Consider the following 223,135-nt stretch of genomic DNA (forward strand, 5'->3'; position numbering starts at 1 on the left):
GATGCATACAACGATGGAAGAGTCATCGGAGAACTTCTGGAGGTGGCAGGAACTGGAGTTGTACCGGAAGTCAGAAGAGGGTGAAAGGGAATGGACATGACCTTGGGGCTTCCTTTGCTACACACCACAGCCTCAGAAGCACAGCCATCCACCCTGAGATACTGCGGCCATCCCGTGAGGTAGTCCAGGAACCAGGCAGTAATGTCACAAGCGATGTCCTTGAGGAGGCTAGGTAGGACACTGTTGATGGCACTGGAGAAGTCAAAGAAGATGACTCTCACAGTGCTTCCTGCACCCTCAAGGTGGGATAGGGCCCTATGAGTAGCACCATCCATCCATCCATCCATCCTTCTTCCTCTCGGGGGGACCCCAAGGCATTCCTAGGTCAGCCTGGAGACATAATCTCTCCAGCGTATCCTGGGTCTTCCCCATGGTCTCCTCCAAGATGGACATGCCTGGAATACCTCCCCCGGGAGTTGTCCAGGTCGCATTCTAACAAGATGCCCAAGCCTTCCTCTCTATGGGGAGGAGCAGTGGGTCTACTCTGAGCTCTTCCCGGATGACCCAACGTCTCACCCTATCTCTGAAGGAGAGTCCGGCCAGCCTGCGGAGGAAACTCATTTCGGCTTCTTGTATCCGCAATCATGTTGCTTTGCTCACAGCTCGTTTTTATGTTGCTGGTACAAATTATGATCAAACAGGACAATAACATCTTCAAAATATCCCAGTCGGACTTGAAGAAATGCAAATGTATTTAATGCAATAATTTTTTTTCTATAATGCTGCCAGAGATCCAGGATATCTGCCTGGGTGTCAATCGTTGTCACACGCCGTTACCTCTGCACCACTGATCAGATTTACGGCTGCCAATGTCACGTTAAATATCCCAAAGTATCAACCGGACCTTAAGGCATCGAACTGTGCGGCAACAAAATGGAAACCAAGTAAACACTTGAGTGAAAGCTCAACCCCCCCTTTGATCCAGCATTTGCAGCAATTATCCATTGAGCAGTCGGTCTATTTAGCCTGGCTCACTCTTGCTGGCTTGAGAACTCCGAGAACTCTGGATGGAAAATTACTTTCTGAAATCCAACCCGATGTCTGATTTAGGGAGAGCAGCACGGGGATGGATATTTGTGGGTTTTTACACTGCAATTGATTTTTTTTTTTTTACACACACTCAGAAGGGGGATTCATTTCAAAAAGAAATAGTATTTTGCCCCCCCAATCCCCAGCGTCATCCTCCAATCGGTGAACAAAGGCTAATTACAAAGGATCAGTGAGGTTTTCTGTCTGCTGTTGCCACGGCTATTTTATTTGACCCATATGACTCATACTGAAGGGGCAGCTTTCAATTTTCTCTCATCGCACCACATTTGTTTTTACGGTTATAGCGATCACCGCTTCTCATGATGCAAATCTTCAAAAGTTCCCTTTATTTAGATACGCAAATTCAATGAGTAAAAAAGTATTATACAGAAGACCACTTTGTTAGGGTTTAATAGACGAGCAATGGTTCTGATGTTGTTACCATATATAAAAGTTGATTTTCCTATTAAATAGTCCCAAAAAAAGACATTACCTGTATTGTTTCTCATAAGAGATAAGTTAATGATGACTTTTCACTTTTATTTTAAATGAGAGTAAAACACCAATCAACCCTAACAGTGAAACAGCAAAGGCTGTAATGGATAAAACATAACCATCTACAGGATTCAGAAATGTCCTTTACAAATCCAGATAGAAGTAAGTAGATAATCTGCAATGCCTGATTACATCACCGCAATCAAATCAAAAAACAAAATGAGAAAAAAAGGTTAATGCAGGGTTAATTTTGTGTCTTTTTTTCCCCATTGTGTTGAATGAATGACGGTGTCATAATACCGAAAGGTCATGCTCATATATTTGAATAGCATTTTTATTCCCTATTTTGCTTGCAACATTCTTTTATGTCCATCTTGTACACATCAGACGATTCGTCATGTGTGAATAAAGCGCAGATGCCGGTTACTGGCTTTACGATATGCCTCGGTTAAAATTTATACGGTTGGTGCAGAAGGAGGTAGTCGCGGTGTATAAACACCCATCTGTGGTCCACACAGTGACACAGTGCTGGTCCATCATTAAAAGTAATCGTTGTTATTATAACATTTAAGTCAAATGTATTATTTGTGGTAAGGGTTGTATTCCATTTTTGATTTTTTGTTTTTATTTGTATTTTCTTAGGAAAATAAATTAAAGAAATCAGTGAAAAAACCAATTCTGTTAGATTTATTTTGTAATATTGCAAATAGAGGGGGGTACCATATAAAAATCATTGACAAGGGCGCCACGTTGGGTCGGCTGTGGATCAACTGTAGGATAACCAGAATTAATGTAGAATGAAATCATAATGGTGAAAAAAAATTAAAATTAAAAAAAAATCTGTTTTCAAAACACATATAAAAAGTGAATATCAGTGGCAGATTTGTGAAAGTGCGAGGTCTTAACATCCGCATGATGAGGTTGACATGAGCGCCATGCCAGCGAGTATCACAAGACTTGCCATGCCTCTTCAGTCAATAATTCGTACCTGGGGATTTCCTAAAGAGCTTCCTGGCTTACATAAGCAGCGGTCAAACATGCCATTAAGCCCGCCAGTCCATTTCCATGGCGGCGCTGTGACCCACACACTGGGCGGCCTGCTGACACACTACAGCACACACTGGCCGGTAATGACAAGTGAAATTAGTTGAAGATGAAGCGTGAAGGGAGAAAAGGAGTGATAGTGAGTGAGGGCCATTAGAAAGGGGATATTGGGAAAGATGTATGAGCTACCGTAGAGAGAAGGGGATGTTGCTAAAAAAAACGGGGGGGACCTTTATGTAGCTGGGTGGGAGAGTGTTAGAAAGATATATTTTACCTATTTATTTATATTTTACGCCTATTTAACACAAGCAATAGAGAGACAGTCAGTCAGCCAATGAAGGTGAATACAGATTACCAGCTTCACTGCCATCAAATGTTTACTGCTGACTGTCAAACGCTGATTGATTAAATTAGGTCTTTGCATAAACGAATCCACAAACATGCAATATCTGAGCATAAAAATCCAATGTCTCAATTTGCGGTCGTTTAATTGGCAATATTTGGAAAATGTGCTTCGTCACAATTATTCCTGTTTAAGGGGAACATCCTTTCATTATGCAAGAATGTGCAAAATCAAAGTAACTCCGTGGGTCCAAGCGTATCGATCCGGACGTTGTCATGACGAGGACATTATCAAGGGAGGCTCCGGGTCCTGGATTTCCCTTCACCCCAACTGATCTTCATATTGCTTACGGAAACAGTCTCCCACAGGGAAGAATTCCCAGCAACGCTCCTGGTACATTTTCCACACAAAGGATTCCTAATGAAAAGTAAATAAAAAAATTGACAAGGTGACATAGCTACCATTTATTATCATGGAAAAATCAAATTCAAAAAATGTAGATACTCACAGGCCTCTACACTTTCTCACAAACTAAATTTGGAAATGAGAATTCTCTAAAATATTTTGGGAGAATTATATATTTTGGCCATCAGTGTGTTGTTTTCATTGAAAAAGTTACATCTTAAACCATTTTTTTTTTCACTTAGACTTCACAACATTTTGAATCAAATGAATAGACATACTCAAAATATTGGATTTTGAAAGTAAATAATCTTTACTTCGGCCTTGTGTGTATTGTTAAACATGTGAGGTGAGACCAATACAGCTTGAATGCTTATTGAAAAAGTGTTTGTTTTTTTCTTAGCGATGTAACTTTTGAAACTTCACTGAGAAACACAGAAGAGGAAGGCAAGGCTGAAGGTAAACTACGCAATAGATCCAGAAGTATCCGATTTTAAGGCCCAAAGTAAAATATGTCCCAAAATACACATTTTGTCATTTTTAAAATGACAAAATGTGTATTTTAGTGCGAGAGGGAACTGTTTTTTTTTTTTTTTTTTAACCAAATATAAGGGAACTGGCTTGTTTGGTACAAATTCAGACTGAATTTAACTGGTTCTATTTTACATATTTTCACTGAAAATAGAATAGAAAATATCAATACCACTAAACTCTGGAGTTGTTACATAGGGGAGAATAATTTTGGCATAATTTATTATGTCAAAAAATATCATATTTAACAAATTGCTTTCACAAAATGAGCACACTTTGTTACATTTGATTTACTTGACACATGACGAATGTAATACCTGGCCAGTGTGTTCTGTTTCATCCTTGTTAATGAGGTACATCAGAAAAAACCTGTGGGAACAAAAGAGACTCCATCACTGTGCCGCTCACATACTGCACCTCCTGGACTTTGTCGGAGTCTCAGGGGAGGACATGGACAACAAATATGAAGCAATAAATTGAAGTAAAAGTCCTAGCACTGTGGCAATCATGTAAACAAGTGTTATTTATCTCCCACCACAAGGTGAGAGCCATAATTTGATTACCACCTGGGTTGTGAAAAAGAAAACAGTAAATGACGATTCAGAAATTGTTTGGTAGTAAACCCTAAATCATGTCATGGCGCCTGGATGGTAACCGACGGAGAACAACCCAAGGTAGCAGACACATCCTGGGGGGGGAGGGGTCCGGGGAGGGATCCATATGGGGAAGGCTCACTGATCCCATGCTACTGATGAGTATCGACAGAGTCCCAATGCACAAATCCACCAACACCTACAAAATGGCAATTTTTCTCGACAACTCGCGCTTGTGAGTTCATTAACCTAAAGATCAATTGTGTATTCGTGCAGGTGATTTGTGCATCACAAATACAAACTCATCTACACAGTGTTATTCAATGAAATCCAAACCGTCAACATTAACAAAATACTAGTCAATTGCAGTTTTCTCTCTTTTTTCCCAGATACCATATTCATTTTTGATTATATTTTACTATTTGGAGAAACATAAGCTGTTTAATGTGTTTAAGATTGACATTGCCGGGAAAACTGATGGTTCCTGGAAAGATGAACATGGCATGACTGGTATGATTATATATGACTTGTAAGCGAGAGCGTACATTGTTATATTATTATTTGTCTATCTATGTTGCTCTGTGATGGATAGGCAAATGTTCAGGGTGATCCCTGCCTCTCACCCAATGACAGCTACGAGAGGGAGTTGGGATTTTTTCTTTGTAAGATTCACACTTTTTAACTCTATATATGGTTTTCCCAGACATGAAGGCAGCATGAGAGTCAACTCACAAATAGTTGGCCAGGTTGTGCTCCTGCAGAGTGTGAGTCTCGAAGCCGTGAGGAACTTTGTCGAAGTATTCGCTTCCTATTCCGCATATGAAACACTTGGTCTGCGGTAGAGGGAGGGAGGAAGGGCATGAAGTTGTTCAGGAGGGTAAATCAGTCAAAAATTATATATATATATATAAAATTATTATAATCATGTATCTTTTATATGTATAAATATATTGTATTATTTATAATTATATACATATGATTACATAATTAATCATCATAATTTAATCATTATCAAATTGAATAATTTGTTCACTTTAATAACATACGTGTTTGTACATATATTTGTATAAAAAATAAAATGAAGATGTCTCTCTGAGCGCTAACTGTAATCAACATTATCACAATTAAAAAGCCATTCATCAATTGGCACAAATGCATTACCTCCAGGGAACACTGATCAATACACAATATTGTGATCGTATATGTACACATATGTATATCATACATACATATGTTTATTTGTGTGTGTGTGTGTGTGTGTGTGTGTGTGTGTATAAAAGATAATGAAGATGTCTTTTTAAGCTCTAATTGTCTTCTTCTTCTCCTTTCGGCTTTTCCCCTCAGCGGTCGCCACAGCGAATCAACCTTCTCCATCTGACCCTATTCTCTGTATCCTCCTCTCCAACACCAACTACCTTCATATACTCTCTCACTGCGTCCATAAATCTTCTCTTTGGTCTTCCTCTAGACCTCCTGCCTGGCAGCTCCAATTGAAGCATCTGTCAACTAATATATTCAATATATTCACTATTGCTTCTCTGTATATGACCCAACCATCTCAGTCTGGCTTCTCTGACCTTCTCTCCAAAACATCAAACATGTGCTGTTCCTCTGATGGACTAATTCGTGATCCTATCCATCCTGGTCACTGTAACAAAGAACCTTAGCATCTTCATCTCTCTGACCTCTAGCTCTGCCTCCTGTCTTTTGATCATTGTAACTGTTTCTTGGCCATATGGCATCTCTGGCCTCACTTCTGTCTTGTACACCTTTCCTTTCATTCTGGCTGATAGTCTTCTATCGCATAGTACCCCTGACACTTTTCTCCACCTATTCCAATCTGCTTGAACCTGTCTCTTCACCTCTTTTCCACACACTCCGCTGCTATGGACTGTTGACCCCAAGTACCTGAAATCCTCCAACTTCTTGATCTCCACTCCCTGAAGCCTCACTGTTCCACCAGAGTACCTCTCCTTCACACACATATACTCTGTCTTGCTGGGACTAACCTTCATTCCTCTTCTTTCCAGCGCACACCTCCACTTCTCAAGATTTTCCTAAACCTGCTTTCTGCTCTCAATACAGATCACAATGTCATCTGCAAACATCATGGTCCATGGAGATTCCTGTCCTAATCTCATCTGTCAGCCTGTCCATCACCACTGCTAAGAGCTGGGGCTAAGAGCTGATCCCTGATGGAGTCCCACCTCCACCTTGAACTTCTCTGTTACCCCTACAGCACAACTCACCACTGTCTCACAGCTAGCATACATGTCCTGCACCAGTCAAACATATTTCTCTATCTCTCCAGACTTCAGCATATAATACCAGAGTTCCTCTCAAGGCACCCTATCATATGCTTTTTCTAGGTCTAAAAAAACACAATGCAGCTCCCTCTGGCCTTTTCTGTACTTCTCTATTCGCATTCTCAAAGCAAATACTGCATTGGTAGTACTCAGTTCACGAAAGTTGACTTCTGCTCTCGGTCTAGTTTTCACTACTCTTTCCCATGACTTCATTGTATGGCATATAAACTTTGTCCCTCTATAGTTGATGCAATTCAGCACATCCCTCTAACTGTAATTAGCATCATTACAATTAAAAAGAGCCATTCATCCTTTGGCCCAAATACCTGATGTCCAAAGAATGCTGATCCATAGATAATATACAATTTTGTGATTGTTGAATTGATAGATCTGTCACTGTCATGTCATATCTTAAAAGACATTGCACATAAAGTCTCACCTCCATATCCTCCTTCACCTGTTCCTGCTGGTCTCGGAGCTCCCCAAAGGCATCGATTATCAAGCCTGAAAATTAGATTGTGAGTCTCAGAATACCTGTTAGAACAAACCCCTGCCCGAACATGTGCGCTTGAATGGCAGGTCTCGTGGAAACACAAGGCCTCCCCAGTGGGATAAAGAGATCCTTGTGTCATGAATCTTGAATATATCTGAGTGTAAATGGGGAATACATTTGTTTGTGTCTTAGGCTTTCCTGCATACAATGTATTGTGTACTGTGGAATAGTGAAACGCACTGGGTTGTTGCATGTTTTTATTTCCAGAAGGCCAACCCTTTTTCATAAGTCTGTCTCACTGACAGCCAATATACCTTTTACATACAGAAAACAAAACAATGCACAACTTCCTCAAAGTGCAGAATCACTCTCAATTAGAGTAAATTATATTTGTCATATACCGCATTACGGCACTTGTGCATCTATAGTGTCAATAAAGGAGGATCATGAATCATCCACTTTTTGATTATGCATATTTGATATTTTACTTTCGGAAAATTGAGAAAAGAAGAGCAATAATGAAGACACAAACTATCCTTCATCAAACGCAATAAAAGTATCATAAGATTCTTTTCAGGAATATCAAATTGAAATTATTGATTACCTCCCAGCGTCAGCACACACCGCGAATCAAACGGCCCTGAGTTGAACCTTGGTTATTAAACGCATTAATGAAACACGCATGACTCACCCTGGATGATGGCCAGGAGGATGACGACGACAAAGAAGAAAAATGTGATGTCAAAGACGATGCGTTCAACCTCAAACTCATCGCCGGCGGGGTCCTCGATCTCATCCCCGATGCCCCCTCCTGCACGGACCCCCACGTACATGTGGAACATGTAACACTGTAAAAAAGAAAAAAAATTAAATAAAGATGTATTCCTTTCTAATATTATGGTTTTCACCCCTTAAAGGTATTTATCTTTGGTTCTAGCAAACCAGGTAAGAAAGGAGCGGGAAATGTGAGGAAACACTCCATGGATTATGCTGTTTATTGGAAACCGAAGCCTGAAACTATATTAGAATTTATCTGTCTGCCCTTCTTGGTTGCAAGAGGTGTGGATCCAAACAGGCAGCATTTTTGGAACAATTTCACAGACTGTTGAGAATTTGTCATTCATTATTCTTTTGCCTCATGCAGAATCCCCCCCCCCAAGGATTTAATGCGGGAGTACAAGGCAAGAAGAATTAACAGTGAGGCTGCCTTAAAGGGAGTGTTCTGAGAAGAGTCAAGGACGTTCACTTATACGTTTATTATTTTACGACGAACAGGAAGCAAAGAAAAACTCCCGCATCGTCTCAAAGTTTTCAAGGTAAATCAAATACATAAAAAAAAGCAATAAAAAGATATATACTGGTATTTGAAATTATTAATTTTTTTTTTTTTTGCAGGAAATATAGTGCTTTCAGTGACCGGGGTAAAGAAAATCACAGTTTCAAATCAACACTTAACAATAACACAGTTAAGTGTGAATGAGGATTTCAGATAAGAAGCACCCCATGCACTTTAGCACAAGGGATTCATTCAAATGTTATCGCTGCCTATCCGCCTGGTCCTGTTGAGTGACAGCCGGGTTTTTATTGCAAATGTCCAAACAAAGAGCCGCTGTGCCTCGAGGAGCTGTTTTCTATCCATGTGGGAGAGCGGTAGAAGGGGGCTGAGACAAGTCACCATTCTCACTTCAACAGAGGGGATCAATGTCAGAATCCACCTCTACCATTCTCGTTGAGGTGGAGAAAATGAGAAATGTGGCTGAGATAGAGACTGAAAAAAAATTCTAGAGAGGCAGACTATAATCCGGAACTATCAAGTGTCATTTAACTCACGGTGAGCATGTCGTCGCACTTCATGTCTTGAGCATCCTTGTCATCGCTCTTGTTGTAAAACTTGCGGAAGAAGTTGAAGGCCACCACGGTGTAGAGGTAAACCACCACAGCCAGCAGGCCCACGGTTAGCACCAACTGACACACACGGACAGAATTGTAAATGTACACTTGATCTTTGAAAAGACCCAAGATATAACATCGACATTGGTGTATGAAAACAGATCGACAGACCTGTTTTCCGTTGTGAGTCACGGAGGACAGGATGGTGCGAAGCGTCTTCACGCCCATGGCGATGTCCAAAAGGTGAGCGGCGAAGAAGAAGTTGTTGTAATGGCCGAGAATAGACAAGGCCATGTACAAGGCCAAGTAGAGGAAGGACTGCGTTCGATGTAAATAAAAGCAGCAGGACAGATCATCGGTCCAGATAGATGTGTGTTTTCGATAAGGCGGAATCACAGGATATTACAATCACTAAATCAGTCGCATCAAACAACAGGGAACGATAAAAACAAATGGGGATGGTGTTTGTGATTAAAGTTGTGGGTTTGTATGACCTGATCTATAAATTTGATTTGGGTAACACTTTCATTTTGGCACTGTCTGAAGATGAATGGGAGAAAAAAAGTAACGAATGAAAGTGTTTTACTGACTGAACTTACGTTGTCAGTAAATACAACTCCCAGTTTCCAGATCTGGTATTTGATGTCAATGGAGGTAAATCTAGAAAAAAAAAAAGCAAAACAAAAAAATCAGATAGACAGAGGTGGTGAATAAAAAAACAGGAAAATAATGTGGAGGTGGATTTGGCAAAAATTGTGCATCTGTCTTGCTTTAAGAGCCTGAGACTTGGGAGATGTAATATCAGTTCGTCCTGTTCTTTTTTCCGAGTACAACACGTACTGTGACCTTCTTTTATCTGGTCGCCATTGTTCGATAACACTCGCAAACACATGGCCTCACAAAGAAAAGTACACATACTGGTAAACCAGCTATTGATAATGGTTCGGTGTATATACGACCGAAACAGTAAAGTGGTTTCAGCCGTTCTTTCGGGATCTAACCGGCCCCGGAGGAGAGCTTGACATTTTGCAGAGAACCCAAACTCACCAGGGGGTGACTGCCACACAATTCCAACTCACCTCCACATTCAAAACAGACTTAAGGATGCACTTTTACTGATCATCTGTATGGAAACAGCCTTGGAAGACACTCAGTGATCTTTGCCAATCATACGTTCAGATTGCAAATTATTTCACTTTCCCAGGCCAGCAGGAATTATTAAATACAAGGCACATTTCATGTTGATACCCTTTGACAAACATGATTGTGAGTAAGTCTTCTTTTTGTCTACTCACACAGCATTCCATGTAGGATCTTTCCTTAGCTTCTTCTTTTCTGGTCCCTCGGACCTCAAGTCTGATGATGTCTGGTCCAGGCCGAGGAGCTCACTGATTTTCTCGCGACCATATAAGTCTGCATACTTATCCATTACCTGACAGAGTGAGCAGATGAGTTGACATAGTGGGACATGCTCATTTCTGTTTTGTTCTTACATTAGCAGCACTGACGACCACCCCCAAAACCAAGAAGTGGATAACCAGAAGAACTTTTTTGAGGCAGTATATCATCTGTTTTACTGCACACTCTTAAAATAAAGTAATCGTGCCGGGGAGGCTCCAGTGGCGTAAATTCCATACAGTTCTCTATAGAGGACTGCCAACTTGTCGCCAAACTGTATTTCACAATTATGAGCACAACAACGGAATGCACTTTTACTAATGGCAAGGCTTGTAACTGGAGGAAAGATAGTGATAGCAATATTTTTTTAATAAATATATATCTTCTAGGTGTAAATTTGCAAAAAATATCACATTAAAAGCTGCCAAATATAAAATCTATCAAATATTCTACCATCCATCCATCTATCCATCTTCCCCAGCGTATCCAGAGTAGGGTTGCAGGGGGAAGAAGCCAGAGCAGTGAGACCCAGACCTCCCTTTCCCCTACCACATGCTCCAACTCCTCTGGGGGAACCCCAAGGCGTTCCCAGGCCAGCCTGGACACAAAGTCTTTCCAGCGTGTCCTGGGTCTTCCCAGAAGGATGCACTTTTGCCCAGAATACTTCCCCTGGGAGTCGTCCATAATGCATCCTAATCACCTCATCTGACTGCTCTCTATGTGGAGGAGCAGCGGCTCTACTCCGAGCTCCTCCCAGATGACCGAACTTCTCACCCTATCACTGAAGGAGAGTCCGGCCACCTTGCGGAGAAAACTAATTTCAGCTTCTTGTATCCGCAATCTCGTTTTTTCAGTTACTACCCTCAGCTCGTGACCAGAGGTGATAGTGGAAACATAGATTGACCGGCAAATTGAGAGCTTTGCCTCCTGGCTCAGCTACCTCTTCACCAGGAGAGACTGGTACAGAGTCAACATCATTGCAGACACTGCACCGATTTGCCTGTCGATCTCCCGCTCCATCCTCCTCCACACGTGAATAAGGCCCTGAGATTCTTAAACTTCTCCACTTGGAGCAAGACTTCTGCTCCGACCGGTTGAACGGTTTCGGATATGGAGGTGCTGATCCTCATCCCTGGCCGCTTCACACTTGCCTACAAACCGCTCCAGTGAGAGCTGGAGATCGTGGACTGATGAAGCCAACAGAACCACATCATCTTCAAAAAGCAGAGACTTGATCCTGCAGCCACCAAACTGGATCCCCTTAACGCCCTTGCTGCGTCTAGGAATTCTGTCCATAAAAGTTATGAATGAACAGAATCGCTGACAAAGGGCAGCCCTGGTGGAGTCCAACTCTCACCTGAAACGGATCCGACTTACAACTGTCAACGCGGACCAAGCTCCGACACCGATCATACAGGGACCGAGCAGCCCTTATAACAGGATTCAGTACCCCATACTCCTCGAGCCCCCTCCCACAGGAGTGCCCAGGGGGAGATGGTCAAATGCCCTCCCAGATCCACAAAACACCTTCCGCAAACTTCCATGCCCCCTTAGAGGACCCTGTCGAGGGCATAAAGTTGCTCCACTGTTTCATGACCAGGACGAAAACCACACTGCTCCTCCTGGATCTAAGGTTCAACAACCACTGAACAGACCTTGCCAGGGAGGCTGAGGAGTGTGATCCCCCTATAGTTGGAGCCCCCTTTTTTGAAAAGGGGTACGATAGAAGACTATTAGCCAGAATGAAAGGAAAGGTATTGAAGACAGTGGTGAGACCAGTGATTCGGTATGGACTAGAAACAGTTCACAGGGGGCAGAGCTATAGCTCACAGAGATGAAGATGCAACGGTTCTCTTTTGGAGTGATCAGGATGGATAGGATCACAAATTAGTCTATCAGTACATGTTTGATGTTTTGGAGAGAAGATCAGAGAAGCCAGACGGAGATGGTCGGGTCATGTACAGAGGAGGGATAGTGAATATATTGGTAGACGGATTCTGGATTTTGAGCTGCCAGGCTGGTGGTCTAGAGGAAGACCAAAGAGAAGATTTATGGACGTAGTGAGAGAGGATTTGAAGGTAGTTGGTGTTGGAGAGGAGGATACATTCCCATTCTCTTATGGGGATCAATAAAGTATTATCTCATCTTATCTTGAACTTGTGCAGACACAAGATGACCATACAACCTCAGAAAAAAAGGCCCATTGGAATCGAATCAGGAGCCTTCTTAATGCAAGGTGGAAGCGCTATCCACTGCGTTGATACGCTACCCAAATTTTATTTAACTCCTTGATAAGACAGGTAAACAGAGTGAAGGGACTATAGAAGTGGAATATCATTAAAACACCCTTGATGCTTAAAAATTATGGCAATGGAATGTACACACATTTACACAGTACTCATTCATAAGTACATGTAGAACAGATTGTATGTTCTCGCTGAGTAGGAGAGCTGCTGCACTCCTTTTATTTAATTCTTAATTGTTTTTCTACATGCAAATAAAATATAATGGGCAGTTGTTTTTAATGGGTTCTATTGTTGGTAGGGAGTAAGTGTTCAAATGTGAAGGAATAAATTGTTGTGGAAAAATAAAAGAATGACCAAAAATCAACAGCGGGTTGAATGAAGATACGGGAAGAAGGCAGAAGATTCATGGTGATGGTACGTTGGCTGCATGCCTAATTTATCAATTTGGCACATGTGTGTGTGTTTTTGTTTATCCTTAAATACATGCAGGGTTATATAGATCCAGATAGGTGGGAAAACAGCAATGAAATAATTTCACATGGAAATTATCGCCATAGTTGTTTTGATCTTAGGACGGGATTTGGAGAATTTTCAACCGATCTAATTGGCTCGGATCGTCTTTCATAAGACGATGTTGGAAATAAGACCACAGACCTTGTCCTGACGGACAGGAATTGTGAATAAAGTTATTCAATTTAATAGCTGGAGTGCAATATCTTACCTTTCTCTTTACAAATTTATCCCAGTAATTACTTGGAAAGGATCTGTGAAGATATTAGAAAAAAAACAAGTTATAGTACTGAGAGGACTGAAAAAGATTTTTACCTGGTGAAAATCTATGCCACAAATCCTTCAATAAGCATAACTACATCAATTATTGAACTGATTATAAATAATAATTAGGTCTAATAAATAGGCCAGTTGATGAGTGAGAAACGCACAGTGTGTTAATGACAAGGCGATCCCACTGGCCCTTGACGTCCTCCTCAGGTGGCTGCTCTGTCACATACAGTCCATCAAACTCCAGTCTTCGAGCAACTTCCTTTTCACGTTTGAAAATCACCAGAGGCACCTGTCAATCACAAGCTGTGTTAATTATCTAAAGTTAGAAAATTGTCGACTTTTTACGTTGATTTGTAAAATAGAGAGAAATGATATATACATATAGGTTACATCTGAATACAATGCAAATATGAATGAGTGTACCTTTAGGCAGTAGTAACCGATAATACAACAGAAAGAGATGATTGTGTGCGCTATCGCCAGAAGGTGAAGCGAAAGCTCCATGTATCCGCTGCTTTCTTCCAGCACGTAATGAATTCTGCCTGGCTTCTCGTCCTCAGCGGCATCAGTCGCCTCCTCGCCGTAAACCGATGTGACAACTCCTATATTGTCTTGTGATGCCGGCAAGGACGCCACCTGCTAAGAGAGAGAGTGACTCATACAAAGTCAAAGCACATGCACAAAATATCGGACAAGAAATGTATGTTTTTTTTATTTGTTCTCATATGGTTAACATCGGGTAATGGAATCTTAGCGACTCTATTCTGCAATGAAATAGCAAGCCATTCTTCCAGAATTAGTTGATGCAGTGATGTGAGCAGCAGAAGATAGGTGAGATATGTAGGCAGAAAATAGCGACTTGGAATTTTGGGGTTTTATAATGGAGTTAAACTTGGTGGCATAACCGCCGTACCACAAGGAGGTCAATAGAGCAACTCTGAAACTTTTCTGAAAGAGTGGACTTTGTATACTTTTCCAAAAACTTGCTGTGGGGTCATTGGAGAGCATAAATTGCCCAATAAATCGTTGTATGTCTCTATATGTGGTCCTGTGATTGTCTGGTAACCCGTCTGGGGTTAACCCCGCATCTCAACCAATCACAGCTGGTTTAGGCTCCGGCGCTACTGCAACAGTGCAGGATTAGCAGCATAAATAACAAATAAATGAAAATGTCGAATTACTGACCTTGTAAAAGAGGAGAATAAAGTTGATGGCAAAGGTGACAAATAGTGTCAGCAAGCGCATGGTATAAAAAATCCTTGCGAAGTAGTTCTGAAATTGATAGTGGGGCAAGAAATAAGTTTCCTGCCAATAAATGCATTTGTATGCAGAGATGTAGAAATTGTATTTTACCAGCAGCCTCTTGTTGTGAACGCTTATCATTTCCCAGACAACAGAATGTTGGCTCCTTGGTTCCTCAGACTTAAGAGAGCTTCTCCTGGCTTTATCTGCGTTCTCCATCCCATTTTCGTCACTTTCCTCTCTTAAAAATATCCCCCGAATTTCACAGAGTGACAGACAATGAGTCACCAAACACAAAATCGGAGTTTGAAATGATACTTTGATAGGGCTTGGAAGTCTGGTACAATATTTATATACTGTTTTCCTCCGTAACTCAGCAAAGAAACATTGTGATGATACAATGATTTAATGCTCAAGAAAGAGACTCACTTTGGATTCTCCATGTCAAGTGTCTCCTCATCTTCTCCTTTTTCTGTATCTGCAGTTGTGTGAACCTCGGACTGCTGTCGGTAGCGTTCGGCATATTGAATATGACAAAAATCAGGAAAGTACCAGTGCGGAAAATCAAGACAATCGGGATTGTTGTGAATGGAAATAAAACCAAACCTGATGTTTTTCTGGAAAATTGACACACGTTGTTTGAGTGTTTCCACCGAACAGTTCAGTCATGCTGGCTGAGAGGTCTTGTGTTGCAAGTCTGTAGGAACCTCCATCTTTTTTCACTTTCAGGCCGAATATGTCGGACAGTACATCCACTTCAGTGGTGGAGGTCACAGCTGTCACATGCACAATCTCCCTCAATTTTCTCTGAGAGGAGAAACTGGCAGAGCACTTTCTCGTCCGATTCACACCGCCGGGCACCCCCATAACCTCATCGAGAGTTGGCTCAAGGATGCCACCAAGCAAATCTGACATCCTCATCCTCTTCGCTCCCTCAATGAGGCCGCCATCTACGAAGGTTATGTACAGGACGTAAACGATGCCGCTTACGGTACCACTGACGAGACAAGCCACGCCCATGATCAGCAATTTGAGGATGAAAAAAGCCGATGAGAGGATATCCCTCAGAGTCATCTTTGTGAGCATCCTTAGGTTTTTCGTAGAAAGAAGAGACGTTAGCAGGAAGCACCACTGAAGCAAGAAAAACATCCCCTGTCTGTTAGGGTGTTGCTCATTGGGTTTCTCTCCTTCTATCTCTTTTTCAACGTATCGCTCTGCAGAGTCAGACCCTGATATCTTGGCTGCGAGCTGCATCTCAAAGATGGTGTCCTCACAGAAATTGACAAACATCTCCATTTTCTCTTTCTCTCCACCCTCATTGACAACATCAAAGATGAACTGTCTCTTGGACTGTTTGACCTGAGGCTTCTCCCACTGTGTTCGGCTGGATTCGCTAATTTCAAAGTAGACCCGTTCAATACGCTTCCCACTGCCGAGGATCTCAATACATCCCAAATAGGGCTGGAAGTAAGACAAGACACACTTGGCCAGTTCCAAGAATGCTCTTAGTCTTGAGTCATTGGGCATGTGTTCAGACAAATTGGTGAGGAGAACAGCAACGCAGAATCCGATGTCTTTGGCCGGCTCATGGAAGCGATCCACGAAAGCCTCATAATCCAGGATTTCGCTGTCGTCAGTCTCAATGCAGGAGAGGAGGAAATGAGTCTCAGTTGATGAAAAACGCTTGGAGCTCTCCATGGCTTTCTGAAAGTCCTTCCTTGAAACGCAACCCTTGCGATCGGGGTCGTACTCTCTAAAGGTGTCCGACGAGGTGAGGTCTTTGAGTTTTAGGAACGTATCAAAGAACTTGAGGATCATCTCAACATTCCCTGATGATTCCACCAGCATATCCACCATCTGCTTTCCGATAGTCCCATTTACTACATTACCTGCAGTTATATAAAGATCACCAATAATATTACTTGGCATTCATGAATTGTGACATTTTTTTTTACAATAATTGGCAACGTGGAAGACTTACCTTCTAGCATGGAAAGCAAAAACACAACCATGTCTTTCTGTAAATCCATCAGCTTTTTCAGCAGCTCAATTTGCTTTGAGTCCTATATGCAAACATTTTACCAATATTCAATCAGTGCAACACAAACTTCATGACAAACATCACCAGATCAAAACATAGATTTCTAGGACATCCTTTACAGTTAAAACTTCTTTTATTCCCCAGAATTTCAGTTGCTAATAATTACATTTAATGGTGATACATTCATATGCTGTACCTGGGAGAGCTTCATCTGCATTTGGGCGAAAATGTGAAGGAATCCGACCACAGCATCCCATAAGCGACTGTGAGCCAGACTCTGCTGATTTCCGGTGCACGGGCCCTGGATCCAAACAAGACGCGTCTCGTCACGGACCGAGAGACGGCAACTCAGAAGAAATAGCAGATTAACTGACCTGTATGTATTCGGTGAGGGTGTTGAAGACCTGCTTGGCAACTTCGATTGCCTTGGAAAAGTTGCGTTGGCCATGTATGTCAATTACATCCTTCCCGGAGTAGTACCAGTAGAAGTCACTGATTGACTCCTATAATGAATACAGGAGGAGCTTGTTTATCAGCAGTAGGTTAAAAAGCTAGTCTGTAATCAAAAAGCACAGCTTGGCATACGGTGATATCACAATACGGCTAATACTGCCATGCAGATGGATCAGAAAGAGCTGTAATTTTGGATAATCAGACGAAAAAAAAAACATAGTTTCAGGCTTACCTGCACTCTTAGTAAGTAATCTACTGTGGAGATTATAATGTTGACAGTCGTGTTGTTGCCGGTTTGTGTTCTCAGATAATTCTGGAAGTCTATAATTTGAGAAGAGGAGAAATGCTTGGAACAGGGAGATATGATGCATTTCATCTGTTTCAGGGAATAATGGCTTGGAAAATGGATTTTTAATAAGGCACACCAACATTTAGTCAGCCATTACAGCCCGAAGGTTGATAAACATTCCTAATAGATTTGACCATGTGGTGAAGAAAAAAAAAAAAACCGTCATTTGTATATTATATTTCAATATGGAATTGGTATATATGACCTGAGTTGTGTCCTTCACAGAGAAGCTGCAGGAAACGGAATAGGTCACATGTGAGGTCCTCATCAGGCATGACTTTCTTGCCTGGGCAGGGGATTGAAAAATAAAGTAATGGAGTTTTCAGAGTAGAAGAGTCAGATATCTAGTAAGACCAGCACCATAAATTTATTAAGACAGCTTATAAGAGCATTTCAGGCTTAGAAGAGAAAGGGAATTGTCCAGGGTTCTCAGTGCTTGTACTGCTGTTATGACACGGTTTCACAGCGAGTGATTTATTTTATTTCCATATGAAAAACAATACCTGAGCTCTCATCCATGGCCATGCCTAATCCTTCTGCTTTGTTCTGCCTCTCAAATGCGTTCAGATCCAGTACACTAGATTCAAAAGCAAAGCATTTGCCCTCTTAGCATCTATTTAGAATGCAATGCAAGTCTTTGTTACGATCACAAGGACCTTTCAGGGAGTTTTTTCTACTTTGACCCACCTACAGGACCTCATGAAACCGGCCATACTCTGGAAGAAGCCAACATCTCGCTTTTCTCTCAAATAATCAAGCATTTTCTATAAAACAAAACAAAAAAAAAAAGGTATGATAAGGTGATGAGGGTTTAATCAGACTCAAATGATTATTTCATAATTCCTCTTTGTTAGTGTTTCAGGGTTTGATGAGGCACTGTGATGTACTTATCTGAAAAACTGTATTTCAAGGTGATATATTTGCAGCGGTCCGGTCGATGATGAAGATCAATGCTGAGGTAAGTAACTCTAGAGTAATCAAACTATCATTTACCAGATTTGAGAGACTGTTTAAAGAGGGTCACTTTTGGCGTTTTCCTGTGTCAGTCATAACGGGATATTTTCACACGAATAATGTTGATCAATTTTACATCAAATCACTTAATTTGAAGAATTACGTCTGCCCACAGTGCTGGATGATGAGTTTTTTATTTGTTTGATTAAAAAAAAAAATTCTATTACTGTTGTTTTGTGTTGATGGATTTATTTTTCTTACTTATTCATGAATGCACACACACACATACACACTAGTATCAAGACTTCTTGAGCTTAGATTTTTTATTCTTTTGTTTATTCATTTATCATTTTTTAATTATTATCTATTTACTTATTTTTAATGAACGAAAGCCTTAATATTTTGATTTATTTGGCTTTGATGGTCAGCGAGGAAGAACCTGGAGATTTCAAAATAGACAGCGAAAATCAATAATGTAAAACATGTCAAAGAAAACGTACCTGTTGTACGGTGGCATTCCCGCCGTTGAGAAGGGCAATACCCAATTTCAGCGTAGGGGCTATCATGGAGCCCATTGCTCCTGAGGTAACATGAAGTTTTCACAAACAAATAATACAAGCAGTACCGTAATTTCAGGGCTAAAAAGCGTCTACTTTCTACTTTTTTCACATGCTTTGAACATTGCGCCTTAAACAGTGATGCCGCTAACTTACTGATTTATTTGGGCAAACAAGTTTCATGCAGCTAAAACATTTAGCCTCGTCACATCGGACCAGTGAAATTACGCTTCATGCACACACCCTTGTCATGGAAAATACATGAAGAAATTCATATGACGCATCTTTCAAGTTAACGGCGATCGATGTGGCTGTCAAAGAGGGAAATAGTGCTGCTCCATCTAAGCTTGGCATCGATGAATCGATGGTGAGATGTGGGAGTAGGACAAAGCGGGGACAGAAAATGGATGGATGGATGGATGGATGGATGGATGGATGGACTTTTCCTTGTGTTATTTATTATCAATCTTTTTAATCAGCCGTGTTACAGGCACTGTTCGGACAAAAAAGCATTTCCGGTACGTATTGTGGATGTTACATTACAATGTGGACACCTGCGGCTTATATATGTAAACATATATTTATCTTTTTAGTTTTAGTGAGCGTGGTTTATATTCAGGTGCGCTCAATAGTCCGGAAATTACGGCATACGGTTGCCATGGGTCAAACTGTGCATTTGAAAGAGGGCTGCAGTTAATGTAATGAGCAATCTGCCCCATTAACTGGGACTGAGGAAAAAACTGGCATTTTTATTATTATTTCAAACAGAATTACCCATGTAAGCTTAAAGGTTATTCAGACTCGAGATATGAATAAAAGACACTGAGGAAAATAATGGGCTCTTCAAAGTATGTCAGCAGTGTCATCCAGTGAGCGCAGAACGCAGACTCCATTCGACACATAATACATGCAGACGTCTATTAGCTCCTTTTGAATGCTCTTTTTGAACTTTGTCGGGTTGGCAGGCTGATATTACTGTTTTGGGGTATCTTTAGTGATTCATTCTGTCTGTCAGAAGTTGGTAGCATTTCTAAAAATGCCTTTTTATGGAACTGTGTTCAGCATTGGCATTTCTTTCGTTAACCGGCAAGTTTTTTTACCATTTGTGACAAGATGCTCACAGATAGTTGTCATGTTAGTAACGTGTACTGTCAGGAAGAGGCTTTCAGACAACTGTTGGGGTGGGCATCATCTGCCAACTGAGCAGAATTGTCATGTTTTAGACAAGCTTTTAGGTTCATGACATTTTTAAGCAAATGTGACACAAAGAAATCACTCAGGAAAATACAATCTTTTAACAGCAAATTACTCAAGCTCTTAAAACGTGGCAAGTGCAGACATTAAATATGAAGGTTACTGTTCCCTGATATGCACTCCAATTTTGCTACAGTACATGAAAAAAAAAATATCCTGCAGCATATCCATAAATGCAATGACAACCAATAATGTAATCTTGATGATTAGCCTTTGAAAAAAAAAACATTACAGTTTTATTCCCCTACATATAGAGACTAAAAACCATTCACTCACTCATTTACACACCTGGGCAATTTAAGTTTCCATTAAACCTACTGCATATTTTTGGATTGTGGGAGGAAACCCGGGGAGAACATAGAGACCCCACACAGAAAAGACTCCAGTCGCCCAAAAATCTCTAAATCAAGACCTTGCTGACCTTTACTAGCGCTGATGGTTTGCAGGACCATCTCAGAAGCTCCACGATGGTGCAGCCGGGCTTGCTGGTACAGCAGCTTCTGTTTGTCCATCTCCTTTTCCTAGGCCACAAAAAAAAGACATAATATGTCCAGCTGATATATTCAAACTTTATTGTTCGAGGTTATCGTTAATTCTATCTAAAATAACATTAAGACTTTAGAAAGAAAGTGGGAGGAAGAAAAACAGGAACCTGTCGGAGTTACCTCAAAGCTTTCCACCTCCTGTTGATCACCGTCTTCCTCCTCTCTGTGGCAACTCTGGTAGTCAAGAGGATATTGATAAAAAAAAAAAAAATATGATAGAAACATAAGAATATACCCTTAACGGACTTGTTCCATGGATACCGTGCTTGACAAATATTTAAAAAATATAAACATTGCAATTATAAAACATGTAATGCAGTCAAACTTTGATTTTAAAGCCAAAAAATGGCTAATGATACAAAAAAATCATACAAAATTGGTACAAAACAAATACGTTGCAGTGCATTAAGGAGTGAATATATACAGGGCTGTCTCAGAAAATTAGAATATTGTGATAAAGTTCTTAATATTCTGTTATGCAATTTAAAAAAAAAAAAAAACTTTTTCATGATATTCTAATATTTTGAGATAGGATATTTAAGTTTTCTTGGGATGTAAGCAATAATCAGCAATATTAAAACAATAAAAGGATTGCAATATTTCAGTTGATTTGTAATGAATCCGGTATGACATTTTTCTTTTTGTTATTGCATTACAGAAGATAAAGAACTTTATCACAATATTCAAATTTTCTGAGTCAGTCCTGTATATATATATATATGTCGAGAGACCAACACATACTCATATAAATACGTATTTATATTTATATACTGCTATGACTTTTAAAGATGTGTGACTTTTGCATACTAACATTTAGCACTTTGTACTTAGTGTTTATATTTCACACATTTATTTCACACCAGAGGCTCCATTGAGGACAATGCTGTACCTTGGCCATTATGTCAACATAGGACTCATAGAGGCAGTCATTTCCAAGATCACTGTGAAAAGGCAAACAGGTAAGATAAATATGAGCATATGGATACAAAAAAAAAAGCATTTGCAGGTGCAACACTCTGCACGTAACGCTGAAACAAACAAGAGATAATCCAAGGATCAAGGTTATTATATTCTGAAAAAAATCAATTAAAAAAGGCTTTTGTCCCTTATTCTTCCATTTTTAATAAAGGCTGGGGGATCTGCAGTGCAGCAGAACAATTTAACAGAAAAATCTTCCAACAGGGATTGACGACTTTCATCCAGCACGTTCATATGATGGACGTCTTCCCACATTAGAGCGCCACCAACCTTAACGTCTATACACTGACAGTCTGATGGCTCCGCTCCCCCTGGAGGGAGTGTGTGAAGTGCTTTCATTAAACAGTATCTGCAAGAACACTATTTATGTGACAGCATTTTTTTCATTGGAATCAATGGACCGTGTTGCACATAAACACAAACAAACACTGCGGGAGTCCTCAGAGGATAGATATTTAAGAATGTTTGATAGAGAGTTTGGGAAGGGGACTAAATAGGAAAAAAAAAAAAAGATTTGGATGAGATATTTGTAATATTGTTCATTATTAATACCAGTTATCCTGGATTTGCCTCCATTGGGCAAGAAGCAGGGGTCAACCGCAGGACCGCACACGACCATTCACACTCATTCATGTCTGTGTCTCCATTTATTTTAGGACAGTGGAAAGCCCGTAAGAAAACCAATAGGGGGTGAACATGCAAATTCCACACAGAAAAACCTCCTATCGGAGTCTAACCAGCAACTTTCTCATAGATAACCTCTGTGCCAGACCTCTGCAGGTGGCACGATAATGTATCACATTAGTCATAATATCACCACGTCTCTGTTGAATTAAAATTAAAATCTGTATCTTATCTATGTAGGCATAGAACGGATTTCAGGAGTTGGACGACAAAGGCAAAAGCTTTTTAACGGATGCACCCTTTGATAATGAACTCACCGCCTTTCTGTCTGTGCGCTCTGGCTGAAGAGCGCGATGAGTTGCAGGAGGGGATCAATTGGTTTGGCACCTTCTCTCTCATCCTCTTCTTTTAGTGCGTTGCCTCGGCACAGCTCCAACCCCTCGCTCATCTGTCATTGCAACCGGGACGTTACGCGTAGGTTTTCCCCAACAATGTGATACATGTACACATTACACCTTTGCTAATTAAAACCAATAAAATGATCACATCTAATTAATTTTAATCCTGTCTTCTGTATGATAAGATATGACCTTGATATCTCTCATAACAGGCTCGTCCCTCATGACTTCAAGAATGAAGTTCGGAGACGCTGGATAAATCCCTCATCTGCCTTATGTACTCTCAGTTCTCTGCCCGATGCAATTCCAGCCTTAACAGATCCAACAGTGGACATCATTTCCCCACAGTCTATCAGCAGTATTTTCCCATTGAAAGGTAGGGGCCGATGAAATAATGCTGTTTGCAGACTATGGCTGGGCACTTCACGTCAGATTGGGAAATTTTCACCGACCCCACTCCCGTATGTGCTTTTCATCCAACCACACATGCTTCAGAACCTTCTGGGAGGCAGAGGATGACCCGAAGATGAGACCATTTCAAGAAGATAATGCGACGGCCGTCCTGGAGCAGTGCTGCTAGAACAACCTAATCTTAATCTCAAAGACAAAGGAGGTCAACGGGGTCCACCGGTGACACGGCGGTAGACACTGTAGAGCCTCTGATAAATTGCACTTGATATCCATAAGTATCTGATGTGGGTCGGCTCTATTGCTGTTAAAATAAGCCAAAGAGTACCATCATGATCTCAGATGCAAAAAAAAAAAAAAAAGGTATGTAGCGGGTGAGCCGTGTGTTGCTGGCAAGACTACAGCAGCAGCACATACACTTTTGACTCCGGAGAAGTCCTTGAGTTTTTCCTTATATTCCTCACTACCGTCCTTATTTATGGATGTTTCCAGCCCGAGTATGTCTATTGACAGTACTTCAAGAACAAAAAAGACAATAAACACTGTGAACTATGAACCTGCACGTACTGCGGATGGATTTCACCAGAGGAGAAAACTTTTCATTTTGAATCACATTCATTTAATCTATTGCGAGGTAAAGTTTTCAAAACAAAAAAAAAATATTTTAAGGCTTGATCAATAGGTTATCAGAAGTCCAGTCTTCTCCACTTGGTGAATATTGATACAATATATCACATACAGTGCCTATCAAGTATTCACCCACTTGGAGGTTTTACCCTTTTTTTTACCCTCTATCGAATTAGACCATTAACTTAAAAAGAGGGTGATTAATTATGCAAACAATTATATTTCTTTATATATTTTTATTTCATTGACATTATTGTGTAGAAATTTTTGTGTTAAAACAGCAAAATTTTATTGACCATGATTGATTTATGAAAGCACTAAAAGGGTAAAACATCCAAGAAGGTTAATATTTATGATAGGCTCTGTATATTCTAGGGTTGAAAATCAGGTTTGTGAGGCAACACTGATATTTTGAATGCGTCTGACAAATGGGAACTCACAGCCAAATCCTCCACAAGCTTCTCTTCAAAACCGTGGTCCGCCACTGATATCCAGGTTTTATTGTAGCCTTGGAGGAACAGGTTGACAGCTTTGTGCCTGCGGTCGGAGAGCCAACAAAAGACTGGCATTTATCTCATTTGCATGACAAAAATTTCGCAGATAAATATGCGAAATGTAAACTGAAAAAGAGGTTCCGTGAAGGCTGTCAATACAAAGTTAAGGATTCTATTATGGCAAGATGATAGATGCCTCTTAATGGTGTCTAATGACACATCCGAAAGAAAATTCTCTTAATTTCACCTGTCTATGTACGTTTTACCATTTCCATTCCTTTCACATTAACTGCTGTCAGTTTGTCAGCAAACTCTCTGAAGCCAGTTAACCACCACTTTGAAATAAATCTAGTTATTATTCCTCATTTCTTTTCATCCTTCTGCTGAAGCTTTGCTGCTCAGCTTGAAATGCATGATACCACTGCTATTCACCGTCCAAGCTGAATACAGTAAATATGAAAAAGCGCCAGATGAATATTTCCATTACAAAACCGATATTCTATGCATTTGACTAGCAAGCAGTTGGAGCATAATTATTATAGATATAAGTTTTGTACCTGGGTAGGTTATACAGGGGAGCCATCCTGAGGCAGGCCACAACGGCTTGTTTCCTCTGCTTGGACAGGACTTTGCACCAACCGGGTTTCTTATTTCGTTGTGGGTGTTCCACCTGAATCCGACAAAAAAATTTAAAACACGCTATCCGGTAATGAGAAAAAGGGATTTGGGGGGACCCGGTATTTCAGAGTATCTGTTCTATGTGTTTTATCCTGCATATATAATGCTATAACATGCTTCTAGAGATATAACTTTGAATATTAGATGCTCGAAACAAAATGTAATAAGACCATGTTTCTAATGTCATTAGCCGACAATTGAAAAGAATGGGGTTTTGCAATATGACTATATTAAATAAAATATCATAAAGAGGAGTGTTCTAATTGCAGCAAGTTCCCATTAAGAAGAGCAATTTAGAGTCTCCAATGACCCTCCTGCATGTTTTTGGACCATGGGAGGAAATCGGAGAACCCGAGAGAAACCCACGCAGACACGAGGAAAACCCGCAAACTCCACACAGAAAGGCCCCCGATTAGAAATAGTTAAATCAAATAAAACATGTTGCTGAATGAAAGTCAAAAATATCATGGCATTTTTAAAGCTCACCTGATCCAAGTGATAAAGGACTCGGCCGATCTCCACAATTTTGCTGACGGTTTTCTCCTCATCCGTCACGGACCGAAGCGGAGACTGATCGTCCTGCCAGAAGCACATAGATGCGTCAAGAGAAGAGACAAGGAATGACCAGCCTTTTCTTATACTGAGAAGATAAGACTGGGACAGTGTTGGGCCAAGATCTGTGAATAAAAACTGTCTTATGTGTTAATATGTATATTTTGTCCTTTACTAACAAATAAATGAACATGGACAGGCTGAATATTCTATGAATATTATATTCTCACCGTATCTTTGGTATGCCATATTTAATTTTTTATTGACAAGCTGATTTTATAGGTTTTTATATCATTCTTCAATGTAATGTATCATGATTTGTTGCAAAGATAATTATACACATATATATATATATATATATATATATATATATATACACAGGACTGTCTCTGAAAAGTAGAATATTATGATAAAGTTCTTTTTCATGATATTCTAATTGAGATAGGATTTTTGAGTTTTCTTAAGATGTAAGCCATAATCAGCAATATTACAATAATAAAAGGCTTAATAATAAAAGGCTCATTCTGGCTGAATCCAGAATGTATGACTTTTATGTTTTTGTAATTGCATTACAGAAGACAAAGAACTTTATCACAATATTTTAATTTTCTGAGATAGTCCTGTTTATATCTATATCTATATATCTATATATCTATATATATGTATATACATATACATATATATATATGAAGTCATTGTTATTGCTACCAAGCCTGAAGATGCTGCAAAAACCTGGAACCATGATTTAAATTCTGAGTTGGTGCTCCAAACATGCTGCAAGCAGTGTCAGACAATTTGAAGGGGGTCCATTAAAAATGCAGAGCTGCTTTATTTATTTAGCATTATTGCATGTTCAATACAAAAGTAGATAAGGACAAGATAATTTGTTTTTTAGCATTTTCTCTATAGCAGCCCAAATACGTCCTCCTCATCACACAAAATAAATACAAATTTCTAAAGACATCGAATTTCTGACAAGATCGGTGGTATTTAACCTATGTGTTGCCCTCAACTGAGGTTTTCCTCCCAATAAGCACATTTGTGATTCAACGACACATTGACGATGTAATCAAAACGCCTCAAAGATGCTTGTTTGGGATCGGCTGAGCACTGGCCCGTAATCCCTGACACATCATCCGAGTACACTTTACAGATTTGAATTACATCATTGTGTCGTTGTCCCTTGCAACATATGTGCTTACAGAGCAGAAACAGCAGGGTTTCTGCCCGTGAACTGATGCAACTCGCTGAGTCCAAGCATCAGCGAACTGCATTATTATTTGCCACAGTTTCATTTTGTGCTCTTTGCTCCTGTATATACAGACACGCTGTCTCGCCTCTGTTTCTCTGTCTGTGTTGTGCAGCACAGAGTTGAGACGATTGCTAACGTGAAAATTCAATCAGAGTGTTTCTTTTTGTCAACTCCAATAAAAGATCCAACTGAATCAGTTGAAAAGCAAATGCAACAGAGGACTAACCCGAGTGTTTGAAAGCAAATATAATATTTGTCTCCTTTTTTAATGAGAATTTTGAGGTAACCTGTGTCACCAATGCACCCTTTGGAGATATCATAAATAAATATAGAATATTTCTGTTTTTATACAAAATAAAAACAGATGTATGCATTGATATACAGCAAAATCTGGAAATGACAAAAATTTACATTTTTTATATATATTATATATATACATATACACACACATATACATATAATATATGTATACATGTACATATACATATACGTATACATATACATTTACATATGCATATGCACAAACACACACACACACATATATATATATATATAATTGTTAGCATTACCTGACCTTGAAGATGTAACAAGTAATTGGCCACACGGTCCCGAATCTCATCTTCTGTGTTTTTCTGAAGTGTAAATGAAAAATTTTAATTAAATAAAAAAAGACCGTACACTCACGCGCTTTTGTGCTTGCAATGGCTACCCGACAAATATTATTATTCAGCTATGGTTCACAAAATGCAGCCTCAGGGAGGCACGGGTCGATGTCTCCCTGAGCCAGTCCAAAGCTCGGATAAAACCAGAGGGTTGCGTCAGGAAGGACATCCAGACTTTTGCCAAAACCAAACATGCGAAACAGTCATAATAACCAGATCAAACTGGATCGGTCAAGGCCCGGGTTAACAAAAACCACCATTGGTACCGATGACCTACAGGGAACCAATGGAAACTGGGCTATTGTAGGTCAAAGAAGAAAAGGAGAAAGGTGTATCCGGAAGCAGGGAGAGAAGAAGAGGAAAGGCAAGAGTGTGGGACTGAGAGTAGGGACTTTGAATATTGAGTACTTGGTGTGTCATCTGGAATGAAAGTAGATAAGGAGACTTGGTGGTGGAATGAGGAAGTGCAGGAGTTTATACAGAGAAAGCGGTTAGCAAAGAAGAAATGGGACACTGAGAGGACGGAAGAGAACAGACAGGAAAACAGTGAGATACAACGTAAGGTAAAGATAGAGGTAGCAAAGGCAAAACAAAGTGCGTACGATGACTTGTATGTTCCGTTGGACAGTAAGGAGGGAGAGAATGATATATACAGTTTGGCAAAACAGAGAGATAAAGATGGAAAGGATGTATAACAGGTGCGGGTGATTAAGGATTGAGAGGGAAATGTATTGACAGATGCTAGAAGAGTAATGGGAAGATGGAAAGAGTATTTTGAAGAGCTGATGAATGTGGAAAATGAAAGAGAAGAAAGGGTAGAAGAGGTGACGATTGTAGACCACAAAGTAGCAAAGATTCATAAAAGTGAAGTGAGGAATGCACTGAAGAGGATGCAGAGTGGAAAGGCAGTTGGTCCTGATGATATACCTGTGGAGGTATGGAAGTGTCTAGAAGAGGATGCAGTAGAGGTTCTGACTAGATTATTCAACAGGATTTTAGGGAGTGTGGCGATGCCTGAGGAATGGAGACGAAGTTAGATGGTGCCCATTTTTAAGAATAAGGGGGATGTGCAGAATTGTGGCAACTATAGAGGGACAAAGTTGATGAGCCATACAAGTGCATGCAGTATTTGCTTTGAGAATGCGAATAGAGAAGTACAGAGAAGGCAAGTGGGAGCTGCACTGTGTTTTTGTAGGCCTGGGAAAAGCATATGACAGGGTGCCTTGAGGGGAACTCTGGTATTGTATGAGGAAATCTGGAGTGCCAGAAAAGTATGTAAGACTGGTGCAGGACATGTATGCTAGCTGTGAGACAGCTGTGCAGTGTGCTGTAGGAGTAACAGAGAAGTTCAAGGTGGAGGTGGGACACCATCAGGGATCAGCTCTGAGCCCCTTCTTGTTTGCAGTGGTGGTGGACAGGCTGACAGATGAGGTTAGACAGGAATCTCCATGGACCATGATGTTTGCAGATGACATTGTGATCTGTAGTGAGAGCAGACAGTAGGTTGAGGAAAATCTACAGAGGTGCAGGTATGCGCTGGAAAGGAGAGGAATGAAGGTCGCAGCAAGATAGAGTATATATGTGTGAATGAGAGGAAGCGGGGTGGAACGGTGAGGCCACAGGAAGTGGAGATCAAGAAGTTGGAGGATTTCAGGTACTTGGGGTCAACAGTCCAGAGCAACAGAGTGTGTGGAAAGGATGTGAAGAGACAGGTTCAAGCAGGTTGGAATGGGTGGAGAAAAGTGTCAGGGGTATTATGAAAGGAAAGTTGTACAAGACTGTGGTGAGACCAGAGATGCTGTATGGCCTAGAAACAGTTCCAATGACAAAAAGACAGGAGGCAGAGCGAGAGGTCACAGAGCTAAAGATACTAAGGTTCTCTTTGGGAGTGACCAGGATGGATAGGATCAGGAATGAGTCTAGAGAAGGTCAGAGAAGCCAGACTTAAACGGTTTGGTCGTGTATAGAGGAGCAATAGTGAATGTATTGGTAGACAGATGCTGGAACTGAAGCTGCCAGGCAGGAAGTCTCGAGGAAGACCAAAGAGAAGATTTATGGACATAGTGAAAGAGGATATGAAGGTAGCTGGTGTAAGAGAGGAGGATACAGAGAATAGGGTTATGAAGAAGGTTAATTCGCTGTGGCGACCTCTGAAGGGAAAAGCCGAAAGGAGAAGAAGAAGAAGAAGTAGCTATGGTTGAATAACTTCTTGTTTGGAGCACATCATAGGTGTGATAAAGGATGATGTTACTTTTAGGTTTAACAATATCATTTCTGCGGTGCCTGTTATTTGAAGACAGGAAGAGCATTGACATGTTGCACATCATTGTCCAGTGATAAAGATAAATACTGGCACTCACCAGCCCCAGTACAGCCACTCTCCTAATAAGTCTTCTATATGTCAAGAGGTGAAAGTGAATCATCACAATCAGGCCTCAGTCCCACATGAGAGGATGAAGAGGTTCTTCTGCCTAGAAATCAGTCATGTGGAAGGAACTGCACCAGGCGAGACCATTTAAGGTTGGGTATTTAATGAGTGGAAAAGTCGAATCAGGGATTCCAGGGAAGTATTCTCAGGAGCATCATACGCTCCCACCAAAACACACACTATACATGTAACACATTGTATACGTTGCCGAATATCTTACTTTCGGCTTTCAACAGAATTAGACTTGACATTGACCTGTGTGGATTCCAAGCAAGTAAGTAAGATACAGAAGTTTGTTTTTTTCCTTCTAATAGCAACTAACTATATCATCTTCTGAGGTATTGTTGACTGTTTGTAGATATATTAACATATACAACAGCTGATGTTTTGAGCTTTTCTTTTAATGTTTCAGGCCAGCAACAGCAAGCAGTAAATTATTTCTCGAGAGCTCACTTTTAAACCAGGCAAGATCCATTAGAGCAACACTTTTTAGAAATTGGCAGTTCTGAATTTTGTATTTTTGTCACATTGTCGGGCAAACCACAGCTCGTAATTATTTCTCAATAAATCCTGTAACCCAGGGCCTCACTTCAAGGGTTCTGCCAGATGCGAATGGGTTTACCTGAGAAAATGCTGAAGGATTTTGAGAACATATCAGTGCTGAGAGAGAGTCTCAATACCTACTACCATTGGTATTATTTCAAACATTTATATATGATTTTTTTAAGTTAGGAAGTGTAATTCAAGCAAATTTTCTCCTAAAAAATCTGAAATATATCATGATACAAATACAAGAGCGAGAAAATCAAAATTTGAAATTCGCGTGGTTAGCGCCGAGTGGGCTCCCACAACTCGAATACGCCGCTCACTGCTCTCACCTTGAAGAACGCCTTACAGCTTCCAGTATTCCACAGCCACTTCATGCGAGTAGTTCTTAAAGTAGACATATCTCAAACCCCACCCACCTATCCTGGACCAGTGGCGTCAGAGGCTTAAGGATGTAAACTGCATGGAACGCATAACAGCAAACTTACGACTTCAGACAGACCTATATCTTGACAAATGGGCACCCATTAAAAAATATTTGGAGAGTTGAAGATATTATCTCTATTTGACTGAGTTAGATGGTTTTTTTTTTCTTTTGTTTTGTTTTTTTGTTTTGGTGGTTTTTTTTTTCTTTCTTTTTTTTTCGTTTTTTTTTTTCGTTTTATTTTATTTTTCGCTTGCTAGTGAGGAAATAAGTGACCTATAAAGAATATTGTATAATGTGTATCTTGTTATGAGGTTTTGTAAGAATGTGTGTGACTCTGTTAAGGAACCTGTTCTAATAAATGTTCAAAAAAAAAAAAGTTGACATATCTCGTGTTGTGTTCCTAAATCTTGTGTGGCATTATTTCATATCTATCTCAACACTTTACAATGAGTTCACTAAGTTTATAATAACCGTGATTTTCTTTTTGATCTCCCTTACATTATAAATATCCTTCTTTTTCAATTTTTTTTTTAAAATATCCTTATTTTGTGATGTTATTTGTGGGCATTGAAACAAATTAATTTGTTTTCTGTTATTTTCAATTGGGAAATTAATTTAAGGTATGAAAAAAAATCAACATAAGAACCCACTTCTGGAACAAATTACATTCATATCTTAAGGGACCACTGTATTACTTAATTTCTTAATATAGCAATGAAGAGATAGAGTTTGAATTTGACCGTTACTGAAGGTACAGTCCGTACTTCTGACAAACCTGGGCAAAGCCGTGCTTGGCCAACATGATGAGGTTCTGGTCACATGGAAAACAAAACCGGAGTCCCAAGGGGAGCAGTCTCTTCACCGAGGCCACGATGAGAGAGGTGTGTGTGGAATAACGATCACCCTTCTTCTTCAACCTCCTCTCGGACACCAACTGAGAATTTTAAAGCATTAAGCTACTTCTTTTCACAATTGCTTAACTTATTTTTCGGTCATTTGTAGATGACTGACCTCGGACATTTGGGTACTGTTGACCAAGAAAGCCAAGTTGTTGATCTCATTTTGGACAACGTAGTTCTGTTCTTCCCATTTGAAATTCTGTTGTGACAAACGGACAAGCAACATGGCTGGCTCCAAGTATAACAGGGTTTACAGGATGTGATATTCACTTTAATATTACTGACAAGAGAAAACAATATTGTGTGTCCTGCTCACATGAGATTTGGCCCAGAATATAAAGACCTCTGCCACCATGCTGAACAGCTGCTCAGCCGCAGGGTTCAACTCTGTCTGCCAGGTGGCTCTGACACAGATAGACCAAAATACATTATCATTATAGACTTCACAGCTGTGGATCTCAACAATAACCTGAATCAAAAAGTAGAATAACCGCCGAATGATATACCTCCATATTGGAAAAAAAAAAAAAGATACATTTTTAAAAAATTAGGCCTTGAGAACAAGATCAATCACAGTCTACCATTTCAAAAAGCAATGATAGCAAATCAGATGAGCAAATAGCTGCCGGTGAACCAGATGATACATCCTTCTGGTCAGGTGAAGTCAATATGACATAAATAAGAGATAGCAATATTTGTGATGTGGTTCAGTTTATTTTTGAAAATGGAAATGAAATAAATCTTGCCCACTTAACCATCTGGGCTTTGGTCTCTTACCGATTGCAATCCACAAATGGAATGAGGAGTGGATAGAAAGCGTAGAGGTCTCGCACCAGCACGCCGAACTTCTCCTGTATCTGCAGCTCAGCCTCGGATGTGTCGTAACCCTCCGCTTTCATCTTCTCCTCCTCAAGCAGAACATACTCTGCCCTCTTCCTTAACTTCTCCATCATCGGCAGGAAGTGGCTCTTTAACAGCACCGCTTCAGCTTTGCGTATAATTGGCTGACAAAAAACTGAAACCGTCGTTAATTTTTGAGATCGGCGGCATGAATGGAATAAAATATTTTTATGCGACTAAAATACCTGCCAAAGGTTTCATCCAGTCACCATGGTTGGCCCCTATGTGATTGCGGAGGATACACATGATGTGACCAAGCAGGTTACTGACATGCTGAGCATTAACAGCAGTGCAGTTCAGTCTGTCTTTTTCCCCATTGGGACCCCAACGCCACCAGTGAGACATGTAACTGCACAGCATCGGCAACGTGACCTCCGTCACGTGGATGTAGTTGGGCTGGTGCGCCGCAGCACCGGCATTGGCCAGCTCCTCAACTTCTCTTAAAGCCTGTTCCAGAGAAGGCAAAAGAGGGCACATGTCTTCAGCCCGATCGGGCATCCCCAACTCTAGAAAAGGGAAAACGTGGGGAAACAGTGAATTGTTAATTAGTCGTGTTTAATAAATATATAGTAACTGTAATGGAAAAAATAGTCTGGGGGAAATTATGCGTCTGTGTGAAACTGCTTATTATCTGACCCAATGTTTATGGTGTTCTCAGGAAAAGTACTGAGCATGTGAAACTCAGACGGGGGGACCGATAAGTCAAAATCGTAGCATGTACTTGGCCTTGATGAACAAGATGACCATTCAGACACATAATCTGTCTTCTATACAATATATCCTTATCTATCTAATGTGTTAAGTCAAGTAATCACACAAGCTAACCTCCCAACTGGCAGGACGTCGACCTCCAAAATGGCACATTCATACCCTGGGACCACCATGACCTGACATCCCCTGACTGTTCTTCAAGATTGCGCTTCCTCTTTATGCATAAAAACCTACTCTCGCCGTGTGTTCTTTGTACTCGCCTGCAGACTACTCTGTACTCTGTGAGACTTGTACCTTTGGGGCCTCAAATAAATATCTTGAGACCAATCTGACCATTCTTTGTCATTCACCGACTTTCTTAAAGAAGCCTCCAAAAGGAAGAAATTTCCATTACATTACATTATCATTGTTTTGTTCATTACCGTCTCTCTCAGCAGCGTCCATCGTGTTGTAGACGGAGCAAGGGTTGTACTGGTTGAACGCTGGTTCCAGAAAACAGGCGGGGAAAGCACCAGTCAGAGCTGCAAGACAAGCCCCTGCCGCCTGTCTCTGTCTGAATTGGAGCACATAGTCACAAATTCAAGATTCAAACTCTTTATTGTCATATCTACAGTCAGGAAACTTGTGCCCCTATACATTTTTATTTTGCTGTCCTGACAGGTAGGCTTCTCCTTTTTCTTCCAGCTGCTCCACCTACTTCAGGGATCCTCCAACCAACTGACTTCATGTCCGCTTTTACTCCATCTTTAAATCTTCTCCTTGTTCTTCCTCTAGACCAGGGGTGGGCAAACTTTTTGGCTCGGGGGCCGCATTGACTTTTAAAATTTGACAGGCGGGCCAGGTCAGCACAAGATAAGATACATATAAAAAAAAAACAATTGTTAACAGTACATATCAGACTCGTCTGACATTTGTCTGAACATTTTCTGACAGTTGCTTTGAAAATAAAACCAGCTTGATTTTGAAGGCTCTGACGTTTGCTTGCATTTCATGCCCAAGCCAGTTTTTCCCTTGTAGCTTCACTTGCGTGTCAGTATGTCCACAGTAAAGGCTAAATCACAGTGTCAGCCGATCAGTGTCATTCAGCTCAGGAAAATTCTCAAATATTCTCAAGTAGCTCCAAAAATGAAATAATCTCCTGTTTGAGCTCCCACATTAATTGATTCAATCATTAAATCATTCACATCAAGTATGGATTCTGTACCAATCTTTGGCAGCCCCGATTCAAAAGACCAACGGGCCAGAAGTGGCCCTCGAGCCGTAGTTTGCCCACCTCTCCAGGCAGGAGGTCTAGACAGTTCCAACCTCCGCATCCTTCCATCAATATATCCACACTCCCTCATCTATACATGGCCAAATCATTTCAGTCTGGTCTTACAGTATCTCCAAAATATCTAACATGTGCTGTCCCTCTGATGGACTGTCGTGCTGCAACTAACCTTCATTCCTCTCCTTTCCAGAACAAGAAGTCATGATGAATATGTATCAAATAAACTATAATAAACAACCAATTTAGTTTGGATAATTTTGCCCAAGAGTTAGATCACACAGCTTTGACCATGTCCGATTTATGATTTCAATCCATCTGTCTTCACAGTATAGACTTCATATTTCTATCCAATATTAAACACTTGTGCATCTGTAGTATACGTCAACCACCATTTCCATAACATTTGAAAAACAGCAATAATTATTATTCTTTTAAAGTGGCTGATAAGGAGCTTCACAGCTTGCAACATCGCTCGCTAATCCAAGTCGGCTTAATAGCTTTCCTCGGGGTGGTAAATCATCTTTTATGAATTTTCTTTTACAAACAGGAAAGTTGTTTCCCTGGTGTTGTTTTGTCCTTGTTCAAACAAATACATAAGATATCTCAATTTCTCTGCATGATGAGAAAAAAAAGCAAAATTTACTCTTAATTTCTAAAACTAGTATGAGACACATGTATGAAATCTCATTGCCAACATGGAAAAAAAATATGGCGTACCCCTCCATGTAGATGCTGCTGGTGGTGCCAAGAGAGTAGAGGCTGTTGAGGATCCTGTAACAGCACAACTGGACACCGCCCACTGAAAAACATACATGGTCACACCAGAGGCAAAGATCCTTGTGATGGTACTTTTCAAGATGAGCAAGGACACTGACGAGGAATGTCTGCTATCTCACAATCAAAGTTGTAGCGGCTACACAGCTAAATATCAAAATGCAATATTCGCAGAAGGACGTGATCCAAGTTAGAGATACAATATGCCCCCGCTGCTCTGCAACCATGACTGAAATTCTTAATGAGGGCTGATTTCAAAGATCTGAAAGGTACGAACTGACGGTAGCCGGTCCCTGAGAAACTCCAGGGGTAAAGAGAGAGCAGCTGTTCATTCTGCTTGGCATATGGAGGGAAAGGAAAAAGACTACAGCACCAAATGTGCCACTTGGATTGTCATCACAAGATACTACAGAAAGGGATGCAAGAGCTGAGAATCTGTACAACTATTGGCAGAAATAAAATTCAGCATCTTATTCATATTTAATCAGTGTTTTGTGGTACTTATTTGTTGAAGTACAGTCACTCTGACTAAATTCGGCATTTAGCACCTCATTTATCTCCATGAATTTTTAAAAGCCCCCTCCAGAGAGGAGTAGTTCTACAACTGTTTGCATTCTGTGATTTCCATCAATGTGTTTGGGAATACATCTAGAAGTTGCTTGTAAATGTGCAAAACCAAACCATGTGTCCTGAATTTTTACTGATTCTTACCCAGCAGGTGCACGCCATCGTTTTGATTGCCTAGATGCTGGAAAAGGGAAGTCAGGGTCGGGAGGAGGATGGTCGTTGTGTATCCGAGAACCTTGGCAACGCCTCGGGCTTGTTGCCCCCTACTTTGAGGCAAGGAGACCAAGGTCACCGAGAGGTGTTCTACCGTCACCTCCAGGTCGGTTGCAGCCGCCTCAAAGAATGAATGCAAAGATGTCTGGATCGACTCTGGGGCTGATTGCATCAGCGCCCTGAAAGAAAACAGCAAGAGTTTCAATCAAAGAAACCAGAGCTGGCTTGGCCATTTGGCAATGTAGCCAAATGCTAAGGTGCTAAGGGTGTGGTGGCCTCAATATAAGAGGGGGAGGGGTGAATTACAATTTATTACGATTATTTTTATTTATCCAGCTATTTACAGGATTTCTGTTTTTGAAATCAGGGATTAGGCAAGGAGCAAGCTATTCAATTTTATTTAGAAGGTAGCGTTGGTTAATCACCGATTGAGGCAGTCGCCATTTAAAATCTCGCTGAGAAGCACCACATTGGGTTGCTGCTGACAATATTATGACGACAGTAAGGGCATATCGACTGCTTTAAGCTACATTTTTAAATATTGAAATTAAATGGATTTAATTTGATCATCACCTGTGATTATTAAGTTAATTTAGTATTGGGGTAAGGGAATTTTTGCATTTGTCATTTGTTAACAATACATATTAGATGGCATCTTATTAGATTAAAGACAATGGTAAAAAAGATGCTAACCTATTTCTTTCGTACGCATATGTATATTGCCGATGGACGGGGTCACCATAAAAATTCTCACCTAGGGCGCCATATCAACTTATATACTGTACTTATATCAAAAATGTATGTAAAATCAAGATTTTAATGTTGTGATAATGGGCCTCCTTGTCAGCGAGCTGTGAAAATCAAGCTAAAATGGGCGACTCCATCATGAATCTGCCAGACATAAATAAAACCGAGCATTGATCCCAGGCGAGCAAAAGATATTCTCCTCCAGGCATCATGCTTCAGAGGCCTTGTCCCCAGGGAGCCGAAGTGATATTAACTGCATTAGATCACATCAATGTATCACTGGATCTATTACACAAGTCATCTCATTCTCGGTCACGTTAAGTGAAACTGATGTGACCACAGGCGGAGCGGGGAGATCAATTTAGGCAGAGTGTGACCGTAGTGCCATCTAGCTACCTGGCATCCAAAGCTTGGGCCAAAACCTGGAGACAGCTTGCAACTGCTGCGGTCTCATTTCCTAAACAGACACACACAAGGTGAGTATGTGGTACGGGGACATATATACATTTGATAGTAATCCATGTCTTAGTTGATTATTGGAAAATCCTGTCATCTTATGAATGTAGAGATGTGTATCTATTTATGATACGGTCATAAATAATGAAGCAAGTAAAAATGAAGAGAGAGACAAAGAAGCAAAATTTTGCATCTCAGCTTTTTTATCGACATCTTCTCTTACCAAAGAAAGAGAGCCTGTGTCTTGCTAGAGCTGCAAGCTTACAAAAGAGGCTGGGCAGAAAAAGAAAAGATGGGTTTGAGGAGACAAGAGAGGAAAAAGGAAACAGAGGAATGCGGTTTTGTCTTGGAATATCTCCGTGCTGTAAAACATGGATTTTCCCCTTAACAATATGGCGTGCTGCAGCATAACGTTTTTTCTATCTAAACATATGTTTAGTTTCACGATTGGGGTGGCGCATACCTAGCGATCATCTCCTTCTCCTTTTTCGAAGCGTGACTTGCATTAGCGTTGGAGCAGAGAAAAATAGACAGGAAGTACAAACGATGGCTTTTCACAAACTGCTCCAAGAGTGGAAGAACAATCTGTCGAGGGAATTAACTATAACAGTCAGACACAAAATCAATATAACATATCCTTGGTAAAAAATAAATAAATAAAAAGTTTAAATATCTAAAACTCGCTTTGTGGTGGTAGCGCTTTCAAGATTCTGCATTGTTTATATAAATCTTGAACACATCATCATAACGCAGCCCCTTGACAAATACAGCCTCTGAAATAAACATGTCACTACATCAGTAGATGAGCTCAGTGCTTAAATCATCCTTTTTTTTAGCAGCTATCTGGTGTGGGATCGTATAAGGCCGGGGAAAATCAGATGTCCGTCTTTTAATTTGGATTTCACCATTTCCCCTTGATGTCGGTTTGAACTTGCAAAAAAAAAAAAAAAAAAAAAAAAAAAAGCGTCACACTTTTCGCAGACTATTAACTCATCCGATGAATTGTTGACAGCAGTTGTGAACGTCTCGGCGAGTGGGTGGCGTGGGGGATCTGAGGCGTGACTGTTCATGGTCTGAACTGACCAGGTCTGACTCGGGGGGTCGGGGGGTCTCATCAATGAAAAATAACCCATTCCATTTGCTGCCTCCTTAAGGGCAGAATCGCGTGGGAAGCTTTAATCAATGTCCCGATGGCAATCGACACACCCACATGGATTTCTAAAACGGTTGAATAAATTACATGCTCACACGCTAAGGTTTTATATAGAAGGGTTGCCCATGGCAACCATTGAACAAAACTAATTAGGTGAGATAAATTAGATTAAAAAAGGAATAGGAAGGAAAGGGGGGGGGTGGTATGAAAAAAAAAACTTGAGGGGACTAAATCAATGTCGGTGATGCTTATCAGGACTGTTCTGATATCCAATTAATATTCAGCTTACCTTGAGGAAATAAAGTAAGGTTTGCTGGTGTGAAGTTTTCTCTCCTCTAGACAGCTGTCCTCGCGCTTGCATTACATCTGGCGTGAAAAAAAAAAGGAGGGCTGAAGAATCCTCTATCAAAAACTAAAATCACAAATTACACTACAGACTAAATAAAACAAAAATTGATGTGTGTGTTTTTTTTTTTTTTATTCTTTTTCCGAAGGTCTATCTATCTACCCGAGAAAAATTCGATGAAAAATCCAGCCCATTTCTGAACAACCTTAAGACAGCCCAAATCAACAACTATCCTTGGGCAATTTCCACTGAATGTAGACACAAGAGATTGTTGTTTGGTATTCCTAAAATGAACTGCGGCTGTTGTCTCCATGTATGAAAGCGCTTTACACTCGAGAGCATTCACACATGCACACACACAAACAATGATGGCAGCGGGGCTGCCGTGCAAGGCGCTAAACAAATCATTGGGGACAACTTGGGGTTCGGCATCTTACCCAGACGCCCGTTGGCATGCAGACAGGAGGAGCCAGGGATCGAACCGCCAACTTTAAGTTTGGGTGGCCCTACAAACTGAGCCCCCACTCCATAAAAATACCTTTCTTTGTGTCCTTTATATGTATTACTTCGACCAAGGAGGTTTCCATATTGGTTCTGTTGTCATTCTGGTTGCAGGATTATACAAAATAGTTGCTCCTATTGTTTCTTGGACCAAGGCTGGTCTGAACGTCATGCTAACCTGTGGCCTTTCTGTTCTCTTGGTTACCTTTGCTTGTTTTCCGTTTGGTTTTCTTACAAATACAAACAACTTTGTAAGGCGGCTTGAACTGTCAGTATTATTTTTTTAATGTGAATACATTAGAATACCCAGCTCCAACATGTGCTCTTGGGCCTCCTCAGTATAAGACAGCAGCTGTTGAAGGATTGTGAAGCCAAAGCTGTTGGCTGTGGCTGGAAAATCTGTCTCCACTGTCTTTCGATCCCTGTCGAGGTTGGAGAGGGGGAATTAAAAATTAAACAAAACAACTTGAAGCAGCCCCGTCTTTAGTATTGAATTATAATTTAAGAATACAGTTTGATGCTTACAAAGAGATGTTTGTTTTAAATCAATGGTATATTAAAGTTGAATTTTCAAATCTATCTGATTGTGATGAACTTGTTAGAATTCCAAATATCTAGAACACACAACACGTTTTAGACACCTCCACACAGTGTAGCCATTAAGCTGAAGGAACTTGAGCACATCCTGAGCTCTTTGCCTAAATTTGGTCTTCTCTTTTGCAGTCAGGTTATCATAAGGCACCAGAACTGAATGGCAGCCTCCTCCTGATGAGCAAACAAAAAAAAACAAAAGGAGTTAAGGAGGAGAAATTAGTATAATAGAGGCAGTAGGGAAAAGCTGTATTAATATGGTACCTTTACATTCGACCTCCACTTTCTTCCTCTTAGCCCAGGCATTGTGATAGTTTTCAGCCAACTTTTCAGCCATAACCTTAAAAAGAAAAGGTAAACAATGTATTCTTGTGTCTCAAATTTAGTTGTATATCTATTAAACTATTAAAAGTTCCAGTGCTTTATAAATCCCGATGTACAACACGAGGAGACAAAATGATCTATGTACCACTGCTTAACCCTTGTGTTGTCTTGCGGGTCAAAAGTGACCCACTCCCATGTTTAGCTGTAGAAAAAAACACCTAAACCTATTTTTTTCCAACTTGAAATTTTATGACTTTTCCTAAAGACACCCCATAATTAGAAAAAGTGATACTTCTTTTTTGTTTATGTTTCCATGTGGGCTGTACACCACTAGGGTACAAAGATTGTCTTATGGGTCATTTTTGACCCGTATGACAAGGGGAGTAAACATAATATTAAGATCGCACGAGGGTTAAATCATGGTTGGTTGATTTTATCTGGGGGAAACACAGTAACAAGATGAATCAGATGATCTAGAATCCATTGATTGACTTTTTTTTTTTTTAAATGCCTATTTATTTTTTTATTTTAAGATCAGTTCTAATCATTTAAGGAGCTGAAACTGGTGGCTAATGTTATGAACTGAAGGTTCTCATGAACTGAAGGTTCTCAGTCATCCAGGTCTTCAGTTCTGATGGACGGTGGAGAGTTTCCGGTACATAACCGCTGGGGTTGCGGTTAAGTATTGGTGTGAGCTGGAAGGGTTTTTAATGTTAATGAGTGGGTTGTTATGCAGCACTTTGGTTCATTGGGGTTGTAATTCATGCATCATTATGTGTTTGTTGTTGGGCAGAAAAGGGTAAGGATCCTGTGGATTCACCTGAGTTAGGTTCTGAATAGGTAATCATAGGGCTAAAGTGTAGATTGTGTAAAAAAAAAGGAAGTCTATTCGTTCACTTGGGCTGAGGCTTGGCCTGGTTTGGATTGTTGACCTCTCCGGGTGGTTTACGGGTTGCAGAAGGATCTATAAGCATGTGTGTGTTGATGTATTTTGGGACAGATCTCAGCACATTATTGAATGTAGGCAAAAGGTTGTGTCTAAGACACAAGACCCCCTCCTCTGCTCCCCGAAGATCTCTCCGGTTCCACAAAGATAGCCTCTCTGACTCCTCTCTCAAAACCATTTGTGGCCAGAATTCAGACATTGCTCTCTTTAAAGCAGTGGCCGTTGTCCTTAAGGTGGACCACGGAGTCCTGACCCGAGGGAGGGGGTGTCTCATGTGTTGGGACAGCTCTTTGTGAAGAGGTTGTCTGGTCTCACTAACATAGAGGTCATTACGCCCTTCATTGCACTGAAACTCATACATCACATTCTCAGCCTTGTGTCTTGGTATCCTGTCCTTGGAGTCCTCTTGTCTCTGCATTGCTTCAAATTTCCCAGGAGTTGATGTTTTGGAAAAACCCTCAAATACTAGCAAGTTATTACAGTACCCTTGTGTTCCACGGGTTTCTTCAAAAAAGAGGTGAAACATCTTCAAGGGGAAAAACCAAGTCTTGTTCACAGGATATAACTGGACAACAATTTTATGTTGACTTATTAAAAATCTTCTTGTCGTGGCGACTAGACTTGAATTTCTTCACGTGAAGACACTTCACCAAAGTTCGAGGAAAGGAATCAAAGAAGCCATCTTTGTCAAAACAGAAAAGCCATCTGAAGGAGAGCTTCAGACACAACCTTTCACAAATGTATAAAGCTGTACTGGGATCAATACCAAGACGGATTAGCACAAACAGACCAGACCCGTCTGCACCCTGCAAACAACCAGGACTAGCCTCAAGTAACTTCCACATGAGTCTCAGTCCATGTGATCCAACAGGTTTCCCTCCTTGGTCTGGCTTTACCTTTTCACATTCCAATCCAGGTAATTCCCAAAAGCTACTTCTCTGTCCCAATGAACAACACTCATTAGCATAAAAACCCCCTTAGACTTACTTTCTGCCTATCAGCTCTCCCATTTACACAACAAGCCACAATCACCAAGACCCGCTCAAAACTTTGCAGTTATATTCGGAAACTCCCCACAGGTCACTGGAACTGAAGAAGCCTCTCGGGTGAAGGGGGAAGAAATTCAAGTCCAGCCGCCACCAAAAGAAGATTTCGACAAGAATTCACCATGGATGACTAAGAACCTCCACTAAATTTGTTAAATTGTTGTTTGTTTGTTTTTTTGTGTAAATCCCCAAGCGAGAGAAGAGACCAAGATGACCGAAATAGGAGTGACTCAGTTGTATGAGCCTCATTGTTCTATGCAAAATAAAATTGGTTATAGACCAGTAGTAGGATTTAGACTAGAAAAACAAAATGTTCTTTCTTCAATGGTGCATGAAGAACAACGTGTTAATACTTACACTCTGGTCCCAAGATAAGGTGATGCTGCTCATGTCCATAGGTTTTGGACTGAAGGTTGATGCTCCTTCAAAAGACAACTAAAAAAAAAACAAGCAAATAGGAACTCATTGTTTCCTGAAGCTGTAGCACGTACAAATCTCAGATGAGCATGATTCAGGAGAAAAAACTTTCAGATGTCAAATCTTTTGAAATATAGAGTCAACTACATAAATCATATTATCCATGAAATTGACGAAGAGAGGTATGATAGTCGGTTTCATTTGCTGTGGAGAATGTTTCTCACACTGTGAATTATGATCATTTTCCAGAGCACTTGTCAAAATCAACCTCTCCTCCTGCATGCAAAGTCTTTCTCGCTAAAGTGATCTACTTTGCTCCAATGGGCTGTGACAGTATCCCCTGCAATACTGCTGGAGAAAAACACGGACCGCCAGAAAGTCTTGTCGATGGCAGTGAAATCATTTGAAAAGCAGCGATCGGATCACCGATGGAGCATGTTTTTACCGGATTCGAAGAGGACAGATATCAATCTTGGTCTTAACTGAGGGAGGGATAGTGCAGATTAACTCGGCTTTGTGTCACTGAAGAGGAAAAAATGGCTTGAAAACGCGTACCTGCCCAGATTGTGACAGTCTACGTGTACAGGTATGGATGCCAGACGCATCCCCTTCTTTGGTCCGCTCTATGGTCCATCCAAAGGCTAGCATTGTCTTAATGGTCTCTTTGATTGACCAGCGATATGCTTCTTTGTCCTGGGAAAAAAAAAAAATCAGAAATAAAGGAATGTCAAAATGTAAAACTCAGCTTAGTGAGGGTATCAGAGTCAAACTGCAAAAGAAGGGTTTTTATCCAAGTATTACCGACTATGAGAACGAGAACAATTGACAGATATATAATTCACAACACGGCACAGACATTTTGCAATAGTTTCTCTGGGAACACAAACTGCTGTTCTACCTTCTCCACCAGAGCCCTGTATGGTTTGAGGAGAGGATGAACCTTTGTGTTCTCACACAGCTGCTCCCCGTGAACCCAGCCATTGGCAAACTGAGGGGGAAGGGGGGCAAAGCAGAATCACGCAAATATCACATGCATACATCAACATTTAAGCCCGGCCATATTAGACATAAATATTTTTCCGCTGTCAGATACAGCAATTGTGATAGAAATGAATGCCTTAAAAGCTCAGCTCTGGCAGGGGTAAACGTCCTAAAATATTTTTATCATGGAACTGTCAGCTTAAACAGGATGCTCATTTTCAGTGACGTGCGGTGAGGTTTATGGCTGGTGAGGCACTGACTTCATCAATATCAGATTTACAAATATATGAACCCTACAGTGTAGCTTATTCACAATTTGAGTCAAACGCAAGCGCCCCCCTACCATGAGGCAGGAGAACTGCGTGCCTCACTTAGTGTCTCTTCGCAGCCGTTTTTATGATCGTTCAGCACAAGAAACTAGTAACACACATACAGTTATTGAAAAAAAAAACTGTGTTTAAACATTTAGATAAGGACATACAGACAGCAATACGGTCTTAGTACAGTCCATGCCAGCAGTCAGACGTCATTGCACAATCTACATTGAGGCTCAACAGTCCACGGCCTCACCACACATGTCTTTGCAGAATTTGAACAGTAAATGTAAAGATCCAGCGATTCTGAACAAAAATCTAAAACTGGTGAAGTTAAATGAAAATACATTTATGGTGCAAATCACTGATAAATATAACCATTTCATTTTTTTTTTTTTTTTCATTTTACATTTTTTTTTTCTTTCCAAGATTTGCCAGTGAGGCACAGCCCCTCCTGCCTCCCCTGACTGCACATCACTGCTCATTTTGGATACCTCGGAATTACCTTATCAAGAGACCACTTCTCATGAGTGTGCTCTGCGTATTTGTTCACCACGGCCTCCAGTCTCTCAGGCACTAACACGCTGGCACATGAAAAGAAAGTATGTGTCATGTGGTCATTCGAGCGCACGGTAACACATCACGATACATGGATGCCCACGTGCATGGACAAATACCAGGGATCTCTCAGTTAAAGGATGGCCAGTCAACCCTTATCATATGTGATACAGGGGATGAGTAATCCAGCTATTGTTGGTTATAAATCTCATGCCTGAATGGTAAACAGAGTCAAGAGGCCCCAATAATAGAAGACTGATGGGTGGTTTCATAAAGGTGTCTGCAGATAAAGGTGAAGCAGGATTTATTCCTGTGCAGGGGGCCTGATATTTGATACAATAGAGGTTGCAGAAATTATGATTGGATGTCAGTCTTGTCATCATGGCAGATGCCAGAACCGTGTCCTCCAGGGGGGAAAGATAAAATTCACCTTCAATAGACTTCCATTAAAACCAGTTATTCCTAATTATTGTTAAAATGGAAACGCTCGTTCGGACTCAAATGTAAAGAAATGTCTAATTATATTTTTTGTATTTATTTGAAATTTGTCAGCCATGTAAATTAGATGACATGTTATCTTATAAATTAATGACAATGCTGGAATTAAAGACCATGCTATTGGATTACTTTTGGAAGCATATGTAAATCATCGATTGAGGCGGGCGCCATTTATAATCTCGCCCAGGGCACCACACTGCTTTCAATATTGTGATGGCTGTAAGGGAAGATCAACTGCTGTAAGCTACGTTTTTAAATACTGAAATTAACATGCATTTAATTTGTTTGTCTGCAATCGTTAAGTTGATTTAGAGTTGAAGCAATCGTCTTTGGAACCGAACATTCCTGATTTGATTCCAGGCTCCTCCGAGTGTGTTAAAGTGTTGTTGAACCTCTAACTGCTCCCCTGGCGTTGGTGGACGGCAGCCTTCTGGTTCAGAACAAATTTACCCACAAGGGATTAATAAAGGATAAAATATTATTCTAATTATTATGATTTAGCAGCGCTTGAAGGCAATATGACATATTATGGTCACCTATAGGTGGATTTGAAGTGAAAACAGATTTGTTAATATGAATGGGGAACAGAAAAATGGCATTGCTGAAGCCCTGGACAAGCTTTTTTTTCCAAAAAAAAGGAATCCAGACACTGTGTCACTCGAGGAATGGAGCCATCTCCAAATCAGCCTCCAATTGTGCCCAATTGGTAATAATAATTGGCTGTGGCAAATGCTTTGTCTATGATGAAATGGATTTTTAAATCCTGATTATTTATTTAGGCTGGTATGCTCGGAAAGGAATTATCAAAGCTGACCGTTAATAAATGGTCTTAGAATGGTTTAGACATGCGATAAATTTAGGATTGTTGTTTTTAAACAGCATTATTCAGGAGCTGTTTGATCTGATTTCCAAACGGTGACAGCTCTTGGCGATAATCTACAGCATAAAGGTAGAAAATACTATGGATGTATTCGTCAGTGATTAGCAATATGAAGCAACTGTTCAACATGACATTTGGGCCGTGGTATTTTTTTTTTTGTTGACGATTTTACAGAAACTTGCCGCTTCTGGAGCATTAATTAATAATTCAGTTCACAGAAAGGTCTGACTCAGCAGCCTGGCCTCAGCTTTCCCAGACACCTAAAAGACATCCTATTTGTTTGATCCCTAGGACATCTGGCTGGACAAACTAGTTCAATTTGTTTTTTTTGAAAAGAGCAGATAAATCTTAGAAGATCCAAAAGCATTTTTTTTTTATTATCTTATATAATTAAAGTATTTCATATTTATTAATGATGGACAGGGAACTTGTTCTTGAAATAGTTGAGAGCCAATTCAACATCTGCGATCAAATATTCTCTGAATATCATATTTAAGTGAACTACGGCTGGCCTTTCCCGGAACAAAAGTAAATCACTGTCTGAGAAATCCAGATACAAAATATACAGTTATACAAGCGCAACACAAAAAAAAAAAAAAAAAACGGTCAATGTCTCACTTGGAGGTATCCACAGGCTGGGGGTCAAAGCGTCCATCTGTGTCCGTGGAAATGTTTTCCCCCGTTTGGGACACCCAGGTTGGGTCAATGTGGCCAGGGGGCAGAGCCTTGGCTATTGCGGCCAAACATTGGATGCAGAGTTTAGATATATTGGGTTCGTATGGCTGTGGAGTTGGAGAAAAAATGGGAAATCGAGGGATTACAAGAGGCGCTGTGTGATAGTCAAAGAAAGCAGGACACACTGGGACAATAGACGGAATATATTTATCAATTATTGAGGGGATTTTTAATTATCAGAATGCCTTGGCTTCACAGTGTATTCCAGTTGTTTCAAATCACAATCGTTTGGAAGGGTGACTTCATCCACCAAGAAAAAAGTAGGAAAAAATGCCAAATTCTGCCATATCCAACTGATTTGGACTTAATATCTGGCTTTTTTTTCAGGATTATATGGAGATTTGTGAAAGCTATCAGAGGAGTTTTAGCATGAAAGACACAGAAGCGTTAGAATCTATGTGCTGCTTGGTATTCTGGGGGTTTATGCACATTTATATCTATCAGAAAATTTCTCGTTTTTTGAACTTGCTGTCAAGTGTAGAGTATATGCTTAAATTCCACTCAGGTCTTTGTCCACACAAATTCAAAAGCCCAGAATTTGAGAAATCAATCTAGAATCGCTGATCCATTTTCCCAGTTTTACAAACATTTAAATGTCTCCAAAGAATTATTAAACAACACACTTCAAACTGCTTTATTCTGTTCCAGTTTTTTAAAACATGTGGGTCTCTCTTTTATCTAGAAAAAAAAATGAAGGTAATTTTCTTCTTGCAAAACGCATTCATCAAGGAAAAGTGAACGATTATAGCTTGTTTGGCTTCGTAAGTGATTTGGAGCGGCTTTTTAAAACAGCATGTGGTTCCGTTAAATAGAACTACACACCAGTTGGATGCTGGTTCGGTCATTATTCTTCAATTTCCTGCTGGCATCAAACTGCTTTGACTAAAATTAAGAACAGTCATTTCACTTTCTCTCCAATTTGTATGGTATAATTTACAACTAGGATCTGGATAGATACTAAAAATTCAAATTTTTGAACTTTTTTTTTGTATGTATTTATCTATTTATTTAAGTGACAGACACACCTCTTCAGCTTTCTGGCTAGAGGATGAAAACAAGAAAATTTGTCCCAGCTACCCAATATATGTTAAATTAAATATAATGGATGTTATACGAGACAACTAGGAATTTATCAAGTGACAGAATTTCCTGTTTTTACCATTGGCTGAAAACACGGTACACCGTCATTTGATACGGATTCCGTTTTTCCTCTCCTGATTCACAAGAAATGAAATATTACACATAAATAACAGTCCTAGGAATTGTACTAAAGGTCTTTACCTTCTTCACCAAAGCTTTGAATACCCCCCAGAACAAATTCTGAGACAAATGAAGCTCTTCTTCTGACGCCAAGCTTTGCTCTCCCTGCCCTCCGATGAGCGAGTAGTACTTCCATCTCTGCTCATGGTGACTTGTCAAGAGCTGAAACAAGTCGCCAAACCAATAGAATTCAAAATTTTGAGTATCGATATGGTGTCGCATCGAATACAAACTTCATGACGGTGCGCCCACCCTCAGCGGCATCTTGCTGCGGTCTGTGAGATCGGGCACGTCGTAGACGAGACGACGAAGAAGAGGCTGCATCATAGACGGTCGGAGTTTACTGAGGAAATCGACGAGTGGCGAATCAGTCACGGATACAAACCGTAAGCGTAAATCGTGTTGTCGCTGCTTCTATTCTAATTAAAGAAAACCATTTCCATTATTTTCATTCCTTGTATTTGGTTTTAATCGGTAAACATATCCGAGTTGGATCGAAGGAGGCTTTTGTACTTCATTGAAAATAATAGGATGCAATAAAAAGGGCACAGATGTGACCGTTGTTTTATGGCGCATCATATGGTCGAGTTACTGAACGCCAGCCAGGAGAATGTATTATTGACAGAACATATGATCATTAAGAAATAATCAAATTTAAAAAACAGAGCTATTGGGGATTCAGTAACTGTACAATAATTATCCAGTTTTGACAGAACTCTGACCTCGGCGTTCTCTTCGCCATATCAATCCCTACCTGCATACAGCCAACAAGCACTCCTCAGTGGTGTCTCTCTGTGCTTTGGTCAAGCTGAAAGCCCTGGATAGGCTGTATATGGCCTGAATGAGAGAATCCACAAGCAAGGCATGGTCCTCCAACCCGGAGAAGAGGGGCGTACATTTGGTCAGGAGGGGGAGCACAGCTGTGCAGAGATATCTGTTGAGGGCCAAGGCCATGTCACTGGATCGAAAATCAACCTGCAGAAAAAAAGAAGGTCAAACTTCCACAAGTAGCCAAACTAAAAAACTAAAGGAACGATTGACTGGGCTGGAAATGAGATTTCAGTCGGATATTCTTTCATAGATAAATGTTTAAACAGTAAAGTTTGGAACTCTTCTTTTTTGTCATTACAGTAGCATTGTGGTATAGAACGAGAATTCTTGTTTTTGTTTTCTCTACACTGTCGCCGATGCTGTTCAGCCGGGATCAATACCGAGTCAAAGATCACCCCTGCCGGGCAACGCTGAAATTTTCAAACAAGCGACCGGAGAGAAAAATTCTCTTTGCTCACAGTGTCGAGAGAGACGGCCGTTTGAAGGTCAGGCAGAAAGCCGACCTCTAGCAGATGAATAAGAAAACTCTGGGTCTCTATGCCATAAACCCGGTCCAGGAATAAAACCATGGCTGCCTTGTGGTCCGGGCAGAACACTGTGCAAAGGTCAGGCTCTACAACCGTACCATCTGGGGAGAAACAAACATTTCAATTAAGTGACACAATTGCTGTGTCACCATTTTAATATCGTGGATATTTGTGGATATTCCCGTGGATATTCCATTTGTTTGTTGAGGTTAGAATTAGCATCAATCGGTAGCCAAATTGCTACTTAAATTATTGTAAAAATGCATCTTTACTTTCTAAGTCCAATGTTGCCATTGAGAGAAAGGATGGTGAAGCTAATGGACAAACTGGCCTTTGGCATGAAATTAATTATTACTTTTTTGACAATCTTGGTGGAATAATAGGCATCCAAAGCAAGCAAGACAGGTGATTATGCAATAGCTTGAAATAAACATGTTTTTTTGTTTCTTTTCTTTTCCCGGTGATGTGGGACAGCTTTTGACATGAGATGCTTTTCTGACCTTTTGACACAGAGGGGATTTGAAAAGGGATGCTGACGACTCCCTCAAGATCCTGAATCGGAATGAGCGATCTCAAAATTGCTCGGATGCGGATGGCTTCTCCTTTGCCTCCACGAATCAACTGCGGCATTTCGGAAAGATAATAAATGGTCATACAAAATGTATGAAACACTGATGCCAATATACTTCCTAGGTGATCTCAGATGCAGGTGCCCCATAAGATACAAATCACTTTATACATGAATTTTTTGGGATACAAAGTGGGATTCAAGCAAATTTTATCCTTGAAATATGGAAAAAAAAAAATCATGATAGGGATACAAGAGCAAGAAAATGAAAATTTAAAATTTGCACAGTACGCTTCATGATACCGCTTCATCTTCTGAATTGCCGCTGCTCACTGCTCTCACCTTAAAGAACGCCTCACAGCTTCCAGCATCGTCCGGGTAGTTCACACAGTACGCATATTTCATGTCGTCTTCCTATCTTGTGTGGCATAATTTTATATTTTTGAGCTTATTTTGTTTATTTATTTTTTGTTAATCATCATAAGCCCTGAGCAAGCAAGTGGTAAGGTAAGTGGTGAACCTAGAAAGAAGCTACTTTCTATGGAAATAAAGCACAAAATAATAGCAAAGCACAAACGTGGTGTACGTGTGACCGATATTGTCCGTGAATATAATCACAATGCATCCACGATATGTACCATCCTTTACCCTGTACCAGCAAAAGGAATCTATAAAGGCCATGAAGTCTTCCCAGGGTATTACTATTATGTCGCAAAAATGGACATCTATACATGTCAAAATGGAAAAATTGTTTGTGATGTCTGTGAAGGAGAAAGATATTGTTTGCAAGACATAACATTATTTCTGTTATTTTGAATGGGGAAAATTCAATCAAGATATAAAAAAAAAAAAAAAAAAAAATCATCATACAAACAAACCCACTTCTGGAACAAATTAAATTTGTATCTTAAGGGACCACTGTATCAGTGTAAGCATAAACTGTTGACCAAACCATTCTGTGCAAAGATAAAAGCTCACAATGACGACATCACGAACATACTTGCTCCATTAGACTTAATTGTTGGAGATATCAATGGCTATCGATGCAGAGGGGAGACGTGTTCTCGGAAAACACTCACTTGCATCTCTGGAGCACAGCGTCCCAGCAGGTCGATGAGGGCCGAGTAGAAGGTCATGACAGCGTGGCCGATATGAATGTAGTCATCATCACTGTCCTGGACGGTGTCCCTTTTTACAGCAAAACCATAATGAGACTTGTAAGCTTTTTTTTCTCAAATGAAAGTACTTTAACAGGTTCAAACATTTGTTTTGTTTTTTTCTTCCAGCAGCAAAAACATTTTGCAGGCTGAACTTTTTTTGCTCTTCTTCCCTGATTTGATAAACAACGAGAACCAAGAGGTAATTTTACTTAAATCTGCATTTGTTACTGAATTAAACTGAACCCATAACTTCTCCCTGAGCCCTGCTCAGTGGCTGCCCACTGTTCATGGTTCATCCATGATGAGTTGAATGCAGAGGATAAAAAATTTCCTGCAAGAGATTAATAAAGTATTAAAAAAAAATTTAAAAAAAAAACAGATTACATAGAGGTGACTTTCCTATGTGTGTGCTAAGAAAACTTACCTGATAACAATAATTTTATCTTTAAATAACAAATGCATTTAAAGAGTCATGGGTTTAGAATCATGCCTTTAACAAACGTGTACTGGCACTGGTTCGCAGTCTTTCAATATATAACTGGCCACAGCAGAACCTATACAATATTCATTACCCTGTAATGGGACATCGAATTTTTCCATTGTACTAATAATCAGATTGTGACCTTGTAATGTGAAGGCACTGCTATTAGTCTCGTGAAAGAGCAGATACGAGAATAGCTTCAAATTACACCTATAAAATTGGTCTTTTTTTCCAAAAAGCAAGAGCACTGATGAAGTGAATATGTCTCCCAGAAATTAAATCACACACCGGATAAAGACACGTGGGCACGAATAGGAAATTCTTTTAAGCCACTTAATACAAAGAAAAAAAAAATGCTGACAGACAGTGTTCTGTTGGATGGGTGGGTGATGAAAGGTCCGTCCGTCGAAGCGTCCTCAGACATCCCGATGGCGTCCCCGATTGCAGCAAGGAGACCATTTCCCCTGTCGCCTTGGAGGGCCGGACCAAAACATTCAGGCCGGCGAATCAGGAGCCTCAAGACCACATAGGCATTCTCCTCTACACTCTCACCTGGTGCCACAAAGCCAGACATATCTAATAATTAGGTCTTTAAAACTGACAAAGACTCAACAAAAAGACGATGAAATCTCTGTCCTGAAAATATTTAAAGGACAATGAGACAACATAACAAGGACACAAGTTAAATGAGCGCGTGCTGTAGACAGCGTGGGGAAAACGTATGGCTTAGACCAGAAGGCCAGTCCAGTTTGAACGCAACTCCCTCACCCCCCAAAAAAAGTGAAATTAACATGAACAAAACTACTTAGCGAGAATTGTTAGATAAATGAAACCACCGTGCATTCCTGAAATTGTCTTGAAAGAGTCAGAAAGTAAGTCCAAAGTACCCACAGTCCAAAGTTTCCCACAAGTCCAAAGTACTAATGAATACACAAGTACCAGATAGAGCCAAACACATTGAGATAAGGTTGGATTTTACGTTTGAGTGAAACAATAAAAGATTTTATAAATAGATTTCTTTAATCAATGAATTGCCTTCACCCAATAAGCAAACTTAACTGTACGCAACAATAGAAATAAAAGTTCATTATAGAGCCTCTGGTTGAATCTACACTTAAAATACATCAAATTACCGTTGCAGAATACAGCAAAGCGCAGGAAATCTACATAGCGCTCCCCTTCTACAGGATTCCATCCAATGTCAGGATAGCCTTTTGCCACCAGCAGTGGACAGCTCTGCAGACCGCAGTTCGCAAGGTACTGCACCACCTGGAAATGGCATTATAGAATATGAACACTGGACTATTGCAGCTGTGATTGAAGTGCATGACAAAGAGAAAATAATTGCTTTCCCATGTCCTTCATTCCTTTCAAGAAAACCTGGATATCTTCCAAATACCTAACCTTCTCCAGGTCGGGTTCTCTCAGCGCCAGGGCTAGTTCATTATTGTCCATCACGGAGGCTGCAGCCACATCCAGAGGAGTGGCCCCACGCATGGACGGCGAAGCTGAAGTACAAGGACATAAAACGCTCAGAAAATCACACGCCTGTAGTGTCTGATCCGGTATCAGGTTATAAACCTTGCAAGGATGAAAAAAAGGAATTGAGGTAATTTACCCAATACTGGTAAGTTATTGTAGGCCCAAACATTGAATTCAGCCTGACAGGCAAATCAAAAATGCCCTTGTCCACAGCATTCTGCTCTTGAAAGGGTAAAGCGGGGTAACGTGATGCCTCTCTAAATACAGGGAGTGTTTTTCAGTGGGGAAATGTTTGATGGGTGCAAGCCAGCAGCCAAGACTATGTCCATAAATGAAATCCTGTCTTCCATATGTTGATTTTGTCAGGGTAATTAACAAAGGCAACTCGAACACCAGAGCGCTCCCATCTCACTCCAACCTCTTAAAAAATAGGGGCTAAAGTGGCCTTGTAGAAAAACACTACAAGAGTTGAATAGGGGTTCTGTAATGAAGAGCGGCTCGATAAAAATTCACAACAGTATAACTGTGTCTAATATTTACCAAGTCCGACACTGCTGTTCTCCAAAAGGTAGCTGAGGTGGTCGAACAAGGCTCCTTGATTATGGCGGCTTATGCGGCAAAAATAACAAAGGAATCGACAGCAGCTGGCCACCATCTTGGGGAAGGATATCTCCTAGGAGAAGAAAGTATTGATATAATATTCACTAGCCATTTATTTGATGTGGCATGCCAACTTTAATGCTATGTTGATTGAAACATGAGATCATCCAGAAACGCTCGCTCGAATATCAAAATAAATTTTGATTTTTGTCACCTTTGATTCCCCTTCTCCAAGAACATTGACCATCACCTCCATCACTGTCTCATGCATCCCCAATGCCCTCATTAGGTTTGGGTGCTGGTAAAAAACCTTGTTGTTCATAATGTCTCTGCGCGAAATGGCAATTGAAAAAAATGAAATGAATTTTCTGCATATTGCCTGATATTTAAAATGCAGTAATCAAAGCCCATGAAAAAGCAACCCCTTAATGGTATCCCTTGGTTCTCTTACCCCAATCTTCTGATCATCAGCTTCTCCTCCTCGTTCCCCATTCGGACACGTAGCAGGGATCGAATTTGGCTCAGGGAGGACAGCAGAGCCATGGTGTCCTCCACTGATGTTTGGTTGATGGTATAGGTTTTGGAGAGGGGTCCTGCCATTTGACCTGCAAGGCCCTGATACTGGCTGTGCAGCAAGGAGAAGATAGCTCTCACCAGCAGAGGATCTTCAATCTCAGTCTCTTGAGCCCAGCGCAGCATTGTCTCAGATATCAGCATCTTCAGGGACTCTGAGGAGAATTCAGCAGGTGAGCAGCAAGGATCTAAATAGTCAATCTGAACTCTATCCAGTCCAATTTGGACATATTTGATTAGATACTATCATACTGTCATCATTAGGCGGTGAGAAATGATGATGGTTTGCTGCTTCTCATCTAAAACACAAGGTCATTTCGATCAATATGCTTAATTGAAAAGGAATGGGATGCTATCACAGAGTTTAATCAGCAAATCTATATTTTCTCGTGAATTTGGAGAACCACCTACTGCCGATACTGTCTCTATGGAAACTGTTTTCGGAAAAAAAAAAAAAAAACTGTCCTAATTCGGTAACTCACTTCTATTAAACACTAAACAGCATTATAATGAAAACCTTTTTGTACGGCAACCATGTCCTACCAGGTAACTTGTTTATATAGTACTGTGCTGAAGGTATACTGTCTCCACTGGTTTAGAGATTGAATATGTGAAAAACATTAACGATGACACCTGATCAAAATTATATACATTAAAAGTGTCCAAACAAACACACAGACCTGGCCGTTAAGACAATGAATGTATGTTTTAGCTCATTATTTACTTGCCGAAAGCAGCAACGGAGCTGTTTTGTATTAGTATCCCCATTCGTACAAATTTGTTTGGTCCTTTACAGCTCCTTCTGGAGAAAACGCTCTTAAAACCCACTTTATTACAATTGCTAAACAATAAAAAAGCAAATGAACACAGTTGGTGACCAGCTGGAGGTTCAAGTGTCCATGAGCTGAAATACCAGTTATATTTACAAACATGTTTTTTTTTTCCTCTGAACAAAATTAGATTTCCACCATAGTTTTGGTTCAAAATCTAAAACTAAATACATGTTGTTCAAGAGTCTAAACAGATCTGCAATGATGATATACAAAAGCTTCACGTTACAGTTTAGATGTACTTACTTGAACTTTGTGGTCTACTATCCTCCATCTCTTGGGATTTCCTCTGCAGTCCAAGACTCCTTGTCACAAGACTGAAAAGTCGATCTTTCATGAAAATCTCAGTGTCCTCCTCATCCATCGAGTCACGGTCCAGTTCAATGCCTGCACATTAAGATGTTATTTCCCAAGCAAAAATCAAGTTGAGAACCTTCCAAGATCAACTCAGATTTCTTGTATCTGCATTATTTAATAATCATAAAAGGCATCCTAACCGCAATGTATGGTGAGAAGGTGATGAAAGTCCTGCAGGAGCTCTTGAATTTCTTTTGGACATGGACAGTTTCCCTGTTGCTCATCCTCTCTGAAGCTCAGGAGCATGTTGATCTGAAGACGAGTTATAACCAAACAGTCACTATGCAAAACATCATCTTTGCAGCTACTAACGGTCCCTAAAACCCTAGTTTATTGGATTGAATTCAACCTGTTCTTTCGGAGGGGAACGGAATTCTTTGGTCTTGCGAGCGGTTAGGGCTGCGGACATGTTGAGCGCCATCATGACCTGATCGTAGCGAAACCTCTGATTTGCCTGCAGCTGCCCCACAAAGTTGTCGGAGAAGGCTACCACAGCCTCCACCCTGTGGCGCATCTGGCAATCACGCAGGTAGGACAGCAGATGGCAGAGCTGCAGAGAGGAAAAATCTATTAAATATTTAATTATAAATCACAGCTTGGGTGTCTGACTCCACAAGGGTCAAAATCCTACTTGTAAAGCTCAATAGCCCCATACCAGTGCATTGTTCGCTACAAAATGCTTGAAATCAGTAAAGCTGATTTTTTTTGTTAGATCCAGTGGCAAACAAAAATGGGCAGAAACATGGCAGAGAAAATGATGGCAATGTATGACTTGGCACAACGGCGAAGGGACGAAAACATTTGTCAAACTAATTGGTTTACCTCAAGTTTGACTGCTTCTGGGAGCTTCATTTGTAGCAGTCCTTGCTTCGGAGTTTCACCTTCTCCGTATTTGCTCCACTGCTTTTCTAAGCCTTCACCACCGGTGTCCTCTTCCTTTTCCTCACGAAGGGATCCAACAGATGCTGAAGTGCTGAAGACTCCGGGATCAATAAGCTGAAGAACCTTGCACAGGTCCTCATCGCCTATCACTCCAAGAACCAGAAGGGTGAAGAAAAGCTGGATAAGGGGAACAAGCAGAAACTCTACACTGCCTCCCACTGGTTTCCTCACTCCCTGATCCATAGCCAGCACCCCAGCGGTCAACATGTCCACTGTCAGCTCCTTTAAAACATCAAGGGGAATTTCTGGGCTTTCTCTGTGGAAGATTTCCCATCCTAGTTCGTCACTCCTGACAAAACAAGGACTGGAGAAATGCATTTGGGGTTTAAGGGATGCGCACCAGCTGGTGCTGGGAATTCCCAACGGAAGTTGAACGGTTTGCTTGTCTCCAACAGTCACGGGACTGGCATTCAAGGTGATCTCTCTAGTCTGGTCCGTCATAGGCACAACATATTCATGGTTCATCAGCAGGCATGCATTTGCGTGGCTGCTGAGGTGAACCTGAAAAAGAAGAATACTTTTCAGCCCCAATTGACTAAAGTTTTCATTCAGACATACTTGCACTCTAACAAGCAATCACCTGAATGAGAAGCTGGTAAAATGCAGAGCGAAGACAACCAGGTAGGCTTGGACTCTGAATGGCATGGAGGACCTGGGATTGGTCAACGTGACTGCAAAGCGCGTGGCAAACTCTATTGTTGCCAAGGGCGCAGAGAGAGCAGTAAAGGAGGAGGGTTTGGTATTGAAAAGTCAAGAGGTCATCGTGTTCTGACAGCTCCAGGATGTCTATGCACCTATATGTACATCATAAAAAAAAAAAGATATGGTAAAAATGGATACTGTGACTAACTACACCTTAACTCCTGCCCCTGACCTGTTTTCATCAGGGATCTGAAGGGTCATGGCTTGAAGAGGCTCATAACACTGGACTCTCCAGCCACTGTGCTCATCCGGCCGATCCACCGACACCGTTAATGAAGCGTCTGGTAGCCTGGTCCAGACGGAGCTCAAACGCTGCACCTGAAACCTCGGTGGGCACTGAGGAGCGCTGTTCCTTTTTTGGCTGCGAAGCACACCGGCTGACAGCGGCATCGCATTCTGGATACAGAGGAGGAACAAAGATTTGCACCACAGACCATGACATATTAAAATGGTAGAGCCAAGTTTAAAGAGATATAGTGAAAATAAGAAGTGCACGGAGGAGCAGATACTACCTCAAAAACAAGAAAGCAGTTTTAAATACAGCATTTTGTTCATTTGGATAGTATTCTGTCAATTGACCGAATTTGTCTGACATTTGGACTATATCGGACAAATTTTGTTAATTGGCTTTTGCTAAGATTTTTCCTCGATAGCTTATCAAAGACACATATTGCCTTTTTTTTTTCTAAAAAAGTCCATGATTAGAAAAGGGTGTTGGGTCTTGTAAGGGATCTAGAACTAAATATTCCATTACCTTGGGGCATCCTAGTTCAAACTGAAACATGTTGCTGGTAGTGGGTTTGATAAAAACTGCTGGAAACAACTTTGTGCTGGCTTCCACCTGGTTTGGAGTGATAACTTATTAAAGAGATAATTCGGCACAAAATCTTGGACATTAACAACAGACAGGAAAACGATCTGACTTACTTGGTAGTAAGTTGCCATCTCCACTCCACTGGAGGTGAAGGTGAGCAGACCGGTTGCTGTGTCGATCAAACAGCCGATTTCTAACCCACCACTTCTCCGACTCTGAGACAGACCCGTCGCCTCGCCGGCACAAACCATGTAACAGTTAGACCGCTTCACGCTGTGTAGGAGGAGAGGGAAATGATAATTGGGCAATTTTTTTGCATTGAAAATCAAAGGAAACAGCATCTAAAACAAGGTAATGTGAATTCCAGCTTAAACTAATACAGAAGTTATTGTTTTGAAGTATGAAGGATCATCATGGAGACATGCAAAAACCATATTGAATTTTGCATCTAAATCAAAAAAAGTGGCTTATAACAACAATAAAACTTGGACGCAACCTTTCCTGGACTTTGCCGCTCTCATCCCCGAGGGTGACAGTCACCATCGGGACAATGTCGGTATCAAACGCTGCGCCGTTCTGATGAAAATCGGAGGTCACCCAACCCACCCACACGTTGAACGGCTCCTGGCCTGGAAGAATTCTCGCGGAGTAGTAATACTGAAACCAGGATGTCGTGACATTGTTTAGCATTCAAAATGTTTTACTGTGTTTGACAGTTTCATTTCCCAACAAAGCGGCACAACAGATTGGATATATGCAATTTATTGTGTATATGCATGTAGAAGACAAGAAGTCAGAATTCTAACACTTGTTTCTATTATTATTCATAGTTACGATAGTATTGTTACCAATTTAGGTCCCTTGGATTTGGTTGAATGACCACAGAATGATAGAATAATAATAATAACTTCTTACTCTGGAGGATTGGAAGACGAGTTCTGAGTTATCTTTGTCGGCTACGACATCCTCGAGAAGCCGAGCGGACGAGTTGCTGCTGACCAGGCCCGGTTTAGTCCTTCTCAGCATGAACCTTCACCAGATCAGGACACGGATTCATGCAAAATAATATGATGTTAAGAAACCGAACTGGTTATTCCAGTTTTGTTTGTTTTTTTCTTGCAGACAATGTTTTAGAGGTAAACTATCCTCTTAGCACGACCACTAGACTGTTGGTTTCTGTTAAGCATAGGTCATGCAATTTGCAAATGATTGCTCAAAGGGGGGAAAATAAGCAATGGCGTGGAAACTACCGCTGTTTCAGCCTTGATGTTTTATCTTGGCCGTGATCCTTGTGGTTGAGCTCATCTCTTGAGCCGGCGAAGCTGTGAGCTGACTTCATAAGCACTTCAAAGTCAGAGTCCATCTCCTCCTGCTCTCCCCGTCCTAAAAGGACAACAGGAATTAATTATGGCTGGGCCCCGGGGGAGCTTAGCCAGAACAACTCATCAAGGTCGGAACTTCCAAATAGTAGTGGGGGCCAAACGGTGAAGAGTTCGGGGACCGATGCCAATGTTTGGGAAGCATATTACAATTAAGTTAAACAAAGCATTTTAGTCTGAAAAATGTAATAAAGGTCTTAATCGAAAAGTTTACAGATGATATGTGCTGTTGTTTCTCCCTGCAACTTCATAACCTTGTATCGTCCCTTGATACTCTGACATTAAATGTTGGTCGTTTGATCGACCAAACATCACTGATAACATTTCAAAATGTTAATGGCATGCCGGGTGCCTGCCTGAGCTGCACATAAATACTGACCCCCTAGTTTGCCCAAAATTACATATAGGAATAATATCATTTACCGCTGAAATCCTTATCTTGGAAATGCCCTCATTTTTCAGTAAATAGTCTCGACTTATAGACGGCTTTCACGCCTTGCAGTTTCAAATCACTTTACACCAGATGGCGTTCACTCATGGCGGTAAAGGTGCTTTGAAAGGTAACTGGCCAATCGGGAGCAACTTTGGGTTCGGTGTCTTGCCCTGGGGCACTTTGGCACGTGAACAAGAGGAGCCGGGAATTGAACCGCCGATCTACTGATCGGCTCGACTTACTGAGCCGCAGCCACCTGGTTGATATTCTGAGGAACTGCATTTCGATTTTTTCTAGATGTCAACGGGGCTCCTGCTCCGCACAATTACATTGTGGTATCGAAAGCTGTATGGGAAATCAAATAAAACTCCGGGAGCCTGCCGTGTTCGCTCTGGCGTCACAAAATGATTTGATGTCGTCGCAACCTGTAGTAAAAGAGTTGGAGGCCAAGGTCAGCATGCCTCCCACAGGGCAGGTGAGGGTGGCTGCGCATTCGACGGACGTGCTGAGACGGTAAAAGCCCATTTCATTGCCTCCATCATGGTGTGCCAAGAGCCGCTGGGAGACCCTCAAGCACGATAAGGAATCTGTTGAGCCGCTGACTTTAATGACCTTGGACAAGATCAAAATTTAATATTAACGTCTATGATCAAGCGCTTGGAGTAATGCTTTGTCTCAGACCAGTGCTTCTCAATTATTTTCTGTTACCTTGCCCCAGGAAGAAGAAAACATTTGTCCCCCCCACACACACACACTCTCCACCGCAACTATAAATAGTATCATTTGTCTGTAAAATTATTATATGTACACCTTTGCATGCCATTGTATCCTTATTAACAATACACAAAAGAAATATAGATAAGCTTGCAACAAATAACTTTATAAACATTGTTTTTAGTCTGTAACACAAAAGATTTAAAGTGCATCAATTTTCCTGAAATTTAAAAAAAAAAAATCCTTATCCAAACTATAAACATTTTTTCACAGAGTGAACCATTTGACACTGAAAAATAAAACAAAATAAAATCAATCAAACATTGTTTTTAGTCTGTAACAGAAAAGATTAAAAGTGCATAGATTTGCCTGAAATTTAAAAAAGATTAAATCCCTATTTAAACTATAAACATTTTTTCACAGAGTGAACCATTTGACACTGAAAAATAAAATTAAATAAAATCAATCAAAAATAAAAAAAAAATCAAATTGATCAGCATCATTAAGTAGATGTACCATTCTTTCCTTGTCTCCCACCGTAGTCACAGTGAAGCCGAGAGCTACATACGCTCCGTCATAATTTCCTTGTCTTAGCTTTCACGTGACTTACGTTTGTCTCATTATCTCCGTTTCTCACCGCCTTTCTTATCATCCCTGTTAAATATTTTTTCATGGTGTCTCTTGAGGGTTTGTTCACTACACTTCATATTTCCTGCTCTGTTCTGTGTGTGCGCACACCCTTTGCCAAAAACGTACACCAAAAAACTAATACTACATCATAATCATGTTCCCCGGGGTCGAACGTACGTCCATCCCCCCAATGTCTTAGACCAACAAAACCAGTTGCCCACATGTCTACAGTGTATAATCCTAACCTGTAAATTGTAATCATCAGGTCGAATGGAGGTAAATTGAAGATGTTTCCAGCTCATCCAGAGGGCCGGATCGCTTGCCACGTTGGCAGCGAAAGGCTCATAACCTTCTTGTAGACCGCACACGGTGAAATACTGCAGAGATCCCGCATCACGGCCAAGGTTCAGCCTTCCCACCTGATTCACCCCGAGGCTAACCACAGGCAGTAGGCCTAGGAAATCAAGAAAAAGTGTAAACACCTCAAAAATTCAATAAATCAGCGATTTATTATTTTTCAGCTTAATGGGCAATAAGTCAAATAGAATGTGCTCTGAGGAAGTGAAAATTGTTCCAAACCATCTTTTATCTCAAAGTCTTTGGCAGCCAGTTCTGATCCCCTATCATTAAACAGCAGCACTCCATTGAGCGTGACAATCATGGTGCGTTCTTCCATGTCCAATAAGCAACTCACTACATCCCCTCTCTGCCACGCATGTCCCAGGGGCTCGCCACCCTGATGATACCACTGAGCCTGAGAGCAACAAGGAGAGGATCAGTTCGACAGAAATAACACTCATAAATTCTGGGTGAGAGAGAGGCAGAAGAATCACAGCTCGGGCCATAAAAAGTATGATTGGTGTATCGGTAACTTCGTCTATAACTCTGTTTTATAATATTCTCCCACAGCTGTGCGGCTTGTGTGCTCCAATTATACAGGGTTTATCTTGGAAACGGTCCATTCAAAATTGGTGCGGTTTAATCAAATCGCGTCTCCGTTACAGCTTTTGCTTTGGTTGCGACACCCTCACGTTTACAGATTTCACATTCGAGCTGCTCCCAGTGAACAATGAATTTGGGAGGTTGAGCAGAAGTTGAGCCCTTTGGACGCCATCTGATCTGTACGCCACCTCTTGGAGTTTTGTTGCAAAATTCAAATAAATGTGTTGGAAGCGTATTACCGGATTCATCTCATCCAGTCATTTTGTGATGTTTTTTATATATGTTTCTTTATATATTTTTTCTTATATAATCAAGAAATGGGTTACTCCGGTAACAGTTGGTTTTTAAAAACAAATTTCAGGGTTGTTATGAAAAGGCGGCTCCAAAAACAACATCCATGCTTTGTGCGGTGATTTAGGCAGACAACCTGTTTTGACAGCTTTTGTAGATGTGCTTGTAAAAGAAGGAACGAAGGATTATTTCAGAACCATAAAAGTTTAATGCTTCACCTTAAATCCATCAAAGACGAACGCCTGGTCATTTGAGCCCAGCTCTTTATCTGGTGTGCAGCCCGGCCGGGCCCATCCAACTTTTACATTACCCGCTGTCACTACTTCAAATTCAAAGTACCACTTCCCCCGGGTCACGGCGTAGGATTTATCTGGTCTGAACACTCGGCACTTCTCGGCGGAGAAGAGACATGTATTTGGTAATATGGCTGTGAAGATACCCCAAAAAAAAAAAAATTGCAAACCTCTGAAACAATTTTTTGCTCTCAAATGGCATTAAGCTTGTTGAGATAAGTAGAAGATTGTGAAGTGAGCTGAAACTCAAAAAGACTTTGAGACATACCGTGATCCTGATGGAGGGGCTCCAGGCTGTAACCGTAGGCAATCAAGGTACAAACCGCTTCCCTCACATTTCTCCTGCCCGTCTTCCTGCTCCATTCATCAAGAAAGCTGTAGGGCACAAGGTTGGGGTTTCGCTTGCCTTTTATATCCTAAAATTGCATTCGGGGGATCCAAAAAAAACGGAAATCGGTGTTGTCGGTTTTTCTACCAAAGTATGTTGATGCATGCGTATTTTTTTATTCATTTCTTTTTGTTGTTGACAAGACTTCAGAAATATTCTAGGAATGTATTTTTTTTAAAAACTGAAATTATATGCATCACAATGACTGAAAAAAACAGGTTTTATTAGTTATAACAAAAAAAAAAAAAAAAACCTGTTGGGTTCCATAGGTCCAGCCTTGTTTAATGCGCTCTCTGGCCCATTCATTGTGTTCATTCTCTGCCAGCAAGTTAACAACATCCTCCTGAGCTGGACTCAGGAAGACTTGGCTTAAATCCACCGGGGCAGGCCTGTAGCCACTGGGCTGCTCATATCTGAGAAGAGGAAGGCCAAAAGAACACACGTTTGTCGACTTTTGACAGGGGAACTAACCCGCACAACAAAAAACAGCTAAATTTTACATGAGGTAACACGATGCGGCGAATCTCCCGAAATGCAACGATTGTGCATGAATAATGTAAAATGAGTAACCAAGTGAGACGCACTTAGTGGGAAGTCTCATGTACTTCACCGTCTCCTCATTGTGGTCATCGGATAAACCGATGTGGAAGCCAAGAGCATGGAGCGTCCTTCAGAGAACATTGGAGAAAGAAGCCCCGACAGTTAATAAAACATGTCCTAATAAACGAGCATAGCAGTAACTCTGTACTCTTTGTCTATTGTATCAGTAGAGCATACCTGAGAATATTTTGTGCTGTCTGAAGGTTCTGTGTCCTCTCCTGCTCTGGCAGCTTGGAAAACTCCACCAGACAAGGATCGTGTCTTTTTTCTTCATCTCGCACCTGCAAGACAATAGCTCTTATTTTGAAACAACACATTAAATCAAACAAAAATAGGGACGGGAAATTGTTTTGATCACAGAACTGCTGATTGATTTGGACCTCCAAGAATTACGATATGATCAAGTAATTTCACAGCCGGAGGGCTTGAAGCAGCCAATTAGTCGATCGATTAAGTCTTTAAATGGTTTTCGCTCGATATTGAATCAAACCGGTCGACTTCCCCGTTCTTACAGATGCATGCGTCCATCCGAGATCAATCCTGCCCGTCACCCAGAGCTCGTGGATATTCTCGGCCAGTTTCTCTCTGATATCGTCGAGTTGCGGGGGCAAAACTACCTGTTTTGCAGGCAGCATAAGACACATTCACATGATGGTATAAATCAAAATAGCTTATCCGTTTCCCTTAATTAAACTTTTTTAAAAAGACACATATTCTCTCGTCTATCAGCATTTTTACCTTGCCGATGTCTATTGGTGTTGGAGTAAATATTACCGGACCGGTCGGCACTTTCGGGCCGAGAAGTTCTCGTAATCCGTCTTTGTGATTCACGGTGTACCGGTGGCACGGTTCCACCTTAAGTTTGACTCCAGGCAGCAGCGCCTCACAGCACGGGGCGAAACCAGGCGGGGGCAGAAATCGAAACTCTCCGTTTTTTCCCCCGAACAGAAAACGGACCCTTTGTTTGCAGAGATAAGAAAAATAATGCCACTGATGTCAATAAAGATTCGGGTAATTCTCGCTAGAAGGGCGATTTAGGATCTATAATTCCACCACTGACTTGACTCCAGCAGAGAAGCTGACCACAGGGTGGAGAAGCCCGTCAGTGTTGAAGTTCTCCAGCATGCCCTGCACAGGCAGACCGTTGACTCGGAAGGAGACACTGGGAGCGCCGAGGTCCAGACAGCAGCTGACGACGTCGTCGTCCTTCAACAGGTGAGGGAAGGGAGAGTTCACTCGGCGGGCCACGCAGCCTGAGGTTTGGAGTTTGGAGGACAGAACGGGTCACCGGTCAAATGTTCATTTTTAATTCCTTTTTTTCTCTAAAAAAAATAAATAAATAAAAAAAATTGGATTATCTCAAAGTATGTTTTTATGAATAAAACAAAAAAAAAAGTAGAGCACGAGAACTGACTGTAGCACTTTGGGATTCATAATGGGGTTTGTTTTAAAATATCTAAAAATTGAAAATGAATGCTTCTCAGTTCTCATTCATTCATTCATTCATTCATTATCTGAAATAAAGTGAATTTAAGGAAATGTTATTTTATTTGCTCCATAATTTTGAGGTTTGTCTAAATGAAGGAGCGCCAGCAGTCATCAAGTTTTGACTTCATCAAACAATCTCAAAATAGTCATTTATTGATCCAGTCATAATCTATACCGTTTATCCTGCACCCCTACAGGGCCACAATTAAGAAAAAGAATAAGAATAAGATCAACTTTATTTATCCTGAAAGAAAATTATTGTGCCAGAGTATCAAGTAAAACATAACAACAATTATAAATAATAGTAGGAAATTGCATAAACAGTATAAAAAAGGGGGGAGAATAAGAAATACAAATAAAACTATAAAGTGTCAAAGTAACAAGTCAAGGCCATAAAGTGTCTTAAGGTCTTAAGTACAAAGATTTCGAGATTCCCTGCAGCTATATAGAGACATAAGACTAATTACTCTCTCATTCACACATCTGGGCAATATTAGGTTCTCCAATGAAACTGCTTTTCATTTTGGACTGCGGAAGGAAACCAAAGACCCCACTCACACACAGGGAGAACACGAAAACACCACACAAGCTCCAAAAACTCCAACCTCGGAATCAAACCAGCGACATTTTTGCTGCGAGTTTGACTGCGGCTTATGAATTAAAAAAAAACATAATGTTCCTATTAAGTATAAGAAACACTTTTCTGTACAGCTTGATTACAGAGGTCAACATGTGAGGTGTTTTTTTTTTTTTTAAGTTTTACGTGGGATATTATTTTCACTCCAAAACTTATATCGTAGCTCTGATTCCATAACAGGACAAGTGTTCATGATGATGCAGGAGTGAAATCAGACCGACCTGTTTTCCTGCTCTGTGAGCCCTGGCGTGGCACAGCCAAATCTTTGCAGAAGTTGCGGATTTATTATCATCACTCCCAACGCCTTGTGTCAGTTTAATGAAGCAAAAAGCAATTTTGTTCCTGGCGAGTGTTTCTCCCCCCCCACACACATCTAAATGCTGCTGAAAAATGGCAGCTACTATTGTTACTTCACATGCTGCTGATATTATAAAGCCATCCAAACATTAGCAAATTAAAAAGCATCAATTTCTTTAACTGCTTTATTTTTTAATAAGAGCAGACTGTATGTATCTTCTACAAATGAAATTGTATGCCGCATATTAAACACAGCGAATTTGTGCTGTTTGGTCTCACCTCGAGACAAAAATAGATCACTTCCCTTTGCTTAATTAAGCTCACTGTGTTTGAATGAAAATTAAAATTAAAAAGATTTGTGTTCTGCAGGATAGACCCATTTTGCATATACCTGTAAATGATATATAATAGTATAATAATTGTATTTATTGGAGTGTTTTAGTCAGGGAAACACCCGGGTGACAGTAAAACACCTATTCAATGAGCAATAGCTGTTGTCGGCCACATCCACGCCACACAAGCCTGCAATACAATTAATTGTTCACGCTAAATTCCAAGGAAACAAAAAAACTGAATTCAGTGCACCCAAAACCACACAGAAAACAAGCATCAACAAAAACCCCGACATTCATGACTCCCTACACTATGTAAAAAATTACTATACTATGTAACTTTTACACACACATTTATATATATATATATATATATATATATATATATATGGCGTGGACGTTCTGGGGGAAGATCAGAGAAGCCATAGAAATATATATATATATATATACATATACATACATACATACATACATACATACATACATACATACATACATACACATATATATATATATATATATATAGCTTCTCTGATCTTCCCCCAGAACGTCTAACATGTGCTGTTCCTCTGATAGACTGATTCCTGATCCTATCCATCCTGGTCACTCCAAAAAGAGAACCTTGTACGCCTTTCCTTTCATTCTGGCAAATAGTCTTCCATCACATTGCACCCCAACACTTTTTTCCACCCATTCCGACCTGCTTGAACCATGATAATTATACATATTAATAATATATAATATAATAATAATTACTATAATGATAATACATTATCAATGAATAAAGTATTAGTAGACATAATCATAATATCAACGATATATCATGTTTATGTATCCAGACTGGTCTCATTCTCACCTGACCAGAGATGCAGTCCATCGAAGCCGTAGGAGTAAAGGTCATCTCCCACCCCGTTGCCCCCCCAGCCTTCTCCTCCCGTAATCCTGGGCTGGTAGCTGTCAGCGTAAGCCCAGCCAACGCGCAGGTGCGTTGGCTCCGATGTGAGGAAGGGATCGGCACGATCCACGACTAACTCATAATACCACCTGCGATGCTGGGCGGAATCTTCCCCGGTAGCCAGGAAAATACTAGGTCTTAAGCTTTGGTTTTTAGGAGCAGTTTGGAGAAGACAAAAGATAGATAAAAGGGGGGAGGAGAGAGGAGGGAGGAAATCACATGGTCATTTATTCACCAGAATGACAATTTGTCCTAATTACAACGCTTCAGTGTCATTTTAACTGTCTCTTCTCAAATTTAACAAAGCATGATGTCGATGAATAGTGATACCGAGGACGTAAATCATTAACAGTTGGTCAGGCGGGAAAGCCGACAGGAGAGTAAACACCGGGTTAGTGTAAGGACAATTCAAAACGTAAGCAGAATGGACAAGAGGCCGAAACTGAAGTACGAACGAAATCTTGGGCCGGAAAATTCAAAGGACAATGGATTTATAAAAAGCAAAATAAACCAATGTGGCATTTAACTTAAGTACAACCAATAGAACGGGAAATTGGCTTGTGCAATTGCTTGGTTTGTCCTACAGGTAGCCCTCCCATCGCCCCACTCCAACCCCCTGGAGGAAATGATAGTCCTCATTACAAGTAGATTACTGAATACTCATCATCAAATTGGTTTTTAATTGCAGAGCTGTACATCTCAGCGGAAAATGCTAAGATGCTCCTTACCAGATGATCTTTTAAAGGCAGAACGGCAGAGGCAATGAAGAGACGGTTTTGAGAGGGAAACATAACTCATCATTAATTCGAGGGAAACTAAGCAAATAGAAGTGGCACGGCGAAGTAAGGACTCAAGTATTACTCATATGAAGGATACGGAAGTTATTACAAATGGTAAATTTGGAGTGCGCCTTGGTCCCGTGGCGGTGAGATCCCCGCCGTTGACAAGGAGCGCCGTGCAAAAATGAATTCATGAGCAAGCATGTGAGAAGGGACACAAAGAAAAACACTTATCCACATATTCTCCTTGTGTAAAGAAGGGGGAACGCGGTCTCCACGCCGCACAGCAATTTCAACCGCGCTCTACTGTTATTGTCCCGTGGTAACGTGGTTTTCATAAACACTTGGGGAGCCAATTCAAAGGGCAGATGCCGAAGACAGAGTGGAGATATCAAAGTGTGAGAACGGCGTGCTGAAGATTACAATGGCGTCCTGTATACCGATGTTAGTCAATTATGAATGATAACCCACACCCTGCCAGCATTTTTAGCTCCAGGCTTTCTTTGTGCGCATTCATAAATCGGAAAGACATTGGAAAAAAGTGCACGATGGTTCAACACCCAGGTGCGTAGGACACAAGTTGAGCAAAAAGCAGGCTTAATAATGTTCATACTTTATGGTTGAAACCAATCCACTCCTGGTCTTTGCATTGTCAGTATTGTCAAAATTAAAAATATTGTACATACATATATATATATATATATACACATTTATATATACGTCACACAAACACTCTTGGTCTTTGCATTGTCAGTATCATCAGAATTAAAAATCTTGTACATACATATATATAAACACATTTATATATACACGTCACACAAACACACACACACACTTATTTTTGTGAAATGTTGCTGTCATTTCCAGACTACAAGCCGTTACTTTTTTCCCCACACGCTTTTGAACACATCGGTTTATACAATGATGCAGCTAATTTATGATCTTTTTGGGGCTAACGAGCTTCATGTTGCCAAAATATTTAGCCTCGTCATATTTGACCAGTGAAATTACCGAGAAATTCTGAGACTGTTCAATTCCGACACTGAGGAAGATAACTTTAATGAATTTATTGTGCAGGAGGAAGACAAAAATAGTAGTCACCTGGCGTACGACAAAGCAGGGACAGAAAGTGGATGGACAGATGGACTTTTTCTGGTCTTATGTATTATAAATCTTTTTCATAAGCCGTGTTACAGGCACTGTTCAGAAAAAAATGAATTCCACCATGTATTTCTGAATGCTACCGTTTTGTATTTCATTAAAAGTTTAAAAAAGGTTCATCTCATGTTACAACATAGACGACAGCAGCCTACAGGACTGTCTCAGAAAATTAGAATATTGTGATAAAGTTCTTTATCTTCTGTAATGCAATTACAAAAACAAAAATGTTATACATTCTGGATTCACTACAAATCAACTGAAATATTGCAAGCCTTTTATCATTTTAATATTGCTGATTATAGCTTACATCTTAAGAAAACTCAAAAATCCTATTAGATCAAAATATTAGAATATCATGAAAAAAGTATTTTTTTTGTTTTTTTAATTTGCATTACAGAAGATAAAGAACTTTATCACAATACTCTAATTTTCTGAGACAGTCCTGAATATATGTACACATACATTAATTTGTTTATTTTTAGCCGGTGCGGCTTATATTCAGGTGTTTCTCAATGGTCCGGAAAATACAATACCAAAAAATTTAAAACAAAGTAGCAAAAAGTTGGCCAATATTGGTTTGGTTCTATTAAAGGGGAAACTTTCTGACCTGGTGACCTGATTGACAAGACGTGTTTGGAGCAGCAAATCCCTCTCCGGTAGCAACTTGTCACAGATGAGGTTCTGATTGGCTCGCACGGCGACACCATGGCACACACACAGGGAGCTCAGCACCTCCAACACCTGAAACACAACGAGTCAATGCTTTATCAAGGATTCGATCATAAACCCCAATGAATGGTGTCCAACTTGAGTGACCAATGTAGAATAACCTGAAATCAAGCAACATCGAACCATTCAACTGAATAGATTTTGAACAAAAACATTGACAGAATGTGTTTAAAGATAGTTATAAAATGGTCATTGTATTTCATGTGTTTATTGAACAAAACTGATAAACTCTCACCTTGTGGTTGCAGCCATGCTTGTCCAGGAAAGAGATGACAGATTGAATATGCCCTTCTTTGATGACATTGAGGGCCTCTGGGCTTTCCACCAGGACACAGTGCAGCACCTCCAAAACCCCTGTTTATAGCAATTGGCAATTATTCAGTTGGTGCAAATGACAGCTTGCTTTTATTGTCCATATGTCTTTGCTATGTTATGAAAAAAAAGTCTTGGCAAGCGGTTGTAAACATTAAAATGCTTCTGCAAAGGGAGAAAAAAAAAAGTTCTCAGGCAAACCGACCAGAAGAGGCCTCGAGCCGGTCGAGTCTGCTTATCAGCCAGTCTAGTGAACCAGAGAAATGGGCGCAGTTTCCTTGGTTTCCCCGAAGTAAAGATGCTGCACGGGGAAAAATACAAGGAAAACATAGGTGGATATTTTGGATAATACATCAGCAGTCATGGCCACCAGTGCAAACAAGGCCACCAGTGCATACAAGGAAAACATAGGCGGATATTTTGGATAATACATCAGCAGTCATGGCCACCAGTGCAAATCCAAACATGGTCCGCACGGTTCGTATAAAGTCAGAGAAACAAAGCGATATTTGGGGGAAATTACTTAATATACAACTGTGAACTGAAAGCTGAAAGCCTGAAATAGAACTTTTAATCATAAAAACAAGATGTATGTGGAGGTTCTCAGTTCCAACCCTCACCCAAGAGGATTCTTCAGTTCCGATGACCTGCAGAGAGTTTCCGGGTCACCTGCCTAAACCCTGGCGGTTAAATTCGGAAACACCCCTCAGGCCATTAGAACTGAAGAAGCCTCTCGGACGAGGGGTGAAATATCTTCAAGTGAAGAAATTCAAGTCCAGTTGCCGCAACAAAATTTCAACAAGAATTCATAAAAACAAGTGTTTCACCCTTTCATGATAACATCACATCTTGGTAAATATGTTCATCAATATGTGTTAATTCTTACCCAGTAGTTCATAAAAGTGGTTGAGAATGGTCTCCCACGCTTCCGCTGTTTCACCCTGTGGAGCTTCAGCACAACACGAAGCGCTGCTGTATTGGTGCAGTCGGTCGATGCATTCTACCACCAGATCTATGACACCCTGAGAGGAGAGGAGAGGTGAACGCCTGGACGCAGACAAACGCGATCGGTTTTAATCAATTCAAGTTCCGACCTCCTTTTGAAACATGTTCTGCCGATTCTTTACTGTCGCGCTCCTTTCCTGTTCAGCCTCGTGGCCGAAGTCCTCCGGAGAAAGACGGAAGTAGTTTTTCAGATCCCGCAGACCGCAAGTCACCGTCTCCATTGACAGACTGACGGGACTGAAACCTGTGAGTTTCCTGAAGAAAATATCAATGGAGACCCAACAGAGTAAAATAAATAAACAAGTCACTGAGGACTGGGAAATTGGGCTCTACAAAATGTGAATATCGTTTGTTTTTTATTTGATATGATTGCTGATTGGCTTGCCTTCCCAAAGGCAAATCCAACAAGAGATCTTGTAGGTATGCAAAGTCATTGTACTATCCTGTTTTTATGAGCTTGTGAATATTTAAATACTGAATAAAGTTTAAACCATGTGCGATCTGTGCTTGAACTCAACAATATAAATCTGTGTATCGAGCGACTCTTCAGGAAGCCACGTACAAATTTCGGTTGGTCTCTAGTTATGGTGCGGGACATATATTCTCTTGACAATTTAATTAGAAAAAGAAATGGTATATTTCTAAACGCTTTATCACCTCTGCATCGATTTAGCTGAAATGTAATACGGTTTCGGTCACACAGAGCTTTCTCGAGGTAGATATCTTTTGATGTTGCACAAGTACCGCATCAAGTATCACTCTCACAGACTGTATGCTAAGCTTAACAAATCTAAACTAGTCTGAGATAAAGATAGATTTACAATAAAGATGCAGTCCTCTATATATTTGTGGTTACCAGAAAGTCTTGATTTGGTATCGGGTACCTGATGAAGTTGCCAAAAAGATGAATAGCACTCCGAATGAGTCTGGCGGTGTGAGACTCCTCCCTCTGAGAGCGAGACAATGTGAGTCCATCGTCCATATGACCCTCGGTGTGCAAGATGGCCTGGGAACACATCAAAATTTTACTAGTTAATAAATAGGTTTTGTTCAACTGTGATTTTCTAAGCTAGGACATCAGTATGATGCATAAAAAATCTGCTTTGAGTGATCAGTAGCAGTTCAGTTAGGCGTACCCTTCGCTGAGCTCCCCCTACGCGGGCAGATTTGGCATCGGCTGTTTGGTAGGTGAGCCACAGCCCCGAGTCCACATGCTGAATGTAACAAATGGAGTCCCCATATTTGATCTGAGGGGATCCCATTCCATCAGCGTTGGTCTTTGATGCGTTTTCAAGTTTTTCCTAAAATAAAAAAATGTTTTCCAAAAAAACTACAACCAGTATGCTTGAATGAACAAATGATTAAATCGCAATATCTGTGCAGTGTGTTTGCGCTCGTTTCCTGACCTTTGCGGATCGGATGCAGAAGGAGGTTGTGTTGACGTCGGCCTTCTCCCTGTCGACCAGATGGAGACCTCTGTCCTCCGTCAGGCCGAGGTATCGGCCGGTCGTCACGTGACGGAGTCTGAAGGGCTGCCCCCAGCCAGTGTGCCCGCCGCTCCACCTGGGGGACACCAGTTATGGGATGGGGGTCTTTTCGAGCAAAACTCGACGCGTATTTTCACGACTATAAGGGGCACATAAAAGTCTTAGATTTTCTTCAAAATGTGCGGCGCGCTCTATAGTGCAGTGCGCCCAGTGTGCATAGTAGAAAACACCATGAGAACATTATAGGGGAAGTGTGGGCATTGATTGTATATAAAAGAACGGGTATGTGCGTTATGCAGAACATCGTTGTTTTAACAACCCTGAAAATATCGCCGACAAACACATCCAGCCCAGCCACATCACCAACACGGACGAGGTGCCGCTCACTTTCGGCATCCCGGTGAGTCACACTGTGGAGAAGGAGGGGGACCAGCATGATAGTGATACGCACAACGGGGTACGAAAAGTCTTCTTGGAGACCACGGTTTCACTAAGAGTGGAAGGCAGTGCCGGGCGAGTTCCGCCACAATTTGTGAATGGATTGTAGATGCTCGTGCTAACGTGTCTGCTGGCATTGCTGTTCAAGCTTTTGCAAAAGCCGGCATTGTGTCCGAGGAGCTGCACGGCACGGAAAGTGACTCTGACAGTGAAGAAAGCGAACCTGGTATGTTTGATGGAAATTTAGTGCAGCTGTTCATATCAGAAACAGAGGATGAGGACTTCGATGGGTTTGGTTGATGACAATTACTGGTGGAAAAATGTGAATACCAAACTCACTTTAGCTCCCGCACTACTTTTAAAATACGCAAACTTGTATGCTTGTGTGTGTGTTGTTGCTGTAAGGTGGATGTAGTAGAGGAGACCATGAGAACGTTAAAGAGGGAAGTATGGGCGTGGATTGTATATAAAACCTGCGCCCTATAATTAGGTGCGCCTTATATGTGTGTTAAATACAGTAATGCCACACATAACTGAGACTGCGCCTTTCAGTGCGGTGCGCCTTATGGGTGTGAAAATACGGTACTCAGTCTTTTCGCTCAAATGGCAGAAAGGTGAAAAGGAAATTTAATTCTAGGCTGGGCTAATTATTTATTGTTAGCTACAGATTAAAGGATATCTTTTGCGCTGTAAAACAAAAAAAACATTGTAAATCATTTTTGTAAAAATTTACAACAAATAAAAAAAAAAACGTTTAATTTGTGTATTACTTATTTATTAATTATAAATTAATTGCAGGGGTTGCTGCGGCTCAGTTGCACATCCTTTCAATCTGAAGTTTTGTGGTTCAGTTCACGGCACCTCCTGTCTGCATGCATGAGAGTCCCTGGGCAATGCACCTTACCCCAAGACGTGTCAGAGTGCGAGTGTGTGTGCACGTAATTCGGTGGAATGAGCTGTGAAACTGCAAGATCATTTATATCGTATATTAATGTTAATTTTTACAGTTTTAATATGAATATGCATCTACTGTTGTCAGACAGTCAGTCAGTCGGGGACGTGTCTGTATCATGATTTCCATATTCGAAAAAACATTTGAATTAAAGGTGGGAGAGGGTGAAAATACACCCGCTATCAAATACCATTTTGCAAATTTCACATCAGAAAGGATCCTGTGAGAGGCCTCGGGAGAAGAAGAGCTCTCCTTTCGCACAAGTGCCGTGGGATTCGGCGCTGAATGTCAGTGTTTCACACAGTCCAGCCCCCCCCCCCCCCCTCCTCATTTACTTACATAACACACAGAATCTCCAGCCTCCAGAGAGAGCGGGCATGGCTTGAGATGGATCCTCTCTCGTAATGCATTAACCTGCATTAAGGGAGAAGACGTGACCACAGAGGGGGGAAAGGACAGTATGTCTGACTGACACGGGAGGGAAACGGCCGTTTCAACGGACCTCTGAAGCTCCTCGTCCTGCTCCGTGGAAGGAATGGTCAGGCACGCGTCGCTGTGGCTGTGGAGTAACCGCAACGTGTCACCCCCTTTCAGATAGCCTGGAAGCAGCACAGCACATGCAGTCTTCGTTAAAACGCACACCATCCAGGCTATTTCAGCGGGGGTAATCACACAAAGCAGCGTAAAAGATACGCGTGATGGTTACAAGGCCCAGCTCTTACGCTGAATAATTCATTTCGAACATTTACAACAATCCCATTACCGTTGCGCTTACTTTACAAAAAGCGCCACTTGTAGTCAGCGTCGCCTTCAGATCGCAACAATGAAATTTAAATACATCAAATATTGTTAGATAGTATATTGACAAAAAAAAAAAAAAAAAAATCCTGCCTTGAGCAATTCCACCCCCGGAGCAGATGGGAGCTACTCGCCAGAGAGAATGCTGGAAGGCTGCGTTAACAATCAGACTGTCACTCTGTCTTTTGTTGTCAAATGCGGCGCCAATGGAAAGATGCTGGGAAGAAACAAAACAAAAAAACAGCAGGGACTCAATGACAAACACGACTCGCGATATTCTTCTACAACAGCAGATTTTAGCTGAAGCGAAGATATCCGCAGTGAAAACGGTTTGCCAGATTTGTTTTATTTATGAGAGTATCTCATATAATGGAATGGATACTTTATTTTCAGGTAGACTCACGAGGTATCTCTCAGAGGCCACGCTGACCAATATGAGATCATCACCCACTCGTACTTTCTCGCCCTCTGACCTCTGCCTGGATGCCGGATGAACCGTCCACCAACATGCCTCACCTGAGACACACATAACGCATGTATTTATTGGTCATTCGTCTAATCCAAACTTTTTCCTGCGAGGGCCAAATAACTTTTCAATAACTTGGTAACAAAAAGTGTAACGATCGCGGAGGTGTCCAAACGTAAACCGAGGAGCTCCGCTGAACGCCACAGGAGATCTTTCCTACCTGAGGCTATCAGACTTTTTAATTCCTCTCCCTTCAGCCGCAGGGAATCTCAAAATCTTAAATTTTTTTCATACTCGTGGGCACTCCTTATCTTTCACTTGGTATTTAAGACCTTAAGACACTTTATAGTCTTCACTTGTTACTTAAGACACTTTATAGTTTATTTGTATTTCTTAACCCCCACTTTTTTTTTAGTGTTTATACTGTTTATACAATGTTCTACTATTATTCATTATTGTTATGTTTTTCTTTCAACTCTGGCACAACAATTTCCTTCAGGATAAATAAAGTTGTTCTTATTCTTATTCTTATTATTCTCTTAAACATTTATTGCTTTCCAGAAAGCCACACATTACCAAAAGTTAACCCTTTCCGGGATCTTGACAGGAAAAAAAGAAAATCAGAAAATAAATAATAACATTATTAATGAAATAGATGACACCATTTATGAAATAAATAATAACCAAATAACCCTTTTCAAGCTTTTCACAGAAAATAGACCACGGAACATTAACTTTCTTGTAGACACAACTGTTTGGTCTCTCATATCAAATTCACTGTGAAAACCAGAAAGCGAGCAAGCTATGAAACCGAACTGATACCAACACCTCCCAATACAACACATTTCACTGCCAGTATGGTTGTAGAACGGATTTTATCCCAGTAGATTTCATTATGATTATATTTTTATTATTATTATTATCTCTGGTATTGTTTGGGGGCCAGGCAAACTGTGGAGGCGGACCGTAGTTTGGGGACCACTGGTCTGATGGTTTGCCTGCGACTCGAATCGATGCAGCCGATAACTTATATAATAAAAAATACGCAGATGTGGTAGAGATGCATCTCCAATGTCAAATACCTGCTTTATCCTCTTGCAGTCCGACGTCAAATGCAAGCTTGTCAGTGGAAGACTGGGATGAAGATAAGCAGCAGAGATACTGGGAGGAAAATTATTTCATTGAAAAAATAAAAATAAAAAAATAAAGCATAATTTTATAAAGTAAATCAAAACTTCATGTAGCCAGACATGAAATAAAGACAACCCACCATGCCACTGTAGGAGTGCTGGAACAACACTGCCTGACCGTAGAGCAGAGTGCGATGGCTGCCTCCAGCTCCCACCTGTAAACAACAGTAACATGGAACAGCGTCTCTCAAACTAAATATAAATTACTTCTGGAAAATATTTAGAAGATGTTGTACACACAAAACATAAAAAAAAAAAAAAAAAAATGTATTTATATCAGGGGTGTCAAACTGATTTTGGCTGGGGCCCACATGCGGCCTGATTTGATGTCAAAATCATTACCTAGAAGTAAACTAAGACCAAATTTTTCCTTTGTTTTAGTGTAAAAGAGGTAAACAGGTAAATTATAAAAATCTTTATATGTAATGAACTCCTCCTCTAAAAAATACATGATGAATTAATATTAAAAAAGACTTGATGAAATTACACCCCAAAAATATTGTTAAGTAAAAGGAGAAAAAAAAATTTCACTGTTGGAAAATTTTCCACTTGAATTTATTAGAAAATGTATTGGTAGCATGTATAAGAGGAGGTATAATGTTTACAAGGCTAATAATGGTGGCTATTCTGGTTATTGAATTAATTTTTTAAAATTTTGCCTGTGGTTTTTTTTTCTATAGTTTTTGTGGTTTTTATAGAAATAAGAAAAGACAAGATTGTTTGAACTATGTTTTTTCATCAAAAAATAACTTGTTTTCAAATTTTGAAGCAAAAAATACTGTAAACACTGTATAAAACCCCCAGATGCATGTAAGAAAAAACGCACAGGCCGCACTAACAAAGATTTGATTTTAAGGCTGGGGGCCATAAAATATTGTTCCAAGGGCTGCAATTGGTGAGTCTGAGACCCCTGATTTATATGAATCCACTAACGATCACATTGAATCATTATGAATGGAAAAAAAAATAAGAATACTGGACATAGTCACTTGGCCCAGAGGGTGCTCGGGAAATTACAGTGTTTGTCAGGCTGAGGCTGGAAAAGCTTTTATTTCATAAATAACTAAAAGCAGTGCCTTGCAACGGGGATCGAGGGGATCACACCAGGTGAAATGAGAGCAAGGCTCTCGCATCTCGCGGTTCTCGTGACTTTTACGTGGGTGCTACCTACTCATAAATCATATCCTGTATCTCAAAAAAGCAACTAGCAGTTTTATTATTTGATGCAATCGAAACAAGCCGTTCCGTCGAAAAATATGGCCCTTAAAGGAAAGGTTTCATGTAAAAAAGGGCAAAGTGGCAGTTGCAGGATCTCTGCTCACGGCTTGATCTCCGGCAGTGGAGAACTTAATTAGCTGGCGAAAACCTTGTGATCTGAAATCAGCGTTGCACTTTTTCCTGCTAATATGCTCTATCCTGTGAGGTGGGTAAGGCTGAGACTTTATCAGTAATTGTAGGTCACACTGGAAAACTGCTTGATTTCACGGTCGTGTAGCAGCAGGTTTTCCCATTTATTTAAGAAGACAGGGTATTCCATCAAAACAAGGGACAGGTATAAAGTATTAAAGTATTGATATTACTTATATAGAACAAAAAAACTGGAATCTAATTAACTACAACTGCAGTTTGTGATACAGAATATGATTTTTTTAAAAATGTGGCAAATTGTGGCAAATATAAATTCATTCAATATCTATACAACTTATCCTGCATTCGGGGTCACGACAGGGATGGAGCCTATCCCAGTTCTTCCAGGGCGAGAGACAGGATTCACCCAAGAAGAGTCACCGGTCGATCACAGGATGCATCTCATTCACGGATCATATAGCAATCTACAACCAATCACTCTCTCTATATCACGTCCTGGAAACACATAGAACCATTCACCCTCTCATTCACATATCATGTAAGGATATAAAACTGTTCACTCTCATTCATATGTCCTATACAGCCTGCAACAATTCACCTTCTCATGCACATGCACACATCACAAAGAGATATACAACAATTCACTTACATTCATATGTCCTATAAAGCCATACAAGCATTTATTTCACAAACAACCTTCATTCATTCATTCACTTCCTATAAAGGCCAAATTTCACTATTATTGACAAGCTAGTCACAGAGTTCCACTCTACTATTCACTTTCTCATTAGCTTGTCATGTTGAGACAAACATTCCTTCATTCATTCATTCACCCAGCTGTCCACTGGTCACCAGAGGATCACATATAGCAGGGGTCACCAAACTTTTTCCTGCGAGGGCCAAATAACTTTTCCCGTCTCTGACGGGGGGCCGGGCTAGTTTGTAACAAAAAGTGTGACGATCGCAGGGGCGTCTAAATGTAAACATTTGTTGTTTTCCAGAAAACCACACATAACGCAAAATTAACCCTTTCTGGGATTTTGACAGGAAAAAAAAAATCAGAAAATAAATCGTAACATTATTAATGAAATAAATAATAACCAAATAATCCTTCTCAAGTTTTTTACAGAAAAAAAGGCACAGACTGCAGAAGGGTAGGATAGAACGCTACATTCTATGCATATACAAGTCACGATTACATGGCCAGAATAAAAGAAAAATCATAATGCATCTCTGGTATTGTTCAGGGGCCGGGCAAAATGTGGCGGCGGGCCGTATCCGGCCCCCAGGCTGTAGTTTGGGGACCACTGACATATAGAGATAATAAATCCAACAATCACATAGAGAAATACAACTTTTCACTCTAATCCAAATGTCAAATAGTGATATAATCATTCACTCAATCATTCACATGCCAAATAAAGACATACAACCGTTCACTGTCACTTACATCATAAAGTGATATACGTCCATTCACCCTCTCATTCACACAGTCTGTAGAGACACAATTCACTTGTTCACATGTCCTATAGAGACACACAACCATTCACTCTCATTCACAAATGTAAACCATTCACTCTCTCATTCATACACCTGGGCAATTTAGAGTCTCCAAGGAACCGCCTGCTTGCTTTTGGACTGTTTGAGGCAAATAGGAGGTCTGCAATTGTCAATCCAACCCGGGGGCTTGAATCTTGGAAAATAGTTCTCCTGAAACAATTGAATTAGAGACAGTGGTTTCTCACCTCTGCAGCCACGGTGCCACAGTTGGCCAGCGTCTCCTGCAGAGCTCGGACTGAGAGACACTGGGCCAGAACCAAGCCGCATACAGACAAGTCTGGCGGAACATTCTGTTACAAACAAACCAAACAGCACAAATCAATGACGGGGCTCCATGTGTGACCTAACAATGAGCTGAGTGAAAACACCCGAAAAACACTGATGATGATGACTTAAAAAAAAGAAAGATATCAATGACTTGGAACCGAACCTTGCTGTTTGAGGTGGGCTCGAGTTGGCAGACTCTGCTGCCAAACCCCTCTGCAGCGATGCACAGTTTCACGTGTTCCGTCTGGGAGATGAAGGTGCTCTGCAGAACCACCTCGTCGCCCTGGGGGAAACACACACCACAGTCAAAAAAACCACAGTAGGGGATTCCCGGGCCAGGCTTGGTGTTATGGGGGGAGAATAATAACGCTGACGATGATGATCATAATAAATATAATAAAAAAATCATGTGTATTGTAAAATAATAACAACAACAATAATAACAATAATAATAATAATAAATTAGTCCATTCATAATTCTGAAGCCACTTTTTTAAATGTTTCAGCGCAACTTGTTGGAATATGGAAACATGTCAGATCCACAAAAGTCGTTTAATCACCATGGAGTAAATTGCTTCCACTTGAATTTAACTATATTTGATAATGTGATTTTAATTTGATTCCTTGCAATGTTGCAGTTCACATTTTGCTTTTTCTTAAAATGTAGCGCTGCAGCTTTGATTTATGTATTATGTATTTATGTATTTCCATGTGATAATTTTTCATCTGTAATTTTGATGTCTATTTAATGAGGATTTCCCAGTAAATTTCATATCTGGATAATTTTGTGTTGATTTAAGATTTTTTTTTTTTTTTTTTTCAAAACTCATTGGCTGTCTTCTTTATTTATCTATTTATTTATGGGATTTTTTTTCCTCTGAATTCTCATGTACTTTTCTTCTTGAAAGCAAAGTTGTTTTCTGGTGGATATGTTTCCTTAGGGGAAAGAGCATGGTGGAATTTAACACTAATATCATTACTGATTTGAACTGAATGCAATAAGCACTCTACTGCACAGCTGTCTTTGAATATTTGAGATATACAGCCAAGCCCTCACATTTATTATAAAAAGGAATTTATTTAATTTACATTTTCATGAGGGATGAATACTGGGTGCAAAAATTTAACTTCTAGATGTCTCATCCAAAGGGAATAGAAATCAGTAACCAACATATTTGTTGGCGTACACTCATCTTCCAAAGTTTATCTCAAGCACCCCTGAGACAGTGAAGCATTTGCAGAAACTTTGAAAATATCCGGGGAAGACAAACTGCACTTACAGTAGATTGCTGTCGCCAAGGGTTTATCTTATCTTAATTTAAATGCCAAATGGACAGCGTCGAAGGATTCAGGCCAACACGTCTATTAAAAGAACTTTAAAAGAGACCGATCTCCGGCCGGTTCAACCGACACCTCTCCAGATCCTGGCTTCTCAGTGCCATAATTGGAAGACACTTCCCCGTCTGACCCCCGATTCACCCTCCTTTCCACTTTTCATATCAGAGCTGCTCTGCAATCAGTCAAAGACACTGTCCGACGGTGAGATACTACGGTGCACCGAGACCGCCACGGGACCCAGCTCTCCGTCACAGTATATTTGACAAGTAAAAATTCATGGCACAGCCGGAGTTTAATACAAAAGTCAAGAGGCCTGGCATACAAAGAGATGTGTCCATTAACCTGACATAACCTTTTTAAACTCTTGATGTGAATCTGTACATTTCATGGCATAAAGGATGTTTGGTGTCCTTCCATAAGGGGACCTCGTTTTGTTAACAGAAAAATTGCCTGGCATGTGGATTTAGCAGCCGTCTCCATCACGATCAGGAAAACATGCATGGGTGTGGTGGGTGCACTTTGCAAAAAAGATGGGAAATTACCTGGCTGAGCAGTAATTGATAAACTATGCTTCTGAAAGAATTGAATAAATACTTGTGTTACTTTATACTCTTATATATACAGGATTTTTTTTCAATCGTTAAAATGACGAGCGCATCCTTTGGTGTTTATCAAATAAAAATGATTGAAAGTACAGTAGCTTATATACCTATTCCGAAACATTTTAAAGTGTGCAACGTGGGTGGGAAAATAAATCAGAGACACTTTTTTTCAATGTAAGTTACGTAATACACAAAAGTTGGACATTTTGACAGACTAGTGATCTGGAAAGTGCAAAAGATCAGATCTTTTTGGGTAGATCTAATTCGCTGAAGTTACACTTATTTTTGTCTTTATCCGACTCACCGTTCGTAGAAACTGAAATTCATCCTCACCCTCGCCTGGGTCAGACATGCTGTCAAATCGGTGTCCCCTGGGAGTGTGAGGCGGTGGAGGCACCGCAGGGGGGCAACCGGGTGGCTATCTGCCGCATGAGGTCTTCAGACCAGTAACGACAAGATGCGCTGACAGTGATGCGTGGGCGGAGTCTGCTGTTAACTTCCATCCAGTGCAGCTGGTGCAGTGGCAAGAATTAGCAAACATGAATTATTCATTCATTCGTTACTGCTTATCCTGCACTCCGGGGTCGGGATGGGGTCGGAGCAGTCATTGGGCGAGAGGCGGGGTTCACCCCGGACCAACCGTGATCACAGGGACACGTGCACTCGTTCACACCAACGGGCAATTTTGATTCTCATATTGACCTCTTGCATGCTTTTGGATTGTGGGAGGAAACCAGAGAACCCACCCGGATGGGACAAACTCAACACTAAAAGCCCCCCCTTTTCGGAATTGAGCCAAGGACCTTTGTGTTCTGAGGTGGAAATGCCTCCCAGACATGAATTAGCAACCAACAAAGCGGTTTTGCTTAGGTTTAGGGCTGAAATTGGAAAGAGATACTGAATTGAAATGAAGTCTTTAAGGTTCTATGTATATTAAGGTACACAGGAAGTACCAAAGCCTGCATAATTTTATAAATGGGAAATAAATCTTTTGCTGATATTTAAAATCCCAGATGCTCACAGGCTCCCTTTACAATACTTGGATGTATGAATATTTTTCATTTCAGGAGTTACTGATAGGATACAAGTTGTCTCCCACTTGAAAATCTCTTCTGCGTGTCAACACATTTGGCTGTCTCACATGTTCAAATTACGTTTTTTTTTGTTTGTTTTTTTTACAGAATCGTAATTTTCTCCGAACAACATTTGATGCCGAATTTTCTCTGGATTTTCAGTGATCGAAGGAGAAAAAAAACAAAAGCAGAAGCTCCAAACTTCATTTGTCTTCAGTAAAAAACTTTTATCTACAATATTGTGGAAGTGTGACCCAATAATAAAATAAAAAAAAAGAACTTTGTGAGGACTTTAGGATTTTTTTTTTGTTACAAACCAGATTGATTAAATATACCCTGATGACTTATAATTTATTTTACCACACATGAAGTTCACCTCAGATTGTAATTCGAATGGGGAGAATTTAACCACAGTAGACAAGATCACACAGCCTTCTTACATATTGTCCTCTCAATGGGACCCGAATTTACCAAAGATATCAAGATTTAAAAAATGATTTAAAAAAATTTAAAATTATAGATTAAGTGGTAATTATATAATTTTCTTATCGTATTCTGTGTAACCAGTCATCTTGTTTTTGTAACCACACATGTCTCCACCTGCTGGCTGTTAGAAGGGATGCATTGTGGCGCCTCAGTGACAGGGTCACCTGCCTGACCTGGAGGTTCTGTCCATGAATTGCACAGTCTGTTCTCACACTCTGTAAAAATATTAATTTTGCCGCAGCTGCTATTACAGTCTTGGCTGTCCAGCTGACTTTCATGCATTAAGCAGTACAGGGGAAGGTTCATGGTTTGGCTTTCAGAACTGATTTTTATCTGTCATTTTGCAAATAAATGACTACTAAAACATAATTTCTTTGAATGGAAGTCACAGAGCTTCTGTATATACAACCACTGCTAATTGTTTTTGTGAATTAAAACAATCAGGATGGCTGTGAGACAACAAGGTGCCATCTGATAATCATATCACCTGTCTTTTTTTTTACCATGTAATTTAAATTTTAATTGTTTCTGTAACAAAGTGAAAAAATTGGAAATCATAGTCATATAATGAGCAGTGATTTATTTGGTTGAAATTTGAATGAGTTTATTGCTTTAAAATGTCCAAGTACAAAGGTAAAGTCACTGAATTGTATCGACAATAGAGCCAACAAATGTCTTCAAGGTACGTGTGCTGCCTGAGTATCTCTCTTTACCCTTTTAAAATACATCACATTAAAGTGTTGACAACATTTTAAGTGAATATTCATCTAGATCATTGCTGAACCTCAGACGAATTCCTCCATCTCATAAAAATAAATGTTTTTAAAGGGGATTGCTTGAATCTAAGCAACAGTATTAAACAAATCATAGCAAAGCTGCAAGTGAACCACTTTAATTCTAGAGTTTCAAATTTATCACACATTATTTCCACAAATTTTCACAAAATTACTTTTAGCTAAAAGTAATTTGCATGCACAAAGTGATGCGATCTCTTATAAGCCTTTAACGTATGTTTAGTTAATATATATGGGTGACATCATACAGTAAGGAAATGCCTTAAATGCAATTTATTTAATTTATTTCATCAATCATTTCATTATTCAAAAATGATACCATATGTGAATAGCTATGGGTGACATGTGGCCAACACAGCTGTGTAAATGTGAAAAACACAGAAGAGCTGATGAAAAATATCCATGCACAAGGTCTAAACTTGCATTACCAAAGGAAACAAGGGAAATCAGTGGATTTAGTCTGTATATTCGTCTGAAGGCATAAAACCTCAGATGGCTGTTAATATGATTGAAAATGGAAGTGTGCCAGCCAAATAATCAGAAATTCTGGTTGGAAAAAACAAGCAAAAATGAAAAAAAAATGTTGCATTTCAAGTCAAATATCTTTGCGTTTGTTTCATGTCATCTGTGACAATGAACAGTGTGTTTGTGTTGACTGTGTGAATAAAAACTCTGGCTGTTTCAAAGTCATGTTGTATTTTTCCTTGTTGTATTTTTCCTTGTCGGGTTTCAGCGTTAAGGCAAAATCTAACACACACATCAAAAAAACATGTAGGAAATACAAACATGTCCACTAAACTATGCGGGGAACGTGCCTGTCGTCTGACAAAAGGCAAACAGATACAAGTATGGAAAATTATATTGTAACCGCAGAGTGCAGTTAATCTTAGACTTTATTTTCTCTTTGTATCAATTTGTCAACATTTTAAAACAAAAAATGCCCAAGGCATTCATTTCTCTAAACAACTTGAATTGAGTTGATGATTCATGTAAATAAAATGTACTAATTGGGTATTCTATGTGACACTGAAATCTAAATAAAAGGAAGTGGTACAGCTGATTTTTCAAAATGTCTTTGACAGAACAAAAGTATTTCTAAGAAAAACAATACCAGATTTATATTTACCTGAAAAAAACCTCGATCTCTTGATCAACCATGAATAATCTGAATTTTTCCTCCAATTTGTCCCCCGCGGCTACCTTAACAGGAACTTGCACTCAGACAAAATATTGTGCTACACAGCATAAAATAAGCAAGTAATTGTTTCCCACGATCTGAACATATTTAAGGGAGAATCTTTTATTCCAAAGAAGGCATGACGCATGACAACCCTATTCAGGACTGAAAAAAAAACTGGCTACGTCACAAAGGCAACTCATTCAACATACTTGTTCCTCCTTACATTACAGATAATATAGGTGCGTTTATGTGTGTGTGTTTAAGGGGATTATAGGTAAATGGTCAGTACATTAACGGTTTTCTATTGATGTTAAAGGTCACTCTCCCCGTAGAGGGCGGTAGAGAAGGCGGTGTAGTCCAGTGCCCCGGGTGGTGCTCCCTGGCCAGCGTAAGGCGGCATTCTCATGATGCAGTACTCTGCTTGTTCAGGAGGAAGTTCTCGCCTCAGCTCCTCCACCAGTATGTAAGGCTGTGATGGCGGTGGGATAAAAATATAACTCAGACAAAAAGGAGTGATACTGTAACACCCTTTTCCATTGTGAGATCATGAATTGGCTTAGAATGGCAATTGCTTAGCTATCATTTATACATGAATACATAAAAGAGTGAAATAAACTTCTCAAAAGGATAAACAATCATGAAACGGGGGTCGGGCATTTCTATAAAATGTATAAAGTATGTAAACACTTTTCAGGACTGTCACTTTATTTCAGCATGTTGGTCAGTTGGTTTCAGCAACAAATGACCTCAGCCTCCAATTATGGGCACGTGACCGGAAAGCAGTCTGGTGATTATAAACAAAGTATTTTCTATTTCTTTCTTATTGCGGAAATTGTGCACTTAAGTCATCTGGATGGGACGATTCCCTGGGTGAAGGTGGAATAAAACTGCAGATTATTATGGAGCAAAACTCAAGGGATTTCATCAATGTGCATGTAGCCTGTGATTTTCCATATGTATGTAAACAGATACTGTGAAACAGCTTAAAATAAATAAATACCTTTGGTCATTTCTTTTTTAAATTTCTTAAGGCCTATTCATGACAACACATCGATTTAATAGACATGAATTTTTTTTTTTTTCTGCTTGTAAATGACCTTCCTTATGCCGTTTAATCTGCGCACTGACCTTGTCGGCTGCCAGAATCCTGAAGGATGCCACAACCTGCTCAGCAGTGTCGGTATCGGCAGTCTCTCTAGTCATAAAGTCAATGAAAGACTGGAAGGAGACAATGCCGGTAGCATTGGGGTCAACCAGCATCATTATCCGGGCAAACTCAACCTCTCCCTGAAGGATAAGGGTGAACAGAGAATGAGCGGATAAGAAATGAGCTAAATTGTTCTGAAGGCCAATTATGAAGCGCCATCTATTTGACCACACTTTAAACCATCGTACCAAGTCGTAACCCATGGAGATGAGGCAGGCTCTGAAGTCGTCCGTGTCCATCGCGCCATTCTTCTTCTGCAGTCGGGGACAAAAGTTCAGGTGTGCCGCCCGGGACATGCATGATGTAGAGACAGGAAAGTACGAGTCAGTCAGAGCAACTTACAGAAAAGACCTTGTCATGAAATACAACGCCTACAACTTTAAGGATATTATAAGTGGATGCATGTCAGACTGGGGTGAAAAGCTTATTCATTGCAGTGATGTCAAAGTTAATATATGGAAAGCGTTTAATATTCGGCTTTTGTAATGAAACATTAACACAGCAATGATTCTCTGACAAGTTTGACGGTAAATACACAAAAAAACTTTTCAATATTCATTATCTCTTAAACTTATGCAAGCATACATTACAGGTGTGCATATCAGAATATGTTTTGTAAATATCCATCCTAAAGTCAACGGCCCATACAGCTAAATTATTCATGTGAATCCGGCTCGAGAGATTATTTTGATACTCGGTGACAGCTTCTGTCCAAGATTTTCTTTTCTTTTTTCGGTGAATCAATTCGTGAAATGGAAAAGAAAAAAAAATGACGGCGGTGATGGAAAACATCGTAAGGCTGTACCCGATCAAAGTGGTTGAAAGACGATCTGAATTCATTCATCTGCTGCTGGCTGATGCCCTTGGCATCCCGCATCAAGATCTGTGTCTCGATTTCGTTTATGGTTCGGGCGATGGTTGTGAGGAGCAGCTCCCAGCCAACGCGGATGTGCTGCCGACGTGGTAAGAAAAAAAAAAAAAAGATGAAATGTGATAGAATAAATAAATCCAAACAGAAATCTAGATGCTGATTTACATCCAGAATTTTACTTAATTTTTCACACTGCTTGCTGCTGCTGTCCTTTACCTCCATTGTATAGTTGGTGTGTTTGTTATCGAACACCAGCGACTCCTGGATTAGCTGGTGGTCTCCCTCCAACTTGTCAACATTGGGCTTGTAAGCCACGATGACGTGTTCAAATTGCTTCAGTTGGGTCATCTGGTCTTCCAGGGTGCCGCCCACCTCCAGCGAGCAACGTCCAATTTCCTGTAAGGATAATACGTTCAGCGGGGTCAACTTAATACCAGGGGTCATTCTCAGACAGCAACATGCTGGTCTAATGATTCGGTGGGGGGGGGGGTCGTTATCGTGTGCCTTAAGAGCAGATCTTAGGAAGGCGTACAGCGTTTGATGGAGAAAAATTGTATATGTAACAATGTTCAGCCATTATACTTGGCAATATTCAATTACCATTCTTATCGGGAGAGTCATCATGGTACTACCTCTGTTATCTGTGATACATTTGAATATAATTATCTCCCAGCGCATTCGATTAGTTGAAGGTAACTGTCAAACTTCTGATGAAGCCTGTCTGTCTAACCTCCATCCTGGCCTGTATCCAAGGTCCAATTAGATTAGCCTGTGCAGCAAACTGCCGCCGTAGCCTTTCATGGGCGTGTTGGCGTGCCAGCTCTTCTTGGAGGGCACCGTCCCTCTGAGGTACCAGCTTCTTAACCTGGAAAACAGGCGCAAAAACAGAGCCGACTTGTTAGTGCCAACACCCGAGGGCATTAAAACGGAAAGATACGAGAGTAAGCAGCTTAAAACGGCGTGGCTACCTTGTCCCACTTGTTGAGAAGCTCCTCAGTTGTGATGGTGCTGTACGGGTTGATAATGCTGGCCTTGATCCCGTAGCTCTGGGAGATTTTCTGCACCTCATTGTGGATTCCCAGGATGGCCTGTCTCTCTGCGTCTGCCTCAGGTAGGGTGGCTTTGAACTGCTCGTGAGCCGCGATTAGACTCTGGAAGGTAAAGTGGGAAGGGAGCGGCCCTCGAAGTGTTATTAAAATTTCAATATTGTCAGCTGCAATAACATGATGCGGCTCTTTTGGACACGACACGTCAAAGCCCATTACGCACAACATATATTATAATAAAGCGCGTCAGTAAAAAATAAAGATCATATTTAACCGCTTTCAAAGTAAACTACCTGAACAAGAATTGGGTGGCCGGGTCTACTGCCAGTAAGTTCACCTACCTGGACCTCCTCAATGGTATGCACCATGAACATATCTTGCAGGTCCTCCATGGCCCCTTCCATCCAGTTATTGAAAGGAGCCGACCTCTTGGAGAATTCCAAGAACAACTGATCAATGGTCTCCAGCAGCTTTTCAGTTCGCTGGGAAGAAAGATCAAGAAAGATTTCAGCTGAAGCACAACTGAGAGCTTTATTTGGCCCCACAAGAAAGTGCCATCTTCTCATCCCTCATACAAATACTGGAAATAAATATCCCCTCACCTGTTCTTTTGGGTGATTATCTACAGGGTGCTTAACATTGGCATAACCTTGTTAACCCCCAGCGTTGGCTCAGTTCTCCGTGACAGGGTCCCTCACAAGGGGACGGTTGCTATTGGGATAAAGACAGACAACAGACTGCTGTCCCTGTCATTCAGACCCAATCCCTGGCCCTTTTCCTGGGCCCTCGCACATTTGCAGGCCTGGAAGGGACAGCGTGGATCTGAGGAATTGGCTAGTGGGCCTTGAGCCAGTCACTTCCTGGACTGGATGCTTACATCTATTTCTCCCTTATCCCCCTACACTGCCCAATTATACCATAATATCTAGGACAGGGTTTTTTGAGGGGAACTATTTTTTCCTCCATCAGTTTCTAGCACCTTTGGTTTTCAGAGGTCATTGACTTTTACTGTAAATACAGGAACATTTGGGTAAAGTGTTTTTAGGAGCCGCTTCCAACCGCATCACCCCTATCGTGACCGTTGTGGATCATTAGCACACTCTTGTGGGGATGACGAAACACATGCAAAACTTGCCTCATTTATGAAGATTCTATTGTTTTCATGTTTCAACTTTAATTCCAGCTTTAAAAAAAAAAAAAAAACTGAAATTATGCTTCACCTCCAGTGACTCTCTCCTCTTCTGAGTCATAGTTCCCAGCTTGTCCCACAGGTCACAGATGGTCTGGCAGCGTTGGTTCACAGCAGCCACATCATGGTAGTCCAGCTCACTGGGAGGAAAAAAAAAAAAAAAAAAAAAGGTTATTTCATTCAAATATAAATTTATGGCTCAAAAAAAAATCTGCTGAATGAGAATATTTTACCCATTGTAAGTAAAAGTCTCCTGTGCCAATTGGGCAATTTCTTTTTTGGGTGTGGCTATCAGCCATAGAGAGCTGCTATTCTAACAACCACACTCATACAATGTGACTTAAGATCTTTTGTTAACCTGATTTGAAAAAAAAAAAAAGCCATTCCCGAAAATGTCACATTTGGCCCTAGAACACGCGGCTGTGTTTTTACAGACCTGGCAGTTTCATATGTACACTGAAAGATGTTTATAGACCCACTGCTGAAAGTCCTTGCATAGCATTCTTCAAACACACTTGAAATTCAGAATCTTTTGTTTTTTAAAAGTAATCATTTGGTGCTTTAAAAAGTTTTACCATGTACTGTTATTCCAGGACAAAAATGCAGACACCTCAACAGCTAATTTCTTTGCAGGATACTAAACTGCCCTCATTTAACTATTCATTTTATTTAAGCTCTGGCTTGATGAAATTGTTGGAAAAGCAACTAAAATACCACATACAGCCCTCACACGCACAAAAAAAAAAAAAAAAAAAAACCACAAGCATATTCATTCAGCATTTATTGCACATCAAGCAGTATAGAGGGACATTTTAGAGTAAATGTAGGAACTCGTGTTCCTTCCATGCTCTGCTTCAAGTCTGCTGAAAGGACAAGTTGGGTTAAACGTCTGTAGAGGCCTGCAGCCAGTGGTTGTCTCTGTCTTTCATCAGTGTTTGGTGAAGAATGTTCGGACTTTGAGCGCCGGGACCGTCGTATTCCTCATACTGGACTTCATCCCAGTCGTCGCTACCGGCCTCCGAGGTTGTGTGGAGGTGCGACAGTCTGCCGGGAGGACGGCGATTTTTCAAGAGTAGGTAGAACTGCTTCAGGCTGTCAGCTCTCTGCCCTTCTGCGCGAGGCTGCAGAGTGCCTACTAATGCAGGGTTGCCAGGGGTCGACCTTATCTTCTGCCACGCTGCAGCATAGTGGTCCGATGGCAGGAAACTCTGGTCTTCTGTTTCTCGCTGTTCGTGTCCTGCCTCCTGGACCGTTTCATAGTGAATCAACTCACCAGGCTGAAAATCTAGTTCGGGATAGTCATGTGACATATAGTTGAGCTCCTCAGTTTCCCTCTGAAAGTGTCCAGTCTCAAAGTCCTCTGTGTATTGCTGAAGCTCACCAGCCTGGTACTCCGGTTCTAGACTGTCAGCAGATTGCAACATGAAGCCTTGCTCCTCCGTTTCCTGTTCTAGGTGACCACTTTCAAAGTTCTCTTGAAAGTGCTCCACTTCACCCGCCTGAAGGGCAGGCAGAGGGAGGGTATCACTGTCCGATATGGCCTGAGATGATACGAATTCACTGAAGGTCATGGAATCTTCCAATGGATTCCACAAAGGTGCGCCGGAGACTCCTACAGAAGGGCTGTGGCTTGTTGCAAGTGTGTCGGCATAAGGGAAGGACCGAGCACTAGCACCTTGGTGCGGAGATGGACTCCGCGTAACAAAATATCTACCGTCATGCTGTCTCACATCTGAGGGGAGCAAAAGCCACAGCATTAATTGCTACATAAATTTAAATGGATCAACTTCACAAGCAATCAGTAGTTTTGGAGAAGCAATAATCATACCTTTAGCAGTAAAACAATAAATATCCATGCCAAACAGTGCAAGCAGTAGCAGGATACTATGAAAGGAGGAGTCATAATCAAAAAAACTACTTTGATAAAACTGCAACCGGAGAATTTCAGGGTGTTAAGTACATCTTACCTAGATGGGAACGTCGCCATTCTGCAGGTATGATGAAATGCTACCTTGCTCTCTCAGCACTTTCCCCAACATATGATGGAAATGCTCATCAAAAAGTTCGGGAGTTAAGGGTGAACAGCTGGCCGCCGTTAGACCCTGATTGAAAAGGTCGCCACACCTGTGGGTCCGTGGCCCCGCTGGGAGCGTGGTTATAGGCAGGTAACGTTTACTGAATTCATGCCTTCCTGATATCCGTGGATGTGCACGCACACACATCTTTTTGACGAAGCATTCATAAAAATGTCTGTGGAGGTTCTCAGTCAGCCAGTTCATGGTGAATTCCTGTCAAAATCTTCTTGTCGTGGCAACTGATCAACCAAAGAACTAAAAAAGCCTCGCAGATGAAACACCTTCAAGTGGATAAAATCAAGTCCAGTTGCCACGACAAGATTTTGACGTTCATAAAAATGCCAACCTCTAACTTTTCGTCTTTCATGGCTTTGTCAACAGTCCTGCTGTCACTGAGCTCAATGACACCTTGATTTTGAATTCACAGGCACATAGCAAAAAGTTGATTTTTTTTTTTTTTTTTTTTTTTTTTTTGTCCCAATCAAATTATGCTTGGGCAGAGTAAAAGCCCGATCTGGCCGTGTGACATGTGCACATATTTTCGCAACATGGGGGAACGCGTACTTGAGTTCTTGCGCAATGGCTGCGATCTGCTCCACTCTGTCCTGGTGTGCAGCCAAGTCGCTCTCGAAGGCCTCGTGTTTTCGTAGCAATGCTCTGATCTCTGTCAGGGTGGCCGTTTCGTAGTCCTTCTGGGAGAGGATCAGTTCTTTACCTGAGTGCAACATGTATGGAGAGAGAGAGAGAGAGAAGGAGACGGATGATGTGAGAGCGAAGCGCAGCGGGATGACTGGAAATTTTGATCAGAGCACGAGCCATATTTGGTCTTTTTTAAAAAAGGCTAAAAAAAGACTGATTGAACGTGAACCCTCAATCAAATATAATTAAAAGTAAATCCAAACAAACCTCAAGGTTAAGAAAAACAACCGGACGTTTCAAAGCCAGGCAGGAGTGAGGGAGTCGGGGAAGAGGGTTAAAAGGTCAAAATGAAAAGTTTTATCGAAGAAACGTAAGTGCAGGGGCAGGCCTGTAAACGCTTTGAATAGTAGAAGTGTCTCCCACTGACCGCTGGCCCAGTTTTCATGATTGGTGGCTTTTTGCCGAAACTTCTCCGCCAGGTGGTCCAGTCTCTCCAGCCGGCGGATCTCTGTCAGGAGCCACTCCTCGTAGCCCTTCTCCGCCTGCTCCAAGCCTTGCCATGCACTGGCTATGTCCTTTCATTGCAGTCAAAAATTGAAGCATTTATTAAACATTGTCTCCTTTTGAAGCAAAAACTTATTTTGCAAATATAGGAAAAAAAAAAAAAAAAAAAAAACGCGTTAGTGCTTTTTGATGATTTTTCAGTCACAACTTACAGACACCATCTTTCCCTCGGATGGCATGAAAGCAGGGCGGTTGCTGATACGCAACTTGGTCTGCAAGGTGTTGAAGTTGATTTCCAGCTGGCACTTCTCCTGCACCTTTGGGGGTTTGTGCTGCCGCCTGTAATCCCTGAAGTCCTCCAGCTTCCTCTGCATCTCCGCCATGGTCTTCTCCGGAGTCCGGTTCTCCAGCCAGGGAGTGGTGCGGCGGATCCACTCCAGCAGCTGGAAATCAAAAGATTAGCACGCTGAAAACAAAAAGTATTGCAGGAGGGAGATCACATTGAGATAGCGGTGTAATGGGAGAGCAATAAAAAAAACAAAGGGGCTGTTTATATTCATTTTAATATCTGCAGTTTATTCCAGGCTACACTAGAGAATATAACTGTTTTACACTGCTTATTTATCTATTACTGGCCCACATTGTAGCCCCTTTGTCTGAGACAAATATTTTAGTTGTGATCCTTTGTGCTGTCTTATGTCTCTTCTCATTACTCGCAGTCCAGATGGTTGCAGAGGACCAGTATTCCTGTATTCTGTGGGTAATCTGTGCTCGAAATAGATGAGTTTATAGCACAATAGTGGATGAGCGTTGTTATTTCATAGATAAACCCTCAGAACCTTTCGTGATTACTTCAAGAAGGAAATAACATCACCTAAGAATAATAAAACTCTCCTTTCACACATGATCATGATCCTCATAACTGTCAGATGATGGTGGAAAATTGGCATATTCACGCTACATTGTGAACCTGACATAGTATACCCTTACAGAGTAAAGTCGGTTGTCGGTCAACCTTCTGTGTTTTATTCATGATTTGAAGACTGTGATTGCACAACGCATCCTGTCAGCCACATGGACATTGCCAAAATTGTATGTTTTACTTTTGTAATCGCTGTGCTTTTCAATATCTGGATTTCTAAGGAGAAAAAAAAAAGGTTGCAGGAGGACGCGATAGTGATCTGAAAGCTGTAATTTGTCAGAGCTGCTCTCTGTCATGCACAGTAAAGCTTGAAATTGAGAGCCTGAGACAAAAGGCCTCTTAACCAACAACAAAAACTGACAGGAACACATCCAACCCGGTGCATACACCATTATGTATTATGTGATCATTCAAATTTTGCTTTACCTCACTGGCCAGTCTCTCATACTCCTCCATCAGTTTCTCATTCTCCTGGTTTACGCCCAGCACCTTACAGATTCTGTTGGCGGCCGTCTCTGCCTGAGAGAAAGAATAATCATTTTGACGTTGGTAAAACCATCTTGCACTCCTCTTTGATTCTGCCGGTAGTTCAATGAGTCACCTTGCGACACTATTGCTGCCTCAGATGAAACGCTAGAGATGTGGGGTGACAGGTCACACAATACTAACAGCAGAGCCTATCCGTTTATGTATTATCTATTGTCACTATACAGCTCTAATTCAAGTGCAGACCTACTTCACCAGTAATTATCGACATTTGGATTTCATGCAAGGAAACAATAATGTTTCCAAATGTATTGGAAAAAATAGAATTGCACAATAATCTTTTCAATTATTTCACACAAAAAAATAACTAACGTCCGTGCTAGTACCAATTAAAATCGTCCCTTATAAAATACAGAATGCAAGTATAACGGCATAACCACCCTCAAACCTAAATCATCGTGAAAGTGAGGTTGTACCTGCTCTGCTCCAGCAAAGGCATGGTAAAAGCAGGACACGTAGGTCATGATAGCTCTTTCATCAGGCTTGGGGGTGTTGATGATATCTACAGCATGGTGGGCGGAAGGAGAAACAGCGGAAAGAGACAGCAAAATTAATCTGAGGTTCTCTTGTGTACTTTTCAAACCCCTTTCAGTTATAGAGGCTCCTCTTCCAATAAATCCAATTATCTCAAAGCAGAGACAATTGCATTCATACTGCAAAGTCTTATTTCTTATGGTCCTTCTATTTCATTAACATTACCTTCCGCATCCAGCATTTTGGGAATGTCCAGGTGTTTCTCCGCTAAGTCAAAAGCCAGATTCAGGTTCCCGAGAGGATCATCCTAAATAAAGATAAACAATTCTCCATCAGGGGAAAGCAATGCTGGACTTAAAATGCCACCGCCCTGACCTTCATGCTCTGGTGGACACATTATACTCCCGCGTCACTTCCATGAAAATTATTCTAATGGGCTGTAAATCTTTGGTTAATGGAGCAGCCAAATGAAAACCTGAAGCTCGTGTTTTATTTGCTCTTATGAGATAGATGTTTGTTAGAATCGCTTGCACGGCCAAGATGGTGGTTTGATTAAGTGTGACACGATTGAGCGCTGTTTTGGAATTTTCTGATGGCGAAAGGCGAAAGATTTTTGTGACAAGCTTTGTTACAAGGAGATATCCATGACACACACTTGGACTCATCTGTCCCAACTGACGCTATCAGATCAAATGACTTATAAACATTTCAGCACCAAACTGACATTTCTATTTCGTTTCAAGTCCATTCGGTGGCCAGATGGACAGTGGGAGTGGCACATGTAGCCAACAGCTGACAGTTGAAACCCTGCTAATGAGACACTGAGTGAGAGTGCACTGGGGTAAAGGGATCATGCTATCACACCGTTGCTATTGTCTCTGAGTATATACCACTGTTCCATTAAGGCTTGCGGTGTGTGTGTGTATGTGTGTGTGTTGGGGAGGGGCATGCTACATGACAGGGCCGGCTGCTCATAGAGCTAGTGTGGGCAAGATGGTAAAATGATGACGGGATTGATGGATAAATAGAAAGGCTACTTTCATGTATTTGCATGTCTCGTTTTGTGTGTGTGTGTGTGTGTGTGTGTGTGGGTGTGTGTCCTCATCGCTCCCTGACAAGAGCTTTACGGTGTAAGCTCAACAAACACGTTTACCTAGAGCCAGATTCAACAGCTGCCTGGCACGAAACCGCAACTGTCTCCCGGCGGTGTAAGCAGAAATGAGAGGTGAAGGTGCGACTGAGGCTGTAAGTGTGAGCCAAAGAGAGGAAAAAAGAGTCCAGGCAATAAAGTAAGGTGCGTCCTTTCACTACACAGTGAAATGTAATCGACACACATACATTTAAGCAGACATTCACCTCCCTCAAAGGGCGGGGAACGACTCTCGTGGGGTTTCAGTGTGCAACAATTGCAGAGGTAGAGTTAAGCCTGTCCTCTGTGGGCTCAAGTTTCTGTGGCTATTCGGAGGCAACACAAATCAGCTGTGAAAAGTAAATGTATCTGTTTCCAAAACAAATATATGACACGCCGTCCTAACAGCTGCGGTTCCTTACCTGCTGTAACTAGACAAACTTGGATCTTAAACGGAATTACCAAGGACAACTTTAACGTTGTAAATATTTACAAATAATAACAACCTAGCCGATCGGCGGGTTTATTAATTAGATGTTTGTGACGATAAACAAAGCAGTGTTCTGACAGCCGATCCACTCTAAACTAAAACAGATTTAGTAGTCAGAAGCAGAAAGCTCATATATTTCCCACAGGAGACTTGGCCATCATCAGACAGCACCTTCTTCCAGGCAGCAGAGGGAATGCTATGCGTGTATTATTGTTATTACGAGACAAAAGCAGGAGGCATGTCGGCTGTGCTTTCTCACTGTGAAAACAAGTAGCTTAGCTCACTGGGCCCGTTGCCTGTTTATACACAAACATCGCACATTCAGCCAGAACATTCAGAATGCCCCACAAAAAATTTCTTCATCGTGCTCTTTCTACACAACGAAAAGGATTTATATAGTCAAAATCTAGCGCCTGATCTCAGACAGTAAAGCCTAACTATCTGTTTGCCATAAAATAAAACATGTTCAGCATTAAAGTGACTTCATATGGCAGTCATTAAATTAAATGCTTTCAATGAAAACAGATTAAATCAATCCTGTGTTGTCTTTTGTCTGCACTGATGTTGTTTTACAACAATAATGATCCGTGTTGTGAGACTAAGTGAGTCCACAATCGGACAAATGATCAGCAGGGGACCAAATAAAATCATAACTATAATCCAGACAGCATGGTTTAAAACATTAGTGACCTTTTCTCATATCAATGGCAAGTGGTTAGAGCTGGTCCAACAACTACCAACAATTACCACCACATTATTTACTGGTATAAGTGTTTTCTGAATGCCTTAATAGCCCAAAAGAAACAACCAATAATTATATTTCAGAGGAAAAAATCCAATAGTGTTGAATTTGCAGTCAGCATTAGGACATTTATCTTTCCTTTTTCAAAAACTTCACGTCCTCAGAGGAAGAGTTCACACATTTTGTTGTTCTGATTCCACCGTGTTTCTCAGAGCTCACGCTGTGAAATGTTAATTTTGTTAACATCACTCTGTTAGTTTTTCAGGGGAGCCGGTACACAGCATCCTGGTTACAAGGGACACACGCAACACCTTGTTGAGCTTAGAGTAGTCGAGGAGGTCAGGTCTGTGTCTGTGAATCAGGGCGCAGAATGCCAGGCCGTCCTTCCAGCTTCACCGGCCAACAAGCAGAAAGAACCAACAGGTCAGTTGGAAAAAGCACCACCCCGACTAAACTCTTGTTGCAGGAGAGCAGATTCCTTCCAAATTCCTAGTCATTACATGAACCAATGGTGTTAAAGTGCAACAGTAGCAGTCAGATTCTCCCTTAATTCTACCTCAAATCCTCATATATCGGAAGGAACAGGTTGCCATATGATCATACAGTCTGACAGAAATTTCGGATTTTTTTTTAATTATCAAATATTTTAAATAAACAGATAAAAAAGGAGATGGGTTACCGATGCAGAAACAGCACCAATCCACATCATTGTTTGTGTAGACATAACAAATTAGGTTTTTGTGCAGAATATTGTCCCTTAAATTAGCCATTAATCAAATAATTATCATACCACAAATTTAAAACATAAGGAGCATCTTGAACCCGCACCTGACATGGAAGTTTTGGACATTGACATTCCTGTAGGGTGCAGTCTTTCTCTGGCACCACAGGAGGAGACCTTCCTTGGCGGAGGTTTCTGGGGGAAAATTTGATTTACAAACGTTTACATACAATCCAATTACTAACGTGATATTGATTATATTAAATCAAGTAATTAGAATCTCGAAATTGCCGTCTGGATTAACAGAGTATTGAAAGCTTTCATATTTGTTTTTTTTTTTAAATGAATTAATATCTATTGAAAACACTAACTGAGATTTGATTTTTGGACTTTCTTATCTCACCTTCAACAGAAATGTCCTGAATGGCAAAGCGGAGGATGATAGTCCAGATCATTCCAAGAGTCATCTTTACATTTCCGTCCACGATCTCTGAAAAACGGTGATTTTGCACCGATTTTAGGAATCACTCTCCGACCTGTGGGGCCCCACAGGTAGCATGTAATCTAACTAAGGTTTCGTGGAGGGTGCAGGTACCTTCAGCTCCGATGGAAACAAGTTTCACTCCTTTGCTCGTGATGAAGTCCAGTGCTTTGTTGACGTTGGCAATCTTGTGAAAGCGCATTTTCCCTCTGTCTGGTTTGGGTAACCTCTCCCCTGTTATGTGAAAGAATAAGATTTATTACCACCCTTATTACAACAATTTCGAATAATACTGCTGAACTTAAAAGGTGGATCTAAAATGATCGGGGTGTCTATCTTGCTTGCAGCGCTAAAAGGAGAATATCAGTAGAGGGTGATAAGCAACCTGTAATTTTAGCATGAATGTCTTTCTTCATCGGGCTGACCTGAGATGACTTCCAGCAGCAACATGAGTTTCAATCCATTCCTGAAGTCTTCTTCAATATTCTCGATTTGAGTGCCAGCTTTCCTCAGGTGAGAGTTGCACCAGGCTGTGAAGGTCTGTCAGGAAGATAAAAGTCAATTAAAATTGGATTTGATAAAAGTCGCTGCATTATAAATGCACCTTTTCCGGGGAGAGAAAAAGAAAATTGCTGCCAAACAGAAAATGGGACAAAGGCCAGTTAAAACGTTATTTAGAATTCATATATATATATATATATATATATATATATATATATATATATATATATATATATATATATAGTAGCTACCCCACTGTTACATATACACATATATATATATATACACACAATAGAAAATCCCTGAAGCTGGAGATAGGAAGGTGAAAGAAAAACCTTTTTAATCCTTTTTAATTAAAAAGACATATTTCAAAGGTCAGTGGGGGATACTATGTGACATCTTTTTTATAAATATTTGTCAGGATTCACAAGTATTCAAATTAGAGTACAGTGTATTTATAACAGTGGCTGGAAGCCTATGTAGCTTGTTTATTTTCATTTTGTATGGCATCATATGTACTTTCTATCTACGTATTATATATATATTTTCATATTATGGGAAACAAATATTGAAGAAGGAGCTTCTGAGTGTTGTGACATTTCTCAATGTTCCTACCTGCCCTTGGGCTGAACATCTAGCACCATCCTTAAATTCAATCTGTGTTCAGAATCTGAAGATCTCTGCGGTTGTCACTGAACAAGCTGTTCGACTGACAGCTTAGCAGGTCATCACGACATTTACACCACATCAGCGTTAACCTCTTCAGCCCACATAGCATTTCTAGATTATGCGGCCCTTTACTGGCTGATTTCAACTTTTTTTTTCCTTCTCTGCTGCCATGACACCATTAAAAATGCCCTGTGCATGGGCCACTGAAATACAGTAAATCAAGTTAAGAGGACAGGATTATTGTCTCCCTCCTTCTATTTTTATATCTCTTTCATAGTTTCCCCAATAGCCAGCAACAGAGTTCACAGCCGCTCAGCATTGTCAAAATGAAAGCCTGGAGCCGACCACAGAGCACATTCCGACCGATATAAGGTGTTAAATTTAGAGTGCTCTGGTGTGCTTCGTGATAAGAGACGAGGGTGGGTGGAGGACAAAAAAAAGAAAAGAAACACCAATGCATCCCACCACGTCGACATGAGCGAAAACGTCATGTGAACACGGAACAAGTTTCCCCCCCGCGTCACTTTCTGTCACTTGAAGGAGTGATTGGTTACAGGTGAAGGGGGAAATTGCTTTATCAGAATTCACACAGGATGCTATTTCCAGGTCGCCCTCGTCAGGTGAGCAGACGAGCAGACGTTTACGGAGGTCGGAGGTCAACTCGCCTCTGATAATATATAGCAAAAATACACTTCAGGAGTAAGACAGCAAGTCAAAAATAAAAAAAGCATATATGCATGTTGGCTGGCATCGAGTAAAGCACATCTCTTTATTTGGTCTGGAGTTACACTAATCAGTACATATCAGAGCCTCAATATTATGTTTCCACACAAATACACTATATTTTAAATTAAATTTGTTTATTAGAATGAAAAAAAAAATTAGCATGAAAATTACTTTTTGGTGATTTCAGTTTTTCTTTTTATATCAAACACTGGTGTACTCAGAAGCCTGTCTGTGTCTCCGATGTGCCGAGCTTCCCCCTTCAGCGGGAGTGTTTTCATTTTAACGAAATGTTGTTAGTGGGGTTTTGTTGCAGTGATTTGCTTTGTACGTGCCTGGAGTTCAAATGTGCATTTCTTTATTCATTTGGTTTTGATTTTTTTTTTTAACTCTTTGCTTTTGCACAAATGCTGACTCCTGTGGGCATTATTCCTCACTCTCAATTATGGCAGCAGTTCTCTTAGGCTCAGACATTTAATTTCTATTCCAGCACCTTTAGCCCGGATTTAAAGAAAAGAATAGTCTCAATCTAGTCCTGAATAATCTGTGAGTGATTTTACTCTATATTATTTTTCTTTAATAAGCATATTATTGAACTTTAAAACCATTCCAACCATAAAACAAAAAAAAGCAGGGAGAATTTGTGTCTTTTTCACTTGTATTAAATCAGCAATGTGATATGACTGGGAGAAAACGCAGTATTACTTTTTTCTTTATCACCCACCCCCCCTCCCATGTTTCTTTAATGAGAGCCTTTAAAAATACATAATATTAACGGCTTTAGGGTTAAGGCCTTCACATTCCACTATGAGAGGGTCCCCAGAGGGTTTATGTGACTTTGAGCTGCTGCCCTCCTTGTTAAAAAACCCTTGCCTGCTGCTACTCCAAATTTGACTCAGCCGCGGTCGCAGCGCCCCGCTGCCCACTTTCCAATCCCTCTGCCTCACTCCGAAGCTCTACTGACCAGTGACGATTGGAGCTAAAAATATGTATGACTCACCTACAGCGGGAACCAACCCTGTCACTGAAAAGGCTGATGCCTTTGGGGCATGCTAGGTAAGCAGCTAAGAGGATGAAAAATAAACGGGAAGTGAATGTCCATCAGAATGGGAAAAGAAAGTTCCTGTGAATAAAGCTTGGAATTGTTTTTAATATGAAGTTCAAATTTTTATACTGCTCCTCGCAACAGGTACCTTGAGGTCTCGCAGGATAAACTTTGCTTCAATCTACAAACTGACTTATATGCCAACGATAACCCCCCTGCACCGTGGCAGAGGAACTAATTTGGAGCGGCCACCTCTTACAAAGGTTTGTGGTGATATCACTGTTCCTCAAGGATGCTGGGTATGTCTGGGTAATGTTACCTTGCTGGTGTGGCACAGAACAACATCATCTCCCCTCCTCCCTCAGGCCTCAAAACACTATGTCAGTGTTGCTGAATGACAATCTCCAACAGTTTGAACAGCTGCTCGTAGAAAAAAAAAGGCCAATCAATTTGTGCTTAACTTCAAATTACTACTGAAGGAGGGTAAATGGAAATAAGGCTATATATATGTGGACTGGGAATTTGAATATCATGCTGTGTGTCTTGTGTTACCAAAAATACACGCTTTTGTCATCGCTCTGGTGGCACAGGGAGGATATGGACTCTGAGCCACGGCCTGCAGTTGTGCAAAGAGCTGTAGTTGAGAGCCAACCTCATAAAGCCTTAAATTCAACTGACAGCGCGGGAGGCTTTATCCAGGAGGGTGGTACTGCAACAATATCTCCACATGGTTTCTATAAACAAAAGAATTCCCTACCAAGGACAGCGGATTAACCCAACTATAATGCCTTTTGGTCCCGGGGGTTAAAATTAGAAGTAACGTCCATTCTAATCCCAAGAGCGTCATCATGTGTTTGAAGCATCTGTTGACAGCTTGCATTCCGCGCGTATCAGTGGAGAGGCAGTAGTCTGGAGAGCCGCTGGAAGGCAGGGCTATTGTTAGTAACCTGGCTGGTACCCACCGCCGCATCCGCCCGCCGAGCCGCCCTTCCATGGACCCGGCTTCGTCAAGTTTGCGGCAATCACACCGGAAATACCGTGACCTTCCTTTCACCACGGGGCCATTTCTCGCACTCAACTCTTTACATTCTTTTCTAAGTGGTGAAATTAAAGTATGTTTCGCATTTTTAGTGATCTATAAAGATAAGACTCTTGGGTCACCTCATGACAGGATTTAGAGCGTTAGGTTTACCCGAATGGTGTTTTATTTTGAAAACACCACACCGGAAGTGACCAGCTCTTCAGGAACGTCCCTTGATATTCAACTTCGATTTTGAAAGTTCCTCGAAAACGTGAGCATGTGTTTGTATTTATCTTCTAGAAATCTTTAAAAAATACGAGTGATTTTAAAATTACCCTTTGCAACAAAACCACAACTTTATGGAGCTAAGATCGTCCTTTTTATCAGCTCCACATGCCATGCCAACTCACCAGGGAGCGTGCAAAATGTAACTTATTTATTTTCATTGTGCGCTGACTTACTTTTCTTTGCTGTTGCTCCCAGGCGGGGTCCAGCAGCATGTCCCGATCCCACTCATCCTCCTGCATCATGTATTCCTCCTCATAGCCGTTGTCGTAGCGCACCGTAGTTTCTATCTGGGTCATTGTCATCATCTTTGGGCCCTTTTTCTACCGTTCCACTCAAGAGACTGATATCCTTGCAATCGGATTTTGGTTGAGCTGCGATGTTTGGAAAATAAATACTTTCCTGCCTTCCTTCGGTTTGAGTTGCCACCTCTCCCTTCTCTCTCCCTGACGCTTGCCCTTGTCCCGACCTGACAGACGTCTGGCCCCGGTTGCCACGGCCAGACAAGCGACAGGGTCATTAATACTGGACAGTCACGTGACGCTTCGCTCCCTTCCCCTAAAAAAAATCTCCCATCACACACACACACACACACACACACACACACACACACTACGGCGTACCGCTCGTTAAATTCAGATCAAAAACTGATTTTATTATATAAAACAAAATACATCAGACAATCGTGAAACAACGAAATGTGGGCTTGGGGGATATAAATAAAATGCTTTTTCCCTCTGAAAAAAAATAGCTATTACAAACCTGCCAAGAGCTTCGATGGTTGACGACTTTTGTGGGATTTTATTGCAGGCCTGAGGTTTCCATGGGTTTAAGTTTGCTCAAGTACAACATGACATAGTTGAGAAGACTGAGACAAGTGGTTACAATCTTTTAACTTCCAGGTTGGATGTCAATAGATCCGTCACACTGGTCACAACGTTTTGAAGATATTGTGGCCTTGGAAAAGACACAGTAATACCAGTAGTTACACAGCTTGAGAACAAGTTATTTTTCACCAGAAGTTAAACAAACCAGAGAATGTGGTCAGATTTTTGAGCCGTGAGGAGGACCAGCCAGTTTGTAATGTGCTTTGAGTTATCAGTCTATTCATGAGCTGAAATTAAAAGGGAAAGTCGGCTCTGTAGGTGTTGCATGATAATTTTTTCTTTTATTTTTTTTTAAGCAACTTTGCGCAGACCTTGGGGAGTTCGCATTATTTTTGCACTAAAAAATATTTTAAAATTGTTTCTACAATAGCAACTCCAAGCCCTCTCTTACCAGAATGCGAGGGGTATGAAAATGAAACCAGGCTGCTTTAAAACATCTTTTCCTTTAAGGTTCAAAAAGGATGGGAGAAAAGACTCTTCCTACAGTCATTACTGAAGGATAATCTCACCACAGAAATAGAGTTGAAACGGAGTGCAAGAACACACAAATGGAGTGAAAAGGTCACAGGTGTTTCTCAACGACCTCAAGCAAACTTAAAAAAAAAAAAAAAAATGTATCTGTCACAGTGATGCCAATACTGTCCGGGGCTTTGATATTTACCCCAACTATCTCCAGACTCAGAGCACAAAATATGGGTGCAAAAGAGTGTTTGAGTGGAATGAGCTGATTGGACCAAGTATATCCTTGAGTATCATTGTGATCTGCAGCAGGTATCTTGGGTCCTGGGTAGTTCTCTAGGAGATGGAGTGAGAGCGGGGTTTTCTTTTCACTCAGTTTCATTTAGACCACATGGCCGTCGCCACTCCTGGCCTCGTTCATGAATCCATTTGTTTGATACTGGAGAGAAAGAGAAAAGATCGTGTCAAAAATATACGTTTAAACAAGTGTTTAACATGAGAAAGTAAGATTCATCCCATCAAAAATTACATTTTTTTCAAGTATATGTTTTTTTTAAGACATGAGACCAAGAGGAACTCACCCCATTTGTTTCCCACCAACACAGGGCAAGCTGCATGCCGGGTGCTGTAGTCTCCTTCCCCACTGGCAAAAAGATTGTACCAGAACACTGCACTGCCCTGGGATATACAGTTTAGGAGATAAAAAAAAATGCATCAGAGAATCGAACTCCATTCGATTCTCGAAATCTTATTTGATGTTAGAAACGTTCCTTTTTGGCATACAGAATTAGTAACGTGTTGGTTATATAATTGCCAAATTCAGAGATACTGAGTCACTATATGAGAACATACTTTTTGGGGCCAAACTGCTGCACCAACATCTGGGAATACTGTGGCACCCCCTGCTGCTACATCACTCATCTGCAACATAAACAAAAACGTTTTTTAAAAATTGAAGGCTTGAGTTGTTACAGTACACATGTTTCATTACAGATAAAAAGCAACAAAACAAACAAGTATGATCCACTTTGATCAATTTGTTCTAGCATGGGATTAAAATACACCCCATGATGCTTCTATTGAGTCTTCTTTTCTTTTGGCTTTTCCCTTCAGGGGTTGCCACAGTGAAACAACCTTCTCCATCTAACCCCATTCTCTATATCCTCTCACTAAATTCATAAATCTTCTCTTTGGTCTTCCTCTAGACCTCCTGCCTGGCAGTTCCAACTCCAGCATCCTTCTACCAATATATTCACTATCCTTCATCTGTACATGGCCAAAGCATCTCAGTCTGGCTCTCTGACCCTCTCCAAAACATCTAATATATGTGGTCCCTCTGATGGACTCATTCCTGATGCCATCTTGTCGAAATCGTCGTCTTGGCAACTGGACTTAAATTCTTCACCTGAAGACGTTTCACCCCTCATCCGAGAGGCTTCTTCAGTTCTAATAACCTATGGGGAGTTTGCGAATATGACTGCCAAATTTTTGGGTCTAGATTATGGTGGCTTGCTATGTAAGTGGAAGAGTTGATCTGCAGAAACTAGGTGTAATGGGGGTTGTTATGCTAATGAGTGTGTAATTCATTGGAACAAAAGAACAATTTAGTGGGATTACCTGGATTGGAATGTGAAAAGGTAAAGCTAAACAAGAGAGTGAAACCTGTTGGATTACATGAATTTAGGAACACGAGGACGTTGCCACAGGCTGGTTCTGGTGGTGGGTCTTTCCTAGTTGTTTGGAGGGAGCAGATGGGCCTGGTCCATGTGTGCAAATCTGTCTTGGTATTGATCCCAATACGGCGTTGTACGTTTGTGAAAGGTTGTGTCTGGTGTGAGATGGTTTTTCTGTTTTGACAAAGAAGGCTTCTTTGACTCCTCTCTCGAACCATCTCTCTTCTCTGGCCAGAATACGGATATGGCTGTCTTCAAAAGAATGGCCCTTGGCTTTGAGGTGTAGGTGGACCGCCGAGTCCTGTCCGGAGGTGCTGGCTCTCCTGTGTTGGGCCATCCGTTTGTGCAGAGGTCGATTGGTCTCTCCAGTGTACGCGTCATCACAATCCTCAGTGCAAGTGACAGCATACACCACATTCTCTATCTTTTGCCTGGGTGTTTTATCCTTGGGGTGCACCGGTTTTTGATTCAGGGTGTTGTGTGCCAGTACATGGTGTTTGTTGGAGCACCCTTCGGAGATTCTCTGAAACACCAGCAGCATACAGTATGACGATGTTCTTTCGTTTGTTGTTGTCTTCCTCCTGTTCTACGTTCCTGTGCTTGGTGGTTACTGAGTTCCTCTCCTTTCCAGAGCATACCTCCACCTCTCAAGAATTTCCTCAACCTGTTCCCTGCTCTCACTACAGATAATGTCATCCGCAAACATCATGGTCCATGGAGATTCCTGTTTAACCTCATCTGTCAACCTGTCCATCACCACTGCAAACAATAGGAGGCTCAGAGCTGGTCCCTGATGAAGTCCGACCTCCACTTTGAACTTCTTTGGAACACTTAGAGCACACCTCGCCACTGTCTCACAGCTAGCATACATGTCCTGCACCTGTATGCTAGCTGTGAGTGAAATATTGATATAAGCAATCTAATCATTGCGCCGTTTTTTTCATATTTTTAAATCATGGTGAAAATGTACATCAAGAGCAAATCCAAGAGTGTGCCTTTTGTGATTTTAATTCAAGGGCTACCATCTTGTTCTTTAAGAATTATCATCACATGACTCACATAAAAGAGCCATGTTGCGATGCGGTTCCCAGTGCCCAGCTCTTTAAAGGCATCTGGCTCATCTTTCTGGAGAAACAGAAAAATGAAAAAAAAAAAAAAAGTTTAGTGGAGTGACATACAAATACTAAAATCTAACAAATTCACGACAAAAATGTTAACCATGAATAGTACGGATCATACCCTTCCAAAGTCAAAGTGGGGTTCATATTGGCCTCCAACACCATAATTTGCAACCTACAAAGGTAAATACAGGACACACACTCTTGAATACATTTCATACAGACATTTTTACCTTCAACACAAGCTATATTTACCTGTAGCTCTTCAGCAGTATCCATTTCCAGCCCTGTAAGATCCTCAATTCTCTGGTTGAGCTTTTCAACTACTGGATCCTCATAGCCAGTGAGCCAGGCACTGGAAAGGAAGGAAAGAACACAAAGATAGAATAAAGACAACCTGTGAGACCGATTTGCCCACATGGAGTTAGTAAAACAGACATGATGCATGCTTAAGACTTGCTGTGAAAAGCTCAAGGTGATCAAGACATTATTCAATAGATGAGAGACAGTATTAGAAGATGAAAAATAAGCCCGATATTCAGAATCTCCAATCAGCTCATGGTACAGGTTTTCTGGGATGTTTATTTATAATCTTTTGTTGTGTCTACTAATATTTCCAATCTACATTATGAATTATTTTTTTGGCATTTAGTTTCCTGAATGCCTACTCTGCCTTTTAAACTCCTAACTGGGCACACTACAGCTGTTTTTGAAGCTTAATAGAAAGGAGACACTTTTGTTGCAGCAAATCTCAGTTTACAATTTACAGGAGCATTTTCTAAGAAGTACTACCACAATGTCATATGAAGTATGAGCTATCTGAAAGGAAAATGCTGTCCAGTCTTTTCTGTGGGCATAATGACTTTCAGAGTCATCTTAAAAGACATCATACAACTGTAATAGAGACGACTCTGAGACCAACTGCCGGGTCTTTCCACGGCTCAGTCTTTGTGTGTGTGTGTGTGTGTGTGTGTGTGTGTGTGTGTGTGTTTGTGTGTGTGTGATACTCAAGCAATTCCAAGCTGACAAATGTCTACTATTCCACAGGCGCATGTTAATTAACCTGGACAGTAAAACCATGAGAAGCTAGGGTTTTGACCTGTTTTTTTAGATCCAAAAAAGTAATTTTCAACGACAGTGGCCCCTGCTATAGATAGAGGGAAAAAACACGCTTGCAGCAGCACTGTGTTTTCTTGAGCACGTGCTCCCAGATCAGACCTTTCTATTATCTTCTTTGCTGATGTGGAGGTTTAAGAAGCAGAGTAAAGCCTAAGCAGCTGTAGTGAGCTCATATGAGAGCATGATTAAGACAAATTCCAGGAAAGTTCAAAAGGGAATAGAAATTCAGCGCTGGATCTCAGTGGGGGAAATTATGGCCTTGGGAAAGACATCATTCTGTGACAACTCTGCCATGCCATGACAACCCTGAATCTCTGTGAAAACAAAGATACTTAGTTTAAGCTCTTTTTTCTCCAGCTATCTGGAGTCAAAACAGAAATGAGAATGCAGTGACAACAACAGCATTGTTAATTGAATTTGATCAAAACCCTTCCTGGAGTTTGGCCTCCAGGTGGATTAAATGTTTTGCTATAAACATTTTGCTATCTTCATTTGTTTAAGAGTTGTACATCGCAAGGAGTGGTTCAACCAGGCCAAAGCAATGGGAGATTAAGAGCTGAGTTAGCAGGGAGCCCTGTGACCCCTTACCTCTTGGAGACTCTGTATTGGGCTGTTGTAAGTTTCCCAGTTTGAGGGTCATGCACCGTGGCTCGCCTTAACTACAGTAGTTTCCGCAGCACAAGGACACAGAACAACATAAGGATGAGTGAAAAGCAAGGCAAGAAAGGAGGAAAGAGGGAGAAAAAAGAAGTCACTACTGGTCACTGTTATTCCTACAAAAGGCCCAAGAGAGTATCTTCTTAAGGCAATACTAGAAACTGTATTTCCATTTTGCCTCGGATACACCCCCCTGGTTCACAAAAGCTAGTGTGACTATCAGCCGATAGGAAAAACAAACATTTCAACACTCCACTGCTTTCTTGGGGTGCCCCTTCAGTAGTAGTCTCCTGATCAGAAAATTATTCATCATACATCCTCTAAAAAAATTGCTTTTTTTCTCCTCCAAATCTATTAAAATGCAAGTCTCCTTCTCCTATTTTGCCATCATTTATGGCTGCACACTTGAGTTGGTGTAAAATATCTAGTTTAAACCCAAACTGGATTTTTTTTTTATCCCAGCTGGAATGTGTGAATAATTCAGGAGCCGCCAAACTACGGGAAGGCCAGTTATGGATGGACAAGAATGCAAGGGAGAAAATAGATGGATGAGTAATTGAGAGAAAGAGCAGGAGACAATCCAACTTTCTCCCCCCATGTTCTCGCTTCTGGTCTTGAAGGCTCCAGGCTGTGCCTTACCTTTTGCTTATCCTGTATGAAGCTGTCTCCAGCACTCCTGTGACGGGGTTGGAGATGGTGGCCCTGCGTAGCTGTGAAGCCAGGGACATTTTTTACCCACACATACACACACACACACACGAATAAAGCTGTGTGTGTCTGTGCTTTGCCAAACAAGTAACAGCATATCAACTGGCCTCACAGCATTGATCCTCCATCCCCCAAGTGCACATGGTAGTGTTCCTATTAAGTTACTTTGGCTTGAATCTTGATGAACTAGGTTTTGGAGGGCATTCTAATGAAATGTCCCCACTGTGGGATGATTAAAGGTCAATTCAATTCATTTATTTGACCTTTGAGAAGTTACTCAAGCTTATGCATAATTGCATAGGTAGGGTGGTATATGCAGTACACATTTTGCACTGCAACTACCAGCATCTCAATACCAACAGCTCATTTATCTGAGAAAGAGATTGAGAGACACCTACAGGTGCTTCAATACAAATGCAATCAGCAACCTGAAAGAGCTACAAGAAGTATTTAGGTGTATTTGCAAATTTATAGTGACAGAAAAGAATGTTAGATTACAGGTAATATTAATACTCATTAACCTTATATTATAATATAAGCCAATGTATAGAATGTGTATTCTCACCAATGCTTCAAATCTCAAGAACTGAAATTTCTGTATTGTCAGCCACTTGTGCAAACGAAGGTTGCATTAAGAAACGAACTGAAGTCAAAGATACTTAAATTGACAGAACCCTTATTAATAACATTCCAAATTAAATCATGAAAACACCATTTGTTTCCCTCTGAATCACTTATCCTTTGTGTGAGTGAAACTATGGTTACACCAAGGCTCCATAATTCATAACTAGGCATGATTGAACCACAGGAAAAAAAAATTGCAGTCAGTTGCAGATATAGATATTTGATTTTCAAACTATACATCATGGGGGAAGGTATATTATGTGCCTGGTGAGTTTGTCCCGACAACACATTCTCTCATTACCAACTCTACTTAACAAACCAACAGAGCAAATGAACTTCGCAGTCTTTGATTACTTTGCCGGCCTCACCATGAGCCCAGATAGCTGCTTGTCAGAAGAAAAGGAGATCCTAAAATAGGAGTTCAAGGGCAAAGAGAAACCCAACAAACCTATCCCAGCTCTCCTACATGGAAATACATTCTCCACAGACAACAAACAAACATGTCGGGTGATGTGTACCCAGCACTAAAATATGCTGTTTTTTGTCTTGACTATAACATGGATTAATGGGCAGTTTTTTGGTACCTGTACCCACATAAACCAGAATAAGCAGGGCACTGTACTGTATGGCTGTATATTATTGCCATTGGTTAATTACCTCTATGTAACCTGAGTCACAACCTTGCAGTGCACATGATAGAGTGTACGCTGATGAAAGCTACACCCTTAAGTTAAGACCCTTAAAGATGGTGTGTTATGATGAATATTCAAGTTATGGTGGGTATAATAGTTTATGCAAAATATTATAATACTCATAATAAAATAACAAAAAACAATGTAAAGACATAAATTTGATTGTGATTTTTGACCTTCATTGAAAGACCAACCTTGTACCCTGAGTAACACAGGCACTCAGGTATACTGATGGACAGAAAAAACATGTACATAACACCATCAACTCTTTAGAAACCTCAGGTACAGATAAGGTTTGGGGAAAGAGAATCAGATATTGCGAGCAAATTGTAATGAAAAACACAATGAAAAACAACCGCATTTCCCTGTATGCAATGGAGTAAGGAAGTGAGAGGCAAACCTCTTGAAGTATTAAACACAAAAAGTAAGTTATCTACATCTAAACTCTTAAGCAGTCATTCACCAAAAACAAAAATCTTCACGAGACAGAAACTATTTTTGTTTTTATATTGGTATGTAGTACATGTATGCTGTCTTTTATTTTTGACAAACATTTTTAAAATAGTCCTGTTATATGAAAAAATATGGATAAAAAAAATTTGAAGTAAGTTCAGGCCTAGACCTCATCTTGAAAAACTAAATAGGTAACGCTTCATCTATGACTTGTCTCAACCCGTCTCTGCCCCAGTTTCTGGTTAAACCTTGATTTAACTATACTAAGTCACGGAACAGAAACTAGCAAAAATGTAAAAACAGCTCCAGCTGAATAGATCAGTGGCATTATGCATTTAACAGCACAAAGATTACTTACTCTTGGCTTTGCCAGCTGTTTGATTTTATCCATTTCTTTGTCAGAGATGATATCAAGATACCGAACGATGTAGGGGCGGTTCCACTCATCTTGCTGTTTGACAGGTGCCAGCACGTACTTTGGGTTGTGATTGTTGTCATAGTAACGACAGAACAATTGGCTCTGCCTCCGGGGAGTCTGACCATGGAGAAAAGTTTGTTTTAGTTTCTGGCTGAAAAATGCAACTACCGTAAACGTTTGGGTGTGGAAATTTAACTCTCCAAATCAGTTGATAAATTTAACGAGTCCCTTTTCTCTGCCCTCTCACCATTTTGATGCCTTCCCCACGACAAAGCATTTCATACTTCTTTCTCTCAGGCATCAGGGAAAATTTAGCCTTTTTTGAGGCCTTCTTTTTCTTCATCTCGGTTGTCTCTCTTTTTTCCCTCTCCGGGACTTTCTCTGCAACGTTTTCATCTTCCTTTCTCTGCTTCTCCAACTGGAACTCAAAATATTTCACATTGCCCTTGGCACGCTGATGTTCCGGATCTGAAAACAGAAAAATCAAAGAAAAAAAGTTCTATTGGTAAAGAGTGAGTATATGTCAAATTATTTGTTGATAAAATGAATGGGATACATGAGATAACCATAAGCAATCAATCTGTTGTATTTCAGAATTTAAATGTAAAACATAAAAATGCCAGAGCAAATATTCAAGTAGTTTTAACATACAATATTAGTTATTTTCACCCCAAAACTCTTACCTAAATAACATAACTATTTCACACCAATGTATTATTTTCTCCAATTGAAAACAATTAAACTATAATGGAGAGCCACTTACCCAGTAGAAGCAGCCTCTTGGTGTACTCCAGGGCTCGCTCTATCTGTCCCTGCTGATAGATGGCGTAGCTGAGGTAATCAAGTACTGTCACCTTATCTATTGTAGACTCCTCTCCTTCATCGAGCTGCCTCAGGGCCTGGGCCATCCACAGCTCAGTGTGGTAGTAGTCAACATCAGTGTAGGCAATCTTTCCCAACTCGTAACAGTCCTCCACTGTCATAGGACTCTTGTGTATCACTCCTGATGCACAAGGAGACAGAAGGGAGGCATTTTTATTAAATAGAAACACAATAAAGCCATTGGTCTGATAATAGCAGTTCATGCAAAAAAAGCAACATATTTATAGACTGTATCTCGGTATACAGGGTTTGCCAAGACTTTTGGTCTTTACCAGGTAGATCTCCTGTGGAGATGGTGTTGGCATCCAACTTGTATGTGTCCTGCAACCGGAGGAGAGCTTTTGCAGCCCCAGTCTGGTCCTCATCCGTGGGGAAGTACTGTCTTTGGATGGTGAGGTTGGAAATAAATCCTAAAAAAAGCAGAAAAAAAAAATCACACGTAATAGGATGAAGCAGATAGTTCTGATTGGGATACATAACCCAAACATTTGATAATAATGTCTTCTACTGGTCACTGCAGCTTCTTAGTCACTCTTAGTGACTTAGAGTTAACATAGAAGCAGTAAACATAATATAAATCTCAATGACTCTAAACTAAGAGGTTTATAAGCAGCACAGCATTGATGAAAAAACAGTGATTTTGCTAGATTTATAGCATTTTCAGAAGCAACATGTAAATCCAATTTGCTTTGGCCTGTTCTTCTGCAAAAGACAAAAAAATCTTCTAGCCTAGGAACACACAGATAACATGATAATTCAGTTGTCTTGACAGTAGCAGGAAATTAATTGGATGGGACAGTGCATCAAATACTATCAGGAAATGAGTACCATGGCTACGTTTATGTTATTCTTCCTATACAAATTGTTCTATTATTGCAGTTCGTCATTTGTCTGAACGAATGACAAATTATAGGTTCAACCTGGTGATATTTATGGCAGCTACACTACTTTATAATTCTGAAGTTCAGTTATCAGCCCTTCTCAATCATTCAATAATTGCTTAAAGATATTCCATTTAGTACAAATAGAGGATCTTGAGCCAACATTCAGTAAACCAGCCCATGGGTGATTACTTTCACATTTAATTATATCAGAGGTTTGTTTTAATCGGGTCAGATTTGCACATACCATCGGTGGTGTCACGGAGTACAAGGCTTTCCAGGTCACCCCACTCTGTGTTCAGCCTCTTCATCAATTTAAAGGCATTGACAGGGTGCCCCAAGAAGCCCTCTGGATCTTTTGTTGCTGTATCTGTCAGATAATCCAACTTATCAGCCCACCTTCAAAAATCATGAGAACACGGAGTAAGACACACTGACTAGATGCACAACCATTAAATATAAATGTATCTGTATTGTCCACACGGTCACCTTTTGATCTGCTCCAGCTTGTTTTCCTCTGCTTTAATATAATCCTTGAGGGAAGTAACGAGATCCTTTTCTGTGTATAACAGATCTGTCATCTGGCCTGAATGAATATAAAATAGACACAACATCATTAATTCTGCATTTTCACAATGACACCCCCCTTAGTACGAAATCAACCCTGGATTACAAGTCATGCGTAATAACAGGATACTGGTCTCCATATGTGTGGTTGATTTATGGTAAAAATAATGAGCACTGAATTACTAACTTACATTGTTATTTATCTATCAATATTATAAATGTCATCAAGGCAGATTGACAACCCAGAAATATAACATTTAATTGCAGCTGTAACCGTTGTGGAGATGTAATGAAAATTAAAGATTCAAAAAATATATTTCTACAGACTATACCGTATATGACATGAGTATGTTAGGATGACTTAATTTGTTTTACCTATGGAGGTGTAGAACTCATTGTGAGCTGTGAGTGTCTGCAGACAGTTCAGCAACAGGAAACACAAACAAGAAACCTCTATCCTGCAGAAACATTTACAAACATGGTGAAATATCACAGTATGCCAACTGATAAACTGTTTTAAAATAAAGGTAATAGAAGTACCATGAAAGTAACAGCATCATTTCCCCTTTCACTTTGGTAACTTCAAAGAACCACATCAAACTTGTTGCATGGATTGCACCTCCCTAATTATTGCCACTGAGGTGCCCTTGAGCAAGACCCTCGACGTCTGTTCAATTTGAGCAGCTCAGAGGCAACAGATCTCACGGCGATTGTACTGTGTGAATCTTAATACGGTACTGTATGAAAGCGATCAAGGCAAGTCTCAAGGAATGTTCCCTGAAGATAACATCACTGAAATTATAAAGATGTTAATAGATTCATATTCAGTATTTTTCTCTCAAGTCAATTAACTCAGCTCTAGAAAGCAAAAAGTAATTTTGCAGATGTTATACTTAGTCTTTAAATCAAATTACTGAGTAAATGCAACATTTTCTCAGAGGATGCTTTATAACCTAGGGAATAAAGTAAAATCTTCTGAAGTTTAAACTTCTTAATAACTGAGATTTGTTTTATGTGATTTAATTGGAGTAGTATTTTGGAAATACTGAAAGAAAAACAACGTCAACTCATGAAGCCACTCAAATTAGAGGAGAAAAACAAAACTGATCCAGTAGCTGCCTCAGGATTTGACAATGGGAAATTCAATTAAAATTCACAAAAACATGTCAAATCAAGAATAATAAAAGCTGTAAAATCATGCTGAAGATCTTTGTAAAGAAGTGAATCCTCCCACACACCACAAAAGGATAAATATAACTTGGAAGTCGTTGCAGAAACCGACTGCACCATGGTGGTTGGCACAGCCTAAGCATCTGCAAGGATTCAAGCCTATGAGGAGTGGCACTATTATTGGTTCTACCCACAGAGACAGAAATTAGAAGACAACATGGACAGCCAGGAAGGAATACCAGTGGCTGGAATGGGAGGATGTTTTCATTTAAAACCGGTCGTGAATATACATTTGTTTCTCAGTAGCAATGTTTCTGTCTAAAACAGATTTTGATAATTGCAATTTTCAATAATTGACCTTCTGTGAAGTGTGATGTGTAGAATCATGATCTTTAATTTTAACCATTTATCATATGTGAATAAACAGACGGGCTGTGTAATTATGACCACTGTAGCAATGTATGTTACATTGGACTATGAATGTTCATGAAAATTCAAACAACACCCAAACGAAAAGCTCTAATCTAGTGGTTAGGGCTTCTATGGCGTAATTTCTGGATCTAGAGGTTTGAAAATAGTGCCTGAGCCTTAACAACGATTTGGGGGAAAAAAAAAACACACATCTGGGTTTTAACCCAACTAGCAGAACTGCAATTACTAATTCTCTTACTAGTGCAGGCATAGATATGAAGACGCATGGGCAATGCACAATGATGTTTGCTGTTAAATGCCTGTGTTTCGTACTTTTTCCCTATCTCTCACACGAATGCTGACGCACACCTCATGTACTACAGATCCAGGCCCAGTTGAGCATTTCACAGGCAGCAAGATACAGGCTCAGACAGGTTATGACTTTGCCAAAAGGACTTGCTTCCAGTGAATATTGAAAAAAAATGACTTCTTCCGGTGTTTTGATTGAAGTTAGTAGTAGGGAAAAGGAAACGTAGACCTGGTCCATCTACTCATACTGCATTTAAACAAAATTCACCAAAAAGTGATACATTTATGCAGTAAAGCAGTAAAAGTATTCATCTTTTTCAACAGATGTGGCTCAGTTGGCAGAGCGGCTGTCCCTCCAATTGGAAGGTTGGCAGTTTCATTCCCAGCTCCTCCTGTCTGCATGCATCAATGTCCTCAGGCAAGACGCTGAACTCCCGGTTGCCTGTTTAGTGCGTAGCATGGCAGGTGTCCCACCAATTGTTGTGCGTGTAAATGCATTCTCTTGTAAAGCACTTTGAAACTGCAAGGTGTGAGAGCGCAATATAATTTGGGATTGTTTACTATTTAGAATTTTATCTATCAACTGCTGTTGCATTCAAATAATATCCAAGTCCTTACATAATTTCTTATGAGTGAAAATGCTGCCAAACTGTATACAATGTTACTTCATTACAGAATGACTTTCTTTAATGTGAAGGACCCTGTGCAGCTAATACTGCCATTCCTGCAACAAATAACAGGAGATTAAAAATCAGGTTAAAATCAGAATATGAAAGGGATTTCCTTAGCGTGAATTGAGGTCTTTTAGGCTGAAAATTAGCTGGGGGCAGTAGCTCTGCTCATAACTTGACCTCATCACGGCCGTCTCCAAGTGTTACCGAGGGTGAGACCATGAAGTCAGATCACACGGGATGTGGATGGAAGAGGACTGCCACGTCTTCGCCCCTCCCTGACGTTGAGGGGGAAACTCGTGTGAGGACAGCGGCAGGGTTGCCGTGAATGGAATCGGGATTTAACCCGCACTTCTCCGTCAGTTATCCCCGCAATAAGTTGCGGAACGCGCAGGGGGACTTTTTAATCTCCGAACAGCAGTGAACGTCGTCAGCCATGCAAATTCACTGGTTAATACGGCGATTGGCTTCGAAAAAACGACATTGCAATGAAGTTGGCAACGACTGTTAGCCTTTGCACAACAAGTGGTTTTATATCAGAGGTCTAAATGCGCACAATGCAGGGTATTCAGATGTAAACGTCACGTCACAAGCTAGTTGAAAAAGACACAAGTAGTATACAAACAAGTTTTATCACCATGCGCTGATTTTCATTCGCCTCGGTTTTCTAATCTGGCTCCATTGCACTCTCTCGTTAACAACACCATGTTCGTCTATTCGTTTATTTAAACGGTAAAAGGTTTGCTTGTAGCTTACTAGCTTAACTTAAGTTTAAAACTCTTTCCTCGCTAACGCCGAGGCAAGCGAAGGGAAATGCGCAGTTAGCAGTAGCTGCTGAGAACTCCAGTTAGTTACTGTGGAATGACGGTTAAATTGATCTTTTTTCAGTATATTCTTATTTTAATGATTCAACCGTTTATATTTACCGAAGCGATGGCATCTTCGCGGCGGAACTGTTGTGTCCGTGTCCGTCTGGTCTTGCGAAGGCTCAGCTGATGTGAGACACGGCAGCGGAGTGAAGTGAACGGCGCGGTGACCGGGACGCGTGTCGGTTTGTCCTCTCCCGGGATGTTTCGGTGCACTTTTTAGCAGCCCGCCGGTTTGGGCTGGATTTTGAGCGAGTCTGGATGCTACGTGCGAATTCACATGCATGCAGCCCCCCCGCCTCGGCCAAGCGTAGGGGCTGTCTTTTAATGCAATGGGAGGTGTTCGTCTGTATACCGTCTACTGAATGGATGAGTATTTAAGGTTTTCAAACCAGGGACTGTAATACACCTTTGCTGTGCCACGTCTTTACACTGCTAGCATACATCGCTTTGTGTATTTCTGCTCCAATTTAAAAAAGTTTCTTTTAAGTGTCGTTGACAATAAGTGTCAGTGACATTGAATATAATTTGATAAACCCACGTTTATCGGCCTAACAAACGTGTGAAGTTGTAGTTTAGTACAGCATGTAGTATATATTTAGCATTCATTTGGAGTTTTCTCACTTTCCCCCCAAATTCCAGAAAGTTCCAAATTCCAGGCGCATTCGACCGAGTTCATGTGGGTGGGGCTAAGTGTGTGGGGGCGCGCGCGCGTGCATGTGGACACACTTCAGCTGCCCCGTGTGTGTGATGCAACACACAAGACACACATCGCCCTACGTCTCCTTTTTAAAACACTTTAAGCGCAAATATTGCCAAAGACACTGCATGGACTGCCAGAATATCAGTATCATCTGTACTAGTCGTACTATCCTTTGGCTGCTCATTTGGTTGCACAGGTGGGCAACCAAGGAAGGTTGGTAGTTCAATTCCTGGCTTCTCCTGCTGCATAAAGTACTGACGAAATGATGTTATGGTTGCATGATAACAATAAAAACTTCTGAGTCCGCATTCCCTGAAGTGTCCTCAGGCAAAATACTAAACTCCAAGTTGCCCCCGAGTACCTCGTATTGTAGCTCTGCCATCATCGGTGTGTAATTGTGTAAATGGGAGAATGCAATCTAGTGTAAAGTTCTTTGAAACTATATAAATGGAGACCATTAATTCATCTAGAGGCAAAAAAAAAAAACATTTAGTTTTTAATGTAAGAAAAATGCTTTTTTTTTTTTCAAATTTCTATCATGTATAACCAAGCAAAATGTAAAAAAAAAATCATGGAGGCATACTGATATTAGAGCATTTAAAATATATATGATTACAATTTTCTGTCTTGCAGCATAATATCCATCCATTCTGTTAAGTCTTATTTTCCCTAGGTGTGAACAATAAGAAGCAAAATCTGAGAAAGTCTTAATCTTGATGTGAACGGTAGCGAATAAAAAAGAAGGAAAAATATTCTGTTCATCCATTTCAAGTCCTTCTCAAGTCATCGTCGGATTTCTTCCAGGGAGGTCAGTCTTCTCCCAAATAGCAGCTCTTCATAGGTCAGTAGTTGACGCAGGAAGTTCAAATTGGGTGCCGTGCAAGCTCTCCTCTCCTTCAGCCATCGCAGGGCATGAAGCAGTGACCAGTGCCGATGCTCCATGAGGAAGGCCAGGGTCAGTGCTGAGCTGCGGCTTCTGCCCAAGCTACAGTGGACCAGAACACGGCCAGCAGGCTGAGCCCTCAAAGCTGTGTTGATGAACTTGGATGCCAGTGGCAGCGCTTCAACCAGGTCTTGCTTCCCGTCATCACTCAACCGTAGCCGAAGGTAGCACAGTGTGTTGGGGAAAGCATTTGGGCAATTGGCTGTGGCATTGACCACGTGACTGATATGAAGGTTCTTGATTATACGATAGTCAGAAGCCTGGGTGGCGGATCCCTGATAGAGAGCTTCCTCTAGAATCTCTGAGGGATAGATGGTGAGGTTTTGCCGCTCAGGTTCCAGCAGGACCATGTGAGGTGTGCAGAGGAAAGGATAGAGGGCATGAAAAGCTGAGAATCCTCCCAGCAGGATAACAGGGTCCATTCCCAAATTACTGAGCTGGAAGAAGCAGCGCTGAAGAGCAGGGCTGTCTGCTCTGGCCCTCATGCTTCCAACTGAAAAACCCATAGAGACATGGAACAATCTGTGAAAATAAGCTGATCAGACTAAGGGGGTTTAGAGTTAAGGCGATGCTACAAAAAGAGAGGGGTATGAAGTCAATTCATAGTTTAGCCTGTGGTTCAATGGGTTTAATGAAAGGGAAGCTGAAATGTCAATATCAGCAGAAGTCGAGAAAATAAGGAAGTGTTACGAACAAAGAAGTGGACGAAGTGATACATGCAAACGAAGGAGTCACTGACAAACAATAGCTTTGTTCAGCATCTTCTTCTGCATTGCCTTAGTATGGGAACAGTTTACCTGGGCTGCATCCTTCCTCTGCATAAAGCAGGATAATGGAGTACTTCTGCAGCTCGATGCAGCTGATCAAACAGCCCAGCTGCGGATGGATCACCGTCACACTGGCCCTGGCTGTAACCACATGGCTCTCTTTGTACCTAACAAATACACAGTCATTCGTGCTGGTCATTTCATGCGTATACCTATTGATTTACTCACTCAGCTCCAAGCTCATGTGGTTCTATTGAGCACATGAAACATAACACCTCCGTAGTAGCTACATTATTCCCCAAAGCATGCAGTGTTTAAACAGGAGTGAAATTAGTACATTGGTTGGCATGTGGCGCCTTAATTTTTGTTCCAGTGAAGTAAAATGATTTTGTGCCCCATCCAACCCTGCATACTACATTGAAATGCCTTCTCAGGGTTCTTTTTGTTAAGACTAATGGAATCCTAGATTTTTCTGTTAACTGTAAACTCTTTCCCAAGTTGGTATATTCCCAAATATTAAAAGCAAGTGAATATTTATGAAAAAAATTAAGGAAAATGTAGACCTTATACACAGCAAGCTAAATCACAATTTCAGATATTGCACCCCTATCTGGTCTCACTGATGTGCTATTTTAATTTTTTGTTATATATTAAATATTATAGAACATATTATTTAGACAAAGAAAGAAAGTTGGAACAACATTTTGGACAGATTTTTTTTAAGGTTCTTTCATCAGGGTTGCCAATAAGAAATTACAGAATACCAGCAAACCAAATTCATCTAAAATTAGAAGTTCGGCCAAAAAATGTTAATCAGATGGTCCCAAATGATTTTTTTCCAAACACAGTCTGTGTCAATGAAATGTTTATTTCAACAAATGCATGAAAAAAATCATGACCTATTAAAGTAAACTTCCCAAACTCATGCTGTAAAAACCTTTTTATGAGCTTAAATATTATAAGCTTGATGAGAAAACAATTTAATATTTTGAGGATTACTTTAATTGAATAGTTTGATGGATTACAGGATATGGGTTTTTAATTTAATTCTTCTCATGAAATACGTTGTAATAGCACTCACCTCTCTGCGCTACGACAGTCCAGGATGAGAATATAGTGAGGATCATATAGAGCAGGCTGGCCCTCCTCAGCATTCAACAGGTTGTACGCCTGCTGTGAGGTGATGTAGCCTCTTTCAACACGGGCCCTCTCTGGAACAGCAGGGATCAGCACCTCCTCTGGCTCATATGCTGCTCACAGGCAAAAGAAATACAGGGTCTGTTTGTGTGTTTGCATTTATGCATGGTGTGAAATGCATGACAGCCCGGGGGAGCCAAGCTCCTCTAAGTATAACATCAGATCATCTAAAAATGGGAGATTTTTTTTAAGTAATGAATGGATCTCTTAAATATTTAAAAGTGTAGTTAATGTCATTTATTTCTAATTTTTTTCCTGTTTCCTCATTTTTACAGAAAATACAAATAATCAGGTTGGGAATTGCTAATTATACAGCCCATATACCAGTAAGCATTCTTGTCATGTTTGTGAAAGCAAGATGGTAATGTAAATTGTATTGTCTTTTACACAAAGATAACTGATTATGATCTTTAAATTGATTTATGATAAATTGATACAAAAATACAATATAAACGACCTTGCTGACCAAATCAAGAGAAAGAAAGACACTTTTCTGTTTACACCCTGCACATGGGTTTTGTTTAATGGCATGAAAGCAGAAATACACTAATAACCTTTGTTCAGAATAGGTATGATGGAGGAATGGTCACTGGCTGTGCTATTGATTTCTCTGTCAGAGATGCTGCTCACGGTTTGCAGTGTGTCGACTGGTTCTATGGAAAGGGTTCCACAGCTCTTATTCACTCTGTACGGAGACACGCCGTGAAACAAAGCAACATTAAACGTGTAAACAAGTTAAGTAAGAGCAAATATAAAAGAAAGAGCACAGCTCGTCACCTGGACAATACAACGCCCATCTCGTCCAAGTCATTTAGATAATTCATCAGCTGTCGCCACCAGCCCTTCATTAGAAGAACATAAAATAAAAAGGATCATGTGAAATCACTGGTATCCATTCTCTCAAAATCAGCATCGAAGGTAACAAGGCAGATATGTGAAAGTAACTCGATGCACCATTAGTCAACCGGCTATGATTCTCACTCAGACCTGCTGCAATATGGCCTTAATTTAACTGGTGGTCTTGGTAACACAGTAACTGTTAAGTGCTCTAGAAGGCCACATGGTAGCTGGCTGTGACAGGTGATGGAGGAGATGTTACCTTAATTAAACCCCGCCAGTTACATTGCACCCAGTAATTTAGCCAGCCAGAAATTGATTAAGCTATAAACAAAAAAGGATAATTAATGAAAGCACAATATACAAAAAGAGAAGCTGCACTCATACTAAATGCGGGCTATGAATTCTGTATTTATTGGAAATAGTTGTTTGTTTGCACAGCCAGTGTTTATTGCCAAATGGACAAACAATCTGCCGCTTTGGTCTTTTTGAGCTAAATGTATTTTCTTTTGCTCGTGAGTCAGTCTAAACCAGTGCTTCTCAATTATTTTCTGTTACACGGCTCCATAGGAAGAAGAAAACATTTCATAGCATTGTATCCTTATTAACATTGAAGAAAAGAAGAGGAAAGGAAATATAGATCAACTTGCAACAAAGAATACTTTTATTAACATTGTTTTTTCAGTCTGTAACAGAAAAGATTTAAAGTGCATCAATTTCCCTGACATTTTCCATTTGGATGTGCAATCACACACTATTTGAGAAGCAATAATCTAAACTGAGATGCCCCAACTGTTTCATCCAAACTGATTTGGCCGAAACATTTTATACATACTTGGTAGAAAAACACAGCTTGGCTAAATAAGCAGCCCTGAGGCCTCCAAGTGTCTAATATTTACAGAGTTGGAGAGTAACAGAGATGGTTACTTTCTCCAGTTGGAGGAAGTATCTGTTTCTCACTGATGGCTTAACAGTTTTAGATAATTTGTTGTGAAACATACACCTAAAATTTTCTATTATGTGTCATGTTTCTCCAAGTAGTTGTTGTGATAGCAATGCTTTAATTGATCAGTGTTGCAACCACTTCCATATGCCACCTCCTTGAGTGATTTCTGCCTCCAGAGCTTCTTTATAATACCAAGGACAGACTTCATCCATGAGTAAAAATCTTAAGATATTTTTTTTTCTGTTTTTGTAGTCCTTACCACCCCTTGAAATGCTTCTTAAACACAAATCCTTTGTGCTTTTCTGTTGACACAGACCATCTACTGTGCTGTGCTGTCTAGCTCAATGCTGTTGTGAGGTAAAATAAGTTGATCCGACTTTGAAACAAACGGTCAAGGCAGTACCAAAACAAAATATCTGATCGAAATGTCTATATGCACCAGTGATCCTTGTACAATTTATTTGATTCAAGCCCCCCCCCCCCCCCCCCCCCCCCCCCCCCCCCCGTGCAAGGTGTTATCTCTCTCCACACCAGTGTGTCAGAGAATGCCAGGGTGACTGTAAACACATGGCAATAACTTGGATAGTAAGTACAGCTGTGTTGACATCTATGAGTATCTCTTCTGATGTGACTTTCTCAGTGCGTTGTGGATGGAATTTTAATTTCGGTTGTGTTTAGTCTAACCACATACTTTAGCCTTTGGAGAGAAGGTCAGAGAAGCCAGACTGAGATGGTTCAGTCATGTATAGAGGAGGGATAGTGAATACATTGGTAGACAGATGCTGGAATTGGAGCTGGCAGGCAGGAGGTCTAGAGCAAGACCAAGAGCAGAGCAGATTCATGGATGTAGTGAGAGAGGATATGAAGTTAGTTGGTGTGAGCGAGGAGGATACAGAGAATAGGGTTGGATTGAGAAGGTTGATTGCTGTGGCGACCCCTGAGGGGAAAAGCCAGAAAGAAAAGAACATGTGCGATTTACATACATTACATTACAGTCATTTAGCAGATGCTTTTATCCAAAGTGAATTACAAAAATTGCAATTCAGATATGTAAATGAACAGCCAATTTGAATAAGTTTTAAACATTCAGCTATCCTCTTTTTCCCAGAGGTTTTAATGTATTAGTTTAAAAAAAGGACTATCACAAACAGAAAACACTGTTGGTGCTATGTGTGTAACATCATAATTGCTGGTTACACGTGTACCTCTGCTGCATATGGTAAAAAAAAAATATGGAAAATAAATCTTGATCACTATTACAGTGGCATGGGGCAAGAGAGCTTATTCCACTTCTATATTGTCACCATTTATAATAATTGCCTGCGTCATTTTTTTTTAAATTTTTTTTTTACAAAAAATATATTTTTTGCCTAAATCTACTCAAATCAATTTAACATGTGGTTCAGCTTTTTTGTTTTCTGAAAAAAAACATGAAAAAAATATTTTAAGATGCAGATGATTTTCACAGATAATGTAACTTTTTTTTAATGCAAAAATAAAGAGCAGGGAGGATATATTTAAAAAACAACAACATATTTTTACTTTTTTTTATGTCTGGAGAAAAATAAGGAATAATGGTTCAAATTGACTGATAACTATTTCCACACGTGTCAATAGGGGGCGCTGTTTCACCCAAATCTTAACCTGACTCTCCGTGGGGCGACAGTCGGGGAGGGGTCGTCAGGAAAGTCAAAAAACATGTGGCAACTGCAATTTCTTTTTTTTTCCACCCCCAGCTGTACTTTATCTATCAACTCAAAGATTGGAAAAATCTCAATCGCGATTACGCTATCTCGTGACTCGCTTTTATGATCGCGATATCGCGATTTGATCTTGATTGACAACTCGTAGCGACAGTTGTGACGTTTGCTGATCCGTCATCCAGGCGCTCTCCTGTCCTGATAATGGGAAGTTGAAACTAAACCGTGACCAAAGTCCAACCGGCCGGTAGAAGAGGACGCGTCTCGGTGCGTTGAACCGCTGCGGGAATGAACGGGTTTATAAATTGGATATAAAAACGTTATAACGCCCATGGAGGCTCACCGATGCGTCCAAATCGCTGCAAGATGGAGCTGGAGAACGAGGAAAGACTCCTGGAGGAAAACCAGATGGTGAGTGAACATCAGCGTCTCCACGTCCACCCGTGGAAAGCACAACAAATGCACGATTTTATGTTTTTTAATGCAGTTCCAACTAAACAGGCAAAAATCTCAGTGGAATATGAGAACAACTTGAGTTGTGCCTTCATGTGTTGCTAAACGTTTGGTATAAATTGATTGCAAAAGGCCAATAGAATAGAAAATAATGGCCTTAATTGTCATTATACTAAATGTACAACGAGATTCAGTACCAACAATGAGCTATACTAATATATACAAGTTTAATCCTACAAGACAGTGTCATTTTAGATTCTAGCCGTGACAAATTGACGCTCAGACCATGCAAGCAGTACAAGACAGTGAAAAATGACTTGTCAACAGTGGAGATAAAAATAAGAATACAGAAAAATTTAACAAGTATTGCGCAGGACGTTAACAGTTATTGCGCAGGTATTGGCATGATTATATTGTAAATGGTGAGATATATTGCACAATGTCAGATGTTACATGGACATGATATCTTTCTATAAGAAATAGTGCACAACACTAAGGGAAAACAAACATATTACAGAAAGAAAGGGCTGTAGAGGTGTAAAACTAAACAGTGTGAAAGAGGTTTATTGCATCTGCTGTTAAAAGCAGGTGGTTGTTGTACTGGTCGAACATGGGATCTGGGTGTCGTTGCTCTTTGGCATCGATCTCTCCCCAGCGTCGTGAGAATTTCTGCTCTCTCCCACCTGTTTCTGCAGATAACAGGTCCCTGACCGCCCGTCAGCGAGCAGAATGAGAGCATGCATTTTGAGTAGAAGGTAAGGATCCTCATCGATTCAGTTAATGCTCTGACAAAAACTTGAAAAATAAGACAGAAATAACCATCGTATCGAAAGCATTCCCTTCTCCTGCTATAAGTGTAGACATGCAAATTGTCATGTAAAAAAGATTTAGCCTGTCAGACGTACACAGATTTTTTTATTTCTCTACGGATGCGATCCCCTCTCTGATTCAAATCAGACCTGTTCCTCTTTCATCGCCTTTGTTTGAAAAAGACATTTCACCGGTCTGTATTGTTTTAACGGTCCTGGTGAGATTTTATCCCAGGCTTGCAGTAACGCACCGTGTCCTAATGCTTCCCCTGGAAGTCATTTAGAAGAGGACAGGGTGAAGAATGCAACTGTCCTCATCTGTGTCGATGGCATTTAGTGACCAGAGAGCGATCTATTTGAGTTTGTCGAGTTTCGCTTGAAAAAAAAAAACACGTATATGTTCCTTCCGAGATGTTTGAACTACCATCTGCATTGTTGAGTGATTCATTAATGAAAAACCCACTGTCCTCTCCCTGGGTGTGGCGCAGCTCAGACAGATGGAGGAAGGGTTGTTGCGTCTCCACTGTGAGGCGTCTTCCCTCGTATCGAGCCCTGAAGCCCCTGGTGCCTACCCTCTGCTTGGGTGTCGTCGCTATTTACGGCCTGGCCGACAAACTCCGTAACTTTGTGGTCAGCATCTTTATCCCCCAGTACCACTACTCATATCCGGTGGCTCTCTGCTTTGCCCAGGTCAGTCCCACCGCCTAACCTTAATCCTAATTTACAAACAGCTCCCCTCAAGCACGTGTACAGGATAAACAGTCTAGATAATGAATGAATGACCAAAATATATTCCGCGCCTGCAGTCTGCACTGAGTATAAAGGACAACGTGAAACCAAATAGAATTCTTCCATGTTAATGTGTTACTTTATTACTTTGTCAGGCGAATACATAATATATCACCTTACACATAGGGTGAGTGACATATTTTAAGGAGAATATAACATCCAGATTAAACAAATGTTTATCTTTTGAGGAATTTCAATTAGCTGTCTGAACATTAAGTACAACAGTAAGATGAAATGTGAAGAGAGGTTAGAGGCAGCTCTCGATTGGCTTGTTTTCAATCGATGGTACCACTAATAGCATCAACATTGTATGAACTCACACAGGACAAAGCAGGTAGAAGGTGTGTGATTTAGCGCACAAGTAAATGAGTCAAAAGTGTGGCCCTCCACGTCCAAAGGTTGAAGCCACTTGAAGCCTGCACTTTGTGAAGCACAGTTATGGGTGTGAACAGGACAATGGAGTTACTGTCATTGTCATATGAATGTGTGGAAAATGAAGTCCTTTCCTATTGCACTGTGGGGAAACCCCAAAATAAATCAAGTGTTGTTTTTAAATAAGTGAACACACAAAGAAAGTCCAGCTGACCGGTCGATGGGTCTGCGCAGCCTTTTTTTCCCCCGAGGCGGAAAACTGAGTCACATTTTTGGATTTGGATTCCTTTTCGACCTGCATCAGAAATTCCATTTGTCTTCAACCTCCTCTTCAAAACTAATTATTAAAGGCTTGAATCTGTGACATTAATCCCAATTACTTAATCCCAATTTGATTTTAGCCTTATGAATTGGAACGCCTTCATTCTGCCTCACAACAAGAAGGTCCCTGGTTGTATTACGACAGGGTGCCTGTCTGTGTGGAGTTTGCATGTTCCTCCCTGTGGCTGCATGGGTTTCTTCCAAGTTCTCCGGTTTCCTCCCACAATCCAAAACCATGCAGTAGGTCAACTGGAGACCCTGACATTGCCCAATGATAGCTGGGATAGGCTCCAGCCTTCCTCGCAACCCTGAGTGCAGGATAAGCAATAAAGATAATAAATGAAAGAATTGATATATCCCAGAGTGGTTGTTCATTATTGGGATAAAACAGTACTGCAGATAAATTCACCAAAAATGTTAAATGTTTGTCACCTATATTGCTCTGTTGAGCTAACAAAGATATTTGTCAAGAATGCATCAGAACTTGTTGAAATCCACACTTTCAGTTGCTGTAGATGCAGTTTTCCCATCTTCGGATTTCATTTGGACCTGATTTCAAAGGTTTTCAGAGTTTTAACCAGGACCTGGAGAAAGTATATCAGCCTGTATCAGAACTTTTCACTCTTTCCAGGTTCTGGTCTCGCTGTTATTCTTAAATCTCCTCCACGTCTTCGGCCTGGTGCCTCTGCGGCGTTACTACAGGTCTCTGGGGGAGAGGCTCCTGGTGCCTGCGATCTGCAACGGCATCCACGCTGTGCTGGCCATGTGGGCAAAGTCCAACTGCTCATGCGGAGGCCTCTTTCCCCTCACAACGCCTCTGCTGCCTCTCTTAACCGTCAGCTTCAGCTTTGTGCTGAAGCTGAAAGCGCTGCCGTCCGTCCGCACCTCTGTGCTGATTTCCATCCTGAGCGGGTTATTTATTGTTTTTTCAGGTAAATCTTGTACATTTCTTTTTTTTAAACAGTTCATTTTACCTCTTTCAGAATATTGATCCACTGCAATCCCCCTCTCTGTTCTGGCAGTCTTCCGGGGTGTAACAGCCGTTGAGCCTCTGGAGTACTTTTATGCACCTCTGGCCCTAATCCTGCATAGTCTGTCTCTCACTTGGCTCGCCAAGGTGTCCGACATCGAGTGCAGACACTCCCACAGTTCCAGAGCGTCCATTTTTGACATCTACTACACTCAGCTGGTCAACCAGTGCTGGGTGCTGGGCCTGGTGGGGCTGCTGCATCCGGATCAACCCTGGCAGGTGCTGAGTCGGGGAAGCTGGCATAGTCTGCTCTTCCTCGGCTACCTGCTCGCCATCCTTCTGCTCGGGACGGTCCTGACTTTTACTGTGGGTGCGTCAGCCCTGCGCATCTCACCACTTAGTGCCGCGCTGCTTTACTCAGCTAGGGATCTGGTGGAGCCTTTCATACTCATGCTGTAGAAATGCTGCAAGACAAATGAATGTGCTCCATGTGCCATAAGACCCCTTGAAACCTCTGCACAGAATAGTTCGATCTAAATGCATGATTAATGTGTCATTATGAGGAGAATATTACGTTACATCACTTTCTTTTTTCCCGTTAGTGCCCCGAACCACTCTTTACACAGACAATGTTGGGTCTGCATAGATAAAACACCAATATTTTTTGGATCTTAAAACCATTCCTCTGCATCTGTTGCTCCTTTCTGTAACAAGCATATGAAAGCAGCTGGTAGGAGCCTTTATGTATGGAGTTTGCATGTTTTCCCTGTGTCTGCGTGGGGTTTCTCCAGTTTCCTCACACAGTTGAAAAACATGCGTGAGGTTTATGGGAGACCATAAATTACCCAGACATGTGAATAGAGAGAGTGAATGGTTTGTGGCCTTGTGATGAACTGCCGCTGGGTCCAGGGTAAACCCCGCCTCTCACCCAATGACAGATAAGATAATGAATAAGTATTGATTTTAATTTAAAAGATGGTAATCTGGCTCCGAAGCTGCCTTTCCATCATTTAAACCCGCACTAAAAATAAGAATTTAAAATATTTTTACTGTCATCTTTTTCAGATTAAGATTAACCTAAATTAATTCTTGCTTTTTTTTTTTTTAACATTTTCTTGTATTTTGCCCATTGCTTTCGAATTTACTCCCCAAAAAAAACAAACAAAATCTCCCAACTTGTATTTAATTGCAATGACAGTATAAATGGCCGTAAGTAATTGATTTTTGACCAGATTTCTTGACTTAAAATGCTCACCTGGAACTTAAATGTACATCCCTTATGCATTTTTTTTATCCATCACCAACAGCAAAACCAATGATTTACTGTGTCTGCAGCGTTTTGCAAGGGAGAAGGCAGGCCTTCTCTTGTTCACGTTTGTCTGAAATGATTCTTACGGCTATTTCAGATGAAGAAAAAACACTGAAGCGTTTTACTTAAGTCAAACCACATCTTTCAACCCGCTTTATCAGTGTCTTTTTAACATATGTATGCATTTGTAAGATATTTAAAAAAGATAATTACCAGATTAATGTTTCACCAGAGGTTTTGTATTAGTTGACCTTGTATGACTTTGGCACTAAGGGTTTGTCAGGTGAGAGGGGATACTATTATTTTTTACAAACTGCATACATACATTTTAAATTATTTTAAGAATCTTATATTGTTATTCAGATTTACTATTGTGTATCTTTAAATTATTTCGCATTAAAAGCTCAACATACAGTGTGGATAATGCTCAACATTTTATGTAAAGAATATTTTTAATAAACAAGTACGAGAATCAAGTTTATCTTGCTTTCAAAAATATTTATTGTATTTACAACCCATCCTTGGTTTTCATAGAATTAAAAACCCAATGTGTACATAATCAAAAAGCCTTCTGTGTTTATATAAGAAGTTGAAATATCTTTGTGATGGTATAGAAAAGGGAGCAAATGTGTTTTAAATGATTTCAGTCTCTTTCAACGAATGAAAATACACATTAAAACCACAACAAAGATAAATAGCTACAGAAATGTTTTGTTTTTCTGTCTTTGAAACTGTCATTTTTCCCCAAGGAATTTTTAAATATATCAATGATGGATCATCCTGTATTTGTACCGTGATATGAACCGAACCATTTTGGGACATTTCCGTGAGTGCACTGCCTCTGGGGAAAAAAAAAAACCTCTTCATCTTGATTGAGTTTTGTGTTATTTTTAGGAGTCAGTGTCATCTGGAGGTAAATCTAAGTGAGTTGGGAGTAAAGGTCAGACTAACACATTAAAACACACTACCCTTCACCTTTTTCAGTGTTCTTTCTTTTTGTCTGGGGTCAAAAGAGGAAGAAGCCCGCGAGTGGTTTCTCCTTCATTAGTCCTTCACGGGTGATCGGAATTGGGAGGGAGCTGTATCCCTAGACTCTGTAGCAGGTTTGAAGCCGGACCAGCCAGGCCGGCTTGGCAGCTGAGGGACTCCAGCAGGTTAGTGACAAGGTTGACGTCCACGTCCAGAGGCTGAATCTCCTCCTCAAACATTTCCTCAGTCCCATCTTCCTTTGGATTGACGGGCTTCTTGTCCAAATTTGTTTTGCTGGGCCCCTGCAGAAAGCCCAGATATGATGACAAAAATTAATATGATATAAAAAACATGAATTCTCATTTATTACATGCACAAAATGGAAGTCAGAAGGATGATCTTACTGCCACACTGAAGCTTTGCCCAATATTGGTGGTCATCAGCTCCTGATCCATTTGATCCATATATTTTCTGAGACTGTCCAAAGTGCCCCTTCCATTCACATCTCCAAGGCCACATGACTGTTCTTCCTCTTCTTCATCTTCTTGACCATCATCAACATCCTCACCATCATCGCTGTCCTCTAGATCATCTAGATCATCCGAGTCCAGCTCCTCTTTGTGCCCTTAAAGAACGAGCAAATATAAAGGACAGAATGGATAAAAATAAGTAAAGGTTCTGCAAGAAGTTTTTCTCCGCATACCTAGAAGTTGGTCCACTGCACTGCTCAGAGAGGCCGGATCAAAACTGAAGGGCTGAGTTGAACTCGTCCTGTAATGCACACGAAAAAAAAATGATTACGTAGGGACTGTCAGTCATTACAACACATCATTCATTAAACTCAGTGGCCTTGGATTTTGTTTCTTATGATTTAATCCTTATTGCGGCCCTGCTGTTATTCACCCATCCCGGTCTTACCAAGGCAACTCTGCACCTTCGTGTGATGACGTGGCACCGAGAAAGTGCTTCATTTTCTGACTGACAGCGATCAGGCTATAACCAGCTTCCTCTTCCTCTTTGCTGCCCTCTGACTCCTTTGTCCTCTCTGCTGCGTTGGGCTGCGTGCGTCTGGTGGAAGCGGAGTATTTGCTGCCAAAATCGGCTCCGCCCCCACTTCTCTCCTGCAGCAACAGCTCCAAGTCTTTGGCTGTGATATCCAGCCAGCTGTCACCTGGAGTTCAGCACAAAGAGGAAGTAATTACTGTGAGCGACTGGGGGGTTGGGGGTGGATGGTGCACAGCAAAAAGGCCAGAAGCTGAAAGGAGACAGGGCGAGGATACTCCCATGAGGCAGTGGTCACAGTCACGATCATGATAGCCCTACTTTATGATGAGCATAAAACAATAAACCTCCACAGCAACTACTTTGCTGAAAGTTGAATAATGTTGCACTCACATTACACTTGGGTGAGTGGGTTCAAAAACCCTCCCCCACTTTTTCTTGGAGTTTTCACTACTTTTTCACTACAATTTTCCACACGCACATATTTCTAACTGTGACTTTTGAGACATGCCGAGTCTTTATTACTGAATTCGAAACTAATGATGAACACAAGCTGATGAAATTGTCCGTGTTCTTGAAAGATAAACCTGCTTTGAAAGATTCAAAAAAATGCTTTGGGTCACAAAGCGGTGTCGATTATGGTCTGGTCTTCGAGTGTACGCGCTTTCACTCACTGTCCTCCGGGGGGAGCTGTGGCTCTTGTTTTTTCAGCTCCTCCAAATTGAAGGGGATGCAGGTGCGGAGCAGCTGTAGGATCTCTTCGCCAGGGGACGTGACACTACAGACACATGGAGAATTCTATATTTAGGGCAAATCCTTCACGAATCCTTCACAATTGCACGCTTTCATAGCAACATGCAAATTCACGATTCTCACCTGGACTGAGAGGCGACGGTTTGTTTAAAGAAGTTTTCTGCTAATCTTGTCAGATTTCTGTGTTGCGCGGAGCCTTCAATTTCTCCCTGCATTTGAAAAAAAACATTACAGACCGCTATATAACATTTGAATCAGTGTCCGTGGCCAACGGTGATACGTACACGGAAGTACCCATTCCTTCTCAGGCTTTCCATGAATCCTTTCCATTGTGGGTTACAACTGATGGGGGTGTCAGCCTCAGAAGAGGGAAGTCTACACCTGGAGCACAGGATCTCAAATCCATGTGCCTGAATGAAGGACACACACACACAATTAAATATAAGCAAAATATATCAAACACAATGCAAAACTTAGAAGACTTTAGCTCACCAGCTTCATGCCAAGCTCCTGAGCTCTGTACTGAGGGTGAGAACTTGGAGGCAAGGTGAAACCGCTCCTCCGGTCTGGACAGAACTGCTGTTGTCGTAGCTGGGCATATAGGCAACGGGTGAACGTCACCTGTAGGAGAATGCAAGTACGCAGCCTCATAAATTATGCAATTCTGGACAGCTTAAGGAGACCACTGAAAATCTCAATTACTATAAATTTACGCAACATCTTATTGGGGCTGGACATCCAGATCTGCTTTTGACACAGTAAACTCAATATATTGATTGCAACATCAAAAGAACAAATTTCGAGTTAAGTGGAAGTTGTTCAAAGAAAATATATATTTTTATATACATATACACACACATATATATATATATACACACACATATATATATATACATATACACATATATGTATATATTTATATACAAATAAAAAAATCTGCAAAATTAATACTGTTAAAGTGCAAAAAGAAAGCACAATTTGGTATGAAATGGCAAAAAACAAACAAAAAAAACAAAACAAAAATCAGTCAGAAGTTACCTAAATATTGACCATGAAATAACAATATGAACACCATTTGATGACTGTGAAAGTATATATTCAGTCATATTGTTTCCATTATAAATGTTTTCTGAAGGCCTTCTGAGTGTCTTTCACAAGCATTCAAATAAAAGTAGAAGTATAATACTCTATTTTACTGTAAAACCATTGTTCATATGCACTGAAATGGGCTGCAGTTGCATTCCTTGTTTTTTCATCCAATCCAGCCCAGCTTGGTAGCCGATCTTTTCTCTGCCCTCACATCAAATATGTAACATTTTTAAATGTGCGCACCGCTGTTAGGACGCGTGTATCAGGGGGGAAGGTCTTGAAGATGCGGCATGCCTGGAGATCCACCGGATCGCGTAGGTAGAATGCTGACACCGCGGAGGCGACCAGATCTGGTCTTTGTGCCAACACTAGGGCAATGCCAGCCGGTACGAAGCAGTGGGCTCGATGCTGCTCAGTTTTGATCTTCTCTGGATACCTGAAAGAAAAAAAAAAAGGAGGAAAATCAATTATAGCTGGTTCTAATTTGCCTCCTAAATGCAGCCTTGTTTTGCATCAACGGCAGAGACTTGGTGAGCTTGGTATTTCCTTTAAAAATCACAGCATTTTATAATAAATTGTAAGCATTTCAATAGACTATTAATTAATGACCCCCCCCCCAAAAAAATATGTGAATATCTTGAGGTGTCAAAATACGCCATCTTCTAATGAGCAGTCTCATGGTCAGTCTTAGAATCAAAACATAGCTTAAGTTCTCAAAGAAAATTAACAATTCTGACACATTGTGACATTTGAATGTTGAAAAAGATGAAGAACAATTCTGTCCTCTTACCCTCCTAATCGCTTGTTCACAGCTGAAGATATCTTTGGCCCTGCTTGACAGGCCTCGGGCTGAGTTGAGAGCAATTCTAAAGCTTGTCTGACGGTTGGCGCGGCATCCTTTGGGATCCCAAACGGATTGGAACGGGACGGACAGGGCAGGATGTGCAACCCCCCCCTATAAAGGAATACCTGATGAAAAAAGAGAAAATTAATAAAATAAGGATATAAAAAATGATCATTGTACAGAAACTACTCTACACTGCAACATTGGGCATAACTGCTTCCCTGTGCAATTAAATACAATGACAGAGATTTCAGATGATTTATATAAATTCCCTCGATAACCTCTTTTGGTTATTTCTTTTTGAAGTCCATTTATCCCAGCTTTGATAAAGTGTCCTGAAACATGTCAGTGCTGAATCATCTCCAGTTACAACTACATTTCAATGAAGGAGAACTGAATGAAGCAACAGTGAATAAATATAAATTAAACCGTGATCAGCAGTTTTAAGCATCACCGCAGTTATAAAAGTCTCTCAATGATTCCTGAAAATCATTGAGTTTATTAACTGAATGACCAAAGCAAAGGCATCCAAATTTATGGTATGCTTCTGGAAAAGGTTGACAGTCACATCAGACATGTTTATATTTGCATTTTAAAAAGCAAAAACAAATAAGCAACCAAATCAGAGCCCCTGGCTCAATCCTTTGTTCAAGAGAAACACTCACCCTGTTCTCACTGGTGTCTGGATTCAGCCACTTGGGAAGAAAATCTGCAGCTTCGATAAGAAGAAAATCTCCATCATTGTCCTCAACTCTACACATAAAAATACAAAGATAACTGACCACTGTCATAGAGTAAACACAGATATATTAAATATCTTTTCTTTTTCTTACTTGGCTGCAAGCTCTGGAAATTTTTCTGTGATTTTCTTAAGAAGATAAACAATAAACCACTCATCCTCCACATTGTCTCCAAAATTCGTACTGCCTCCAATGTGAGCTGGCACACCTCCTATTCACGGAGAAGAAACACATCAAAACAATGTTTCAAAAGAAAAGTAGCAACAATGCGATTTATCAATCAGATCTTAGATAAAGAGCGAGGTTTTATATATATATATGTATATGTATATACTGACCTTTCTCGGTATGGTACTTGAGGCTGAATGGCTGATTCTGCCAAATGTATTCCACCAGGAACGGGGCGACCGTAGCCAGTATCTCCTCCAAGAGATTGGAAAGCTGTTCTTCCGCATGTTCTAAAGCAGAACTGGACTGGATCAAGAAGAGTTTGTACTGGACAACGTCTTCTTGAATCACTTTTCTGTGCAATGCGCTCATCTTTCCAGTTTTAGAGATACCTTGAAATGAGGGGAGAGCAAACTATTAGCATAGGAAATGAAGTAAATTCATCACACGTCGGCGTTGCCTTTTTGTCATTTTGTTTGTTAGTCACAACTACCTTTAATCCTGTAATTGAGCAAATATTTACATCAGAAAAATTAGTTTCCACGAAAATAAATAAACTTGAGTTTCTACGAACGTCTTTATCACGCCGAAGAGCCAGAGTGGGTGTTACTGTTGGTTGTACTCGTGTGCTTCGAGTGAAAAATTATTAGTTCCTACAGTAAATATATCTGGAGAATTTCGCGGATTGTCCCGGCAGAAAATTAACAAGGTCAAAATTTGTTGTGATAAAATAAAAGGTGAAACAATTTTAACGAAAAACGGGAAAAAAAGTATACTTTTATACTTGGCTGTGTGAATTCAATATTCGGTCGAACTACGGCTACATTTCATGAACGGAATTACGTCACCGAAATGAAATCTGGGAAATGTAGTTTTACGGTCGAGCCAATGACGATCTAGTTATGGCCGCGTGTAATACAGATCCCGTGAGGCCATGCGCATACGAAGCTGCGTAACCATGACAGCCGTATTATTGTTATCCGCGGTGCTAGCATCTGTAGCATAGAGCATCAGCCGTGGTGGTAATAGCTAGCTAAAGTAACATTTCACGTTTCTGTTTTAATATATACAATGTAAATAGATGCAACATATCGATGACGCAACAAGCCATTTTACTGTTTATTGCGTGTTTATTAAGAATATAGTGTGTTCTGACAAATTTGGAAACTACCCGTAATGCCTTCTGTAATTTGTAACTTATACGTAGGTCCATGTAACGTTAGCTAGCTGATCTATTTTTAGACGTAGCCCTTTCTTAACATCAGGTGCGACCTTCAGAAAGAACATTAGCAATTGCAGCCAAAGCCCTCAGGGTTCTTTTGAATAATCGGTTATCTGAAGACCCGAGGAGATGTCCGAACCCTGGCTCGTCTGTTCATACCGAGCACAGGACCTGAGGGCGAAAATGAAAGATGAGGACATGAGCTTGTAGAGCCGGGAGACCAGGGAGAATGATTTCACGATACAGCAGAAGACCTGTATCACACAAACTCGAGATGTGAGTATGGAGAATTTGCTGTCGAGCGCAAAATGTGTTGTCTGCTTTTATACAGGAAAAATAAACATTGCTAACCATATGTGCGATGGTAAAATTGTACTCATGTTGTTTTTTTTTCTTGTACCTCTCTTATATCCCTTGTGATGTTTTGCTGTATAATCCGTAATGCATTTTGCAAACCCACCCGACTGGGTTGAGTGCATTTCTCTTATTGCCTTAATGAAATATCTCGCTGAAAGGGCTGGCGGAAGATGTGAGGCAGATGTGATGCAATGTGCAAAAGTAAAATGACATGAGATGGATATTTTTTCTTTGTGTGTTTTGTTTTGAGATTAAATTACAATAAATCATTACATTAGATATAAGACTTTGAAATAGTTGAAGTAGTGCAAACTAAACATTCTCATCTGCTACCATGAAGATAAAGCTCAAGTAAGACCACATGCTGTAGCATCATCATCATTTCGTGCATCACTCAGTTATCTTACTTTGTTTTCCTTGATAAGACAATTCAACTGGGGATCCATTGGTTGTTGCTAATAGATATTAGCCTGTATGATATTTCATACTATGAATATGATTGATATTGACGTGTTGTTTGGTGACTGGCCAACACTTGTGGCCTCATGCAGCTCTGAGCATATCAAAGGATATGCGCAAACTTAGGTGACCTTTTTCTAAGGTCACAGACATAAATCCCTCAGTGCTCTTTTGAAAAATCATTGTGCGTTTTTTTGGATCCCAAGTTAACTCTCCTTATTGGAAAGTTTAATTTTTTTTATCTAATTAAGGTGTTTTTCAATTACTTGGAAGTCATAAACTCTACTATTGTTAATTTACAGAAATTATCTATTTTTCGATTTATTGATTTCAAGGGTTCACATTTATTAAAATTAATCATTTACATCAAGCACACCTTCATCATATCATGTTCCTTCAGCTCTGGAGCCACCACTTACTATAAAAACTCAAAATATATCCTGTCAGAAATACAAATTCAGCTCACTTTCATTTTTCTCAAATAATTGTTCCAGTATCTTTTTTTCGTGCAGCCGTGGGTTGTCTCGAAGCAGCCTTGATCACCACCCTCCTCCAGAGGAAACAGATGATAACCAAACCTCTCAGCGCTACCTCCATAATGTGCAGGAAACTGCCTCCATCCATAACAGGTAACTCAATCCCGGTGTTCCACAATGAAGGGCATACTTGTTCAGCCTGGAGAAACACCTCCCAAGTGTGAATGCTACATCGTATCTGACTTTTTTAAAAGCAACAAAAATCTTTCTCTATAAGCATTGCAGTTCAGCGACAGAATTACAATCCACTCGGGCTTTGAAATTCGTATCACTAATCTATATAAGCAACAATACATACAAAAATGCTATTTGAACAGTAACTACAGATTTTAGTTCAGATAAGTTTGCTAGACCCAGGGAGCAGTACAAAATTTCAAAGTAACATAAATAACTTATGGCCTAAGATTGAAAGACATAGCTCTTGAATAAGGATAGGAAAAATCCCAATAGGACTGATATTTTCAGCAAAAAGCCCTCTGATTTCCTGGTTGCCACATTTGCTCAAAGAAACACCAGCTTAAAAATGATCATAACTTGAAATGGGAATGCCCCCAAAAGAATTTGAATTGATTCAATTCACACTTTGTCATGTTGACATCAGTTGCTCTCGATGAACTACTGAGCTATTTTATATTTGTGTGTGTGTGTGTGTGTGTGTGTGTGTGTGTGTGTGTGTGTGTGTGTGTGTGTGTGTGTGTGTGTGTGTGTGTGTGTGTGTGTGTGTGTGTTCATATAATGTCCTGGCAGTGTGATTTGTTATCATATAACTTGTAGCAGACAGCTGATTATTCGGGTTCCCCAAAGGTGAAAGAAGATACAGACATGGCAGATTAATTGATATCACATTGCCTTCGTCAGATGTGCAGTTAAAAGAATAAGTAATGAGTCTGCCTGTTAGAATATTCAATGAATTTGACATTTGCCCTTTATGTTCTACCGTGAAACCTCTTCTGTCAGTGACTTTTCACCATAAGATTAATTTGCCTTATGACATTCACTCGTTAAACAGTTGTACACAAAGAGAAATGGAATGCTTTGTCCAATAAGCCCGTTTTGACAATGTTATGTATTATGTCTTTAGATCTGATACTTCTGCTGCCTCAGGTCACTCAGGCTGTCCCACCGTCATTTCTGTAGACTCCAACCAGTCTTGGTCAGGGATCCACAGCTCCACCGGCACTGGCATCTCCACAGAGAGGAGCTCTGTGTTTTCCTGGGGCTACGATGTAAGTTGGCTCCCAAGAAAAAACATTCATTTTCCGAAGCAATGAAGTCGGATCAAGAGTGCATCGAGAGGGCATATTTCCATACTTTCTGGGAATGTTTTTTTTAAAAACAAAAGTATGGTCTGCAATCTAAATGTTGGATTTAGATTGATACATTTAATTTGGTATTTGAACTGCTTTATCAAAAATCTATGCAGAATGACAAATTTGGAACTATTCCATTGTTTAATAAACAATCTGTAACATTGTTAGTAACTGTGTTACTCTGATACCTCGCTGGACATAAGATCTGCTTCGCCTGGTTTGTTATTAAGCTGTGCTTTCTAGGTCTCTGTTGGTCTTGTGAAACTTCTCAGAACTCAATGATTTATTTAGTTTGCTGTCCTCAGGCTGCATCTGAGAGTGATGTAAAGTAACTCCACCCCAACTAACCTTTATCTTTTCGTCTGCTTCTACTGTTTTTAGTGTTGCACATTAATAGTCCAGCATAACCATAACCATAAACACGCAGGCGAATCCCAGGGGACTGCTGGAGCTGATTATTATGCACATTGAAGCTTGCTGAGAGTAGATGTGCTGCCAATAACTAAAGAACAGCTAGAAAAACAGACTCTTTCTGTACAAGAACACTGATACAAGTGTTATTCCTTCCCTTTTGACTTTCTCTCTACTTTCCCATCCCAAAGGAGTTTGACAAGGCGGCATCACGGCAGGTGCAGCAAATGTTTGAGGAGATTGATAAAGAGCTGTACGAGGGGAAAGGCAGCGGGGGCGGGATACTCCCGGGACTGCAGGATGAATGTCAACAATGGGCCACACGGTTCCCCCATCTTCGGTATAATGTCCTCCATTGCCTTCCAAACCTTTGTATTACCGAATGAACTGGCACAGCGGCAAGTGCAAGGATGAAAAGCCAAGCATGACTCCAAACCCGAAAGAACACTAAAATTTTGCATTTGAACACATTTATTTCCTGCATGTATTTATTTTGTGTCTTATTTTAGGATCCAGGGGACTCAGTTGCTATGTCCGAGTGACGAGGGCTTCCAGTGGTACGCCGCTTCGGCGGGGGTGAGCTCTACCAGCAGCCCATCAGCAAGCAAAGAGTGTACCGAGAAGGAAACTGATAAGGGCTCAGAGTAAGTCTTGAGTTACTGATTAAGAGGAGATATAAACGGTATATGCCACATAATTTAGAATTCTCATTGAAAATACAAAAAGCCTCACAGGGCAGAATCTGCCTGTTCAAAAAGAGCTGCTGTATTCGAAATGATAACATATCCAGTGTAAGTATCCAGAAGAACATTTTGCAAATGCTGTTGCTGTTATTTGTGTGTAAGTAGATGAGCATTAAATATCAGGATGTTATGAATACATAACTGTAATTTAGTGCCATGATTATTATATATATTTTAGCGTGAAATAATCCAAAACTCCTCTGTTGACATCAGGTATGTTTGGACATTTGTCTAAAAGTAAATCATTTAATGTATTCATGTTCAGATTCTGATTCAATCTTTGTTCTAGCTTAAATGTGCAAGGAAGGAGAGCAGCTCTGGTCAAATCTTCCTCAGCAGAGTTAGACGGGCCTCCTCGCCCCTCGAGCCACTCCAGCAGCCATGGCAAGGCAAGAGTGATTGAATTGGAAGGTGACATCGAGGAATATCTTGCATTTGATAGCATTGACCTGTAAGTTTCTCTCTCCATAAAGCACATAGGCCAACCTAATTTTGGTTTCTTTTATGAGAATAGTCGCTCATTTTTACAGGGAGGACCGGTCGGAATTGGATTGTTCGGAGAACACCCGCAGGCATCGCTGTATGCCCCCAGTCTCGCCGTACAGGTGCCGGCATCAGGCCGTTCTTGACCTGCTGTTCGATGATGTGTGGCGGGAGTTGGTCGGCTGCATGAAAGAACTGGTCCATCGCCATTGGGCATGCTACACTTCAAGTACGGTCAATTTATATGCATTATCTTTTTTAAATGCCCGTCACAATATGCAGCTGAAGTGGTAACATCCGTCGTTCACCAGGTGACGAAAAGATTTCTGGGAGCTTGAGCCCTGTGCAGCAAGATTCCCAGAACCCCGTAATGCTGTTCTCCACACTGCCCATGATGCTGCCAAAACTTGGCCAGAGCAGGGTGCCACCACTCACAGCTGGCCTGCAGGTCCAGGTCAGTGGTTTATAAACAGCGGAGTGTCTGAGTACGTGAGCAAATTATTTACTTTTATCATAGTAAGAAGCTCAGGAGTGCAATTCAAAACTGAGTACTGGTAGCTTACTTTTTTCCCCCAATATGCTTGCTTTTCTTCAGATTATTGAAGTTTACATGAAATTTAATTTTTCTTATGTTCATATTTGGCGATGAGCAAACCGATCCTTTCCTTTCTATCTTTTTTGATAGCAGTTTAGTTCAAATGGACCTCGTTCAGAAAATCAAGCATGTTTGGAGTTGCCTGTCGTCTTGTATTTAGATTTCACAAAACAGTTATTCATTTTTTTGTATCAAGCTATTTATTTACTTTGAAGAGTTAAACATCTTGTACTTTGAGATTATTACATCATTATGGGGTGAATGCTACAATCATAACATGCACATAAGAGCGTTTTTGCTGACGGTAGGCTTCTGATTCCACCATTCTTTATGCTGAGTCATAGCAAGATGTTTATCAATATGAAAACCAAGATAGTACAACGCTGATCTAAAAAAATGCCAGATATCAACACTACATTTAATCAGCTGGTAATTCTGATGTAACTTAAAAAGTCACTTTTCTCAGTTGGACAAACTCATCTGCTTTCACTCCTGCCTGTAACTCAGTCTTTCTATGCTTCATTAACTGATATCACTGTTTTTCCTTCTTTTGTCTTGCCCTCACTTCACCAATGATGTCTCTGTCCACTCTTTCTCTTGTTCTGTTTTTCATTCGACTGTTCATTTAAAAAAAAAAAATTGCCGTCTTTATGTCTCTTCCACATTCCCCAACATTTCCTTTATATCCACTATCTTCATCTGCTCATACCTCTCCCAAAGAACTCAAACTCAAGGGGCTCAAAGCACAAGTCCAGACGGAAATCCAAAAAGCAGAAAAGGCCATCCAATGTATGTAACTCCCGTATCTAGAGCCAAAATGGAAGTGTGTTGTGTGCACACCACCCATGGCGGCTCATGATCTTTATCTCTAGAATAACTGTGCTTGTGCCTGTTGATTAACACCAAAACATCACTATTGTTAACTTTCTTTTTGACTTTATGACTTTAGACCATTGTGTTCTTCCTTGAGAATGCTTGGATGGATTATTTTTGCTAGTTCTTGCTTTTCCTGCATTTTATGCCTTGTGAATGTTATTGTTTGGCGGTATAGCAGACACAGCTGACTTTGCATGATAAATAACCGCTGCAGTTTGTACATGAAAATAACTTAGCAAAGCAGCCCTGCTAAAATATATAATTCATAGCAAATCTGTTTCTCCTCTTGTTTCATTTCTCTTTTCTTGCTTTACAGTTTCTTAACCATTGAAATTACGTTGTTATTTTTTTGGTTCTAACATACCTTATTTTTATGTTGTCCCTCTCCCTCACCCACTTCCCTTCGATTTCAATACTTTACGCCGTACCCAAGGCTGGAAGGGTCTCAGGCGGAGCTTTGGCGAACCAGCACAACTTGAACGACCTCATCGTCATCCATAGCATCTCCCTGCAGCAGAGGAACCTGAGTGTGCTGGATAAGACCCAGTATGGCCACTGATTCTAACCAATAAGCATGTCTTTTTTTGTCCCTTGTCCTGACACCTTGTTTGGCAGTGTGGCTTGCCAATTGGCAGCGGGTTGAAATGCACCATTCATCATTTGTGCTCCACTTTTCTCCTTCCCTCGTTCTTGTTCTCAGGGAACCAGAAGAGCGCACATCCCACAGACCGGGTTCCAGCGCGGCCCCTTCCAGCAAACCCCGTCCTCGTCGAACCCTGGAGCAAAGCACGTCTTCCCTCTCCCGCCCGCCCCAGTCGGCGAGACGCAGGAACCCTCACCCGCGAACACTCCAGCCACTGGTCCCGAGCCTAAGTCAGTCCAGCGCAGTGGCTTCCATGGATGAGGTCATCCGCGGGACACGTTTGTGAGTTTGGCCCCAATAACAATCCAAACTTCTTTAATTTCTCATTTTCCCGCTCTGTACTATTCCCCTCCCAAGTGGAAGTACTTGGGAAAGTATGTCACAGCTAACATTGATTTCAAGCAATATCACCAAATTAAGATCTTTTAACATTTACTCAAAGTATTTGCGCATTTTTTTAAATAATACTTTGACAATCAGAGAACTTGCCAAGAATTAACATTTTTCTTGCTGTAATTCATTGTACCGTGGAATTGTTGCATCCTCGCATTTTGATCTTAAGGCAACCAGCAGATCGAAATCCTAAGCAGCAGCCAGGACAGATTTTAAATTGGATTATGCTAAACTAAGCTAGTTATCCTATGCCAAAACCATTTATCTCTCAATCTAAGTGAGCAATAAATGTTATGTTTATCGTTGAAACCTGTGACTTTTGATCCCTCTTTACTATATAAAGAGCTACGGCCAGCGACTGCCTGAATTCTCCACTGCTGCCTCTGAGCAGGAACACACTCCTGCCCCCCATCGGCATCGGAGAACAAGAATCCTCTCAGCCAGGGCAGCAGTCTAAACCTGCCCAGGTAAAAACAACTTCACCCAGGCATTTGTTGGATGACAAATGTTTTTTTTTTTTTTTTTTTATGGAGTCACTTAGGGAACAATTGTGTGCTTTTTTTTTTTCCAATTCCTCCAGCGCCTGAAAGGCCCATCAAACCGCGCCCACAGTGCGATAAATGATGAAGGTAGCAGTTCAGTACCGAGAGATCGTCATCACCTCCTGGACGGTTTCTCCCGCCCCAACACCACTCACACATACAGGGTAGGATTTGTGATTGTTATACCCACTTATAGCCACTACAACACTTCGTTTTTTTTTTCTTGCTGTTATGACTCAAGCATTTGGGTCCTATATATCTATCTACATTATAGTAGCTTTAGAATTTAAAGGAGACAATCGGTGTCTGTCTTTTCAGTCGGACACACCTTACCGGCGCTCCTTCACAGTGCTGGACAACATCGGGCAGGGGAGGCCGGGCAGGTCCTCCATAGGCACAGGTCAGAAGTTCATCTTGAATTATAGAACAGAAATCTGCTGCCGAACATAATGAGACCCGTCTGCTTTAAGCTTTGCATGCTTGGCAAAATCCTATCAACAAATCCGAGATCACTTATGAATTTATTCACCAATGACCACAGACTCCCTGGGGATTGGTGTAACCGGCATCAGTCTTGGAATCAGCAGCTCGTCTTTCTTGGACTCGTTCTCACACCACCCCTTGGGTCACTCAGTCATTAAAGATGAAGAGGAGCCCGAGCCTCAAGCTCCTGTCCCAGGTCAGATGAAAAAAAAGCCTGAAAACCCTCTTGACTTTTTAATTATCCATTTGATAAGTAACTTTAAATATATGTTTTTAATTCTTTCTGCTTCCTAGCTTCAACGGTGCCTGTGTTTGTTCCATCTCGGTCTAATACCCGGGGAGGTATCTCATCCAGAGCCAGCAGGCCCGGACCATAGTTCCCCCCCCCCACTCAGTCTTCACAACCGTCAGCCATTCATCTTGAATTCATCTCAAACTGCAACATGGCAGCACCTGTTCTACGGAGGTAGCAGAATATTTTCAAATTATGCTGCTTTATCGACTTTTAACGTTTTGTTAAAGGCCTATTTTTGTATCTCAGATCAGCTGGTGTGGCTGCCAAACACAAATGACCACAAACAAAAAGTCTCTGGCTTCAACTACAATGTGAGGTGTATGTGTGGATATTTTAACTCAGTATGTATGAATGTGCATTATCTATTAGTGAGTGTACTGTATAATGTCTTCTGCTGAGTGGTGTGCCGATAATGACTATGCAGGAAACAACTAATCCATCAAGAGTAAAACGCACTTTCAGTCTTGTACTGTATCTTTCTAAAAAGGACACAGCTTTTCAGATGAAATGTAAAAGCACTGATTGCATTTTCAGCCCAAACATTTTCAACCTGTTGCACCTCATTTCTATGACTATGTAGATACATTTGTAGAAAAAGATTTGTTTATCATGTCTGTGCAAAATACAGCTTTTGATGTGAGTTCTGCATTATTACCTGCGTTGAGCCAAATGACCATGCTTTGTCAGGTAATATCAGGGTAATTTATTTTAATTTTTTCCTTTATTCATTGTTAAAATATTACCAGACAGCCATGCTACAAAAGGTGACAAAATCTTGAAAATTACAAGTATTTCTTCAATGCATTTTGTTTTGATTTTTTTATACAAAATAAAATCAAAGTACATGTAATGTATATAAATATGAATTCGTTTATTTTCTATGAAGGGTCTGAGATCAACAACATTTAACATTTACACACTGCTATTAAGAAAATGAACAGAATGGACACATTAATTAAATGTCATAAAATGGCCAAGTCACAGTCACCAAGAGCTTAATCTACAAGTGCGTAGCCATTCGAATATAACTTTTAACTGCAGGGAACAAAGTGTGTACTTTTCACTTTTTTCGTTTTTTTTGGCCTTTTTGGGATTTTTCACTCTTTTTGGAGTACTTTGCTTCCAAGTCAGACAGGAGACTGTTGAAGTTCTGCTCCCTTGACTTCTGTCTTTGCTGCAAAACAAAATAATCAGATTCATGAGGGTACGGGGAAACAAACCCAGGCCAGTTACGTCTGTTTAAAAAAAAAAAAAATCCATCTTTTACCTTCAGCATCATCACAAGACTGTCCTCCTGATCGCCAAGCCCCATCTCTTTCTGCAGTTCTTCCGCTTCTTGACGCTCTCTGTCAGCCTGGAAGGTCATGTGTAAAACAAATTGATATATCTGGATACTTCTTTACACCATCACAGGTGTAAAAAGGTACCATTTGAGAACACTTCATCATTATGTAGTACTATACAGTATTTCAGTGATAGTATGGGTGATGACCTATTCAATCTCTAAAATGGAGTGACGCAAACCTGGGAGTACTTACCAGAATATTACTCAGGTTACTTGTTTGTTGTTTCAAAAAAAAAAACAAAGATTACAATATTTTCCGGACTATTGAGCGTACCTGAATATAAGCTGCACCGGCTAAAAATATACAAAAAATATGTGTACATATATAGGCCCCACTTGTATATTAGCCGCAGATGACCATGTTGTAAGATGAGACATTTTCACAGAAACATTTTTTCTAAACTTTTAATGAAATACATACCAGTAACATCCTTAAATAAGCAGTGGAAATGCTATTTTTCTGAACAGTGCCTGTAACATGGCTGATGAAAAAGATTAATAATAAATAACACAGGGAAAAATCCATCCATCCATCCTATCCCCGCTTTGTCCTACTCCAGCTGATCGCTATCTTCACCTTCCTCCTACGCACTAGAACCATTAGTCGCCCTATTACTGTATGAACAGCCACAGAATTTCATGGTTAATTTCATTGGTCCAATGTGACAAGGCTAAATGTTTTGGCAGCATGACTGTCGTTAGCCCAAAAAACAAAAATCCATAAATTAGCCGCATCACTGTTTAAGCCGCGGTGTCCAAAGCATGTGCAAAAAGTAGCGGCTTACAGTCTGGAAATTACGGTATTTTGAAAGACATCTATGTGTTGGACTTGCAAATTGACATTAATGGATATTTAGTATTAATAGTACACAGCACCAAATGTATCAGTATCATCGCCAAAGTTCTTACCCTCTTCCTCCGAGCTTTTTTCTTCTTGTTACTTTCCTGGGAGAAAGCTGGGTACTCTGTGACCTCTTCGCTCTGGATGGCTTCCTGGATGATGGCGCTCACCCGCGGCTCATCTTCCTGGGAGCAGCAAATAGCCGAGGCCATGATAGCATCCATATCCCCCTGGTGCTGTGTGTACAGGTTGATGACATCCTTCCTCTCCTCTTCAGAACCTTTATATTTCTTTTCGAATTCCTTGATGTCCTGCACAGTAATCTAGAGGAACAAATACAGAAGCAGTTTTATAAAACTGCAACAGGTTGTTTTCAGTACATGCGGCTCAATGTAAAAAAAAGATGTACAGCCTGGCTGGAAAGTGTCAGGTATGACGTGTGATGGTGGCTGGTGAGACGGGCAATGTTTTATGGACAGTGGCAGTGTGGAAAAGACATGGGGCTGAACTGGAGAGACCAGAAATGAAGATGCTGAGGTTCTCTGGCTGGGGTGGATAGGATCAGGACTGAGTCCTTAGATGTTTTGGAGATAAAGTCAGAGAGGGTGTGAACATACTGAGAAGAGGGATAGTGGATATATCAGTGGAAGATGTTGATGTTGAAGCTTCCAGGTAGATAGGCAGGAGGAAGAGGATATTTATGGCCATAGTGAAAGAGGTTGAAAGGTTAGTTGGTCTGAGTGTGACATTATGCAGAAGAGAGGGTTAGATGATTCACTGCGGCAACCCCCTAAAGGGAACAGCCAAAAGGAAAAATAGGTGAAGATCCATGTGACGAATTTTGCTCAAGGCACCTTGGGGAAGAGCAGCCTCCAGTAGTCTTCCCAGTTGCGGTCCTGACTCAAAACGTCAGACTCTTCATCCACCACTCCCTGTTCATCGTACACGGCCCTCTGCTCCTTATCACTGAGCACTGCATACAGTTTCCCCAAAACCTGGAGGGAAACACACTTAAGAATTAATTTGTCATCCTTAAAAAACATGATATTGTTGGCCATGAAATGTTAATTCAAAGCGTTTAAGGCAGTTTTTCTGTTCATATAAATATATGTGCGTGCGTATATATATACCCACATTAATTTTTTTTGATTTGCGGTTTAGCAGTGACATGCGCTACTGTAAACAAGTGTTTACATGTAGCATCTGTCGAGAACATTGGAAAACAAAAAAGGTTTCAGTGTTAATTGTTTTAATAGTTTACTGAAAAGTGATATGATTTTATTTTCATTGAAACTGTATTATACCAAGGTTTGGCAAAAAAAGCATTACATTAGCAAAAGAAAAGAAAAGATGAGGAAATAAAAAGGGTTGAGAGGAAGAGACTAGCATCTGAAGCTAACCAGCGTTAGCTAGCAAGCTAGCTCCGGTCACGTCCCGCGGCAAACTGCGAATTTCACCTGGAACTTCTCGGTGGCCTGCGGGTCGTCGGGCGCCCGGTCCGGGTGGATCTTTAGGGACGCTTTATAGTAGCTCCTCCGGATCTCCGCCTCCGTCGCCTCTTTGTTGATACCCAGCACCTCGTAGATGTTCGAAGTCTTAAAGAGCTCCTGACAGTGATCGAGCAAACCCATCGTAGCGCGTCTCTGGCTTGTTCGAAAACGTGTTGTTGTGTTTAACGCAATCCTGCGTTACAACTGGCGATAAAGTTGGCGTTACTCACAGAGCCGTTACTGACTTCCTTTTGTTTGCTGTGTTGATTTGGCGCGCTGGTCTGTCACGCACATCCGGTACGTGCCTACGTTGCAAATAAACGTGAGCTCCTATTGGTTTTCTACTTCCGATCCCCCAAGCTACGTGTTTGAGGCTTCTTGTGGCGTCATCCCTGCGTCTCTGTGATTTTATTTCTTTAATACTGCATTTATAAAACCTTTCATCTCCTTAAAATTGTATAAGAGAAAGCAATTTAAAATGGACATCTCCCGATTGTAGTTTTATCCTATTTAGTACATTCTTAAATGATTTTAATAAATGGATTTCGTTCCACTCTTACACTTACACTTACTACATATCTAAAATTATTATGAAAAAATCATATATTTTAAAGCATCTGATCATGTGTTTTGGTTACTGATCAATATCTTATCAAAAATAAGGTTTCTAGATTCAAAAAATAATTGTCAACTTTTTTTGACTATTGGGCTTCATCTCATGCGAATCTCACTTGGAAGTGAAAGATTCCTGGTTTCACCAGTAGCTAGGGTTTCTCAAATCCCGCTTCTACACCGTAAAGTAGATTTACTATGAATTAATCACAGACAGGTTTCATACTTGAAATAGACCATTAATTTTACACTAGAAATAAAAAAAATAAAAAAAAACCCTCACTAACCCAAGCTTACTTTTCTGTATATTTCCTGTGCATCGTGTATTTGCAGGTGTATTTGCAGTCCCTATGTCCTCTATTGTAAGTCGCTTTGGATAAAAGCGTCTGCCAAATGCAATGTCATGTAATGTAATGTAATGTAATATCTGTCTATATCGCAAAAGGCAGTTTTGAGTTTTTAGTTATCTGAGCTCTCATACACTACAAGCACATTATCCTCATTTGTAAATAACATTTCATAGTCATAACAGTGACCTTGATGGAATATTGAGGCATATTATGTTGGTACTTGATAAATAAGAAGTGACTTAATGTACTTGTATTAAAGCATTGTAAGTCAGCGGTGTACTATTTGAAGAGTCTAAACTTGTTCTAGTCAGTGCAGATCTATTAGGGATTGATCTAAAGTTGAAGGTCAGTTTGACACTGAATCTCATCATATCCCAGTGGTAATGGGAGTGCTGCACTATAAAATAAATACATTTCGATCACGCTTAATTCGAATGCTTGTCTTTGTACATACAACACTCCGTCAAAGAGTACAGATACCCTCGTATTTATTGGTGCGTTAGAAGCAGCACAAGAATACATCAAAGACAATGAGGCGAGTCACTATTTTTTTCACTGCTTCATGCAAAAGCAGGACACAAAGATACACACTGACTTTGAACTAAGCATCTGTAAATTGCACCCATCTGTGTTTATAAGCCTGTACAATATGCAGATATACACTGCGAACCCCCTGTCTCAGATGTTATCCAATTATTGTCCCATCTGTTTCTGTCGCACATTTGGCACGGTCTGCGTCGTTGTTTTTGTACCGGATTCTGTCTCGAGACTTGACGTGTCCTTTGTACTCACACAAAAAATAAGCACTTGGACGACTGGCACATTATTATCATGATCGACGATGAGAAAACAAAATGACAAATGCACGACAGTTGTATTTGTTATGAACTTTTGCTGGTGTGCAGATCTTTCATATTTATTTTCAACCCATTCGCAAAGGTACAGCGAGTGGGATTTGAATATAACCACTGCTCCTCAAGAGGGAATGTTTCCTTGTCATGGTAACAGTCTTTCCACAACAGTCAAATGGCTTCATTCTCATGATCAGTCTTCACAGCTTATCCATGGCTGATGCATTTTCCCGCGAATAGGGACAGTCTAAGAACCTCCTGTAGGGGGCGACAGCTCAGCATTCCTTTCTGGTCTTCACTATCTTGCTGGCATACTTGACAGGGATCCCCCAGCGTCTCATTAGATAAACATCAAACACATAGGCCATCCCCGGCTCCAAGCCCCCGATCACAGCTGTAGTGACAGCCCGCCGAGGATTCAGCTCCTGGAAGTACTTGCAGAGAACTCTCTCGGTATCAGAGCGGGACTCTGGCCCCAGACAGGGCACACCCCCCTCGTCTATTTCATGTTTGCCCAGCTTTCGGCGGTACACGCAGTACAAGCTCCTCTCCTCCGTGCCCATCCAGGCCAGCGTGACGCTGTTGCACCCACGCAACCGGTTGAAGGATTTTATCTGCAAGGTAGAAGGCAGAGATGGTACTCCTCGGCGGTGATAGGCTGACGAGGTCTGCATTTTCACTGATGCCATGAGACCTCCTGGAAGACTTGCAGCAGAGGTCTTGTCCGTGGTGCCTCTTTCTCTCTCCATGTGGATGAGATAAGTTGGACTTCCCTGCAGCCAAATCTGCACTAAATCAGTTCCCAATACTTGGGAGATCAAAACCTGACCTTTACTGGACACTGTGACCTTGACCTTTTCCGCTCCACCGCAGCTCTGCATCGTCAGAAGGCCACTCTGCTGCCAGCCCCTCGGACGGAAACTGAAAAACTGCTCGGATTTGGACGCCCCGTCCTGGAAGGTCACCCATCTCAACTCCCCTTCTCTCACGTTGGTGATCGCCGGGCGAGCCTCCTCGTGCGTACGAGCAACCGTGCCCTTGTAGGCCGCGTTGGTACCGTTCAGCCTGTCGATAACAAACACGTCAAAGTAGTACTGTGTGTCGGGCAGGAGCTCGGACACTGTGCACACGTTCTCCGTCCCCTGACACACACACGGGAGGTTGCCGTTCCCATCCGCGAGGGAAGAAGGTGGATTCTGAGGCTCGGAATAAGTATCCCACTGCTGCCACCACCACTCCTTCAAAATCGGCCACACGGTCACTCTCCTCCTCTCCTTCTTATCTCGGGTCTGATCCTTGTCTTTCCTCATGCTCACTTCGGCGGCACAGAGGCTGGGGTAGTTGCGTTGGGTGTTGACCAAGACGCAGTAATCGTAGCTTTCCTGCGCACGAGGGAGGCCGGTCAGGGAAGCGCTGGGTGCCCAGCTGAGCGTGACGCTTGTCATTCCGACACCCAGCGTGTGAACTCGAGAGTCAGCCGGGATCAGGGGGAAGACCCCCGAGGTCCCCGGGCCTTCATGAAGAAACACGGTGGCTCTGCTGTTCTGTTGTTTGGACCGCAGCCTCAGGATATAGATGGATGCGTGGGGAAGGGAAGGACCCCTGTAGGTGTTCAGGCTGTTGCCAGCAAAGCTGTGTATTTTCTCCTCAGCCCCAGGACCTCGCCACCAAATCTCGGGCATGCTCTTTTTGGTGCTCCCTGTGAGAAGAGGAAAGAGCTTGGGGTATTCTTAATACACTAAAACCAGGCTCGGCTTTTTGTGAGCCAGTTTTATAACTATTGGTAGAATAATTACCAGCTAGTAAATTGGTCTGCATCTTTTTCCATATTTGATTAATTGTTAAGTAATTTTTAAGAAAAAGAATTGTCACTATTTTAAAATTAATCTGAATTCCTTTGGGTTGTAACCGGGGCCGAAAATACAGAAGAAAACTATTGAGGAAATGAATAAAAAGATTGATTGATAACAGAAATAATTATTTGCTTTAGCCACAGTTTACTAAAACGAGGCGACTGATATCGTATTTGTCCGTCAAACAGGGATTAAGACAACATGTGTGATGGGGCTTCAATTCAAAAACAGCAGTTAACTTAAATAATAATTTTTACTGATTCCAATCAGTGGTTTGGGGAAGTAGCATGGCATACATCAAAGCTCTATATTCTTCACTGCCTTTTTATAAATTATGGTAAGTAATTTTACAAAGTGTATATATGATAAATGTGTGTTTTGTGTGTCATCGGGCAAGCTGAAGTGGAACAATCATCATAAATGCTGTCAGGGATGAGGTTCCCACTCTAACCTCTCATAACCATTGTTTAACACACTATATGGATTAAAATACATGATGAGCACAATGTATTATCTTCTACAGTTTAAAAAGAATCACAATTGCATTTGTTCGGCTGCATTTTGTTGGACAGAGGGTGAGAGGACACGCGCTACGCGCACTTTATCAAGTGCTTACACAAACAGCAAGAGCACAATTAAAATAATGAAAAATGCAACACAAAAAGTAAATGAATAAAAAATTTCAATTATCTCTTTGCGGGGAAAAAAAAAAAAGGGCTGCGAGGATTTTTCATTCATACATTAAGTGTTTTCTGCTTTTGTTTCAAGTACACACTCATCGCTCGAATCATGCGTATAAACATCAAAATGCCCGCCGCCGTTTGAATTTGGAGTTCATCTCTCCTCCATGCAAGAAGTCTCACATCAAATGAGTGCAACTGCGGCAGAATTAGAGCGGATAATTCGGCTTGGCAGTGAAGACTCACAATGTCAGGGTCTGAGTGATTCACTCGTCATTTTATTACTTCATTATGTTGTTTCACCATGTAGAGAGCGTATGTTTAGTTAACCTTGGGAAGTATTCAGGGACGGCTTTTAGGAGCATTTCAGGCTCCAGGACTGTGTGTCTCTTGGGTTGAGCTTTAGATGTTGTTTGATTTGCTTGGAGCGTGGTTTGCAGTGACCTTAGTTTCTTGCCATTTTATAATTGGCAAGTTTTTCTTTTCAGTTTATTTGATGTGTTTGGTGTGCTTAGTGCAGAGCAATCCAGGCCCAGAAACTCCGGGACACATTTGTCTTTTATTCCATTTTCAGAATTGAATTATTCTGACTCAGTATGTTTATGTGCGCTATGACACACAGAGCCATCATCACTGGTCTGACCAATGATTCATTATTCTGCATTTCAACATGGGGAAATGTGAAAACAAATCACAAGTTCGCTTATATTTTTCCAGTCACTTTCATGGGAATGCTGAAATTCTGCTGAGTTGTTTGTCGCTTCTAACTCATTATCAGATAACTCATTAATGCTCTGTATGCATGTAATAACATAACAATAATAATGTCATGTGCGTATGCTGTAAATTGAAATGAATCGTGTTTATTAACGTCAAGATCATAATGACATATCTTCGAGACTGTAAAACCAACAAAATGCACCCAGCCCTTTTCTCCCCCTTTGCACAGCATTCGAATATTTGACTGGGGGAGCAGAAAGTAAAGCACTTTTTTTTGTTTTTGTTTTCGTTTTTTTTTTTTTTTTTACCGGAGGGGGATGTTAAAAGTGGAACACAAACCTTATATTAAATTTATGAAAATGTGACAAAAGAGATGTGATTGTTCACTTTGCCCGTTCTTATCGTCGCGGTGGGTGAGGTTAAAAAAAATTGCACTTGAATGCTTTGCACATGAATAAAAGAATAGTACTTTCTGATAAGATTTGATGGGAAATTGTTTCTGTTTGGATATTTGTGGCTGGAAACCAAATTGAAGGTTTTTTTTACAACATCCAAATCATTCGACAAATAGTTCTATCAAGGATCAATGACTTAAATGCAGTGGCAAGCAAACTTTACACCTGGTGTTTCTGTTTATATCCATTTTCGCCCGATGATATCTGAGCACGAAGGTTTTCCTAAAAAGCGTGGGCAAACATGTATTATGAAGCCTCCTACCGCCTCTATGTCATAGCTAATAGGTGGTCTCCTGGTGTAAAGTGAGCGGTGCGGTTTGGGGTCTTAAGGTGGACTCACATTGCAGATTCTTCACCGGCTTATCCTTCAGGGTGCGCGCGGCCAAGCTCCACTCGATGGGCAGGTCACACGGGCTGACGGTCACGGACATGGCCGGAGCTTTCTTCAGTGTGAAGTACAGCCTGTGGAGGATCAGCAACCATAACAGCGGGCATGAGTTGTATTCTTCACGGGGGGTTTGGGGTGGGGGATGGCGTTGAAAAGATAACATCCTGTTTCCATTCAGCTGCCAAGCGATGGACGACGAGACAAGCTATCTTCTGATGCCTACTGTGCAATGTCCTTTCATTTCTCCCGTTGACATCCAGATACCAAAGCTTGTAATTTGACTTCTTCGCCGAGGATTTGAGATTTGAATGTTTGTGGTGGTTTCAAACATTCACGGGCATATTTCTTTCTTTCTCTCTCTACACGTGCTGATCAGATCCAGAAAGGTTACCGGGGAATCGGGCGATAAGCCGACGCTGACAGTTTGCGATGCATATCTGCCTGTTTGCTTTAACTATCAGGGTTCGTGCTCGGCATAGAAACAAGCATGTTCCCTTATGTGATCTGATGTTTTAAGGCATGTTGGAATATAGATTTTCTCTCTAGCTGCATATTCAGTGGCAGTCAGGGGACATCTGATATTCATGGTGCGGTGGTTTGATTTTTTAATGCAAACAACTATCTATTTTTAGCAGTTTAGCAAATGCTAAGCTGTTTACCTGCACAAAGATCACCTAAATAATCCTGTTCTGTGTCATTAATTCAATTTTTTTTCTCCTAAATCTGGTTAACCTTCATGAACACAGGAGCAGGAGTCGCTTTCTTTATATTTCAACTTATAAATTGTGGAGATGGCAGTTCTTTCCAAACAGATGTGTAACACTGTCATCCTCAAGGGCGCGTTGGCGCTTAATAGAGTGATTAATTTTTGAATCGGTGTTTTCTCCCCCGTTATTTGCTGTGCGGTGCTGCGTGACCGGGTTAGTGGACAGACTGCAGCACACAGGGAGATGAAATTCACAATTTTCAGCTCACAGTTTCAGAGAGCGAGCACTGGCACTATTACACGGGTTACGGGCCAAATGGCCCGCGCTTCCCCTCGCTTTCCCCACAGAGAGGTACTGGAATCGACAACTGTCTTTGAAAACAACGGTCGGTACGCCTGGCGGCTATATTACTGAAGTGGAAACAAGGGCAGGTCTGAGGAGTGGATATGGATTAACTCGTCAACTGCAAAGTGGTGAACGTCATTTCGTAATGGGCTTGCATTCATTCGAAATGTTATGACTTGCAGAAAAAAAATGTATATAAAAAATGAACTTGAGGTGAGATTTTTTTGGGAAGCCTTACTTTAAGTTTATTTCCCGGATACGACAGTGTGGTCAGGGAGTACACGGACCCTCACCAAGTTCAGCAACTCAGCCTTTAAAAATAGTCGAATCTGAAAACATCATATATGGCTGGATACATTTTCCAAAGTATTCAAAAATGGTCTAATTTCTAAAAATGGCCAATGCAATATTTGCAGAAAAATTAAGTGGAGTTAAAAATAAAACTCAGATAACTCCATATTAAATATTTCAAAGCCTTTTATATACAGGACTGTCTCAGAAAATTAGAATATTGAGATAAAGTTATTTATCTTCTGTCATGCAATTAAAAAAAATAAAAATTACTTTTTCATGATATTCTAATATTTTGAGATAGGATTTTTGAGTTTCCTTAAAATGTAAGCCATAATCAGCAATATCAAAATAATAAAAGGCTTGCAATATTTCAATTGATTTGTAATGAATCCAGAATGTATGACATATTTGGTTTTGTAATTGCATTACAGAAGATAAAGAACTTTATCACAATATTCTAATTTTCTGAGACAGTCCTGTATGTCTGGAGATCCAAGTGTTTTAAATGTATGAAACACCCAAAAAAGGCTCCATTATGTAATGTTATGTAATGATGATGGAAAAAAAATCCCTTTTTACTCTGAAAATGTAATCTCTTCTTCTCTCCGCAATTTATTTTTTAGTAGTGTTTCGATTTATTTGATCATTCATTATTTTTGTACTGTTTTTCCTGAGTCATAGAGTCATAGAAGGGCTGGAGCCATTGGTCCCCAGTTGATTGCCAGGCTATACATGGACTTCTACAACCATTCCCACCCATGGACAACTTGGAGTCTTCAGTTGACCTTCCGGAAGGCTTTTGGCGAAGGATAGAAAGCCAGAGAATCCACAAAGGCTAGAAGAGAACGTACAAACGCCACACAGAAAAGCCCCCTCATCTGCCATCAGAATCAAACCGGAAACCTTGCTGCTTTTAGGTGAGGCTGCTCACACTGCAATACAGAGCTGCCCCTAAATCCATTACATAAAATATCAGATCAATATAAAAAAAAATCTCTCAGATGTGAGGATTGGTTCATGTAAACTGAATATCACGAGAAGGGACATATTTTCAAGCCTCACACTCTGGTATATCACAAAAAGCCTCATTCTCTATAATACAGTATGCCTCATATAGAAATTATTCAGCACTGACACTCATAACAGTGACTATAAAGAGTGACATAAAATAAATAAATTATTATTATGACTATGATATTTTATAAAACATTTAATTTTAGCTAAACATTAGATATTGATTAATATTGAATAATAGCTATTTGATCCCCCGAAAAAAAGACTGTGAATAAAACTGGACATATTTCTATGGATACAAATTTTTTTATCATTGCATTTATGGGGGTAAAAATTATGTTAACCATTTCAATGGCGGCTTTTGATTGTATTCTTAAGCAAACTGCTTGTTTGCAGGTGGTTCTCACTTCCATTGACCATCCACGGTATTTCAGATATTCCTCACAACACACTACCTCTACAGGTACCTACTCTTTACTCTCATTACAAAATGAAAATAAAGAGCTAGTACCTCCAAAACGTTATCTAAAATAACGATAAGCTCCCTAGAATTTATTTCCAATTTGTTTTTTCATGTGATTCATCTGATGAGGTTGTTTAATCCAGAGGAACAGTGACTGACAGAACACATCACATCAATTACTTAAAGATGCGGCATCTATTCTAGTTTCTCATCCTCCCAGCTGTTGTTGATCATGTTGCTCTAATCAATATGAGACTGTCACTCCTAATATCAAAATCATACAAATCAATATTTATATGAACCTTAATCAATATTACCAGGCAACTTGTCCTTGACCTTGCCACAAGATAGCATCTAGCGCTGTGAAAAACCCTGTTACTATAATTACACTGAGAGTGTTTCACTACAGTACTTCCAATTGATTTTAAGTGATCACATTAAACACATGTAACATATGGATCACCATCTTCTTTTTTTTTTGTTACCGTATTTTCCAGACTATAAGCCGTTACTTTTTCACACGCTTTGAACGCTGCGACTTAAACAATGATGTGGCTAATTCATGGATTTTTAGGGGGCTAATGAACTTCATGCCACTAAAACATTTAGCCTCGTCACATCGGACCAATGAAATGGCCGTGAAATTCTGAGGCTGTTCAATTCTGACACTGAAGAAGACTAATTTCATGGTTTCAGTGCGCAGGAGGAAGATGAAGATAGTGATTACTCATTATTAATCCTTTTCATCAGCCTTGTTACAGGCACTGTTTGGAAAAAAAGAATTTCCAGTGTGTATTTGTCGATGTTACCAGTATGTATTTAATTAAAAGAAAAAAATATTTCTGTGTAAAGCTCTCATGTTACAACGTGGACACCTGCAGCTTATAGACAAGTTCGGCCTATATATGTATATATACATATATACGCATTTAATTATTTTCAGCCGGTGTGGTTTATATTCAGGCGTGCTCAATAGCGGTACAATAATACGGTACTTTTGTCAAGATCTTCAAACAATGGCAAGACATCCAAACCCTATTACACAGTTTTCATGACTATTCTTAACTATTCTTAAATCATCAGATTCCATTGGTGGCAAGCGGAAAGTATTCAAAGAAATATTTGCATTCTGAAATCCCTAAAATAAAATATTCACCTTGTGACCGCTTAGGGTAGACAGATCTCAGACAATTAAAAATGAAATCCGTGAAATCTTACACTAAATACATAATAATGTATAATACATAATATAGTCAGTCTTAAAGGGTGAGTTAATTCATATTTTAATTTTTTTTTTTTTTTTTTTAGAAATCTGACCATTGGTATCAAGTATAGCAAACCATAACTCCAAAACAAATATGGCTCTTAAGCTTGAATAATAAGCTAGTGATTAAATAAAACAGCATAACAAACAAAAAGTGTTATTGAAAGGCGTGGAGTCTTGGACGGATCCGCTGAAATCGAAAGATGACCTTTGACCTTTGACAAAGAACTGAATAGCCAAAGTGGTGAACATAAAACTCAACCCTGACCTTTTTAAACATTTACTCACATCGCCCCCCTCTCCTTCCTGTTTGTTACCTGCGTGTGCGTCCTTTCGGGAGGGTCACCGAGGTGATCTTCCCCTCGGGCAACCACGTGGTGGGGCGGAGCGGCACCTCGTTCTCAGGCGCCTGCGGCCTCGCTGCACCCAACATCAACGCCAGGGCTGCGGCGAGACACCACGACACGGACGTGAAGGCCATCGCTCCTCTTCTCGGTCTTGGATTATCTCCCAGGGCCTGGAGAGGAAAAGCCGGGTGAGGAAAGGACATAAAATATCAGTCACCTCTCCACCGTAGACAGAATAACACACACACACACACACTTAACTGTACCATTCACACAGGTCGAAAGAGATGTAGTGGCAGATGATTCATTGATATGAAGCAAGGTTCTCTCCCCATTCAGACAGAATTATTCATTGCAGCACTGAATTAGTGAACATGTGTTTAAAAATCTTTCCGAAGTGTGAGGGGGTGTCAGTCTGAAGTGGATATTTCTATTTTTAGTCCGGCCCCCCCAAACACATACCCACTCTGGGTTCAAACGGGTTTGCTCATGTTTCATGGTGGGCTGTTCACGGCTGCGGGAAGGGGGGGGGGGGGGGGGGTGACGCGGTGCTGAGGCAAGAAAAGCACAAAAACCTGATAGTTTTTTTTTTTTTTTACCTGTTTATTACGTACAGGTGTGTAATCACAGGACTCGGTAGGAGTGTGCGTATATGTGTGTGTGTGTGTGTGTGTGTGTGTGTGTGTGATAACTCCTTTTCTTTCCCCTGCTCTCGCTTTGTCCCTTCCATCTTTCTACCTGTTTAATACACACCGGCGTGTAATCGCATGTGTGGTTGTGTTAATAGGGCTCGGTATGTGTGTGTGTGTGTGTGTGTGTGTGTGTGTGATCTCTCTCCTCCATCTTTCCATCTCTTTAAAACTCACAAGTGTGTAATCACTAGTGTGGTCATGATAACAGGACTCTGCATTAGTGTTTGTGTGTGTGTGCGTGTGTGTATCTGTGTGTGTGTGTGTGTGAGATCTCCCTCTATGCCCTCTATCTTTTTACCTTTTTATTACTGACTGTGATAACAGCATCCAGTAGGAGTATGTGCATGTATACCCGTGAGTGTGTGTGTTTGCGTGTGCGATCCCTTTTATTTGTCCCCCACCTTTATACCTGTTTATTACATACACATGTATAATCACATGTACTTTTGTGATAACAACTTTGTGTATGTGTGAGTGTGTGTGTGTGGGGGGGGGGGGGGTAGAGCTCTCTCTCTGCCCTCCATCTTTTTATGTGTTTGTAAACACAAATGTGATATAGGATGACTTGGTGTGGTGTGTGTGAGTGTATGTGTGTGTGTGTATGCGTGTGTGTATGTGTGTGTGTGTCTGTGTGTGATTGAGATCTCTCTCTCTCTCTGTTTCTCCCTCCCTCCCTCCGGGGGAAGCACATTCTCCACAAACACACTCCCTCCTCTAACTAATCGCGGTTGTGTGTGTGTGTGTGTGTGTGTGTGTGTGTGTGTGTGTGTGTGTGTGTGTGTATGTGTGTGTGCGTGTATGTATGCGCGCGCGCCGCGCCCCCGCGGATCAGATGACAGTCACCGCGGCGGCTGAAGGCGGAAGGAACATCTGACACTTCCGGGCCCCGGGTACGCGCACGCAGTCAAAAACCCGCGAACCGGCGCGCAGCTACAAAGTGGCGCGCTTGTTATCTTTGCACAGAAAGAGAGATGGAGAGAGATTAGAAAAAGAGAGATGGAGAGAGAGAGAAAGAAAAGTGAAACGGGATCCGAGGTGGGAGTGGAAACGGGAAACTAGAAGAGGAAGAGGAGGTTGAATTCTGGAGTCATTAGAGGGAAGGGAGGCAACAACAACAACAACAACAACAATCATAACAATAACAACAACAAAAAAACAACAAAAGGGGAAGAAAAACAAACAGAAAGAAGGAAAGGATCCTTCTGTTTCGGTGATTTAAGCGGTCGCATCCCGGTGATTGGTGTTTACTTCAAACCTCCACCACCCCCGTGTCGAAAGGCCTCTGATGTGTCACACATTACCAGGCGGCTGCACACACACACACACATACACACGCACACACACATACACACACACGTCTCATTCAATCTTGATAAAGATTAAGGTGGGCAAATAAATAAAAGCTCGCCAGGCTTGTTTCTCTTTAAATGCAGCCGCTGATAAAATATGCATTTTTTTGCTCCTCAGCAAAATTACGGCTGATTGAATTTTCATAAGCTTAAAAAAACAGGGAGGGTTTTATAGAGAGGGAGAACTTAACTCCCAGCCTCTATAAATAAACACATAACTTTAAGCTCAGCTCTCTTTTAGATGCTTTTCCTTTTGCTATTTTTCCCTTACAATTATTATTATTATTGTAATTATTATTATTATTATTATTGTTGTTGTTGTCGAACTTATTCAGAACTTGTTCTGAGGGAACAGGTTGGATGCTGGGAAGTGTCCGTTCACACACTCCACGCTTACACAGCCCCCCACTCACACACTCCCACGTTCACACACTCCCCAGCTCACACACACCCACGTTCACACACTCCCCTGCTCACACACGTCCTCCAACCCACCCCACCCCCAGATCCCGCCGGACCATCTGCTCAGGGGAACGGTTCCCTCCGCGATGGAGATCGACGAGATTACGCGGGACGTGACAGGATTTCACGCGTGATTGATTGATTGATCGATTGATAGATTGATTGATTGATTGACAGACACCCCCCCCCACACACACCCTGCTTCTTTCCTCATCCTCACACTTTTCTTCTCAGGTGGCCAAAGAATGATTGACGTTTCGATAGAGAGAGATATAATAAGTGGACGCAACATTTAAATAGAGTTAAAATGCTTTAAAATGTACATTTATTTATTAATCTGTTTATACCTGGATGCTCCGCGAGCGAGCGAGCGCGCAACCCCACGCAAAGGAAACTAATCCACGGAAACAAGTTGCTCAGTGACGCGTCCGGTGGAAATTCGAGACGGTGACGCGCACACGCACGCATGCACACGCACGCTGCAAAGAAACACAACATGCATGTCCCTTACCTCCGCTCAGCTCCGCTCCGCTCCACGCCACGCCACGCCACGCCGCGCCGCGCTCACCCTCTACTGTGAAGGATGGAGGAGGAAGAGGGGGATGGAGGAGGAGGAGGAGGAGGAGGAGGAGGAAGAGGAGGAGGAAGAGGGGGATGAGAACCGGTTGCACGGAGAGGAGGAGCGACAGCAGGTTGTTTTCTGGTGATCCAACTCTTTCTCCGTGCGGGCTGATGCTCCCTCCCTTGTAGTCCAGCAGGAGGAGGAGGAGGAGGAGAAGGCGTTTCTCAGGTGTCTCCTCAGGGTTATCCCGGCTCCTCCTCTCCTCTCCTAACTCTTCTTCACACAAGTGGAGTCTCGTTCTGCTCAAAATTATGTGAATGTCATCCGCTCAGTGAATTCCAACCCCCTTCTCCTATTTTTTTTTCCCCACTTATTTACCCTCCTCTGCCTGAGCTCATTGTCAATTCGACTTGTGCGGCCATGCATCTGCATGTGTAATATGTGTGTGTGTGTGTGTCAGGGGTCACTTGTGGTGGTGGTGCTGATGGGGGAGGTTGCTGAAAGGTGTGTGTGTGTGTGATGGGGATGTAAAAGTTGAATGCGTCCCCCGCTGCAGCTGTGATAACATCTGTATGACAGAGGAGAGGCTGCAGGCTGAGCGCCAGAGGTGACTCCGCCTTTGGGCCCTTATCTCTTGCTCCATCGGGCCCAGGCTGCCTGCAAATGAAACATCTTTAAATACCGAAATGAGCCTCTCAGACGCGCCACGGATTTATGCAAAATACTTGCGCACATCCAGACTATAAAACTAAATTGAAAAAAACAAAAAAACAAAAGGTCAATTCTAAGTGTATAAATTTTTTTGCATCAGTGGACTTGACAACAGTTTATCATACCGGTTATGGAGGAATGCAAATTGACATTCTGACAAGGGCAGACGAATATCAGGGGGGAAAAGGCTATTTAAAAGGATATGAGCATTCATTCATTCATTCATTCATTCATCTATGCCACTTATCCTGCACTCTTACGCGTCATTGGGCCGAAGGCGGGTTTCAGACCGCTCGCCAACCTAACATCCCATGTAGAGACACTTATTGCTCAGCATCGCTAAGTTAACACTTCATTTTCTTATAAGTTATTTGCTCATCTTAAATTTCCTGTTGTTCAATTCCTGTGTACATATTGCGATTAAAGGGATTGTGATATAAAGACATACAATAATTCACTCTCATTCGCAATAATGCAACCGTTCACACTGTCACGCAAACATCCGGGTTGTTTGGAGCCTCCCATTATTGGAACATGTGAAGATCTGGGTGGAAGGATGCTGATGTCGAAACTTGCCAGGCGGGAGTTCTAGAGCAGGGGTGGCTACACTTTTTCGCCTTTTGAGCTACTTTTCAAATGACCATGTGAAAATGATCTACCTCCGCTAAAAATGCTGTGTATATATTTATTGATATATCTACCGAGTATACTTAAAACAATACATGTTTTTGGATCTTGCATAACTGCATGAATTCTTATGTCACACTACAACAGAGTTCTTTTTTGGTAAATACCTTATTCTGATGACTTGAATGGAGTCAGCAGCATAGTTGAAGTTAGCTGTGAGAAAAATGACTGCTGTCCTGACAGCTGGGATTTTAGTTCCTTTACCTTTCTCCTTCTCAGCTCACTTTTCGGAGGCAAGTCGGTGTCGTGGTTTTTATGAACGGTCTGAAAACGCCGCTCCACATTTCTCTTTTTCAGAATAGCGATGGCAGACCCGCAGATGAGGCAAACGAAAATGATACAGTCCACCTCCCATTCCGTATGGAAGTGATACGTTTTAGTCTTTTTACTCGGTCCAGCTCCCTCACCTATTTTTATACCCATAAGTTTAGGAGACATAAATTGGAGGCTAACTCGCTAGCTTGACAGAACGCGTTGTAATGTGCACATGCGCAGTGACGCCTGTGTCAGAAAAGGTCAGATTGGACGGACCGACTGTCAGTCAAGTGACAAATTTCACAGTGAGGATGATAGGTTGACGTCTACGTTTTAATGCCTTGCGATCGACCCGGTCGACCGGTAGATCGCGATCGACGTATTGGGCACACCTGTTCTAGAGGAAGACCAGTGAGGAGATTTGCGGATCGGGTGAAAGACGACGTGAAGTTAGTTGGTGTCAGAGAAAAGGTTGCGGAGGAGAGGGTTAGATGGAGGACGACCCCTGAAGGGAGCGGCTGAAAGGAATAGAAGGAGATCCCGACATCTGGATCATCCAGATGACTGCCGGGATGGGCTCCAGCACCCCCACGTCCCCTGGACGCAGTAAGCAGTACAGATAATGAATAAATGAATAGTTTCTCTGCTCTCTAACCCGCATTCCTAATTTTTTTATTTCATCAGCGACTAACTTTTGCACATTTTTTTTAACCTCCCTCTGAATCTCTGCTTATAAAGGATAAGAAAAATAATCTAAAGCTCTTGTCGCTGCTGCGATTTCCTCGGCGAACCAGATACGGATGATCCAAAGTCCAAAGTGTGATGAACTGGAAATCCAAAAAGCCTGTGTGGTCGTACCGGAGGCTCGCCGGCATCCACTCACAGGTCAAGTGTGGATCTCAAAGGACAGTTTGGCTCTCCGAACCTCTTCTCTCTTGTCCTCCGCACAAAGACCGTGGGCTTCATGTGCCGGACTCTCCCTCCCTGAGCGCCTTGAATCAATATCATCAGGAAAATAGAAACGAGGCCCCGCCGCATTATTCGCCCCCCCCCCCCCCCCCCCCCCATTTCTAGTCGACGACGGGGCCTTTTCTCACTCATTCACTCGGTACTTCAGCGCCGGGCCATTGAGGTGGCTGTGAATGGGACCCACTCCACCCAGAGGGAATATTGTCTGACCGCGGGCCGAAATCCGAGAGATGCCCTCTCTCGCTCATTCTCTCCCCCGCCGTCTGTCTCTGGCTGCGATATCACTTCAAAGGGGGAATAAAAAAAATGTGGCACATGAGTGCTATTAATATATGTATCACTTCAGCAGCCACAACTGGTCTTCTTTTTAATTGAGGAGCGTTCGCTATGGCTGGACTCCCTTTCAAAGCTACCGGCACTCCCGCTCCGTATCCCCCTCCATTCGTTGGCCCACTTTACAGCCTCTGAGAACTTCTGAACGTCGGCAATCTGGCAGAGCACGATACGATGGCTGCTTTTTGAAGATTGCTTGGTGATTAACCTTTGAGAGATTACTGCGCTCAGAGCGCTATGTGTTTTAACTTTTGCAACTTGGAATGTTTTTTTTTTTTTTTTGTTGTTTGTTTTTTCCAGGGAGAATTTTTTCAAGGAAATTGGCGCATTCCACGTATTGCTGATCGCACGTGGTTTTTTTTTTTTTTTTCTTTTTCCTCACGTCTGCTTGATGCAGGCCGGGGCGGTGCACTCTCATCGCCTCTCTCTTTCACCACTGTCGTGAGTGGCCTGAATATTTCTTTTTATCCGACAGCTCCAGCACCCCGCCCCCCCTTCCCCACACGCTTCTTGTGTTACCGCTTAATAATTAATCGTCATGCGGTCTCCGGACAAACTCCATCCGTCGGGGAAAGCGACGAGCACGGGAGTAAAAGTTTCATTTGGCATAATTTCCTGAAGAGAAACTGTAAAACTGGCCTTTTCATCTTTTATTGATGTGCGCTTACAAGCCATACATAATGCAGGGGGCCATCTTATAACAACCATGTATTAAATATCATGTTCCGGGGGTCGAGGGTCTCAGGCTGTATGCTTTTAGAGCCTGCGTTTTTCGGCTCTCGCGCTGGATAATAGCGTAGGCGGTCTGAACCGCGGGAGTCAAAAGACACTGAACATGCATAAAAGGAAAGAGAGGAAAACATGCTAAAACAGGTGTAGATTGATTGACAGGGAAAGGATCGGCATCTTTATTTTTAACATTGTGTCATCGCCAGCCGCCCATCTGCTCCTGTGCTGTCACAGCTCCCCCACCACCACCACCACCACCTCCGCCCCCTGAGAACAAGTGTAAATGTGTGTGGAGAGAAAAAAGGAGGCAGATGCGAGCAGCCCCATCACAGATCAGATCACTGATCGGCGCCCGGAGGGGGCGGGCTGGGGGGGTTTGGGGCAAGGTTAGAGAGGTAGGTGAGTGGGTGGCGCGTACATCTCTCTCTCTCCGCTTAAATCTAAATGTGGTGTGACAGCCGGGGGAAGGACAGTTGGACTTGAGGTGAAGTGTGTATTCTATCTGTGATGTGTGTGACAGGAAGGTAAAGTAGGATTAGATGGATCAATCTACTCTGTTTGGATGGGGGGATGGATGGAGGAGAGTGGTGGCCCGAAGGTAATAAGGAGCGGGGGATCTGTTAGCGGAGAGAGGGGTTGGGGATTATTAAGAAGCACAAAGAAAGAACAGTGGTGAGGAAGAGGGGGCCCTTACTTGGCCTTCAGGGGTGGCCCAAACATTTCATTTTTTCCTTTTTTTATGAAACGGATAAAGGAACTCGTCCCCGGAGGGCGAAAAGACCCCACAAAGGAGAGATGTTTGTCGGCGAGCTAGCGTACGGGGGGAAGGGGGCGAGCCAATCGTTCCGCGGGTCACTCATCATTAGCAAATACAGTTTCATGAGAAGTTCAGTTCAGTAATCGCTTTCATCCAGCCCTGCCTTCCCCCAGCGGAGTCTTGTTTCCAGCCCCCTCCTCCCCTCCCAAATCCTCTTGTGCTCACACACTCTTATCAGAAGTTACGAGTGAAAATCTGATGGAATAAAAATATCTCGTTTCGGGTTTGTTTATGTTTTTTTTTTTTTTCGCAAGTGAAAAACGGCGTGAGCGGCCCACGTTTGTCTGCGGCGAATCAGACGCTATCTCATGAAACTGACTTTTCTTCAACTCCCTCTCAGTGTCTTTGCCCCCCCCCCCCGCCGCCTCCTCCCCGCCGCCATCCTCTGGGCCACGGTGCATTTGGAGGCTAATTAGTCCAGAGAAATCTGCCGTTGCCAAAGAAGCAAGCCCGGGGCCACACGCATCTTCCCATTGATCTCGCCAACAAGATGCATTTTCATATCCAAGTGAAACAAATGATACACGACCAGACTCGCAGGGGCTGTGTTTAGTATCGTCGCATCCAGATTAAAATCCCACTGCGAGCTTGCTGACCTTGACAGAGGTCAAGTGATTTTCTGTTCATGCTCCAAGATTCTATTTACGGGCGCCGGCGTCGGAGGAAGACGTGCAGCATCAGACCCTTTCTCTTTCTCTTCTTACCCCCCCCCCCCACACGCTTTCCATTCTCAGTCTTCCCTCATTTCTGATCCATTTTTTATGCATTTCTCCATTACTCCCATTTACGGTGCATTACCCCCCCAACCCCGTCTTCCACAAACACTTTGTACTTCTCCCTCCATCTCTCCGCCGGCCTCTTCGCTCGCCTCCAATACATTATTACACTTCCCTTTAATTCACGTCGCACTTCTTTTTATTATCTCTCTGTTCCTCCTCTAGTCACGGCACCCCCTCCCCCTCTATACTTCATCATTCTTTGTACATTAACCTGTCCGTCTTCACTAAATTCATTCCCGTTTTTAATTGGCTATTGAAAGCGCGTCACGCCAATTCCTATTAAACGTTTCGTACATCAACTCTGTTATGTTACGACACAAATGTAATAACGTCAGTTGTAGGCGGTTGACTCGTAAATCTATTAGTAACATTTGTGCGCATTTGTGAACACACAGACTTTCGGGCTTGATGGCGTGATAAATCATGTAATTTGCTTGTCTTGCTTGAGAAAAGCTTCAGCGATCAGTGAGTACATATGCCATTAAAAAAAAAAAAAAAAACTTGATGAGGTGGTTTATCATCAGGCGTCTTCAGAGATTTCTTCATGATGCCAAATAGATGCAGGAATAATATAAAAAGATTCTTATTTTAAAGATGATTGAATTTGATCGGTGGACAATCTCTGCTGTATCCCATCGGCACCGCTGTGAATGAGACAAAAGAAAACATGTCTGAATTGGGGTTTTCCTGATCCAACACACACATATTTACAAGCCAGGATAGTGGATGCATCTTCTGAATAGGACTAATTCCCCAATCTCCCCATTAAATTACATGTGTTGCTTATTTTTAAGGCTTATTCTATTATCTTTAGTCATTGTGGGCTGGAATGTCATTCAGACTCAGAATTCAACTTAAAATAAGACGAGCCGGGACGTCTGCCGCCAGCCCGAGGTCTGACCCCGAAAAGTATTTGTTATAAAGAATAAAAAACAAGACATCTGAATTTTTTTTTTTCTTTGATTACATTTGTTAGAAATTCCACCTTTTCTGTCACTGTCTCAAAACACTGAGCATTAAATGGGTGACATTGCTTTTGGTGAAGATTAAAAAAAAAGGGTTTCGGTAAAAGAACAAATTGCTTTGTAATTTAAAATTGTTACAACTAAAATAAATGTCATTTTGGGTTTGCTTTTGGAACAATTCAATGAATACTGAATGGCAAAATTAAATTGTTACAAAAAATAGAAAGAAATACAGCAATTTTAGTGCAAACTGAAAAAAACAATACCAAGTAGGTTAATCATTGTTCTTGCTTTTACTGGAAATAACGTGGACAAATTTTTATTATTTACACATGGTGCATTACAAAAAAAAAATAACGAGTTGTGATTTTGTCATTACTTTATAGTACTTTGTCATAAAACTCAGCATAAATTTGATGGTTAAAGCAAAAGGTTGCGCAATCTATCAATCTTTTCAAGCTTTGTCAATATAAACTCTGGGAAACATTTGTTACTGACACATGAAACTGTAGAACCAGGCCTCGCTGCGATCCACCAGGCAGGCTGTCCACTCTCGCAGGGTCACTTTCCTGTTCCTGTTTTGGTCACATGACCTGCAAGCACATCACAATAGTGAAAGTGTGACCGCCCCATAAAATATCGCCGGTTTAGACAGCCATGCAAACACAACCTAATCGCGCGTAGCGACGCATTAGTACACACAAGCTCATAGAAACAACAGCTACGACCTTTCAGTTCACCCTTCCACCGTATCTCTGAAGGGTATTCCTTCAATTTCTGTTAATCCATGGGCAGCGGGAGACTCGGTGGGTAATAAACATTATCATTGCTGGGAATTGCTTGACATTGACACAGTCGGCCCTCACAAAAAACCTGTCACCGCGGACTGGCAGAGCAGAATGGGGGGTTGGGCGGACGGTGGTACGGCAGGAAAAAGTGGGAGACGAAGAAGAAGGGGAAGGATGACGGTAACTGCGAGCAGGTGAGTGATGGAGGGGGTCGCGGTTCGCAGAGAAGATAAAAGGAAAGCCGGAAGCCCAGAGGAAGGAAACGAGTGCTTGGATGTGGAGGCGGAATGAGATGATGGGATCATGAAATCAGAAGGGGGGGGGCACAGGAAGCGGGGATTGGCATGGGGGATAAATGGATAGATAGCGTGCAGAGAGAACAGCATGGTAGGAGGTGCGACTGGTCACAGAGTGGGGGCGAATGCATGCCGGTGTGACATTTTTTTTTTGTTTTGGTAATCAGACAAAAAAAAAAGAAATGTATTTCAGGAGACCGAGAGGCAACTTTGTTGACGTCTCAGACGTGACTCGATTACTGAATTACATTAGTGGTATTAAAAATGACCGCGGTGATAATACATTTCCAGGGAATGTACAGGACCCGGGTTATTATTGTATTTATTATAATTGGCTTGTGTTATGGATGTGACACTGTGACTTTAGCTGCCAGGAGTGACTCTTTTATGGGACTAACTGAAAAAACTGCGTGGCACAGTGCTCCAGGGGCATCCTTTTGTAACGCAGCTTCCGCAGGTCCCTGCGGCTCAATTTGCCATCTTTGTTCTTGTCCAGTAAGGCGAACCTTTGCTAAAACAGAGAAAGAGAGAGAGAGGTGTGAGAAACAAGTTTCATCCTGTCCAATTTAATCCGTGTCAGTGAAATGTCAAGGATAAAAGATAAAAAACACAGAAGAATATAGATATTAAAAATAATCATATACAGTATCGCCGCTCTCACAATGCAACCATACAGGACTGTCTCAGAAAATTACAATATTGTGATAAAGTTCTTTATCTTCTGTAATGCGATTACAAAAACAAAAATGTCATAAATTCTGGATTCATTACAAATCAACTGAAATATTGCAAACCATTTGTTATTGTGATATCGCTGATTATGGCTTACATCTTAAGAAAACTCAAAAATCCTATTTCAAAATATTAGAAAATCATGAAGAAGTAATTTTTGTTTTTCTAATTGCAGTACAGAAGGTAAAAAACTTTATCACAATATTCTAATTTTCCGAGATAGTCCTGTATATAACTGCTCTTCTATGATATAACAATAATACCAGAACTTTTACTTAATCCACTCGATGCCATGAGGTCAAGGTGGATTAGCCGGGGAGCTTAAGTTACCCCTTTATTCAACCTCTTATTGAATAATTTAGTGTTTATTGACCAAATCCAAGTGTTCTTGAGAGCCGCTCAACCGCCAACGCAGCGCACCACAGCGTGCCAGTTATGACGGGTTGTTAACATTGATTTCTCACTACAGCCCATAAGCCACAGCTTGTACCTGAAGACCATAATGGTGTCAAAGACAACTTTATGTCCAGTGATAATAAGTTACTCAGGGAGTGAACGTAACCCAGTGGTATAGATTTTCTTCCGGCTATCATTTCTTTGTTATGGATATTGATTTCATTTGCAACATCATTAGATGAGGTCATTGTAAATCATAAATCATGTACTCCTGGAATGGGCATGAGGATGGTGGGGGGCTGTCTTTTTGGATGTTTGGTGTCTGCCGTCCTGGATGGAGAGGTCTCTGCAAACCTGTGCTAGTTTTTTCCTCCGGGTGTGGCTGAGGCAGCTCTGAGGCGGGGCAGCCGGCTCAGAGGCATCTCCCATGCGACTCAGGAGCAGAAACCAGTCCAGGAGACGAAATGGAAACTGGTCCAACTCTCCTTTGGTGCATTCAGCTTTGGGGACTAACCAAAGAGGAGTAAGTATGAATTTGTAAGGCCTGTGAATCAAAGCAGAAAGTATCTCTAATATTTCATGCTGCGTGTGTTTACCCAGACAGGGTCCTGTGTGAGCCAGTCCAGTGCGGCGCCTCTTTCTGCAGGCTTCTTTATGCAGCAAACACTTGTTCCCATAGGTCGTCCCCAGAACACTGCACACTGGTGCCCTCTGCCTGAATTCAGGAGCCAGTGCCCACATGAAAAAATGGCAAAAAAATATGGATCATACAAGTGGGTGAGACTCAACACAGTGCTTCAATGAATTATAATAGAATATTTTTTAACATTTCAATGTAACTAGATAATTATTATTTTACTAATTTTGGGGTTTAAATATCAAATCATGGGGTGTTTACCATGGACAAGATTGCGGACAAACACACTTTGGGACGAGGAATCCATCTTCCTCGACAACCTGGCACCAAGATCCCTCCGGGCTGTGACACTTGAGCAGTTCGCAGAGTTTCTCTGAAATAAACAAAAGGAAACAAAATGATAAAAAAGGGAAGAAACCTGAGAGACAAGAATGGAAAAGAAATCTAGAGAATGAAAGAAAAAAATTAGAAGAACAATAGAGTCAAATAAAAAAGAAGAAATAATATATAGAAATCATATATATCATAATATATTATATATATATATATATGATATATAATACATAAGATATATTATGATATATATATAAATACACACACACACACCATGAACACATATATATGTATATATATATTATTTCTTCTCTGTGTATATATATACATATATACTGATTCAATATCAACATACAGATGTCAAATATTGATATTTTTTCTTTTATTTTTAAAGATAATGATAACTATTGATATTGATAACTATTTTTCATTGCTCATGTTTACATGAGAGAGGTGTCAGTTTACAGTTACAGTCTTTTATGTGTTGTCTCACGACATGAGATATGATGGTGAGGAATAAACACACATTTTGCAATACTACTGTGCCACAATGCTTTCAAATTATTATGACGGAATCAAGTGTTACCCTTCTGTGATCACTACATACATTTTTTTTTTAAATAATAGTCATATCATCTTACAAAAAGCATCATCTGCTGGTGTCACTAACATAACGTTAAAAAGTGTTTGGTGATGGGTAATAAAACAACATGATTCACTTATAGAAAAACAGGGTAAGAATGCAGAGTGAACAACAAAGGAAATTAAGTCTATGATGAACAAACTACCTCATAATCAGGATAGTTTTAATCACTTGTCAAATACCTGTACAATTCAAATTTTTATTTTCATTATTTTTTATATACATTCCAAATGTCATTCATGTGCTTTGGCATCCATATATATTATTTAATGCAGCTCGATTTATTTAAATTTGGGGACAGCGTGGCACAGGAGGTATAGCAATTGTCTTTGGAACCGATCATTCCTGTTGAAGTGTTGTTGAGGAAGACACTGAACCCCTAATATCAAAAGTGATATGAGAGTCTTTCTGTAAATTCTACAGACCTTGAAAGATGAGTCAAGCCTTCAACAGTTGAAATTCATTTCATCTCTAAGAATCATACAGTGAAACTGGCAGGAAGTCAGGAAATATCTTTCACTCCCAGGGTTCACTGGCTTCACCTGGCTCCACTCTGCCGATATATGGTTTCAGCCGCTCCTCCGCTTGCCTCTGTTTGCGCTGAGCGCGTCCCGACTGATGGAACACAGCATAATCACACACAGCTAAAATTGTGCATTTTCCAGTTTTTGTCATCGTGCTGCAGAACAGGTGTAAAAAGGATGTTCTACTTGAATCACATTCGGTGCACAATTTTAAACTCATGTTATGAATCATTTCCATGAACACCCGGTCCACACCTGCCATGAAATTCCTTTCAGATCAGATGAGAGACAGGTGATAGGCTGATCTAAAAATACCACGTGTCTTAAAATATGTCGGAAAACAACGCTGAGTAGCACCAAAGTGAAAACAGACTGCATGCACTGATGGAATTGTAATGTTTGCAATGCGCTATGCTCAAGTTCATCCGTAAAAGCGATGACATCAAAATGATTGGGTGATGTGAAACTCACAGTGGCTGGATGAGTGTGAAGACACAGGAGCAGGCATAAGGCCAGGGTCAAGCTCAGGTTCATGTTGGCTAGAAAAAAGAAAAAAAAAATCAGAAGCTGACTTAATAACTGACAGTAATGAGAGATAAAAACATAAAAAAAAAAACATTTATATTTGCACTAATTTCCATCAGCATCATTAAAGTTTGCATCACAAGGCAATCGGCTCAACCCGATGCATTCAAAGATTTTTATTTTTTTTCTGAATGCTTCTTTCTTTCCACTGCGGCGTCATTTTCTAATTATTACTCTTTTCCAAGTTGTTCCAACAATGCAGAGGGGAACAATGCAGCCCACTGAGTCAGTTTCCACCGCAACGGAATCGGAGGTTCGGTTACAAGGGGAGACATTCAGCTTTCAATCGAAGAAATTATTAAGTCTTAAATGTAAGTTTCACCGAAAGACAATCTTACCGGGGCCTCTGTCACTCCTTTCTTCTTACTGTGATTCTTCTCTTTGGTTCCAGTTGCCTTTTTTCTGTCTTAGAGGCAACTTGTACAGCTGACTCCTCTCTTTCTTGCAGTTCTCAAAAAGTTTATTTCAATTTCAATTGAATTGTCTTGTCTTACACCTTGCTTGTGTGATCTCTTTTATCCCCATTTCACCGCCTGCATTAGTTTTCTGATGCATAACGGGTACGAAACGTCGTTCAGGTGAAAGACGTTGAAAGGTGGCTTAGAGGAAAAAGTGCAGATGAGCTGAACTTTCTGAGTGAAAGAATAAAATAGGGATTTTTGTGTTTTTTGGGGGGTGGATGGGTGGAGTTTGGTGGTTCTCATTGATGTCAGCTCTCGTCCGCTGAGATTTAATAGCCAGAGCCAGAACACATGGTCAAACTTTATCATGCAGTTATAATCTGTCTGGCATTCCAATGCTGAAGCTTTGTGGTTCAGATTCAAGCTATCCTTGACAGAATGGTCAAGTTTAATTTTCCATCTGGAGGACTGACACGTGCATATCTTAACCCTGCTTTTTGAGCAAGTTGGTTTCAATTAAATAACAGGTAGTGCGCATCGGAGAAGACTGTATATGGTTCTGAAGATTGTTTGGGAGACACCTGGTTTTACTGGGTTGGGGATTGTTAAACCACATGGGGATTGAGTGACCTTTTTTCCCACAGATTTATAAGGCATGCTGGTGAGAACAGTCATATATACTCAAACTGTTTAATGGAAACAGTAAGCTTGTATAACAGGTTCAATAACTGTTGATTGTAGCAGATTGTATCTATCTATCTATCTATCTATCTATCTATCTATCTATCTATCTATCTATCTATCTATCTATCTATCTATCTATCTATCTGTCTGTCTGTCTGTCTGTCTGTCTGTCTGTCTGTCTGTCTGTCTGTCTGTCTGTCTGTCTGTCTGTCTGTCAGTGTATCCCAACGTAATCAGAAATACTGACGCTCGATACAAACATTGGGTAAATGCCGCTCTCCAGTGGTTATAATGGCGAATAGCACCTGGCATGATAAAAGACTGATGGGTGTAAAAACTCAACACGTCTGGATTGTTTTCTCCATGCCAAATTTAAATATTTAATTCAGTGGCAAAATTCAACAAATATCGAGTGGCATACAATGTGTTTTCCGGTGATTTTTGGGAGAAAATAGCAACATTTCTAAATTTCCGAGCGTCATTAGGGAAATAAATGTCACTGTTTTGCTGTTATTCAAACGCAGGTCCCTTATCACTGCTAAAACGAGTCTCTGCATGTTATTATAACGTATTACTTTTTTTTAATTAACAGAGTTAAAGGGATCTTTTCTGGCACATGGTTGAAAATTCGCCAAAAGCCCTTTAGGGCAGCGTAACCGATTTATATTTGTATCAGAAGAGCCCATAATGATACTTTACATCACATTTTTTCTTTTTTTAGTCTTTTATTGAAAATTGTACTAAAACCACCACCACAGCTGCTACTACTACTAATAGTACCAAACATAATTCTCCTCAGAGGTTAAAAACAAACAACTGCATGACGTCACACGATTGGCTGGCAGGGAAGATCTGGAGATCGGGAGCAACAAAACCATGATCGAGTGAATAAAAAAAAAATCTGATACTAAAAATGTGATGTGAAAAATAAAATAAAATGATAATAATAGAAAATTTATTTAAGATGCAACTGATATGTGGGGCCAGGTGACACGGAGAGGCTCCGCCCACCGGGAAGAGACGCGGAGGATGTCGGAATGATGAGCTGACTCTAGCGAGAGGTTGGACTACGCCGCCGTCGTTCGAATTCGCTCGCTTTACTGATTTAAAGCAGCTTGTGGGGACAATTTCCATCGTTTTTTTGTTTACTTTAACCGGCTTTCTTTATGTTCCCTTGACGCTTTACGGACCTTCTTTGTTTGTTTTTTAGCCGTTAAGTGGTGCCGTCGAAGCCGTCGGTTATATCTGGCGGCTCCGCGGCAGCTGTGTGGACCCTCTCTAATCAGTACTATCATTATGAGCCGTCAGCTGCAAAGATTCAGAAGGAAGTTAGGTAATTTCCACTGAGTTTTTGTGTCTATTTTTTCCCTGTTAAACCCTGCCCGTCTGCCTGGCGTACTTCCTCGAACGCTTTCGGATGAAATAGACGACTTTTGAGTCATACCGTGAACTAAGTTGATAACGGCCGGCCATGGGGCTAACTAACCTAACCGACCCATCGTCGGTTCACCGTCCGGATGCTAACGGGAAGTGAAAGCCCTCGACTTTAACCGTCACTTCGCCCGCAAGTCATTCAGGTAAGCGAGACCTCGGGTTGTGTTTTTATTTTCTTTCTCCTCTAGTGATAACTCATCGCACGGTGAACGCATGCAGTCTCCATGGAGTAGGAGAAGCCATGTTACCCTAACGTCACAACATCACTCCAATGTAGTCATAACATGCCCTGGAGAGAAGCGGTGTACCGTGACAAAAGGATGACCTGGCCTTTATGTAATAAATGCATCCACGCTTTCCTCTTATATAACAAAATAACAACATAAAAGGCTGTAGTGGTAGTAGTTTTGAAACAAAATCCATCATACCGCTCGACATATTGTAGGTCTCATCTTCCTCACACAGTAAACGTGTAATGGGGTCTTACATCTTGTTTTTAGATGCACTGCTGAGGCGTGTGTGTTCCTTAAAGCACGTCAGGACCTAAAGTGTGTGAGATGACTCGAAGGCCTTCCCCATCTACTCATGTCATAAAGTTAGAGGGAGACGATGGCAGTTCAAATATAACCAGGGTTTCTATACGGCACATGACCGAAGCTACTGCCTGTCAAATCACTTACACTGTGTGCATGTGTGTTTGTGTGCACGTGCCTTTTCTGGCTGTGATATATTAGGGCTCAGACAGTGCAAAGCGCCATGGCATGAACATGCCAGTATACTTTCGGATAAGGTGTGACTGACTGGGTTGATACTGAGTTTGTGACAGGCGGACAAACATCCACGTGTGTGTTCCACAGCCACCTGTCGGCCCATGTTTTTGAGCGCCACCTTGGCTGAGGGTGTTTTTATATTCGGAATCGCCCCAACGACAGCTGAATACCTTCAAAGTGTGTCTCGACTGCGCGGGACCCCCCAACTTGCAGTCTATTACATGAGGAGTCATCTTCCAGACTAACACTGTCTGCCGGCCGGCCCTACTCTGTCAGACTAAAGGCATCTGTGCTCTTTGGAATCTCGCTGTGCATTCAAATACTTATTACCCTGTTATGGTTCGTCTGTTCTTTTAAATAGTAATCTTTGCAACAGACCCGTGTCCTAGAAGGTGAACCTTGAGGTTGTTAGAGAAGATATTAAACTGTGTTCATATAGGAATAAGTCACCTCGTACAGCAAACAGCAGTATTGAATCATGTGTATGACAGTGACAGAAATGATAAACCGAGTCAAACAAGAGTGTTATATAGCTCATATGACCCTAAAACCTGAACTGTCTGCTTTTAAGTTTTCCACTGCATAGCTTGTCGCTGCTTGCTTTCTTCTTGTTACTCCCAGAGTATGCTAAAAATGCTGGAAAGTAGTATTGGCAGTTACAGTACTTGATGTATTAATTGACAGTGGTTCAGCTCTTTGCCTTGAAACATTGCTACTTCTCATTCTAGGACCAACACGTGGGAGGTAATCAATCCGTCTTGCTACTCCGACATAGCTTGCAACTACAGGAAGTTCTACATTGAGCACGGACGTGATGAAATGATTTATAGATCAGGGATAGTGGTCTCTACCATAGTAAGACTAATAGGACTGGATGTTTGATTGTTGAAATAAATGGTAAAAGAACCTTTGTTTTTTTGTTTTTTGTTATTGATTGTGAGGGGAAATTACTCAACAAAGATTGAGTTTGGTTGCACAAACATTTGGTTGCATCGTCTACCTGTAAATGTATTTGTTTCTCTTCCTCAGACTAGAAACATACAGTTTAGGCTGTTTGCCCCTAGGTGTGAATGTTAGTGTAAATGTTTGACCAGCAGCCCGATTCGGCCCTGTTAGGGATATGTGGTCAATTTAATGGACAAATGTTTGTACTTAATTAGAATGAAACAGTGTGGAATGAGAGGAAAAAAAGAGCATTGACCATTGTAAATCTGTAACTGAAGGAGTAATTAAATAAACAACAAAATAGACATCTTGTTAATGACCATCGTTTCTGTATAAAGTTAGATCCTAAATTTGAATGTGGTCATTTTTCTTTAACAAACTGAAAGGTCAAAAGGTCAGTCAGTACAATGAATGTTGGCATGTGCGTGATGCAGTGTAGTAATCAGTCTGGTGGCTCGCATTGACTTTCCCCCGATCCTCCTTGTCCTCTCAGCTCCCCGCATGTGGCCTATCATTAGAGCTATACTTAGTCACGCTTATCAGTTCTTTCATTCCCCCAACAGTAAGACCGCAGTTGTTAAAGGGGTTGGAATGGCTTCAGCTCATATTAGACGAGTGAGATCGAAATCCCGATGAACTGCCGCAAGCTCAGATATTTACAGTTTAATTTTAAGTGTCCTTAAAGATAAACAAATAAAATAAAAATGGCAAAAATGTTCAAATTTCTCCTCTTTGAGTTCCTATGATCTGCATTGGGTCTGAGTTGGATGATTTTAATTTCCTTCGCATCCAAATAAGTAGGTATGTACATGTGAACGTTGTTTAAGTGTACTTACCATAGGAAACCATTTTTTATTTTTATGCATAGGGCCTTTTAAAGACTGACCAAAAGTGCTGACAAAGATACATACCTTTTTTTCGCAATTATCCCACCTTGTAACATAAGGTGCTGATCCATTTTCCATTCAATATGTTCATGTTCAAGAATATAATCTTACTTTTATTTGTGCTGCAGTTTATTTGGACTGATATATGTGCACATTTAAGGTCAAAGGGGTCTTAGATTTTTGGAAGAATGACTGTTCTGTTCCTTTGCCATGTGTGTCCACACGGGTGATTGTACAACCAGTGTGGACGCAGTACAAGATGTATTGTTACTGTTAATTTCTCAGAATAATATGAGTACTTCATGAAATGTGAGGCACAGTTCCATTAAAAATAGACCTGGTCTTTGGTGTCTTTACAGTCATACAGTGAGCTAACATGACTCATTCCTGTCGAAATCTTTCCATTGTGGCAGCTGGACACGAATTTCCTCACCTGAAGACGTTTCACCCCTCATCCGAGAGGCATCTTCAGTTCTAATGACCTGTGGGGAGTTTCAAAATATGCTATGCTATATATACTATATACTAGTTGCCATGACAAGAAGATTTCGACAAGAATGCACCATGACTTTGATGGTGAATCAAAGCTGGTCATTTTGCAAATAATGCTCCTGGGTATATATTAATTTAAAGTGCTACTGGTTTTCTATAAGAAACGAAAAGGTGCTTTCTAAATGTTTGTGCTGTGCTTTGCACAAGCTGCGATACCTTGTTCTATACAGCTCACGAAAACAATTTGTATAACTTAATACCCAACACAACCACACAGAAACATTACTAATCTAACCTTTTTCTAAGAAGGTACATATGTGTAGTGTTTTGTTGTTATTAGTCAGCAGGATTATCTAAAATGTTTAAATGGACTGTTTAAGGCAAATGGGTTGTCATTTCACAACACATTCAGTTGTTCACATACATACATACACAAGCTGTTATTCGAGGTGACAGTTTGCTCACACCTTCACACACATTGAGTCGTACACTGATTTTGAAGGCATCTGAAGGTCAGAGTTACACTGTCTTGCTCCAAAACATGGGCCCCATAGTAGCAGGGGTTCAAGGAACGTTTCAATACAATGCCTGCAGCACTCCGCTCTAAACCTCTAAGTCTGATTCACTAATCCGTAAAGCTTTTTGAGTCATGCGATATTCTATTGCTTTTGTGTCTCGGGGATCAGAAAATGTACAACTAATTTGTTGGAAAACTGTGTGTATTGTTCTCGGATTAACGTGCAATGTAGCATCTCTGTATTAAGAAAACTCTATCTCAAACTCCCTATGAAGTGTCTGTGGATGCTTGAAATACACTTAAATTGGGTAATTTCAGTAATTCTGAAAGGAATGTGCAATTACTGTAGCTGTCAGGTGTGTTTGGGATTCAGGTATGGTTTGAAATTAATTAAGATAAGATTAACTTCATTGATCTCCATAGGGGAAATTCCTTTGTCACAGCAGCATAGCAGTTATGTCAAAAATAGGAAATAAATATGAATAGAAATAGAAATAGAAAGGCAGAAGATAGAAAGACAAAAAAAATCCACAAATAGATAGACAGCAGATAAATAGACAGCAGACAACAACGACAACAACATCAGGGGTGACAATGGGCCACATCAAGTAACAGTGAGGGTGAGAAATTAACAACTATAACTAAACAACAATATAAATAGAGTGACCAAAAAAAAATAGCAATGCATAAAATAAGTAAATGAAAATAGGCAGGATGTGTGCGGGCTGGGACAAACTAGGATGAGAGAGACAGCAGAGTTAGGACATGACGTGAATGGGTGAGGTAGTGAATGGGGAAGGGTAGTGAGATTGTGGAATTATGGAAGCAGCACAGGTATGCTCACGCTGGTCAGAGTTGTGTGCCGTCCAGACTGCTGTTGTACAGTCTAATGGCCGTGGGCACAAAGGAGCGTCTGAAGCGTTAAGTTCTGCACCGGGCTGGGATTAAATGTTGGCTGAAGGAGCTGCACATCAACCACAGCTTGTCATGCAGGGGGTGGGAAGGATTAGCCAGGATAGCTCCCAGTTTGTCCTTCACCCTCCCCACTGCTACCAGTTGAACACAGTCCAGGTTTGGTCCCACCACCGAGCGGGCTTTCCTCACTATTGAGCCTATTGACCTCACAAGTCCTGGTTGAATGATTTGTATCCAAATATTTTCAGAATTCAACAACTTGAATACATCATGTTGTTCTGCCCATTCGTTTCACAGTATATTTAATCACACTCACCACCGATGAAAATCCAGTCAGTTTAACCCAAACGGCTTTAATTTTATTGTCTCTTGTGGATTCTATCCACTCTTGTTCCATCAGTTGACCTAATAGCTCCAAACCCTGTGAAAATTGGACACAAAGGCCAAGAATTTGACGGATATTACCCACCAACTGTGACCTGATTCGATGTGGGAAGCCTTGTTCTCCCTGGCCTCATGAGAAACTGTATCTTTTCTATTGTACAATAATGTGCTTCCCGAGAAGCCAGAAGGGACTGAAAATCAGCAGCATTTAAGACAACCCGATGGGATGGCTGTAAACTGAAAGGTACAGGATAGCAGATCAGTTATGAAGGGTGTTTTCATGATAGCAACTTTACCGTTTCGACTACGCTTCTTATTCTGGAGCTCAACTTACCCAGTGTATTTGCCTTGCTCACCTCTCTTTGTCTGAATAGAGCTTGTAGAATAGGCGCATGAAAGATTGTGTCACAATTGCCAGGTGAACTGTAAATAATGTGAGCTATTGCTCAAATCAAACAGCATGAGCAGTGGTGTTGTTATTCTGGTATCAGCAGGCTGGAGCTATCATGAGGCTGTATGACCCCTATATGCACTGAATCTTTCTATTTGTATATTAGTGGGGCAAGAATAATATCAGGTTTAGGATTAAGCTACTTCGGCTAGCAATTTGAATTCAGTGTAATGTCCTCTGAAGTGATAGAAAACTTCTGTCTGTCATCGTGTTTCATGTGATGAAACGTGTAAGCGGTGATGTCCCATCAGGGCATTTATTATCAGAAATAAATAAATGATGGAGGGTTAACACAGCCAGCAGATCTCTAGTTCAATCTTCACGCGTGCTGTTTCTCATTTCTCCCGAGTCTTCATTAGTGGTGTGTTTGATTTCAAAAATGTCAGATTGATCAGATTGGAAAATAAATGTGCCAGTTATTGATTGTTGGTACTTAAATAAAATTTGTAATGTCAGAAGTGAAAATGCAAAGGGAAACTACTGTCAGTCAAGTACACAGTTAGCAAGTGATATTGCCCTCTCCAATGTTCATGGTCAGTCAGACTATGACTATTGAGTGAACTATGGCTGAAAATATCTGTTTGGTTCAGTTTATGGTGGTCTACAGTTTAGAAACATACGTTGAAAGAACTCAGCCAAGTGATCATTGATGTGTTAGTGTACATGGAAGCTTTATGAAAGTTTCTGTGGCCCGATGACGCATTAATGTGACTGGCGGCCACTTTCACTTTCTCTTTCTTGTATATAATAAATAAGGCACCACCACAGAAAATGCCTTTAAGTAGTCCAGCAAAGTGGTCATAAAGAAAAGTGTTTTATCTTTCACATGTCAATGCAGTTACCATTGTTGCCCTACCCCCACTATCTGTGTTAGCTGTTCAGTTTAGGGAGAGGTGAAAAGAAAAATTATCATAAAATGATCACATTTGTAATCAGAAACCCTTCTTTTATGTGATATTTCATGATTCATTCACTTACTCAAACCAGGTGATGTGAGAAAATTGATGGGGGGCCAGAATCCAAAAGGCCTTTTTGTAGATATCCTTCAATTCTGTTAGAGATGCAGGTGAAATTAGACCCTATGCTGGGGTCTATTAAAGCAGACACTTCACTTGAAGGAAGAAAATGGTTAGTCTGGCACACTGTCAACCATGACACGAGAAGGGGAAATTAAATTTACACTGAATCTTTACAAGGGACCACAGCCAATTTGTCTTTTCAAGTACAAGGCAGGGCCTGATTTCCTGTATTATCCCCCCTAAACTCATGACGTAATAGAGCCCAGAGCTCACTGAAAACTGCTACCGATGCTTGTAATTACATTGCTTATCTGAATGATTGTGTTATTTGGTTTAGACTTTTCTACCATGTCTAGTAGTACATGGTACTGTTAGTGTGTGTTCCTTGATTATATATTTTTTCCTAATTACAGTTAGTTTGTAGGTTTTGACCGGTTCTTTGTACCAGCAAAAACAATGAGGAAGCAGTTATGATGAGAAGATAATTTAGAAAATGAATCATTTAGATCTCTCCTCTCCTGTCCTGTTCTCTCCTCTCCTCTCCCACTCCTGTGTGTCTCCAAAAAGATGCCCCATCAAATATTAAATCCTCCCAAGTATCACACAAACACACAGTCAGGAGAAAAACTGAGTCATGCCGTAACTTCAGCAGGTATATCTATTCTATGCTGAATAGTTATATTCATTTCTTGGATTCTTCAACAAATGAGTCATAATAATTCCTTGCCTCACCTACTTGCCTGTAAACCATTAAACCACATCCTCACCTTTAAGGGGATCTTGTTTTTGTCCTCCCAAGAGGGGCTGACACCCACAACGTGTGTGTGTGTAAAAGATTTATATTTCTACAAAATGAGGAATCACACACACACACACACACACACACACACACACACACACACACACACACACACACACACCAGAGATCCAGGCAGCAGACCGATCAAGCTGAGTGTGTTTTACCTTCCATGATGGCTCTTACAATGATCGAGGAAGCAGCCCACAGAATGTCTTGGCAAGGTTTGCCTCTCAGTAATGATTGACTCTTATGGCAGTGGTGGAACAAGGGATTACTACTTCTCTAAGGTAATCGTTTTTAACTTTTAGTCATGCTATTATGCTTTTTTTGGAGAGATCAATGTATGATTAACATTTATTCAATATTGTGCTGTGATTTGCCATCTGTTGTTCTGCTCTTGCTGTAGTGCTTTGCCCCACCTTAACTTTGTCCTGCTGTGTGATTCATCTTTTGATTCCTGTCATTTGATCTACCAGTTAGCAAACCCCTTATGCTGTCTCATTGGATTAGCATCTTTTAGCACCAGTGCAGCTCAACCTGGTATTGCTTTCGCTCAATACACATTATCTAGCGTCAGTGTTGCTTTCATCCCTGTCTCATTCTATTAGCCTGCTCTAATGGCACTCTGTTAATCTCTTCTGGGACAGGGGCTACAGCCCACTGCTGCCCTGTCCAGATAACTGGCCTAGTTATCACTCTACTGAGACCTGGACTTCTGTCAATAAATGTAAATGAAGCCGCAAGCTTAGTTATAGTTAGTTAAAGGGAAGGTTATTATTTGGACTGCATCTGATTGTTGCATCAGCTTTTAAGTATTTCAGTTGTTTTTACATTTTACATACATCGTGTTACGGGAAAGAAACCTGCTCCATGTGCTTTATTTTAACTTCATTGCCTTCATTGTTTTCCAAAAACAGATCAGATCACATGAATGTGTCGAGTTTGGCGGTGTTTTAGACCAGAGATGCCAGGATGACACACTGAGCTCAGGCAGGTGATCCATGTGATTGTTTCTGCTCTGTGAAAGAGATGTATGCTGAGATCCGTTAGAAATACACTGGAATGTGGAGGAGTTACAAGACAGATTTCTTATTTTCAACAGGTCACTCCCTATGTTATGCCATCACTTTCTAGGCCTTTTGTAAATTGTCTTATCTGGTTCACTTGTTACATCTTGAAGATAACTAAGATAAATATGGTTATACATTACGAAACATATAATTGAAATCATCTACAGTACCTGTCACTCACTCTCTGATTGATTAAATAAATTTCACATAGTCAACTTTTATTTTTGCCACAAAACTGTCTCATGTGTATCTGATCAAATTGTTTTATTTTCTTCATTGATTGTATCCTCCCCTAGGGAAGTCATGTTTTCTTCTGGTCCTTTGAATTTATTTGTTAGTCAGTCTGTAGATCTATGCAAAAAGGTCTTACTTGATCTAAATGAAGGATGGTTGAGGGTGGGGCACTTGTCCAGAAAATACCTATCTGAATTTTGAGGTAGATCTGGATAGAGAGGCATATGGAGATGTTATTTACCATAATCTTTTTAACTGTTGATGTAAGGCATTTGACACTTTCCCAGATTATCAAGGAAATATTGCATTAATCATTTATTACTTATATTTGTTATTTTAATCTTACACAATTCTTACAAAGGTCCTTCTCCCAATATGACAACTGGTAAGAATTCCTTAGTTTCCGAAATTAAAACCTAGGTATTGTCTGAATGAATTTTGGATTGGAAAATGCAGCTTAAGGAAACAATTTTATGGAATCTATTACAGGCATGATATATGAGGTCGAGCAAACCAGAAAATGTTCAAGTTTAATGCTGGTCATCAATTTGTCATCAATTCACCCACAGAATTAACCGTAATTTGCAGTGGCTACTCTGTCTGTGAATCATATTAAAATGTGAACGAGTCATCTGCTAAAAATGAGAACCTACGACCTTGAAGCCAACAGCTCATAGGAAATATTATCGACAAAGGACAGATTATACCTATAATCGTAATTGTATTTATGGATACTGTAATCTGCTAAATAAATAAGAGACAGTGTAGAAAAAATACAGGCATTTATAGGAGCCCACAAAATGCCTATCCTACCAGGGTGCAGTATGTACCTCTTCTGGGGTTTAAAAAGACTTAGTCACATCAAGTCGTTCTCCCATCAGTCCTTCAAAATTCAATGAAGGAAGGGCAAGTGAGAAAAGATGAATGGAGTCTGACACTGTAGTCTGTTTAGAGTTGGCGATAAGGCTTTGTGATGATAGGACGTTTTGAGGATTGGAAGTTGGGGCAGACTGGCTTTGGGGATAAACAGCAGGATAGAGGATTTACGGCATGTAGAAGAGTACCTCCATTCATGTGTAGCCCCACTGACCTAATAGATCAGAGCCCAAGGGGCTGTAAAGTCCTATTGGCATCCATCCATCCTTTTACTCCTGTAGAATGTGTCTCCATAGAAACGGTCAGTTTAAAATGAAAGCACTGGCAGAAGATTAATGACCTTGTAGATCAGATTGTTCAGTTTCCTTGCGTCTCTCTTTGGCTTTCCTCTGAGACAGAAATTAAGAAAGGTTGAATAGGCTACCTGGCAAACACAAGACACTCCTCTCCTGCATTAGGAAGAAAAGAAACAGTGTCACCCCATGGAGAGCTGGTGAGATCCCTAATTGCATGTCCTTGGCCTAGAGTCTCATTTTAATTCTTAGAATGAGTTCAACACTCATCAACATTTTCCATGTGATCACCAGACTCTACATTTTTCCCTTAATTATGATTACAGTATGTCAATTGGAAGAGTTGCAAATGATCTATTAGGTACTATGCAATACATCCTTTGAATACTAAAGACAATGTAAAAACAAGGAATAAAAGTAATTTTTTTTTTTCCTGTTTCCTCATACCCACCAAAGTATGAAATCTTTGATAAACCTTGGTGAACCTCAGTTAGTAGATATCTGTGAAATCTGTCAAGGATTTTCTTTTTCATAGAACATTTTGCACACTTGAACTATTTTGTCAAAGTAAATAAAAGCTTTATCTAGTTTATAGAAAAAGAGGAAAGAACCACTGTAGTAATGGGAGGATGAATGGTGCAGTAAGAAGACCGATAGACAGGCTGAACAGCCTGAAGCTGAAGCAGAAAGACTGGAGAAGTGCGTGCATGCGAGAAAACCAGTGAGAATGTGTGGGAAAACCTGGATCCAAGTGGAGGACAGGAGAAACTGTCAAGCATTAACGAGAACTGCCGCAAAATGACCGATTGTTGAAGAGTAAGGAGAAAGAGAGGGCCACATCTGCCACACCAAAGGCAGACAGGGGGAGGTGGTGTAGGGATATGTACAGAGGGCAAAATTCATTAAACATCAAATACAAACTTACAGCTTTCAGTTTTACTCTTTCACATTCATCCATCGAACTAATTCACCAGTGTTCTTATACAGGCCTCATTTTTGGTTCTGTTTGCCTTGTTTATTTACAATTCAATATTTGGCTTGGGGGCGGGGAGTGTGTGTTTTTTTTCCATGTGAGCGATTAACAGATGGCCTACATGGTTTACTGCCCTACCTTTGAATTTGTGTCAGTTTGTTAGAATCGTCTTGATTGTTGTCTTTGTGCCAGTACTGTGTGTTACAAATGTTCTGTCATCATGACAGAAACTGTAAGAAGTGCTGCTCCGGATGCTTTTTAAGGTGACACACGTTTTTTTTTTTTAATCCCGTCACATTCTGTCTTAATTCAGTCATTCAGAACTCAGAATTTAAAGCTAAAGGCATCTTTGTCAGCTGTGCTTAAATGTAGCTTAGCCTTAGTAACAGGCTTAATGAAGGGGTGTTAGTGATATGTCATCCTGAGGTAAACATTTTCCTTATGACCCAGATTTTCTGGTAAAATTCAGTAACTTTCAGCCAGCCATATTTAATATGACATTCTCTTTATCTTATTTTTTTAAACAATTTTGTTTGTGCCTCACATGTAATATTTTCACATGTTGTAAATATCACTGAGTATGATTTCTTATTCTGTGACTTGCTTTTGTCTGTCAATAATTACATCCATTTACTTATAAAGCCTTAAATATTGCAAGCGAAGACTTTCAAGGTGATTGAAATTCAAACCAAACTAATTCTATTAACAACACCAAACTGGCATCTCTAAATCACTGGAGGGTAAGTGACCTACCCACATTAATAAACTTCTGTTATAACTCTGAGCTATTGACTCTCTGCTATGTAATATGATGTGTTATTCTAGATATGAATGAATCTTGACAGAAGGGAACTCCTTTTCTGATTGTGGCCCTCTGAATACAAAGATGCACAGAGTCCCTGCCCCTCCCTGGGGCAAAGAGGCTTTCGTGGCCTACCCTGCACATGCTGACCTGATTTCATATGGGGGTGAGAGTGTATTTCTGTGTGTATACACAACTATGTTCATGGAGCAGATTATGAAGGCGGCATCGACACTTCTGTGTCAATGGTTAGTGTGTCACTTTAGACCCATGTCTTGGCCAAGGGAATGTGGGGCACGGTAGTACAGAGTAATTTCCAGAAAGGAGACCAACATCGTGCCACAAACAACCCTCCCCCATCCCTTCAAAAGTTCAGTGGATTATTGGTCCAGCGACTGCCTTTGTGTCCCCATGCCAGCTTGTCAATTATTCCATTGATAAGCTTGCTCTTCTGTGGTGGAGTAATAAAGCGGGCAGGTCTTAAAAGATAATCTGTATTTATGCATATAAATATTTATAAAAGGCATTATTTTTCATTGCTGTTGAGTGAGAAATCCAAATGGTTGTTTCCAGGTTTCTTGTATTTACTGCTTCATGCATTTTTTTTTTTTGCACACCACACATCTGGTACTCAAAATGTTTTTGAGGCATAATCTTCCTGCATTAGTGAGATGGATGCAAAATGTAGGAACACACCTGTCACATAGCTTACTGGAAATGCATTATTTAACAGTGAGTAAAAAAAAATAGTTCTGTCTTCTCCTTTGATAGGCCTCAAATGCAGTGCCTCTTGCATTCACTATTCACAACATTTTTAGATAATTAAAGAAAGAGGTGGTTAAACCAAATAATAAACATGACTCAATTGTAGGCTGTTGTATTTACTTTTCTCAATTATCTTTATATTTCTTGTTTAACATCTATTATTGCACAATATTCAGTCATCTAGTATGACTTGATGAAGGCGTTTGCATTGAAAGTTCAAGTGCAAACATATGCAACCATCAGCACTGAGAGTGAAGTAACAGATAGCATGAAGTAGAGTTGTAAGCTTGAAATGTGAGAAACTAGCTAAAATGTCACTGTGAAGCCCCCTTAGAGTTGATACACTATTTATCTTTTGTTACATCATTATGAGTGACATATCTGACTTTTTTCATTATCAGCTGATCACTGATATTCTAATAGGAATTGTGCATGCTGCAAGAGGGAATTTTAAGTATGGAGCCAGCTTGAAAGTGTTTAATAGTACCAGTTGGAACTGGGGTTTGCATTTGAATCCAAAGTAATCTTTCTAAAACTGCCTCTCTGTTTTTGTTCCAGTTGTGTGAATCAACACACCCCTATGCCTCCATAGGCATCTAATGGAAGATAAAGTTCCCATCAGGCCTGAAATGGTATCTAGACTGCCTAAATTTGGTGGGCGCTCCACAAGTGGTGGTACTGGCCCATTGTCCAATGGTTCCACACAGCCAAACAGTCCATCCCAAGATGGTAAGACAGCACCTTCAGGAATTCACCCAAATGGTCTGATTAGAGGCTCTTCTTTTTCCCTGAAATGGAAGCGAGATGATGGGACAACTGCGTCTGTGTCCACCAACCCTTGTGATGGAGTCGAAGCTAAAGCTCCAAGACCTGTATCTTCTATGACAAAGGAGGCCAAGGCTACCTCTCCAGGGACACCCATAATGCGAAGGTCAGGTTCTTTAATGGTTGCTGTCTCCAGTCCCAAGGCTATTCCCAAGCAATCCTCTAAGATGAGTCCCAAAATAGGAACAAAACTAGGCCAGAGCCCACTCAATGGAACCCCTAAAACTACCCAGAGTGGTTCCGCCATTTCTGCTCAAACAGGGTCAGAGTCCCGCCTTGTGCGCCCAAAGTTAGGCTGCAGCTCACCAAGAAGCATCTCACAAGACGGCCTGTCCCAGTCCAGTGAAAGCTTGAAAACCTTGGTACTGGACAACATGGTGCGTTCTAACAGCTTCACTCACTTTAAACAGATTCCCTCACCATCGAGCCAGCCCATAACAAGATCCTTTTCCTTTAATCGGGCTGTGGAACTGGCAAAACCTCTGGCCAACACTCAGCTTCGGCCTCCTCGAAGTAGTTTCCTCAAACCACCCCAGCTAAGCAATGGCAGAGTGGGTTTAGGGCTAGGGGGTCTGAATGGGAACCAGTGTGGTGCAGGAAGTGGAGGAATTGTGAATCTTCAGTACAGTAGAACCCCTCCAGCCAGCTCCTCTCTACCAACTCCTTCAATGCTTCCTCCACCCAATACTCCCAATTCTCTTAAAAAGCCATTGCTTCCCAGTTGTATGTTGACCAAGTCAGTAGGAAATAATGGTGGGCCTTTGGGCTACAGGCTGACCAGGCCTGGGCAGCCCAAGCAGCAAATATCTGTTTTCCCAGGTCGTGTAAGAGAAGATGTCAAACAGTCAGTTGCTCCTGAACGTAGAGGCCAAACAGGGATAGCACTAGACTCTGAGCCAGTAGAAGAAGCCGAAAAAATAGAACTGCAGATTGACAGTGATGGAAGCTCTGGTAATGGAGGAATAAAAGGAGAAGGAAATTCTGCACTTATACACGGCACTGGCCAATGTGGCGGCCAGACTCTGGAGGACATGTCCTTATCTTCTGCATCATCTTTAGAGAAAGGCGACACCAGTGAAGAGTGTTTAGATGATTTTGACAGTGTTGGAGATGTTTTTAGTGACGGGGACCTGCAAGACAACGCGAAAAACGACAGCACTACTCAAACCCGCCTGCATAGCTTTCTCAGTGACACCATTGACTGGGCCACCGTGGATCTTGCAGGTAAATTAAATCCGTTGGATTAATGGAACCACAGCATTTGGCTTGTTTGGCTCAGTTTGTCTCACCTGTATATGATGTCTGTTGTCTTCAGAACATAATGAAGAAAGCCCTATGCAGGATTCCCAGGGACCACTGGCATTGTCTCCTGAGAGGGCAGACGTCTGCCAGGCTCCGTCTCTGGAGCTTTCACCCTCCAACAGCTCCGGGGGAACATACATGTGGGATGAAGAGGGTCTTGAGCCTATAGGAGGGCCTGTGGCACACCTGTGTGAGAGCTTCGATGACTCAGACCTCAACAGCATGGTAAGTTCCCGTTTGCATTTGTATGGAGTTGTACATGATTGTTGAGTAACTGTTTACAAATCTTCCAACGGCATTTGAGTTGATTGAAATCATCTCAGAGGTAATTAATACGTATCTAGAATCGGTTTTCATCACCAATGTGGAAAAAGTACTGATCATTTTTCATTCACACTAAGCAAAATTCAATCAAAATATTTACCCGTCCAGTTCAAGGTTTGTTAGACAGATTTTCTAAAAGTCCTAAAGTCAACATGGAACAGAATCGACTCCGACGTTTTGAAGTACAAATGAAGAAGAACTTTTATTAGATCAGAAGAACTTTTTATTACATCATTCGATCAGAATTCCCAAAGCCTGATATAGTGAAAGAGGACATATGAGATCTAGTGAAAGAGGACATGAAGTCAGCAGGGTGTGAAAGAAGAGCATGCAGAGGATAGGCTGGATATAGGCAGATGACTCGCAGTTTGAATTCTTTTAGTAGTCTGTGAAGATTCTCTGTCATCTATTTTGTAGTTTATCTTTGTTAAATACTGCTGTGGCAACAAAATTAGTTTTTATTGATAAAAATGGCTTACCTCTCTCCTGAGAGGCTTCTTCAGTTCTAACCCTGAAGTCATTCTGAAAGATTAAGTCTCTCAGACCATTCAAGTGTAAACAAAAAGAAATAACGATAGAATAATCAAATGACTAATTCATCTCCCATAGTAACTTAGTCTAGTAGTTCATGGTAAATCAACAAAATGTATCAAATGTAGGCTACCTATCTAAATATAAAGTACTCTCTCTTTACTCACATTGAATGAATATAAAATAATTGCCCTACACAAACTATAGTCTAAAGTCTCCTCAAAGATTGATTTTGATTTCACATCAGATGGTGTTAGCATGCCTCTTTTTCATTTAAATTGATGAATTCAGCACAATAAAAGCTAAATCTTAAAATCTTTGGTTTGTGACTTATTAGATAGAAAGTCTAATTTATGTATCTGCTTAGTTATATTAAATAGGAACACTTACTGCATGGATGCAATTCAAATTAAAACATTTGGCTATTTGGAATGATATCCAGTGCAGTTATCTTACATAAGAGTTGAGATATTAATTTAGATAAAGTTATTAGCAATCTTTGTTGGCTTAATCTCAAATACCACCTTAAGTCCGTTTAGTTCCACTTGAAAATAATTGCCCCTTTCTACCCTCGCCTGGGAAGAATGCTAACACCCGGCCACCAACTATGTTTTAATAGCATTCAAGCCTTCTCTCTAAAGCACCTGATCTCAAGAATGCATAAAGAGCTTAGAGTCTGTCTAATTAGAAACTGTATCCTAAGCTTTTTTTTTTTTAATTTTTTTTTTAATTACTTTTTCCATGTGATGTGGATCAAAAAAAAAAACGGTCACTCAAAATGCAGTGGTTTACTCTTGACAGTAGAAATGCAATAAATATCTGGTTAAATGATGGGTCAATTTTTGCCAGCTTTATAGTAATCACGTTATCTTTTCAGTTATTATCAAGAAAATGTGTAAAAAATATCTTTTAGTCTTTTAACATCAGTGCATGCATAACATTGACACATCCCACCCACAATGGGACAAAGTACGCCACTTCAGGAGGACAATATATCCAATTCTAGTGGAATATTGGGACAGAAATGGTTTGGAACACAAAAAAATGTTCAGTGTCTTGACTTGGTTTCCAAATTCCCCAGATTTCAGATTCCAATTCAGCACCTATGGAATGTGCTGGACAAATAAGATAGATCCATGGAGACCCCCACATTGCAGCCTTTGGCACTTTAAGCATCTGGTGGCGACATCTCCGTGCCAGATACCACAGCACTCCTTCAATGGTCAAAGAGAGTTAGTGCCCCTTTGTTTTTGTTTAGAAAAGGGTGCCAACCCAATAATAAGCAGATGGTTAATTAATTCTACAGATTGGTTAATAGTGCATTCGTAGGCTATTTAAGTCTTTTGTCAATCCAAGTACATGAGACTTGAAGTCTGACCCTTGCAGACCTTTCTGAAGCATTGCGTATCTGAGAGACAATAGTTTCATTTGTCTTCCCAGAGAATGTTTGCTCATTACAGACCTGTTATTTACAGACATTCACATTTCTAACAACTGTTTAACAGTTTAACAACTGTTTAAGGGTACTTTGGAAATGTCTTATTGAATATAACTCTTTTATTTATGTTTCACTCAGTGCAAAACAGTTACTATATTTGTCAAGGCGGTAAGTAATAGACTCAAGGTGTTGAACAACATCTATCAGATGAGCGGATAAAATAAATAACGAAAGGCTCTGACTTTTTTTTATTGTGGAGGCATTTAGATTTCATTAAAAAAAGGGATTTAAAATGATCTAATCAAAAAGTTTTCTTGCCCTTTGTAAATGATATCTTGTGCCAAACACCAAAAGCCATTTGTCGGTGGTGTCCAGGCAGGAGGTATCAGACTTGGGGTGTTGAACAACTCCTATCAGATAAGCAGAATAAGGGGAATAATGACAAAAGAAGAGTAAGGCCAGTGAGGTAGAGAGAGAATAAAACTCATTTCTGATCCTTAATGTGTGAATCAGCTCTGTGGAGCATGTGATTTAGAAATATAGTAATAAACTGAGCTACTCGATTACAGGAAGTGGGCCCACTTACTGTAATTGCATGCACTGGGTTCTCTCTCTCTCCTCCTCTCTGTTAATTTTTTTTCTCTATTTGTTGCCACCCTAACTCATTCCTCCCTCTCTCAATGATCATAAAAATATCGCTGTTAAATCAGAAGAGAACCACAAATATCACCCATTTATAAAACACACATAGTATAAAAGAAATACGTGATGCTTGGGTGTTTTATAACAACACAGGACCAGGCTTGCATCATGGTGATGAAAGATGTAAACGTCATCATTAACAGAGTGGATCAGGCCTTTATTTAAAAAAAGGACATATTTATTCATGTATATATTTAAATGATACACTGCGATTTTACATTGTTGTATCGCCTCCTAAGTTTTACTGCCCTACAGTGCAGTGGCTCTCTTAGTCCACTTGGGGACACTGTGCATCCTTAAGTCACCATAGTGTGTGTTTGCGTGTGTCTGCCAGAGATCCCCATTTGTGTATGCCAGTATTTTTTTTCGAGCTATACATGGCTCTATCTGTATTCATATGCCTCTCTGCAAAATCAAGGAGTGGGCTACCTGAGCTCATAATAACATTCCCATGATGCACTGTGCAGCTCGCTACAGAACCAGCTTTAGAAAATTGGCATTGTGAAATGAGGGCCACTTCTCACAGTGACTGTTAATGTTTTCCTGGCCTCAGCACAAATTTCGGCGCATTGCGAGAGCAGTACACCTTTTTGATATAGTTAAACTTGTTTTGAAGTTAGCAATCATTTGCATTTTGTCATGCATCTTCCAAATAATCACAGTAGTGTGTGTTTTTAAGGATAGGAACTTGGGCGCAAAATGAAGGGGACGCTCTTTGCATTTTATTCTGCCATCTGTCCTTTGTCTGATTCAACCACGCTTGTATTTGCTCTCTAATCCTTGAGTGTCTCCCCTTGCCTTGTTTTTGTTGCCACTTATCTCTGATTTATTTATTTTGGCTCTAATTTGAGGCTTTTGTGGAGCGGGAATGAGACAGGTCAGATCATTAATGTTTATATGAGCGAGGTTCTTAAGCCTTTTGTCTGCAGAGTGCTCAGTCATTGACACAACATGCTGTTAGTGAACCAGCAATGTTGTTGCATTAATAAGGCTTTAGAGCTCACTGCCTTTATTTGTCTCTATTTCAAAACAACAGCATCAGCTGTTCCATGGAAACAATGCTATTAATGTTATTGTTGTGTATTCAGGCTTCCTATACAGTCCAATGCACAGCCACATAGATTGACAGCCACACGTGCAAAAACACACAGTTTTTGCTGAGATCATAGAAGACTGAATTATGACTAAAATTGCAGCCTTCCATCTTTCCCCATGACAGAACCCACCATGACTTCTTTTAGTTTCCGACCACAGTAGCTCTTAGCTGTTCTATTTCAACAGATTACTGGATAGGCAGAGCTCTCACATTCTGTAAATATGCTCCGCATTAGTTGTAAAGGGAACATCATATTAGTGGAATGGAAAAGACGCACCTCAACAGTGCTGACTGAATGTTATCTGTAAAATGGCCATTGATTTTGGTCACAGCTGGTCTTAATGCTAGTATGAAAGTACTTTCATGTTTATATTCACTTATTCTCTCCTTGAAGTTTTAGAATGGAATTCATTTAAAATATTCCACCCTCATGTTTAGTGTTGTCTAAAACAGTTTTTCCTTCGTTGATTTGAATAGAAAAAAATACATTAAAGCTTTGAAACATTTTGGGACAACATTTAAGCTTTTTACACGCATGGTTTTAAATTTTAGGCCCTTCCATTCTGTAAACCTATTTTTGATTGTATGATTTCAGATCCTTTTTTTTTTAAATCCCCAGGTAGAAATTCGTGTAGAGCATTGAGCACACATCACAACAGCACAAGGGGGAAACCTGGGGAGCAGTTGGCAGATTAGGTGCCTTGCCTGCGGGCTATCATCCATGGATGTTCAGGAAGTGTAAAACGCTGTTCCCCTCCCATATTTTTTGATGCTGGTCCAGGGGTGTCCACTAGCAACATTTCAGTAACCGACCCACTTCTCTTTCTCCTCCTATAGCTTCTACCTCAACACTTAGGTTCCTTTTTGTGCACATAGCTGAAAGTTTTGTTCATCACCAAAAAGGCTACAACAACTCTGAAACACTGGTCCAGGACACACAGCTGCTGCCGATCTGGTGACTTTCGATGTGTGGCAGGTTGCTAGATGGCGTGAGCCCATTTAACACCCACGGGTAAATTATCAGGCAGCTGAACTGTTTTCCGGTTGATGTCAAGAGCTCGGGAAATATATACTTACATCTCTGCACATTCATCACAGGATTATAATTTTGAGTACCATGTAGTTGAAAAAGTACAGATTTGTGTGAAGAAGGCGGTTTGAGAAAGATCATCACTCTGCAGTGACTGCTTAGTTTAAATATATACTCTGTGATATGTATCCATTTTGCCAATCTGTAGTTCACCTTCTCTACTGATGAGTTGTTATAATCATATAGAGAAGGCAATAAGGGTGAATTACTGAGGATAAAACTAGCGGGAAATCTGAGAGAAAGCGTTGAATATGAATACTGCGAAAGCCAACTGATTTGTACAAGGACTGTAACCTTTGCCACGGACATCTTGGCTGATCTGGAGGACTATCCTGCGTTTATTCTATTTCCTACATTACACCTCCTTCATTAAGTCTGAAACACTGAGTACCAGGTACTTATTATGCAACACACGGGAGTTTCAATATTTTAATTTTATGCCAGTGTCTCCTAGTCAAAGCTCTGTCAATTTGGTTTCATGAAGCACAAAATTGCCTTGAAAAATAAAGCTTTGAACTATTGATTCATTCCTTGCTTTTGGATGCGCTTAGAATTAGTCGGTTGACAGCAATGTAGCAGTCAGACTAAAGGCATATTCTGAGGTTGTTATGAGATGTGCTTTTGTCGAGTTTTCGGAGAATTCTCTTTCATCATTCATAATTGACTGCTATATTTACAGAGGCCTTCTCTGTAAAGTGTGACTCAATGTAAGCAATAAGCTTCTTCCAGTTGTGATGCAGGATTGAGAGTATTCTGAAAATATGAAATGAAACCTAATGGGAAGAAGATGGTCTTACACCCCAGTTTACGTTTAATTTGAGACGTAGATGTCAATGATGGAGAGGAGGAAGGTGTGTTTGGAAGCAGTGAGAAGAGGATAGGCAAGAGTTTGGGACTGAGAGTAGGGACTTTGAATATCGGGACTATCGGTACACATGATGCAGAGAAGGAACGTGGATATACTGTGTGTCCAGTAAGGCTAGAAGCAAAGGAGCAGGCTGTAAGTTGTACTATCATGGTACTGACAGGAAGAAAAATGGAGTTGGAGTTATCTTGAAGGAGGAGTTTGTTAGGAGGTGAAAAGAATGTCAGATAGACTTATGAGTCTGAAACTGGAAATTGAAGGTGCGATGCCTGATGTTGTTAGTGGCTATGCCCCGCAGATGGGATGAGAGTTTGAGGAGAAGGAGCAGTTCTGGAATGACTTAGATGAAGTGATGCAGAATATCCCCAGAGATGAGAGAATGGTAATTGGTGCAGACTTCAATGGGCATGTTGGTGCAAGCAATAGAGGGGATGAAGAAGTGATGGGCAGATTTGGTATTGAAGAAATCAATATACTTGCTTTGTATACAGGATAGGAACGCAGAGAGACAGATTGTGGTAGACTTTGCAAAAAGGATGGAATTGGCTGCAGTGAACACTTTTTTCCAGAAAAGACAGGAACGTAGGGTAACTTATGAGAAGAGGTACGAGCACGCAGTTAGACTACATCTTGTATAGACGAGGTAACCTGAAAGAGACCAGTGACTGCAAAGTAGTATAGGTGAGAGTGTAGCCAGACAGCATAGGATGGTGGTTTGTAGGATGACAAGGAAGATCAAGAGGACAAAGGCAGAGCAGAGGACAAAGTGGTGGAAGCTGAAATGGGAAGAGTGTTGTACGATTTTCAGGGAGGAGTTGAGAAAGGCTCTGGGTGGTTAGGGAGAACTTCCAGATGATTGGACAATTACAGCTAATGTTATCAGGGATACAGGTAGGAGGGTACTTGGTGTATCGTCTGGAAGGAAAGTATATAAGGAGACTTGGTGGTGGAATGAGGGAGTGCAGGAGTATATACAGAGAAAGCGGTTAGCAAAGAAGAAGTGGGACACTGAAGGGACTGATGAGAACAGAGAGATACAGTGAGATACAGTGTAAGGTAAAGAGAGGTGGCAAAGGCAAAACATTTGTATGCTTCGTTAGAGAGTAAGGAGGGAGAGAATGATCTATTCAGGCTGGCAAAAGATAGAGCTTAAGATGGAGAGGATGTACAACAGGTCCAAGTGAACTCCATGGACCATGATGTTTGGAGATGACATTGTGATCTGTCGGGAGAGCAGAGAACAGGTTCAGGAAAATCTAGAGAGGTGGAGGTATGCGCTGGAAAGGAGAGGAATGAAGGTTAGTCGCAGCAAGACAGAGTATATGTGTGTGAATAAGAGGGACCCGGGTGGAAGAGTGAGGGAACAGGGAGTGAAGATCAAGAAGTTGGAGGATTTCAGGTACTTTGGGTCAACAGTCCATAGCAGTGGAGTGTGTGGGTAAAGAGGTGAAGAGATTTGGTAGAGAAAAGTGTCAGAGGGACTATGTGATAGAAGACTATCCGCCAGAATAAAAGGAAATGGGTCCAAGACAGGTGAGACCAGCAATGTTGTGTGGCCTAGAAACAGTTCCAATGACGAAAAGACTGGAGGCAGAGCTAGAGATTGCAGAGATGAAGATGCTAAGGTTCTCTTTGGGAGGGACCAGGATTGATAGGATCAGGCATGAGTCTATAAGAGGAACAGGACATGTTAGATGTTTTGGAGAGAAAGTCGGAGAAGCCAGACTGAGATGGTTTGGTCATGTACAGAGGAGCAATAGTGAATATATTGAATATATTGGTAGACGGATGCTGGAATTGGAGCTGCCAGGCAGGAGGTCTCGAGGAAGACCAAGGAGAAGATTTATGGACGTAGTGAGAGAGGATATGAAGGTGTGAAAGAGGAGGATACAGAGTATAGGGTTCGATGGAGAAGGTTGATTCGCTGTGATGACCCCTGAAGGGAAAAGCCAAAAGAAGAACAAGATGTTAATGGTTTTAGATAGACAAGAACTTTTACATTGCAGTGACAGTTCCACCATCCTCCACCACTGTGTAAATATTCTGCAGTTACTGTTAATCAGTTGCAAACTTACTATACAATATTCATGAATCCCAGGTAAAACCCGTGTCTATGTGATAATCCATTTTCTATGAACTTTTTTCCCCCCAAGCATCCATATGGTATTAAGCATTTGGTCACTTGTGGCTAATACTTTTCCCCTTCGCATTTGTTTTCTTCCAAGCATAAACAATTTTGTCGACAGACAAAATGGTATAATGACTATAATGCACTCACAATGTGCTTGTTATGTGGCTCTAATAGTACCTAATGCTCTGTAATAAAATGAGTGCTACCTTTGATTTCATTTATTTATTTATTTATTTATTCATTTATTTTGTGGTTTTTAGGACATTCTGAATAAGCTGGACTCACTCGGCCCTGCAGAGTTGGATGATGATGACCTGATGCTTGACATTGACCTCCCAGAAGACGGCATGAATGGTCAGTGCATATACCTGTTGTTATGTGCTTTTGTTGTAATTGAAAATAACTGGCGCATTATTTAGATTTGTCAGGCTATTGTCCTGCAATGAAATTACTTATTGTCTTTGTTTGAATGTCAGTAAAAATGTTATGATCATAAAAGACAGTTCAAATAGTCTTTAGTCTATTAGTCTCCCGAACATCTGTGGATGATCCTCAAAAATTCCCGCTTACGTCTCGTCGGTGCCCCATTGGGTTTAGATTTGAGACACTGGCCTAATTTTAGGAAATGAAATGTATTCTAGTAATTATGAAACCAGTCAGATTCCCATCTTGATGATTGTGTTTATCTAGCTAATTCTAGTGTTTATATTTTTTCTTACATTGTGGGAAAAAACTAATAATGATAATATATTTACAAAGCACTTTCCACTAAAGTGCTATAAAAACATGAAAAAATAAAAGTAGCACACAGTGAATTAAAAAAAATCATTTTGTATTATTGTCAAGTGAGAGGTTACATGCTTTTGGTCATGTGAGCCATAGCTTCCTTCAGCTCAACTAAATTCTGTGGTCATATTTGTTGTTGTGGGGCCTGAAATTGTCATGTACAAGTAAAGATATGTCAAGTACTCATGCTATTTCTCTCTCTCTCTCTCTCTCTCTCTCTCTCTCTCTCTCTCTCTCTCTCTCTCTCTCACACACACACACACACACACAAAGTTTATCAGATAAACTTGGAAACCTGGTATAATCTTCTGCAGAGCATGACAAAAACTATCCTGCTCTAATGCAATATGTCACAAGAATTTTAACCTCATTATTGTAAGATTATTAGCTTGAGAAGTTGAATGAATATCTAGTCTGCTGAAAAAGATGTTGCTTGTTGCAAAAGTGACCTTGAAATATTCAGTTTCTTACAATGGAGAGAGTAAGATTACTGACAGTCTGATTTATTGAATTGCTGCTGCATTAGTGTTGCTCTGGATAGGAATCAGCTTTTGTCACTGAATATTGTCTGTAAACAGTAACAGCCTTGTTTGTGACACGAAAGAAAGACTCAGACAGACAGAGAGGTGGGTGGTGGAGGGGATAGGTGCTCACTCCAGTGGAATGCAAATTCCAGTGTTGTCCCTTCCTACTCCTTTTTCGGAAGTGGCCATATTTATAGTCCTACGTGTCATGCTTTGCTCTGGTGTCATGAGACGCAGACTGAAAGGGAGCTAGGCTGAAATGTCCAGTTAGACAAGTCCACACGGCGACCCCTATGGAAATGCAGGATAAGGCAAGGTATTTTGACAGGGCAGTCTAAAGCCCTTCTTTTTCCTATATCCTTCTCTTTTCCTCTGTCCAAGTAACGTTCACTCTGCAGCAAAGTAGTACGACAGGAAGAGGGGAAGTGGAGACAAGGAGTAGAACAGACAATAGTAGAAGGTGGCCTCATGCTACGTCTCTATTCGGCTGTGAAGTCTCGTGACGGCAGAGCGGCCCCAAATGTTTCACTGAGACTGCCTCCGCTGATGACTTCCTATCTTGGATACAGTCCAGTTGCTCTCTTACCAACACTTCCTCCACCACAGTCATCTTTCCCCAGCTCCTGTTCCTAGGGAGTTCCCAGAAAAACAAGTCTGAAAACAAAGTCAGAGCCAGACTTTCTCTCTTGGTCCCTTTAACTTCACCAGCATCAGGCATGATTCCTGTCTGGTATCCGTTTGATTTTGTCTGAATTTATGGATTTTACCTCGTGGAATATCTTGGAGGACTGCTTCGAAGATTACCTTTTCTGACTTGAAAAGGAGTTGTTGGGAGCGTGCGAGTTTCCTCAAGTTTCCCGGAATGTAACGGTTTGGTATGAAACCGGCTGCCTGCTTCAGTGTGGTGTGGTGACATTAAGGGGAAAGGATTTTAATCACTACTGCTTGGATCTTGACTTTATGTCTGCCATTTCTTCTTTATCTCTATTTCTCTATCCAATGACTGCCTTGGCACAAAATAGCAAATTGCCTTTTTGATTTTCTGATTAGAAAATTTATCAGCGGCTATGGTTCATTTCACAGTTGCATGCTTTTTACTGTCGTCAACTTCTTTGTTGTCTTACCTCATTGGAAATGTAACGGCTTGCCGATACGACATTGTTTGCATTTGGTGACTAAGATAGCTGACAAAAAAGGAGGGCAAGATTGAACAAATGAAGGCTTATATGTAGATATTTTTGAATAGAGGAGCTGAGTCTAGAACAGTGTTGTTCATCATAACACATAACAGCTTAAAAGCTACATTTCTTTTCCTTTTTTATTCGTATGCGCGTCTTTGTGTAGCTCTGTGTATCTTAAGCAGGAGAGACAGAGAAAAACTTATTCTAACCTTTGCTGCTCAAACATGTACTTTTTTAAGAAGAGCAGAAAAATAAATAGATTTCTTGAATGTTCCTCTTCCATGAATACACAATACATCACGTCACAAATACCTTCACAATTTTTTTTTTCTCCCTCTTGTGTAGAAATTGTTAGGATGTCTCACATTGAACCCTTGGAAAAGGCACGCCGGCAGGGACAGCGGCGCAAGCACCTCCGCTGGAGTGGACCAGACCACTTCCGCAATGACAGAAGGTTTATTGATGGAATAACAAATCATTAAGAGAATGTAGTTCATGGAACAAAAAGTTACAATGAAGCCCATGTGATTGTGTATATTGGTTTATCCCTGACTACATTTTTTTTTTGTTTGGTTGTTGTCATTTCTCTTTCTAAGGCCTAATTTCTTCCAGCACTATGATGGTCTTAGGTCTCCAAAGATGCCCTCACAGCCTGTTCCCCCTGAAAACTGGCAGCATGAGTACGTGACAACACTGGACGAACTCACACTTGGACACATGACCCAGGACTGCAGCTCCCTTAAGAACCAGCTGCTCAAGCTCAGATCCCTACTGCGGGTGCGACACACACTCCGTGAAGTAGACGTATATACCATGCAGTCAGCTCTTTGGACAAATGTGTCATTTGTGTGCATGTGTCCTTTTCTGCTTTTATCATTGCTTGTAAGAGTGTGATCACTTAATGGACCCATCTGTCTCTCAGTGAAATCTATGCAAAGGAAAGAAGGGTTGGCAAAGAAAGAGAAAATTAAACCAAGGCATTTGCTGTAAAAGAGTATGCTTCCTCATTGGATGAATCCACAAAACCAATACCTCTGCAGACACATAATGCCATCACAGAAATGCACACACCCTCTCACACTGCACTCAGGAGAACTGCGTTATCTTGAATGCCAAAATGTACCTTGTGAATTGGAATTTGATATTCTGGTGCGAGTTCTGATGTTTGCTTGCATTTATACTCAAACATCTTGAGCAATTTCCTCCATGAAGCACACCATAGGTGTCAAGATATTTTAGCAAAAAAAAAAAAACATATTTAAAATTCTCCATTTGTGACTATACTGTGTCTTTCTTTTTTGAATAGAACAGGTGAACAATCTTTGCCTCATAGCTAAAAGCAAGTACATGCAACATATATGTTTTCACACATCCGTGTTTTCAAAAAGATTGTCTGCACGATACAGATGGGCAACACGTGGAGAAAAAAGTGAATAACTTTTAATTTCCACCAATTGGTGGACTGGAGAAGTAGCCTTGGTCAAATAAATAATATTCTCCCGGTGTTATTTCAGCAACTATCAATCCAAGTATTTTCATAAATAGCTAAAAAATACTACAGGTATCCTCAGAACTATAAAATTTGGGCTCTTACTTTGTTTGTCTGTGCAAATCTGACATTATTTGATAACTAAATGACAACTGATGAGGCACTAATTGCAAAATAATCAAAGGAAGTTCTAAACTCCAAAGCCTAAGTCACCAACATTTTTATTCACAAGCAGAAATTAAATCTGGAACTGTTTTGATCGGGGGGAAAAAAAAACCAGCATTTCATTCATTAACTTTACATCTTCCAAAGCAAAGTACTCATTTTACTCGGTGGAGTAAAAGTAATGAATCTTGAAAACATACTCAGCCACTTTGCCTCAGGTATCTAACATTCGATGCTGACAGTTCAGGGTCAGGAGAGTATATGTGCTAAGGAGTAAAAATATTCCATCTCACAATGAATCGTAGCTCTTGAGGCATGCCTAAGGCAATTGTCATTGATCGTGCTCACTGTGTACTTTGTGTCTGTGTGTGTATTTGTTTGTTTCCAGCTCGAGGACACAGACTCGCCAGCAGATGTTGCTGAGGAGATAGAAGAAAAAGATAATACTGCATCACAAGTAAGAAAGTTTACCATAGGTTTATCGTATTTTTGAATGGCTAGTGTAAGTATATGTTTCGATAAATCTGTTAAAACAAAAGTGTAGATTCCCCGGGGAATCTGCATATGTTGATCGCATTTATTTACTGGCCTTTAAGTATGTATACCTTGCAGTGTGTCTATAACTCCTCCAAAGAAAGCGAATGGAAATGCCTCACTGCAACATATTATTTTTGGGCCTCTGTTAAATTGTAGGCAAAGGTCAAATATTTGGTAAGAAATTCCAACACAATGGCTCCATTTGTGTGTCCATAAATTATATTCAACCTTCAGAAAGGGCTTCTACTAGGAAGAAGAACCAGTAACTGTACTTGGAAAAATTATAATCACTTAATTACCCTCCACACGCACTATGGAATCTGTAAATAAACTGCAGGTGATGTTTACATCATTGGAAATGTATAGGCAATGTATTTTGTTTTCTAGATGGATCATTTGCACATGCTTCTCCCACATGTTTTAACCCCAACTATTTCCTCATGTTTTCAGTTGGAGGAGCTAATTAAGGAAGTGCAGGTGCTTAAAGAAGAATTGAGGAGTCGTGACAAGACCATTGTTCAGCTCACGTTGCAGTGTCAACAGCTTCAGCGAGAACAAATGGTGAGTGGATGTCTGGAGGGGGAAAAGGAATATTCGAATCTTAACACATTTTGCCGTGCTTTGTGCAGAGAACTTTCTGTGGACATATACATATATGATTTGAGGTATGTCTGCTGCTGATGTCAGATGTAGCCCGCTAAAATGTTAACACTGAAATATTAAAGAATATAGTATCATATCATGTAAGTGAAATCAAACCATAGCAGAGTTATAAAGCAATAATGAACAACTTAATAGTCAGTGTGTTAAGGGCACAGGCTTACCCTCACAACTTTGTTCAAAAGAAAAAAACAACAGGCTTGGAGCCCTGATGTAATAGGATCAGTGAAAGAATAGAAATTGCTCTTTCAAGGAATGTCTTATGTTGTGCCCTTGTACTACAGATCCAGAAGAATAAATGTGGCTGTATAAAACTATTAGATACATTAAATGATGAAATATGAAAAGAAAGTGCATCTTACCCGCAAAGAAGCCATACAGTATATACAAACCTGGCATTAAGGCATTGTTTCACATAATAGTCGATTCTCTTCAGAGTGTCTTCACGAGCAGTTCCAGTCACCTTACGTGAGTGTTTTTACATTGTGTTCCCTTAATGAAAGACGTGCTGTTACAAAAGCATGTTTTCAAGGAGCTGTATCGACAGCAGAGCAAATAGCAGCACCATCTTTATAATATGTCGAAAGGTTCAAAGCTATGGTGATCTCTAACACTGATTGAAAGTAAATTACCAAGCTTCTGACTTTGTGGAGGACACAAGCAACAGAAATATGTGAGCATTACAAGCTAAATGTGGCAGGATCTAAGTGTGTGTTCCTGACACAGTTGAACACAGATATAATAGCTTCTGCATCTACATTTAGTCACTGCTTTGATGTAGATTTTATGTGCTGCAGGTATATATAAGATCCCCCGGTGTAGGTCACCTCCTTGACGCCAATTCAGCGATGCTCGATAGTCAGGCCTATCTTGGAAAATTACCCCCTTCCATTATCCTTTGTTCACATAGTCTAGGCCTATCAGATTTTACATGAGTAGAATGCAACACAGAAATACAGAGAAGACGGTATTTGTTACATATGCAATCACGAGGTACAATTATATTGATGCCATAGTGTGGTTCGTAAATTCTAAACGTGGACTCGAGTGATACATTCGAAGTTGCTGCCAGTGATCATGTAACTGGTTATTGTCAAGTTTTACATTAATGGTCTGCTATTCTGGTTAAAAATGTTCATTATGTTTGGCAAGAAATTATCCAAATACTTTACGGATTCTGTGGTCCTTTTTTTAATAGGGACTTTTCAATTATGCAAGTCTTTGGGATACTACAATTTGGACTGACAAAGTCACTGAAGGACATATTGTGGGCTTTAAAAAACAGTGTTAACATGATCAATTTTTATTTATTTAGTCACTTGCTTACTTACTTATTCATTTATTTATTTACATAATCAAGAATTTTAGGTACCGCCCTTTTTGCCACATACAGATCTACCATCCAGACCTCTGTTGGTCACATAGAACTCTTTATTCTGGTTGGGAGTTTGTCTTGTCTTGTGCTTATGACTGCCTACCTATAACCTCTGTTCTGTTTGCTTTTAGCTGGATCCATCTCCTTTCTAACATTCATTAGTGTCTGAACAGGCTCCCTTGTTAGCCAAACAGCCATATGTCTGGCTGACATTATTCAAATCCCCACTGTATCTAGAAATACCAAAATGTCAAAGCATCTCCTGTCCACCACCTTCGTTGCTGCATGCAATCTTTCCAATTAGAGTCAGCGGGTTCCCGCAATATTGTTGTGCCCTCACCTCGAACAAGCAAAGAGAGTAACAATAAGACATATTTTTAGTTGTGCGCCTGACTTTATTGAGTATGGAGGCTGAGAAAGTGATTATAGAAGTTGAATGTAAAAGTGTGTTTGGGGGAAAGAATGTAAAGATGACACATGGAACATATTTGGTCTGCTGGCTCTGGGTTGAAATGTCAGGTTATAGGAAAGGTAATTGCGTTGGCCTTTAGTATCCTGACAGTCAAAGAACGGACAATTATAAAGGTAAAATAGATTGCTCAGATTAGTTTACTATAATTCCCTAAAAATGAGTACATGACAATGTAATAACAACAGAGACAGAACCTACTGGACTGAGACCTTATATTTCTGCCTAACCTTTTTAATTGTATTACATATAATATTTCAGCCAGGAAAACAGTAAATACAGGAAAAAAGGAATGAAATGCTTACAAAGGGGAAGAGTTGACTGAGCTGAACATACATACCAGCCTAATGGGAGGAAAAAAACAATATGGTTGTTTGCAGAAACTATATTGCATTGAATTGTACATTGTGTTTGAAGGAAAGACAGCCGAGATCGAGAGAGGAAAAATAAGTCATGGGAGACAGAAAGTAGAGCTATCAGTGCTAAGAAAACTAAACAAAAAACAATAAAAACACATCACAATTCTCAGTTTTACTTGTCTTGATACTTCCTCCATCCCTACTCACATACTTTCCTCCCAATTGTTTCTCTCTGAGCTTCATTTTAGTTTTCACCAAGATCTCTGTCAGGTCATTTGCAACCTGGTAAAAGTTGCTCTGTTGTTTTTCCAGTTATATAAAGGGATATTAGATTTAGAGCATAACAATTAAGAACCTTCTCAAAATAACACTAGCTGATTACTAGCTGGCCTTATAACACTGTACCTTAGTTACTTCTGTTGAAAGTTTAACAGACTGTGGTAGCTGGTGCATTATGAGTTTGTGGTTTTAACAGGTTACAAAAACACTCTACAAGCATTTATGCAAAGTAAATGTGATTAATTATTCTCGTCCATCTTTGCAAATATGATTCCAGCCATTTGTGTGCCAGTTGTTCTAGCCAGTTGTTGCGTGCAGCAACAACTTTTACTAAAATGTATCACCAATTAATTCTTCCGTTCTACGCTCTTATCCATGGCTGTTATTTTCCTCCTCACTTCTTTAGTCAGGTCAACGCAAGCAGGTCAGATGTCAATGCCACCACCAGAGGGCTCCCTCCTCACTTCGTCAGTCTGACCGACGGATGGACAGACGGATGCACCAGCACAATGACAAGGCCACGCAGACAAACTGGAGACCGCCAAACCACGCGGTACGTCTAAACATTAACAGCACCCATAACAGCGAACAGCACCACTGACAAATGCATAATTTAAACTATTCATTTTGCTCCAAACATTTCAGATACTTGAGAAACTGCAGACTGACATCTGATAACAAATGTCGCTCTTCTCTGTTGATTTTGGTAGTAACGGGGATATGTTTTTACAGTGCAGCTTGTGCTAGTGCAGTAGTGCATTGGGGATACAGTTATGGTCTAATGTACGTGTGTTGTATGTTGCTGAGTCACACCGCTTAATTCAACTCGCCAGCATCCCATTTTCCTGCTGCTCTCTCTTAGGCTAGAAATGTCTGAATTGATGACTGCACCATGTCCTCTCTGTGGAATACAGGTTATTACTCTGTCTCACAATCTTAATACCCAGATCTGACACCAAACTGGGAGTTGTAGAGGAGGAAAACAAAAAACAGAAGATTAAGGTTGGGCTGGGATGGAGAGAGAGAGCTCCAGATGTGAAAAGAACTGAGGGGGGGTGAGAAAAAGGGAGAAAGGTGGGAAAAGGATAGAGCAGAATGTTCAGCATCATGTTACAAAAGCATGCTGCGTGGCAACCAAGTATTGATTCAGAAGCAGGAGTGCCATAGGCAGGGGGTCCAGTAAACACTTCTCTAATTGACCTGCCTCCTTACTTTCACACAGACACAAACACACACACACACAAGCACACTTGTACATAAATTGATACAGAAATATATGAATACATATATGTTTATATATACATCAATATATAATCAATGTGATACATTTGGCTGCAGATTTGTTTCTGTGGATCATCTGCACATTTGAACATGTCATATAAAATCATCGTCAATGATACTAGGGACAGTGAGATCTCGAGTAACACAAAAGTGACAATATAAGCAAGCTCCTTTACTATGCTACTACCACCCTGTTTACCCAAAGTGCATGTGGTTTTGCAGTTGCCATGGAAACCGTCAATGCAAGGTTAGTGGCTCTCATTGCGTATCGTCCACATTGCAGGAACATCTCTCTGAGACCTGTAGTACCTGGCGTATAATACCGCACTTTACCAGTGCAGTGTCATTTTCTCCTTTGCCTTTGTTCCCTTGTTTCTAGATGTTTGTTTGTAAACTCTTCTCCCTCATTGAATATTCATTAATAAATCATCATCATAAAAATTGGTGTTTCTCCAGTTACACTTTCAAGTGTATGTAGCTGCCCTGAACGGTGGCTTTGTTGCTTTTTGACACACTAACAAGAACAGAGAGCAAAGTATAAACAGAAGAAGAACCAAAGGAGTGCCCCCCCCTCTCTTTTACTTTTAAATTATATTAAAGTCCCTTGAAGCATATTAGCAAGTTCAGTCTGTTCTCTTTTGCCTATGTTTTTTTTTTTGCATATAGTCACATTCATTTTGTAACCCTAGGCCTTTTGTACAAAAATATATAATTTCTCTTTCCCATTTCACATAGCCATTCAGTTTTTTGTAGTCTCCAGCACTCTACAACTACACACATACACAGAGACAAATTATAATGTATTGTCATCTTTATTGTTTTATTTTTTTTTTCCCTTGTTTGGTTCTCTGATGTGCCCTTTATGTTGATTTTTCTTCTCTGACATTTAAAGTGCTGCTGTATCAGGGCAGGGGAGTGGTCCTTGCCCCCAACGGTATTATAGAGAGTTAAGCTGAGAGGATCAGCCAAGAAAAATTTTCATGTCAAAGGCCGCTAGCTATAATGCTTTTATAGCCCTAATGCTGATATCTAGTCACCTTATCAGTAACAGTGGGTAAAATGTACATCCTCATACTGGAGGTCTAAAACCACGTTCTAGTGGGTATGTTGTTAAGACTGTTGACTTCAGAGAGATCTCACAGAATTGTAATTAGGATTATATCAGAAGACAATGTTCATGACCTATGAAATGTGTACATGATTTGTTTATTTCCGGCAAACAGCTCATTGTTCCTGTTACATCCCTAAGCATTTTAATAAGTTGTTTGTTACTGTGAAGTGATAATTCAAAAGAATATTTGTATTTGTAACAAAAATATTATGCAAAGCCATCCACATCCAATTTCTGTGCCTTGACTTCCTCAGTTCGAAGGAAGAGTTTACCAACATATCCTCCCCAAGCGCTTTGGGCGGGAGCCTTCCATTTTAATCTGTTTACAATCCAATTTTGAGTCCAAAAATGTTTGGGGGAAAAGGTTTCACAATAAGCTTAGAGTCCCTGACAGTGTACAAGATGCAGTAAAATATTAGACTCACTTGTCACAACAAGATACACATGTAGAATGAAGTAGGCTTCCTTTTAAGTGTCACTCGTAGGCAAATAATCTTTTTGAGTTGCTCCCAAGAACAACCTTGCAGGGAATAGTATTTATATTATTACCACTGCTCCTTTCCTTTTACAATAAATAGGACGCAGTGATGTCAGCAGATTTCAAGTATAGCACATAATGGGTAATTATAATGCAAATCCTGGCTGTGTCCTCTATTCAACACAGCTATTATCACATGGGTCTATGCACGTTGGATATGCCACGTGTATTGCTTATACTCTTATTTACAAGGGACACGTAGTGCAATAGAACAATCGGTTCATCTGCCTGATGACTTGGAAGTAAACAGCCCCTATAAACAAACATGCACGAGCTGCAACGGTAAAATAATGGCAGCACAATAGGCAGCGTTTCATCAGTGGAAAACAGAGAGGATAATTACACCTTGCCCCTGTTGCTTTGCTTTTTAAACATTCTCTTGTCTGCCTCACCTTTGCGCCTTTCCCCTTGCATATTTTTTCGTCTTAACTTTGTATTCCCTAATTTTCTCCGCAGTTTCTGTGACATCGCTTCTACTGATTCACCTCTTTGTAACTCTTAAAATCTGTGTAGATGGGGAAAAAAAGGAGGGAGTTAAAAAAAAAAAAGGGAAATTCTGGGACAGGATGATCGAAGACCATTCATGATCAGTGTTAAGCTGATAGTTGAAAGAAACCGTTTTCTCGCCCGAAGTCTTGACGTAATTTCTCCAATCAAGGCCCCTCTGTCTGCACTGTTGCATCACAGACACACACAACCACAAATGCGAAAACTCACTGACTTACACATGAGGGCTCATTATCTCTTTCTCTCTCTCTCTCTCTCTCTCTCTCTCTCACACACACACACACACACATAGACACACGTAGTAGTCATTTTGGCCAGGTGAGGATCTAATTGTCAAAGTTAGTGAAGTGAGACGTTGTGGCCAGACTGAAGGTATAAAAAGCTCTGTGTAGTGGATTAGGGGATTCCAGCAGCTACAGGCTGTCTCTGGGACATGGCGTCATGGTTTCGTCTAAATACTGGTGTTACTTGATGAAAAGGTTTTGGGATCACAAAAGAAAACTTTGGATTTACTTTTAAATTCTTGTCCTACTTCCCCAAGTTTTTTCCCCAAGTTCCTCAAGTATTTTTCAAGAAAGTGTGTCGTCTAACGAACACTTATTATTTTGCCATTTATGTGAGGATTGAAAGATGAAAATTCCAACAGCTTGAATTCATTCTCTATTTATTCAATGAATTTTACCTTGCGGCGAAAGTGGGAAGGCAGTCACCGATGCAACGAGAGGAGGGTCTTCCCTTGCTATCCACTCACTGTTGTGTTATTTTACAAGCCCAGGCAAGCCAGGAGCACCACTGCCGGGAATTGATCCTCAGGTCTCTCTGCAGCTAAATAAGAAATGACAGGTTTTGTTGAAAATGATAGAAATTGATATATTTCTATAGAAATACAATACATTTCTGTCTTGCTTTGTAAAACTTGTCGGCTGTTCTTTGCTGAGCTTTTACCGGGGTGAGAGCGGCAAGAGGGAAAAAAAAAATGACAGGCTAAGCTGCCTTGGATGTCTTATATGGCCACCCCAGACTTTCAGAATCATTTATAGACTCCTTCAACATCACTGTCTTGTTCTCATCACCAAAGGTTGCAAATGAAGCTTCAGCAGGAGGTCTCGGCAGAGGCCTCTATCAAGTGGTTGGTGTTCGAGGGAAGACATAAGTGACTGCAGACACTCAGTCCCCCCTTAAAGTAGTCACACCAGGAGGGCTCTGAAATTGCATAGGATGGACCTGCTGGGGAGTGGCTTCTCTCCACTTCTTGTCTCTTATTCCCCTCTCAATGCTTCTTCCCTCTGACAGATGCAGTGGCTCTCTACTGTATTAGTCTTATTTGAGAGGCAGCTCCAGCTGAGGGAGGAAGTTGCATTTGATGTGTGTGTAACGTGATGGTCCTGCTTCACTTTCACTTTGTTTTCCCCACGGGGACTGAAGATCTTTGAATTAGTGCACCTGAAGACTACATATGAAATAAAAGCGTTTATATCTTGCAGTGGGTCTGTGGATAGTTACAGACGCCGGTGAAATTGTTCAACTAAGAGCAGCAGGTAGAAATAAGTTAGATAAAAATATACTGTGTGAAACAATCAAAATGATTTTTGCAGCCAGTGTTTTACTCTGATAGTGTATTGATTGTGATCGCAGAGAATTGCCAATGTCTCCAAGTAATAACTGCATATTTATCATTTAAGAAAATCAGGTCTTACTGTTCAACCTCAGGCTGATGTACTTAAGACGCTATCGTAAAATATATTCAACATATTTTGTAGATATTAAATTTACAGCCTGTGATGGCAGGTTTATGAAAAATGTCCCTACTTACTCTCAGCTCATGAAATCTGTCACGTCAACTGACAGAGTGATAGGTGGAGTTATTGTATTGCAGTCCTTTTTTTGTGTGGTTTGTTCACAAGTGAAAATTGGTTTACCTTTCCAGTGTCACCTTGTTTTTGTTGTTTTTTTCCCACTGATTGGAGTGCTCTTCTAGAATAGATCGAAGGCTAGACTCTAGGGATGGATGAAAAAAAGAGGACTGTAAATCAGTGGAAGAACTATATGGTTACACAGAAGAAAATAAAAATTATCCTGTGTGTCTTGAGCAGTTGGCTGTCAAGACAGTTTGAAATTTTTTAGGAGGCCAATGTTATGGATGGGGTTGTAACGGAGGATACATTCAAATAATCCAACGTGTTACAGAAACTTACTATTGGATTCATCATTTATTTAAAGAGGCTGAAACTGTTTGCCATATTGAAATGAATTGTTGAAAACTGTCCGTAACTGTTTTAACGTATTTAAAGATAGCTTGTCTTGATGGACACGGGGCAAACATGTCAGATATTTTGAATCAAAAGATGACAGAATATGGGGTTTATATTCTGTGTGGTACCGGTAGTTGTCACCACGGTATTCAGTAAGCTTTGTTGTACAGTATTTGTGTACACATCTGCCCGTATTTGTTTTTGTGTTTTGCATTGATTGGGCCTAACTGAAGCACTGTGCGTTTCATGTTGTTTGCTCAGTGTGAGTTTTGTAGAAACGTATTTCTGTGTCTGTGTGTGTGTGTGTGGGTGTGGGTGTGTGGGTGTCCTGGTACGTTATGGCTTTTGTCCTTTGTGTGTTTTCTCTGCGTAGGGTGTGCTGCCCACCCCTTTGCTGTCCCCATGGCAGGCACAGCACCAGGGCGTGACCTGCACCAGCATGCCCCAGCGCAGACAGAGTGAGTCACTAACAACCTCCCCAACTCTTTTCGTGTTGTCCTCACCCTATGGAGCTCGCTATCCGACTCCATTTAAAACCCTCTAATCAACTAGAATAACTCGACTGCATGTTTTTTTCCCCCCAAGCTGAAATCTTTAAACAAAACATTTTTTGTCTTTTGCAACACATTGTTTTCTAACAGTAACAGCTGTCAACATGTGATATTTTGAGGCAAAACATAACTAACTTCTGTGAGTTTCTACTACTTGTTGATAACCATGCCATAACATGTACCGCCCTCACTAAGATTATTTTTGAAAAATATTATATATATCTGCAAATGGACTGCTGAATATATACGTTTTCTCTAAACTGAAATGTGTAACATTTCTGTATAGACAGAAACACCCTTGACTTTGATAAACATACCCAGCCTGATGTAGCTCAGTGACTCTCACAATAGAGGTGCTGTGTAATTCTGCAATGGAGCAGCTTTTTTTGGAGGGCCAAGAAAGAGAGCAACAGTTGGTAAATAGACCTCGGAGAATGCACACGTTTAGGGGAGTGAAAAAATAGAGAAATGATAAGGACACAAAGAGACAAATCCAAGCTGTGTTCTTTTTATCCGTCCTGGTGGGCCACAGCTTGGAATCTAGGAGGAGGGTGAATTAATGTGACAGAGGTGTATTGTTTTTAAAATTTCACCAATCTGCTTGAGTAAAGAGTGTTCTTTTTCATTTGACAAATGAGAGTACACCCAAGCATGAAGAATTCTGTCACCAATAGATTTTCTAATCTTTTTAGGTGAAAAAGAGTATGAGAACATTATTTGTACGGCACACACTGAGCTTGTCGCTGTTCGCATCAAGCCGGCGATTCAACTGGAGGGCAAAGTCAAGTCCACAGAACACTGGGCTGAAAATGAAAATCAGTTTGTGCGGGTGTGCAGTCGGTGCAAACCGCAGTTAGCTTACCATCCCGTACCATCACAAGGACATGTCCAGTGAAATGTACTCACAAGAGTTCAGTTAAATCTGCACCATCAATATGCTCACCGCATCGTGACAAGTAGTTACATAGAGGATGGTACTTCTTTCAAAGCCAATCAATGTGGTTTAGGGACACGTGCAAAAGTTAAATGTTGAAAACAACTTTAATGTCAGTTTAAGGAGTCAGTTGTGCCGCAGGGCCAATTTTAACCCCCTTGAAACCAATATGACTTTGATACTGTCACAGAGTTGATTTGTGTTATACCTGTTAACTCACAAAACACAACACATCTTACATCAGCATTAATTTTAATGCCAGCATTATTATATTCTGCCTTTTTAAAATGCCACTTTTATGTCTGTACATTAAAGTTTGAGACAATATTTAAATTTTTAATTAAAAGCTAGTGGTGATTTTCTTTTTTTCTGGCCTTGATCGGACACCCCACCTGCCCAAACCCTCTACTGAGAAGCGGCTGCTACTGAATTAGCTAGTTATGCATTAACAACAACAATAGTCTTTTGATTAAAAAAAGAAAAAAGAAAATATACTGTCTGAAGTGTCAGAAGGCCTTGGTATGAAGACCTTGGCTGCAGTAATTACATTTTGCAATAAATTAGTTCATTTGAGCTAATGTGTGGCCTTTTGGTGCAAGCATAATTTTGAATTTAAAACATTAACCCTAATAAGTGTCTGGCTTACATATCCCCCTCCTCTCTCTCTCTTTCTCTCTCTCTCTCTCTCTCTCTCTCTCTCTCTTTCTCATCCTCTATCTTCTCTTCCTGTTGGTCTCTCCACCTTTGCATCCCCAAACATAATGCCTATGGCAAGGAGTGGAGCACCTAGTGCAGTACTTCACTGACAGAGCATGGTACAGTAAGCCTTTCTTGAACATGCTGCCAACATGCAGCCCTCAACAGCCCCCCCCTCTGCACGCCGGGCTGGGCTCTGTAAGATGTGGCATGACAGAAGCATGCCTTTCTACATCTGCGTTTGCATGCTTTGAATTTCAAGTTGTTTTGACGTTTTACCGTGTCGATCTGTACTTGGGCTTTTGATTTGCTCTTTTAAAGTGATTCTCTGCCAGTTTTGTTTGCTAGAGTTTGAAAACATTTTTGCCTTGATTATGCACTTTATGTTATTTGTTCCGTCTCATGAAGCGGTCTACATCACAACCGTAGTGCATGCATTTTTATTTGTGAATCCAGGTCTCTGGCCTGAGGGATTTGTGTGAATTGCATGTAAAGGGTAATGCTGTCAGGGAGAAGAAAAAAAGTTGTTGTATCTGAATGGGTGCCCGCCAAATCACAGTTTTTCCTCAGTCCGCCGTCAGAACCCTGTACGTAAGAGAAAACTGTCACTCACACAGCCTTTGCTCGCACAGCGTGTCAATGAAGATGCTGTTAAAATCACTGTTTTCCAAGCCACCTACAACTGACATGTCTAATCTACCTCTGAAATGGAGTTGCACTGTATTGCCAATCTTGTCTGCTTCTGCGCAGCAATGATACTCTTCAGACTAAATGGGGACTATATACATCATTATTAAATGCGCTCATGTTGCTTTTCTGATCACATGCCATTTCATGGAGAGTCAGACTGGAGATTAGATTGTGGTAACTCAAGATCACACGTTTCTTTGTTCGGCTGGTGATTTTCTGTTAAAGCAATCACTATCATTAGTGAGCTCTTTGCAATGAAGGATACTACTCAGAATGATTACCACTAACTATTAGGATACATATAAAGACTGCTGTAGATGCAAATCCGTCTCAACTTTGTGTCTTGCATGATGTTATTGCCTTCATATGTTACTATGGTTTGAGCCGAGTCAATCAGTATTCAGTGAACAATTCAGTCGGTGCTTCAACATCAATTGCAGAACAAAAGATATTTCATTCCCTCTATGTTTTACTGTGTCATAGATGAAGCCGTAAAAAGTGAAACATTTATATTGTTCATTTAGTCAAATTACTTGTGATTAATGAATAAGAATTAACTGTGTTATTTCTTAAGTGCAGCTGGTAGTTGAGATTAATGACACTCTCAGACTGACGCGTGCCAGAGATGAGAAATGAGAGACATCGGGGACGATACGGCTCGGGTTGTAAGAGCGGTCGTATTGGAACAGAAAGTTCCAAGTCCCTAGTACAATTCCTGAGCTCTTCCAGACTTCCGAAGTGTTGAACAAGACACCGAATCCCCGGGCACCGTGAATGGGGCTGCCCACACAGTTCCTCCACAGTTCCTAAAATGCAGGGAATGATTTTCCCACAAGGGGTTAATATAGTCTTCAAAATTCACAAATACTTCATATGTCATCTGGTGAGGGAAACCAAAATTAATATTTTCCATAGTGAGTGTATGTTTTGTAAGTCAAGTCTTATTGTGTCAGGGACCAGGAGATGGAGCTGTGGCCCCAGACATTCAATTCCCCTTGCAATGCAAATAGTCCTGACCCACACAGCTACACTGTGCTTGTTCACATCCACAGATCTCAATACTGATTCTTTATGCAACTGAGCTGATTCTTTTTAATAGTTCATGTAGATTCTGATTTTTTTGCTGCCCTGTTTTAGAAGCTCAGCCCAGAGCATCATGTCAGCGTGTGTTAGAGTCTAACTGTGAAAGGCTAACATCACAATCAGGAGGTGGGATTAACAGATGTCACTGTCATGAATGATTGAAATAAATGCCCTGACATGTTGTGAGAGTCAGTTAGTTTAGCGGGGATGCTTTGTTTTTTCTTCCCATCCTTTTCGCCCAGTTCGCCTCTTGTTCTGTTTTGCCAGATTGGACTAATAAGTGCAGGCCTGAATAATAATAGCTGTTAGCTTTTGTTGTGACACAACAAATGCAGCATGCCGGCAAACCCTTACAACATAGCAGTCGGTTCAGGGGCAATAAAAGGAATTCACAATTATTTGGGTTGTGATCCCCCCCCCGGTTGGTTTAGATTTCCCTTGACTGATGGCTCAGCGTGGCCTCATACAGGCAGCTGGGGCCGAAGACCTTTGAAAACTTTTGAAGCTTTCCCGGCAACAAAAATCGCAAAGAGACTCATGTATTTGATTTTGCACGCTCAAATGCAAAGGTTCTTGTCCTCTATTGGTATTCATGCTGAATAAGGTCCTCTTCTGACTGCCATTCCCAAACAGTTGATAGCTGTTGGAAACAGCCTACAATATTAATAGTGAGTAAACGAGTCAGAGTTAGGGAGTATATTTCTACTGAATTTTTTTTAACAAGATTTAAAAAAGATACTGGAGCTGGATTTTTTCCAGACTGTTTTGTGATGAAACCTTTATACATCTCTGCCCTTTTCTCCCTCCGCAGCCTCGAATACTACAGCCTTTCAACCCCTTCCTCAACGAGCATTCTCACCAGGGAAAACTAGCAAAAACTCCCCCCACCGAGGCCCACAGTGACCTTGCAGCACAAAGTATGCAGGGAGGAGCCCACCTAGATGGTGACCGTCCTCTTGAAGGCTTTATGGCAGATGTGTCTGCACTAGCACGCCCAAATGAGCTGAGTCATCTCTTAAGTACCCACCTGCAATGCCCAAGCACCGGGACTCCACAGAAGGTGACTGCCAGAGACAGTCCGGCATCAGCAACTCCGTCTGCAGCGCAGCGTGAGTGGAGAGCCCACACAGTGTTGCAGCAGAACCCTGCCGCCCCGAGACCCACCGTTTCCCTCCTCGCTCCGCAGCCATCTCACTTACACAAACGCGCATCTCTTCCTGTGGTCAAGCAGGGGCTCACTGGTGGATATGCTCCTCTCAGACCAGGACGTCCCTCGGGGCCTTTCACTAACAAAACCAAGCTGCTGCCCCCGCCATCCAGAGGCCTTCCTTGCTTTAATGCCGGACCCCAGGCACAGGTTCCAAGCTCATGTCGCCCTTCACCGCTCCAGCAAAGCAGAACATCAGAGCCTTTCAAAGATCCAGTGCCCACCAGCCGAGAGCGGCCCAACGTCGGAGCGCTCAAAGAAACAGGATCTGCAAAGACTTCTTTGAGTCGTTCATGCCTCCCGAAGCCAAAGATTCCCTGAGGAGCTTAAACTTAGTCATCAAAACTTAAACCAGGAGTCGCCCTGATTTTATGTATTTATATAATTTTTTTTTTTTTTTTTTTTGCATCTCTCTCCACTCACCCTTATGAAAGAACCGATATGGACTCTTTATGGATGACCACTGTTGATGGCATTGTTACGATGCTTTTGTTTTCTTTTGTTTTTGCTTCCACAACTTGCCTGATTGAACCAGTCAAAGCACTTACCAGGACCTGTTCTTCACCACAATCCACTCGTCAGTTCTTCCAGAGACTTTCTTCAGAAGACAAATGCCCAGCTTTTTCTTTCTCGCTCTCTCTCTTTTTTTTTTTTTTAAACCGGCTTTGCACTTAAAACACAGACCTAGCAAGAACAGTAGTGAGAAGGAGATTGTTTTGTTGTATTCCACTTCCTTGCTATTACTACATTTGGAAGTCCAAGCTCACAAGTCCTCAGGAAGCTTTGGCCTCTCACATGAATGTGTGTTTGGTTTCAAACTCAAAGAGTTTGACAAGGATGTGACCTTTACTGTGATTAAGGACCCTGTGGAAGATGGAGGCTGAAAGAGGACCAGGTGGAATAGTTGCATGAGTCTTAAAAGTACCGGTTTTGAAGTTCTTTTCTTTCCTTTTTTTTTAGCTTTCTCTTCGAGAACCAGTGTCATAGTTGCAATATGTAAGAGACACAGAAGTAAGGAACAAAGAGTTTTCGTTTCCAATTTTGTGTGCAATGCCGCATCCAGCATGAATGTCTGCACCCTGCACAGGATAGGCGAACACGTTGTAGATCTTCTGTTAAAATGCAGTATAGGTGGCTACAACAGCTTGAAAAAAAAAAGAGAATATTGTTCTGCGGATGGATGCGCCATCAGGAGAAATGGTATGCAAATTGGGATTTAGCTTTTGTAACTGACAGAAAGGAGGAACGGGAGACAGGATTGTAAAATGTGTTGAGGCACAGTATGACCATGTGCAAAGAAAGTGCTTTGGGGCTCTGCAACATCCCTGTCATTTTCTGCAATTTCTAAGTGTGAAAACCAGGTGAAAGGGTAAGGGGGTGAAAGAGAACAAGCGGCAAAGTTGATCGAAAACTTTCTTGCATTTAAGGAAAAAAATAAAAGCCAGTAGCTTCGTAACGGAATGACCTCTTTCCAGGGCATAACAATGTAGGTCTGACGATATCAGGATTTGATTTAAGAAAAGAGAAATGATATACATTTCAGAAGTCACTTGTCACAATGGACACTTTTTAACGCACCGTGACTTCCCTGAACTCCTTCCTTCAGTGTCTCACACATAAAAAAAAAAAACATCATCTACCAGGGATTCATTAGATGTGTGAAGCTGCTGCCTGGTGTGCTTCTGTCATCTCCCCGCCCGTCTCGCTGCCTCCTTCTCCCCTGCACATCTCTTTGGGAACATCAAAGGTATTAGTGCAGTATTTTCAGGTAGAGAGCCTTCGGGGCTTTAACGGTGTTTCTGTGGGAGTTTTAGAGAATCGTGTTTATCTTCTTTGCACAGCTCTATTTTTTTTTTTTTTCCGCAGTCAAACGCTCCCGAAATGTCCCCAAAGAGCGAGCGGCATGCGTGTTAGAAAGGCCCTCTGACAGCAACTCTGCTCTCTTCTCTGTCACACCTCGTGACCGCTTGGTGTACGCCTCTGGCTGTGTCCGGTCTACTGCGTCCAATAATGCAGCCGACGATAGGACGAGTGAGACAGAGAGAGACACACACACATCACACACAAGTTACAGCCGTGGTGACACGACTCAGAGAGACCCTGGAACTTGGAGGAAAGACACATCATTTCACATTTCCCAGAAGAGCAAAAGTGCACCAGTATACTTACTTGAATTATTTAACAAAGTACATACATGTGTACTCGTGTCGTTCCATTGTATCGAACTGTGCTGTGGAGTGCGTCAGTTCACGCGAAATAATCCGTTTAAGTTGGCATGATCCCTTTGTTTGCCAAAAAAGATCTCTAGATTAGCCGGGAAACAGGGAAGAGGCTTGTATGCTTTTGTGTTTTGGGAGTGTGGATCCATGTGGCTGATAAAAACAGCTGTTTATCAGATGGTATGCGGTTCAACATTGAGCTGAACCAGCCAAGCACCCAGCACTGCTCTGCAGAGCAAAGAGAGAGAGAAATAATTATTTTATTGAAAACAGTCGCAGAAAGATAACAGGGTTGAGGAATGAGCACAGCGAGAGACAATAAGTAGAAGGGGTGTGGAAAAAAAAAAAAGTGAAAGCGAGAGATGTAGTGATGAAATGTTGAAAGTGCAATGATCGATACGAACTGTTTGGTTTGACAGTGTTTGTCTATAAAATGTCGAGAGAGACAAGGGAGGGGTGTGATGCAGAATACAATGAATGTTTGTTTGTGTGCACTGTGGTCCAGAGAATAGCTGGAGTCCCACTGTGGTGTCACTCAGCGCTTTGCAATGCCAACCAGGAAATCAATGTTGTCTACTGTTTGTTTGCTTGTGTGTGTGTGCTTGTGTGTGTGTGCGAGCTCTATCTGTGTTATTTGTGTTTGGGTCTGTTCATATGAGAAGCTCAAGACATGTCTGCCCACAGGCCAAAGGCAAACTTGTGCCAGGGAAAAGCAGGACACCCCCCCCTCCCATCTCCACGGCGCTTTATCCGTAATCTCAAAATCAATGTCCCTGCTCAGTTTAGCAGTTAAGCCAATCAGTTGTGTTTGCTGCGCTTAACAAACCGACAACTGGCCTTAAAACTCACCAGCCAGGTCCGAGCAGGTTGTTACTCAGGATCAAGATTATATTTTTAAATTATATTTATCTGCATCGCATTATCAGGAACCATGTCTGAACAATACAAGATGGCATTCCGCAACTGGTAAAAACATTTTATCTGCGAGGATCTGTTGCGTCTTAAATGAGGCTGCTCGACTAACGCAATCAGACCCATGCCCTGGAAATCCTTGTCAAACACTTTAAAACTGGAGCAGCTCAGAAATAGAAGTTGTTTTTTTTTTTTACCTTAAAAGAGCTGCCATTGATGTTATCTTAATGATAAATCTAAAAATCAGTGATAATTTATATTAATGTGTGTGTGTATATGTATGTATATATATATATATATGTGTGTGTGTGTGTGTATACATGTGTGTCTATGTATGTATATATGTATGGATGTATATATGTGTATGTGCATATATATATACAAATGTGTGTATATATATATGTACTCACATATATATTTGTGTATATATACACACACATGCCTATATATATATATATATATACACTCACGCACACACATTCCTGGGGGGAACAGCGGCGGCTTCATGTTGCTCACGAGCTGCTGAACATGCAGAGGAGATATTTTAGTCCCGTCATGTCCCCCTCATATTTTACCAGGAAGTTTATGTCAAATGTTTGATCACAACAGGGGTTGAACACATAGGGTTTTTTTTTTTTTTCAAATTACATTTTTATGCTCTATATCTCAAATCAGGACATTGCAGTACGGTGCAAATTAAAACAGCATGCTGACATTTCACTCAGTCTCCTGCGTTTACACATAGTCAATCGCAGCCAAACTATAAATAGCCTTGTTATTGGTACATCAGTATAGAATTAAGAAGAACAATAGAACAATATCTTGCTGCATATTTATATAGCACGTCTTACAATGGCAACTTTCATCAGAGATCAGAAACAAGTTAAACCCCCACCTGTGTGTTGTACACAGCAGGGGATGTGGATGATGTTAAAGGATTGACACATGGGGAGACAATTACGTTAATATAATGCAGTGGTGTTGCAGGCTATTTGAAATGATTCATTGTGACACTATTTTAAGTTTACAACCTTGTTCCTTGTGAACTTGCTGACCTGATGATCTGGTGGCGCTGGCTGACATCTATCTTTCACTGCCCCCCAATCGGGCACTCTCCGCACACATGTCCACCTTGACGCGTCCCGGCATTCACTCTGAAGTAGAAAAGAAAACTTGAAACTATTGGATGACGGTTATCGCTGTTGTCACTACTCATGGCTCACGGACAGCTTTCCAGGAAACTGCAATGATGCAAAATGGCACGAGAAGGCTATACCATTAATCCCCCCCTCCCCAACCTTTTAATGTAAATAAAACAAAAAGGTTTTTAAACAATACTAATCCAATGCACTTTATATGTATAATTTTTAAATACTAGATAACGACTGACTTGGAATTAGCCATTTTGGAAACATTATAGATCAATTTGTCTTCTTTGCAAAGGTTATGTTTTGTGTGTGTGTGTTTTTTTTTTTTGTTTTTTTTCTTCTTTTTGAGGCCGTCAAGTACTGACGCGGAGGTATGACTCCAGAGACATCAGCAGCAGTGAGAGGTCAGAGGTGACTGTTTGAATCCTGGGTTGGGAGAGACAATCTTGACACTCATTGCAATCATTGATCTGGTTCACAGACCTGCTGCAGTGCACATACACACATACCACACACACATTGTGTGTAAATGCTGCTGATCTCAGTTTCAAAGATTCAAGGAGGCCTCATGAGCTTTTCACTGTGTGCTGTTTGTATGTCAGTGGCAATAAAAGTCTGATTTTGAAACTGAAACGAGTGCCTGTTTTTGTTTCGCGCACCTCAGAGATTTCAAGGCCCTTCTAAATTTGGAGTATTGTTCGATAAACAATAGAATACACAAGCACAAGGAGCAAAAAGGAATAATCAAACAGATGTATACCTCTTTCTTACATAAATATATTCATGTTCACATTTACAAAGCTATTGCACCAGCTGTAGTTTGAACGAAGGAGGAATTCAATTTTACACACACAATTCCATCCAACCTCAAACAAAACAGGAAGAAATGAATGCTACATTAACATTGTCTGAAAATTAGGATGCAGTAATTTAGCGAACTGAAAGGCAAAAATCAACTTTTTCTATCATCGGCCAACCCTAATAAGGTTTCCTAGAAAAATGGTGGAAATAATACAAAATTACGTCCTGTTTGCCTTTTCAAGGGTTGGCCTCTTATGTCAAAAACACTTTTTCTTTGAGGATAGTTTTTGTCTTGAGGGGTTTTACGCATTTTCTGCATTTGTGAAATTGTGCATCCAAAACAAATTTTTGACATCATCAAATTAAATAGTAATTATTATGCAGATATTGTTTAATTGTTAGTATCAGTCACCGGCTTCTCAACACAGTCGCTGCTGAACATTATTATGATTATTATTATTATTATTGTGCATGTGTTGCATATTTAACTTGTATGGTGCTGACGGTTGACTGAAATCCTTAAATATCTTAGTCAACTTTCCTCAACTTTTTTTCAACTTTATATAAATTTCCACTCAAATCTCATGAAAATTCAAGATGTTCCAGCACTTGTGCAAATAGCTGGGTTTAGATTAATCCGCAGCCACCTTTTTCGATTTGTTCCCACGCTCCGATAAACTTGGTTACCTGGTTTTGATTAATTTGTACTTTCTTTCCCCCAAAATCTTAAAAAAAAAAAAAAAATGCAGAGTATGAACCGTGGGAATGGAGCAAAGTTGGAAAAAAAAAAAAAGTCAAGAACATGTACAATGAACTAGAATAATGAAAAATGGAATATAATGACACGTGAAGGGTTCTGCTTGCTGTGCTTTTTTTTTTTGCAGCGTGAGGGGAAGGATGTTGTTCGCAAGTGTTCACCAAGCACTCGTGAAATGACAACAAACAGGCATCATCGTTGCCTGTGGGAATTTGCTCTCCTGTCAGAAAACAGTAAAGTGATAAACCACCCTGTCACCACCCATCTAAACAAAGAACCCCAAACTACTGATTTTTTGACAGCTAACATTCATGACAGGTTGGCAGTAATACCAGCGGTATTTGAAGGCCAACTTTACATTGATTGTCTCGCAAATCTATTTCTGCAGCTGTCACAAATGCATAGAACAGTCCTTGAACGCCTCAGCGGTCACAATGAAGTCATCCACCCATTCACTTATCCTGCAGTTCGGATCGCGGGGGGTTTCTGGAGCCTATCCTAGCTGTCGTTGGGTAAGAGACCAGTTGCCCATTGATAACAGGATACAGAGACATAGAAACCATTCACTGCCATATAAAGACATGCAAACATTCATTCTCTCATTCATATGTCATATAGAGACACAAAACCATTCACTTATTCACATGTCACTCTCATTGATATATATAAAGACATTCAAATATTCACTCTCATTCATATATAGACGCATAGAACCATTCACGAGACCCAACCAACTGTGGTCTTGTTTAAATGTCACAGGGTTGGAGGTAGCAGAAGTGAAGATTTTGAGGTTCTCTTTGGGAGTGACAAGGATAAATAGTATCAGGAATAAGTCCATCAGAGGGACAGCGCGTTTTAGGTGTTTTGGAGACAAGAGTAGAGATCGACGTAGCCATCCTTTTCGGTAAATTTTGCAGTCTGTGGACGCGCCACCAGGTTCAGTCCAGCCCAACGGCAGGATTTCCAAATGTTAAAATGTAATGTCATGTCTTTGGAGACGAAGTCAGACAGGAGAGACATTTGGACTCCCGCCATTATCATTCTGCTCGAGAACGCACACGCATATCTTTGT

The 223,135-nt window shown here is 40.8% G+C and overlaps 12 protein-coding genes across 18 annotated transcripts; 3 read left to right on the top strand and 9 right to left on the bottom strand.

Annotated features, from left to right (window-relative positions):
• Window positions 1–817: 817 nt before the first annotated feature.
• ryr2b (ryanodine receptor 2b (cardiac)) lies at window positions 818–82,259 on the bottom strand. The gene is made up of 104 exons (XM_086171952.1): window positions 82,172–82,259; window positions 80,091–80,210; window positions 79,846–79,950; window positions 76,813–76,887; window positions 76,625–76,703; window positions 75,480–75,592; window positions 75,170–75,293; window positions 74,781–74,877; window positions 74,618–74,692; window positions 72,808–72,964; window positions 72,538–72,702; window positions 72,286–72,407; window positions 71,491–71,656; window positions 71,283–71,418; window positions 70,602–70,697; window positions 70,320–70,438; window positions 69,963–70,096; window positions 67,317–67,558; window positions 64,767–64,959; window positions 64,445–64,664; window positions 64,219–64,323; window positions 63,884–63,987; window positions 63,691–63,774; window positions 63,360–63,519; window positions 62,987–63,134; window positions 62,644–62,852; window positions 61,772–61,946; window positions 61,438–61,646; window positions 60,274–60,460; window positions 59,287–59,419; window positions 58,952–59,066; window positions 58,533–58,693; window positions 58,150–58,309; window positions 57,977–58,063; window positions 57,395–57,618; window positions 57,101–57,314; window positions 56,401–57,021; window positions 55,928–56,128; window positions 55,719–55,830; window positions 55,468–55,608; window positions 54,270–54,546; window positions 54,033–54,147; window positions 53,759–53,891; window positions 53,141–53,244; window positions 52,870–53,005; window positions 52,102–52,288; window positions 51,175–51,283; window positions 50,028–50,148; window positions 49,459–49,628; window positions 48,924–49,144; window positions 48,422–48,512; window positions 48,191–48,331; window positions 46,793–46,956; window positions 44,744–44,822; window positions 43,842–43,931; window positions 43,499–43,636; window positions 42,884–42,961; window positions 40,475–40,550; window positions 40,261–40,384; window positions 39,926–40,041; window positions 39,062–39,138; window positions 38,083–38,204; window positions 37,843–37,892; window positions 37,560–37,620; window positions 36,348–36,595; window positions 35,580–35,661; window positions 34,015–34,145; window positions 33,067–33,387; window positions 32,759–32,996; window positions 32,298–32,385; window positions 32,094–32,180; window positions 31,858–32,016; window positions 27,589–27,651; window positions 25,702–25,794; window positions 25,095–25,207; window positions 24,484–24,580; window positions 22,928–23,058; window positions 21,898–21,949; window positions 21,129–21,182; window positions 20,885–20,984; window positions 19,153–19,232; window positions 18,386–18,462; window positions 18,202–18,275; window positions 17,904–17,984; window positions 17,582–17,670; window positions 17,271–17,399; window positions 17,093–17,197; window positions 16,837–16,918; window positions 15,462–16,744; window positions 15,285–15,358; window positions 14,967–15,096; window positions 14,799–14,885; window positions 14,037–14,249; window positions 13,772–13,902; window positions 13,552–13,594; window positions 10,482–10,618; window positions 9,786–9,846; window positions 9,358–9,504; window positions 9,127–9,261; window positions 7,988–8,144; window positions 7,243–7,307; window positions 5,230–5,330; window positions 4,222–4,273; window positions 818–3,388 (listed from the first exon to the last, which is right to left on the bottom strand). Exons 1-104 carry the CDS (start codon window positions 82,217–82,219, stop codon window positions 3,293–3,295), a joined length of 14,802 nt encoding a protein of 4,933 aa, XP_086028078.1. The 5' UTR covers window positions 82,220–82,259; the 3' UTR covers window positions 818–3,292.
• Window positions 82,260–84,004: 1,745 nt separating this feature from the next.
• On the bottom strand, window positions 84,005–103,173 carry actn2b (actinin, alpha 2b). Its single transcript, XM_086171964.1, has 21 exons — window positions 102,857–103,173; window positions 98,862–98,976; window positions 98,551–98,670; window positions 98,359–98,445; window positions 98,063–98,150; window positions 97,546–97,624; window positions 95,099–95,180; window positions 94,816–94,901; window positions 94,280–94,372; window positions 93,144–93,374; window positions 92,855–93,002; window positions 92,353–92,503; window positions 89,745–89,853; window positions 88,866–89,006; window positions 88,447–88,629; window positions 88,209–88,343; window positions 87,695–87,874; window positions 87,413–87,559; window positions 86,796–86,861; window positions 86,529–86,687; window positions 84,005–85,869 (listed from the first exon to the last, which is right to left on the bottom strand). The coding sequence occupies exons 1-21, from the start codon at window positions 102,986–102,988 to the stop codon at window positions 85,711–85,713; spliced, it is 2,691 nt and encodes an 896-aa protein (XP_086028090.1). The 5' UTR covers window positions 102,989–103,173; the 3' UTR covers window positions 84,005–85,710.
• Window positions 89,913–92,296, bottom strand: LOC147236665 (uncharacterized). The gene is made up of 3 exons (XM_086171976.1): window positions 91,681–92,296; window positions 91,542–91,597; window positions 89,913–91,445 (listed from the first exon to the last, which is right to left on the bottom strand). Exons 1-3 carry the CDS (start codon window positions 91,698–91,700, stop codon window positions 90,595–90,597), a joined length of 927 nt encoding a protein of 308 aa, XP_086028102.1. The 5' UTR covers window positions 91,701–92,296; the 3' UTR covers window positions 89,913–90,594.
• Window positions 103,174–103,223: 50 nt separating the features above from the next.
• Window positions 103,224–117,501, bottom strand: p4ha1b (prolyl 4-hydroxylase, alpha polypeptide I b). 3 transcript variants are annotated; one of them, XM_086172004.1, is made up of 16 exons: window positions 117,306–117,501; window positions 114,194–114,276; window positions 113,741–113,837; window positions 113,499–113,650; window positions 112,643–112,780; window positions 112,252–112,491; window positions 111,736–111,956; window positions 111,429–111,605; window positions 109,233–109,303; window positions 108,525–108,590; window positions 107,073–107,172; window positions 106,939–106,992; window positions 106,759–106,824; window positions 104,879–104,947; window positions 104,608–104,704; window positions 103,224–104,465 (listed from the first exon to the last, which is right to left on the bottom strand). In XM_086172004.1, exons 1-16 carry the CDS (start codon window positions 117,317–117,319, stop codon window positions 104,395–104,397), a joined length of 1,716 nt encoding a protein of 571 aa, XP_086028130.1. In that variant the 5' UTR covers window positions 117,320–117,501; the 3' UTR covers window positions 103,224–104,394. The 3 variants fall into 3 exon arrangements, with proteins under 3 accessions (XP_086028130.1, XP_086028121.1, XP_086028114.1); XM_086171995.1 differs by lacking the exon at window positions 109,233–109,303 and having other exon boundaries at window positions 108,525–108,595; window positions 117,306–117,500; XM_086171988.1 differs by lacking the exon at window positions 108,525–108,590 and having other exon boundaries at window positions 117,306–117,499.
• A 1,230-nt stretch (window positions 117,502–118,731) lies between these two features.
• On the bottom strand, window positions 118,732–119,313 carry LOC147236667 (putative rhodanese domain-containing dual specificity protein phosphatase). Its single transcript, XM_086162265.1, has one exon. It carries the CDS (start codon window positions 119,311–119,313, stop codon window positions 118,732–118,734), a length of 582 nt encoding a protein of 193 aa, XP_086018391.1.
• Window positions 119,314–124,573: 5,260 nt separating this feature from the next.
• Window positions 124,574–129,888, top strand: LOC147236668 (uncharacterized). Its single transcript, XM_086172039.1, has 5 exons — window positions 124,574–124,749; window positions 125,487–125,546; window positions 126,089–126,290; window positions 127,714–128,014; window positions 128,105–129,888. The coding sequence occupies exons 2-5, from the start codon at window positions 125,521–125,523 to the stop codon at window positions 128,509–128,511; spliced, it is 936 nt and encodes a 311-aa protein (XP_086028165.1). The 5' UTR covers window positions 124,574–124,749; window positions 125,487–125,520; the 3' UTR covers window positions 128,512–129,888.
• Window positions 129,889–130,314: 426 nt separating this feature from the next.
• On the bottom strand, window positions 130,315–135,532 carry ecd (ecdysoneless homolog (Drosophila)). 2 transcript variants are annotated; one of them, XM_086172027.1, is made up of 14 exons: window positions 135,420–135,532; window positions 135,097–135,318; window positions 134,852–134,969; window positions 134,684–134,733; window positions 133,965–134,143; window positions 133,418–133,610; window positions 132,578–132,706; window positions 132,370–132,495; window positions 132,209–132,294; window positions 132,007–132,110; window positions 131,249–131,501; window positions 131,034–131,101; window positions 130,735–130,955; window positions 130,315–130,632 (listed from the first exon to the last, which is right to left on the bottom strand). In XM_086172027.1, the coding sequence occupies exons 2-14, from the start codon at window positions 135,211–135,213 to the stop codon at window positions 130,414–130,416; spliced, it is 1,863 nt and encodes a 620-aa protein (XP_086028153.1). In that variant the 5' UTR covers window positions 135,214–135,318; window positions 135,420–135,532; the 3' UTR covers window positions 130,315–130,413. The 2 variants fall into 2 exon arrangements, with proteins under 2 accessions (XP_086028153.1, XP_086028144.1); XM_086172018.1 differs by having other exon boundaries at window positions 134,684–134,771.
• A 400-nt stretch (window positions 135,533–135,932) lies between these two features.
• On the top strand, window positions 135,933–145,075 carry fam149b1 (family with sequence similarity 149 member B1). Of its 2 annotated transcripts, XM_086172053.1 has the most exons (16): window positions 135,933–136,424; window positions 137,477–137,593; window positions 138,582–138,726; window positions 139,413–139,561; window positions 139,731–139,865; window positions 140,254–140,415; window positions 140,495–140,676; window positions 140,759–140,901; window positions 141,763–141,831; window positions 142,352–142,464; window positions 142,619–142,843; window positions 143,298–143,421; window positions 143,535–143,660; window positions 143,815–143,896; window positions 144,038–144,175; window positions 144,274–145,075. In XM_086172053.1, the coding sequence occupies exons 1-16, from the start codon at window positions 136,378–136,380 to the stop codon at window positions 144,354–144,356; spliced, it is 2,040 nt and encodes a 679-aa protein (XP_086028179.1). In that variant the 5' UTR covers window positions 135,933–136,377; the 3' UTR covers window positions 144,357–145,075. The 2 variants fall into 2 exon arrangements, with proteins under 2 accessions (XP_086028179.1, XP_086028187.1); XM_086172061.1 differs by lacking the exon at window positions 141,763–141,831.
• Window positions 144,963–148,241, bottom strand: dnajc9 (DnaJ (Hsp40) homolog, subfamily C, member 9). The gene is made up of 5 exons (XM_086172073.1): window positions 147,918–148,241; window positions 147,315–147,455; window positions 146,529–146,783; window positions 145,542–145,628; window positions 144,963–145,448 (listed from the first exon to the last, which is right to left on the bottom strand). Exons 1-5 carry the CDS (start codon window positions 148,089–148,091, stop codon window positions 145,335–145,337), a joined length of 771 nt encoding a protein of 256 aa, XP_086028199.1. The 5' UTR covers window positions 148,092–148,241; the 3' UTR covers window positions 144,963–145,334.
• Window positions 148,242–149,399: 1,158 nt separating this feature from the next.
• ndnfl (neuron-derived neurotrophic factor, like) lies at window positions 149,400–161,508 on the bottom strand. Of its 2 annotated transcripts, none has more exons than XM_086162288.1 (4): window positions 161,308–161,508; window positions 158,264–158,463; window positions 153,812–153,933; window positions 149,400–151,462 (listed from the first exon to the last, which is right to left on the bottom strand). In XM_086162288.1, the coding sequence occupies exons 2-4, from the start codon at window positions 158,425–158,427 to the stop codon at window positions 150,039–150,041; spliced, it is 1,710 nt and encodes a 569-aa protein (XP_086018414.1). In that variant the 5' UTR covers window positions 158,428–158,463; window positions 161,308–161,508; the 3' UTR covers window positions 149,400–150,038. The 2 variants fall into 2 exon arrangements, with proteins under 2 accessions (XP_086018414.1, XP_086018404.1); XM_086162278.1 differs by lacking the exon at window positions 161,308–161,508 and adding an exon at window positions 158,560–158,684.
• Window positions 161,509–163,498: 1,990 nt separating this feature from the next.
• On the bottom strand, window positions 163,499–172,486 carry sparcl2 (SPARC-like 2). Its single transcript, XM_086162968.1, has 8 exons — window positions 172,424–172,486; window positions 171,971–172,043; window positions 170,714–170,825; window positions 170,412–170,530; window positions 170,170–170,324; window positions 169,086–169,198; window positions 168,102–168,196; window positions 163,499–163,608 (listed from the first exon to the last, which is right to left on the bottom strand). The coding sequence occupies exons 1-8, from the start codon at window positions 172,484–172,486 to the stop codon at window positions 163,499–163,501; spliced, it is 840 nt and encodes a 279-aa protein (XP_086019094.1).
• Window positions 172,487–174,660: 2,174 nt separating this feature from the next.
• ccser2a (coiled-coil serine-rich protein 2a) lies at window positions 174,661–221,138 on the top strand. Of its 2 annotated transcripts, XM_086172092.1 has the most exons (11): window positions 174,661–175,199; window positions 187,807–189,297; window positions 189,389–189,600; window positions 197,813–197,906; window positions 200,389–200,497; window positions 200,640–200,820; window positions 202,086–202,154; window positions 202,685–202,795; window positions 205,783–205,929; window positions 211,439–211,523; window positions 215,831–216,058. In XM_086172092.1, the coding sequence occupies exons 2-11, from the start codon at window positions 187,848–187,850 to the stop codon at window positions 215,920–215,922; spliced, it is 2,550 nt and encodes an 849-aa protein (XP_086028218.1). In that variant the 5' UTR covers window positions 174,661–175,199; window positions 187,807–187,847; the 3' UTR covers window positions 215,923–216,058. The 2 variants fall into 2 exon arrangements, with proteins under 2 accessions (XP_086028218.1, XP_086028210.1); XM_086172084.1 differs by lacking the exon at window positions 211,439–211,523 and having other exon boundaries at window positions 215,831–221,138.
• Window positions 221,139–223,135: the final 1,997 nt, after the last annotated feature.

This window comes from Fistularia commersonii, chromosome 2 (genome assembly GCF_037954325.1).
Source record: "Fistularia commersonii isolate RoL2024-O1a breed Wild chromosome 2, RoL_Fcom_v1.0, whole genome shotgun sequence".
Classification (NCBI taxonomy): Eukaryota; Metazoa; Chordata; class Actinopteri; order Syngnathiformes; family Fistulariidae; genus Fistularia; species Fistularia commersonii.

Excerpts from the sequence above, each read along its gene's own strand:
- ryr2b (XM_086171952.1), bottom strand. The coding sequence starts at position 82,219 with ATGTCTGACCCAGGCGAGGGTGAGGATGAATTTCAGTTTCTACGAACG. Across the intron at positions 61,647-61,771 it reads AGACTTTGAGATAAAAGATG|GCCTACTGCCTGTGGTTAGC; the intron begins GTTTGGAACAAT and ends TTGATTTCCTAG. Across the intron at positions 7,308-7,987 it reads CCTCCTGGCCATCATCCAGG|GCTTGATAATCGATGCCTTT; the intron begins GTGAGTCATGCG and ends TCTAATTTTCAG.
- LOC147236665 (XM_086171976.1), bottom strand. The coding sequence starts at position 91,700 with ATGGCGACGTTCCCATCTAG. Across the intron at positions 91,598-91,680 it reads ATGGCGACGTTCCCATCTAG|TATCCTGCTACTGCTTGCAC; the intron begins GTAAGATGTACT and ends CTCCTTTCATAG. Across the intron at positions 91,446-91,541 it reads TTATTGTTTTACTGCTAAAG|ATGTGAGACAGCATGACGGT; the intron begins GTATGATTATTG and ends TGCTCCCCTCAG.
- actn2b (XM_086171964.1), bottom strand. The coding sequence starts at position 102,988 with ATGATGACAATGACCCAGATAGAAACTACGGTGCGCTACGACAACGGC. Across the intron at positions 92,504-92,854 it reads TCATGAAAACTGGGCCAGCG|GTAAAGAACTGATCCTCTCC; the intron begins GTCAGTGGGAGA and ends TGTTGCACTCAG. Across the intron at positions 89,854-92,352 it reads GCCATTGCGCAAGAACTCAA|TGAGCTGGACTACCATGATG; the intron begins GTACGCGTTCCC and ends TTTTCCTCCCAG.
- p4ha1b (XM_086172004.1), bottom strand. Across the intron at positions 111,606-111,735 it reads GTGGGGAAGGCATCAAAATG|ACTCCCCGGAGGCAGAGCCA; the intron begins GTGAGAGGGCAG and ends CTCCATGGTCAG. Across the intron at positions 104,705-104,878 it reads CAGCAGTTTGGCCCCAAAAA|GGCAGTGCAGTGTTCTGGTA; the intron begins GTATGTTCTCAT and ends TGTATATCCCAG.
- LOC147236667 (XM_086162265.1), bottom strand. The coding sequence starts at position 119,313 with ATGGACCCTGTTATCCTGCTGGGAGGATTCTCAGCTTTTCATGCCCTC.
- LOC147236668 (XM_086172039.1), top strand. The coding sequence starts at position 125,521 with ATGAGAGCATGCATTTTGAGTAGAAG. Across the intron at positions 125,547-126,088 it reads GCATGCATTTTGAGTAGAAG|CTCAGACAGATGGAGGAAGG; the intron begins GTAAGGATCCTC and ends GGTGTGGCGCAG. Across the intron at positions 126,291-127,713 it reads TGGCTCTCTGCTTTGCCCAG|GTTCTGGTCTCGCTGTTATT; the intron begins GTCAGTCCCACC and ends CACTCTTTCCAG.
- ecd (XM_086172018.1), bottom strand. The coding sequence starts at position 135,298 with ATGAGCGCATTGCACAGAAAAGTGATTCAAGAAGACGTTGTCCAGTAC. Across the intron at positions 132,496-132,577 it reads AGGAGCTTGGCATGAAGCTG|GCACATGGATTTGAGATCCT; the intron begins GTGAGCTAAAGT and ends TCCTTCATTCAG. Across the intron at positions 130,956-131,033 it reads TGCAGTGGACCAACTTCTAG|GGCACAAAGAGGAGCTGGAC; the intron begins GTATGCGGAGAA and ends TCGTTCTTTAAG.
- fam149b1 (XM_086172053.1), top strand. The coding sequence starts at position 136,378 with ATGATTTCACGATACAGCAGAAGACCTGTATCACACAAACTCGAGAT. Across the intron at positions 138,727-139,412 it reads TGTTTTCCTGGGGCTACGAT|GAGTTTGACAAGGCGGCATC; the intron begins GTAAGTTGGCTC and ends CCCATCCCAAAG. Across the intron at positions 140,677-140,758 it reads TTGGGCATGCTACACTTCAA|GTGACGAAAAGATTTCTGGG; the intron begins GTACGGTCAATT and ends GTCGTTCACCAG.
- dnajc9 (XM_086172073.1), bottom strand. The coding sequence starts at position 148,091 with ATGGGTTTGCTCGATCACTGTCAGGAGCTCTTTAAGACTTCGAACATC. Across the intron at positions 145,629-146,528 it reads AAAAAGCTCGGAGGAAGAGG|GCTGACAGAGAGCGTCAAGA; the intron begins GTAAGAACTTTG and ends ATGACCTTCCAG. Across the intron at positions 145,449-145,541 it reads GTCTTGTGATGATGCTGAAG|CAAAGACAGAAGTCAAGGGA; the intron begins GTAAAAGATGGA and ends TTTGTTTTGCAG.
- ndnfl (XM_086162278.1), bottom strand. Across the intron at positions 153,934-158,263 it reads CCGAAAGGACGCACACGCAG|GCTGTACTTCACACTGAAGA; the intron begins GTAACAAACAGG and ends GATCCTCCACAG. Across the intron at positions 151,463-153,811 it reads GCCGGTGAAGAATCTGCAAT|GGAGCACCAAAAAGAGCATG; the intron begins GTGAGTCCACCT and ends CTCTTCTCACAG.
- sparcl2 (XM_086162968.1), bottom strand. The coding sequence starts at position 172,486 with ATGAACCTGAGCTTGACCCTGGCCTTATGCCTGCTCCTGTGTCTTCAC. Across the intron at positions 170,826-171,970 it reads TATCGGCAGAGTGGAGCCAG|AGAAACTCTGCGAACTGCTC; the intron begins GTGAAGCCAGTG and ends TGTTTATTTCAG. Across the intron at positions 170,325-170,411 it reads TCACACAGGACCCTGTCTGG|TCCCCAAAGCTGAATGCACC; the intron begins GTAAACACACGC and ends CTCTTTGGTTAG.
- ccser2a (XM_086172084.1), top strand. The coding sequence starts at position 187,848 with ATGGAAGATAAAGTTCCCATCAGGCCTGAAATGGTATCTAGACTGCCT. Across the intron at positions 189,298-189,388 it reads GGCCACCGTGGATCTTGCAG|AACATAATGAAGAAAGCCCT; the intron begins GTAAATTAAATC and ends TGTTGTCTTCAG. Across the intron at positions 200,821-202,085 it reads AGCTCAGATCCCTACTGCGG|CTCGAGGACACAGACTCGCC; the intron begins GTGCGACACACA and ends GTTTGTTTCCAG.